The sequence below is a fragment of the Zeugodacus cucurbitae genome, chromosome 6 (assembly GCF_028554725.1).
Source record: "Zeugodacus cucurbitae isolate PBARC_wt_2022May chromosome 6, idZeuCucr1.2, whole genome shotgun sequence".
Lineage (NCBI taxonomy): Eukaryota > Metazoa > Arthropoda > Insecta > Diptera > Tephritidae > Zeugodacus > Zeugodacus cucurbitae.
In genome coordinates, this window is record NC_071671.1 from 39,840,303 (window position 1) to 40,128,660 (window position 288,358).

Sequence of the window (288,358 nt, forward strand, 5' to 3'; positions counted from 1 at the left end):
TTTATTTGTAAAAAATGAAATTAATAAGAGCAGGTAAAATGAGAGCGGCACACAGATGTAGTATGTAATATAAAGACAAGATTAAATGAAATAAAATATACAAAAAATATTTACTTCCCGAAAATATAAAATTCAACTTTTTAAATATTTCCAAGCAAAACCATATAAAAAGTAATGTACAGAATTTTAGAAAAGTTGAAAATCATAAACATAAATGCAAATGGAAAAGCTCCAATTAGTAGCTAAAGCATATTCACTGCACCTATTTACTCCAATATATACGTATTTACACTTAAATAAGGGCCGTTAGTTACACTGGCATGCAGACCTACAACAAAAATACTAATGCGCACAAACACACTGTTACCTAATGCGTATTTGTGGCTTTGAAGAATTCAGAATACACACCTATATATGTACATTCATAGAAACAAGAAATAAGCAATCCTAAAATCGAATTAAAAATGCTGTAGAGCTAAATATCCTATTCCCGTTCCTGTTGACCATGAAGATCAGTCTTCCTACGACAAGTCGCAGTGTAATAAATGAAATATAAATTAGAAAATACATCCATAGTTCATTATTGTTTGAAATTCAATAGCAAAATATTATGTTCTGAATTTTGTTGAGTTAAAGTCATAGTAGAAAGAGTTTTCAGTCAAAGTAATTTGATGTTCACTGGCTTGATAATCCGATTCGTTTTTTTAAGTACTTATTATAATGCAAAAACTAAACATATCTGAAATAATTTTTGGAAAGTCGTAATTTCCTATTTAAAATAGACTTGACATATTTAATTTTTCAATTCAAGGAATTTTGATATTAACCTTCAGTTACCGAGTTCTATATCTCTAATAGATCTTCTGTATTGAGTGATATATTTTGTCAAAGTGGGAAACCCGTTATAAATTTTATTGCGCAGTTGGCTGTCAAGGTCAGAGGATTACTGGCGTTTATTTATTTTTATCATATAATCCCTTAAATTAAGTCAGCAGAAATCGAATCTAAATATCTCGGTGGCTACAAAAAAATTATAATTGGTTGTAATTTTTTGAATACCGTTACTGTATCGATTTACATATATCGCAATCTGTTGCGTTTAGATTAAGATGAACACGTCATCCATTCTTGATTGTTTTATGAAGCCTCAGTTTTCAGCACAGTTCTGCTAACCGCATGTTTTTTAGTATTGAAAAAATTACAAATTTTTTAAAAATAATAATTAATTATTAATTTAATTAAAATATATGCTTTTCTGAAGTCATTGAAATAATAACAAAGTTCTTCAAATAAACTGCTACAGCTGGCGAAAAATACTAGAATGTGGAACATTTAAAAATAATTACAATTCTTAGCTCTGTGGAATGTATTTTTGTATTATTCTCGCACATTCCCGTGCAATTGTAATTGAAATACTTAAAGTACCTTAAGCCATTCGGCATTAAAACCTTTTAATATAGAACAATTAATAATTCAAAAAACATAAAATAAATAAAATAGTTGACTCAAAACATTAAATAATTACAAAATAATAAAAATATATATATTAAAATGCATAACAAGTAATTAACAGTTAAGTAATTTTATTAAATCAAATACCAATACCAATACCAATACAAGTATAAACAATTGAAGTTGATGTCAAATACAGCAAAAAGTAAACAAATAATAATAATTTTATAAACTGTAAACAGAATTATAACAAAAACACCAATTGTGGACATTTTCGGAAATAAGCATCTTTTAATAAAATTATTAAAAAAAAAACAAAAAGAAAAATTTAAAAATATTTCAGATAGATATTCAGCGCACTTTTTATTGAACACACATAATTACATAAATACTATACAGCGTTACTAACAAATGCAAAGAAGCATTACGTCCACCTTCATTTCGATAACAGATGAAGTAAAATTAAAATTTTTTTGCTTGGAAAATACTAAGTTGATTTGAATAATTTTTCTATCCAAATACTTGTACTATACGTAAAAAAATATTCATTTTAATTATAAATACTTTTTATGTACATACATATAATCATAAATACTTATTTTGTACACGATTATCAGTGCGGCATAATTTGGTTAGGGGTATTCATATGTATGAAATTTATTTCAGAATATTGTGTAGTTTTTATTCTCTGATTAAATTATTATTTTTTTTTTATTTTTACATTCAGTTCTAGTTTAGTGTTGCAAACACTTTCATTATAGCTAGGAATATACTCAACTTATTAATCTCATCTTTATAAATAATGTTCATTGTTAAGGATGCTTGACGCTTAATTAAATCTCCGTTGAATCAAGCGCAAAATAATGTGGATATATATCTGAGAATGTTTAAAAGAATTTCTAAAAATCTTTATTTTATAGTGTATAAAACACTGTATATTATAATTAATAAAATCTAGCTCACGAATTATTTCCCATAACCAATCTATTTCAACCTTTTCACCTTATATCACTGTTGAGAAAAGAAAAATGATCGAGAAATATTAGGTGAGAGACCGATTCTGCAACGCATTCGATTTCGATACGATAATGATTTTCGATTGATAATGTGTATGTTATCATGTCATTGATTCCGACGACAAACTGCTTTACTACAAAGTAACGATTTTTTTTTTATTTTTTGATATTTTAGCGATTTTGGAAACTTTATATCATTTTTAAACACCTCAAATTATTCTTTGTTAGTGGTTAGGTCTCTTGTCACTAAAATACCCCTTTAAACTAAAAACTTACAAATGGTGAGAGTGACTGCATTCCCCAAATAAAAGCGGCAGCGGCAAATGACTGTCAATAAATTCTCATGCCCATACAATTTGTATGGCGCATACCGAAATAACGGAATGGCCCCGCTGTGCGGTTGAAAATTTTGATTTTGACAGAGCGTTCTGAAGTAAAGTTGGCTGCGAAAACGACGACAACAATTCAAGTAAACATTTTGATATTTGACGTAAAGTTGCCGCTTTTATTTAGGGATGGCGCATCGACGTTAACGCTGAATGGTAAACAAGTTCCACTCAAAGCTTTTATTTAGGGAAGGCGGTAAGTGTCTTCACTTCGATCGAACATTTTATATTATGATTTCAATGTAAAATTTTTCGAAACTGATTCAAAGGTTAGGTCATTATGAAAATCGAATCATCCAATTTGATGACATTTTATCGAAAATTATGAAAAACGATGATTTTACTCCCAATACTAAAGAACATAATAACATTATACCGATAAATATAGACAACACCTTAAGATTCATGATCCTTAAAATATAAATTTAAATAATAATCGCTTCAACAAACCCCGAGTTCGAGTCCCAAAATCTCCCATGTTTTTTCTGTAATAATATTTAGAGATATCGATTTTAGCAGCAGTTGAAGTAGTGTCCGACCGATACCCAATTTTTGGCCGAAGCCGATATCGATTAATCGGCCAGTTGGCAAAGTATCGAAGTATCGGCCGATGCCTATGCCGATTCTTTTGTGGGCAAATTCTTTTAGTTAACTAGTATAGTAACAAAAGAAAAACAAAAACAAATAACATCAAAAAAATTTGTTCATATGTAAATATGAAGCAGCTTATTAATTCAATTAATATTTAAAACTAAATAACTTATTTTTATAATATTAGGTTAGGTTAGGTTGGGTTATACTGGTAGGCCAATACGCCACACATAGACCACATTGGTTCTTTGCGATACCAGATGGAGTGCCGTCACGTTGTCCAGGAGGAGTAGTCATCCTTTAGAATACCTGCGCTTGACGCGAATTTTAAAAGTTTTTGTGGCCTCACTTTCAATACCTCTTCTAGATTCTCATATTGTGAGACCCCAAAGTAGCGAAGTCGTTGCCTTGACAATGCTGGACAGGTGCACAGGAGATGCTTCATTGTTTCTTCTGTACCTTGCTCCTGACATTTCCTGCAGTCATCTCGATCTGTAATAAATTTATAATATACAGATAGAACAAATAAATTATTCGTTCTTTCTCAAAATAAGTTGCTACGTCAGCAATATAGCTTTTTTCCTTTAAAGACAGAAATAAATCTTTTTTGGGAGGTTCTTTTACATGCACCTCCTAGTCCAAACCAGCATCAAATGATTATTACCTGTTCCTGTCTATGGCGAATGATTATGATAATGATAATTTGTCTCAAGAGAAACTTTTAAAAATAGACTCTCCCAGTTTTTTGCCAATAGTAACAAGGGTTTCTATTATAGTGACATTACGAAATTATCTTAAAAACCTCAAGAAGTTGTTGAACAAAACTGTGCATGCTTGAAATAAATCGGATCATTCTAAATAATGTAAAATAAATTTAAAACAAGTTCTTTAACTAGACTTAATATTATCATCGTGATGAATGATTGGTTCAGGCAAATATGAATCAAACTGTGTTTTCTATGGTGAACAGAAGACTTATTATTTTAGGCTTTTAAGAAATCAAGAAAGTAAAAAAGAAATTAATGTCAGTGGAATTCAAAAGAAGTAGAAAGAATCGGCCAAATATGGCCAAGGCCGATTAATCTGTCGGACTCTATGTTGAAGTAAATAATAAATGAAAAGTAGTGAATTTTATGGTTTTAAAGGCATAGAAATTTTAGTTTTTTGTAATACGGCAGAAAATCGCAGAAAATCTACAGTTTTCATATAATATTTAGTGTGAGTCAAAAATTTATTTGTGTTTATTTATTTATTTAATATATAACATTTTATTTTGTTTAAATCCATTAAGTAAACATATCAAAATCAAAATGAAGTTTTTAAATGGATATACTTTGATTTTTATGCCTTAACTCAAAGTCTGTGAATACCCCTATCAATTAGCCATATGTCTCATAACTGAGTTTATTTATTTAAAAAGTGCAACATTGCTAGAAAATAAACAAAATTGAATAATAGCAGAAATAACATGCAACAAGCTAAGCTTTAAAAAACGCACACAAATTGCGTCACATGGTGAAATTCCAGCTATAAAAACATTTTTAAATTATAGAAACCAAGCAAACCAGTATGAGCCACTAAGAAAAAAAAATGCAAAATAAAATATTTATTGCAAGCGATTATGCGAGCAGTTGCCAGATGTGAAAATGTTAAAATAATTACAGCAAAAACTTCGATTCTCTCAATTAAGCCAAGTTAACAGCAAGAATATATAAAACTGTAAGTTAAAGAACTATCCAAACACAGTACGAAAAGAGAGAGAGAGGGAGAAAGAGTAAACACACTATACAGTAAATCTGTAAAAATACCGTTTTATTTAAGTAATTAATTATATGAAATGGAAAAAGTAAACAGATTTCAAGTAAATTAATGAAGAAATAGTTCAAAACTTCAGCAAAACTGACTACTGAAAACACACTGCAATTCTTTAAAGAACTTTTGGCTGCTCTCACCGAATGCTGCCAATGATTTCACACTCATTTGTCAGTTGTAAATTTACATTCATTTCTTAAATATATACATATATATTATACTTACAACATAGCTCAGTAACTGTAAAATTACGAAAGTAAGATTTTAAAATAAATAGCAAAAGCGAAGATTTAATCGCACACGAAGAGAGTAATAGCTAAATAATGTTAAACTAACTGTAAAGCGGTGCTCAACAACCCCACTTACATATATACATACATATATACTATACTAGCAAATATGTATATAAATGCCATATATATACTATGTACCGTGGAGGTTTTGACTTGTATTGCTAAATTGTGACACCCGACATTTTTTCTCCTAAATTAACCGTTATAATTACTTTCATTTTCCAACCAAGACATCTTCATTTTTTTCAATTTGTAGTAAAACTTTTTCCAAATTGTTAACAAGTCCTGTAAATCCAATATATGACAGCAAAAGTTTACACGTTACATAAACACTTATATGCATACATATATAGATTATATATTCTATCTATACCTAATATACTTACCAAATATACTAAATATACATAGTACATACATACAAATTTAAGTGAAGAGGCGTTGAAACGAAAGTGGTGCGAATGCAAGTGATAGAAAACACTTTGCAGTTTTTGTGTAAACAAAAAAAAAAACAATATAAATTAATTACATCAATAAAGTTTTATTATTAATACTTTAGTCAGAAGGAAAAGAACAATAGCCTTTGATTTAATTAAGACTTTGGGAGATATGAAACGCTCATTCAAGAGTACATATTCTTATTTAGTATACGGAGTTATTTTTTAGGGTTTTGAGTATCCTATCCCTGTCAAATTGACATTTATATCATGCAATATTTGGTAAAATATCATGCAAAGACTTAACCCGCAACAACTTAATTTTTAATAAAGCTACCGTTTCGGTTGACAAATTTACTTCCCATACATAAAATGAGCGATAAGTCACATTGTTGGTTTAGGGGCGAAATTTCCATCTTTGAATCCTCAAGGTTCTCAATAGCATTTGTTAAAAAGTTCCAATGGAACGGTATATACAATAGTCAACAAATGTATAATTACTTTAAAAGGTCTTATAGTATGGAACAGATTTCCTTCCAATATAATATAAGATTAGGAAATTGAAGAAAAAGTAATCAAGCATTTTTATCCGTTTCAAGTATAGGCTCTTGCCAACAGGTGCTACTTTGGACTGAGTAGACAATCTCGACGAACCAAAATCAAACTCTACAAGTCGCTTATCATTCCCGTCCTGATGTATGGCGCTGAAGCGTGGACGATGACAACATCCGATTAGACGACTCTTGGGGTTTCCGAGAGAAAAGTTTTGCCAAGGATTTATGGTCCTCTAAACATTGGCAATGGCGAATACCGCAGACGATGGAAGGATGAGCTGTACGATTTATACGACGACATTGACATAGTTCAGCGAATAAAAAGACAGCGCCTACGCTGGCTAGGTCCAGCTCTGAAAGTGTTTGATGCAGTACCCGATGGAGGAAGAGGACGACCTCCACTCCTATGTAAGGATCAAGTGGAAAATGACCTGGTTTCACTTGGTGTTTCCAGTTGGCGCCAAAAAGCAAAAAGGAAGAACGAGTGGCGCGCTCTGGTGGATTCGGCTATAATCGCCTAAAGCGGCTCCTACGCCAAATATATATACATATATCAGGCTACATTATCATTGGGAAAGATTTCTACCCAGCTTCACTGAGGTCCTCATATCTGCTATCTAAGTATAATTGTGAACAATTTTATACAGAAGTGGCCGCAAATTAGCATCATTATTTGGTTTTCCTATTGTAAGGTTTGAGATTTTACCTGAGGTTGGTCTCGCCACGTTATTCCACTTTTAGTGGTTTTGAACACAGCCTTTTTATTGGAAAAAGAGTGGATCTCGTCAGATGAAGCCTACATTCACAATGTGTTATGAAATGTTAGAGAGAAATTGCTCCATTAAACCTGGTTGATATACCATTTATATTTTAGGAGATATGACTTTCAAACATGTTGAAGCTTTAGCTCCTTTTGGTCTCTATGGAACATGGGTATTAATCTCATCATCATTATTATCAACATGTCTCATTTGACACAACTTATCGTTGGGCGAACGGACAAATTTCCGGAAATTTGACTCGCCTCGCCATCTTACATACAAAAAATACGTAAACAAAACTGTAAAATACGATATGCAACAAGTTGTACGTGTATAGAAACGGTGTAGGGTATGAATTAATATGGGCCGATACCTTGTGTTCCATGCAATTTTTATACTCATTTGTTCAACGTATAAAATAAAATGTACGCAGAAGTACGAGTAAATATCAACAAGTAAGTAAAAAGTATTACGACACCTTCAACCATCCAACTTCCCCTATCCTCACTTCCTCTTTGTAATTGTTGAATGATATGTTTATTGTGGAAGCTATGAAAAGGAATGGTGACAATACTAACTAACAGTCTTATATTACGGCACGAACACACCCGATCTCCAAGCCCTTTGTTCCAACACTCTCACGATTCTTAACAGGGAATTATACAGATCATTTTGCACAATTTGGCATCGTATAACTCGTCGTGTCTTTGTGTTGACGCTCGGTACTTTGTTTGTACGAGTCTGACATAAAATTAGGCTAAACAATCATTAAATCAGAAAAAACTGCAGTCGCAGCAGCAGCATATAAACAGATACAACAATAGCAATTGGCATAGTAATAATACAACAATAACAGATATGAGGTGAACTGACAGGCAAATAAACTGATCTGCCAACAGGCAAGCCGGCAGGCAGTGCACCGTAGCACTCGTTATGAAATGAACGAATCGCCGTGCTCGAGAGAGGGAGTTGGCGAGGCGGACTGCAACTTGATATGCTTGTTTGGACGATTGATTTGATTTTATCGCGTTTCTTTATTTACGAGTACTCGAAAACTATTGTTGCATTTGTCATTGTTGACATTTCCATATTTATGTGTGTTGTTGTTGCTATATATTTGTGTTGTTCTTAGGTGAGTGAATGTGTAATTTATACATCTATTCATGGAAGTAGGGTATATCTAGGTGGCTGTTGATTTTTTTCGGTTTGGCGGCATTGCCGGCAATGATTTACTGACAAAGGGAAGTTATCTTCGTATTCTCTGTGCCTCGAATAGAAATTGTTCATTCAATATTTTTGTGAAAATTAAAATGTCCAAAGTTAAAAACCCTTCTAATATATTTTTTGACATATCCATTCATAAGGTGCGATTCTACGAATTCTTCGCGATGTAATTAAGTTTGTTTTATTCCATAAAAGAAGTGTCAGTTGACAATTATTATAGTATGCAGTATTATTAGTATTGGTTTTAATATAGTTAATGATTTAAATAACAAATTTCTATCAAAACATATTTCAACCCCAAAGAACATGCGCAAAAAAATTGCGCAAGTGTTAGATTAGTTACCGCGAGCCTACATCGCAAGTTCTACAAGCTCATTTGAAGAATAACAGTTTGTGCGATTCACTATCCTCTAACCATGGCCAAATTGTAGGCAGCTTTCTGCATAAACAGAATGGAATAATCTAACCCATCTTTTTTTAAATTACAATTGTACCTAGTATTGATAGTATAATATTACAGTTTAAATATAGATGTGTTTAAAAGGTAAGAGCGAACATACTTGTGCTGTTAGCTGAATTACATGAGTAACCAATAGTATGCCACCCACTAGCTGTTTTCGATTCGCCAAGCATTGAGATAAGCCAATTGAAAAAACTATCCAGGTGTTCAAACAAACGGGCGCCACCTGTGGTGCAACACTGCTCTAACGTGTTCTCTTATACGAGGTCAGTTAAAAAATAATGTGAATTTTAAAACTTCGTCTACGTATAGGCTCGTAGTTTTGTATTCGTATATGCGAACCTCTTGATTCACATCTAAACATGAATATATTGCGTGCAAGATTTTCGAGAAATAAACCCTTTACTGAGCAGTCGATATAGCTTTACCAGGGATAAAGGGATGTCTAACTTATTCCAGTGTGAGAGCGCCTCAAAATTTGCATTTTTTATAACATTTTGCATTATTACCAGATCAGACAAAATACTAATTTTTGGGCATTTAAATTAAAATACCCAACATTTATTATGGTTAAAAATTATTATATACTGAATGTTTAATATAAAAATAACTTATTTCAATTTCATTTAACGATATAATGGTATATTAAAATAGCCGGTTTTCGAACGTTCAGTAATAAATAAGGTCAATTATTAAGTGTCAACTGAAAATTAATCAATTTCTTTTACAATTTTCCATGAAAAATTAGTTTCTCGGTGCTGCAATTCTCAAAAATATTCTTAAACCACTTTTTAATTTCGCGTTTTCATTTATATTTATTGTTTTAAGTTCTTATTAGTGATCTTGCACGGCGGTTAAAAATGTCTCCGTCGCCTTATTTTTTGGCAACATTTCAATCTGGCCTTTCCAGTTTCCCAATTGCGAAACGTCAAAACCTCCTCCATCCAGTCAACTGTCAAAGTCGAGGCGGTTTTGACGTTTAATAATGCGCTCTCACTTCCAGTGATATGAGAGTTGTACATCTCTTTATCTCTGGCTTTACCAAAGTCCAATAGGGGCGTACACTGTACAAAATACTTTGATCCTAATCTATTTCTTTCAAACTCTGATTTTCAGCTTTCTAAAAAATGTTGCCTAGTGCAACCATTGTAAAAATATGTTGTTACCTTGTTCGCAGAACGGCACTGAAATTTTCTCCAAGCAACTTAACAGTTGCAATTAAATGTGAAATAGGCGCGTTCCAAATTAACATAGACATGAACATTCGCTGAAGTCTGCATATGGGAAATGTAATATAAAATAATATGTATAAATAAAAATAAAATATGAATTTTCCACATAGTTGCGGCTTGTCAAATGTGCATTACCATAATTCGCATAAATGTATTAATTAAGCTACAACGCGAACGTTCAACACCTTTTCGCCAGACACAATGCCACTTAGCTCCTCAGCCAAACGGCAGTCTTTACGAACAAGCCATCCAACACATCAATTGTAGCGGAGTGGAGCGCCTCACCCAAGCCAGCAAGTGCCGTGCACATTTACACATTTACAGTAGGTAACCGCTCACAAGGGCGGGTGGCCGGCCACACAAGCCACGACGTCTTGACAGCCTGTCTGCGTACATGCTTGTACCTGTCATTGCGGTATCTCACTCATTTGTTGGCAACGTGTTAATTGAACAGAGTATCAACTTCATGCAACAACAACAACAAGGTAGCAAATATCCAACAAAATAGAAGAAAAGAAATGAAATAACTCCAAGAAAGGTGGACAAAGAAAGTAGACGACCCTTCCACTCTCGCTGCACAACAGCTGCCACAAGGAAAGTAAAGAGATAGGCGAATGAGAGACCAATGAATGAAAGGTTCTAACACATACACTCACATACACAATTGAGGGTATCCGAAAACTGAATTTACCATTATGCGCCTGCGCATTCGCCGCCTTCCTATCATAATGTATGTCAAGCAAATTAGATAAATGTGTAACAGTTTCGCTCCACTATTTATGGAGTTCAATTTTTAATTCGACGTTATCGGCCGGGTAATTAAAGGATAAAATCATTTGCCTTATACGTATGCTATATTCTATTGTCTAATTCGTATTCACGAGGTGAGTCTGCGTGTTTCGAGGGTCTAAACTGGCGCCATGCCACCAAATGCTGCACGTATGTATGCGCTCACAGCATGCCACCACCTGCGCTGCCGTCAACGCAGCACTTTATAATTGACAAATTAGTCAACTAATTGGCTCCATTTGTTGGCGCGATCGAACAACTTGATTAATCAAATGCTCTTGTCACAGCCGGTATTTATTCAAATAAACAATTAGAACATACGGCGCTCATTATGTAGCGGAATTATTTATACGCCAGGCGTTGATATTTCCATTCCAACCTGCAGAGCAATACTACCATAAGCAATCTATATGATATTTTAGTATTAAACATATTTTATTTTACGAATGTTATTTTAATTTTATCGCATGCTAGAAAATATATTTTAATTGCCTTTTTATGATAAACATCTTGATTGAAATGTTTAGCAATTATATTTATTAGTAAATTATATTCTTAATGTATACAGTATTAGAATACAGTGAGAGAAAGCTTTTCGACAATTGATGAGGGTGAGAGTGATTTGCTGAACTCCGGTCCGAACACGATAAAGACAAAGGACGCCCAAAAGATTTTACTGAAGATGATGAAGATCTAGATATCAAAGGAATGTGTGTTTGCGGAAGCTCTAAGCAAGGTGAGCGAAGTACAGCACAAATTGCTAGAATAAATCAAAGTAAACGATACAACGAGTAAATTTCATGAATTGGGCTTCGAATTGTTTATGTATGTATGCAAAATTTTCCTCTCGAAAACTCCTAGTGTCGTCTCATCTGATGTTGACATCGTCCAAGCTTCTGCACCGTAAAGCAGGACGGGAATGATAAGTGACTTGTAGAGCTTGATTTGTGTTCGTCGAGAGAGGACTTTACTGTTCAATTGCCTACTCAGTCCAAAGTAGCACCTGTTGGCAAGAGTTATTCTGCGCTGGATTTCGAGGCTGACATTGTTCGTGTTGTTGATGCTGGTTCCCAGGTATACGAAATTATCTACGACCTCGAAGTTATGACTGTCAACAGTGACGTGGGAGCCAAGACGCGAATGCGCCGACTGTTTGTTTGATGACAGGAGATATTTCGTCTTGTCCTCATTCACCTCCAGACCCATTCGCTTCACCTCCTTATCCATGCGGGAAAAAGCAGAACAAACGGGGCGGTTGTTGCTTCCGATAATATCAATATCATCGGCGTACGCCAGTAGCTGTACAGTGTACGCTCTTATAGAAGATTGTACCTTCTCGGTTTAGCTCTGCAGCTATTATAATTTTTTCCAGCATCAGGTTAAAGAAGCCGCACGATAGTGAGTCACCTTGTCTGAAACCTCGTTTGGTATCGAACGGCTCGGAGAGGTCCTTCCCAATCATGACGGAGCTTTTGGTGTTGCTCAACGTCAATTTACACAGCCGTATTAGTTTTGCGGGGATACCAAATTCAGACATCGCGGCGTAAAGGCAACTACTTGTTGCCTTGTTTATGCCTCCACTGTAAATTCCGCATCTGGTTAACTCTTGTTTTCCTCCTCACTGACCTTAAGAAAATTATGCTTAGCACAAATTTTAGCTTTTGGGTATAAATAGAACTTTGGGGACTCCGCACAAAGTAAATTTAACTTTTGGGTAGAATAGATGTATTAAATGGATTTATAAAAAAATATCGTAGAACATCTTGTGTTTAATATTAATAACTTACTTCCGTATACGTGAGTTCTACATAATACAAACTCTTTCTGCACCATGTTGCACCATATTGTTTTAGCTTCTTAAGAAAACCGATTATTTCCGAGCTTTTCATTAAAAGTTGTTTTCAAATTTCAAAGAATAATTATAATTTAAGCATTATTACTGTGTAAACAGTTAATTATTTAAGTATTATTACATAAACTTTATTAAACTAATCACTTCATATAGATAATATACATATGTATATCAAGAGCACATTAATATTATATTGAAATATCAATATTACATTAACGACAAGCAAATATTTTTGCACGCAACCATTCATTAATATAAGAACTGTATGGAGCACATTGCTTCTCTTAACCCAAGCAAAATTGTGGAATTTATTACAGTGCTTGGAATGGATGGCGTCTGTGAATGGGGCAACTGAAACTTCAATTATTAATGTATCCATCGGATATAATATTTGTTCCTTATGATATGAATGCTAAGGTTGATGTCAGAGTGTGCTTAAACTCTTCCCCTGAATTCATCGTTCACACTGAAATCTCCAGAAGCAACGTACAGCTCGCCTCACTTTGCTTCTTATCGCTTGAAGCTTGGTATGACTTCTCGCTCCCATTCTGACATCAACCGAATACTGTTTACATACGAAAACAATGTTTACTGTTGTTATTTTCACGATATTACTATTTAATTAAATTGGTTTCTCGGAAAAAGAGCTGGAAAATATCAGCACTTCATTATTATACATATGTACGTATATGGTTGAATGTGCGAATTTCAAAAAAGTTATAATATTCTGTTTATTAAGCGACTCAATTAACTCAAGCGTGAGAAAAAAATCGCGCACGTTACAGAACCCTGCATTTTTAATATTTTCCAGAATTCACTCCAACCATTTTAATGACAAAAAAAAAATAATTTTGAGGTATATACTTGTTTGTTTGAATTTGCTTACGGTATTTGTATTTGTGCTTGTATTCAGTACTTTTGTTTGTATGAACGGAAGTTATGTCTCATCCGCAGACAAATGTGTAACGTTCACAAATTTTGACAGTAATATGAAACCTGTGAAGGCGTGAGCGTTGGCAGATATAATGAGTGAGTTTGCAAGCATTTGTGTTCACGTTAATCATTTCACATCGCACGGAGGATATATCTATGAGTGTGAAATAAGGTGGTCCATAATTGTTTATATATTTTAAAGGGATATTACGCAAACAGCCAGAGCACAAACTTCAGTCATTGCCACTATTAAATATAATTTATGGGTCCCATTATTCCATTTAAATGCACCAGTTGCACTGATTGTTTAGATGAGAATATAACCAAAAAAATATTATTTTATATATATATTTAAATAATTTGTATTTATGAAACATCATAACATTATAAAAATGTTGAAACTTGAAAAATGTTGCCAAGTTTACAAATTTTAATTTTTTTAATTCAATAAAGACTATCCATCCTAGACAGCTTGATATTTTTGTATAGACTTTTATTTTCCAGAGAATTCTAAAAGAGTACCAACGCAATGACACTGTTGTCCAAAAAGCAGTAAATTTCTCATAGCAAAATTTACCTTTTTAAATTCGTCATCACAAATAGCATCACCCTCATGCAAAAGTTTTTTGTTGGGTGAGCACTACATATATATGTACACACAAAACTAATGCTAACTTTGTCTTATATAATTTCAAGTGAATCACAACCATTTTGACTTCGGGCGAAATTTAAGTTATTGCTTCGAAGAAAAGAATTAGAAACTTAATTATTTAGATTTCGCAATAAACAATGAATTGCTATGAATATAAGTCACTGAAACGTGATAAATTGCTAGTAGATGCTGCGGACACTAAGTCCACGATCGAGCAATTATTGTTAGTGATATGCTAAGTCATTGGATTTTTTCCTCAAAATTCAAGGAAAATCGCTAGTTCTACTTAATAGTTTGTTTGCAAAACTTTGTTGTGAAATTTAATGCTTAATACTTCCGTTCCGGCTTTTATTACAAAAGACTTAAGCGACGAACTTGCTTTATTTCACTTCGAAATGTACTTTTCTATTGAGTTTATTTTCTAATTTAGGTTAATCTAAAAAAATGTATTCCAACTATTTAATTCATTTACACAATCTACGTCATGGTTTGTTTGCCTATTTGGTCAGTAGAGTGTGTCGAACAATTCTCTTATTTGCTGTAAATATTGACAAAGCTTTAAAAGCTTGAGCGAATTTTAGTGCGGCAAAGTACAGCGTTGGAACCTAAAGTGAGGTAGTGAATTGTCGGAAAATGAAAGTGTTGTTTTCAACATTTATTTTTTTTTTTATTTGCGTAGTAAATATTTAAGGTCAGTCTGGTGCTGAACTGGAGGAGAAATTGCATTGCATGACTATTAAATCCAAACGAAAATCATTTGGAAAATCTGAATAAAGTAAAGGCCAATAGAATAACGTATATAGTATATAATTGGTGGGGTAATTTCTATGCCGAGTTCACTCATTTTGGCCATCAAGTTAATTTATATCGAAAATTATTCATTCATTTATCCGAAATATACGGTATAAAGCCCACTGGAAGTTTTCAAATCTTAATATCTGCGAGCTAGGGAAGTAATGATCGGATTTTTATATTTGTTAACAAAACTTTATGTATGATGATGATACTGTGCGATAGTCTTCTAGTGCTATTGTCACTCAATTTGACGAAAAAAGCGTTGAAATTGGTGTTTTCCGCGGATCTCTCTGACGCTATACTGGATTATAGAGGCAAACACTTTATTTTACTACCAACTGAATAATAGTTTACGAACCTAAACTGTACTTAAACAAAAACAAATGATAATAAATCTAACCACTTAAGAAGACTATTTTTTGAAATACCAAACATTATAGATTACAATTTCAATTTTCAATCAGAGAAACGTGATTTACTGCAGCTTTTACAAGTAATTTTTGGTCGTCTGCGTTAGTGGCATTGATCGCGGATTCATGCTGGTGGTGGTGGTTGTACAGCAACAACTTTAGCCATGGTAGTAGATAAACAAAATAATTAAAAATAATTTATATATTAAATTAAATAAAACATATAAATAAATAACTGGATAACTTATGTGTCATGTAGCGTGTCATGTCGTTGGAAACCTGTCTTCGAAGCGGCATAAAGGAACTATAAAACAAGGCCAACTAGACGACATATTTGGCATGCCGCTGGTGGTGTGGTGTTTGCAGAAGAAATAGTCAATTTGAAAAAAATTACAAATTAAAGATTGACATTTTTTTTGAGATTTAAGACAATTGTACAATACAATGCTTAGGACAAAGGTGGCACAGTGTTTATAACTTTCAGTGAAGTGTGTGTGTGTGATATCGCACATGAAGCTGTCAATGAAAATGGTTATTACAATACAAAAATTCAAATTAGCATTACTGCTATGATAGACACCGCAAATCTCGCGCACACTTTTATGACCAAAGTGATTTACGAGCGTGACAATTAGTGACACTACAACAACTTCCGTTCTACACAGCAACCAACAGCCGATCGCTCAGCATTGTTGTCGTGCACTTGCCGCGCATTGTTGTTGTTGCCCCAATCAACTAAATCGAAAATTCCAAAAGTATGACGGATGGATCAGCAACTAATGGAACTTCCATGTAAACACGAGCAAACTATCACGACATACGAAGCCACAAGCTGCAAAGAATTGCTCATGAAAATTACAAAATTAAATGTAAATATTTAATCACTTAGACATACTATATATATATAATTGTTCTATGAGCTGATATTTGTATTCATTATTTGGAGTCTCAATTCTTTAGTGCGAACGCTCAAATTGGGAAATTACAATTGACTTCCACGTCATATAATTCTATGTGTGCGTCACCTTCAGCAGAATATCAGATTTTCGATTGAGATACGAGCAGCAATAATTGGCGACTCATTAAAGTTTCTGTTATGTCACACACACGCACACACACATTCATGAAATTACTTTGTGAAGCGGCTTGTTCGATTCGCCTACAATGTCAAGCTGGCAGAAAATAGCCGATCACTTAATTGCACATTTCAAATGCACTAACTTTGCATTAAACACCCATTCCCCTTTGGCTGATCGCATGTACTCGTGCATATTGGGTGCGATGGTAACATCTCTATTTGACAACGACTCGAAATGAGGCGAAGAGGCGAAGTGCTTGGCTTGCAATTGAAAAGCTCAGAAGGCTCCGCAACACACAAGTATGCGCGATAATATCGAATGTAAAATTTATTTGACGTTAGTACAAATGCCGATAAGTTATGACTTTAGCGGTGATTAACATACGCCACATCTTACATCGCCACCAAATGAATATTCAACAGCTGACGGTGCATGTTGGTTGAAAAGAGGTCGGTTGGTCGGTCGGTCGAATGCTTGTTAAATCTGATTGCCAGTTTGGAAATGTCGCGCGACACTCCTTTTTACTATAAATATGTAATCATATTCAATGTGATATGCAAAATATATTAATATATAATATTTAAGTGATATTCAGGCATACGCAGTCGCAATTAGTCTGTTAAATATTTTTATTTAAATATTTATTTATTTTGTCACAAGTCGCACTGCAAGGCAGAGCAGCTTGATTGCGGTTGTTATGGCATTTTAATCTATCCAAGAACAGGTACGAATTGCAACCATTGCAGTTGTTGATAAAGAAATTGCCCAAACTAGTTAGTAAAAGGCGGGGTAAAGCTATGTGGAGTCACAACAAACGCTTTTAAATCACTTTTCAATTTTATTTTAATTAATTATATTTTTAATATCTCAAAATGACTTATAAGGTGGAATTAAATATATTTTTAATACCACAAGCGACGATTAAATATATTAGTTTGCCATTTAAAGTAGAATCAAATTATGGACAATCCAAAAAAAAAAAACCGTGGTTTGATCAAATAGACCGTAGGGATAATAAAGCTGTGAGGCGGTGTGTTGTCATGGTTGAAGAACACTTTTGTCTTCACAGATTGACACAATAATTTGGCATGGTAAAACCGTTATGCGGGAAGTCGATGGATATTAAATTTTGTGAATTCCAATTTCTTTCCGGTCGATAAAATAATCCTCGACTTCTTCGAAATATGTTCGACTGTTAAAGTCCATAGATACGATTGATGATGATTTGTGTTGGTTAACAGTGGATCGATGTTGCGATGAAACGATGATAAATACTGCTGTGTAGTAGCCTCCTGGTTTTCATTGGTGTTCGGCGTAAGCAAACGCGATACTTATCACGCCGAAATCTTTCAAATGTTCAATATTTCATGATGAATATAACCCTTGCAATCTTTTAAAATGCACAAAACTTAGCTATCTCAAGCTTATTCAATCAGCGCTTTGCCAATTGAGCCCTTTTGTCACATCAACTGTGGTGATAAAAATACGACCATATTGCAAATCGTTTAGACAATTCTTCCGGATGCTACAGAAGGATAATAGTCATCGTATAGAACACCTAAGCGCACTTTCACTATGCGACTCCAAAAACAAGAATACTAGACATAACACTCTATAATAACACTGTTCGATATCGGCGATATTTCTAAAATCCGCGACCACGTCACGATGGTGCCACTATCGTTATTTTTTAGGAATAGTGACATAAACGGAGAAATGAAGCTAAGTACTTGTTGGGCCCACTTCGTGTTGATCAAGACATCAATAAGCTCTGATGTTTGCATTGAAAACACATTGCCTGTAATTTCAGATCAGGCTGCGGTTAAGCATTTAATACTACATCCTCGGCATGGTAGCCACATACTCAACTGATTTGTCAGTCATAGTTTAGCGAATATAGAGTACTTTATGTTATTACTAGCAAAAAAAGATGAATAAGAGCTCCAATGGTAGAATAATTGTTTAACAATTTCTTAAGAAAGAATAGAGAACATTTCCTTATTTTTACAAGATTTCCTTATTAACAATTGAAATATTGGAAGAATTAATGGTACCGACCACACTCTGACAACCACGGAAATGTAGAGGAATACTAAGCTCTGGAAAATGAACTCGAAGCTGCTGCTAATATCTTCTTAGATATTAATATTATATGTATAGTCATGTATAATTATGTAGGTATTTAATAATAGTGTATCATCATCCTTCGATCACTAACATTCAAAATCTCATTAACATCTCAACACTATTATTATTGAAAATTTAAATTCCCACTCATTTAGTTTCTTAAATCTCATTATTAGACGACCGCTCGGCAGCTGCTTAGCTAGTATTTAACCATTTAGACATTTAAACGCCCTGATAGTAAAACGCTCAGCGTAAAAGTTGAAACGGAAAAAATTCCAACATGCCGCTGCGTTACATCCCATTTCAATTAACTTGTTGATTTATAAGCGTTTCATTGAGTTTTAACACTCGCTGAATGTTCTCACCACCGCGTGTGTGTGCTCGCGCTGACAAATATGGTTATGAAGTATGTAATGAATGAGAAGACGTTTGAAATATTAGATTTTAATCGATAATAGCTCAATTTTATGAGTATCGAATGTGCATAAAATTAAATTGGAAATTTACGATCGATAGGCGTTTGCGGCCACCTCTTTTGCCATTCAGCGCTACAAAAAGAGAACAACAAAAATTCGAAAATATTTGTTTACTTGCGCTGTGACGGGCGTAGTGCTTACAACTAACTAAGCGGCCACCAACAAACATACATACACTTTAAATATGCATATATTTACCAGTTACTAAAATATTTCGCCGCTAGATTAGTACTTACTCGTGTGCGTACAGTGTGTGCAAATATGCTTGGTACTTGTACAACGGTGGCTGTTGCGGTAGATGCAATCGTCGTGTTGTGTGCATTTCTAGTTATTTATGGTGTGCTTATGGTAATAAATTCCAACTATTTAAAATACGTTGAGTTTATAAAACTTATCACCAATGTGTAAAGCTTCAGTATTTATAATGGCGTTTTTGAAATTGCTTATTAATTGTCGGCAATAAAATAGATAACAAAACGATTAGCCGCCGAGTAATCCTATTTCCACAGTATTTATGGAATGCCAGCTAGTTATTCTTGATTTTGAAGATCTTTGCAAATAAAGTGGGGGGTTTGTGGGTTGGTGTGCGGTAAGAATTACAGCAAATCTGCCCCAGCATATACAATGGTCAAGTACGGGATTGCTGAATTTCGTCGTTACCATACCAATACAAATGGTGCAGCCAGTTCAGGCCAGTAATTGAAGAAAATTTCTCAAAAATTGGGTGGGTTGAAATCCCAATCTGACATCGATAAGAACTTTAGAGCCAATATGTGACAATGGACGAAATACACCCCCTAGTTCAACGCCTAGTCCAATCGACGGTCCGCTGTATGGTTATTGTCCGGTGGCAGCTGTACAAAGCGCAGGAGTCCTGCAAGTCTTTATCTCGTATTTTTTGGGATTCATGGGCGATTTTTTACCGACTGATAAACTAGATGCCGAGATCAAAGATAGGCATTTAATGGTATACTAATGGAGCTCAACAGAGTAATAGTGGTGGCAATCGACACCAGCCAGTCAATGTGGTGATCATAGTATCGAACCCGTTCCTCTCCGACAAAAGAAAAAACTAGTTATCATTACTAACAAATAATTTAATTAAGGCTACCGAAGTTAGACGGTTAAATTTAATAGAGGGTATTATCCATAAAATACTATGCAGCTTGTAGAGATCGATACGTGCGGACAGGGATACAGGGGCACTTAGATCGTGTCCTCTGAGAGGAGAGTGGGATTCGAGTAGTTCTCAAGAGTACCGCAACAATATTGTAGGGAATACAGGAAAGAGCAGAGGATACATTGTTAATATAGAGAGTACAGAAGGTCTTAAGGTTATAGTATATAACAGAGAGCCATTTAAAACAAAGAAAACAATTTAAGAAAACGTAATTTTATTGAATGCCCTTATATGGAAGATCTTATTGTCCAGTAATATCCAATAGTATGAGATAACCATTTCTGATAATTCGGCTTGTAAATCAAGGATTAATTTAACCGAAATCAAATTTGATTTACGTCTAATCAAGCTTGTATCTCCTTTCAATTTAATAAAAACGGAAAATTTGTCATACATACGTACATACATATATACCTTTGTATCAATAAACTTGATTTTTCAAAATGTGCCTATTGAGAAATCTTAATTGTCAGTGGTATAAATTCAGTTTCTTGACTTCTTTGAAATACAGAAGCGTTTGCGTTTTGATGAATTCAAGATTGCGGTGTAATTAACTCGCACATTATCAGTTGTTAAATGCAACTGCATCCCAAAGCTATGCATAGTATATTTTTGAACTGAAAGCATTAAGCCTCTAAAATACCGCTAACAACCAGCTTCTCACTTAAAATATTGATTGGCGTCGTAACCGCCCAATTTTTATACTCTCGCAACAAAAGTTGCTAAAGAGAGTATTATAGTTTTGTTCACCTAACGGTTGTTTGTAAGTCCTAAAACTAAACGAGTTAGATATAGGGTTATATATACCAAAGTGATCAGGGTGACGAGTAAAGTTCAAATCCGGATGTCTGTCTGTCCGTCCGTCCGTCTGTCCGTCTGTCCGTCCGTGCAAGCTGTAACTTGAGTAAAAATTGAGATATCTTAATGAAACTTGGACCACGTGTTCCTTGGCACCATAAGAAGGTTAAGTGCGAAAATGGGCGGAATCGGACCGCTGCCACGCCCACAAAATGGCGATAACCAAAAACACTTAGAGAGCTATAACTAAGCCATAAATAAAGTTATGAAAATAATATTTGGAACATAGGATCGCATTAGGGAGGGGCATATTTGAACGTAATTTTTTTGGAAAAGTGGGCGTGACCCCGCCCCCAAATAGGTTTTTTATATATATCTTGCAAACCAATAAAGCTATATAAACCAAACTTTCTGCAGTCATTTCTTTTCGCCGTTTCCTTATACAGTCCAAAAATGAAAGAAATCGGATGATAACCACGCCCACCTCCCATACAAAGAATAGGTTGAAAATTACTAAAAGTACGTTAACTCACTAACAAGAAACGTCAGAAACACAAAATTTCACAGAAATGATAGCAGAAGGAAGCTGCACTCAGATCTTTTTACAAAATGGGAAATGGGCGTGGTATCGCCCAATTATGGGGCAAAAACCATATCTCAGGAACTACTCGACAGATTTCAATGAAATTCGGTATATAATATTTTATTGACATCCTGATGACATGTGTGGAAAATGGATGAAATCGGTTCACAACCACGACTACTTTCTTTATAACTCACTTTTGAATTCCATCTGAATCCTTCACCTTATAACATATACATTAGGAACCAATGATGATAGCGAAATAAAACTTTACACAAATACAGTATATGATCTGTGGCATCACTTGTGAAAAAAAATGTCGAAAACGGACTTTAACTTTTCAAGGCCCCAGATATCGAACATGTTGAACTCAGCGCCTAAGGTAAAATTTTAACCGAAAATATGGGTAAATCTCTCAACTAATTTAATATAATTAAGAGGAAATTGTTTTCTTCCAATAGTGTGTCTCTGTTCCAAAAATTATTAAAATCGGGTCACAACATCTCTTAGCTCCCCTATACATAATTATAGGTTTTGCAAAAATATCATCCCCTAGCTCCCATATATTAGGTATATATATATATAAAGGTTTTTCAAAAATTCGTTCGGCTTTATTACGCATATATGTATTGGTTAATATGTGATATATCTTAGCAAAATTAAGTGAGCGTATAGTATTGGATATAGTGTACCTTGCTGGTGAAATTGAATGAAATCGGTTCAGGAATTACCTCAGCCCTCATACACTATATAGGACGATTTTCGCTATTCTATTAAACTTTATGCCGAATTTATGGGTAAGTTTGTGCGTTATCTTAATAAAATTTCTTCAATAAATTGCGAGAGTATAAAATGTTCGGTTACACCCGAACTTAGCCTTTCCTTACTTGTTTTTGTTAAATTAACGACAACTCGCCGTACAATGGTGCAAAGCTACACATTGGACAACAAATTTCTGAATTCACAAACATCGGAGCATAGCTACTACATCTCCCAGGACAACTGAAGTTTCGAAAATATATAATTTTGAACCAAGGAAATTAAATGACATAAAGCGATGGAATTCTTCGGCGCCGAAAATATTTCAATCATTGGCTTTAAAAATAAATATAATTTTTTCTCAAATTTTTGGTTTCTTTAGTGTTAGCTCCACTGTATGCCAGTTGATTATTCGTTTATTATCTGTCTTAGGTCCAAACATGTAATTATAACTCGCTTAATTCCTGTATCCACTAAATAAGCAATTAAGCTTTTAATCATTTTATGCGCACAACTGACAAATTAATACAAATATACGCTGGATATTTAGACTCATAAGTGTCTGCAGTGATATTTTTGAGTCGTTAGCGAGATAGTAATTAGTAACATTAACAATTATGTGAATTTATTTAAGAATATTATGCAATTATTTAAAATGTTACGTACGCAGTGTATGTTTAAGTCACGTTAATGTCGTTTATACTGTCAAATCCAAACACAAAATATTTATCTTAAATTTTAGATAAAATAAATCTAGAAAGGTAGGAAACAAGAGTTATAAATTATGTTTTATTAAACTCATATCTGTTCTCTCTCCCCTGGACCTAGATTCGATTAAATTTCTGAAAACCAATAAAAAGTTTTTATGCTTCCGCCGGTTCTTTGCAACACCTAAAACTAAAATATTTAGATATAGAGTTATATGTATATGAATATGTATATCATTTTGAAAAGTTGAAGTCGTGATGCCTGCCTATCCGTCTGTAGCTTGAGTAAAAATTAAGATATCGTAATGAAACATGGTAAACATGGTAACATTGGTAGTGTGGATGTACATATACCCAAGTCGATTAAGTGTAAAATTGTAATGTGCAATAATTAAGGCATGTTAGTCAGACACGAGTGAAGACATTAGCATAAAACCTTGCACAAATACAGCATTTGAAAGGTGGCATCAATCACATAAAAAATGTCGAAACCCGACTTTACCTTTTTAAGGTATCAAATAAGGACCTTAGAGCCTGGGGCTAATTTTTTATCGAAATATCGGTAAATATCTCATATATTCTATAGGAAATTAGAAGGAATATTTTTCTTCTAATAATGTGTTTTTGTATCATAAATTGGGCAAAATCGAGTTATTAATTCCCCTAGATCTTATATACCTAATATAAGATTTTCATACTTACAATGTACTTAATATTGTATATATCAGTCAAACAATTTATTTTCATTCATTGTTTCATTTGTTGATTCCGTATAGGATTATTCCTTGTGGACCATTACAAACAAGTTCTCTGTGGATCAAAAAATCCCAAATGTAATCATATTAAGACGAATCATCTTGAACTAATAAAAATCTGCTAAAGCAATTGCTTTCCGTTGCAGTTAGTTCAGTTGATTCGCTGAAAGTGAGAGAGCCAAGGGTTTTACAAGCCTAGTGTAATTGGAACAGTCAAGGGAGTAGTGCCGATATGATTTCATCTCACCATTTTCCAACGGATGACATCCATAAGAATACGAATACGAACATATACTATGGCGACATTCTACCATATATACAGGTAAGGTGACAAAATTGGAATGGCTACACAAATTGCATTCGATTTTACTGGATGAAAAAGTGCAAACCATAATTTTAAAAGCAAGTCCAAAGTTAGTACATTTAAAATTTAATTCTTAATTATGGTTTTTAATTCATTTGTTCTAAAAGGTTTGCAGGCTTAGTGGTATTCAATAATGAAGCTAAATTACTTGAGAAAATGTCCATATTGACTCATTATTTATGTGACTGTATATTCTATTCAACTCTCTGAAATATATAGAGTCGTTCTAACCAGCATATCCCGCATTACAGAGTTGCATTCAAAGGTGTATATTCATAAATATGACAGTTCATTTTGTGGACGAGCACTCAATGTTTCGCTTTGAATGAACATGTTTTAATCCGCTTCTGCCAGTTGTTGTTCTTGTTGCTGCATTTACTGTTATAACTGTAGCTCTGTAACTGTCAACACGTGCTTTCGCACCAAACGTATTCACTCATTTGGATTTATGTGTGTGGCATCTTGCATTGCGGTGGGCACTGCAGCGCACAACATTGCACGCAATAATGCCACTTGACAGTGTGTATGTTTATATGTCTGCATGTTCGGATGAGTGTGAGTAGCGAGTAATGCAAGTGTCATTTCGCTCGTTGAGTTGTTTATGGCAGCTTAAGCCAGTGTTTGGTGGTGATTAGCCACAAAATTGTTTCTAATGTGATATGCAAATGAGCAGCAACAACAACATTAGTAGCAATAACAACATTAGTAGCAATAACAACAAGTGCAACGAGAAGCATTAAAAAGCAAGTAGCATCTGCAGTTAGCAGTCACAGCCACCCGGCGACACCAGCAAATTGAGGCGAACATGAAAAGCATTTGCAGCGTTATTGGCTAATTATTTTAAGTAACTTGAAGATGGGCAACCAACCGCGACCAACAGCAATCACAACAACAACTAAGCAACACAACATGTGTTTGTGCAATTTAAGACGTTGAATTATAGCTGATAGTCTCAAGATAATAAGCTGAACAATTTTTCAGCGAGGCGCGTGTTGTGGCCTAAGCTATATCTCGTGTATTCTGTCTTCAGCCATCACTTTTGCTCTTCTAGTGCGACGTGTCGGCGAGTGGCATGCTATGCGACCACATATATCGAAAAAGCAGTTAAAATAAAATGAGAATTATTTAAATTAAACACACATTTATGTGTTGTTGTAGCAGCAGCTGCCGATTCTTTGATTGCTTTGACCCACATGTTGGAAATTATCCAAACCAAACAACAAAAATAAAAAATTAGTTGAAATGGTTTCGTATACATACTTAGCTGCCGTCCAACTGCAATAAGCTGATCGCCTATTAGTTGCTCTCCATTTCTGATAAATGCCATTAGTTTTAAGAAAAAAAAAAACACGCACACACGCACATTTTCTTAATCGGATGCCAGTTTTTAGAAGCTGAAGTAGATGTGGAGGCAAGTTAAATAGCTAAGAAGCTCATTTGCATATCAAACGCTTAACTCATTTGAAGTCCCCTCTTAGCAAAACAAAGAAACTGATAATAACACAAATAAAAATAAAAAATGATAGCAGAACTATAAAAACTATATGTATTTATATATGTACTGATACATAACGGTGAAAAAAATTATTATACCCAATGCACATTTAGCTTCTACCCATGGCTTAACTTTTTAGATATCTTCATTGATAACAGAGTTAGTAGTGGTTAGATTTAGTCAGATGGCTGTCATGTAAATATATTTCTGTTGTTGTTTTCTTGACATCATAAATCACCGTATTTCGTAGACGGAATATGAATACCTCCGTGTCTCTGGCTCATTTTATATGGAAAATCTCGTAAAATCTGCAAGATATCTTAATGAAATTAATGGGCATCTTCTACTCATATAATGTGACCGCTTGCTAAAAATGGATTAAATCATTTCAGTTAGCTTTATAATGTAAGCTATCTTCACAAAATTAAGTGAACAGTTAACTTTTACAAACTATAGCTTGATTCCGAAAATGTGTGAAATCACCATTATAATACCCCACTACTACATATAATCATTTTCATTATTTTAGTTGACTTTCCCCGCATGTTTTATTTCTTTTCGAAAAGTTATCGAAATCAGTCCAGAGCTTCCTTCATATACATATGTATGATATTTTAACTTAATTAAGCGGACATATTTTTTTTACCAAACTTTGATTTACCAATATATATGAATGAATTGGGCCCAAGCAATCGTCTAGCATTCATATGCCTGAGAAATAGACTTTCACCCCTCTGGTTGACTGTTCCCAGTGAGTGACGAGACTGATCACACTTCTGTTGAATAGCCATTTCTTCTTTCATTTCGTCTTACATACGCGGTCAAATAGTATTCCAACTGAATACTTTTGTTGGTTGGTGTTTAAAGTACCGTTACAAAAAATAAATCGTTTGGGATCGGATGGGCGCGAATGGACCTGAGAAGGGAGGGTGAGAAATTAGAGGCATACCACACATAAGCCTATGCTGAATTTTGAAGGAAGCTCCATTTTGGTGTGGGGATGCGATGACCACTGGTGTTGGTAGGTTGACGGCAATTGAAGAACGAATGACAGAAGAGTCTTATTTTAAGATTATGCTCCACTTTATAAATGATCGTATATTATACAAAAGGATTTGGGTAACGTTTAAGCGATAAATTTTAGTTTTTGAAAGTCAAGAGTGGGATAACCCTACCAATAATTGAGAAAATATAATTTATAATAAATTTTGGAAAATTAATTTGTATTTTATTTCTATTCATTATTTTTAAGCAGCCGGTTGCCGATTCTTTTAATGGAGGCTAGGGGCAAATCTTCGAAATTCAAAACAAATTCAAAAAACTTCTTTGTACCAAACCTTGGCAAAAATATTTTTTTGGCATTATAGTTAAAAATATAGTGTTTTGCCAGTTCTGCGGAATATAAATATTACTATTGTTGATCAAACATTAATCTGGATGAGACAAGTCACGTATTTCATGAGATATACATTATCGGACAAAACATTTCCAACTAAATCGAGGTGATGGCTTTTTTTCTCTTACAATGTCATATATCCTTTGAATTGATTTTTTTTCTTGTTTAGAAATTTTCAGCATTTAAGTTACATTTTTTGAAATACTTATTCGGATAATTTTCGTTTTTTTGTTGGCTATATATGATTACAATTTTAAATATTTGGCGATTCGGCGCGACAAAACAATAGCAACAGCAATTGCTTAGCTATGTAATCGTAAAAAACACTCAACTTCATTTCATTTTCCAACAGAATTGAGCTTGTTTTGATTGAAATATTTACTGAGTGGAAAAAAGTCTACAAAATATAAAATACCCCAGTCTTTAATTTCACAAATAATTACGAACTATAGTACCCGGAGGCTACCTACATATATTAAACCTAAAACTAGGCAGAAAATTGGAAATTTCACTAAAACGTTCATACTTTGAACAATATCTCTACCGATTTGGTGGATGTCACTATCGTAACTACTTTCTGTAGTATATCGTAGACAGTCACTAATTCAGCTGAGTGGAACTCGTAGTTTTGTTTTAACAGCTTTTAGGAGCGTGATTGTTTGATTTTTGTTTTTGGAAGGTAGGTTGCACAGTATAATCAAATAGCGCTTGGATGCTACACTCTAACATAATTATCTTGCGCTCTAACCAAAACCGTTAGATAAACAATACTGGCTTAACCACACAACATAAAATATTCGGTAACCTGCTACATTAATTTGAATTGAATTGAATAAATTTAAACATTTTTGAAAAAAAAACATGCAATAACTACACTAAGCCACAAACAAGTATCAGTCACTGGGTACAAAAGCACAGCTCATCATATATAGCGCAATAAATTAAATCACAAATAACAATGATTGTGTAAAAGAAAGTTGTCGCCAATTAAGCTCGTAAATTTGGCTGCTAACAAAAAGAGAAAAAATCGAAAAAATAAAAAAAGGGCGACTATTTTTAGAAGACCAGAAAAACAATAGCAAACGAAAATAAAGCACACCAAAAATAGAAGACAAAGAAAAGCTGTGAAAAAGCAACAATCAAGCGCAAAAGCCCATAACTGGGCAGCTGCTAGAAAACTGGTAGTCGGCCGAGCAGCGATCCCCATAAAACTGGTTGAATTTCGTCACACGCGCGCCAGTGAAGATGTCGCACAACGGCTGTAAGCACCCCCGAAATATCATTAGCTCCGCCACATATAATCACAGAGGCATAAATATTTATAGCCCAACATCTGCGCACATCAATTGCCGGCGCTTTGTGAGACAATTTGTCATTCGGCTACTTAAGCCGCTTAAAGTAGCCAGCCGCGTGCGTCTACAAATGCGCCACGGGAACCCACGCACGGGCAGCCAAACTGGCGGGTAATAAGTCATATAAAAATGGTTAATATGTTTGGTAAATAGTATTAACGAAATTGATCATAAAATTTGGTGACTGTGCGTCTATGCGTGTGTGAGTGCGTGCGTGTAACAAAGTTAGCGGCTAACAACTTTATTCGCTGCTTTATCAGCACATGACGTCTCCCCACGGACTATGAACGTGGTATCAACTGCAGTTTAATTACCGCTTTTCAGTGTAAAGTGTTATTGCTGTTGTTGCCTGCAACTAATTTGATAGCTGACTGCGCCAACAACTCGCTCGAACGCTAAGCGCAGTCCGAATGATCACATATCACATCATATGTTGCATGCGATATCACATCACCACTTCGGTTCGCCGTGATGCTGGGTCGAGTGGGTGCGCGCATTTCGCTAGAGTGTGTATGTGTTGTATTTATATTTTTCAAGTCATTTCGCAAATCTATTAATCATGTTTTGCTTCCTTTCAACATCTAATTTGTAAGCTATTGTGTTCTGTCATTCAATGGGAGTTGGGGTGATTGAAAAGATCAGAGGTCAAGCAGTAGCAGTTTGCTCACAATCTTAAACTTATGATTTGATTACAATGAGTTGTGGCATTGCTGTTGGAAATCTCTCGTGTCTACTAAGCAAATCAAATTAGATTTTCACTGCATCACGTCATCGCGTCATAGATGATTCGTTCCATTGAATATTATCTTCGGTATGTCCAAATGATTTCTTAGGACAGCTAAAGTGGGTCATATCCTTAAATACACATCAACGCACACATGTGTGTTAAGAGTAGGTTAGGTTTATCGGATTGAAGTACCGCACTCCTGCTTTCGATGCTTCCTCCTACTATAAAAAATACATAATCCTTCAAATTAGCTTACAACATGTTCGATGAAGTTCTGTGTTCGAAGCGACCGTTTATGTTGGCTGTCATTTGAAACTAATTTCAGTTCATTTATGTTGCCTAAGGATTTTGATCTTTCTGAATGCGGAAGTGGCAAATAAATGACGATAAAATGCAATATCGTTTGAAGTTGGGCCTCGTATCCTGTGATTTGTTCTAGATGCTGTTTGATAATATTCCTAAGGACAGGATAGTATGTCTAACATCCATATATTCCAGTGTTTCTGAAGTGAATTTTTTTATAATTACAATGAAAACACATATTAGGATAATACAGCTATATTTTATGGTATCCCTTATTGTCAATGTTATTTGAAAGAAAATTTCTTGTAAGATTTTTAAAATGTAAGAGTCCAATAAATTTCGGAGTTCTTTAACATTTTGGGTACCTCGTATGTTTAATACCAATTTTTCTTCTATCCGGAATTTAAATCTGTATAACTAATTTATTTTAAGATTTACATATTTTGACCAAACTTTGAGTTAAGTATATAATATAAGTATATAATATTTTCATTTGATTTGGTTTGATTGTTTTTTGAACCATATTTCATTGATAACATTTGTCTGCCAAAATGTAAATTGGCATCTATTGAGTTCACCTGACTTACTATATTGAGTCTTAGCGTTGCGATGTAACTTAGAAAATACTATAGAACCGGAACTTTCCAATTATAACTAAAAATAAAAACGTGTAAGTAATGATATTTTCTCAAGTACAGCACCCAATCGTGAATAAGTGACATCTTTGAATAAGATCGAAGTAATTCATTATAGAATCAAACGAGAATAGAAATTAGAAAATAGAGTAGCCCTCTGAAATTAGTCAATATCGTTTTAAAATAATTACTTTTTTTATTCTAAATATTCATACTATAATTCTAAATATGTCCGATGTCAATGCCCGACGAACAGGAATAAGTACTTTTAAATATAAGGCGTTCCTATGAAGCAGGTAAGTCGCTTACGCATTTCTTGGTTCCACGGCTATTAAGCGCACAGTATTTTTCTTTTTTTTTTTTCATTAGAAAAATTATTCCGATTATGAGTCAAATATATAGGTCTATAAACGCCCAGTTATGTTACTCCAGAAATATTCGTATACTCTTATTAATATACGAGCACATTCCGAATGGCACCAGTCAATAAAGTCGACCTCCGTAACTGCTCTAAATGATCTATAAGCTTGCAAGAGTTCAGTGATTAACAAATGTACATACGGAGAAAATATGATTTTTTGTATCGAAGAAAGGTTTGGAAATAACTGTATACTAATTTCTAAAATATAATTTCATGAATGAAAAGTTCCATCAGGCAATAATTATGCTCCATTTACACCATCGAATACCAGTAAGCATATATTTAGAGGAATGAAATGCACCATCATTTGCCGCGACTTAATTACGAGTATTTCCGATTTGCCAGGCAGAGAATGATGAAGCAGATCAGCGGGTTAAATAGCACTTACTCATCGATTAATTACACAGCAATATAGAATCAGCTTCACCACGTAAAAGACAATAAAAAAAACATCTAGAGCCAATTAGAATCCATTCAGAACGCGCGCCAACACAAACTAAGCGCGCAATCGCACCTCCGCTGACAGCAACTACACATACAAAAGCGCGTAGAGCGATCACAGGTGAGTTCGTGCGCTGCGCATGACTCGAACTTGAACTCTAAGCGCGCGTTCGAGTACAAGTTGCGCGCCAACACACACGCGCACAGCCAACATTCGAACCAAGTAGACGACTGATGCGGCGATCCACAGCGATTGCCTGCTGACCAAAACATTCAATCCCAGTCGGCAGTTCTCGCACGACATTCGAACTGTTTAGAGGTGTTTCAGCGGTGTTTCGGTGAACTAGTCGCATATTCGTAGTTGCGGATGAATGCGAAAATCGCACGGCGCGCACGTGTCATAAAGAGTCCACTGCGAGTCTCACGTAAATAGCTTCATAATGACCTGTAGCGGCATTTGACGGTTAATTGTCGTTAGTGATACCACTTGTTGTTGTTGTTACTAATATTATTTTGTGAATGAGTGTGCGGCAACCCGCTGTTGCAAAGTCCTTAAAAGGGTGTACTATTGTGTGTGGCGTGCAGTGCGTGACAGTTTTTATCACATTCGGCGGCAGCACTTCGCTCTCAAACTGTTTAACGAGGCTGACGAGTTGACCCGCGTCAGTGACAAAGCCGCCAAACAGCATCGCAATCACTTTTCGGCGATTAAGCGCTAAGCGCTCGCCGCCGCAGTCTCAGCAGTCAAACAAAGTACGCGCTACCGCGTCAGCTTAAGAATGTGATGGGATAATTTATCTCGCCACATTAGCATATTTTGGTAGTAGCTGTTTTCACCTGCTGTGCATTTGACGGTCTGCATCAATTCACGGCGCAGCTGCGGCCGACGGCAGGCGAGCGCTTGACAAACACGCCATCGGTGCTTTGGCATACAGCGCGCTCAGTAGGAACTTGTATCAAGAAGAAGAAAACAAAAATAATAAAAGACGCGTGGAATATGAATAAAATGGAAAACGTAGAAATATAACACAATAAATAAATTATATAAATCAACGCATTAAAACGAGACGAGTTTGTGTTTGTTTGTATGCATGTCTGAGCGCTGGAGATGAATGCGCTGGATGGATGAGTCGCGCTGAGCTGAGTTAGAAGCCGCGGTCCGCAATAGTTATGTATTTCTTAGTTATTGTTGTTGCCGACGGAGCGTGAATGCGATTTTGAAGCAGTGAAATGGCATAAATAAAATTGGACGCACCACAAGTAGCGAATGCGCGCTGGCTGAAATGTAGATGAGTTGAGGAGTAATGTGTATCGCCGTTACCCAGCGGAGGATCTATATGTAGTATCTTCATATATGCACAACTCCATATGGCTGCGCTTGTGTACGTTGGAAGCGCTACACATCATTCAAGGCGCGCTGCTGAAAAATAGACCAAATGATTTATGCTAATCCGCAGCGCACAAAGCGTCTGCATGATGCTCAGCGGGCCGTCGCAGCGCAACAACATCAAATGAAATGCTGTAGCCTGTGTGTGCAGTATTGTTGTGGCCACATTCACTTGCCTTCACTTGTCTACACAGCCTCAATCTTAGTTAACATAATGACTTAATAACTTTGTGTATAGTTGGCCCCATTGACACATATACCTTGCGGCCAGTTTGTGGCATGCCACATGATTTGTGAAACGTTGTTGACCAATGTAAGTGAGTGAGTTGCGTGTTCGACGTTGCGGGCTACTCCCCAAATTAACGTGTGAATTCGTAACAACATTTGCATGACGGGCTGTTTACATACTTGCATACGAGTGCATACAAATGTTATATGTACTATGTTTTGAAGTTTTGAAGCTTTGACTTTGATTTATACTTTAAAGAAAACAGTTTTATGACGTGATATTGGCAATAAAATTCTAATGTTTACGATAATTTGCCATAATTAAGATTCATTTGGATACTGATAATAATCTTTTAAGAATAAATTAGCAAAAAAAAAAATATGTATATATAATCGGTGAATATAATAATTATTATCATCCTCAAAAATATAACATTAGCCCATATCTCATAGGCAATTTGCAAGAGAATGCTCGCCAAAATAGAAGGGTGTTACACCCGCAACGAAATTCGAATAATGTTCCGAAGTAGACCAGGCTCTAACATAAGTAAATCTAGTGTTACTATGTGAACTCGGAATAAATTCTAAAAACAAACTCAGCCAAAGTGGCTCGAAACACCAACAAAAAACTTATGTAGGACAGTGCTGCCAGTGTTGATAGAAACATTTTATCCGAGTTTTGAAATCTGAAAATGTTTTAATGAAAATAAAACTGTTAAAAAAAAACTAATTTTCTCCGTGAGATTGCGTCATAAGTAAAAAAAAAAGAAAATGAAAAAAAATAAAAACTTGACCAATTTTTTTTTTTTGAATTTAACAATTAGTAACTATATCACATAGTTAATAACACTTTTTGTAATATGTTTTTCCGGAAAAAAATTAATTTTGCTGTATAGTGTTGTATTAATGTATATATAAAATATTACACTTTGGTTATTGGTGTGAATAATTTTGGGGTGGTGCGAGCCAAATTTAATGTTAATTTAAGAGTTAATGAGTACTGCTAACCGAACATAACTGTATGAGTTTTAATTTATACTAAAGAGATCTCCGTTTTTCTAGGGGGACTAGCAAATAATTATTATTTAAACAAACCAAATTTAACCAATTAAATAACTCTTCACACAGTATATTGCCCACTTACTAATTTAGAATATCCAATATTCCATAAAAATAGTCCCTTTTTATTCCACTGATATAGTTTAATCTATAATTGGAGAAATATTCAGGGAATATTTCATATGTTTTAATACTATCGCATACTCTATGTGATCTTAGAACATAATTGACCATTTAAGTCCAAATAGAACGTGAAGAGGAAATATCGACTGCGAACTTCAGCAATAATTTTATAATAATCTTATATCTCTCCAATATTCTGACAAAATACACTACTGTATTGCTCCTGACATTCCCATTTTTCTTTTGTTAAACCAAAAATCAAAAAGAAGAATTCAGGAATTTAACAGATCGAACTTGTAGCATAGACTTTGTTCAGTACAGTCCTACGCAGTATATTTTGAGACACTATATCTCTGGTTGTTTTGGAATACAGGTTCTTACTATGCGTTCTAATCGATCTTAAGATAGTGGCGCAATGTCAGTCCTTTTTATTGGATATTATCTATGGTTGAATATTGGATCTTGAGCTTGAGACAAAGTTGTTAGCTTTGCAGCGCTTCTAGTAAATGCAGAGCGACTTTCATGAATTCTTGTATTTTTCAATTACTTTTAAGGTTTCTCGATGTTCAAAAAGATTAATGTCTGTACACTGATTTTTGAATCGACATTCATTTCGAATAAACTTAGAGTTGAGTTTTATTTAATATAAATAATCGTAATAATAAATTTTAATAATAATACGAATATGATTTAATATGATAATTAAATATTAACTGAATTCTGAAGGCAAACCTGCACATACATGCCACAAAAGCGTCTAAATCGCCTGAATACTTTGACATTGGCAAATATTTACACTTAATGTTATGATAAAAAATCCCCATAAATAATTAGTTTTTCTGCAATTAAAAGTATTAATAATATACAGTTAAATATACTGCATAATCAATATACATACAAATAAGCATATTTCAAGACACACCGGAGAGTGTGCAATTAATATGAGCACAAAACCAATTTGTTAGAAGACACACGCGTGCAATTTACAACTACAATGCGCTTCCACATAAATATCTAATATGATATGTTTGTTGCAGTGCAAGCCAAGCGTCGCCAAAGCGAACTGAACTACTGAGGCTGCAGGTGCAAAAGTAAAAACAAAAGTAAAGAAAACAAAAAATATATAATATAACGAATTCAACATCTTACCGGACGCCGCCAACTACGAGCACGCACTTTTTGTTGTGTTTTTGTTGTTGTTGCGAACTTCGCGCATGAATCTTGCTCGCATTGCTTGTTGCCCATGCGCTTTGCGTGAATTTTTACAACTTCTAAATTTACAAACAAACTTTACAACAACAATAATATTAACAGCAACGGCAACAACAACAATAACAGTTAGCTAGCAAGCAACATTTCCTTGTGCGCGCAATCAATTCACCAGCAGTGGGCCAGCCAATCCAATTAGCATCCAAATGTTCAACATAACGCCGCCATTCGACACCTAAACGCCAAACTGTGAAATCCGAAGCGTTTAGCAATTTCACATTCGCTTAAAATAATAATAGAAAAACGCACAAGCACACATATAATTTAATTAACAGAAGTGAGTATTTTATTTAAAAAAGTGCACACACATTAATACATGTGTATGTGTGTGTGTCTCGATGAATTGAGTGAGCTTCGAGTGCATTAGTGCTGTGGTTGTTGTTGTGTTTTTATGTGTAGTGATACGATGCGATTGCCAGACGCACGCACAAAAACGCTGCGAAGAAATGTGGAAAAATCGTAACAAGCTCTTAATATTTCTACTTTGGATCATGGAAATAAGGTGAGTGACATTGAAAGTAGACATTTGAATAAATACTCGTAGAGTGCAAGACAAGATTTACATACGTAGATTTTAAGTAGCCACGGAGTAGTGCACCAAGGCTATTTATTAGCTTATTGACTCGCTGCGCTCTGCGTGAAAACTGAAGTTGTACCTGTGCAATTTGAGCAGCTTAATTTAGCAAAGGTATTACGTACTAATCCAAATTCATTTCATTGCTTGTTTTTCGAATTTTTGGCAAGAATGTTGAATTTGCTGAGATCGGTTACAAGGACATAAAGTTTACGCTTATGCAAATAAAGCCTTGTCTTCAATTCACCACTTATCAGCTAAGTATGTTTGAGCTCGGCACTCGTGTCAAAATGTTTGCACGCGAAGGCGAAGGTACGGCGTTCAATTCAATGCCAGATAATGTGTGGATATCATATTAAAGTGGTGTAATCGCTTGTTATTCGATTTAGACCAGTTATACCAGTCCCCAAATTTTGCCAAACGAACACTTATACGTATATCTGTTATTGTTTTTATATAGACTAAAAGTGATTAGTGCGAAATTACGGAAAATTTTGATTCATTTTTTCCGATTGGAATATTGTGATAAATCTAATACACGGTACACAGATTTAATTTGGAAAATTCAATATGTAATTTGACTTGCATTATTCCTATTTAATTAAAAAATTGTTCAATTTTAATCTTACGCAAAATGGTAGTGCGCGTAAATTGTAAGTTGACCAGTGGACAAAGCTCGAAAAGTCCATACAACATCTGTAGACTTCTGAAGAAATAATTTATTTGACTTTGGCATTGGTCCTCTTTGAATACATTTAACTTAAACTTTCCGAAATAACATATATTTGAAATGTGCTCTCTTAAATGTACAACAAATCAGTCTATAGAAGGAATTTTTTTATCCTTACTCGAGGAACTGTATTTCTGTAACCGATTGGCAAAAAACTGTTCAACTTGTATAAACTTTCACCAATGGTTCAAGAAATGAAGTTAGAAAATCAAACAAGATACTTTATTCAGAGGATTTTGTGGTAAATTTGTAATTAATTGAGACAGTAAAATAAAATAATTGCTATATGCTCGAATTTTCAAAAATATTTAATATATGTACATATGTTGTCGAAATTCATTAAATTATTATTATGTTTTAAGTTCTCTATTTTTTTATGTATTATACATATTTCTTTTATTTGTTGTTTGGTGCCCAAGCGAATGAAGAATGGTATTCACCTAGATAGAAGGCTTACGTGGAGAAAACATATATCTAGTAAAATAACTAGCATGAAGATAAGAGCTGCAAATTTAAATTGGCTTATAAATAAAAACTCTAAACTTAGCCTAGACAACAAAGTGCTTTTATACAATGTGGTCATAAAGCCGATTTGGATGTACGGCATTCAACTGTGGGGTACGACCTGTGCAATTAATATCGATATAATACAAAGGTTCCAATCGAAAATTCTTAGAATAATCACGTGCAGGACAGCAGATTGAAATATATATCTAAACTACATGATCACCCAAACCCATTGACTAATGCTTTTGTACAATCCTGTAATCAATCACGTCTAAAAAGAAGAGATATGCCTGCATACTAAAGAGCAACGTTTCACCAAAACAACTCAATCACCTGGTTGAGCTTGTCTAGTTTTAATTAGTTTTAAGATTTTGTAAATTATTGTTAGGCTTTAATCCTTTCGACCCCGACCTCCCCCGACCTGTGGTTTTAAAATTTTTTTCTCCATTGGGACCATAAAAGAATTATCAACGACTTGAATGCACTATGTTAAAAAAAAAACTATAAGAATAACGGTAAAGAATGTTGTTAACTGTTTTGATTTTCATTTTTAATATATTAATCTATAAGTAGCCACTTAATTCAAGTTAAAACATTGAACACAGCTTTTGATTTAAGTCATCAAACAGTGAAATTGCTCACAGGCAACGTCGGGGTCAAAAGGGTTAAAGAGCAGATTTAGTAAATAAATGCATATTGAAAAAAAAAAAATTTGAATCTGCTTGTTTGGTGCCTAACACTAAATAACTAATACTTAAATCTATTTTAAAACTAGACGCGCTCTTAGAAGTCGTTCAGCTGTTTTGGTGGAAAGTTGTTTTTTAATATGCTAGTAGATCGTTTGTTTTCAAGCATTGAAGGCATTTTCTACTTCAGTTTCCACCATAGGGATGCTAAGGTCTTTGTGGATATTGCGAATGTACCATGGAGAAGCAGTGTTTCCCTGAGCACTTTTAATTGAAACCTCTGTATTCCTCTGTACTCGTACCCAATCTTGGTGCTGAGTCTGTCAGCGGGTCTCCAGGCCGGAACGAGGGCAACAGAATTTCCTCTGTGCGGGTTGAAGGATATATGCTCGGTTGACAGAGACTAGTTAGCGGTAACAGAGATCGGCAAGTCTTTGCGGACGGAAATAAATCGTGAATCGTAGTTTAGTGAACGAAAAGAGTGACAGATGTAGGAAACCATAATTTATTTTTAATTGTCTAGGCATTATCACATCATAAAAAAATAAAAATCTAATGATTATGAAAAATAAACTATATCTTCGGCGCGATTCTAATGAGGTCATTTTATCGTGCTAATTTATTCGCAAAGCTTAAAATAAGCAATCAAATAAATATTAAGTTGACGGCAAATACCAATTTGCATACGAAATATCGAAATAACAGTACATTGCTTGTGTTGTCGTCAAAATCAATTAAGTATGATTTATTGCATGTTTAGCAAATCATCAGCGCATAAGCAAATTTGTGTTCGGCAACATGTTTATGAGCCCATGAATTTCCATAACATTTGTTAACATAAAATGTAAAATTAACAAATGGAAAACAAAAAACAACAACTCAACAAAACAACAACAAACATGCGCAATTTTAACGCCCAAACACCGAAAACGGATTCGGCGGCATAGAGGCGAACTCGATGCGATTGTCGCTTGTTGCTTTGTCAATGGCGTTGCCGCAATCACGTCCACCCCCACTGTCGCGCCATTTACATCACTCACTCACCGCATAGTTGCTAGCTGCTGTGTCTGTACATCCGACATTAGACAAGCCTAAACAACAACTCGGACCCCGAAATGTTGAGCGAATAAAAATGAAACACAAAAAAAGGTAAAACCTCATTAAAATATCCAATTAAGCTGGCCAACAAGCAATAATTTAAGTAAATTTCTATTTCCAACGACAAATAAATTTTCCACCATTACCACATCAAAAACCTGTCATTCATCCATCGCTACAACCGACCGACCGATCGACCGACAGCCTGCAAAGCAGCCTCGCAGCCAACAATTCCGCCAACGGTGCCGCACTTACAGCGCCACTGAAAAGGTAAACAAACGCGCGGCGGCAAGGGCTCGAATTTATCTAGTACTGATGGCTCTGCGCGCTTCGGATAGTCGGATGGACCTGCAGTCATCCATCATATTGTTTGCGTGTTTGTTTGCGCGTCGCGTCAGTTGGTTCGCCTGTCAGCTTGTCGATTTTGCTATTCATCTGTTCGTTGCATTTGTCGCGTGAGTGCCTGAATGCCCTCTGACATGCTGGCGGCTGGTGAATGGCAGTTTAATAGCGCTTCGATACGGCACAAGCTCTACGTGTGCACCTTTCGTCGAACTACACGCGCTACAATCCTTCACACCGGCTTTTCACTATCTAATTGCCCGCCAAAGCCATTCAATATGGCAATTGAAATAAAAGTGCTCCGCATCTGCATGACAATTCAACAATAAGCCATTATGTCAATTAGCTCGATGGGCGAGAACCGAAGAGCGGAATAGGCGTAGTTTGTTGGAAATAATTGTGAGGGAAACTATTTAAATCACCAGCTATGAAAAACAATTCTCAAGTACGAGGGGGTCTGTAAGAATATATTTACGATTTTACGATTAATCGCAATTAATAATCGATTAAATTTGATCAATCAGGAATCGAATGATATAGTTATTCGATTTCTTTTTACCGTCTCTAGGATTATTGATATTTATAAAAACAAAATTATAGAAATCCATTGTAATTGTGTTTTGTTTAGTAAAGCCGAGCTTTGATTTGAAAGCACTGTATATTATAAGTTTATTTTGCAAGATCATAGAGGTTGTTTTAAACTTCTAGTTCCATTTATTTTAAGGATCGAGGATTAATCGATATTGATTGTAAAATGGCCACGAGCAACGGTAATTTCGTGTTATCAAACTTATACCAAAACGTTCTCATATATCTTCTTGTTCTCACATTCGTAAATTCAACCTTTAAAATTATAAAGTGATTTATATGAATTCCATTTACTATTGACTGCCGCCATTACTAAAAGCGTTCATCCAGCTTTTCAAGTTCATACTTTTCATATTACTTTAAATACTTTGACATCTTAAAAGGGGCGTATTAAGATTTAATCATTTAATATACCTAAATTCAAGTATTCACCTATTTTTTTTTGTATTTCTTTATTTATTGAATATGCTATTTAGAGCTTAACAATGAGCTATAAAATCTTAAAGCTCAAGGAGGTGAATGAGCTGTTTTGGTGGAGCATTGCTTTTTAGCAGGTAGGCATATCTCTTCATTTTAGGCGTGTTTATTGTTTACTGTTTGGATGATCTCGTAGTTTGGATATGTTTCTTTTACTATGTTGAACTCGTGATTGCTTTAAGCATTTTTGTTTGGAACCTCTATACTATATCAATATTAGTTGTACAGGTCGTACCACACAGTTGAATACCATACACCCAAATCGGTTTTACAACCGCGTTATATAACGGGACTATATTCTCAAGTATAAATGTTTATTTCTTATTTAAAAGCCAATTTAATTTTACTGCTTTTATATTCATGCAAGTTATTTTACTTGTTATGTGTTTTCTTCACGTGAGCATTCTATCCACGTGAATACCAAAATATTGTTTATTTTGAATGCCGGGTACAATTTTAGACTTAGGGAAAATCTAGCAGACTTCTCTTTACTTAATTAAGTATGTTTAGTGGTATACTGTCAATAGGAATATTAAATTTTGGGATCCCTTTATATAAAATGTAACTAAATACCTTTCTTTAGGACTGATTTCCAAAAGGCAGAACAAAAGGAAAATGGTCTTTTTTCGAATCCAGAAAGATAATTTTAGAATTTTAAATAAGTCAATGATGGAAATTTAACTTTGTCGGCACCTAGGTGATAATATTTTGAAGTTCTTTGACCCTATTCCTATTATTTAATGAGAGTACGAACCAAATTTATTCGGGCATTGGACCAAATCAAAATTTATCCAGAACATTGAGTTATAAGTAAAAACAGTATATTCTCCGTTTTTCGAAGCTTATCTCAAAATGGAAGTCTTCACCTTATACCAATAACAATATTCTCGAATCTAATAAAATATCTGTCCAAACTATAAAAAGCTGCAAACCTTTCATCAGCAGAATGACTGTTGCCCTCTCATAATTGTCTTGACTCTCTACATCAAATTCCCACTGGGAATATATGTAACTTCTTTCATATTTAACCATTAAAGTTTTGTGCCCAGATATTTCTATATGGCAAAAATGAAATTCATATATTTCTAAGTGAAGTAATAAAATATGTAAAACTGCTTTATGGGAAAGACTAAAAGTTGGCTACATTGTTTTAATTACCACACTTATCTGAATTCCTGCGCTAAGAATTCCGCGCACAAGGCTGACACACGGCTGACATAAGACGCAAGGGCAAAGACACGGCGAGCATTGAAATAGCGATCAAGATCACTGACGACAGCGGTCACGACAGCAACCACGATGACGGCGGTGAAGGCGACAGCGCCAGTTACGACTGGTGATGATGGAAATGCTAAATGGTTATAACTTAAATGGGGAGCAAGTTGCCTTTTAAGCAGCAAAACTATGTATTTATAAAAATACATTGTTTTCTCCTCAAAGGAAGAAAAGGCTCGAAGATGTATGAGCAATGAAGACAGGACCATAGAATTACCAGAAAAGCGCCAGCAAAAGGAAAACAACAAAAGATATTTTAGTAAACCTAGTAACGCTTGTAACAATAACAACAATAACGAGGCTAATGCGGTCGTAGCGGCTGAGGTAAAAGGAACGGTTCCACCGGAGTCAGTGGGTAGCTCTAACTAGGCAACGTGCTGCTTTAAAAATAGCACAGACAGCGAAAGGCCCTCAACTAGTGTTTGTTGTTTTATTTCAATATTTTTTTTTTTGTATAAATCTGTTGCTCTGCCATTCATCCTACCCGCGAGTTGCGGTATACGGCAGTTGTCGTGTCCAAATGTCGGCGAATGTCGTCCAACTGTTCGTCAACTCGTCAGGCAGCCGTCCAGCTAGAGACACTGATATTTAAGGCATTTGGTAGCCGGAGTAAGAGCCGAAAAGGTTACATGGAATGCAGGGCAATTGTTCGTGGCTCGATGGCTGTAAGTTGCGGCTCAAATGGGCGTTGCTTGTTGCCTTACAATGGACGCATGCGCTGTTTGTTGTCGCGGTTTATTCTTTTTTTTTGCTGTTGTTGCTATCAGGAAATGTACTCGCTGGATGCACACAATTCATCTTTCTTTTCTTCTCTGTTGCGGCAGCACTAACAATGCTCGTAAAATTGCTATGCCACGTACAATAAAACAACAACAACTAAACATTAATAATACATAGTTGTAACAACTGCACATCAGCAATATTGGCAACTGGACGCAGCTGCAGTGGCATTAGGCATCGCATGCAATCGCCTGATATCGGACCGAATCGAAAGCTGACTGTTAGTTGATGTCGCTACGACTGCGCCTGGTGCTATGAATGGGCGGGTAATGAGGCTGGGGAGCAACAGCGGTCACAGCTTCTATGGTGGTGCATGTCCACGGATGAGATATGCCAATAATGAACTCCTAAGAAATTGAATATGCCTTGTTGTTTGGGTGCATACGAAGATGTCGTTCGTTAGTTACTTGCTTTTACTCGTTAAGCAAATATCTGTATTCCAACGTGGGCATGACCTTCCGTAAGAGAGTTGAAGCTGTAAATTGAATGGTAGCGAAAAATGTAAGTAATTCAGGAAAATATGGTATTCAGTAATGTTTCTCTAGTAGCTATGTTGTGCTATGACCCTTTGTCCATAAAATTTTACTGGAAAAGTAAAATAATATATATACATTCCTTTTGCTACTCTATATAATTTATTGTACATATACGAGGGTAATGCCAGTTGTTTGTTCGATTTGCCATTCTCCAAAGCGCAACGAAGACGGCGGATGTAATTTTCACAGTTGCAAGTGTGTAAGCAATAAAATTTGATTATGATGAGGGGATTTTGAAAAGACTTTATGGAAATTTGGAGAGTATTCCTATGAAATGAAAGCCTACAAAAAAGATATTTATCAAGTTTTTAACAGCCGTAAAGTTAAAAATTCAAAAATTATAATCCTTTTTGCCAAAGAGATGTTTAATCAAGTCAGAATTTACTATGAAGTAGTTGTTACCATATATATATGTATACTTGTACTACTACATTCACTGTCAGGAAGCGAAATTGGCGTGGGGACGTTAAGTGAAATATCTGGCATAATTTTAAAACTACATACGTATATACTTGCATATGTATATATCTCAATAATGTTCAATAGGGAGGAACTTTAAAACTTTATACTAAGTTGAAATACATTTTTTTATTTTTTTATTATAATAACCTGGCTGTGTATGAACCGCGTGGCAGAAAATTAGATAGACTTGTAATAGTTAAATTTCCTAATAATAGTTGGCGAAGGGATCATTTTCAAGTTGACTTCTTTAGAAAAGGAATGATACTACAGTATAATAAATAGGGAATATTACAAGACTTCCAAAATATGTAGTCAGCTATAGATCTTCATAAAGCCTGATTTATTTGACGAATAAGTTGCTGATATATTTTTATTGAGAATGCTAAAGGTAAGCTTAGGTCATGGCTCTATGGCGACAAGAGTTTGAATGCTTAATTGAGGAAACAAATATTTAAACAAAATCAGTAGCGACAGCGCGGCTATAAGGAGTGGCTAATGTCATTATCGATTTCGTACAGAAAACAAAACAAGCAAGGAAAGGCTAAGTTCGGGTGCAACCGAACGTTTTATACTCTCGCAATTTATTTTGCGATTTACCTATATTTTCGGTGAAAAATTACCCTTGGCAGTGAGGTCTTCATGTTTGAAATCAGGGGCCTTGAAAAGTCATGGTTCGATTTTGACAATTTTTCCACAAGTGATGTCACAGCTCAAATACAGTATTTGTGTAAGGTTTTATTTCGCTATCTTTATCGGTTCCTTATGTATACATTATAAAATGAACGAATCAGAAGAATTCAAAATTGAGTTATATGGGTAAGCGTAGTTGAGAACCGATTTCGCCCATATTCCACCAGTGTCATCAGGGTATCAAGAAAATATTATATACCGAATTTCATTGAAATCTGTCGAGTAGTTCTTGAGATATGGTTTTTGACCCATAAGTGGGTGACGCCACGCCCTTTTTCCATTTTGTAAAAAAATCTCAGTGCAGCTTTCTTCTGCCATTTCTTATATATAATTTGGTGTTTCTGACGTTTCTCGTTAGTGAGTTAACGAACTTTTAGTCATTTTCAACCTAACCTTTGTATGGGAGGTGGGCGTGGTTATTATCCGATTTCTTTCATTTTTGAACTGTATAAGGAAATGGCTAAAAGAAACGACTGCAGAAAGTTTGGTTTATATAGCTTAATTAGTTTGCGAGTTATATACAAAAAACCTATTTGGGGGCGGGGTCACTCCCACTTTTCAAAAACAATTAAATTCAAATGTGCCCCTCCCTAATGCGATCTTATGTTCCAAATTTTATTTTCATAACTATATTTATGGCTTAGTTATAGCTCTTTATGTGTTTTTGGTTATCGCCATTTTGTGGGCGTGTCAGTGGTCCGATTCCGCCCATCGAACTTAACCTTCTTATGGTGCCAAGGAACACGTGTTCCAAGTTTCATTAAGATATCTCAATTTTTACTCAAGTTACAGCTTGCACGGACGGACAGACAGACATCCGGATTTGAACTTTACTCGTCACCCTGATCACTTTGGTATATATAACCTTATATCTAACTCGTTTAGTTTTAGGACTTACAAACAACCGTTATGTGGACAAAACTATAATACTCTCTTAGCAACTTTTGTTGCGAGAGTATAAAAACAGGCGACATTTTAGCGAAACTATGTGATGGTGCAAAAAATAAACATTATAATTTGGACTGAAAACATATATGTATGCATAATAGCATCTATTTCTATTGATTTACACTGTCAGGAACTTTCATTAAGTATTTGATGATCATTAGTTATTGTCCCACCTTAGTGTGCCTTCATGTACAACCACTAACTGGGCACTGAGCTCCAATCATACCAAAATCGTAAACAATAGTTCAGCAGCCACACCGCAGTCGGACTAAATGCCTCATTTGGAGCTTTTAGTGTGCGCCCGGCAATTTATCTGATGCGCATAAATGAGTGATTCCTTCAAAATGCACGAACAGAAATGCATAAAAACCAATTTACACAGAGTTGGAGGAATGCTGTTTTTGTTGTTACTGTTGTTATTGTTGTTACAACCGAAATTGGTAAGTTATGCGCATATTTACTCGTACTAACCTTACACAGACGCTGGAAACGAGCAAAAAGTGATAGCTTTGGAGCTAAGCGCATTTAAAGTTACCAACCTTTTCAGACAAACACACACACTGAGACACAAAAACGGTATTCCATTGCAGCATTCCTCGAAAGTTCACACAGCGCAAACGTATGAATTTATATACATATGTATGTGTTTGTGGATGTTCCCATAGTGCGGTAGCGGAACGACGTTGCATGTTGGAGTTTTCCTTTCTGGGCAGCTTCACTTTTCCACTGGGATTTCGTGGTCTCGGCTTTTGTTCAGCTATTTCTGCGCAATATGACCATTTAATCGCGAACAAGCTGCTCAAAGAAACACGAGGAAACTAAGCAATGAATCCGCATTGCCACACAGCTGTTGCTGCCACAAATGCTGGCTGCACGTCTGTACAAAGCTGCTTGTGATGTTGTTGTTGTTGACTGAATTTTCGTTGCCAACCATTTGGCGTTTTGTAGCGAGTGATATTTATCACACCGCTGGTTGCTGCGCATGCGCCTTCTACGCCGATTACCGGTCGCTTTGGCATATTGTCGTTGCTATTATTGTTGCAACAACAGAAAAGGCATGTAATTCAAATGAAAATGCATGTGCTCACAACTCAAAACCGACCAGAGCAGCGCAGCACAGGAATCAGCGTCGTCGTCGTCGATAACGAATAGCCGTAAAACCGATTGGTAGGCTAATGTTTTGTCAGAGGAAACGATCGATGCGCCGAATTCCAACGGCCGGACGCTCTGCTGCGAGCGATATTGCAATTATAATGCAAACAAAAGTGTGTAAACGCCAAACAAACAGGCAACAAACAAGCGTAATAATGGATTTTAGAAGTTAAACATTTTTAGTGGAATGATAAAGTGCCGCAACAGATTTTATCATTGCCATGGACTTCCTCCTTTTCGCCGCCGACAGAGTGCACTGCGCGAAAAGGTATACTAATTAATCGCTTTGAAGACATTCCTGGGCTTATTTATGAGTTTAAAGAAGAAAGCCGCGACTTAAAGAAGATGAATGTGATCTAACTCTTAACTTAACATATCAAGACTTATTAGTAAGTTTACGTGAAGAGCCTAAGATTCTGGCGAATAGGTATCATAAATATAAGGGGAACTCAACACTTTCTTTATTTTGTCTTGAAATCACTAGAATAAACTCACCTCACAATTCGATTTCAAGTAACCACAGAAGGAAATTAATAAGATTAATGAAGGAAGGTGATAGGACATGGCCTATATAGAAAATCGATATAAATCTAATTTACCATATATGAATATTGAATATCAGGATATTAATATATTATTCCCATTGACATATGTACATATGACATAAGAGTAGTATACAAATACAAGGAACTCAGTTCTTGCGCTTCATGCGATCAAGAAATCGTCAGATCTATTATATAAAATACATGAGGATATTACACTGAGTAAAATCAGGCTTGAGGTTAGGTGGATTTAAAAATTTCACAATTTAAAAAAAGCTTGGCTTATTAAGTAGTACAATATGTTTAAAATAAAAATAAGAAATAGACCCTTGGAAGTTCCGCCTATCAGGCCACGCCAGTTTCAATTTAAAACTTTAAACGCGTTTAACTTAAAACTAAAACTTTTAAGTCGCTGGACACGATTTCTCGAATATTTATGAAGAAATTTTATTAAAATTTTGCACATATCTCTGAAATAACATTATCTAGTTAATGAACGAAGGATTTTTTTATTTTTATTGCAACTAATTTTTTCGGGTCAATATTTGGCGAAAATTTTACCAAAAAAGTGACTTTTTAAATTTTAAATTTAAATTTTTTTTCTTCGTTCAATAATGAGATTTATCCATGTACTATCGAAATATTTTTGGTTTATTGATTTTAGATGAACCAATAATGAGTAATGCCGTGGACAGCACAGAGCATTTTTTTAGATAATATCCCTTGATGTGTGATATTTTAAATAAAAATTTCGCAAAATACAGTTTAAATATATACCTTTGATATGTTGAACTGTTTAAATGAAATATTTTACAATTTTTTTTAAATTGATTGCAAAATTTAAAAAAATACCTACTTTTTTAACCTTTAACATTTGTAACCCACCTAACCTCATAAGGTAAGCTCTCGGTACAGACCCGTCCAATGGAGATATCTCTATAACATACTTTTTGCTTAACCTAGCACCGCATATATCAGATTGAATGCAAAACATCTCTACATATTTTTTTAGCTTAGTTCGGTAGTAAAATTGCGTAATATTGAGTCATGCCTTCCTAGATCAAGGTATTATTAACATACTAATTTGTACTGTAAAATGTAAAAAACTAATATTTTCAAGAAAGTATTCGTGAGATATTGTATAAAAAAGGACACTTATCTGGAATCAATATTTGGCCAGAGTTCCGACCTTATTAATAATTAATATTATCTAATAAAGGGACGATTTGACATCAAAAGCAAGCAAAATATAATAGATGAAGCTTTAGTTTAAAAAAGACTTCCAAAATGTCAAATTATGCAACCCTAACTAACATAACTACATTCATAACATAAAAAATTTCGACTTCTCAAAATTCCCAATTTTCTGAATTCTGGATACACGCACGCCTCGTTTTTCTTGGTAACATCACGCCTCACTTTCGAGAGTGTACCTCATTTCCCATTCGAAATCTTTCACTCGTCGTTTGTTTTGTAGCGGCAGCTGAATGCGAGATACAAGTATCTAATAAAAACATAGATTTAAGGCATAAGCACCGCACATACTTTCCATGATCCATAAAGATACAAAACGTTCACACACACACACACAATCTAAACACATGGACCTGGCTTGCAGGCGCGCCACTTTGTTGTGCTGACTTAAATATACGGATTTTTATGTTGGCATGTCCGCTGTTAGACAACAAGACAGGCGCGATCGCCCCAGTCAGCGCGGCTTCCATGTGCGGCTGCGCTAGTTAGTAATTACCGACCAATGCGACCGGCATCAGGATACACCCCACACCAGCAGGCGGCCAGCGCTCATTGAGCCATAACAGCAACCCAAACGCTTGCGTGCCGTTCATGAGCGCAATTGTTCGTGCTGGTGGTTGTTCGATTGCTGTTGTTGTTATTGTTGCGGTCAGTAGTGGTTTTAGCGCAGACTCACCGTGATTCCATATGTTGGCGTAGCTGAGGACACCAATTTGTGCTGCGGTGGGCCGGACGTTGCAAAGCTGCGCGCATTCTTCCACTGCTTTGAAGCCACACACTTGCCTACGTGGGCTTGCAGCTGGGTGTGTGTGTGTGAAGCGATCGACGGTAATTGCTGGTCGTGGGATTTTTACCTGGCATTATTGGCACATGTTCCGCGAGTGTATACGACTGTAATAGCCGCTCGTTATTGTTGCTGCTGGCGAGTGCTGTAATGTGCTGTGGAATTGCGTGATTGTTTTCGGTGTTGTTGTTGATGGTTTTTACACGCATTAAAATTATTTGAAGACTCAAACTCGCTGTTAATGACACGTATAAGTGTGCGAGTGCGAGTGCCATCCTCCCCTCCATATTGGCTGGCCTATGAATGAGAACGCGCCTGCGCACTTCAATCCATATAATAGTCATCTTTTTTATGGATATTAGCCACTCCACTTGGACGTTAAGATTTCCAGCTCGTTTTCAATGGCCCCCTCCTGCTTGAGCACTTTACGTGTGCGTGCGCACGCGTACTGTCAGCTAGTTGGCTGGTCGATTACGCAGACGGACGTCGCCGCCGTCGAGTGTCGTGCTTAATTGTTATATGAAATAGTCATCAGCAGCGAACGCGTAAATTATGTGAGCCTCTCTTAATCCATATTTAATGATCGCTACTCGCTGAACGCCTCAATTCCACAAGCAGCTGGCACCCGGGCAGACGGCGGCAATGTCATTTACATATGACTTAATTTAATGGTTGTAAACGCGTTATGATCACGGCAATTAAATTGTTGAATTTCTGGTTTCGATGTCCATTCAATCATCGCTGTGAAATTTGAAGTGCCCTTTGGGGTTATGTGAGCATTTGATGCGTCTGCGCTAATTGCTTTATTTGTTTGTTTACTGTGCTCATAGAGTTGAAATGGATCTATTGTGTATGTGAGCTGTTTGTGTATGCGTGTGAGTACCTTGGTATTTATGAAATTCGAAGCTTTCAAGTGTATTCTATGAAGCAGTGTTTATGTGAGCTCATTAAGCGTAAATTGCATTCAGATAAATAAGCACAACAAAATGATTCCAATGAAATTAACAATTTATTAAAAACGAATTTAGATTAGATTCTCATCCAGTCCGATTTTGGTTTCAGTAATTTATTACACATAGATAAATTATACAGACCTCAATTAAAAATTACAAAATCATATTTTTTTTAAACTCTAAGGTGGCGCACAGTTAGCAACGACATAATATAATTAATCTTTTTCCACTTATGTTCATATTTTCAATTTTATTTCACAAGTAAGGAAAGGCTAAGTTCGGGTGCAACCGAAAATTTTATACTCTCGCAATTTATTGATATAGTTTGACCCATATATTCCACAAAAAGGCCAATAGTATATGAGGGCTGAGGTAATTCCTGAAATCGTATTTTTGAAAAGTCTATAATTAGGGATTCGGGAGCTAGGGTATGTTATGACCCGATTTTAATAATAAGCAGGAACACACTATTAGAAGAAAAATATTCCCTCTGAATTAAATTAAGATATCTGAGAAATTTACCGATATTTTCGGTGAAAAATTACCCTAAGGCACTCAATTCTTCATGTTCGATATCCGGGCATCGAAAAGTAATAGTCCGATTTCAAAATTTTTTTCACAAGTTATGGTCTGATTGTATGTGAACACAACTTTCCCTATCTCCCATATACTTAATATTAGGGTTTTCAAACTTTCACCATATATATGCCGAATATATGAGTCAAATTGTTTGTTATATTAATAAAATTAAATAAATAAATTGCGAGAGTATAAAATGTTCGGTGACATCTGAACTTAGCCCTTCCTTACTTGCTGTTTTTGTGTTTCCACAAAATATAAGTATTGATGACCTTGATCAACTTGAACTTAACTAAAAATGCAGGAGATCGTAAAGGGGCAGTAAGATTAGAACCATATATGCATATCGCCATATCGTAGTACTTTATAAAATATTCATTAAATTAGCGTCTATACTTCAACTCTAATCGGGTTTCGCTCGGAAACGCATATTCGTTGACTTCCGTTCCGCCAAAAAACAATTGAGACTCATTATCCAGAGGCTTCCAGCCATGTGCCCGACATCGAAGGTTTAATTTCAATTTCACGCTTACGCGCGCCGGTTCATTGTTTTGCAATTTATTTATTTTCCAATTGTTTATTAAATGCATTACACAACGAATATACGAGAGCCAACAAGCATACGAGTACATGTATTTCCCATTATTTATTGTGTTTTCAGTTTGTTTTTGTTTTTATTCATTGAATTTGTGAATTTGTCAGCGCATGTGAGTTGAGTTGAGTTCTAGTTGAGTTGTGGCGTTGAACAATTAAATATTATGCGAGTTTTTGTTGTAAATGCCGTAGGTAGGAATGTGGGGTACCTCAATGGATGGCCGGACGGTGAAATCTGTGAAGTGAGAAGAACGGATATGAGCGTAAAAACACCACTAATGATGACAGGCTTTGCTTTGCGTCCGCATTCACATTCACGTCCGTGTCAGCGTTGACATCTACGTCGGCAACTAACTATCAACAAGCCGCGATGCGAAGCCTTAAAACTGAAAAAAAAATAATATTGCAGAAAAAGCGAGCCAACGTATGATGAATGATGGACATGACATGCAATTCATGCTGAGGCGACTGGCATTGGCTATAGGCAAGGGGTGGGTGGCGAGAGCGCTGAATCGCAGTAAACACGGCAAAAAGGTGAATAACTGTAAATAAGTGAAAAGCAGGAACACTTTTCACGACTGTCAGAGACAATGACAGACAAACACCAAATACCATAACAATGGCCAGTCATGCATTTCGTCTGGTCTGTTCGCAGTCGGTAATGGTCATGGGGGGCTCGGGGATTCAGGCGGGTTGCTATTGTCTCCTCATCAGCGATAAAAGTAGCAATGAAGAATTACTCGCCTAAATTTGACAAAAACGTTGAGGGCATGACGGTCACGCTGCGTAATGATAATACAGTTATAAAGTTGCTGTGCTGTATACGTCAGCGTCAGCGCCAACAGCGCAGTGCTTGTCTGGGAGCTTCAATTGCAATGGCGCACGCAACACCAATCATTCATCCGATATTATAAATGTGCTTCATAATAAGATAACGAAGGAACTAATCGTCAATTGATCGGTAATATGACTTGAAAACAATAATTGCCACTTAATGGCGTATTGTAATGGAAACAGGAAGATAATTTTGGGATGTGGCGAATAATTTTAATTCAGCTGTATTATACAAATATATGAGCATAGATATTTTTAATAATATTCGAATATTTTTGAAGGCAAAATTATGACTTAAAAGTAAGTAAAAGAAAGCTCCGTATTATGGTTGGAGTCATCATAACGAATTCACCCTGAAATTTTACTATCATAAACTCGGTAAGCCAAGGGAAAATCCAAGGAAGCAGCTTTAAACTTGGTGGCAACAGGATTAAAAAAGCCCTGGAAGTAAAATAATAAACTCTTATAACCTTCTTTGATATAGAAGGTGCTTTCAATAAAATTCAGCCTAAATCCGTTATCAGCGCGCTTAAAGATCTGAACGCCTCTAAATTCTTCGTGAAACTTATAGAGCATATGCTTCTCGGCAGGTTCATAATTTCAGCGCTGAGAGTTTCAACGATATGGAGATTTGTTCAAAGAGACGTATAGGAAAATAATCGAAACTATCGGCCGTGGTTTCCTAGATGATGTGGGGGTGATTGCACATATCAAACTATTAATTCAGTTATCAGGATCACAGGGTAGTTCGAATATTAATAGTTTAAGGGTCCAACGGGCAGTTAACCTAACCTGGTCTAACTCGATAAGTTTGAATCGGCAGAATATAAAGCTTGCGCGAAACGTTAGGACGTTGACTTAGAAAGGCGGACCGAGATTTATTTGCGATACTCCGGATCTCAGTTAAGTCAGTGGAGTACAATCTACAACTAATAAAATTGTTAATAAATAAATATCTAATATCTACCTTTGATCAAAAACTAGGGTTGTAAATTGCCCTCTATTAACAATAATTATATTAACGAAGTAACCAAAGTTGTGCTCGTAAAATGACAGATTTTAGACTCTCAATATTAGATATTAGTCCCATATATGTATAAATATCTGAATTTAAAATTTGAATTATTTTCAAATATCTCACTAGACCGATTAAACTTTTGTTATTTTTTGTTGGAGCTCATGAAAAATGTTATTTCCAGTAAAAATATATTCTAAGGACTACTGATGAATCGAATTGTATTTGGCTATTGACATAAATCAGATACTCTTTGTGACACTAGGAGTTTTCTGATACTAGTGCCTTCGGTTTTGCGTTTTTTCTTACGTTTCTCCTTCTATTATATTCTCATTTTGCCAGAATTGACCATAGAGCGGAACGATTGTCAGCTTGACCGCAGTCACAGTTTGAAGGGTGCTACAAGGGGCATTCGAACCCATTGCCCAGTACTTGCAACTCACGTAATCGTACATAGTACATATGTACCTATATGCGTTATACAGTGGCAGCAAATGGAATTTGGCATTAAACCTTAAACCAATTATTACTTTACTACCAATTTGCGCAATAACAATGAGGAACAGCCGATGCGAGCATATAATGATAGCAAATAAGAAAGAAACAAGGCCAGACAGTAAACAGCAATATGCAGCGGTAACACGGTGCCATCAACAGCTCCAAAGGCAAAAAGAAGAGTACAATGAGGAAGTGAACAGGGGAAACGGCAAGGAAATAGTGACCGAACGGTGAAAAAGGAAGAGCCAGGCCCGGGGCTATTTAATGACAGGTTAAAAAACATAATGAATACGGTCAATAATACGGCAGTGGCCGCTGCAACTGAACTCGGTAGCGCGGCAGCCACGCTTGGCCTGCAGTTTGCTTAAGTGAACCGCAACAAAAACGGCAAAACACAAAAATAAAGGCAAAAAACGAAGAAGCAAACAAATAATATGAAATAAAAGTAAATGAAATAAAGTAAAAAGTAAATCAAAAGCGATGTGAATAAACGTGTAAGGGCATGCAGCATCGCGCACAAACTACCACGGCAGGCGGACGGCCTCCGCGGGCATGAAGGTAGGGCGAAACCCCTTAAAGAGCGGTTTACTTAAGGCTGGTAATATTAATTGCAAGCACTTTATTTCTTGCGGTGAGCACGGTGGCTCATGGCCTTCCCATCTTATGCGGTGGCTTTCGGTGTGTGTGCATAAGTGGTGAGGTACGCGTAAGGCCCGAAGCCTCTGGGCATTTACCGGCGACATAGCACCGCATACGAACGTGTGCAATGTATGTTTTTGATACAAGCTGCTGACAATGCGCGCCAGTCCAGTAATTCAACATAATTTACAAGAATGTTAACAACCGCTGAGACATCGATTGCGATCGGCAAACGGCTTGTAAGACATCATGTACACACATACTCATGCGCATATACCGACAATAATTACCTACATGGTACTTACATATGTACCGCTGTTTGAGGCATGAATGCATTTGCGAAAATGCCCACATCTCCAATAAAATCACGAGTCGTGAGTTCGTGCGAGAGTGTGCTAATGTGGAGTATTGGGGTGACCATGTGTGGGATTTTGTGTCGCTTTTTCTTGATCTCAATATTACCTGACATACATACACATGTAATATGTATGTTTATGATCATGTAATGCCGTATGTATGTACAAATCGCCTTTCGTTGCAAACGTTCGGCAAATTTTATAAATTGAATTAATATTTTTCAAATGATTTGTGGGCTAACTTGTTGAATTTTGAAATTAAAATACAGTTAAATGCATTGAACATGAGTTCGACTTGTTTTCTTTATCAGCTGATATGAACCCACGTTCGTATTTGACTGATAAAGAATGAGAAAGACAATAACTCGCACACAAGCTTAGAGCCATGTGGGTAAAGTTGGTGTTTACCTACGTATGTACTATGTCCATCTACATACAAATATATGTATATATACATAGAGTACCGCTAAACCACTTGTTGCAATTGTGAGATATACAAATAACACGTCCACTGTGTCACAGCGTGTGAGTCATATTTTTTATGTGATGGTTTAAAAGACTTTTTCAATGGATATTGATGCGAAGAAAAGCTGATCCGATTTTACCCATTTTTGGTACAAATGCACACTATAAAAGGTCCTCCTTCTCCTCTCCTCTACATTTCTCTAGAATAAATGATGAGTACTTACCGATATTTTCGGTAAAAAATTGGATACAAACACTTAGGTCTTCAGGTTCTGTAGCTGTAGTTATAGTCCGATTCGGGAGATTTTTAGATGCCATACTACAAATGTAATATTTGTGCAAAATTTTGTTCCGATGTCTTCACTGGTGATTAATTCATATTTAGTAAAGTGAACGAAAGGATTATACCGTCTTTATCATTCAATTTTGGTTATCTGGCATTTTTCTTTACTGAATTACTGAATGGTAGGCGTGGTTATAATCCGAGTTCATTCATTTTCATGCTGCAATGATGTGGCTAAGTGAAATTACTGTAAAAAGTTTGGTTGATATAGTTTTAGTAGTTTGCGAGATATATATAATAAATTTATGAGGAGTCCTTTCTCATAGGAACCTTTCTCTCGAAAATCCCAAGAGTCGTCTCATCGGGTGTTGCACTGTCCACGCTTTGCGCCATAGATCACGACGGGATTAATGAGCGACTGGTAGAGTTTAATTTTGGTTCGTCGAGAGAGGACTTATTTCAATGAAAATCGGTATATAATATTTTCTTGACACCCTGACAACACGGTTAAAAGCGAAGCCGGTTCACAATCACGACTACTTCCTCTATAACTCAATTTTGAATTCCATCTGAATCCTTCACTTTATAATATATGTATACATTAGGAACCAATGAAGATAGCAAAACAAAACTTTACAGAAAAAATTGTCGAAAACGGACTATAACTTTTCAAGGCCCTAGATATCGAACATGTTGAACTCAGGGCCTAAGGTTAAATTTTAACGGAAAATATAGGTACATCTCTCAGATAATTTAATGTAATTCAGAGGAAATTGTTTTCTTCCAATAGTGTGTCTCTGTTCCAAAAATTATTAAAATCGGGTCATAAGATCTCCTAGCTCCCATATACCTAATTATAGGTTTTTCAAATAATCGGTTTCGTTGGGCTTTATTCCGCATATATGTATTGGTTAATATGTGATATATCTTAGCAAAATTAAGTGAGCGTATAGTATTAGATATAGTGTACCTTGCTGGTGAAATTGAATGAAATCGGTTCAGGAATTACCTCAGCCCTCATATCTATATATGACGATTTTCGTTATTCTATTAAACTTTATGCCGAATTTATGGGTAAAGTTGCGCGATATCTTAATAAAATTTCTTCAATATAAAATGTTCGGTTACACCCGAACTTAGCCTTTCCTTACTTGTTTTACCTTATTAAGGATATAATTCTAAAGCGGATAAGATCAAAGCGTTCACTTTGGCTTACTTCTCTCCGCATTTTTAAGGTGTTCCAACAGTTATTCTATAAATTAGTGTATTGGGAATGTTGTGTGAATTTGTATTATTAGAATTATGTAAATATTCATTTTCCTACAATTGTAAAACCTTAATTGCGATAATAATCATTCCAGTTTGCTCGATTCGACAGGTTTCTTTTAGAATAAACTAGAATTTAATTGGACATTACATGCACATTTGAAATATAAATACATAGAATATTTTCGCACCTTTTCATTTGTCAAGGCCTGGTCTGCCTGCAGGCAAAACGCTAATAGAAATATGTATTTGTAATGAGAAATTATAAACTATTCCAACGAAGACTGAAATGTGTCGATTCGTTGACATGCATTGCATATGAAAAGAAAATTGTCTTTTTATCTATGTTAAAATGCCACTATATGTAATTAAGCTGCTTTCAGCGCTCCTCAAAACGTATAGCAATTTGTCGAATTAAGAGCTTTAATGCCGATTTCAAAGCTGCACACCCAATATACTATATGTGCTCATAAAGGCATTAGGAGCAATAATAATAAATTAACATAAAATAAAATATTACAATTAATTACAAGTAAATTACAATAAAATTGATGCCGGAAGCAATACTTAAGATCAATATAAGCAATCAAAAGTACAAATATAATGCGAAAGACAAATGTCGGATTACAGTGTCGCCGCATTCAACAGTAGCGGTGGTGTATTGCTAATATTCTATAATCTTTACGCTTAAAATGGAGTAAATAACTTGAATATTTTAAACTCGACATTTACTGTATTTCATTACGAAATGATCCAAGTAGAGGTACTTTTTTTCGATAGCAAAGTTTGACAGATCACGCGTGAGTCACATAATCGGCCTATTGAGTGTACTATTTGCAACACCACCACCCATCTTTAGACCGAGAATTCATTATTGAATAATATTCGACCGAATAGACCACGTTTAGCACGCATACAAGAAAATATAGTGTTCACGAAAATCGCGCCATGATAATCGATTATTTGATGCCTAAAAATTATGTTCATGCTCTCGGCGACATTTGATTTCAACAAGACTTCCCACACATCGCAACAATCAATGGATTTATTGAAAGGACACTTCGGTGAGCAGATAATTTCGTGTGATATCACACCGTTATTCGTTTTCCTGTGGGTATATGCAAAGTTTATGCGGACAATCCCGCTTTTGTGGATTATGGTGATTCGAGTTAGGGAAGTTCAACTGTACATTAATGCTAAGATTAACGTTGTTACCAAGCTTAATTAAGATTCCGCCTTTAATTCCATATACGAGTATTAGGAATATACAAGGATTTTTTACAGAGATTTATTTGATCATAATTATTAACGCTTCCGTTACTAACCATTAAAGAAATTTTCAGTTAAAAGTTGACGAGACTTAGCTCAAGTTAGACATCGCGGCATCGATTTGTTATGTGGTATATTACTTGAACAAATGCATATGAACATACTTGAACATATATATGTACATATTCATATGCATGGATGTTATTTAAACTCTTTCAGATATTTGCAATCAATACGCTCGCTCTGATTTATTCGTTGTCAGATTGGCAAGATGCTTTGGAACAAAAAATATACACAACAACAACCATTTTATGAGCCAATCATAACGTTTTCCGGCAAACTCACTTAGCGATACGCAAATAAATAGTAATACGTGCTTATATGCGCTCATATGTCTGTACATATGTATAGATCTATGTATGTATGTATGTATGTATGTATGTATGTATGTGAATGTGTCATATCTTTATTTGTGCATTTGAGTGCATGCATTTGCTCATATTTATACTTTGTAAACATAGAGATTAGTGGCTCAGATTATTATAATTACACTTAATCATATGAGTCGTGTTCGCCATATTTTCAAAAATGAAAAACAAATGCAATGAAATATTAATAAGTAAGCTCTTTGTGTACAAATATGTACATACGCACATATGCATGTATTTATATGAATTTATTTTTTCATATCTTGCAAAAATAATTATTTGCCTCAAGCCACTGGATTTACGAGTTTATGGATATAATACTTGATCAAAACAAACAAATCATTTTTTACTCGCGTAGGTGTATTTTAGTTTGAAACGTTGCAAGTGCCGATTTCTATACAAGTCGCCACAGACAATGCTACATCACTTCGGATTAGTCAATTCTAATCATAATTATGTCAAATGTGAGTTTGTCTAGTCATTACATTTGATTAATAGACTTATTATCTCTTTCCATAACTGTAATTGTATAGTGAATATACATAATGTATATTAAGATATAAGATCCCTATAGTCTACAGGCCTATAGACCTTGACAGTTGATATTCGTCTAATTATTCAATACATTCAAACACCGCTGGGCTTGTACCTAGTATCGTATATGAACAAGTTATCGATTAATATAACCGAACCTTATTATGCGAAGAAAAATATTCTCTTCCAATATTATTATATATTACTTTCACTCCCTGATATACATATACACATGGTATAAAGTCTAAACGTACAGTTAAGTTGTAATTGGGTATATAGAGACTAGTAAACCGATTTCGGAATAGTTTTAATGAGGTGAATCATACAAATTTCCTTCTATAAATCGAAATTTTCGACCTGGACATATACAAAATTTGAAATGTTACAATCTGAGTATTGTATTATTATATTTTTATATATTGCACCTAAAGGATGATCCATTTCGAGGTTCCCTAAGGTCTGAATCGAAGCGTCGGTTATCCGCATAGACTTTAGTCTTTCCATACACTCACAGGAAAACGGTGTGATATCACACCATCTTGGTGTCCAATGGACCGTCAAAAAACTTGAAATTATCTGCTCACGGAAGTATTCTCTGTTGTTTTTTTCTGGATGAAATGGCAGCTCTGGAATCTCTTCAGTTTGCTCTTCTCCCCAAATGTGGCAATTTTGCTTGTTTATATACTTATTGACCCAGAAATGGGCCTCATCGCTGAACAGAATGTGGCTCGAAAACGTCGGATCTTCTTGGAACTTTTCAAGAGCTTCTTCTTTTTATACAGTAATGGCTGAGAAATTTTGCTTAAACCACCTTAAACCCCAGACCTTGTCCCTTCTGACTATTATACTATATATTTCCTCCAATACATGGATGGGGTCATAAGTAGAAGTTCACATACGTGAGGAAAGTTTCTGATTGCCATTCACTTGGGAGTGGCCAGGAACGATTCCTTTGCATACGACTCAAGCAGCTCACGACTTCCGGTTTTAGACCAAGTATCCCCTGGGTAGCCAACAGACATCCATATGAAGGCGAGCCTCTGTCCATCTGGTTGATGGTATGGTAGTCTGTAGCACAAGAAAAATAATCAAGCAACGTGGATATTCCCTGATCGAAACACTCGCAATCAAATCGATCACGTTGTGATAGACGGAAGACATGTCTCCTGTGTTTTAGACGTGCGTACGCTCCGAGGACCACATATTGACTCGGACCATTCTCTGGTAGCAGCGAAGATACTTACACGCCTCTATGCAGCAAAGAACGCCCGCCAACACACACAAGGAAGGTTCTACCTCGAAGAGCTGCAATCGCAACAGACAGCCAAGAAATTTTCTACTCGACTTGCACTCCTGCTCTCTGAGATTACTCATCAGCATCTCGGTATATGGGAGCTGTAGAACGGAATCTTAAACTCATTGCATACCGCTGCAGCTGAAACAATTGGTCTATGGCAACGCCAAAAATCCAGTTGGTGCGATAAGAATTGTCGTTCCGCCGTGGAGAGAAAAAAGGCTGCCTACCTCGCAACGTTGCGATCGACCACAACACGTCCGGGGTGGGATAGATATCGAGAGCTGAAGAGGTATGCGAGACGCATTTTCAGACGTAAAAAGAAAGAGGCCGCAATGCGTATGAAAAGCTTGGAAAGCTAGCCGACATGGGTGATGCTCGAAAATTTTATGAAAAGTTGAGGCCACTCAAAGACCAAGTGAAAAGTGACCTGGCTTTACTTGGTGTTTCCAGTTGGCGCCAGAAAGCAAGAAGAAAAAATAGCGTAGTGATCCCCGATTAAGTGCTCTAAGTTTACATATAAAATTCCACGCTTAAGTGCCTGTAATATTTAAGCTACAAAAACAAAATTGTTTGCAATTTTTTCTCTTTTAAGTGCCTTTTAATATTATTGACATTGAATGCGCTGAGTATTGTGAAAAGGAAAACATATATGTACATACATAGTTTTGTAATTATTTAAAATATTAGATCGAAGTATGTGAGAAAAAGCTTGGTGTCTTACTGGAATACAGAAAGATGTGCAAATGTTATAGCTTCAGATATATAGTACATCACTTTGAACTATTGTAGAAGTTTTTTTTAAATAACTGTTTAAATTTAAAAAAATATTTTTAATATAGTTAGCCTATATGTAATTCATATCTCAAGTACACCCAATTAACTCGGCATAAGCTACCGTTACTATGACGAACGATGTAATCACTTCTATTGCTTGTTAATATAAGGAAAATGTAATCACGAAACACATCCAAAGATTCTATAATGAAATAGTTTTCCACTTCTCATTAATAGATTTTACATATATAATATATGTACATACATATGTACTTAAGTAATTTCTAAGCTTGAAAATAATTTGCGTGTTTCTCTATTTTAATTTCTGTTAGATTAGTATCCAGTTTTACGTCGGCAATACTCTGTTCCCGCATACCAGGTCTAACACCGCAACAACGGCAGCTGTGCAGTGAGTCGCCAGATGCACTGATCGCGTTGGGTGAAGGCCATCAGATGGGATCTCATGAGTGTCAGCATCAATTTCGTGGGCACCGTTGGAACTGCTCACAAGTCTGGCAGGAAGGTGTCTTCGCGCACGTCATGTTTGTCGGTAAGTTGTGTAAGAACCAGAATCATCTCACTTAACATATGTATATATGGAACACTGTCTCAAACTGCCACATTACTTGCAGGCTCCCCGGAGGCGGCTTTCACTTATGCCATCGCCAGCGCCGGAGCGGCACACTCTGTGACGGCAGCATGCGCGCGTGGCAATATATCTTTGTGCGGCTGCGACATGCGTCACAAACCCACCAGTATGCGACATGCGGATGCGGCCAATCTTGACGCCAGCGGCTCGCAAATGGGCACGCAATCGTGGAAGTGGGGCGGCTGTTCGGCCGATGTCGACTTTGGCATGAAGTTCACACGCAAGTTTCTCGACGCACGCGAAATCGAAGGTGACGCGCGCACTCTGATGAATCTGCATAATAATCGCGTTGGTCGAAGGGTGAGTATTCCAACATTTCGGAGCTGAAAGATCACTTTACATAACTTCCGATTTTTTCGTTTTGATTTGTCCAGTTAGTTAAGAATCTGCTGAAGACGGAGTGTAAGTGTCATGGCATGAGCGGTTCGTGTGCGATGAAGGCGTGTTGGAAGAGTCTGCCATCGTTTCGTCAGATCGGCGAGGTGCTTATGCGGAAATACAAAAAAGCCAAACGCGTGCATGCCGTTAGAGGCAAAAATGGACTGAAACTAGTATTAAGCAAGTAAGTTATTGATCATACTATGAAATACCTGTAACTGTGATTGTTTTTTTTTTACCAGTAGGAAGCATCGTTTCGGTGATCCAAAGTATATGGGACCGGAATTAAGCAAGTAAGTTACTAATCACTTTCTGAAACAGCTGTGATTTTACAACTATTTGTATGGTAGGAAGGATCGTGATCCAAAGCGTATGGAGCTGGTATATCTCCAAGAGTCGCCGGATTATTGCGAACGCAATGTGAAACTGGGCATACTCGGCACGACTGGTCGTGTTTGCAATCGTACCTTGACTGGACCTCAAAGCTGTGATCTATTGTGCTGTGAGCGTGGCTACAATACGCGTCAAGTACGGCGAAGAGCAAAGTGTCGTTGTCAGTTTGTCTGGTGCTGCGATGTGGTCTGTGACGTGTGTGAGGAAAATTACGAGGAGTTCACGTGTAAATAAATTCTTAAAATAAATACCATTTTAGGTTAGGTTTTATAGGTTTCATAGTTAAATACATTATAAGTTAATTATTTGTTTCTTTGTAAGATATTCCCTGTGTGTATGTTGTAGGTTATTCGTTCTCTTAATATTTCTATTAAGATTTGATGTATTCTTTTGGAGATTTGTATGTACTTAAGAACTTATGTTAATTTCGATAAGCTAATTTATTTATGAATTTTTAAAATGAAAATAAATGTATGCGAAATTTGTATTTCATACCGAATAAAAACGAAATCAAAATCGAAAAAATTTATATACTTTCGCCTACACATAGGGTGTCTACCTTTAGGACCCTTGATTTGAAAATAACTGCAAATTTATAGGATAAAATATGTCGCTTTACTGATATATTTCCTGCAATCGGTAATTACAAGTGCTGGTGATTGGAAACGCTAAGAAGCATACTGGGCATCTCATGTCAAATACTGCTTTTTTATCATCCCAGTATTAAAACTCGAAAATAGTTTTCTTATTGATTCAAACAGACAAACAGCATAGTAATATTGTGCATTCGAGAGACTTTAGCGTCCTGCACAGTAAATCCAATTGTTAGCGAACAAATACTACTTACAACAATGGAATAGTTAAGTTCGGCTGATATATCGACTTGAGAACGATTGAATGATCACGAAACATTCAGGGTTTCTACTATATCTTTAAGACAAGAACAAGAGAATTTTATTTACTGCCCCGATTTTAAGAGGACTACTAAATTTATTATAATTCTCCAAATTTACCGATATTTTCGGTAACAAGTTACTCTGCAAAGCTATGTGTTGTACAATTCCGACAATATTTATTGAGCAAATGTGTGGAATATGGTACAAGAAAATTTCTCACAAATAAAATTTGTATATTTTCGAATAAAAATTCAATGCTCGCTTCATTAAAATAAATTCTAATTATTTTAATCAGAGTTTTCTAGCATACCTTAGCTTTTGCATTTCCCAATAGAGGATGTTGCCAGCATGAAACAATTTCGTTCGACTTCCAATGGAATTGTACACAAGCAGTTTCTTTCATGTTACTACTATTTGCTATTTGCCATTCGCTGTGCGTTTTCTTTTCTTTGCTCTTTCATTTCTAATGGAATTCCCATACTATTTACAACAAAATATCTACACACCACCCCGCGCCCCACACGCTGCTGACAAAAGCGCGCCATGTGAGTAAAGACATTAAGCAAGCCGGAGAGAGTGAGAGTAACACTTTTTCCACTTTGCTTTGCTTTGTTTCGTGCTTCGGTGTGAGCGGTGTGAGAGCTCGCAAGCGCCTGATGTCCTGCGGCAATACGATGGCGCCACATTTCATTGATTACAAGTGCCATAGCCAAAGAAACGAAGCGCATGGCAAACGGCGCAACGTACGCTCTGTGTGCTGAGTGCGAGTACTCGTGTGTAGCATAATTTCGGTGAGCTCTGCAACACAGTCTGTTAAGAGGTTGAGGGTGGTTGAGATACATGTGTAGCTATGTGGCGTAGGTGTGTGCATAAATGTTGTTGTTCAGCAGAATTGTTGTTATTGCAACTAACTGATTTGTTATCGATGTGTTTGACTCAAACGAGCACCACATCACGAGTGCTTGGCACATAGAGTGCTCCAAGCACGAAGTGGAAAGTTTTGCTCAATACAAAGTTGCTTTCACCAAGTGGGCTTTCCGTCGTGATATACGAACTATACGAATGGCAGCGACGACCGGTAGCGGCGACGACGTTTCAGCACTTTTGGGTATAACAGTAGCGGTTCATCGAATTCGCGTTCAGTTCTTAAGGGTAGTTAGTTGGAAAACGGCGTCAAATCGGGCTAACGGTGCCGCACAATTGGGTTGATAGCACATTTTTTTGTATTATACCAAAACTAGTGGTGCAGAAGACGGGCACAGTGCAGAGGGCCACCAACAAGCTGAAAAATGTATATATAAATTGGTAGTAGTTGCTGAAAAAGTGTATACCGCAGTGTTGGGAATCTAAGAAATTCAAGCAAAATTTGTGTTCAAATGTTGAAAATTCCAAATATCGCAGTCTAGCAACAAATCGAATGCATTGTGCAACCCACCAACATATTAAACAAAGGTATAACCATTAATTAATTATACAAAACGCATACACACACACACACATATGAAAAAGGAAAGAAAAATAAAATCAAAAGTGTTGAAAGCTAATTTTAACCAAAAAGTTACTGCCGAAAACCAAGTAAAACTTCTGAAAATAAGCCAAGAAAAAATACTAGAAAAAAGCAAAAAAAAATAGAAGAGGAGGAAAAAGTATGAACGTGAAAATTTTGTTGGGTATAACAGAGAAGACAGTGTAATGACCAAGCAAGTGATGTGAAAACTACAGTGGAGTGCGAAAGCGAACCAAAGTGGCAAGAGGGAGTTTCTGGGTACAGAAAAGTGAGTGCGAGTCAACGAATAGTGATGGTGAAAAATGCATTACACCGACAAAAACAACATACACGCACGCACGCACACATGCAGCGGAATGCGTGTAAAACCTTATTTTTTCTAACCCATTCTAACTGAAGTCATGTGATGTTGTGCGTCTAAAAATAGAATTCCCGAAAACGGTAAACGGGCGCGCTGTGTGAGAAGAGGCAAAAGATACTCGAAAAACACATAAAATTCCTCAATTAACTTCGTTAAATTCCTTAAAGCATACAGCGATATATGTGTGCCAAGCTAACGGTTAAAGCTCAAAAGCCAGGGCGTAGCAAAACTGTGCTAGTATGTTAAGAAACACACACACATACACACACAAATGAGCGCTGCACACACACTGGTATTCGTTGAATTTCATTAAATGCGTGTGCATGCATAATTTTAGGCGTTCGAGCACAAGTTGCGGCGCGGCAAGCGAGCGTAAATGCAACGTCAAAGTAACATTACTTATAAACACTAAGCCACTAGGCTTCTGCTTGAGCGACATAGCGACAAAGGGGACATTTTACATATATACATCGTGTAGATAGGGGTGGGGGTGTTTGAGGTCGTGAATGGGGGCAGAGTGACACAGGTTCATTGTATTAGCCCATTGGAGCGTGGAGGTGTGATGCTTATCGATTGAAGGCAAACAGAAATTTTATTATAAATTACATCAACCTACTAACTGACACAATAACCATTGCCTTACTTACACACATATACCAGCGCAAAATCACACACACACACACATGTACATACGCAAATACATAGGCACGAGCACACAAATGTAATTACTATAAATTTATGTACACACAGAAAACTGTAAAAAGCGTAGGAGAGTTATAAAAATAAAACCGTTTCGTTAACAGTCTATTCATACGAGAGCAACTATTGACTCGGAGTCACGCTGCGCATATACACACACACACTAACTCCTAAGAACGCACAGTAATACATTCATGTATCTATGCATAATTTTAGCGGCTACAGAGTAACCACTAAATACCTGCTTGCTTACTTGTCAAACACGTACAAACAACAACAACAACGCACACATACAAACATTACAAAGAGCCAACGTGAGGAGTTCGGCATGCGCAGCGCAGCGGCGCTCCAATTGGAGCTGAGCATCGTAACAGGAGCATAAAAGCGAAGTTGAGTGCATTTGTTTTGTGCTCACAGCTCTGAGTTGAGCGCTGCTCCTTCGTTAGTTCTCTGGTTTGGACTCCTTCAGATCCTTAAGCTATTTTCACCGCTTAGTTGTGGGTGTTTGGCGCGTAGGCATAACTGGTAGTACCATCTTAATAACGGTGTATACTGTTAGCTGCTGAATACTACTATTTGCCGGATACTGTGTGATTCGTTGCAACCTAATAGTTGCTAACTGTTATTTTCGAAACATAAAAAACTCGAACACAAACTCGATTCGGTCGCATTTAAATATATGTATTCAATTTCGATTAGTCATTTCGTGTATTCGATATCGTACTAACAAATCGCTGATTGATGTGAGACGGCGGTGACTTCATCTCTATTGTGTCATCAGCAATGATTTATCAAGAATGGAAGAGTAACTCACAACTTCCTATACTAAGGTCAAGAGCCATTCCACCGTAAGGGTTTTAGTACTAATCTATTCAGCAATGGATAATCGAAAGTTCTCTCTACTGCGGTTGACGATTTCTTTTCTAGTGTACCTTGTTTAGTAAAGTGTTAGATTCTCTTATCAAATGAGGTCTTATTGAATTTTAAATATAGCCGTTTCGCTGTAAGAGCTTGGAAGACACTGGGGGATCGGTAGAAAACAGAACTGAAAATTCGGATCTAGTGCTACGAATGAGCTTCCTTCTCTCCTTTAATACCATGTTCCGATTGACACTTAATTGCGAGATTTAGGCCGTTGAGTAGACTATTTCACTAATCTACTGGATTTAATAAGATTTCGCCATACAAATATTACACTTGTTAATCTCTTCACCTAGGAGATTTGAAGCTGATCTACTTAAAATCTCCTTATGCGACTCTGATTTGGCGAAATCTGTTGGTCATATTTGTTAAATCACAGCTGATTTTTACTACAAACTGTCAAAAAAAAAAAAATGTCACAGCCCCAGTCAGTCAGCAACGAAGAGTGTTCATTATAGATAGTTAGTGCATGTGCTACCTGCTTTCAGGAAGAAGAATAATACCAAAAATAACACAACTAGCGAAAGTAAAGAAAAGGAAAACTTGCGGGAATTATCAGTTAGACATCTTGCTAGATAGATAAAAAAAGAAAATCAATTTTATACTAAAATAAATGAATGACAATAAAAAATTAATTAGTTTTTATTATGAGAAACAAAAAATTAATTATTATATGCACGTATTATTGTTTAAATCAAATTCTATTTAGTTCAAACACTCATAATTTGGGATTTCATAGTTTCATAGCAGCAACACTCTATATAGTAAATGAATCGAAAACAGCTGTTTTATAATTCCCCAACGGCAGTGAGAACAGGGTATTTAATGAAGAGATTAAATGTAATCTAATCACTTCAAATGTTTGATGGGAACATGATATAATTATGTTACTTGCCATGTAAATACTCTTCTTTACGTAGGTTTACAAATTTCAAATCAAATTAATGAAACGGTCAAAACGGCGGTAGGTAGCACAAATTCTAGAATAAACAATGTTACAATGAAGAATGTCATAGTTATATTCGTAATTGAACACCAGGAGTCTTGTAACTGTTTGCTAATAAAGTCATTTGAGTTGATTTGGAATCCGATAAAAAAACTTATCGATCAGGCTGAGATAGCAGTACACATGGTCTAGAGAACATGAGAAAAACGTTCCATAGAAATGGGGACTCGTTATTGCTATTCTCTAACAATGAACATCATCTCTCTCCGGCTCAAAAAATAGCGTATTTTAATACAACTGTGAAGAGTAGTCATGAGGGAACACTGTCGGTAGAGAAATCGATTCTGCTTCCACTTTCTCTATCTGATCAAGAAGATAGTTCTTATCTATAACAATGGATTGGTTACCATCATCATCTTCTAAATCTCGGCTATGAAGTGTTGAAGTTAAATCGTTCGCAAACTTTCAATGGACCGGGCATACAAATTAGAATATCGACGGTGATTCTTTCAATATTCCTTCCATCATTTTAAAAGTCCACTGCAAAATTTGTGAAATATTCTTCACACTTTATTTATTTGTTCGTAGTTTTGTTGGATTTGATAAAAGAAATATGAAAGATCATTAAAGAGGAATTTGGTTGATCGAGCCTTGATTGATATAAGTTTTAGATAGGTAGTCTTACAAGGTATAACAATTACATAGATAACCGAACGCGCAGATATGGCTTACTCTATATATTTATAGCAATCTTGAATGAAACCATTACTGAGTTCGCTTGATGAATACATATTTTAACGTGGTCTAAAAATCATAATCATCAGTCCAATGAAATAAAAACAAAATACGTTATACTGAAAAAATTTAATTTGCGCGATAATTATTTTGTAAAATAGTAGGAAGTTGAAAGTGCGTGAAAATCAATGCAGCTACTAAGAACATGGTGACTTTTAGGTATGGTTTGAAGGTATGGTATGGTTTGAAACTAATTGCCAAATAATCACTAGCGCAATTAATAAATTCACCAAAGTAATAAAAGAAGGAAAAATAATAGGTATGCCAAGACACATAAAAACCGAAAAGTGTAGTGAAAGTGATTAGAGGTGTGGCACGAATTAACAGAACTGCCAAAACAATATGAAATTACATTTAAAAACCAAAATTTTGAGAAAAGTGCAGATAAATAATTCAGAACATAAACAGAAATAACAGTTTCAAATCATAACACATTTCTACTTATTAATTGTTTCATAAAAGTTTACAGTAAAGAAGAAGTCTACCGAACCAATTCCAATTGCACAACCATAAAATGAATATCTCCTTTAAAAATCATATTAACGTGTTCTAGATTAAGTGTTCCTTAATAGTCTGAGAAAATATTAAATGTGATTTCTTCCCCTTCACTTCCATAATCCACTAAATGCAAACGCCATGTCGAATGTTCCAAACAATTTTTCGCAAATGTCAACAACCTCAGCAGCGTCATGTAAATAAATCGCTAGGAGCTAAACGTATAAATCATAAGCCAAGAAATTCATCACCGACAGCGACAGCGGCAACGGCAACGGCGGCGACAGCTACACTCATCAAACCAACCGACTAAATAACTAAACAACAACTAAAACAATCAGCAAAGCGACGTTTGGGTCGACAGCCAATTGACCGAGCAATCAAACGACAAACAACAAGCAACAAGCGAACAGTGTTAAACACACTTAGTGGCAACGACGCCTAAACGTATACTATCACAGCCACGAAAAGTCAACCGAGTACACCCACAAGCGCACCACTAGAGCATCTAGTAATTCAAATATAGAATAACTAACTGAGGGCAAACATAAAATTTGATTGCCTGTTGCCCAACCGAGCGGGACGCAAACCGCCGCGAATCGACAGTGAAGGCCGGAGAGAGAAAGGAAGGCGACAGCAACGACGGCGTGCAGACGCAGGAAATAAGACATTCTTTACACGCTCGCAGTGTAGGGGCAGCAGAGGTGAGCCGTGTAGGCGGTTAATTGGAAATTTTCTTCTGTTAACGGTTGTTCCGAGAAAGCAGTCAAAATTCATCGGCTAAGCAAGAGTGGTAAGTGAACGGACCTGCAGCTAGCTACCTTATCTGCTTACATTTGTTTATATGTATGTCTGTATGTATGTACATATGCATACGGTATGTCTTAAATTACATGCATTTATGCAGGTTAAATTGCCGGCAAACGCCAAATTGATTTCGCAAACTTGGCAAATGCGAAATTTCTATGCAAATTTATTCATTCACATCCAATTCGCATACCTTTCTATGTAAATATGTATATATGTATGTATGAATGTGCATATCATACGATATCGTATGTATGTTTATATTTATATATGTATGTATGTATGAACACACTGTCTTTGTGTGTGTCTCTACTCGCATATCGCACTACCATCAGTGGCCATGTAAGTGCTTAAGTAGTTTGCTCGCTTGGAAGGACCAATATAAATGATAATTCCATGCAATGTCGCGTCGCGTCTCTTCGAGCAAGAGTCGAACGTAAGGACAGTTAATTTATTCGAATTCCGAATGAAGCACATGCTCGGTTGACTTCATATTTATGTGTCAGGAAATGAGGAAAAATAATCTGAAATGCGGTTTTCTCAAAAGGCAGTGAGGAGCCTTAATGTGCGAGCGGTTCGAAGTTAAAGTTTTTTAATTAGTTTCATTCTTCGGAAAAGCTTGTAAATTTAGTTCTGATTTATTTGCATATTAATTACTATAATTTCTACCATTTATGAAGGTTAGGTAATTTCAGGTTTATGTTACCAATATTTGACATTTTTGGTACAAAATTTCAATAAAATTTTTTTCTAGGGCTTAGCATTAGTGTCGAAGTATTAAAGATGCATCCGGTATGGTTGAACTCTGTGACTACTTAGAAGACACTTATTAAGATTATACTGCCAACAGAGTATATACAGAATAAAAGTATATACATATAGGAACAGAACTTAGTATATATTATCTTAGGGCTGGGAATGTTCGTATGAAAGACAGTTTACTTTCTTCTTGATTAAAACTTAAAAAATGAAGAGTTGAAACGTAACTTTTTAAGTGCACAATTTGCCGTATTTTAAAATGTATTGCTACCATAATTCAAATAAATAAAGTGCTATATTATTGACATAACTATTGTCTGAAATTATATACATAATAATATTGTTTTAAAAGTTTAGGTTCAGTTCGAGTGGAAGAAAGCCATCTTTATTTTATTGACTTAACTTCCGTTGACTTTATTTACATTTAACTTAAAATATCAGGTCGAACCATTTCCTTGAGTGATAATCTCTTTTATTTTTCTAAAACTCAACCCGTTTTAGACCCGTAAAATGACTGTCACCTATGCAGCATTACCAAAATCTAACTATGGCTTCTGTTGCAACACAAGAACAACCTCATACGCAAAAATAAACAACGATTCGAAACTGTGGTGTAAGAAAAATGAAAAAGAGCCCTTGATTTATATAATTGTTTAATAATTTGATTAAAAAAATCATTTTCAAAGAATGTTCTCGACAATTTTTTATTTATTTCCCTGTGTTCTTCTTCAGTGGACTACTGCTTATTGACGCAGTTTCTCTCAAATAATTTTTTATATCCCCTTATTGTCACATTTTCAGTTTTGGCGATGTTGTCCAAAATCTTAGAGGCGAGAAGAGGCGGAGTTGCTAGTATATTTTATTTCCATGAGGAAGTTTGAGATTAGTTCTGAGAAGAAAACCAGTATATTCTTTGAAGTTGATGACATTGAGACTCTTCGTGATATCATTATCATCGAGGCATTGAACATTTTATCCAAAATATCTGCTTTTTAAACTATATGTAGATTTGCCAATTAATGCTTGCCTTAAGCGTAATGTTTGGCGTTAAATCGTTTGTTCGTTCAAAATGCCGAGTGTAAGAGTTCGACCCTAGTTCGATTTCGAAAGCTTCAGAAGCAGAACATTTCATTTCCATACACGATGTTTTGCAAGTTAAGTTTAATCGTACATTTACGGCTCTCTTTTAAGTTTATATTCCAGACAATTGAGCGCGTTTCCATTATATTGTACGTAATTTCATTTATTACAATTTCGTTTGCAAATAATAAACACGGAAATCTTCATCTAAGAACATTCAAGCTTGTGGGTAGTTATTGTCTTATGCTCCTTCTACAGTCAGTTTTCTGTCAAAGATTACCGCTTTGTTATGGGCAGATTCCTTGGTGGTGGGTTATATTACATAGGTACCGTTACCGCCATTTCTCACTGTTTCCAGTTATCTTAGCATAGTATTAGCGTGTAGCGCAATGGTCCATTGAACGACCCTGCTCACTTCACCGTTGAGCGTGTACGCTACGTGTGCCAAGTGATCAACTCTACTGATTCTATTGCTGTTTTAATAAACTTCCAGGTTAAATATGGGCAAGATTTTTCAATATCAACTTTCTCACTTTTCCGTCTCGGGCTACCAAGGAATATTTATAAGATGTCCTTGACGTTAGAACTTCATATATCTTAAAAGGGCAGTTTATATTTGACAATACATTCCAGATATTTCGGAGTTATTTTAATTTAAATGGCACACCGTCAATATGAGCTTATTTTTGCCTCAAAGACTACTATTTATATAAAAATTCAACACCTAAGAGTTGGAGTGGATTAGTAGGATTTAAATGTTCAGAGGTTTCGGTATAAATAGGGACCGAGATCAAAATAATAATAATTCATTGTATGGGGTAGAAACCCTCGGAGTAGTTGTGAGGTTTGCGTACTACCATCCCTAAACCCCCATAAATGTGTATATTACCTAAAAAAGATATAAAGATAAGCTATAGGGAACCTTTGGGTGAATTTCCACCTGAAAAGAGCTTCTTCTAAAATTTCTTTCTTCCAGATTTGATTGCATTTGCATTTTCCAAATAGCAGCAACAATTAGGAGGAGACAATCGGCCAAACATCTAGCAAAGGTGTTAGGATCAATTTCACCTCATAATAACCGTTAAATAATGAATTTCTATTAAAGCTTTGTATTTTTAGTGCGAAACTATTGAACCAACACAAATTTCACAAAAAATTTGAATTCCACTTGATTTAAATACCGTTAGCTTCGCAACAGTTTAGTGCAAACAATTTTCTTAGACAGACAGTAATTTATTATACAGAAGCAATTTAGAAGAACAATTTTAACATCGCATTTGAACATTAATAATGGAAGGCAAGTAATCGTAGACACTCCCGCACTCTGAGCAATTACGACTTTCACAGAGCATTTAATATACGAACAGATAATTACCGTAAACGCTTGCATGTAAAAGGCATGACCCACATGGCTCGCAACGCAGAGTTGTCTATCAAATGCAGCACGCAATTTTCCAAGAAAAAATATATGTACAAACGCACACACACACATTTGTTTAAATACATATGCACATAGAAGCACAGAATCGTGTATTTGTTGAGGAAGAAGTGTACACAAATTCATATCGAACACTGTCGGTAAATGTTGTGTGGATCAAGCGGCATATTAGCTTTGGTCTCAAGTGTCCGTCAACAATGAAAATTACTTCTATTATACTGCCGTCAATACACACTTGTACACACAAACACACACACACATGCGCCCGCTCATCAGCCATGCATAAATAAGTTGACATTCGAATTCGTTTCGCTGCAGCCCATCAGCCCCTATGCATATGCTACGGAAATTAGGGTCGCTAGTGGCAGCACATTCGACAAGGTTTTCATGCCATTTATTTATTGACAAACACCTGAGTTCAGCCCAACGCCTGCGCGTAATAAAAGCGTGCACAAATAAAATTCCTTCACTATTTACCGCCTCACTACGAGCACATTAACTTTGTTATGCTTTTCTACTTGGCTTGAATGCGACGGAATGGGAGTTGTGTGTGTGTGAATGTGAGTCGGTGTGTGTGTAGCATAAACTTTTGACAGTCAGCGGCAGCGTAGTCAGCGGCTTCGCTATTTTTAGTACAGCAAAATATTTTTATTGATTTCAAATTTCAACCTTATTTTACGTTTATGTTGCACAATAACATAAACAACAACACTAGTGACCTGCCAGCCCCTTCAGTATCCCTCTGTGCTTATGTATTGTGCGAGTTTCTGCTCTGTTTACCTGTGTTTGTGGCAACCGGATGGCGGGAGAACAGCATAGTGTGTCCGCGCATGAGTGTATTTTATTTTTGGAATGAGATTTAGTTGTAAAAGTTTATTGTCTTTCTGTCGACTGTAGTTTGTAAGCTATACTTCAGCCTAAAGGCTGAAGGCGTATAATGATGTGTGCGCTCGAGAGAGCGGGAGTAATTGAGCGAAAGAGATGAAAAGTGTAGAAGAAATAGTGCAATGAGTGGTAGAGCTTAATAAATAAGATATAGGGAGAGCGAGAGAGTGGTAAGCGATTGCAAATAGTGAATTAAACGCCACTCAACGTTGTGAATTTATGTTGGCATAAAAAGTAGAGCAACATAAAATTTACGGAATTGGTAGAATTCCGTTGACAGCATATACCATGACAATTCAAAGCAGTGAATATGCTGAATACGCGAATTTGTAAATAAAATAAATTCTGCTGGGAAATGCGTTCGCTCTCCGAGACTTACTTAAAGCCATCATGAGTCTATTCTGCATCCCTCTCTTCTTGGTTTGTACCATCCAAATAGCACACGAAAGCCCGTCAGCGTATTTGTTATTTTGTTAATCTGAGTACTAAAATATATTACAAAATTAAAATAACTGTTTATTTTATTTATTTTCGTTTCATTATATTGCGTATGTTATCTAATATCTAAAAAGGGCACACTTTTTCATAACTAAAATGGATTAATACTACAATAGGTATATATAATTTTGTTTGTCCGCCAGGGTTGTACGGAAAATATTCCTTGTAGTATCCTTTCTTCAAATATATATATCTTGAAAATACTTTTCCCTATTTCCCTATTTTCGAGAAAAATAATCCAAACGCGTTTGTCTTCGAAATCCATTTTTTATTCTCGAATTACATATTATATTTGTATATTTAACCGAACTTTAGTATTTACAACCGAACGGCTTCCATAATACTATCTGCGGTTCAGTCAGTTGAAACTTATGTTTTAATTTACATACTGATGAAGGCTTATTCCATTTCAGGCTTTTAGATGCTATAAAAAAATCCTAACGAACGATATCCTACTTTTCACTTTTTGTATTAAACTTTAAATTCTTGTTATAGTAGATGAAATATGGAATATGTATCTGTGTGAATGGCCCTAACTTCTCCGCTGAATGCGTGGACGAGTTCTTACGCAACCTATGATGTTATCCGACAAATGGAAGGACCTCCAACTCACCAAACTGCTGAAAAAGCTTCATATGGAATACAAAGATGAAAAATTTGCTTTCAAAATATTACTAAATCTAGTTCAGTTTAGTCTTAGCTTGTTTCTCAATTATTGGATAACAACCGAACTTCCCTCTTAGTTCCTCGAATATAAAATTGCGATACTATAAAATTGTTCATTGTTTTGTGAAATCATTTAGAATACGCGGAGTTCAGTACCTTCAAAAAGCAGGGATAACGGCTTCTCATATCGACTAAACATATAGTTTTAGTTCATTTTCTAATCTGGTACTCGAATAAACGAGCAACAAGGATGTTTGTAATCCTCAAATTTGGTTATTGACCTGGTTCAATATATTCATATACTTATTTAGTAACACAGTAGGCACAGTAGGCATGTATCGTGACACACGATACATTTTTGATTTTCTAAAATAGCTAACGACTCCCTAATGGCGGAGTCATTTGAAAACCACAGTGTAAGTTAAAGCACGGGGAGGAGGTACGAAATATTATATTATTTTCATTGAGGTGGCAGTTGCACGCGAGGCTATTTCCAAACACGTACGTAACTCGCAACGCTATCGCCGACGTCGCTAACACCGTTATCGCAGCGTATTCTTAGAATGTACTTAAATCCAACCGATTGAGGTGTGGGTGGTTTGGCGTTTAAATGGCTGGAAAGCCGGCAGCTAGCAGGCACCTATGGGACCAGTAGCAAGCAAATGGAAACAATTTGCCGCACTAGCTGCTTGGTGGGGGCTGGCTGTTGACCGTTAGGGCGGCAATATTCGATGTTTCTCGTGTTGCAAAATATGAGTTTTGCCGTTGTTGGTTCGCCATGAATTTCGGTTTTGTATTTGCGGACGCGTTAGTTATGTTATTTCATAGCTCGTTGCGTAGCTTTGTTGTTGTTTGTATTTTGCCTTACTTTCATTCATAAAGCTTTCAATAGAAGTAAAGTAAAAAAAAAAAACAAAAACAACCACATGCACACAAACATACACAGGTACAAGCGAGTTCCGGCAGCAAAGAGCCTGCTCGAGCAAGAGCCAAGCTTTTTTCGGTGTGTGGGTGCTGTGGCGTATGTGGCTTGGCTCCAGTGGTCTCACTTAGTATTAATGTTTGTGTGTTTGGAATCGTTTGTATAGAATTTATTGCAAGTTGTAGCGCTTCGTTACTCTTTCTCGTGCGAAAAAAGAACAGTGTGTTGATGCTTAAAACAACATTCGAAGGAAATATTTATTCCAAACGTCTATGTTTGTCCCGTTGCTTGTGCGATTTGCTAGTTTTTAAACGCGTGTGGGCACCACTTGTAAGGGAAGCAGTAGTGGAAATAATAAAAGTTGAACGCTTTTCTGGAAATAAGCACACACTCATTTTTATATTTTTTTATAAATGTGTTCAAATACATACATATAAATTTACATAGCTATGGAATGTTCTTGTTTGCGCTTGGTTTAGGGTTCTATTGGCCAAGAGCAACTTAAGTGGGGTTTGTTGGCAAACATAAAATCGCCACAAATCGTACTGTTAACTGAAAACTACTCGCAAGTACGCATTGTCCTTTTCGAAGTTTGGCTTTAGACCTCCGTTTTCATGAAAGTTTATGAAACACATAAAAGTATTTTATCTTTGGTTTTACTGATAAAGAAACTAAACTGGCTTTTCGGAGGTAAATAATTTTCAAAAAAAAAATAATAATAATAATAATAAGTCCTAAACATCAATTTCCTTTAACCCATGGTAATATTTTGCTGGTCTGATTTTTATAGCAGTTTCCACTGTTTATTTCACAAATAAAAACAAGTAAGTAAAGGCTAAGTTCGGGTGCAACCGAACATTTTATATTCCCGCAATTTATTTAGAGATTTACCTAAGTATATTTTCGGTGCAAAATTACCCTTAGGAACTGAGTTCTTCATGTTTGATATAAGGGGCCTTGAAAAGTCATGGTTCGATTTTGACAATTTTTCCACAAGTGATGTCAGAGCTTAAACACAGTATTTGTGAAAAGTTTTATTTCGCTATCTTTTTCCAAACAAATTACATTCAAATGTGACCCTCCCTAATGCGATCTTATGTTCCAAATTTTATTTTCATAACTTTATTTCTGGCTTATTTATAGCTCTTTTTGTGTTTTTGGTTATCGCCATTTTGTGGGCGTGGCAGTGGTCCGATTCCATCTTCGATCTTATCCTTCTTATGGTGTCTAGGAACACGTGTTCCAAGTTTCATTAAGATATCTCAATTTTTACTCAAGTTACAGCTTGCACGGACGGACGGACAGACGGACGGACGGACGGACGGACAGACAGACATCCGGATTTGAACTTTACTCGTCACCCTGATCACTTTGGTATATATAACCCTATATCTAACTCGTTTAGTTTTAGGACTTACAAACAACCGTTATGTGGACAAAACTATAATACTCTCTTAGCAACTTTTGTTGCGAGAGTATAATTAAACTTTTATAATTATGGTATTTATATGAATTGAGAGTAATTTGCCTATAATTGGAAATTTAATTTTTAAACCAATTACGGTGACCATGGAATAGAGAGGGTCATCGAAGAGTTGCCTCAATTAGTGTACTTGAGACTTTTGTTCTGTTATAAATAACTTAAAGCTCATCGTTTTACCAAATATAAAAGACTGCTTTGATCTTACCTTTAAAACAGCACGTAGCAACCAGGAACTCTAAAATTTCCTTCTTAAAATCTTCCATAAACTGAGTTGAATTCGTACTAAAGAGTATGCGAATATCTTTTTAAAAATTCTATCGCCGCTTGCTGAGTACTGCCAAATTTTGTTTTACATATGTAGACTATTCACAATGATAAAAACGACATTTTTCAAGGACATTTTTAACAAAAATGACAATACAAATATATATTTTTTGTTGTTTTTACTTTGAAATACATTTAAATTGATTAAATAAAACGTAAGGCATAGCTGCATCTTGAAACAAAGGGATACAAAAATATTTTTGCGCAGATTTAAATATTTCTCCAGCTAAGAAAATGGTGCAACACTATTGCGCATGATTAAGAGAACATTTTAGTGCAGGCTGGCACCATAAGTGCTGCATATCTGTTTGAATTACAGGATAGTGCGTTCTATTGGCTTTTCTATAACGCTTAGCCAATCGATGTCATTTAAAATCACGTAACATCTAACTTGTTAGCAAAAGCCAATGATTTTGATTTTGACAGTACGTCACTTATCCGCTTCTTTCACTATAAAAGTCGACGTAATTTCTGGAAGCACTGCTTATACGTTCTTAAGTCCTTAAATTCTATCAAAGAAGCGATTAAAGGTGATATCCGACAACCAATATATAGTGGCACCTGCACATGTATATTAACACACTGTCATCATCAATTTAGCACTACAACCAGAAGTCGAAAGCTTCTAAGGACTGCTCATCGTTGCTGGTCATTGTCCATACTTCCGCACCATATATCAGAACGGGTGTGATGACTGACTTATAGAGCGTTACTTTGGTTTTACGAAAGAGGGTTCAGCTTTTCAATTGCCTACTGAGCCCGTGGTAGCACTTGTTGATAAGAGTGATTACCCGATTGATTTTGTGGCTCACGTCGTTATTGGTGTTTATGCTGGAACCTAGATAGAAGTCTTTTACTACCTCGATGTTATAACCGTCTACAGTAACGTGGTCTCCTAATCGTTGAGATCATTTGTATGATGTCAGGAGGTACTTCGCCTACATCTTTTAAGACAATGAAAATGGAAATTATTCCATGCGCATCCCAAAATGTAGAGAGTTTTCATCCTGGTATTTTAGATTTCGTGGGGGGACTCTTGATGGCTTAAATGATAAGTGTGATTGTGATTAGGTCCTTATCAACGACCTCTTTAAAAGACCAACTAATATATCCGTCAATTTTGTGTGTTATAAAGACTTGGGGGGTTGTTGTATTGCTTAGTTTTGATTTTTTTCTTTATTTGCTCGTTACTCCATTATATGGTATGCTAAAAGGAATCACGCGCGATAATTGCTATGCTATTTGGAATTAATTACCGCATTAGATGATTACTTAAAATGTCATTGTCATTGTATATTAATTAGCTTTTAGCTTGCTTTAGCAGACAATGCAGAATACAAGTTTGCGTTTTCGTTCATGCTGTCCTATTTCTTTTTGTTACATTTGCAGATTAAAAAACGTGACAGATACAATATCAAAGAAAAAAGAAAACAAAAATAAAAACAAAAGCATAATAATAAAAACATAAAGGAAGCAAACAAGAGAAATTATAAAAAAACATATAAAAATTACAAAATCTCCCTCTAAACGTTGTACTTAGCACCCAATCGGGCTTAAACTAGAATCAGTTCTTTGAGACTTCTTAACGAATTAAGCGAAAGAAATCGAAAAAATTTCAAATTATTAAAGCAGATTTACATATATAGTTACTTTTTGCGTCGCCTTATAAAAAAACTAATCGCACATATTCGTACATATACACACACATATATACATATATATAATTGCTATTGTCCTCGTACTCGTATATGTGAAGAAAGCGGAGGGAAGCAGCGAGAAAACGAAAACAAAAAAGTATACGAAATTAAGGGAAAACACAAAGAAAAACACTTAGAAGCCGAGAGCCACTAATCTGAGCAGTGTGAAGCGAGCGAGAATCCGCGGACCGACCGCGGCAGATTATGTCACGAGACGATTACAATCCTGTAACTAGCTCTGGTGTTCGTAGCCCGGGTCGCTCAAGGCGGCTCACGGAATTGCCAACTGTAGATCGGTCGCCATCACGAGACTACGGTGCACGTGGAAGTCCCCTAGGTGAAGACCAAATAATATTAAAAGTGATATTTTCAAGCAATTTAATTATTAGTTTATTACTTAAACTTACATAAATATGTGTATGTATAATTTGGGATGTTTTCGTATTTTGAGTTGTAGCCGCTGATAACGAATATGAGTTGAGACAAGTACAAAATGCAAACAGAGCAATTATAATTTTATCGAAGCAGGGTTACTATGCAAGACTGCACCGCAAGGCAAATTTGTTTTTAACTAGCCTTTAAATTGCACCTAGTATACTATTAAGATATGTATTAAGAGTATTAAAGCTTAAGCTATAGCATATGGAGAAGTTGTGTTATGTTAAGTTGCTACGTAATTTGCACCTGACACGACAGATCGATTGGTATATCTTATTGATTTATCTACAAGTTGAATCTGAGGCAATATTTTCGCCACTGCTCTGTTAGCTAGGTTTGAAGGATACTCCAGTTTGTAAAACGTTGCATGTGAAAGCAATAACAAAGCCATCTAGTTGAGTTCCATACAATAGACTCTATTGAATCGAGTAGAAGAGTACATTAAAGTTGTTTGAAATCTTGATTATATTCTGGATTATACCACTTAAGCTTTCGTGTAAGGTAGGCACTCCTTTTCATGGTATTAAATAATTTGTGAAACTTTTCTCAAGTTATATACCTATATATAATTTCCATTAATAATTAAATGATTGGCACTGATATGATTGGCTACAATTTAGTTATACTTTAATAGATTTCCAATTCTTCAGAGCTATTTTCATATTAAATCAACATTTCCACAGAGAAGTTAAATGGTTAACCTTTTCGACAAAAAACAGAGTCGAAAGCAATAGCTACAAAAATATACATCAAATCGTAGAAGCCTAGTCTCTTAAACTTTTCTTTTTGAAGATTCTTAGTTTACAAAAAATCTTCTTAACTTTAACTAATAGATGTATTTCGAAAACATATCTGGTTTCGAATGTAACCAGAAGTTGAGTACAATTCAAGATCCAAGATTCCTATGTAGGTAGTATAACATGTTTTTACGTGTAGATCTAAAAGACATTTATGCTATTGCTCTATTTGAAAAAGAAAACCCCCTTATTTTATTATTTTGACTATTTAAAAAAGGTCCTTATTAGACTCAGCTTCAAAATACTATATCATCAATATTTTGCTCACAAAAAAGGTGTCGAAATGCTACTCCTAAGTGCCCAACTGACAGCGCTTTGAAGTCGGTAAAATCACTAATAACACGATTACCGGACTATCACCAAAGGAAAATGGATTGCAACTTAAAAATATTAAGTTATGTCTCTACAGTTCTAGATCATTCCAGTTTATGTCTTTAGTTTTTAACAGACATCTGTAATGATCACAAGAGCTGTCTGTTTCCAGTATAATTTTGAACGAGGTGTTGATCGAAGTTGGATCGATCTAGTGAGGAGTTTCCCACTATAGTGAAAGGTTTGATTTTAATAAAATCTTATTGGTTTTCAATAAGAACACAAAATTTATTTCAGAAATTTGATCGAAATGCCCCAATGTTTTTAAAGCTCTATTACTATTGAGATCAACTTGCTGTCTGAAGAAAACAATGTTCACTATCTAAATCACATGATTAGGGAAGCATCATAAGGATTACACGCTATACGTTTGCAAAACGATTCTCAATTCTTGCTTTGTGGTATCTCGACCCTTGATATCCCAGATCTGAAGATAGACACACTGCCAAGAGAAGATTTCTCCATTTAAATTTCCATTTTAAATCGCGTTTGAATTATTTTGGGTGCAACAGAATCACCCCCAAATTGGCAACATTTCCATTATCGGGAGATTTTTTGATTAGCGGTGTCTTTTCCCTCTAGAAATTAAGCGTACCTTCCCTTCTATGGTCGTGCTGTGAAGTATAGGTAAAAAGCAATTGAGCACGTATAGAGAATTGGTGGTGAATTGGATTGAAATTTTAATTGAGCATCTAAATTAAGAGTTATTATGTATTTTATGTATATTTACTATCATATATTTTCCATACGCTTTCAGTTGCGTATTGCGTTGTTTGCGTTTACGCGCGATGAGATTTTGCAGCGAGGCCATAAATCAATATACACGAACACGCACACACGCACACATGCAAAATTTATTAAAGAACATTAAAAGTGATTTCCGCTATGCTGCGTGTGTGTGTGTGCCCGTGTTTTGCATATTTGACCTCGTCGCGTGGCATGGCATGCCAATGGTTGAATTGAAGATATATGAACGTAAAATATGCATATTTATATTGGAAATTTTATGAACTCGTAAAAATAATGCAAACCTCTTATGTATGTATGTACAATAACTGTATTTATGGTATATTCGTAATTGTTTACGTGCAGCAGGGGACACATGGAATTGGCTTGTGACGTTGTTTCAATATAACGGAATTCAAATATTTTACTTAATGTTTACCGCTAAAATGCAAATATCTTTGCGACATTGACAGTTATAAATTGCACGACAACAGTTTTCAAAATATTAAATTAATATTAATGTATAGCTTATAACAATTAATTTAGTGCCTGTTTTATTTCCTCTAATTTTTTTTTATTTATGCCTTTTTCCATAAAATCTGCTGATAGCGGTGTTTAAAGTGTAGCATAAATCTTTCACGATCTCATGATAAAAGTATATCAATCAATTTCTGCAAAAAATTAAATTGCCTTTATCTATAAGAACAGCTAATCTCGAAATTACAATCTGTTCATTGCATTCAAATTAAATATATTTTGACAAGTGGTTTGAATGACCAACTTGGAAACAAATCTTGATCGTAATGCAAGGTAAAGCCTAAAATTCAATAGCAACAAAATCGAAATCCAATTACTAACTTCCCTTTAAACTAACAATGCCACTAACATATGATATTAAAAAAAAAATAAATAATTTCTTATCTGTGGTGCTTTTATATCTTTTACAATCCTAGAATATGTTTCTGGCGATTGCCATTGTGCAACCTCCGATATGTTGTCGATTGTTGCGATTCTTTTCTCTTCTTCTACTTCTTGGCAATTTCTAAAGTAGTCATTGTGATGGTCAAAGACATGTATATTACCCCCTTTCTGGGAGACAATTGTAAGGTTGTGCCTAATCTGGCTAGTTCATCTGCTTCGCAGTTACCTAGAATATTACTATGTCCAGGAACCCATTGCATATTTATCGTGTAGTTAGAAGTCAGTTCTATTAAGTTTACAGCTGTATTAATAACAGTTTTGTTAAGATCATTAAGGGAAAATTTAACCGACTTGGGTATTCTTTTGTTGTTCGCTTACATAGCTGGAACCCAATCAGATTCAGATGGATGGATGAATTTAAATATAAGTAAAATGCTAAAATGTACCTAACCGAAATACCCCGAAGTTATATCCGGCCAATAATCCTCTATTCTCAACTCAGCATCAACAACTATTTAGAGATACACCTACAAATTCATAAAGTAGAAGACTATGGATAGAGTCTTCTCGTTTCAAGTCTCTACCAGGCTAATTTTAATCAACTTCACTCTGAACTTCCGCCATCAGCAAAATATTGAAGTATCTGTTATGGTATTTATAATTATATTATTTTTGTTGTTTACAATAGTCATACATAGAATAATTGCTACGTAGTTACGTAAGAGTTTACGCAGTCGTTTATTTTTAAGTTTAAGTAAATATTACGAATTAAAATACATATAATTTATTGTATTATAGTATATGAACTTAAACTCGTACCTTATAATTTATGATATTGTGTTCTTTGAATAACAAACAAGATTGCAAACTTGAACCTAATATTCATTTTATCTTACATCACGCATGCGCATGAAACATTTTTCTGTTGCATTTATCATCGCTTGGCGCATACATTATCGTTTTCATTTCATTAATTATGTGAAAATTTGTTGCTAACTAACACACGAACACGCGAACTCACACACACTCACGCAATATATGTCTATTGTTATCAAATGTAGTTTAGAAGTAGCAAAAATTCCTTTCCGATAGAAGGTGCGACGTCGCGTTGGTTTGCTGCAAGGCGTGGCGCATACACGTCGACATACACTCAAATAACTGTTCCTTCGTTGTGTCGTAATAAATTAAGGCGGCAAACTGGATTACAATTATGGTTAGTTTAATACATACATATGTCAACCCAGTCATTCATTGCATTATTCAGTCATTCATTAGTTTCGATATACTGATAAAAATGCATTTAGTCTGACTCTTAAGTGATCCAAGTTATAGCCTTTTCGCACAGGAGCTAATTAATCAACTAACCGGCTCGATTTGCACGATTAAAGCGCAGATGTAGATCGATTTATCATACAAAAGAAAAATCTAACTTTACTACATTAATTTTTAATCGAATACATACGCGTTTATTGATAAAATAGTAATCAGCTGATGCAACTTACCAACTTCTTATGAATAGCAAAAACAAAATTGGATGACAGCTGTTCGTTAATCGAGTAGCCTGCTGTGTGCAACTGACTATGTAACAGGCAAAACCTGATTTATCAATTATAATCTTATTGTATTAAATTAATTTGGCTTGGCGAAAGGGCTATTAGATAAATAACATACTAATCTTATTTTAAAGAGAAACATTAACTCTTTCTTATCTAGAAGTATCTATTACTTAACTATTCTGTAACAATAATCGAAAAGAATTTGTACGTGAATAAGTTACCGAATAACCAAAGCCGGACTATAATCAAATTTGAGGTCGGCTCAAACACGAAAAAAATTCAAATATGGTAATATTAGATTTTATAGATGATTCTCATCAGCTTTAGAGTCAATATTCTAGCCTCTGAAAGGCAAATAGAATCACTATCACTATGCGATTCTCAATGACTCTCAACAGTTTATGAAAAATTCTCAATTCTACAGAAAGTTCATAAATCTTAAACAATATTCATTATACTTGTTTAATAATTCGATTTGTCTCTGAATTTGAGTAACAGACAATCGAGAACAACAAGACCTTAATCAAGACCTATGCGTTTCAAATAAAGATCTGTAATAATCGGAAATCAGGCAAATAAACGGTTTAGGTATCATACATCGACAATAAAAAAGGTAACTCAATTAATTACTCAATATTTTAGAGGATTTCTGAGTGACGCTGCATAGTCAACTAGCAGTAAAGTTAGAGGCTGAATGCTCAAGCTTCAGGCTAGTCCTCATTGTGCGCGGGAGGTCTTTTAGAGCCAGCGGACGCCTCTAACAAAACAATAAAATAACTGTTTATGTTTAATGCTCTATTAGGAGCTAATTCCATCGCACTGACGTTCGAAACAATGTTGTTCATTGCATGCACAGCAATCCCTGGCCAATAATTTAAATATCCAGAGGGAGGTCAAACCGGTAGTTTTCCGTAGGCAAACACGCACGTTGGAGCATACTCGCATACACAGCCATACCCTTTCATTAAATTTGAAAATAACGCTCTCAGTACGTGAAGAGTTCAATGCACGCCTATCACATGGGCCAAAGCCCACACACAAACACTCACATACACACTTACCGCTTTTTCCAATTAGTTAAACTGTAAAAACTGTATAGAGAGAACTTTTAGTGGCCTATTTTTCTTTCATTGCTCCGTTAGTATTTCCAGTATTTCCCATTAATTAAAAGCCTCTTGTTTTGTTGCAAAATTTCATCAACCAGCAACAACATACTCATACGCGTGCATACTTAATAGCGTTGTCAAGTACTTATATTTGCATATGATTTTCATTTAGCCTTTAAAATTTTAATTTGGTTTATTACTTTCACACACACACATTAAAATATTTTAATATTTTGAAAGCGATCATTTAAATGCTTTGACACGTACCAGCAATTCCAGAAAAATGCGATAAATCCCCAATGCACTGTTTATTTTGATACGTTACCTAGTTCCACACTCCCAAACCACCCAAATAAGCCAAACAAAGTGAATTCCCTACCAGTGAACACCAGCAAATAACACCGCTTACTACTAACCACTAACCAACGACCAACGACCACCGACCATGACCAACCACATCCATAATCCTCTCACAATCACTTTTCTCTCTACTCTCACGTATCACATCCCTTAGCCACATCACCCTCATTATTATCATCGTCATAATTGTGTGAATTACAGCAATGGGCAGTCCATACTATAGAGACATGGATGAGCCAACAAGTCCAGCCGGTGCAGGCCACCATCGGAGTCGGAGTGCCAGCAGACCGCCGATGTCACACGCCATGGATTATCCGAGTAAGTGTATTGGACATGTTTTACCCTTGAAATTTTTTGGTAGTTTTAATTAAGGGTTAATGGTTAACCTTCAGTTAGCTCTAACTTCAAATATAGACGAAATTTTTCTTACTAACCAGAATACTAACCAGAATGTTTTTACAATTTTCTTTCACTTAGGAACGCGTTACCAGTCGCTGGATCGCGGTGGCTTGGTTGATCCACACGATCGTGAGTTTATACCAATACGCGAGCCACGCGATCGCTCACGTGATAGGTCTCTCGAGAGGGGATTGTATTTGGAGGACGAGTTGTATGGACGTTCGGCGAGACAAAGTCCTAATCCTATAGGTAAGTACTTGAAAGTGTGGCAGTCTCCCAACTTCTTCTAACGTGTAAACAATAGATGACGAAGACCTCCAAAGCTAGTCTCACAACTATATGTATATATAAATAATATATAAATATATATTAACAACGACGAATCTTTATGATTGCAATTATTTCAGGTTACCAAACGGGCTTACCAACATCGGATCGAGCGTATCTGGGCGATCTACAGCATCAGAATACAGATCTGCAGCGCGAATTAGGTCAACTTAAGCGTGAATTAGAACTGACAAATCAAAAATTGGGCAGTTCGATGCACAGCATAAAGACCTTTTGGTCGCCGGAGTTGAAGAAAGAGCGAGCGCTGCGTAAGGAAGAGAGCGCCAAATACAGTTTGATTAATGACCAGCTAAAGTTGCTGAGCACGGAAAATCAAGTAAGACACATTACTCTCAAATACTCATTATATTGTATATGGTATACTAATAGTAGTAGTTGTTGTATTTATAAGACTTAACAAGCCTTGCTTTGTCTCCTATGTGTCACTGATCTTGAACTTTTTGTCTTCTTAATTTTCTTTTTTCCTCAGAAACAAGCAATGTTGGTGCGTCAATTGGAGGAGGAGTTGCGCATGCGTATGCGACAGCCTAACATTGAAATGCAACAACAAATGGAGGCTTTGTACGCGGAGAATGATCATTTGCAGCGCGAGATCAGTATATTACGTGAGACAATTAAGGATCTTGAGTGTCGCGTGGAAACACAAAAGCAAACGCTCATTGCGCGCGATGAAAGTATCAAGAAATTATTAGAAATGTTGCAAACTAAGGGAATGGGTGAGTACCAAGTGCCTTGAATCTTATACTAGAAAGATTAATCATACCAAATATTTATAGTTAGATAGAAACGAGAAACCTAAGTTAGGTTAGATATCAAAACAGTTAGATGGTTTAAAACACTGTTACACAGAATTAATTTGTAATGTACTTTTTGTGTAAAAAAGAAAATTTATTTTTCAATGCAGTGGTATTTACATAGTCTGTTTAAATTCGTTGTTTAGGTTAAGTTAGGTGACGCACTTAGGCCCTTAGGAGGCCCATTGTGAACTACCGTGACTAAAGATCCCTTATACTATTATGTTCTCTCCATATTGTGGTCTAGATCACCAGATAGTTGCTATGATTTTTCTACACCAAGCCTTGCATTCGAATAGTAGATGTGCTATAGTCTATACTTCTTACACTTCTTGGTAGCTTCTACAGTAATCATTGTATGACATCCCCAGTCTGTTGGTGTATCTTTCACGAGAGTTCTTATGCCATTCCTTCTAAACTTCAATAATCGTCTTGTGTGGCTCTTATGCTATTCAGATCATGTTTGTTTGCTAGTTGAGGAAGTCAGTGATTGTTTCCACCTATATTCAGCTATATCTACAGCATATTTGTCGACATAATACTGCACGTGGCCTGAGGCATTTATATTTTCTCTTTATCTGAATATAATTGTAAGGTGGTGCCCAGTCTGGCTAGTTCACATGCTTCGCTGCTTCCAGAAATGTCAATGTGTCCTGCAAATCATTGTCACCAATAGCATAAGGCATTCGTTGGAATTCTGTGGTTTAAATAAATTCTGCATCCGGCGATTTTCTAAGAACTGCGCGTTCTTGAGGTTCCCAAAGAATATAAGTTTGAAATATTATACTTATTTCTCGAACTCAGAAAAGACAGAAAGAGAGTACAAGCTTTTAATCAGTATTGAGGAATGTTTTGTCAAGACATCTGAGAGATCCATCTGAACCAGAGTAGATCGTAAAAGTTCTTGCTCATAACAAACTTCCAATTGCCGCAATGATAGGAATCATTAGAGGACACTACCCAATGGACATAAAAGTGGTTTGGCTAAAACCCTGTCGGGTGCTAAATCAAAGTTGCATAGCGAAAGGCAAGATGGAAACACTGATGGGTTTCCTCGTGACCGTTTTCGCAAGGATCCATCTTTCAACCTTACACATCTCAAGGCACAGAATATGATATGAATAAAATAAGAAATAGGTTAGATGGAGAAGTGAGTGGCCGAAAAATTTCTAAGCAGTCTAGGGTATTATATCAACTTAAAACAACAACACACACACTCTCTTATTCTCTTTGAACATTTCAACCGATTTGCAGGTAAAGAGGAGGAGCGACAGATGTTCCAGCAAATGCAAGCCATGGCCCAAAAACAGGTAATTGCTGTTTAAGTTACTTTCTTCAAAATTATCAGCGAAACGTATATTCATAAAAATGTTATAAAAAATCGACAAATGCTTTTAGTAAAAGAAATACAAAACAAAGATTTAAATACGATCTAATGAAAATTTCGAATGATTCTAAAATAAGCACACATTGAGAAAAAAATGAATGTCGAACCAAAGGCTAGCAGACACAACAGGCGTCGTGAAACAGCTTTTGAATGCAAAGAAATCACAATAAAAAATCCTTTAAACTAGCCTTTTAAATATTGGTTCTTCAGTTGTGTCTCCCGAGAATTAGTTAAACGTTTTCATTTTTTTATTGAGCGGTGTTTGAATTCACAAATTGAAGAACTAAATAATCGTAATCGTAATAATAATAATAATAAATGTTTAACTTGGCTTTAAAATTATTAACGAACACACACACACAAATTCACAAAATGTTTTTCTTTTCGTCTTTGTTTCTGTTCGTGTGATGAAACTCGAACTTCTCGTTTATTCGTTAGTACTTTAGAAATTTGCTACGCAGTTCACTATATTTTTCTAATTACATGCTCTTTACTTATATAATATATACATATATACATATATGCAAATGCGCTGTTATTTAGTGTATAACAACAGCTATTTGTTGACAAATCTCATTATGCAATTCCTGCAACGCATCCAAAGTGAAGTGAATACATTTTTAACTCATGCTTCACTACTCATGCGATCATCATGTGCTCATCTACCATCAAAGAAACGTTGTTTTTGTTGGTATGAATATGCAAAGAAAAACTTATATTTACATCATTACAATTAAGTATTCTGCGCATACATAAGTAAATACACATTTTGTTGTTGTTTTTTTTAGAACACTTGCTTAGCAATCTACTCATCACATTATCATAATTATCAGTTTTTAACCTTCATTTTGTTTAGTATTACTTTCGTGTTTGTTGCTGCTTTAACTTGCATCTAAAAGTGTATTTAGCGCTTAACGAAAAGAAAAATACAAGAACAAAAAATTGAAATTTTTCCGAAAAGTATTACACGCTTAACCCACTAGCGCACATACATACATACTTGGTAGCGTTATATGTGTGCAATAGTTTGTGAACCCCTGCCCCCTCCCTTCGCTAGGTTGTTCAATAGCAAGTAATGAGCCAACAAACAAATAAATAAATATTTTCTACATGTGTGTGTATTGATAGTAGAAAAATTTTAATTTCTCTAAAATCCCTAGCTCCGAGTAGTCATCTAGTACTCGCCGTTGCATAAACTCACACACTGCCATACACGTACACAGAAGTAGGTCTATAGTTTACCTTTGGCGCTGCAATGCGCAGTGAACTGTTCCACTTTCTATATAAAAGCACACAACAACAACAATAACACACACAATCTCACATATTTGCTTTTTCGTGTTTGTTGTACCTCTTCTTAGTATATTCGTTCCTTATTAACAGTTTCTTAACGCACACACACATACACATACAGAAACTCTTGTTTGCAATATATTTTTCATTTCAAATTATTACGTTTTCCTTTTTGTTATCGCTGGTTATCGCTGACGCTACATGATTACTTCGTGCGTTTTTGCCGTTTTTTTTTTTGTTTTTGCTCTGTTTCAATCAACTTTCTCTTCAAGTATCTAACTACTAGATTTCCCTTGTACAAGTTCCACAAGTTCTGTGTTCATCTGCATAACAACACAATTCAATTTGATAGATTTCCTTGTCCGTGTATCCTCAGCGTCATACTCGTCCGCTATCACTGAAAGGCGAAAAGCAAAAACAACAAAGCAGTTAAGTAATACGGTTTCGCAAACAACCAAAGCATCTTTATCTATGTTTGTAGTTTTACCGTTGCATCCATATGCATTTAAAGTGAGTGAAGCGCATCTCTTGCATTCCCTGCGCCTGATTCCAGAATCCTTGATAGTTGTGACTACAGCGAAACCTTATTCTCTATATGTACTTTTGCTCAAAAAGGCTCGTATAAGCGTACATACATACGAACAAATATACATATTCATAAGACAACAGTCCTCCGTCTTCCCATTACTTTTTAGCCTGTTTTGTAACAGTTATCGTTATTGTTATTACTGTGTTGCTTATTGCATCGTTTCGCACTCTCTGTTGCATTCTTTGCCGAGTTTTTAGTTGTCCTTTATTATTTTTTCTTCACTTTTCCCTCACTTTTTAAATTCAACGCTTTTTGTTTAAATTTTCGCTCGATTCTTACGGTTTCTTTGCTTTTTAATATCTCCTTCGCCATATAATCTCACTTATTATGCATATACCCCCTCAGTAGTAGTTGTTGTTGTTTGGTTTTTATCCGTGTTTCTATTTATAACAGCTTGGTTTATTGCACGGCATTTCCACGTGGATTAAAATATATTTGAAGAATATGGAAATTTCTAATTTATTCTTGCTAGAATTGGAGTATTAACAAATTTCCCGTGATGAAGGAAGAGCTTTGTGTGGTTTATAACGGTTTTAGTAGAGAAACAAGAAGCTCCTTGAGGATATTTAATATTTTTTGTTAATTCCAGAAAGACCACATATAAAGCATAAATGTGTACACCTGATTTCAACGATAAGTCATGTTGAGTACTGTTACTCGAGTGTGTCGTCTAAGCGATATTTATTCCAGATATGTAGAAGTTCTGTGTTGCTTGCTCTTGTTGGGTTGAGATATGAATAATGTCTACAAAATGTTACTTCTAATTAGTTCCAAATTTGACGAAATAAAAGTTGATTAAACAAGTTTCATATAAATAAGTATCTAAAGAGTTATTTTAGGTTAGTCACATCTTTGAAACGTGCAATAAATAAAATAGAGTATTCTTCTTTCTTACTGGCATAGACCCCGCTTAGGCGGTTATTGCCGAGTAATCAACAGCGCGCATTCGCTGGAGTGTTTTCGTTCATTCGGACAATATGACCCAGCCAGCGTAGCCGCTATCTTTTTATTCGCTATGTCAATGTCGTCGTATAACTCATACAGGATATCGTTCCATCGTCAGCGGTATTCGCCGTTGCCAATTAATATTATGTTCATTGCCGCCGCATTTGAAATGCTTGACCTGCACTACCGCATTGTTGTTCTTCAAGCGTTTACTTTGCAAATTTCTTCATGGTCGGGCAATGGAACATCTCTTTCATCGACAATGATTGGGTAATTTGGTTCGCCATCTTCTGATTTTGAACTTAAAGACCCTCTACAAATTCAGTATACTCTGGGCTAAATCGCTAGATCAACTTTGGGAGTTCTACAAGAGTATGCTCCGGTCTTGAGATCTTCTGCTGGTCGCCGCATCTTTTCAACTCCTCTTCAACTCTCGGTATCTTTCCGATCCCACATGTGTTGTGGTCGATCGCAACATAGTAGGTAGGCAGTCTGTTTTCCCTGCGAGACGACACTCCTCATCATACCAGCCGGATTCAATAGCCAAATTTCAAAAAAAGTATTCGCTTTGGTGCGCTGACCCTGAGATGCCTAATTTATCCTTTCTCTATATATGCCAATCAATTTATTTATTGTTCTCCATCAAAACATTATCTCAAAAACAAAAACAATAAAACTGAAATCGTAAGAGAGAGCCTCCTTGTTTTTATAAACAACGGGTATCATATATGTTTTATATAAAAAGTTTCAGTGTCTCTTTGGGATTCCAAGTTTTGGACGGATTCTCAGCACGAATCTTATAGTTTTTAGGAGTAATACCAAGTGGATTTTCGTCCAATCATACCTTATAAATGAATCTCTTTTATTACAAAAGTCATGCTGCACTTTTGACTTTGCAAATCTATCCTTAGGAAGCTATTAGAGCGAAGGTAAGCGCAGCAAGTCTCAGTTTGTCAGCAAGTCAGAGTGGGAATAGATTGATTTCTTATTGCATTAAATATTGCACTTTATTGTTTTATTTATCATGTGGCAGCACAATAGTAGGTAAATTTAATTTACTCAAGTATACAAGTTGAGATGTGACGTGACGTGTGTGTTGGTTAGTGCATAACCATTCATGGACGCTCTGCCTAAGCAAGCGACGCACTTTGACATGAGTTAAGGGGATTGCGTACTCATATCCCGTTGCTTTTCGTGATGACTGTCAGCTGGACACACTTGCTGCTGAGTGAAGAGCAGCGGCACACCGAGTGTGGCAGGAAAATATGATAGCCAAAAACAACCGAAGAAAATGAAAACCCCTAAAAATGAGGTCACTAATAATTGCTTGGTAATAGAATATAGCTTTATGCAGCGGCGGATTTATTGCCCTCGCGGCTATAATGTCGGTATGAGATTGTGTAAAAGCGAGTAGCCTGTAATTGCATTTTACGAACAAGCAACAACAACTGTAAGAAAAGTGCGAGTACTGGGCACCAGCTTCTTTGGCGACTACTTTATAGGTTGTCTTAAACTTCGTTGCAACAATGCAGTTTGGAGAATTATTGCCAATAAGGCGTTGCTCGTTAAGGCTCACCAGCTGCGTGTAACAATTTTATCTGCTTTGTTGCCCCTCCTGTTGCGTGTTAGACACGATGCTCGCACATAACCAAGAGTGTGTCTTAATAAAATTCCTTTTAAGGCGCAGCGTGTGGACTCACGCGTCGCGCCGTACTTAATGTCCTCGACGACACATCACATCTTACCATACATACATACATTTTTATGTACATACTATATAAACTTTTCCGTTAATTTTGTTGCCCGCTTCCCAGTCTCTCTTCCACTTGCACTTCAACCCTTTGTCCGAGCGCTCGTACAGTCTGTGAGTTGTGAAATAATCCAATTCGCATGCAAAACCGTTGTTTTGGCTTTCTAAGGTGGCGCCAAGTCGCGCACTGCGTACCGTTTCCTTTTTCGCCACATCAAAGTGTTTTGTGTGTCGCTAAACCATCACGGAACCAATAATTCCACACGCAGTGGCATTTCGTGTACTCAATGAAAGGGAATAGTGAAGTAATAAAATTCGGTTAAAAAAAAAATTGAGGCACTAAAATCAGTCAAGCGATTCACTATATACATACATATTTGTACATACGTATTTGTGTGTATGATGTATTGGGATATGTTCATGCCTTGGTTTGTCGAAGGACTTTCGCGCAGCCAATGCAACCGAGATACCCATGAAAAATTAGACGATTTTCGTGGATTTTTTAAAGAAAGCACTCGATCAAATGTTTCGAAGTTTTTTGGACATAATAAGGTATATTTTCAGCTATATTTTAAGATTTTTTCTTTCACAAATATTGAAAATTAATGGAGTTATGTGATGTCTTGGGAGGTGCCAAAAAAAAGTTCCCCAACTGCTTACATGATTCCGGCCGAATGAGTAGCTGAAACAAAAGAAATCAAAAAGGTCGTTAAAGTTGAAAGTATTTCCTATACAATGACCTATAATTTTTTTTAAAATTAAATTAGTTAAAATTAATTTCAAACATTCATTGTATAGTAAATATATTCAAGAGTATTTACTTTTAATTCGATTCTAGTCGATCGGTCAATTTCTCGTGTAGTTATGATGTCAGCAATTTTGAAAAATGTCGTTTCGAGAAATACGCGTTTAAAGTTTCGACTATAAAGGCTTATTCCTGCGAGCGGTCGCTCTTTAGAACGCTGCCATTCAAAAACTATTCAAGATACAAGATATTTTTGAAAGTATAAACTATCGAATTAGCAAAAAATAAAAAAAAAATGATTTTTTGAAAATGTCACACTGGTATAGCCCCTTAAGGGATTAAAGCGCTTAGCAACGATTATTCCTGAAAACAAATTTTAATTGTATATACTAAATATGGATGAAAGGTTTAATCAATTGAAAAGGAACAAATATTAAAGACACTTTCAAGAGATCTGCTTAAACTTTCATGCTATTTGCAGTCGCTTTTAAGCAGGTCTGTTACACTTATCCGTTGATTCCAATTTTCGATGTCTCGTTCGAGTATTTCGTTCGATTATTGCTCCAAGGCTTAAACCGAAGCGGTGTTGTCCGTATAGATTTAGACTTTACATATTCCCAAAGGAAAAAGTCTAACGGTGGGATATCAGATCAGATCTTGGTGTCCAATTGACCTTAAAACGAGAAATTAACTGCTCATCGAAGTGTTCTCTCAATAAATTCATTGATTGATGCGATGTGTAGGAAGTCTCGCCGTCTTGCTGAAACCCAATGAAAAATTTAATTTCAGGCGTCAAATAGGTGGTTATCATGACGCAACAACGGTTGTTGTTGTCGCCATTGACGATTACGTTTTTGAAGAAATATGGACCGATTATTGAAGAAATATGGACCGATGATTTAATCACAAACATCATCAAATCGTTGTTTTTTCTGTATGAAATGGCAGCTCTTCAATCTCTTCAGGTTGCTCTTCGTCCCAACTGCAAAAATTTTCCTTGTTTACGTCATCGCCGCTGAACAGAACTTGACTCGTTGTTGCTTGGAAAGGTTGAGCGGCTTCATTTTTCGCACAAGCTGTATTTTGTACGCTACTTACTAAATACAAACATATCCGATACCATATTATAAACTCAGAGGTTTCGATTAGAAGTGGATGACGATGGGTCAACGAAAGTATGAAAAATTTCCGAATATTGTTTTACTCTGAAGTACACTGGTTTGTTGGTCGACTTTTGCGCCTCTTCACTAAATCCAGTTCCCATTTCACACTAAGGAAACATAGAAAACCAAAGTTGCAATTGTAATTACGCATATTTTGTTTGATTGTAATCGTGATTAAGCGCCTTACAAATTTGCCACTTTATTGTTGCCTCCGTTGCCAATTACCCAGCGCTCTTTGCACGCACTCTCATCCCAGCACATCCGCTAGATTTCTAGCTGAACATTTCTAATACAAAGCAAAATTAAGCAAGTCTGCCCAGGCGATACTACGCTTAGTCATGGCACCACCTTTGAACCTCCGGCGCAAAGGAAACAAGAAAGTGTAAGTGCTTTACTTCTTCTGTCTATATTTAATTTAATTTGCGCATAAAACATTGTTCAAAATTTCTAATGCTGCGCCTGTAGAAACGGAGCACAGACGAGACCAACGTCTGCCTGAGCCTATTTGGCGCTACTTAACGACCCACAAAACGCAGAGTAGCGCCTACTCTGCACATAAATAATTGCGCATAACCATAAATGTATAACTTATAATTTGTGCCAAATGCGAAAAAGTGTGTATATTTTATTTGCTGCTGTTGCGGAATGTGCGAGTAGAATGTGTGCGCCAACAAAGTGTCCAAGAGCATGCCAGGCTTGTTGGCACCAAGCTAGCCGAGCCACCACGCTGTAATAGCCATTGAGGCGCACGCGCCCCGCCTCTACTATCCACAAGTAAACACAATAACGCAAAAGTCTTGTACTTTACGTGGTATGGTATCGCACCGCACAGCCCGCCTTGCCTCTGGCATTCGCACGCAGCCTTAGTCCCCGCTGCTCACTTCAAACTTCGAGCGAATACTGAGCAGTCGCAGTCAAGCATATCAAACTTTCACCCACAATGCGTCCTCCACAATTTGATAGCACACACACACACACGCACCCATCGATGTGGATGTACAATTTAACATGTCCTTGAATCCATTGCGGCACACAATGCGCGAATTATACGCACAGCTTGGCGTACGCTTTCTATTGTTCTTGGGCAACGTGGTGAGGGATGCGGCGTGGCGCGCGTGTGAACGGATATAACTAAATGGCACGAAAACGGCAGTGACGGTGGCGCGGTTGAGCGCGGTCTTGGCGGCGGCAGCGGGGATTAAAGCGAGCACAATAATAATATAAAATTGTTGCAAAGCTCTTGTTGTTATTGTTGCTATTGGTGTTGGCATTTTAGTGTGGTGCTGTCGCTGCTTTTGGCACTATTTTCGGTGATTTTTGCCGTCGTCCGCCCAAACTGAGCATCGCTTTGTGTTAATGTTGATGTCGATTCTCATTTCTCACGCTATTTGTTGTTATTATTACATTAGTTGTTCTTTTTGTGCCAAATACATACATGTAGTACATTTTCTATTTTCAATCTGTTTCGTTGTGCATATACGCAGCCTTACGCTGTCAGTCAGCAAATTGCGAAAATACAAATGTGTCGTTTTGTCGCTCATACGCCTTGACAAACACCCATTCGCGATTGTGTAGTTTGTGTGGTTGGCCTGGTTGGTTGCGCATACGCCATGTACGCTCATCTTATGTACCACTTAATTTGTACATATTTTTAGTTTTAATTATTACTATGTCACTCGTAATTTTGCTTGGCTTAAGTAATGTTTACGTTTAATGCTCGTTTGTAGAATTAAAAATAAATTTGAGTCAGTTGTTTAGGAAAAGAGACCCAGAATTATTGTGATCAACTAAAATATTTTAATCAATATATTAGAATTAAGTCAATGGCTGTGGATATTGTGAATATATGTGAATATATTTTTCTGCCAGAAGCGCAAGTTGTGTGTTTTCGTTTAACCTTCAAATAACGAAGAACCGAAGAACATCAGTAATGATTACATAGCGATATCAATGTTGTGTTCATATTTATAGCAAGGGATGCCAATTAATTAATTTCAACTAATTTCAAGGTATTAATCGATTAATTGTCTCTTACGATTATTTTTGTTTTTAATGTTAAAATAATGAAATTACTTAATTTCAAATTATTTTATTGATCAAAACCGTATATAAAATAATTAATTTAAAATTTTTGTGTCAAGTAACATTGTAAAAAAAAGTAAAGTAAAATTTAAAAGCTTCTTGGTTGTTTTCATTCATTTCTTTAAATGCCTCGGAAAGATTTTGTTTCTAGTCTAAAACTAGGCAAGTCAAATAAAAACTTATCTCGTCTTGAGGAAATATAACATTAGCAGGCATTCGTCTTTTGAAGAAGCAAAGCTGTTATTCTTATTATTATAGCAACATCCAACATTGGTCAGACTGGCTCCCATTCTAATGCACTATATGCGAAAATAGGTCTCTCCTCTTTATACAGGTGTTTACTCTAAAATAGTTTTAAAGATAAAAACAAACAGTTAATTTTCCGAATTGCATTTCAAATCTCCTCTCACGAGCCATATATTTACTTCCATTGGTTACTAAGTTGGTTTCGCCCAAGAGTAGCTGACGTCTCTATAGATGAAGTTTGAAATTTAGAGAATCTAAAGTACAATAAAGTAAAATCTCATCTCAACTCGTGCTAGTGAACTAAAATCCAGTTGTCTAAATAGGCTATCGAAGGAATATATTTTTCGATCTTGCACCTTTTAATAAATTTCTTAAAAATTTTCAAAAACATGAAGAAGTGCGTATTAAGCTAAGATATCTTTTGTGATCCTAATCGTGGAAAATTTTTTCCGAAATTTTCGTTTCGCGTTTCAAAATATGTGTTTCGGGGAGGATAAAGGCACACATGATATCGTCAGTCGGTTACAATAAAATATTAACCATAGCCCTAAAAGTTATAAAAAAATGAACTAAGAACTGATAAAATTTAAATATTAATTATTTATTTCATACTTATATTTTTTATTCGAAATCGAAATTACAACCCTCCAAAACCACCTTCTATGCCACTAAATAAATTATAAAAACCGTAAAAGATATAATCCAACTTACCATTATATTATTTAATGAGTCCCTTTGCTATATATTACACAATCTACAACAACAAGTCATTTGCTTAGCACTCAAAAAATTTCCCACAATTCCACGTAGTCAATAGAAAAGGTCAGAATAACTTACTTAACTAGATAATGCAAAAATATTCATAACAAATTAATTTTCATTTATATCTAACCGTCGTCTGACCCTCGACGAACCAGGTTGATTTGGAAAAGGAGATTAAGAAATTCGCCAATGAAGAGAAGGGGGTAAGTGCGCTGACGCTATACAAAATAATAATGTAAGCAAAACGAAAACAAATTGAATGAAACGCAGTCAACCAGTAAGCTTGAACGAAAACAAAAAAGCAATACAAGAAAGGATTTACAGGGCTAAAACAAAAACAGAAATGAAAACAATTCCAACACGCTTAATTAACGTCAATTGTGTGCTATGTGATTAGTGTTGGCGCAAATTGTCGGGTCCTTGAGCATTGGTAACTTGTTAACGCTCGGCAATAAGTACGTTTTGTAAATAGCTTGTTTCACAGTTCGCTTTTAGCCGCTTTGGAATGCGCCGCTGTATGTGTGTATGTGGTTGTGTGTGATCATTTCACGCCCATTAACAATTTCATAAATAACAAGGCCTTGCCGTGAGCAATTGCGCCCATACCAACACACACATAAATATATACAATATTAGACATATACAAAATGAACAAGTGAGGCCTACATATAATGGTAGGATAGTCCATTTGCTGGAAATATTTATGACAGTGAAGAGTGCTGTTTGTTGTAGAAGTGAAAACACTAATGCAGGTAGGCAGTCAATTAATTAGATTTAAATGGCTCCGTTCATTCATGCACTCACACTCACCATTGCATACATACAGGCGCACACACCGCTTGTCAGCGTTTGTTTGGCACAATTTATGTACTTTCATATGTGTGTGTGTGTCTTTTGTAGGTCAAAATTAATAATGAATGAGTTCAGGTTTCAAAACAACAAATCACAAATCATATTAAACCCCGCCAGCTCCAACGCCCCCTAGACCTCGTCATAGCAAACATCAATTGCTCGCCTCACAAATACACACCAATATAAACTAAGCACAACAACAAACTCAGCCAGTGCACTTGGTTGTGTGTGCCTTTTCGTGTTGCAGCCATTTCGATTTAAGTTCGCACTGTAAATAAAAGTAGTGACAAAGTTGAAAAGAAAAATAATTTAGCTCCATTTAACTTGAACTTTTTGCCAACATGCAATTGTCGGCGCACCTTCAATCCACCAAACCGACCGAACGTTTGTTGCAGGCAGTCGGGGTGCTTTGAGTTGGCTGCCGCTGCGCGCCTATTGGTGGGCAACAGTGTGGTGGTTGGATGTGTGTCAGCCGGTGGGATTACAAAACCGAAAATAAATTGAATTTACAATTCATACACAAAGCAAACAAATTGCTTTACTTTGTCAACACATAAAGTGCGCCGTCATTCGCACAGTTGCCATTTCATACACAAACACTATCACATATATGTATATATATATTGGCATATGTGTATATTCAGAAACCATATGTTTGAATGCATTAACAGCCAGCAGCGAAGTGCCTTATGTTAGGGGCGGTCTATCGCAAAGTGGTACAAAATTAGGCATATTTACAATGACGAGACTGCTATGTGCGACCTTGCCCACGACTACAACCACATGTGTATAGTATACCCGAAGGCATATGTGCATATGCCGTTATATACTCTCGCAACATGCTGCAAAGAGAGTAATATAGTTCACATCCCGGTTGTATATAACTTCCAATACTAAAGATATAGAGTTATACATACCACAGTGATCAGGGTGACGAGTGGAGCTCAAATCCGGATGTCTGTCTGTCCATCCGTCCGTCCATCTGTGCAAGCTGTAACTTGAGTAAAAATTAAGGTACATTGATAAAATTTGGTACACGTGTATCTTGGCACCATTGGAAGGTTGTTTCGAAGATGGGTGAAATATGCCACGCCCACAAAATGGCGAAAACCGAAAACACATAAATTGCCATAACTAAGCCATAAATAAAGCTATGAAAGTAAAATTTGGTGGGATAAAGGGGCATATTTGGGGAAGTAGGCGTGACCCCGCCCCTACTTAGTTTTTTGTACATATCTCGTAAACTACTAAAGCTATATCAACCCAGGTCTAGACTAGTTTCTTTTAGGTACTACCTTATACAGTCCAAAAAACGACGAAATCGGATTATAGGTTTTCAAAGCCCAATATATCGAACATGAGGATCTCAGTGCTTCTAATCTCACTGCTTTCTTACCAAAAATATATGTAAGTCTCTCAGATATATTGAAGACATTTATAGGGAATTTTTCTTCTAATAATAATTCTCCGTGCCAAAAATGGGTGAAATCGGGGTTATATTAATAAAATTAAAAAAGATAAATTGCGAAAGTATAATATGTTCGGGTGTAACGAACTTAGCCCTTCCTTACTTGTTGAATTTATTTTTGTTAACCTGTTAATTAAATAAACCGATAGTGTAAAACTATGAAGCTTTCATTGAATATAAACATAAAAAACATTTAAAAGCTCAGAGAGTGGTCCAATTTTTGAAGGGCCCAGACAATGTTCATCCTTGTATTTAGTAATGATTTGATATAAAAAAGCATGACACTTTGGTGTACTTCAGATTACTACCTTGGTGGAAATTTCAATATATTCGATATGTGTTATATTTACATCTCTTCCAACTTTGTACTTCTGCCTAATTAATAGTACTATTTGACATAGAAAATGTTGGATTGAAAAATGCCCTTGTCGCAAAATAAAAGTAAATTTTTATTTAATTGAATCAAAGATGGCGGATCACCAAATGTTATTTATGTTCATAAGAAACCAAAAAAATTCACAAAATCTTTAGCGGAGAACCAGGCTCAATATTAATAATAATAATCAATAATGTCCCATGGGATCCTTGAGTGATGGAAACCGCTTGAAAGGCTTCACTTGCAAAAAAACTGTTAAGCGTTCAAAGAGCGGCTCTCATAAGTAAATAAGTGCTTCGGACCACATCGACGTTGGAACTTAATTTTTTACTGTATATAGCATCCGTGGACATAGCCGGAAGTTGTATGGCCGCGTAGGATAATGGCAAGACTAGCTTTAAGCTCACTGACCACGAGTTCGAGAAATTCACAATAAGGCTGATTATTTTTTAAAGACAGCACCCATTGTATACGATTAGAAATATATTCACAAAATAAAAAAATCAAGTTTAATGAGAATCACTTTTCTCCACTTTCATTTCCTTCTCCGCTGAGTACAATAAACTATCTTTGATTTGTTTCGGTTACTTCCTCTTGACTACTAGAAGTGTTCCCCAGACCGGCTTTTTGAGTGGACCGGCTTTATCTAAACAATCGCAGGGAGTTATAGTCAGTACATTCGATAATTGTTCGTCGATATAATTTTTTCTAAAAACCTCTGGCAATGGTGGCATTATGTGGATTGCTATGAAAATCAAGGATTACTGAACCAGTTGATTAAAAGGAACGTATTAAATGCAAGCAAATGAGATGTTGATCTCATCTGGTATATAATTTACAGTTTTCTAATATTTCTCTAATGCTATAAATCTAATCGAAAACTATTTTATCTCTTCCGATACTATAGCCAATGTGCATTTGACATTCACAAAGTTATGAACTTTTCATAACTGGAATTCCCAAAAAAGCCGCAGTAAACTAGACATTGACATTAGAATTCATGCACAAAGTACAAAGTAGCCGAGTACACACAATTGTTATTAATAAAGTGTCGAGCTTATTCAACTCATTGGCAAGTGACACTCCACCGCAGGCGCAGCAGCTACAGCGGGGAGCAGAGTTAATGTGTGCTTTTATTTGTAGGATTTTAATCAGCACTTATGGCATTCTCCAAAGTCAACACAAGCGTCCATAAAATTACGTACACGCAGACGCACACGCACGCACTTATATAAACACATGTACGGAGTCGAGTTAACTGCAATTAAAGGTTCTAAAGTTTGTTATAAACTTCAGTTAACATTGAGGCATGCAACACTAGCAAAAAACCACAAAGCGCAGACAAGGCGGGGCTCAAATGCGTTGTGATATAGGAGTTTTCGAATGGGGAGGGAGCGAGGGGATTGGCTCATGTAAAATAATTACACGATCTGGCGCCAACATTGAAGTACACGCCACTCTGGCGACAATAAGCGCAGATGTGTGTGTGTGTGTTTGATGAGTGAAGTTGCAGGGGCACAGCGGTGGCCGCAGACTGCATCATAAAGCATTCATTTCAGTGGCAGTGAAGCTGCGAGTGCCTGCGTGTGCCACAAATGAAGGGAAGTAGAAAAAATTATGCAAACAAGCCTATAATTACACCAAGAAATGCTCACGTGGCATGGTGTCTGTGTGTGCGTGCGTTTGCTTGCGCCGCAAATTTTTTGAGCACGTCTAATTACATTGCAAGCCAAAGGCACAGACGCCCACAAATTCCTGCAGCAGCTGCCATAAGTGAGTGTCAGTAAAGTTGCTCATACGCCAGGTGGGACGCACGGCAGGCATCGCTCTTGCTTGGCGTACGCTGCAGTGTGTGACTGTGAGGTAGTGCTTTCTTCGACTTACAATTCACCGCAATTCTCATTTATTAAAAAATTGCGACGCTCGTAATTATGTCTACGCGCGCGTAAGTGTATGTGTGTGATGGTGGCGGCTTGCCTGCAGCGCGTTGTGAAGTTGTGTCGCTTGAAGTGCCTGGAATTGAAGTAAAATTTAAGCGTTACATACAAAGTGAATGAAGTTCAACTTGCCACATGCCACACGCCACATGCCACATGGCTTACGTCACATCAGTCGTGCATGCAACTAAAAGCAGACATTTCTTCGCACATTTATCCGCACCGAGTGTTCGCAATTTGCATAACAAAACGCTGAACACAATGCCTGTCTGCGTATGTTGCGCATGTGGAAGCGGCAGGGCCGCTAGTGCGAGCTGAGTGGCACAGCACAAATTGTGAAAAAACGACAAATAATAATGATTGCATTCGCTGCTACACGATTGTAGTGATGTGGCGGTTGAATAAAGCACCGCCAAACAATGTGCCACATTAGACACCACTCACTTGCAACATGCAACAAAAAAGCAGCCGGCGGCAGCAGCAATACAGTAAATTGCGCAAAAGTAATGGTAACTGTGAATAAACATGCAAATAAATGAAATGCAACAAACTCGTATAGCAAGCGGACACTCAACCACCTATGCAATCACCCACCTTCGATGGCAACAAGCAAGTCAACGCTAAAGCAACTTAAACAGAAAAGAGGTAGAAATGCAAACACTTGCCACATTTGCATACAACGAATAAATATATGTGTGTGGGTGTGTGTGAGCTCACCGACTTGGTTACGAAAGCGCCGAGGTGGACGCCAGGCGCTGGCAAGCAATTTAAATTTAAATGTCAAACTATTGATTTATCGACAGTCAGTTGCGTCTTCCTCACGTGCAGTGCGCCCGGGGATAAGCTCAACTACCGCTTGCAGTTGTCGAGTTCCGCCCTCAACCGCACACGCACACGCATAAGCACAAGAGCGCGCCCACCTTTACGCTTACAGATAACGTACGAATATATGCAGCTGCAATTACATGAAAGTACATTGTTCCTCGCTGCATTTACATAAGCGTTGCATACGCACACATACACTCGGCGCACGCTCATTTGCATAGCCACGGCACTTTGGCAGCGCGAATGATCTTTCAACGCCGCTTGCAGTAGCGCGAAATTAGTGTAACTCTTTCCGTGCACTGGCTGGGCGGCATGGCTCGCGCGCTGTAAATGCTTCTCTATAACGGTGAATCAAGGATATCGCGTTTGATGGCTCTATCAGGGCTGTGCAGTAAACTTTGCCAAACACTTACTCGTACTTGAAACGGCGAAAATTGGCGCTCATAAGTGGTAATCATCGCTCCGCTCGTTTGAAGCGCCGAGATTGCTTCCATAAGCATGCACTTAGCCATAAAAAGGTGCCGTAAACTTAATGATTTGAGTTGTTGAAATTGATTCGCCGGGAGTTAGCAATTAGCGTGAACATTTGCGTATGAAAGCGATTGAAAAGTTCCATGACAGTTATATCTGAAATTGTGCTGCAGGTGATAGTTGAGACACAAAGACAATTTATTTAAATGAAAAGAACTTAAAACTGGCGCTAAGTGATAGATATAATACATCTTTGCTTAGTGAATAGTTTTGAAAGGTAAGAAATAGTTATTGTGGTAAATATGGGATAATCTAACAAATATGACAATTTGGCTAATCTAAAATACAGGATGTTAGGGGGTTGGTTGAAATGAAAATTATTTAAAACAAAATTCATATCTTTTGCGGAGTGATACGCTTAAGAAGTAGAGTATCTTTTTGCTTCGTCTAGATACAATTTTATCATCATCCCTCCTAACACTTTTTTATGGCATGAACCCTTCTATAAAGCGTAGCTCATTTTATATAATTTACCTTTATTTCTCTAGACCAAAGGTGGATCCAAAGAAATTTGGAAAACAGTAAGACCCCGCTTAAGGTGTACGTTCTACAAAAGTAGACCGTTAGGCTATCTTAACATGTAAATAATGGAGTTACAGAAAAATATATAGACAATTGCTTAGGTATTGAGTTTAATAAGAATGATTTTTTTTTATTAAAATCAAAAATTTCGTTTAAAACAATATTAAGGACTTATTAACGTATATAGTTTGTTGTTAGTATAAAGGTAGTTAGTATCTACGTCATTTAGATTTTTCAGTCAATTATGTGATACTCGCCAATGTGATAATTATTAATCCTTATCAATTTAACGAGTATCAAGCGAATCCGGTGGATTTTTATAAAAACTGTCCGCTATATTTGTTTTTTTGGGGTTATGTTCTGAAACAGCGATCTTCAGGGGTTAAATGGACCTCTGATACGAATTCAGCGACTCCAAACACAATAGGTATACACAGTAAGACCGCTTGTCTAAAAGTTTGAACCCATCTCGAGTGCGTAAACACACTTGGTTTATCATTAAATTATCTTTTGACAATCAAATAAGACAACTCAAGTTAAAGCGACTTGTTAAAAACGTGATTTCAAAGAAATTCGCTACCGTTGCACTTCCTTAAATTGGCAGCCTCAAATTTGGCTCATCGTCTAAAGATGTGAGCGCATAAATGCGCTGTGGATATTCATAGCAACTTTAACTCATTAAACAAAATAAATAAATTTGTTTTTATGGTGCTTAGAAATATTGTTTTGGCACGCGCTTGCATGCGTCGGTTGTAGAATTGTCCAGCGGACCACACAAGTGAAATATAACACAACACACACTCACACTCACATATGAAAAAGTCGTAAACGTAAAATCAACGGTTTTATTTCTTGCCAAAGCAAACACAAACAACAAACGTGTGTACGAGAGCAAATGAGCACAAGGATAGCAGCGGTCAAAAAGCGAGAAAAAGCAAATTCCAAAACAAAAACAATGCCCAGCGAGTGCAGCAACAGTAACACAGTTAGGCGCACACACTCACGCAGCGACATTTTTCCACGCGTGAACGCATAGTGTCAAGTATACAAAGCGGACAAATCAATAAAGCCGAAATCCGAGCTACAAAGATGGGCTTACTGCTTGGTGCTTGCTGGTTGTTAGTTGTTGGCCTAAGCGTAGTATAAGCTTTTAAGCGCTTCGTGTTACTTCCTTCGCTGCTGGCACAAGAGAAAAGCTCAGCCGAATGTAGGAGAGCGCGCACACAAAAGAGGAAAGAGAGAGAGAGTGTCTAGTAGGGAGTAGGAGCGGCGGACTAAACTTGAGAGAGCCTCCATTGACGTAAAATTAAAGGAAACGAACGGTCAATGGGAAGAGCGTAAAGCACAGAAAGTATGCGAGAGAGCTTTTTTGCACTACCTACACACGAGCGTATATGCAGTGTATCAGCATTATTGGCGAATGCATTTCGCGGCGCAGTGCAATGACGTTAACTACGCTCCGAAAAGCTTTACTCCGAGCTGGTGCGGGCAGTTGTGTACGCAACGTTGAGGCTAAAAGACGCAAAACGGATATCAAAGCGATTACATCAAGGCGCAGTTCGGTCGACACGCTCCTCGCCTACACCATTAAATGCACACACACTCGCGCTTATATATATATACATATATATATATTTAAGTGAAATTTCAGTGATTTTGTGCAATAAAAATATAATCCGTTTTGGAGCGCGGTCCGGCAGACAGGCAGGCGGCCAACACGCAGTGACCGACTATAGAGACGCAGGGCACGCGCGCGCGGTTGCGGAGCGCGTTACGCGAATTAAGCAAACGGGAAAATTCATAGCTGCCTACGAGTTGTATTCGAGAAAAGCGAGCCAAGCGTGTGGGCAAATCGCTGCTGAAGAGCCTTGAACGAGTGGAGTTCGCACTGTACGCAAAACGGCATAAATCGAAAGTGAAAACGCCAAGCGTTAAATACTTTGCGGATTTCTAGCGCGTCGCCACTAGAGCACCGAAAACCCGAAAAAAATCGACGCGCCTCAATTAATTCGTTTTGCGTGAGTTAAAGTGGATTCGCCAGTTCGCTTACAATAGTCGGTGGCGGTCGCGGTCGTGCGCTTGTGTGTGTGCGTACGTGCGGAAAAAATCGAGTCCTTGAAAAGCGTCCCGTTCAATTACTGTGCCTTTTCACACATTTGCAAATTACAGTAATAGTAGAAAAGCTACTGCTACTACTGACCACACGCGCTGCCAACTCGCAAACGCAACGAAAAGCAATTTCCCACGCCAAATAAGTGTTGAATATAAAATAGAAAATAAGAAAAAATTATTCAAAGAAATACGCAAAATCTATGCTGGGCTGTTGAAATCGTAGAGGAAATGCATGTGAATTGTGTTTTCTTTTGTTTTAGTGACATAAAGTAAAATCGATAATTTCTAAAAAAAGCAGAGAAAATAAAAAAACAACAAAAAACACTGCGAAACGAAGCGAGACAAACGAGCCAAGAGGCTGGAAACGCAAATACAAAAACAACTCTGGCGACATCAACAGCTCCAACAACAATAAAAACAGCACAAAAAAACAAAAACAAGCACTGTGTGGCAACAATAACACGGCAATAACGGCGACAACGAAATCGGGAGAAATTCCAACTGAACCAGCAACAGCAGCAGAAATAAAGCAAACAGCAACAATAAGCTGGTATAGCGTTAGGGCAAAGGCGACTAAACGCGGCCACAGAGGGACGGACAGACTGCGAACGAGCAACAGCGGCAGTGCAGTGCGGCAGCGACCGTAGGGACGTTGCAGGGGGAGAAGAAGAGAGCCAACTAGGAAAATCTTGTAATTTGAACCATTGCGTTATTAAGTTGGCAAAATCTAGGAAGTGGCCGGAGAAAAATAAAAACAAATAAAAGCAAAGCAAAGCGACTAGCTGCTCAATCGCAAATATAAATCGACACACTTGCCACCTTAAACGTGTGTCTGTGTGTGTTGCAGCAAAAGTTGAAGTTATGGACAGTGGGAAATATTAGCGCCAAGCTATCAAATAACCCCGAACTACACTGAAACACAAAAGCAATACTTGCATAGCGCAGCACAACAACACAAAAAGCGCAAAGGAAAACAAAGCAAACAAAGAAAATCGCAGCTAAACAAGACAATAGGCGTATTAAATAACACACAACAATATATCAACGAAACGGCGAACAAACGTAGAGTAAGCGAAAAACATAGTAAAAGTGGGCGCTAGAGTAAGGCTTTGAGGCGACGTGCAACAAAAGTTGCGCATACGCCGTGTTGCACCCATTAACGTACTACTCCCAGTAGGCGCGTCTACTTAGGAGTAAGGAAAGGAGTAAAGGAAACCTAAAGGCGCATTAGAGGCTAGAAAGCGCGCCAAAAGCGACAACCAAAGCAAGTACCAGTGCTCACAAAGCCAAAAGTGTTACAAAATTGGCTTGCTGCTCACTCGAGCAGCACATTTACTGCCACTTCACTGCATTCGTGCCAACAACGATAGACTCACACACACACACATATACATATATACACGTATGTTTACGTAGCAATATTTGCCAGCTAAACTTATATAGAAGCTAGCACCAAAAGCAGGAATTGCTTTAGAAACGTTTAAGCTAAAAATAGGATAAGTGATCAACTTGCGCTCACCTTCCAACACTACACACCGAAAACACCAAAACCATAGTTTTGGTTATCGCCATCGTTAACAACCACTAACGAGCGTTTCACTAGCCAGCCACACGCTCTGCTCTGCTGCGGGGCGGGAAACGCAGAGAAACCTCTGCTAGGCATTTCACACACACACCGCACGTCTCCAGTTAACTTATGGACAATGCCTACGTCTACTATAAGGTAGTATTGAATGCAGCACAGTCGCAGGTGTACAGCGCAAGCGGCGACTGCGTCCATATAATACTGTTAACAAAAAAAAACAACAATAACAATTGCAATTTGCATTCATCAACAATTTATGATGTACAAGCAAGCGCAATTCATCTGCCATCGCTCATCTAACAAATTTTGCTCACGCATCGCATAGAAAGCATCAAACAGTCAAACAGTCAAAGAGTCAATCAATCAATTAACCACAAATGCAAGCACTTACAAAGGCATAACGCTTTAAAATTGAATATTATAACAATAATAATAATAACAGCAACAGTAACTGCAAGCCAACACCAATACCACTAAACAACAAAATCCACCACAACAACACTACCACTCTAATGAAACCCAAACATATATGTGTACATACTCGTACATATAATTATTGATAAACAGCAAAACAGCAAAACAGCATGCCAACACAACGCCAATAAATCAATAATGAGGGAAACGACAATATTTGCATGCCACATGCCACAATCTGAAAATGCTAGCAGAAAATGATTTTTTTCATATTTTTCCAGAGTTCATATGCCTATGCATAAGTCAGTTGTTAACTAACTTACTGCTATTTGCAAACAACAACATAAACATATACATTTATACATACTAATGCGTATGTAAACACCTCCTCATATATCGCAAATCACACAGAGGAAGAGGGTAGTCAGAAAATCGAATAATTAGTCTGCAGACACACACATACATACATACATTTTATGCCTGTGGGTTTCTTTCGCGCTCTAGTGAAAACTAGGCATAGCATTTCAAATTTATAATAAAGTGCATTTCACAAATACGGTATATTATATTTTGTCACAAATAAAAGAGTTCTGATTTTAGCTTCCTGTAGGAAATGCTCACCATTTAGATTTCACTCACATAACTCAATGTCAATTTTAGTGTCCTACACGCCTTCTTCAAAATACTCGTGAAAAACGAAATTAAATAATTTGTTGGTGTTTAATCCCGTAAAACTGTATAGATTTTTTAGACCTGTTCACCAAATTCCTCTACTTACTTTCATATATCATACTAGCAGACCGCTCCGGCTTCGCACGGGTTTAAACAAACATTTCAAAAGTTATAAGTTTTTACACACTTATACATACTACCTCATTCATATATATGTTCTTTCACGCTTCTTGCATGGGTTTATTAAAAAAGTAAAATGAAAATGGAAAATTCGAACATGAAATTATATTTTATTTGTAATGAGCTAAAACCTCTAGTATTTGTTGTCCGTTGTCTTTCTCTCAGATTATGAAGGCGTTGGGAACGCTCAGAGTTCGACGCCCTAGTGCGAGCTTGTATATTTCTAATATTTTGTTCTTCAAGACGCTGCACACGCTCCGTTGTCGACTCTCAAGCGCGTACTTGGGAGGTTCTGAAATTCTGTTCAGCAAGCAGCTGCGAGCGCTCTTTACTCGACTATCTAGCACGCGATTGCGATGCGAAGAGAATAACTTGCAAGACGATTTTCAGTTTCAGGTTAAGATTCTCCATCACGGATTATTTTTGATACTCTCACTTGGGAACTATTTCCAAAAAGTTGAGATTCTAGCTATAAATATAGCCAATGTTACTCGGCGTGAATGTAGCTTTCCAATGGTGAAAGAGTTTTTGAAATCGGCACAGTAGCTTTTGAGTTTACTCATTACAAACATACATACAAATCTTTCCTCTTTATAATAGTAGTATAGATTATAAATATGGACTGTCAAACGACTGCTTTTTTATGTTTTCCATTACTTTTCCGAGTACTCGGACGGTTTAGCGATAATTTCGGCACGAATGAGCTTGAACTCGTTAATGGTCCGAGGTTTCGAGATATATTTTCATTCCAAATAACCTCTTAAAACAAAATCAATGGAAATCAATTCTGAATAGTTTGCTTGGCTGTCATTGTCGTCTCTTTTTTACTTGAAACATTCTTTTTGTTTTCCAAATATGAAAATGTAAAATGGGTTCTGATATTCGACTTTTCGTAAGGTCTTCTAACCAACTTAATGGGTTAAAGTTATTCAACGGGAAAGATGGGGTATTTGGTATATTTTCCTGTTCTAAGCATTACGACGTAAATCATAATAAATCAAAACATAAGAGTTTTTTGAACATTAAAGCTTGCCCGCTCAAGTAAAACAGGATAATCAATAAAAGGGATCATAACAGATAAATTTAAATTCACCTCTTTTCAAGTGAATCGATGTTGATTCGTATGCAAAGAATATTGAATTTAAGAGTCTTCACAATATATATAATGTAACCCATGTACATATATGTTTTTTTCAACTCGTCTAAATGCCGATTTGAATAGTTGGATATATGTCGTTAGTTTTCCAATTAATATGGTATATGGAATACAATTTTAGTGGCAAATAAAAGTTCAAGACTTCCACACTGCGTATTTTTGAATATTATTTGTATTTAGATGTTTGTCTCTCAAACTGATGGAGAATTCAAGAATACGTTTATTTCGTTTCTGTGAAAATTGTTTCATATCTAGTTTTATGAAGTCAGATATTTGATCTGTAGGTTATCGAATGTGGTCGACATATTGTGGCAATACCTAAGATGTTCCTGGGATTGAGTTCCACATCAAGAAAGGTTATCTAGGGATGTTTTCAACGACTACATTCGAGCTCAAACTGTCTTGAGAAGAGTTCTCATTTACTAATCTCAACGAGTCTTTTACTTTTCGTTCACTATAGGCTCTAGTTAACATCTTGTGATGAATTTTCAGGTGCTTCCTCTGGTGTTCCCATTTACATATCGATTTCTATACGAACGTATGAACATTTTATGCAAATTAATAATTTTATGCTAACTAATAAGTAGAATTCTCCACGTTTCCTGCTGGCCTGCGTCATGTGAAAGCCAAATGTACTTGAACTCCTGAAAAGATCCCACAAGTGTACCCAGCACACGTAGCCTTGAACAAGAGAAGCCTTGCAAACAATATCCACAGTCTGTTAATGAATTACAAAAAAAAGTGCGCTACAACAACAAAAAACGATGGTCACGAATTCCTTGCAAATTCCGTACGCACACGACTCAACTCAACAATCAACAAACTGTGTGTGCTGGCTTTACTAATTTCTCCCGCACTTACTCTGCTATAATTCGTTGTATTACTTTTTATTGTCCTCCTTGTCTCTTGAAGGTTTTGTGTTTTTTTATTGTGTACTCTGATACTTTTGTGCTAAAAGGATGTAAGCTTTTATATACTCTACAATGTACTATTGCGAACCACAGCCACAACGTTTACTCGGTGGGTGGAGCGATCGAAACACGAACGAGTAAAATCCAAAATTGTAGAGAAGAGTGAGTTTTTAAGTTTCTGTTGTGAAAATCTTCTCCCCCGGCACTGTCTGTGGAACGAAATTTTTATGGAGTTGTCTCGAATATGCTGGAATCCTTTTTCTGATTTTCAACTAGATTACCTCAGCGCGCTTGTTATTTGTTAGTAGTTTCAGAGAACTCCTCTCGGAATTCGTGAAGCTCGTTATCAGATTAACTCGAACGTCGTCAACTTCTGGACGAAAATTATGGGAAGTTTTTGGAGAGCCTTCTTTAATCGTCCAGAAAATACTTTACTATTTGAATATTTACTCAGTTTAAAGGGGTACTCGCTCGTCAAAGATTCGTACTGAGAAATAAAAATCCGGGAAGTACACTAGATCTCCAAGTTTTGCAAGCCAAGTATTTAGATAGAAAACGTTGAAAGCAAAAGATCAGACCAGTTAACTTTGTTTCGTAATCATAATTCCAATTTAATTGAAATGTATTCTGAACCCTAAAGAGTGTGAACTGGGATCACGAAGGTCGGCTCTCTCGGGTGGCGCTTTTATATACTACCCTAATGTTGACGGCATACAATGACGACATTTACCGCCAGCCATCCAGTGTCATACAGTGCAAGAATGTTAAAAATACCCACACGTGGCCGAGACTTCAGTAAAAAGGGGACAAGTCCATAAGCATAGCATGAGCATAGAGTAACATAACACGTACATGCACACCGACATATTTACATATGTATGCTGTGCTAATGTATTTAAACAATAAAAACAAGTCGGTTGGTTATGCGTTAGACTGGAGAGAGGTAGGGGTGTACAGCTAGAAACAATAAAGGAATTGCAAAAAAATATTTTGACTTGGCGAAAGAACACGTCACACTCCCCCACCTCCCATAATTACAGCGCCGTGTGTGTAGAAGAAACCAAAGCGCACGACAGTGTCGCACAAGATAACGTACAAATTCACTGTACACACACACACGCACGAAATCACTGTTTGCTTCAAGCATGAGTCAAGCAGCCAATCAAGCAGTTAGCAAGCCAACATGGGTGGCAGGCGGAGGCGGCTCACTGACACTCAGCACCCACCAACTGTTTAGGTCTTAACTTTTAACTACATTCGTTTGGAAAGTACGTACATACATATATACATACATAGGTGCATGTGTATTTATGTACCATAAACATTCCGCAACATAAAATATCACATGCTAAGCTGGTGCACTTCATAAACGTCACTTGTTTCACTTGTAATAAGGTCTCTGCGCGTGTATTTAGTTGAATACGCATTTTTACCGATATCCTTGCTGCTCACTCGTACATATTCATCTGACAGTGTTGGTGTTTGATCTCATGTACATGCTTATGTTTCTATTTATGAGCAAGAGCTCCAACTGTGAGTAGGCAAACACATGCTAATTTATTATTTTTTATGCCCACATGAAACACATATTTACATCACATATACATGTATAAGTATATGGATATGTGCATGCAAATGTGTTTGAATAATTACAGCAAAAGGCCTAAGCAATATTAACGTTCACATATACTATATACGTATATATACAAGTGTACACTTATGAGCTTTCTTAATGACATTTAGTTTTACAAGCAAAACTTTTAGTAAAAATCAATGATTATCCTTCTAAATGAACTAAATACATCAGGTGTGTTCTTTAAATATCATCAATATTAAATATAATTTGTATTGTTAATAGATTGGGGTTATGTTAGTTAACTCAACACTGGACATTTGCAAAAATCGGTCCTTTATAATGTCAAAAAGTTGTTGACATGGATCAAGATACTCTCATGTATCGAGAAAGCGCTTTGAGTCTATTACAATTCTCTTAATGTGACTCAGTCGATTTCAGACAATGTTTGTTGTTGTTGTTGTAGCCGTATAAATACTTCCCAAATATTTGGGAGGAATGCCGCCGATTTTACAGTCCTTAGTCGAATCCGGATCCGTTCCAGTTACGTAGAACCGACCTCAGTTAACAAATGAGTTTCTTTTCTTTTTCCAGGCAATATGGAGTACAATGGATATCTTATGCTCTGATCTAGGACTGGTTGTTAATCAGACATCCACACTAGATGAAGTATCTTGATGTAATTAATAATGCAGATATACACCTCTATAGTCTTGAGAATACAGTCAGCAAGCTCAAGATCAGGATCGCCATATATATCTGCTATGAAGGCATGGTAGAAGACTCCCCCAATGTAAAGAATTATTTCTTTCAGACCTCGTTCGATACTTTGATTCATTACTAATCCAGATCTAACAACGAGAAAAAACCCTCGTCTGATTACATAATCTTGAACTGCCTTAAATTTGGCGTTGATTAAAAATAGTGAATTAGTGAACGTACCCCGAAAAAGGCGACATAATTATAAAATGTTTAAAATACATGGAAACACACACAAATATCCATGTAAAAAATATACATACATATATGTGTGGGTATGTGTGTGTGGTGCTGGGCACGCTCAACCTTGGCGCAAGCACTCAGAGCTGTTGATACGCAGATACATTGCAATAATTGTTGGCTTATTTTTAACTCTGCCTCTGCAGTGGCGCTCACACACGCAACCTGCACATCTCGCACAACCCTCAGCGAGCACTAACTGTAACTACTAATGGCCTAGGCTGGCCGTAGCTCTACCAGCTTCTTCTTGAACTACTTTTCACCCATTCTTTTGGCAGTTTTTTCATTGTTTTTCGACTATTCGCACACGCGCACGCACACAGTTGTATTTGTATATGTACTTATGTATGGAATGTGCTGTTGGCAGCTTTGTCGCCTCAGCAATAATTGTGTGCCGCCGCCATTGCCCCTGTAACTGTCTCGAGGTTTTATTTTAGCTTCTCTGCCGCTGTGTTATCATACGAGAATGACACAGAAATTCCAAACAGAAGAAGACGCAGAGAACTACACAAGAAGATAACCAAAAAGTTTCTTTCTATTTATGTCTTCATTGTCGTGGGGAACCGCAAACCCCGCAAAGGGGATGCGAGTGTATGTGTTATTGTTGTTGCGTTTTGCGGTGTGCCTGATTAGAGAAGTTGGCACCGAAAAGTAGAACTTGTCCGAGGACAAATAACAGTAGTCACCACTAGAGCCACCCACCACCACCACCACCCCACATCTGGTAGGCGAAAGCATCAGCATAGTGAATAGTGGCAGAATTTTAACAGCTTTGCTTAAGAGTTGTTGGCGAAAAACGGTTCAAATGCGAAATGTGCGCTCATTTTGCTTTGCTCTCTTTTCGCTCTCTCATCATCTCTATACCTATATATAACTGTCACTGGCTGTCATGGCGGCGCTCTTTCACTTTGTACGCGCGCCGACTTTGCTTTTTGGCTCTTGATGAGTGTGCGGCCGGACAGCGCTGTCTTTCGGCTCAAAGCTTGCACCTCGCCGCCCGTAGGCGCCTTGACGTCTGCAAAACGTCGTCTACCCACAGCGTTGCTTTTCTCCTGACCTCCTTCCAGCGTGCTGTCAGACAGCTCGACTGCGACTGTTGAGTTGATGTCTCGGTGGCTTGGTAGTTACGCAAGCATCGACTTTTTCGCCAAAATGGATTTGAGCTGTTGGATTCTGCTCCGCATTTGTATGCGTGATTGCTATCGTTTTAAGTCCTGAAAGTTCAATTCTCCTGCTGCGTCTCGCCACTTACTTAATTCAGCGTCAATTATTCGTTTGCCATACACTTAATATCCGTCGTTCTTCGGCGTTCGCACGCGTCCACATACACAGTTACTAATTAACTCACAATAGGTCATACATACACACAAGTATGTACAACTCAACCTTGAGGCCATTTCGACATTTGTGAAATCTTTAATTTATCATTTGTTATCAAGCAACGAGCTCACATGTGCTCGTGCGGAATCATTACGGGCAGTCGGGACGCTACCGACCGCTCCACACAATCGCAGTCATCGATTCGTTTGCGACTTTTACACTCCATTAGTATTCCAGCTTTCATATTTCTTTCATTCCATCCGATATCTTATTATGCGTTGCCCCATTTGTTTTGATTTATTTTCTAGGTTATCAGTGTTTCCTTTCCAAATCATTCGTTAATATCGAAAATTCCTCATCCCAATGCATCTGTGTGTGTGCGTTATTTTGCTTTAACCTTGCTTTGCATGCAATTGAAAATGTGTTGATATTAAAATATTTGTGTGGAAAATTTAGTTATAATATGTATTCTAGAACTCCATATATGTATGAGCATAAACACTGATACTGTTATGAGTAAATGTATCAGAAATGACAGAAGAATTATTTCAGAGTTCCGTTCTTGCTAATCGAATGTAAATCATAGTTAATCAAAGTTAACCAAAAACTAGGTAACTGAGACAAGTAGTGTTCGAATTGCGTGCTTTTATTACATATGATATGTGAGACTAATGTTTATAGCTTTTAAATATATTTAGTAGAAATAATATTTGATTTTTGAGAATCTTAAATTAAACTTAAATATCCTTTAATAGCTCCAGAATTATATTTAATAAAACATTTAGTAAAATATAAAAGATATTCTACCAATAAAATGTAATCTAACTATGAAAAGAATGCATCAGATGTATACAGAAAAGTATAAATGGAAAGTCAAAATACGAACATCTTGATCAAAATCGTTGATCTTACTCACAAGGCCTCTGCAGCAGAACCATTCGTAAGTGAACGTAGCGCAGGAAAACAATATTTTCCCACAATACCGAAACTTAGCAGAGAGTTCTTCCACAAATTTCAACGACCAAACTTTCAGGTCGTAAAATAAAGAAACATATTTTAACAGACTAGTTATCCTCAGACACAACGTGCAAACTTTTAAAATCTGCCTCCATACGCAACTAATGACATGGAACCATAGATGTAAGTGCAAACTCAGCTAAAGAGAGCAACATTATAACTTATATAAACTAATTCCAATTCTTCACATTAACTTTTTAGTGAGAAAGGGCTCATTAGCAATTTGTAAACTGTTTAAAAATATAACACAAATAATCCATTTCGCCAAATGTTGAACTATGTTTGGATTTTTGTAGGTTTTAAAAAACCGCAAACTGATCTAATATTCCGCCTTTAACTTTGACCTTTTGAAAGACCAAACGAGATGTACGGTTAGGCAATGGAGATATTGTTCGAAGCTGACTTAAAAGCTACGTACTACATCAGCTTTCAACCATTTGAAAGAAGACATTTTAAGTCAATTCTTCGAAACAACTAAACACATTTATTAAGGGACTACATCTAGTTAAGACCCCTAAAAAATTAGGTTTTTCAACAGTTTTCCTGAGAAAACTTCTAAATTTATTATTATAACAATTTGTATACATATTATGGTAGCTTTGAAGAGTATTGAATATTTTGAATATTTTTTATTTATAAAACACAGTTTTTGAAGCTACTAGAGCAGATCCCCTCCCAAACAAGGCGTTTTGCGATGACCACTATATCTCTGAAGTGCAATTAAAGGAAGGAATTTCAAACTAGATGTAACCCCTTAAATTAAACGATTCTTTCAACAAGCCGAAAAAGGATTTATTATGTTTTCATGACGTAAACTAAATAGTAACACAAACAAATATCACACGGTAGTAGAAATAACTATTTTGTTTCTAGACTTTAGATAATGTTTTCAAAATTTTCAAATTAGCCAATCGTTCGAGGTAGCCTTCTGAAAAATTAAGATTTTTTGATTGGAGCAATATTATTAATTTCGTGAGGATCTTATTCATAGTTTAATTTACAATATATTATTAATATTACAAAATAGAATTTTTTATTACACTTGATTTATAGATTTTCGGTTATTTTCCGTTTCCGTGCTTCATTGAATGAAATGTGCATTCCTTGAATTTTTAGAAAATATTACATTGAGCTCAATTGACTTTTACTAGCATTGCTTCATTCGATTCCTAATGCGCTATGCTGTTGATTAAGCTTGTTTTCGTTATTTGAACATTTCCATACATTTGCTTTGAGTTTAAGTAATATTTGTATTTGATTGAGACGATTTTACTTTGTAATGCATTGTTGCCTTTGAACTTTTGAACTATTGCAATGATTTTTTGAATTCCTACAAAATTCTACTTACTATGTTTGCATAATCAAAAAGTAATATTGTGATGTAAATAATAAAACTGTACATTGTACGAACAGCTACATGCACATACATACAAACAAATACAGTGTGTTGTTTCGATTAGCGAGAGATTACCGACAGCAACGACAACACAAATAAGGACATGAAGCGCCACCAACTAACGAGCTAACAACAAAACAAACTAACAAAACGTTAAAATGAAATAACTTTAATAAAAGCAACAACAAATCGCTACTAGCACCACTTAAAACGATGAATAAGGATTTTGTAGTAAAATTAACAGAAAAGAGGAGAGAAACAAGCGAAGAAAAAAGCACGAACGAACGAAATGAGTAATTCTTTTGTCATTTTATTGCCAAAAGTTAGATTTTTCACGAAAACTTATCGATGGTTAATGGCTCCAATTAATTGGCACTGTGTGCACGCACGGTGTAACTTTCAATGTGCCGGCACTATTTTTTTCCATAAACAATTGATTACATATTATTCTTTTATTGTTGTTCTTACGTGATATGCGAAATCAGCAAAAATAGCTAAACAAAAACAAAAAATAAAATAATAATAAAAAATTTCTAAGTATATACAGAAAAACAAAAGTAAAATTTTAGGTAATGATAATTTTGAATTTTGTTTGAAGTAATTTGCAATTGAAACCCTCATTCACTTGAAGAAACAACCAAATCGAAATCGAAATTGAGCATTATGACACACTAGCAACATGTACAGTTAATATATTTTCCATTTAATTATTAATAAATACTATTTGATAATCGATGCTGTTTACAATATGCTTTTGTAATATAATACTTTTTGCTGAATGGAATCAATACTTGAAAATCACTATGCGTATGCGCCGTTTCTCTATGTTCGAATAGACAATTCACTTGTATACCCAATCTATAGCTGGTAACTGGAATACTAACAAAACAAGCGACAGTATTTATACATAATGTATTACTTATGTTCGTACATGAAAATATTACTTATTAGTATAAATTTAAACTGCTGAAATGGAATTCAAAAAGTAGTCGAACGCGCCAAAAAAGACGGTACAAAACGTTAACCGATGAACGCTGAACGATAAAATATTGAAAAAATTTGCCACAAATGTTAAAAGCGGCGCGTGCTGGGCCAGTTGTCAATTGCCGGAAAATCACATTTCACACAAATACCGTATACTTGTAAAATATTTTCCAAACTCCAAGCTAATTTCACATTCACTTTTGAACTGCAGTTTTTTCAAGTTACTAAAAGTACATAAAAATATAAATATCTACAATATATATATATATTACTTTTTGGTTTTGTATATATGACTTTTTATGTATATGAATATATAACTCAATATATTTACATAATTAACGATATGTTGGCACAAAACAAACGAAGAAACTCAATTCAAAAATTATGCTGTAAATTTCAATAATTCAAAAGCAAGTTAAACACAAAAATATTAAAAAATCGGAAAAATTTGCAATCAGTTATCAATAACCAGTGTAAGTTGTTTTTTTGCGAAAACTCTAAAACTAATGCCAGAAATTAGAAGTCGTACACAGTACTGTTGTCGTTAGCGCGCTAGGCCAGCCTGCTAGACATACAAACATACAGTCAATCATACAACCAATCAGTTACTCAAACGCAATTCAATCCCACAATTCGCAACCATTATGCTGTTATTGGTCAACGCAACATTATCTCTTACGCTGTCAAGGGTTGTCTTACGTCAAGTTAGGTTATTAGCTAACTGTTATGCTGTTAATTAGCAAGTCTGTGTTTCATTAAATAGTAAAACGTCATTTGAGCTCTTTTATTGACTCATAATTTGGCTATTTCCACTCACTTAGTCACGAGTGTATTCGCAAAGTGCAACCCTGGCGACCTAAAAGTACTAAGAACTGCTTATCTCTTACACTCATAACTTTATCTCAAAACATTTAGTAACTGAGAGATTATACAAACAGTTTTTACGTAAACCAAATGCAACCCTAGAATTAATAACAGTAAATCTAAAATTTCTGAATATGACAGTTTCAATATCTTCACATTTTTAAATTTTTATTATTTATTTCGAAAAATGTTTCAAATACTCTTACAAACATTAGTAAGCAAGTATAAAATCAAAATCACGCACCTCACATATAAGAGTAAACTGCCATTTGGAGTTGATAAGCCACAAGCCACAAAACGATTTCATACACTTAGCCAAACTCATCTGTCTACGCATAATCACATACATTTAATTTGGATATTTTTTTTCAAATATTTACTTAAATTTGCTTATGTCTGTTACAAACGCGCTTATTTGTTGTATCTATGTCGCAGGCTGTCGCTGTGTTTGTTTCTACCTCTAACTCTAACTCTATCTCGATTTGTTCACTTTCTAAACTCGCTATCTTTTTTGGAATATTTCGAATGTAATTTTTCCATAACATTGTATTTGTTTATTGTACTCAACCGCCATAAACACACACACATATTTTGCACGTTTACTCTATATGCATCTAAACTTTGCCAAACACTGTTGAAGATACTCCTTACGTACAAAACACATCATGTCACCAATTCAACGCCCACGGCTGTACAGTATGACAGTGTGGTAGCAATTAACCGTTTGTGTGTTAAGCGCGCAGGCATTATCACTTTTATCCGAACCCATTCACACAATCACACACCTACCATACGAGCCACTATCGAGCATTTATTGGCGCATACTACACACACACACATTCACACATGAACACCCACTCTAACTCATCGTTCGGCCGTCAGGCTTGAGTTTAAGGTCAATTTTTATTGAAAAAGCGCTTTACTTGTACAAATACACACAAAACCACTACAGAGTTCGATACAAAATCGCATTATCTGAATAAAGAAACAGTTACTTACGCTCTACACAAAGATGCAGCAAGCAGCAAACCAAGAAAGATTTTTGTTTTTCGTTTAACCCACACCAACCACAGCTGCTACACTGAGCAGCGGAAGCAGAGCGAAGCTTGCCAAATAAAAACTGAAACAACCTAAATTCACTCAAATTAATTTTGTAAAATACATTAATCCGCTAAATCTTAACGTACCCCCACAACGTTGCTTTAAGTGTAAATACCTAAAATTTAAGGCAAAAATACAAAAACAAAATTATTGTAAATTAAGAAGTATTTAAAATTAGTTTCTTGCTTAAAGTTAGTGTTTGTATTTTAGCTGCGACTCTCGTGATAAAGCGAAATTCCGTCAATTAACAAACAATTATGTAAATAGCAACAACAAATAATACGAAATACAACATTGAATGCAACAACAATAAGACTGAGCTGTCAAACAGCCGTATTGTAATGAAAAACAGTCAATTACATTATTATATTTTGAACGCAAATATATCAAATAATTTTACGAAAAAAAGAGAACAAAATTTAAAAAATGACGCTGTCCATTGATTATATATTTAAATTGTTTACTTCAAATACATAAGCATGAAGAGCATTACAAGAAAGTTAATGGGGCCAGTAGTCCATAAGTGTTCGCTTAAAATCTAAAATTTTGGTGATGAATATGATGCAAAGAGTAAACGAAAAGAACTAGTTTTATATAAAGGAATTGAGAAAAAATCGTACAAATTACAAAAGTATTACAAAAATTACAGTACAATTACCAATACCATTACCAGTACCAGTACCAGTACAGAACAATTAACAATTAATTAGTATGCAGTTAATTTAGTGTGCAAGTAATTGAAAATTGTTATTGTAGTTATGATTTTGTTTGGCGCAAGTGTTTGTTCGAATGTTCGAATATGCGAAAAAAGTTAATACATACACATTTATAATAACTATCACATATATATATATATATATATATACACATATATATATTTAGATATATAGACTACATATATATATTTCTCATATTGCGCGCTAAAACCGAAAAGTGTGAGTTAAACAGCTCTTTAGAACAACAACAACGTCAAATAATGCTGTCGACTACACTCACCCAGTACTAATACAGACATAAAGACCAACCAAGCAGAAATATAAAATAAAATAAAATAAAATGCAATGAAAGACACACTCTACTTTCCCATTAGCCCAACAAATGAATCTAAACAGCCAAGCAAAATATCTATCAAACAAACAAAAAAGCAATCATCTAATCAAGCCAATCAATCAAACACCCTAACAAACAAACAAGAAACAAGCAAACTACCCAAGCAAAAACTCTTTCAAATCGCCCATTTCAGATGTACGGCACATACGGCCCGACTGGAAGTCCGCCACTACCCGACATAATCGGTCAGTATTACGCGCCTACCGGCTACGGTCTCGGTGTTGGTCCGCCGCCACCACCACCGAGCACCTACGACATGTTCGGCCCCACCGCTTCGGCTGCCGGTTATCTATACGAACCGACCCTGGGCAGTTCTGTCGCCGCTGGCCTCTACGGTCAGCATCCATCGCCGATACGACGACGCCGTTACAGCATCGCCGGTCTGCCATCGGCCTCGATGATGAACGATTACTATGGACTATATGCGCCACAAATGCAGCAGTCCTCCTCTTCGAATATAGTGAATCTGTTGAATGAGGCGCACAAATCCATTTCGCGCTCCTCCCAGATACTTAATCAACATGCGCGCATGCAACAGGCCACACAGCCGGTTACACCGCTCTCACATTATCCTGGACGCATTATATCTAGCTACCCGACCTTGCATCCGGGCGATACATCGCCGCCATACCTTAACGACAACCTCATGCAGATGTCGGCGAGTTTTTCATCGCAGCCGAACATGTACTTCCAACAGTATGCCCCGTCGTCGGCGGCGGCCACAGCGGCAGCGGCCCAACAATCAGCAGCAGCGGCGGCGGCAGTAGCCGCTCAACAAGCGGCCACCGGTGGCCATTTGGGCGGAAGGCTATTGCGGCCGGCCTACTCAGTGTCAAATTTAAATTACTTGAACTATCCGAGCAAATACACTTCAGGTGGTGTTAGTGGTATTGGTGGTAGTAGTAGTTATGCGAATCCATTCTCTCAGTCCATATTCAGTCAGACCGATTTGCCATATAGCATGAGTTCGTTGTTGCAGCAACGCAATCTAATGCCATCGCTGCACGCCTCCAATCCGGCTATATCGCAGTATTATCAGTACGCCACACAGGCACCGCATACGCATACGCATCCGCTTGCCTACAATTTGCAACAGCAATTTGCGGGCACCCAACATTATGCACACCAGCTGCCGCTCGGCGCCCAGCACCCGTCGGCGCACATCCACCACTCGGTACAGCAGCAGCTGAATCCGTTGCATCAGTACCACGTGCACCAGCAGCAGCATCACATGCAAACGCATCCACTAGCGGCGTTACGCGAAACGAGTGGACCATTCGCGGCGACACTCACCAGCAGCGCGCTGGACGACGCGGGGCTGACTGGGCGCGCTGGTCTCAGTGCAGGCGGTGGCGTTGGTGGCGTTGGCGGTGTGGCGACTGGCGCGGCGGGCGTTGCAGCTGCGTCCGCATACGATAGCCTACATACAACGCCGTCATATCAGCATCATCACCACCAACAACAACAGCAGCAGCAGCAACACCTCAGTCACTTAAGCCAACAGCAATTGCACCACCACCATCATCATCCCACAACATCTGCCCCATTAAGCCATACAAGCACTCCATACCATCATCACCAACACATGTCGCCATATTCGAAACTAGATTTAGACTATCCGAAACTGCCATCCGAGCATAAACGACAAGTAAGTTTCAAATTTGACGTAGATACGCTATCACTAGACTCCTAAGGTTAAGTTACCACCAAGCAATTAGCAAGCCAAACAGCAAACGCGTGCAGTATTAACCAGTGCTGCCAAAAAATCAGAAACACAATGGATGAGTGCGAAATTGAAGCGAAAACAAAAAAAAAAAAAACATTTGATTCGAAATTTTTTTCGAAAACACTTGGAATTATGCGAGAATGAAAATTAGCAAAATTTTGAAGTGAGAAGAATTAGTAAATACCTTTAGAGACACTAGCAAAATTCGTAGATTGGCAGAAATCAAAATTTCCATAGCACTCGCTCTTAGCAAAATCAAATACACGCTTGCTGTGCAACTACAAAAAAATAAAGAAAGCTTAGATTTAGCACTAATAATAAAAAATAATTGAACATAAGGAATGGGTGAAGTGTCAACACAGCGCGCGGCGAGAAGGCGGCTGCTTGCATTTACGCATTGGGCATTTGACTGCTCACCGTCAAATGGAGCGCGAACGAAACTGGGAGACACTCCCCTCATATGTAGGTACATCCATATACGCTTAACACACACAGACATACACACAAATAAACAAACACTGTTGTGCGTGTTCAGAAATAGAAACCAGACGCTTAGAGTTGTGTGACTCCGATTATGATAGACTCCGCTGGGCTGCTGAAGAGTGCTTTAGACACTGACGCTCCGACGCGGTGGCGTGTCCTGCGCGCACACCACACCTACAGCATTTTCACACAAACACGATTATACTAAAGCAAAACGAAATTGAGTCCAATCCCTTCCTTCTAGCCGCCAATTAGGAGACGTTTGGTTAGTCACTTAGTCAGTTTAGTGAGTCCGTTAGTTAGTTAGTTAGATAATTAGTTGATTTGTTTGTGTACTGAGCCCGTCGTACTACTCTACAGCTCTCAAGGCAACAACATGCGACTAACATCACAGGAGTACGTATATTGCTCGTATATAAAACGTACAAAATGGATAATAAACAATAATATGAATCGAAGTGTTTTCACATATCATGCGCATACTCGTACATATATATACTCGTACTTACTTACAATTGCATTACATACGGCCATACAACCATATAATCCTATAAAATTCGCTGCGAAAACGAAGGCCAATCGCATACAAAGTGTTAAATCTAACTAAACTAAAGTAAAAAAAATATTCAATATTATGCAATGTATGTAGTAGAATACTCATTATTCACACTTATACTCGTACACGTACTCTCTAGTGTGTACTCCGTATACTCGTAAAAATGGTGCTAACGCAGGCATTTAGTCGTTATGGCAAATATTTAGCTAATGTATAGATAATGTAATAAAAATGCATATTTACAGACGTACATCTAGGTAAAATAAACGGCCAAGAAGTCTAAATGGCGTATAAAATTTGTAAGCAGTTAATAAGGGTTAATACTCGTAGGCTCAATGTCAACGTAAATCTGTTTAGTGTGCCACAAGTATTCAAAATATAGGTACTTACTACAGCTGATGCAGTAAGAAATTGTTCTAAAACCATCAAGAGAGAATATTGTACTTAGTGCTGCACTAGTTTATGTGATCAACTTCAATAATATTTATTATATTTATTGTAGGGTTTAGGTCTTAATTTATTAACTTAATCAAGCCCTAACCTAAGAAATGATAACTAGATGATAATCTCATAAGTCTCATAAAAAGAATGTACAGATTCCTGTTGTTCCTAAAACTTTAGATACCAATATTTGCCGTAGTGAACTACATCAACAACATTTTTCAAGAAAGTCTACTTATCTCTGAGTCAAAATGGGGTTATTTAGATAGTTTTCAAGAAACAAAGCAGTACAGAATTTATATATCTTAACTAGTATTCCACAGTTGGCTGATAAAAGGCAGTTTTAATATACTAAACCATGAGATCGATATGAGTCAATATGAGTCAAGTTCGCGAATATGTTCAGAAAAGTGCCCTCTCTTATCAATAGACCCTTCCGACTTTTATATACTCCTTTCGGTTCACATGTTCATCATATTTTAGAGAGTATTCGAAATTTCGAGATTCAAGTACAGCTTGAAAATTTAGAGAAGGAAGACAAATATATAACTAACTGTTAAACGTCAATTTTGATATACAAAAAAAGTAATATTTGAGTATCAGCTGTAACAAAATATATACAAAAAAAATATACTCTGTGTCGTATGCGCATGATTTTTGAAAGCTTTGAGATACTTTTTCATTTCCTTCCTTTTAATTTAGAGAATTTATAATAGCATAAGAAACTAAACTAACTCATAAGCAAAATTAGTAAACATTAGTTTAATTGAATTAAAAGAAATATATTAAATAAAAGAAATTAGTAGAAAACAGAGAAAAAAGAGAAAAAAGAGCAATGAAAACCGATGAAAAGAGTAAAACACCAATTCGATGTGCCATGCCATTTTCGTGTATTACAAACTTACATATGTAAGTATAAATATGTCTAAATATAAGAGGCATAACTGTAAAAGAATGCTTAGCAAATCTTTACTATTATAATGTAATTACTGAACTTATTGCAAATTTGTTATAAGCATGTACTTAGTTAAAGTGTGTACAAATAATTTTTTCCAATTTATTGTTGTACAAAGGGGAATTTATTCGCAAAATTTACTTGATTACAAAGTCCACCAGCATTTATTACTTTTATTTAATTAATAATGAATTATATACTTAATTATATGTATGTATATTGAAGTGACAGAGAAAGGGAAAATATTACTGTAAAACTGTAAAACTGTAAAAAAAGAGAAAATGAGAATTAGTTGAATTGAAGCCGTTGCAGAAAACTCAGGACAATTTTCACAAAATTAAAAGCAAAAACAAAAAAAGTTTGAGATATTTCAAAAACTAAAAACAAGTGAAATAAATTATTAAGTAAAGACTTTTGCTAATAATTGCGTTTAACTGCCCGGCAAATCGCGCTGCAAGCAACACACAAAATTAAAAGAGAATTAAAATAAGCAAATGCTTGATGAATTCAAAGCAGAAACGCTACACTGCACCAAATAACGCAAAGCAAAGCAAACCCATTAAGACTGTATATATGAATATAGAGAAACAAATATGAAAATATATTACAAAATGTTAAATACTTTTCTTGTTCAATTGGAAGATTGTTACTTTTGATGTTTAGCTTAAGAGAGAATTTTAATTCACCACTTTCCATTGCGAAAGAAATGACATTTTACTTAAAGCATTACTTTATAGACTACTTTCTGCAAAATAAAATTACAGAAGCAAAATTAAAAAAAAAAAATCTTTTAAATTTAACTAAGAACCATATTACAATTTAAAATTGAATCAAAATAATTAATATTTAAATTATGTGAGAAACATTACTTATTTATACATTAGATCATACATTATTAATACATTAGATCATTAGAATACCAAAAAAAATATATAAACTTTGGAACTGTCATTAAACGCTGCGAAAATATACAAGTTTCATGTAATCACGCTACTTTAGCGCAGTTATCACTAGAACAATTTTATTTTCTATGAATTTAAGTTGATAATTTGGGAGAGATGGCTCTTGTTGATGCTGTGAAAAATAAAACCTGCTTCTAAGAGGTATATTGTCTAATATCTTTCACACCCTACTCTTGAGGTTTAAGAACGCAAAAATGCTGCTTGAAACCAAACCTCGAAGACACGGTGGTTTCAAAAATAATTCGATGCCCAAATAATTAGGCATACTATTATTGGACATACATAGGTACTTTCCTTTGATGTCTATCTTTAAAATATCAGCCATCTAGATCAACTAAAATTTAAGGTCATACTAAAATTGTTGAAAATTTTGTGATCGGCCCTCTGTAATAGGCTCTTCTGAATACTGGTTTCATGAATAGCGGTTGAAAACCACTTACTGTTGGTCCCTTTGAAGAGCGAACAACATTTGACGAAAATTTTTATATCCACAGCAATTTTTTAATATTCGTGTTTAATAATAAATCCATAACTCGAACTTCTAATTGATTTCTAAACTCACTCTTTCATTACAAAGCAAATAGTGACAGTTCTGAATAGAAATTTCTTTACTTAGATTTATCGGCACTAAATTTACGCAAGAAACAAAAAACTTCCTTTTACAAATAAGTGAGCATTTAATAATTAATTATGCATTGAAACAAAAATAAAAAGAAAAAAATCATTCAATTTGCAGCAAATACAAATTTTTTCCCCAGCTAGAGTGTGATTAGTAATGAAGGTCAATTACAAAAAGTAATGTAATGTTGTTCATAATGCAATGCAGACGTTGATGTATTTGAAGTAAAACTCAAAAATATTGAAAAACAAAAATAAACTCAAAATAAAATATGTATTATGTATAAAGGTAGGCATTTAACGCAAAATTAAAAGAAATATGAACATATGTACGTAGAACTGGCATACAAATATGGTATTAACATGTAATGTTTAGTAATTAAGTAATTAGATTGTGTGGAAAATAGCGAGCATATGTTCGATAACTTCAAATAACAAAATTTACAATTTATTGCTGCTTGTTACGATGCATAATGTATTATTCATGAAAATTGTTTAACTAATCAAAGTATTTTACTTCCAATTAAATATATATAAAACTAATTACTCTTAAACCAAATATAGGTAAAGCATAAATATAGTATGCGTACCATAAGCCCCTGCTATAATAATTAAGACACTTTACTGCCCTTATTAAATACTATATAGATATGTATATGTATTACTTGTGCTGAAAGCTGAAAAAACAAGTTCGTGCGTGACTTAAATTTTAAAGGAGAAAATACATATTTTTAACCCTCCCAAACCCAGCCTGAGTTACTTTGCAGCATTTTTGAGAATTTGTTGTAAAGTGTTGAGACTTAACTTACAGTATTGTTGGTCAAAATAGTTATCAACCGAGTTCTCGAAATAAATTTCTACAGAACACTTTTACTGGGTTGAAAGAATACCTCAATAAAGTGCTAATCTGTATGCTAATCTGTATGTACTGATAACAACTGTCTCTTTTATTTATACGAGTTTTTTGTTCGATTCGCCTCTCCTGAGGACTTGTATATTTTATATTTATTTAAATGAATGGTATAGTAATGTCAGCGTGTTCTGGAAGTTGTCAGAAACGAAACTGATGCTATATCGATCAGAGATTTGTCAGAAAATGACTATAAATTTCGATCTCGATATCTCCTCTCTCTAATAATTTTACTACTAAACCGGATATCTCCAAACAGATTCATTTCTGTTCGTACAATTCTCTTTGACTTTGAGACCATGGATCATGCACTCCCTTCTGGATACTTGGACTATCTGTCATTACTTTTCAATCTACGAATTTATTAATGGTTTGATTTCGTCAATCACCTTACAAGAAGGGAGAAAAGATAAATGGTAGATTCAGTGTCAGTTGAGTTTAAAGAGAGCGCAATTTTAAAAGTGAGGTTAAATTCTATTGAAATTTCAGTGCGATTTCCAATCTAATGAAAATTACCCTGCCAACACTCGAAAATGTATTGAGCTGCCATTACACCAGAATACAATATTCATTGAATCCGTTTCAGTCAGCTTCCTATATGAAAAATTGCAAATTGATATGACTGTAATTTATAGTATGTGTTCTAGATTTCACTGGACGGGTGTATTATATTGCACTCCCCAAAAATTCGATTCTTTAAATAAAGTTTAGGTAATCTTAATTGGTTTTAATTAAGTATTACCTATAAGTTTATTTCGAATTTTTGAAATTATAAAAACAAATATGACAAAAATTGCTTTAAACAAGTTAATCATATTAATTACTTAAAATTTTGTGAAAAAACAATTCCATGTCGAGCAAAGTAATTCGAAAAAATTCTAAAAAATGCTGCAACAAAGTCCCAAACAAACCTTCTTCCAACCACTTTTAAAATTCACTAAGTTCATACTATTAGCAACGATATTCAACGATATCTAACTCTTCGAAACTCGTAAGTGTAGAAGATGGAACTTAACTAAAAATTTTATAATCTAGACAATTGGATGAAAGGCAACTTGTTAACGAAATCGGCAATTTACCCAAACGAATAAAAACTTAGGAAAATATACATACATACATACATACAAATGTTTGCAAAAAGTAAAAATAAAAATAAAAACCATTCGCATACAAATATATCTAATATATAATACAATAATACTCGTACTCGTTAAAAGCTCAGACTAGCCAATAAATCAGTGTATTCGTATACTTACAAGTACATACGTACATACATACATACATACAGACAGAAAAACTTGCATTTAAAGAAAAGTATCCGCAGCGGTACCGATTACTATTTACGTATAAGCTGACTGTTATTTTTTTTGATTAGCATATACAATGATTCATACTTATATAATATATACGTACATACGTATACATGCATACATACATATGTATGTACATGTGTAATAGCAAATTTACATAGCTGATATTGATTGCCATAAGATGATGCCGAAATGTGAAACTATCTACACAATAAATAAATAAAAATCAAGTTAATACAAAGTTGTATATACATACATATATATACATAATATATACATACATACATAAATATGGTGGAATTACAAATAAACGCATAGCTAATGTCTATAATCTTAAAATAAGTTTCGATACACAAAGTAATGATTACCAGCTCTATGTGAGTACACAAATCGCAGATTTAACAAATGAGTTTTTCACAACACGCGATATTCGCTATATAAAGACACCTAATAGTCAGAATTGTGTTCTCAGAATGCGCATTCTCAACATTTGGACTGTGTTTTATCAGGTATCGGATATATATATATACTGCTTTTGCTGTCGGGATTTTTGTCGAGTCAGTTGTTTGTTCGATTTGCATGTTGGAAACCGTTGGGTGCTACTCTCTTGTCAAAAAATTTGCAAGTGCTTTGTTTAGTTGAATTTCGTATAAGAGGGTACCACTAAAGTGGTATAACCGCTTTCTTAAATGTTCCTAGTTTGAATGAACGAATTTTATAGAAGTTTTCCATTGTAAAGGGCACATTGAAATAACTGCCAAAAATAACAAAACCATGCTATTAAATATAGAGCAATTCCTTATTTCTTTCAATAACTAAAGATTTAAATTAAAATCAATTTCTTATAGAAGTTGTAAGGCATAGACGCTTTACTAAGGCAAGGGATGAATAAAATGAATGTATTTGAGGCTTCGTTACCTCAAGATTACGCTATAATTGCTGCCAATCTTCTCTGTTCAATTCACTACTCTCTAACATTTGATAACAAATATTATCCATAGGATTTTGGGTTAGATCTACAAAGTTTTGTACAACATACTTTAAACAATTTGCCTCTAAATAACCTATTAAAGGACACAACACAACTTCATAATTTTTATTGTAGAAAGAACCATATAGTTCTTTAAAACAAAATGAAATACATTTTTTAGTTTGCGATTAGATTTATTTGCATTCCTATTTGGCGTTAAAAACTGCAATTTGCGGGTGCTCGTACAAAAATTGGGCGTATTTCTTTTCACAACTTATTTAGAGGTTGATTTTTCTTTAGTTTCAGCCTTTGAACGTTTAAGCTTCCTTATCTGCCATTCATTTCAGTAGTTGATTTGGTTGCTTTAACACTAATCTTTAATATTGGGGATGAATCGTGTAATTAGAAGCTTTTCTGAGTGTACACCTTCCGATTAAATATTGAATATTTTTTCGTAAGTTTCTTTATTTCGAAGAAAATTTGAAATTATTTTTTCACACGTTCACGCTATCCTGTTAATGCAAAATATACATACATGTATGTAGTTTTTTCATCTAAAATAAAAAAAAAACCATTGAAAAAATATATAACGGTACTTCCCACGCACTCTATTTTACCGTTAGAGATATATAGTACGTCTACTTAAAAGCAATAACAACAATAACGAATTTTTCTCTTTATTTTCTGATAAAGAATTCTCGATTTCTTTGTAGTACTTAACAAAAATCACAATTGTCTCTATATAGCCAATATCGCGTAGTGATTCCTGTGTCATTTTCAAAGTAACTAACTGAAGCATTTATTAATTATTACATTGTAATCCAAGGCAGTATTTATAATATACTTATACTCCTATACGTGCTATGCATACATATACATATAAGCTGAGTTAAAACAAAGAAAAAGCAAAACGAAAATGAAAATGAAACGAAAATTGTAATTAAAATTGCTAATAAACAACAACAAAACAATATTATAAATAATCTTCGAACTTTATTGAAATATAATAAAAATAAAAGAATAAAAAAAACTTAAATAAAAATTTCATACATTTTGGCAAAGCTTACTCTCTGTATGTAGTACCACTACACCAACACAAAGTTTATGATTTTCGAAAAACACACATGCTTCAGCAATTTTGAAGCTATCAGTCACACACATTCCACCATTAACACACTTCGTTTCGAAAATAAAATAGCCATGTAGTAAAGAATCATTTCCGTATTCCAAAGAGACAAACCGAAGATTTCGGATTTACACAATTGGATATTGTAAAGAGCACAAGGGCACTTTTGTTAACCTTGAAGCAAATACATAAATGAAATGTTTGTAAACTCTTCTCCAAGAACCTGCACTCATAATACAGCGTTCAAGCCAAAAAAAAAAAAATAATACACAAACTCATAAATGCATAGAGAGTCATAGCCAATCTCAAATATTTCATTACTTTCCATAAATTACATGTACTTCGCCTCTCATTCAAGCTACAAAATTTCGCGTGACATATTCATTACTCTCTCTCACTCTCACGCACTATCTTTCTGCCACTCTAACATTAAATATTCAAAACCTTTTCATCGATTTCACACGTCATGACGCTTCGGCGTTGCATTCTACAAAATTCTTCTCATCGCCATTCAACGTTAAAGTACCTTAGCGTTGTCTCTTTTTAGCAACAAACACACATATTAACTCATTGTATAAGAGTAATGCTAATGTAATGCAATTTATTTTTTCCAAATTCTACCTTGATTGGCATTTAAGTTGGACGAATTCCGTCTTGAAATACAAAGAAGGGATCAAGAAATATTGGCGATGGCGGCCAAAATGAAAACTTTGGAAGAGCAACATCAGGTAAAAGATCGGTTATAAATATTTTTTTATAAGTTCTGTATATAAGGCTGTGTTCACAAAAGCACCTTTGGTGAAGGTTATTTAGTAGATCGGTGATATATGAAAAGAATTACAAGTATATATTCTAATAAGATAGTATAGAAGTAGATATTGACAAATTTGCAGTAATCAAATATAATAAATAATATAAAATAAAGATTACCACAATTAATACCGGAATGTAAAGGTCGCCCATTTTTATTATATACTTTTTCAATCTAAGATTGTAACCTAGATTTTTAGATAAAAGATCAATCATAAGAATTGTCTATAAACTCTCTCGTGGAACTATTGAGATATATTCATTTATCGTTCTACAGTAATATAAAAAGGAGTTGAATCAACTTTTGCTTTGTCATATTAAACAAAACCACAATTTTTAAAATAACGATTATTATCATTTATGTAGCTATCACTTAAGGGTTAGGCTGGTGTGAACATAACCTAATATCTTTGCAAAATCATAATTCCAATAAATTTTGTACAAAATCATGTTTGTAAAATTTCTAGGACTATCAGCGGCACATAGCGGTTCTGAAGGAGTCGCTATGTGCCAAGGAGGAGCACTACAATATGCTGCAGACTGATGTTGAGGAGTTGCGCGCCCGCCTGGAGGAGAAGAATCGCTTGATTGAGAAGAAGACACAAGGCACACTACAAACGGTACAGGAACGGAATCGTCTGACTAGTGAACTCACCGAATTGAAGGATCACATGGAGATTAAAGATCGCAAAATCAACGTGTTACAGCGAAAGGTGCACTATAATACAGAAACATATACCACAACAACAACAACACCACAACCACGCTCTACAGCCACTTCACTACTCACCTCAACTCAAACATACACTGAACTCTAAGCTACTTGATTACATAACATAATTTGTTAAACTACTACACTTCAATTTTGTTAAACAAACAAAATTTGCAAAATAAACTAATGAAAAATTAATTTTTTTCTTTACTTTTATTTCCCATTGGTTTTTTGACACTTGCGTTGCTTTCGTTTGTTCGTTTATTTGTTTTGTACCTTGTTTTTATGCGATACCCATCAGATTGAGAATCTCGAGGATCTGCTCAAGGAGAAGGATAACCAGGTGGATATGGCGCGGGCACGTCTGTCGGCAATGCAGGCTCATCATAGTAGCTCCGAGGGCGCTCTCACAAGTCTCGAAGAAGCCATTGGTGACAAAGAGAAACAAATGGCCCAACTGCGAGAACAGCGAGATCGTGCCGAACATGAAAAGCAAGAGGAGCGCGAATTACATGAGCGTGAAATTGCCGATTATAAAATCAAGTTGCGTGCACTCGAGAGTGAAGTGGAGAAATTGAATACACGCCTGGAGCGTGCTGTCACCGAACGTGAACGCTTGGAGATCAAATTGGAGGCGTCACAAAGTGAATTGGGCAAATCGAAGGCGGAGCTGGAGAAGGCCACCTGCGAGATGGGACGCAGCAATGCCGATTGGGAGTCCACCAAACAACGTATCGCCCGTCTGGAATTGGAGAATGAACGCTTGAAACACGATCTGGAACGTTCACAGGTACTGGAATGTATTGAAGTATACACTCAAGCCGTTTAATATGACCGTTTAAGTGCTCTTTCTTGCTCTTGAATTCTACAAACGTAAAATTAACTACAATTATGTATTGTATATGCGATATAAATATACGTTCGATGTTTTTTATCCCCAAAAAACAAATACTAGTCTAACTATATAAATGCATACTTAACCTACTACCAAATCTAATGATATCAACTATTTACTATAACTATGATAATTACTCAGGTGTTAAATTATTATGAAGATATGAAATCAATACTACCTGCATATATATTTAAATACCTTTAGTACTCAATTTACTTACTTATACATATTCTTATATATTACATGTGTGTTTTTGAAGCATTAACATATTTTACTGTGCTATTATTATTATTTACATGTACACATTTACTCCACTCAACCACCTATGTACCTATGTATCTACAACTATGTTCTACTACTATTACCACCTACTACTATAACTACCACCATAATAGCTGCAGCTAGAAGAACAGACCACACTACATAAAGTAAGATTTTTTTCTATGAAATCCCTAAAAAATCATCATTTTTAATTAACATTAGCTCACGAATAGCATTACAGTTTAAGAAAACCGTTAACAATCACGCTACCAATCGTATCAGACTTCGTAAGTGCTCGTGTGGCGAATAGCAAGTCGCGTGTAAAATCGCTGATCAGGAGTGACTACAATTTCACTCGCTGATTTGCGATTAGAGCTCGTGAGTTGAATATGCGTAGCGCTTACGACGGGAGACTTATAAGAGCATTTACGAGCCTGATACGTTTTCACGCTTAATTGCACTGTATATAAAGAACTTGTAGTTGCTAAAAGTATTTACAAATAGTTCTGTTGTTTTGATGAGTAAAAGTTTCGAATTTGTTCGTATACTAACCAAATAGGGATCTACTCTAATACTAACCTCTATGTGAACTATTTAATCTTTGCCGAAATTATATACAAATTATTGATATTTATACAAAAAATATAAACGTCGTGTTGCACCTCAATATCCTGGCATCTGAAAGTTAATGTATCGGACAGAGTGCTAAATTCCAAATACACATAACACTCATACACAAATACACTATACGCAACGGTCTTTAACTTTTACAGAACGAAACGCGACATAAAATAAAAAGGAAGACCGCGTAAAAATAAATCATATTTTGTAATGTAATCGTAGATCTCATATAGTGATGGATATGGATTCACAGAAGCAACTAAAATTTGGAGAAATCTTTGTGACATTACACTCTTTAGACTGTCGCTTACTTTATCTTCGGTTTAACCAGGAAATATTGAAGTCATGGCGACAAATTCCATAAGCACTTAATTATTTATTTGGACTATCTTATGATCGTGGATTCTATCCTTACCGCCGTCTCTTTATGAGGTTACAAAACTCATTTAATTTTAGGATTTAGATTCACGCTGAAAAGTATACGTTTCTTTTTCTTATCAATAACAAGTTCTGGAAGAAGTGCAACACATATTTAACGCAAATGTCATTAGACAAGTCCACAGTTGTAGATTTTCAATCGAGCTAATAAAAAGTCCTCCCAAGACCCTTAAATCAAGTTCATGAAAATCTCATTAGACAAGTTTAAAAATGGAGATTATGTGAGAATCCCTACAAATATTTCTTGCAAGATCCCATCGAACATTTCTAATGTAAACAAAGCCATAGAAAGCAGTAAACATTTTATTTACATATTACTAATATATATTCTTTGGAAAGCTTTGAAAATAGTTCACCTTGAAATATAATTTCATTCAATTAAAATATCTATCTCTCGACAGCGATATATATATTTATCTTTATCCAGAATATCGAAAAAGTGTCCCATAAATTTTTTAAAACCCCGAAACAACAACGAAAGACATTCAAGTCCAACCATGCTCTGTAATCAAATCCTCCATCATTAGAATTAAGCTTATATGTTGTCTATTAAAAGAACTCACAGTAACATTTAACAGAGTATCTATATAATCAGCTAACAATCGCTAGTTACTGAAAGCCTTAAGCGTTCAAACGGTTCTCCAAATCCCAAGCACTTTAGTTTTCGCTAAGTTCTCAGATTCCGGATGCCACAAACATAAGCGCTTCATTCGTACATTCATATATAGTCCACTAAAAGCACAGCTAAAAGAAGTATTTGACTTTTTTATGTATTAATATTCAAATACTTTTCAGTCCGTACAAAAATTAATGCTCGAGTCAGGACGCTTATCGGTAAGTGACAGTCTCAATATATATTTACCACAAGAACTACATCATTTCGAAAACATAAAGCTCGATCGCTTCATTTGAATGAACCAAGCATTGGTGGCCCGCTACATTTACACGATTCAAACCAACCTTTTCATGTGCATAACTGTCAATAATTATACGACATCACAGCATGATGTAGAGGTAAATTCAATCGGGAAAAATTCACACTTTTGAAAAATGACTGCGACTTAGACACGATGAAGGAACAACTTAAGCATCCTACAAGGAGTATTTGGATTAATATAGGGCAGACAATAATAGTTTTAAAGCTTCAGAAAAGCTGCGCAGTTCCATTATTTTCTAATAAATTACTCTCTAACAAGTATTTATAGGTTTTACAAGATATCAATAATTTCACAAACGAATCTTTTGAAAATTTATAAAATATCTTCCTGCTATTCAGCTCGGAATTTTTCGCGGGAAAAAGTTGTCAAATTTCATTTCTTAGTTAAGCGTGATAGCTGAAACTGTACTAGCTCTATCGACTCTGGTTTTTAGAATCAATTAAAAATGATATATCCTCAGCAATTTCTGGTTATGAAACCAAGTTTTTCAAGCCTTTGTTTAGAGAATAAGCACAGTGTAAGATAGTCACTTTGGGTGTATCATTATAGGCGATTTCTTATCTCCTGGTAAATCTAGTGTATCTATTAGTGACAAGCGGTATTTCACTCCCGGTGTTTTTTTACTGTGATTGAAAAATGGCATATAGCAACTGCGATCAATTGTTGTTAACAGCATTACAATCGCAATGACAGTTCAATTATGTGAGTTCGATCACAGTACCTTTAACAGTTCAGTAATTCTAATACGATCACTGTAGCAATAGCAGCAGCAGTTCTGTAGCAATAACAGGTTGGGTGACTGTAGCAATTCAAGTTGAGTAGCAATAACAGTTCAATGATCACAGGAGCAATTTTTGTTGGGATTTCGATAATTTGGGTACGGTGATTACGAAAGCAGTTAAATGTACCCAAAATGTTTTAATTAGTTGATTGTGATTACAAAAGCAGGTAAATTGGGGTTATTGTTGAAATTAATAAATATAAAAATGTTAGAAATTAAAAACTAAATGTGGAATACAAATGCTCACAAATTCGTTTTTTGTTGCGATCGCAATAGCAATATAAAATCACAGTGATTTAAAAAGAGCAATATCGCTCATTACTACTATATACTTACTGAATTAATTTATTTTAATAAGGGTATACTTCTTTGTGTCGGTCGCAGAATACAATTTATATAACTCAAACTGTTTCGATATAGACCAGTTTTCGTGTGCTGAAATGTAGATACTCTTTTGAATGTCCAAATACTGTACAGAAAATACTTTTGTAGATAAAAATATATACAAAACGGAAGTAAACAAATATTGGTAAATTTTTCAAAAATCGATGGCCTGCTTTTAGGCGCAAAGTGCTTTTACTGCAATAAAGTACAATTTATAGCGGCAAAATGTGCAGTGAAATCATCATAAAGCTATAAATACAGTACAAACGCCTACAATATACCTTTGTAAATAATTATGTACATAAACACGAACACACGTACACACGCACACACTTACGAATACATGGTATATACCTCATAAATGTTGTGTTGTAAATGCATTGTTGTCAACTACATTTTTTATAAAGAAAGACAAGATTCTCTGCTGTATAGACTGTTGCACGCATCCTATTCCTTAATGGACCATTGCACATTCGTACTTACATATACATTAGCATTATTATAAATAAATTTACGCTAATTATAATAATGTTATTATCTTCGTTCCTGCGCAATATAGACAACATTTGGCCGCACAACAATGACTACTTCTCAAGAATTGGACCGAGCACAAGAGCGCGCCGACAAGGCAGCCGCGGAACTGAGGCGAACACAGGCTGAGCTCCGCGTCACACAGGTACGAAAACATACATTTATTTACGGTACTCTATATGCAACTGCATACACACATATATAATTTAACGGTATCAGCAATTGCATTCTTTTGAAATATTTTTCACTAAAACTACACGAACATATTTACATTCACACACACACACATACATACATAGTATACATACGTATAAACCTATATAATCAGTATATAAATAACTCTAACTGTTATATCGTATAATATATTCGTATAATGTATATTCACACAAACACTTACACACATTAGACTTCATCGAAGTGAAATTTTTAATTCAAAAGAGTTTTACTTGAAAGTGGTGTTAATATTTGATTTGATTTGATTGTACTTATTATGAAAAATACTCGTTTACTACAATAATTGATACAATTGATTGATATGATAAGCAAAATGCTTTTTGATTTTCAGTTCATAGTTATTTTTACATATATAAATATATTTACATATACATATCGCACCTAAGTGTAATTGAAATCAATTATTCCGTACAACAACAAAAACTAATACTAAAAACATAAACAAATTTGACATCAAAATGTTTACTCACATTGTACACTTCAGCTAGTGTGTTACACGTCGCAGTTATCAGCGAAAGTATTCAAAAGCTCCATACAACATACTCACCTATGTATGTCGTTTTAATCGGATTCATGCACAGCAAACATGCATACTAGGTACCTACATATATAGCTCGAAAGTGAATGGAGTGTAATTAAATACATGCATCCTCAATCAAGTACACACCACAATCAAATAAATCACCGTCGGCTTTACAGCTTATGTCAAAAGATCATAATACCGAATAAGTCAAGAAGCAGAGATGCATCGTGTGGTTTTGCCGAAGTGCTTTAATGGTATACGAAAGAACTTTCCCAGAGCTGGGACGATTTCACAAAAATTTTTTTATCATAATATTTTTATGCATATAATGTGGAGCAGTTCAAGTTCACTAATGGACTAACTCACCTAAATGGGTCCGATTCTCGTGTTACTTAAACATGTTATGCTGATTCATTTCAATTGAGTTTTATAAAGTTTTGCATTTTTCGATAAAATACTATTTCGATTTCGGTATTAATTACTCCTACCCCTTCCGCTATATACTACCCTCTTAAGGTCTTTATACGAGAAATACGAAAATCCCACGATTCAATGTCTCTAGCTCCTCTAGAACAACTATCTTGGAGTTATCCTAGATAATAAACTAAGCTTGAGAGAACAAACAGTGCAGCGTTTCCAAATCTCTCTAAATATGGAAATCCTGCAGTAGAGCCATTGTCACAAAGTGGGGTCTTTGATCCCAAATGGTATACAAGTGTTATTCGACCGATACTAACATAAGGTGAAATAGTTTGGTTGAAAGTACTCATGAAAAAGTGCCGGATGAAACCGCTGGAACAGGTTCACCGGGTCTGTTTGCTAGGGATAACCGGTGATATGAAAACTACTTTCACAAGGCCTCGAGAGGTTATACTAGATATCTGGGCATTATACTTTCAAGTGAAGTGTGCTGCAGCACTCACAGCTAGTCGGCTAAAGATCTTGGGACACTGGACCCAAACTCTGTACCAATGGAGTCATGGTATCATACTAGATTTTGTCACAGAACTCGGAATAGGTTGTGACCGGGAAATTGAGACTGTTGAGTAAATAAATGTAACCAGTAGAATAATGGGCCAACGATACAATTATCGATAGTACCAATGGTGAAATGTATATATTCTTCTGTAAAAACCCACATACAGAAAACAGCATCAAACTAAACGACTACATGTCGGTCTTTTAAGCTGAGATTGTCAGACCAAGGGAAGGCGCTAAGTGGGCATGCAGCCTAACCAACAAGTCCATCAACTTTTTCGTATATAGCAAAGTAGCAATTAAGGTTATCCGCTGCGCCAACACGAAACGTCGCTGTGTTAGATCATGAAAAAGAAAATCAATAGACTAGCAGGAGAAAACTCAATTAATATCACCAGCTGGGAACGCTGTTGCCGTAAACTGCCTAGATCTTTCAGTTCACTCAAGCTCTGCCAAAAGCAATGGATGCCAGGGGAACTTCTCAGATCTTGGAACACTTTCCGTGTTGTTCATAATGGACAAACCAAAAAACTTCTTATTTTGAGCAAAAGAGAACTAAGCTGTATCACAGCGGCCACCTTTAAAGACTTGGTATAGTTTACCCGCCAGTGAGCTCAAAGTCTTCCTGCATACGACTCGGTACATCTCGCATAAAGAAAGTGTTAAAAAATTTGACAAAAGTTGTGATCTCAGAGATTCATTCTCACAACCCGATTTATACCCGAAATCATTAGATTCATTCACACACACACACACTCATACATAATATATACACACACATAAGTACAATTATTCAATGCATAAAGTATTTCATAAAATTTAGAAAAAAAAAGTATTAATATTTGTCTACTATTGCTCTAGTGCTAACTACTATTGCTATTGCTACTTAACATACTACTCTTAACTACTAAATACTAATTATGTAAACTTAACTAATTCTCTCTAATGGTTATTTTCAAACAATTCAAATAACCGTGTTACGCTTACGTTCATACTCGTATCTACTCGTATCTCGTATTATAGGGCGATACAGATAAACGTTTTGTGAGTAATTGCTTCCAAAATCGCAAACAACAAGTATCCAAAGTTTCAAAATCCTCGTTTTTGAGTATATCAATTTACATTCTATACATACCATACATACATATATACATATAGTCTAAATACATGTCATACTCGTTAATTAACATGCAGCATACTTATAAATACAACCATAATAGTCTATTCGAAACGTTCGTACATTCCTATTAATTCGTATAATATGATTCGTATTATAGACATGTCATCGTGTCGTTGAAACTTGGCGAAATTCCTGCATACTCGTACATACTATACATATTACATACATATGTACATCCATCTGATGTTCTCATGCATTCTGTCTAAATCACACTTACTAACCGTTATTTTGTTCAAAACTATTTTCGCAAATAATTTATGAAACTAACCTTCCTTTATTAAATAATTATGCTTAACTTTTGCGCATATTTATACAATGCATATTCAAAATGCGAAAGTAATTAAATTTGCCTTAGACGCTTTGGTTATTTCAATTTTTGCCAAACTTCTTTGCTAATGCTTAAGTGGAACAATTAATTTGAGCGCCATGTAAACACTGTAAATAAATATTAAATATAGAAACATTTGAATGTAATTTATCGAGCTATTTTAACTGAGCTTAATACCTTAGCTAACTATGTGCTGTCTTCGGAGTTAATGAGTATCTGAAATAAAAATATTGAGGAATGTTATTAGGTTGAAGGTATTTCCTATACAGTGACCTACGATTTTTGAAAAATATGATAACGAAAGTAAGGGGTAAAAATAACCTAGTGGGGTTGCACTCCGGGAGTGCAGGAAGAAGTGAAAACTTGAACTTATGGCGCGTTGGGCACTTTTTTGGGTGAGCATTTTTAGGTGCGCTCTCGACAATAAAAATTGTACATAAAAAATCAAGTTTATCAAAGCAATGTGGGCACTTTTTGAATGGACATGAAGTAGAAACTATATTCGAAGGAAGTACCTAGTGAAATTCTCTACTAAATTGAGTATATTTCCGAATTTTCGGGTTTTCCTACTTTTCCGGCTTTCCCATAATTTTTAGCGATTTTCCGACCATCGAATCATGTCCCTATTGAAATTCTCTAATAAAATGAGTATATTTTCGATTTTTCAGGTTTTCCTACTTTTCCGGCTTTCCGATAATTTTTCATTCTTAGCTGAAATGAGCATAGAGTTAATTTTCCTAATTTCCCAAAATTTCGAGATTTGTAAAAATTTATCAACTTCAAACTTTAAATGCAGCGCCTTTTTAAACGCTAGCGCCAAACTTGTATTCTTGTAATGTAACTGTTGGTAAAACAGGAAAAAGTCTAACGGTGTGATATCACACGATCTTGGTAGCCAATCGACCGGTCCAAAACGTGTAATAATCTGCTCACCGAAGTGTTCTCTCAATAAATCCATTAATTGATGCGATGTGTGGGGAGCGGCGCCGACTTGTTGAAACCAAATGTCGACGAAATTACAAGATTTGATTTCAGGCATCAAATAGGCGGTAACCATGGCGCGATAGCCATTGAGCCAGAAATGGGCAGAATTGGGCTCGAAAATGTCGGATCTTCTTGGAACTTTTCAAGAACCCGTAGAGCGAAGTAATGTCGCTTGGGAGGGTCGAGCGGTTTCAGTTCTTGCACTGTATTTTGTATACTTTCAGTTCGAGTTGCTGCGAATGACGCCGAATCGACTCTCCACGGTCTTCATGAACACTCTCAGCTACAGAGAGCTATATTTTCTTCACTGCGTGTTGGACGTGGTCTATACTGGGTCTCAAAATGGGTGATAGTGTTGCGAATAGTACGCTCAGTAGGCCAGAATTTTCGTAATAAAATTGAACAATTTGTAAACGTTGTTCAGGCGTAATACCTCTGACAGACGGCGGCGTTAATAAGGATTAACTGCTTTCAACAGGAGTAATTCGGGAGTTATCTCAGTTAACTCCGTTTGCTAACTCCCATTTAATCCTCAAAATTTTAGAGAATAATCCGACTGATTTGAAATAAAAAACTTAATCTTATGTGAAATAAAAGTTTTCTGTATATTTAACTTCATTTAAAATGGTTTAAAATCCAATGAAAATAGTATTATTATACATTTTTTGGGAACTATCATATTATATACGCATACATTGTTGTATGTACAGCTATTTTAATGTAAAGTGTTAGCTTTGAGAAACACAAACAAACCACAGACGCGTTCGAATTGATTGTTCCAGTGCAGCTAAAGCTTGCTAAGTATTGAAAGTATATGTTAATCGAAACGCAGTATGGATCATGTTTATTTAGCTTGGATAATCTGTTGTGAGTATTGAGTTTATTTGAAGCAAATCGTTGTCATCGCATACCACTTGTGAACATGTAAAATAATCGCGCATACTCGTACATATATTAAATGAAATTATTGCATTTTTTATTTCGCTCTCAATTGTAATCGTGTCATATCACCTTTCCAAAAACAAATAGAATACAAAATAAAAAGAAATCATGAAACGCACGCACGCGCACCTCTGTACATATTGTAAAGAATCAAAACAAATGCCTAAAGTCACTCGTTTCTACGTCATTACATTGCTCGTGTCCGTTTCATTTCGCTGTCACCGAATGCATTTGTTGTGGCGCTTTCCACGTTCTATGTTTCCATTAGCGTACATAACTGTTTGCCAAGAATGATAGAGATATCAAGATTGCGACGCGCTTAGTCATAAACGAAATGAACTGTCAAGCTACATAGTAATTGTAAAGCAGTTTCCTTATTTCGTCACAAGCTAAATCAGTTTACTATCAAACTGTCATAATCTCTATTTCTATCATTCTTGACTATTTACTATATAAGTCATCCAAACAATATTTTTGACATTATCACACCAATCTCTTTGATTCGTTTCTCTTATTTTTCAACATTTTAGTAAGATCGAAGTAAATTCTAGTAGTTGTTCGAAAAATCCTCTTGTGCAATTGTCATGTCATAGTACCTAGCATAATTTCAATGTAAAATTAATAAATATAATTTTATATTTTTATTTTCCTCTCCCCCTCTACGCGTTTCAGTCGGATGCGGAGCGTGCTCGTGAAGAGGCGACCGCGTTGCAGGAGAAGCTCGAGAAGAGTCAAGGTGAAGTGTATCGCCTTAAAGCGAAGCTCGAGAATGCACAAGGTGAACAAGAGAGCCTGCGCCAGGAGCTGGAGAAGGTGCAGGGCGGTGTGTCACGCATACATGCCGATCGAGATCGCGTAAGTATTCATCAATTTGACTCCAAATTATGAGTTATGTACAAATTATGAGGGCTAATTAAATAACTACTGGACTTCTGAAGAGAAAGAGTATTTCGATATAAGGGACTATAAAATTAAAATTAAATTTTGATAAAGTTTAGGAATAGTTTCTCCAATCTACCTTTTGATGTTTTTAAATACTGATTCTAGTTTAATATATCGTCTACAAGCTACAAGCTTTGATAGAGCAGTGGCTTCGTCATTTCGTAACGTTTGAAATAATTTTTCTCTCTAAATGGTGTTTGGCCTCTGGATAGGCAAGATGTATTTTAGAACATTGTTGATTTCAACGATGTAGTTTAGCCTGAAAAATTTATCTACTAATACTAGATAACAAGGGATATTATTAAAGGTTCAAACAGATTATTAACTTGTTTAAAATGGTATCTTTAGAAATTTAGATCAATAACAACATGTATTTCATTAAATGCTGGTTTTATTGATAATACACGTTTCATACATTCATCTTCATAAAATTTTAAAATGTGTTTTTGCTCGAACTTAATACTAACTAACTTCCTCTTAGGCCTTCTCGGAAGTGGAGAAGATGAAGGAAGAGATGGAGCGAACTCAGGCCACACTGGGCAAAGCACAACTGCAGCAGGAGAAACTGCAGAACTCATTGGATAAAGCCCAGAATGAGGTCGATCACTTGCAGGAGAAACTCGACAAATCGGTAGCTGAAAACAGACGCTTGGTACTCGAAAAAGAGAAGCTTACCTACGACTATGACAACTTACAGTCGCAGCTGGACAAGGCGCTGGGGCAGGCGGCGCGTATGCAAAAGGAACGCGAAACCCTTACGCTCGACACAGATCGCATACGCGAGAAACTAGAGAAGACTCAGGTATGCATTGCCAACCAACAAACTTACACACATACACACATCCGCATAGACGTTGTAACTAAATATATAATCACTTTCGACGCGTTCCCTTATAGATTCAATACTATTGAATCTAAACTCTCTACTAAAAGTCTAATAATAACAACTATGTATATACTAGAATATGTGTAGTATGTATTTACTAACTAATATACTACAACTATAACCGCCCTCTTATGACAACTACCAAATACCTATGCTATGTATATGTATGTGTATGGAGTAAACTTAATGTTGTTAATGTATATACAATATGCCTATTATATACATACATATATGTACATGCAATATTTTATAAAAAATAAAACACTAAATTAGATGCAACTAGCACGTATACAAAAAGAGCGGGATCAGTTCTCCGATGAGTTGGAAACACTCAAAGAACGCTCCGAGTCATCGCAAACCTTACTGATGAAAGCGGCGCGCGATAAGGAGGCAATGCAAACCGATTTGGAAGTGCTCAAGGAGCGTTATGAAAAGTCGCACGCCATACAACAAAAATTGCAGGTAATGCCATACAAGAACAACAAACGCACACAGTTACACATGCACATATACATTCAGCACAGCATTGCACTCACTCCATACCGGTAGCTGGTGTCTTCTACATACGCCCTGTTTCGAGCTCTCAAATATTTCAGTAATTCTCTTTATTAGCGTAGATACCGCTTATGCGGTTATAGCCGAGTTAAAAACAGCGCGACAGCAATTTTTCCATTTGACCTAGCCAGCGTATCCGCTGTCTTTTTATTCGCTGAACTATGTCAATGTCGTCGTATAGCTCATCGTTCCGTCGTCTGCGGTATTCGGCGTTGCCAATGTTCTGAGGACTATAAATCTTGCGCAAAACCTCTCTCTCGAAAACTCTAAGTGCCGTCTCATCGGATGTTGACACTCTTCTGCGCCATAAAGTAGCACGGGAATGATGAGGGACTTGTAGGGTTTGGTTGTTGTTCATCGAGAGAGGACTTTAATTTTCAATTGCCTACTCTGTAGTAGGCTCCTGTTGACAAGAGTGATTCTGCGTCGGATTTCGAGGCTGACATTGGTTTAGGTATTAATACTGTTTCCAAGATAGACGAAAATATCTACGACTTCAAAGTTATGACTGTCAACAGTGATGTGGGAGCCAGACGCAAATACGCTGACTGTTTGTTTGACAGGAGATATTTCGTCTTGACTTCATTCACCACCAGACGCATTCACTTTGCTTCCTTATCTAGTCTTGGAAAATCAGAATTAATGGATCGGATGTTATCAATATCATCGGCGTACGCCAGCAACTGTACACTCTTAGAGAAGATTGTACCTTCTCTAATAATTTCTGCGGCTCGTATCATCGTATCGTGAGTCACCCTAAATGAAACAGCAGATTCGTTGATTATGGACATGAAATTTTGGAATTTAACTTAATAAGCTCCGTCTTTATCTTCACATAAAGAGTTGATAGGTATTATATCGTGATTTTCATTTCATTCAATTGCACATTCCACGATACGAATTCTCGACAGGGTTGTAATAAGAACCACTCTCAGCTCCCTACATACTACATATGCATACATACATACCATACATATTATGCGCATTGTACGAATTGGCTTCAAAAATGCTTAAATTTATGAGCTTTTAATTTTAATTTCGATTCGCATGCGTTAAGATTTCCAATTGGCTGTTTGTAAATTGTGTTCTAACATTAGTCAAGCGTTATTAGTAAACATTTATGCATCATTTACACAACTGGAAAAGTCCTCTAGAAGACTGAAAATTGTGGTAATTTTTGTTTGCGCTAATGATTCTCTTTGCAGATGGAGCGTGACGACGCTGTTACCGAGGTGGAGATACTTAAAGAGAAACTAGACAAAGCACTGTATGCTAGTCAGAAGCTCATCGATGAGAAAGACACCTCCAATAAAGAATTTGAGAAGATGCTTGAGAAGTACGATCGCGCGCAAAATGAAATTTATCGACTACAGTCACGTTGTGATACTGCCGAAGCAGATCGTGCACGTTTAGAAGTCGAAGCAGAACGTTCCTCTTTGGCTGCGTCCAAGGCGCGTGAGGATCTGCGCAAATTACAAGAGGAGAGCACTCGTTTACAGGAAGCCTGTGATCGCGCCGCGCTGCAACTGAGCAGAGCCAAGGAAAGCGAAGACAATGCACGTGTTGAGCTCGAGCATAATCGTGAACGTTTCGATAAGATACAGACCGATTTGCGACGATCGCAAGGTGAAAAAGAACACTTGCAATCCGAGTTGGAACGTGTCACATACGAACTGGAGCGCGCACATGCCGCACAAACCAAAGCCAGCGCCAGTGTGGAAGCGGCAAAGGAGGAAGCTGCGCACTATGCTGTTGAATTAGAGAAAATGCGCGATCGCTATGAGAAGAGTCAAGTGGAGTTACGTAAACTTCAGGATACCGATACATTTGGACGTGAGACCCGTCGCCTTAAGGAAGAAAATGAGCGTCTCCGTGAAAAACTGGACAAAACCCTTATGGAACTCGAAACGATTCGTGGCAAGTCCCAATATGAATCCGAATCCTTTGAAAAATACAAAGACAAGTATGAAAAGATTGAGAATGAAATTCAAAACATGGAATCCAAACTGCATGAGACCACCCTGCAACTGGAATTGTCGAAGGGCGAGGTTGCTAAGCTACTTGCCAATCAAGAGAAACAACGTAGCGAGTTGGAGCGGGCGCATATTGAGCGCGAGAAGGCACGTGACAAGCACGAGAAACTGCTAAAGGAGGTGGAGCGATTGCGTCTGCAGCAACAATCGGCCATCAGCCCTGGCGAGTCGGTGCGCGCATCGATGTCGGCGGGCGAGCGCCAAGAGATCGATCGATTACGCGATCGACTCGAGAAGGCGCTGCAATCGCGCGATGCCACCGAACTCGAAGCGGGCCGCCTCGCCAAGGAGTTGGAGAAGGCGCAGATGCATTTAGCCAAACAGCAGGAAGCGAACGAATCCACGCGCATCGAATTCGAACGCATGTCTGCCGAACTCGGCCGCCTGCACGATCGTCTCGAGAAGGCAGAGGCCGAGAAGGAGTCACTACGCCAATCAGCACGCAATGGCGCAGACAAACCGCATCCACAACTCGAAAAGCACATGCAGAAATTGGAAGCCGATTGCAAGCAATTGGCCATCGAACGGGAGCAATTGGTGTTACAGCTCGAGAAGAGCCAAGAGATATTGATGAATTTCCAAAAGGAGTTGCAAAATGCCGAAACCGAATTGCAAAAAGCGCGTGAAGAGAACCGCAAAATGCGCAATGGTCATCCGGTATCACCCGCGGCGCCTGCCGAGCTACAAGCCATGCAACAGGAGATACAGGTGTTGCAACAAAAGTTACAAGAATCCGACAAAGCACTACAGGCCGCTAGTGCCGCAGCGGGCGCGAGTGGCGCCAATCGGGAGGAGGTCGAGCAGTGGCGCAAGGTGCTCGAAGCTGAGAAGAATCGCGCAGAAATGGCCGATAAAGCCGCACAAGAAATGCATAAACGCATACAAGTAAACAAATGAAGCTCTAATCTCTTACCCCGCCCACTGTGCAGAGTCAGTACTAATTAATCTATTTTACAGTTGATGGATCAGCACATTAAGGAGCAGCATCAACAAATGCAGAAGATGCAACAGCAGATAGCACAACAGCAACAACAACAACAACAACAACAACAGCAACAACAAGTGTCCGGTAATGCTCAAGAAGTAACGAAGGAGCTGGAGAAGGTGAAAGGTGAACTGCAGTCCGCCTGCACTGAACGCGACCGTTTCCAACAACAGCTGGAGTTACTGGTACAGGAACTGGAGAAGAGCCAGGTGAGTAATCCCGCTGAAATGGAAACCTGCAGCCGTTCTTAATCCATAAACATTTAGCTTTCAAACCAGGAGCAATCGAAACAATTGCAAACTGCCCAACAACAAGTGCAACAGCTGCAGCAACAGGTGCAAATGTTGCAACAACAAGTACAACAACTACAGCAGGCGGGCACTTCCGGTGCAGCCGCCACCGATGTGCAGCGTCAACAATTGGAGCAACAACAGAAACAATTGGAGGAAGTGCGCAAGCAGATCGACAACCAAGCCAAGGCCACGGAAAGCGAGCGCAAGATCATCGAAGAGCAGCGCAAGCAGATCGAAGCCAAACGCAAGGATATCGAGGAGAAAGAGAAGAAAATGGCCGATTTCGATGTGCAGTTACGCAAGCGAAAGGAGCAAATGGATCAGTTGGAGAAGTCGCTGCAAACGCAGGGTGGCGGTGCTGCGGCAGCCGGCGAGCTTAACAAGAAACTCATGGACACACAGCGACAACTAGAAGGGTAAGTTGCCAACAAAGAACAAAATGTATTTACAACGGTGTATTTGTAATTAACGATCTTTTCTTCTATCCCTCACAGCTGCGTTAAGGAACTGCAAAACACCAAGGAGGAGCACAAAAAGGCAACCACCGAATGCGAACGATTACTTCAACTGGTGCAAATGTCGCAAGAGGAACAGAATGCCAAGGAGAAAACCATTATGGACTTACAACAGTACGTAGCGGATTATCACACTTTTTAAATGTTCCATTAAATTATTATTATTTTCTTTTTTTCCACTTGCAGAGCCTTAAAGATCGCTCAAGCAAAAGTGAAACAAGCACAAACGCAGCAGCAACAAGATGTAAGTTTACACACTTTCGGACTTCACATTTATTGAATATATTTAATTTGCATGCAGTTTAAAGATCACTTTTTGATGAAGAATATGCTGAGGATATTCAAACCTCCAATAACCGTCCGTATTTAATACGCAATTTAGATCCTACAAAGCTTTATCGAATACTATTTTTATTTAATAATTATACACAGATGATCTTCTTCTGCTCATCTATATAATCTTTCTTCCGTAAATCACTGTCAAATCAACTGGATTCATATGAGCCTCATATCAGACTAAATTAACCATCGATTTCAAAAGGAATCCGATTTCTAGAAAATTCTTAACTATTTCTTACTGCCTTCCCTAAATAAAAACGTTGTGTGGAACGTTTTTTACCGCTCAGCGTTAACGTCGACGCGCTATCCCTAAATAAAAGCGGCAACTTTACTTCAAATATCAACATGTTTACTTGAATTGTTGTTGTGAAATATTATTGTACAGAGAAACTTCGTTTTTCGAAGCCAACTTTACTTCGGAACGCTCTATTAAAATCGAATTTTTCAACCGCTCAGCGTTGTCGCCGCTTTATTTCGGTATGCGCCATAGAAATTAAATGCACATGAGAATTTTTTGGCAGTAATTTGCGTCTGCCGTTATTATTAAGGAAGGCAGTTAACTATTTTCAACACTTCACTTTAGATTCTGCCTTCGGGATCTCCCTCATACGGTTCCGGGCCACATCCGTAAACGATTTGTTGGGCATCTCACCATTTGCTTTTGACCGTTTAGCTGACTGCTTAGCCTCTTCAGCTGACCTCTGTCTCTTTGTCGCACCTGCTGGCGGTTCCATCCTGAAATTGGGTAGAACCGCTTTCGCATACTCTAAGGATTCCTAAAGCTCTTTTGTGAGCTCCTCCTTTGTTGGTGGTTACAGTTGTATCCATCCTTCTGAGTAAGTATGCAGCGCGACTTTTCTCTGCATACTTCGCCTTCGATGGCTCTTCGACATTAAAGGTAGGCCATTCTTTGGTTGATGCACCAACAACCTCACTCTTAGCTCCGACTGGCGATGTTGTTGTTGGCCAGCATTTAGACCACACTTAGCTCCTGACTTCGTGCTGGCTTTCATAGAGCTCGTTGCAAACGCTGCTCTCTTTGCGGTACAATACGTTCCTTCCGGGTTTATTAAGGTAGAATCGGACTCCCCTATGAAATTAGGTTCGAATATATCAGGTAATATAGTAGGATCATCATTAAAATTGGAATAAATCGTTCCTACGGTACGACCTCCGCTATCTTATTTGAGAACTTCCATTTGCCCTGCTGCAACCATTTAACATGTTGATATACGTATATAATAAGGACTGTACCGGGTAAGGGACTATCAGCGATATTACACAGTGTAATGCTGTTATATTAGAGCTTCTTATAAAATTCAGCAACTATTTTTAGGCGTTTTGTAGGACTACAGTTATCGGATAACCTAAGGAAACGATACTACTTTAACTGTATAACTTTGTCCACTTTTCTAAATGAATTTCTTACTCGCAACAAAGTTGCTACGAGAGTATAATAGTTTTGTTCCAAAACTAAACGAGTTAGATATAGATATATATACTAAAGTGATCAGGGTGACGAGTGGAGTTCAAATACAACTTTATACAATGTAAATAAATAAGGCTGGGTATAAACCTATATTTTACGCCTTTTTGAAATTTTTTTTATTTTAATGAAAATTCTATAACTCGAAGTCTCTCTAACTCGAAGTTTTTTTGTGGATTATGGTGATTCGAGTTAGAGAAGTTCCACTGTATTTTGAAGAAATTCTGAGCGAATATTTGTCTTCGAATAATACGACTCCGTGCCAAAAATGAGTGAAATCGGGTCATAACTTTACCAAGCTCAAATTGTGAAGGGCCAAGGGTCAAATTGTGTGTTATATTAATACAATTAAATAAATAAATTGTGAGGGCAGAAAATGTTCGGTTACACCCCAAATTAGACCTTCCTTACTTGTTTATATTTCTAAAAAAATTACTTTGTGACCTTCAATTTAATTCGATATTTCTCTTTTTCAGGCTGGACCAGCTGGATTCTTGAAGAGCTTTTTCTAAAGAGTATTACTTGATAACTTGAAAACAAACAAATACGAGAAGCAACAGAACTTTTCATTATTACACTGTACATTTAACTACCAGTAACCTCAGTATTGATTTCATTATAATAATGAACAATGGAAAAGAAGTATTGGAAATCTTTTTTACTCAACTTTTGCTGAACGCTGTCTTTTTCTAATTATTGTTTTCTTGTAAACAAAAACAAAATATACGCAGATTAATGTTAAATATTGTGAACAAAGTACTACTGTAATCATTACTCTTCATACTAATTACAAACGGATGCTTCTCTACGATTTACACGACAAGTGGACAGACATATCCGTCACAAACACATACATACAAACACACGTATTCTTGGACCATCCAATTAAAACAACAATTTGGCAAACTAGCGTTGGAGAAGAACGGTGAGCAGTTGGAGAGTCCAGCGCGCCAGTATTTGAACGAATATGGAAGATTTTCAGCGCAAAATTGATGTGTGTAACGGTGCATTCGCTATGAGTGATACTAAAAATGTGCACTGTGTGTTTAGAAAAGGCGGACAGTTACAGGTTTGAAAGCAAAATAAGCGTAAAAAAATTGTTGGTGAGAACACAAATGTAGCAGATTTATAGAGAATGAAAAATACATGACATATATGAATATGTAGGTATGTTTCTAACTTAAATATGAATGCCGGAGAAGGAGTATTGGAAAATATGTGTAGCAAAATAGACGTGACAGTTAGTAAATATAAATATATACATATTAGAAAAATAAATAAATAAAAAACAAAAAACAATGGAAATAATATTAAATATACTACATATATGCAGAGTTATAGTTAGTTTATTAAAAAAGTGAAAAACAATATAATATTAAAATTAATTATGTAAATATTAGAAGAAATTGTAGCAAAAAAAAAAAAAAAACAAAACACAAAAAAGCAACTTTTATTTTAAATAACTTAATAAAATATACAAAATTAAAAAAATTAAAAAATTTACAAATACAAATACAAATTGAAACAATACCATAGTGTATTAGTGGACCAAGAGGCCATGTCACAAACTTCGTTAAACAATTAAGTCATACATATACATACATACATATTTGCATATTAAATATAATATAAATAAATCTAGCAATATACATTTATATATATACATACATACATATAATATGGTTATATACATATATTATAAAAACAATAAAAAATAACAAAATATAGCTCTAAACTAAAAACTATTCATACTCGTAAATAATATCTATAAATATACCGCTAAATATAAATAGTTTGTTCAGCAATATTAATTAAAAGTACCTTTAAACAAATTTAATACCGATTTACTTCATTGGAGGCACACTCTTACAACAATACATACTGCAACAATAATTACAAATACGCTGTTCGAAATATGTATCACAGAAAACAACCAGTCAATAGTTACTGTAAACGTACCTACCACAAGTAACTGTACTTTTCAACTACGTACATTCATTCACAGCGTGTTCCATATTTGTATATGTGTATGTAAACCCAAACGAGCATAGAATGACTAACTCACACTCACAAACGTACAATATTACCCATATAACGTACAATATATATATGTATGTATGTACAATTCACTAACCAATTAACTAAATACTTGCCTCTTTTCAATGAATTCAAATATCGTATTCGGCTGCAGTTACTCGTACATACAAACACACATACATATATTCGATTATATAATATCATACTAGAAGTAATTAACCGTTAAATAGCTGCATGTGTGTACAACACACAAGTTGCAAGTCCAAATCGAACCCGTTTGTCAAACGTCTCTTTCATATATTTAAAGCCACTTCGGCTAGATAAATCAAGAAAATTTAACTTTCCAAATTAAATTAAATGTTTATCAACTGTCTGTCTATTATCCCACAGATGTCATTAGAACCACTCGATTTCTATATGTTTACTTTGTTCGCTTCACATACACATACACATACATATTGTGTAAATTTCTTGCTTCACTCTCGTATAAATAAATATGAATATTATGCAAAATATCTCAAGCTCAGTCATAATCTGTATATATATGTAAATAGTATAGTGTTGAATAATAATATACATACATACTTATAGAATAAAAAAATATCCTGCATAGCCCACAGTCATCATCACAAACACACAGCCTCAAATGATGACATAAACATATTGCAAAAGCAAAATAACAACAAATAATAACAATAACAACGTAATTAAAACTATAGTAAAAATAAATATAATAACAATAATAATACTACTAATACTATAATAATAAATACATAATCAAGAGTACGATATTGGTGTATAGTAAAAGGAACCGTTAAGGAACAATCTAACAGAACACATCCTACTTTCTTCGTTTATTCGTGCCGGAATTCAATTTTCATTTGACTAATAAAAAATCATAGTTATCATACTGCATATATATTTCCAAAGACAGTTGAACTTCCCATTCTCGAATCACCATAATCCACAAAAAACTTCGAGTTAGAGAGACTTCCGAGTTATGGAAGGTAATTTGTATGAAATTCAAGAGCACGAGTTATGGAAGTTCAACTGTATACAAAAGTGTGTATGTGGAGGTGCGAACACACTTAACGGATCAAATGTAGTATAAAGCTCCGCATGGTTTATAATATAAGACTATCCAATAATGTTCCATAGGAAGATTTTGTTCATTATGTCAGAGGATCATTAAAATCGGGAAAGAATGGCTGAATGACAGTTCGGATGCTCCCAAAAATGTTATTAGAAGCATGTTCTTAGACGTAGGATATGTCTTATTGCTGTCAATTTCTCTTCCTGTTTTAATTACCCCGAAAATAATATCAAATCAGAGTATTTATGACAGTTATAAAAAATGTTCAAATAACAAAGAAAAGAATTAACTGTCAAAGGAGAACACTTTTGAATGAAAAAAATAACCGCGAGGAGTGTAACCTTTGTTTGTTGAACAATGCTTTTAGATCAGAATATAAGACCTTATGGTCAGGACCTATTGATGTTTAAGAGAATAGTACATGTTCTTCTTATAGCATACACCATTTTTCAGCTTTTGCTGTAACAGATATGATTCAATTTATTACTTGGGAGGTGGACTATTGTTCCGAGTTGTGATATGTGCTGCCAGAACATAAACTATATATAAAAGAGTTTGAAATAAATTCCTGCAATATGGTATAATTTCAATACCAATTAGTTATGATCCCTTTGATCTGAAAATCTCAGTTTCCTGAAATGACTAGATAAGAGACAGAAAGTGGGAAAATTATGTCTCAGAGAACATACAAGCATTGTTAATTCGTTGTTCTGCAAATGAAAGGATTGTAATCACTACTCGGACTAAAATAATTTAAGAAGAAAAAATTAAGAAATTAAGATTTTAGAAACTGTAACAATTTCAAGGGATTCAATATACAGTCAAAAGGAAAGCAAACTTTCTCCGAAAGAACTTTGGCACTGATAAAAAAAGAGCTGACTAATTTCTCGTAAACGGCATAAAGGAGAAATTTTACAGCATGAGAGTTGTCATCTTTAATGTTTGCTTAAATATATAATCCGACTTTTACATGAAAAATATTCCCCCGAATTGCATTTCACCGAAAATCAATTTCACTTTCAAGCTAAAATTTCTTCATTTAAAAGCAAGAATCAACTCATTAATTTAAGAATAGTAAGAATAATTCTCTGTAGATGTTCAGGCGAATTACGATAGAAATTATAAAGACGATATGTTGATAAGAGTTTCGTACTCAAGATCTGATATTAAGCTTTGTTTCTGAACAATATATTTTCCTGCAAAAAAGCTTCTAATAAAATCTATTTGCCATTCGGAAAAGCTTAAAGCTTGTGGGACACTTCATTTGTCGTGGTGATCAAAAAAAAAAACACAAACCAACATCTAGGTATGATGTAAATGATTCAAGAGTCTAAAACATAACCTCAACTTATAAATAGAAACATCCTTCGGTAGCATAATCTACGATTTGGACCTATCAGATTGCTTATAAAATGAAACACCTAATGAAAATTCGCATTTGATCCGTTATGTACATAATTATGTGTACACTGCATACATCACTTTGTTGTTAAACTAACTGTATTGGTAAATTCTCACGAAGTTTGTTAAATTGCTTTACATAATTAATGCTATCGAGTGTTTCGTTTAACTAAATGCATATATGTAAGTTTTGAAAGAGGAAAAAAATTAAAATCTAAGATCACTGCCATGTTGCAAATAACTTATCAATAATAATCAACAATGTATATACAAGTAACTTAATTTCGTCTGCCATGTATTTATAGCGAATAAAAGCCTAATTTAATGAGCGCATTTGATTACATTTTTTCATTTCTCATCTAATTGATTTACACACTTTTTATTTGGTTACCGTTACATATCCTGCATAGCCTGTCTGATTGCCGAGGGGGCGGAGCATTGCCATTTAGTTTATTGTGCAATACAAATACACTGCGGTTAAAATAAGCCATATCAATTAATTTGAATAAAAAAATTATACCAATGCTTACAGAAGAGGAAGCATAGAAGCGAATAGATATACTCAAGGTGTGGCAACCTTTGAATGGAGGGTAGTAATGAATGTGCTTGGAGGTGTTTATGAGGGAAGCAAAAATGTCCATATAAACAAAGATTTGTATGTGTGTAAAATTGTATTGATAGTGGCACTGAAAGTGGACGCTAATGATATAGGTATGTATTGAGCGGCACTAAATAAGCTTAGCATAGCATAGCGGCCAACAGTTTGTATGCTAATTAAGTAATTTAGGTTTGAATTGAATTAACAATTATATATGTAAATAAAAGAAAGATGCGAAAGAGATCTAGCATTTATTGAAAAAAAGAACGCATTTCAGTCAAGCGCAAAAACTATTCTTAAGTCCCAATTAAACATATTCATACATATATACGAAATATACAACAAAACCGCACACACCAACACACCCAAAGCACGCCGAACATAATAAATTTAGCGACAATTTAGCAAAGCAATCCGCAAATAATTAGAGAACTTGAAGAAGAATTAGCAAAATTATACTTATTCTACTTTTAGGTATGTAATTTGTAGCATAGCATAAATATTTGAGCGCATGCGTGGCGTACACACACATGTATATGTATGGAAATCAGTTAGACTGCAAAATTGTCTGAAAGGCCTTACAAACTTCATGCTTAGAAACTTACATACATACACACGTATATAAACATATTTAATGCAAAAATACTTTTGTTAGTCAAGTGACAAGAAAACTATATAGTTATGTATGTAGCAGGCGTTTAGAGTGACACTCATTAGCTAAAATTCGTCTAATCTAGTATGGAACTGTGAAGATGAAGTTACCCAAGTGACACACAATACACAACAACAAACACGAGTTATGCCTTATTCTATACTAAACTGATACAAAATGAATTCAAAATACAATAATACTAATTATGCATTACAACAACTACAAATTAAAGAGTAACAAATACTCGTATTTATGAGCGGCAGTAAGCATAATCCTTTGCTAGATTGAACATTGGAGCGGAAAGCACACATTTTATCTATTTAAATTTTATTTTATAATTTCTTTCTTTTTTCTGTAAGTATAACCTCATTGATTTGAAATAAATGCAATGAATCTCTAATTGCTCCTGAAAGTATGTTAAACGGTTTTATATCGTATTATTGTTTCTCTTTACTGATTAACAAGGCAATCACAAAGCTTGTTACGATTAACCTAACTATAACCGTACATATGCACTATACTTACATGTAACACAACAACAACAAAATGAATATGCAACATCCTCTCACATAAAGCATAACAATTATTAAGTGCACTCATATATTCATATCCTTACGGCAGTATGTATGTATGTGCATGAGTAGGACTTAGATACAATACATACACGTATGCATATTGTTAGTTAAGAATGTGTACGCGTGTAATTGAGACAAGGAAAGCAATCTTTGGCGAAGACAATATACATTTACAAAAGATACAATCCAACAAACATACTCATGGTTAAAAGCAAATTGAACACTCTAGAAAATTTGCTGCTTCTCTATCAAGCATATACACAGACACACACTCTCAAATACATACACACATACAATTTAGGAGAGTAAAACTCTCATAATCGCAAAAACTCTACATATCCGTAGCTTAATGTAACTAAGTCACAAATCTTCATTGTATGTACTACTGTAAACGAGCAATGCAACAAATACATAAATGAGCGCAATTATTAATTTTTTTTTTTTTTGACAATTTACACTTAATTATATTTTTTTTCTATGGTTTGAAGATTTCACAAAAGGCGGCTGATAAGTTTCTGTCTCTTTTTTTTAATACAGTTTTGAGTACTTATCGAGACACACTTTAATTGCTGCAATTTAATTCATAATTGTTCTTAATTTGCCATACAAGGAAGTGATTAGTTAATTAATATATTTCTTTTTATAAAACATTATAATCAAAAAGTCTATATTTCCATTTAAAATTTAAAATTTCTAAAACGAAATCACCTTTTCGACAGCTATCAAAATACTAATTGTTGAAGCTATATGAACACCATTTCTTAATTGTCTCAGCTAATTGACTCATTTTAACAAGTAAGGGGTTCTATTGTTATTCACTAAAGCCGGTAATATATTTGTAAAATTATATTCTTGATAAAATGACAGATTTAAATAGTTTCAAACTTTTTAATATGAAATTTTAAGAACCCAAAGATATTCATCACTGATGACAAATAATGCACTGTTGGAAAGAACCATTATATCGGTGAAACCGTTAACGACAGACGAAACAAATAGCTCCATCTCAAAATTTAAGCAAATGGCATAGGAAATCAAATCTAATCAGAAACCATATTTATTCTCTTTGAATACATACACATATTACCAATGATAATTGCGTTTCAGTCACTTTCATACAAACCTTCTGCTGGAAATTGATGCCCATTGATGTGAAGCGATTCAAGTACTTAGTTCTCTAGCATTTGGAGTTAACTGGCAACTTTCTAGTTTTAAATTGAATATACATTAATTGATTGAAGGCCTTTTCCTGCGACAATGTGATTATAATTGAGCATAAATTTAATAAATGTCTAATTAAGCCTTTGCACTGAAACTTATCAGCCGTACCCAGTAAATAGAAAATGTAGAAGACATATAAAGTGTTCGATTCAGGTACTGATTTAAATCGTTGTGTTTAAGCGAATTCCCGCCGTAACCCTTAATAAAAACCGAAAAATTATGTAATAACAGAGATATAACAAAGACGATGCTACTCTCACTCAGTTTTCTGTTCCTCAAACCCCATACAAATGAAAACAATTTGCTATTATCTGAGTGTACTTAAATGCTTTCATTTATTCTATATATTATTATCAAATAGCAACATAATAACGTAGTTTATGAAATTATTTCGTTTTTGAAATGAAAATCATAAATTTTCTTTCAATTTTTAAATATTTAATTATCATAAAAGTAATATAACCTCAAAAATGTGAAACAATTAAAGATGAAGCTTAAAGTATTATATTTAAACAGCGTCATACATATTTGTATGTCCGTTGTTGAATTGTTCGTATGTATTTATTAAATGTAACAGCAATTACAACAATAACAAAAAACAAAACAAAAACCAGCAAGCGTTTTTTTAGAAAAATTGTAAAATTCAAGAATTGCGAAGACGAGTATTTAAATTTAAATTCATAAAAATAGTTACCGTTATTGCAGATAAATTACGATATATATTCACACTTAATGAAATGAAAAAGCCAATTAGATTTACATTCGTGTTTGAGTTTCATTGATGCGTTTTTAAACAAAACTAACTAATTTTTTACCTCATTCAAAGTGGCTATCAGATATAGTAAAAAACAAAATTAAATATATAAACAAAAACAAAAACCAATAACTATGTATGTTACACAAATTATAGCAGCAATTCGTATGAATTGAAAATTAGTCAAATAAATTTATTGAGTGTGTGGAGACCGATGTCGATGATGGATGTAGATGCGTTGTGGTGACTTTTCTGGTGGTGTACTCACCTGTACATGCATAACCGAAAACGAAACTAAAACAATAGCAACAAAAACATAAATTAATGAGTAAATATACAAATATAGATACTTTCGATACATACAAACAAAAGTAAATGCGAATGCAATAACCACGCATAAATAAGTATACATACCCACACACACACACACTCACACACACCTACACACATATACATGTATGGTAAAAATAGCGAATACTAACAAATTAAAATAACAATAAAAACAAAACTTAAATATTAATACTAAGTAAAATAAAATACCAAAAGATTACACTCATGGTCAGCAGAAAATTACATATACTCATGTATATGTATGCAATACAAATTCTATAATGATTCAAATGAAAAAATGATTGATACAAAGAACAATAGAAAAATGAAAATGGAAAAAAGAAAAAATTTAAATTAAATTTAAAGATAATGGTAATACCCGAGGAGGTTTAAATTATAATACAAATAATATAGCAGCAAATTTTTCTGTAAACAAATTTTTTAACAAATTCGGTGATCTACGATATTAATAAATACTATTATAAACTATAGAACCATAAATAAATACTATTTAAAGAAGTATATATACATACACATATATAGTATATATATATATATATATATATTATTAATAAAAAATATAAATAAAATAATGTTTTTTAAGCAAACAAATAAAAGTAAATAAATAAATTATTAAATAAATACTTATACATATATATATATATATACATAGTTAAGTAATAATAAATAAATTAACATTAAATTATGTAATAGACAAAGGAGAAAAAAATTAAAAAAAAAAAAAAACAAATTAAATGGAAAACAAATGAATATAACAAATAACTTAACAGTGAAAATGAACAAACAACTTGAACACCTAAAGACACGAGAAAAAATAAAAAATGAGATAAAAGTAAACAAATCACAGACACACACACCCATAAACAACACAGTTGAAAAGGAAATGAAAGTATTTGTTACAACAACAAACATGTAATAACCGTAACATGAACAACAACAGCAACCGGCGCAACAGACAGTACCGACATGTAATTGATTATATAGAAGAATAACGAAATGATTATTTAACATGTTCATTATATATAAATGTCATTAAAATGTTCTTCAGAAACTGCCTACAAATAAAATATATTTAAAATGATATTTAAATCAAAACGCGTTTCATTCAACAGTAATTAGTTCCATTAGAGGATATGTACCCTGAATGTACAGTTTTACTTAGGAAATGTGGAAAATATTAAAATATCCGCATTTGATCGAGAATATTAGCACAGTTTTAGGATGAACTGACTTTGTCAACCAAACTTCGTGGAAACGCTGCATTTCGTCACATTTCACTACCGGTTAGTATGTTTCATATGTGTGTTTGGCATGTCCGGGTCTATCGATGTCACTTTCAACGATGTTTTTATTTATTTATTAAATGAAAAATAATAATACAATTATTATTATACAAAATTTAAGGAGCACTAGCTGCAGAGGCTTTCAGCTCGCGGTTACAATTAAGTTAGGCTTAAATAATAAAAGTTGTATTCTATCGTATTAAAGTTATTTACAATCAATATTTTTACGCAATAAAAGTATATGTTATAAATAAATTTAGAAAAGGACAGAATATCTTAAATAAACTTTTTTAAATTTGTACGAGATAAAAATTCAGATATCTTAGTAATATTTTGAATAGATGTCGATTTTAAAAGATCAAGAGCTTTAGTATTATGAAATATAATGGTTCTAGTTAAGTTAAAATAGGGATAAACTTCTAATAAGTGAGTTGTGGAAAAGGAAGATGAGTTGCAGTATGGGCAAGATTGTAATCTGTGACCAGTAAATAAATGAGAATGTGTTATTGCTGTATGGCCTAAGCGAAGACGTACAAAAACCTTGATGTCGTGACAGCGTCCTGAGGGTGGATAAATAGCTTTTTTCCCATCTTCGTTGCAGAAGGCGTAATGATGTACCTCATTTTTCCAAGCATTATATTTTAAAATTTTTTGCTGATTTTTCGTCTGATTAGACGAAGTATATCATTTTTTTTTTCGATATATTCAAACATAATCAATGGCTGTTTTGTAGCGAATTAGCAATCTGATCGGCACGTTCATTACCGGTAATGCCAGCGTGTCCTGGGACCCACACAATTTTTATATTTATGTTACCAATAAGTATGTCTCGAATTTGCGAAATGAGGTAGGACTTGTTGGACGTATTCTGCAGAGCAGAGATCGTTGATTTGCTATCTGTGCAAATTAATATTTTTATATTGCAGCCTTGAGCAAGAGTTACTGCATTATATATGGCTGCTGCCTCAGCAGTATATACTGAACAGTAATTGGGTAACTGCACAACCTTTAACGTGTTGCCAATGTCGTCAATAATAGCAAAAGACGTGTGGAATTCGTTTTTAGAAGCGTCGGTAAAAATAAGTTTCCAATCTACATAATGTTGCACTAAGAGTTCTTTGAATAAACTTTGGTAAACCCGCGAGTTAGTGTTCTTTTTTTTGATGATCTTGGAGATGTAACTCGAACGATGATTCTTTTAGCATCCATGATGGTGTAAATGTATTGGATTTTACTACGGGTGCAGATGCGATGTCTAAATCTTTAGCCAGTTTGATGCATCTAGATATCGTGGAAGAACCATTGTAGTATGCCACATCGGTCCATTTAGTTTTTACTATCTCATGTAAGATCATATTATTGCACAACAGTAGCTTTGAAATAAGTTTGTGGGTAGTATGTGTAACCCTTTCTTCAACAGATGGAAGGCCAGCTTCTGTTAACATGAATTTTATGGGTGAAGTTGGAAATGCTCGAATACTTCTTCTTACAGTTGCATGATATGGTGCACAGATTTGTTTTATATTGCTTTTCGCACAATTGCCGTAGATAGGAAGACCATAATCTATCTTAGATAAAATTAAAGCTCTTGTGATGTTGATAAGCGATGAGATATGTATTAGACAGTGTTTGGATGATAAATACTTAATTATATTAAGCCTAGCAGCTAGTTGTTTACGAAGATGTACACAATGATCTTTGAAAGTAAGTCTTTTATCAAATATTAAACCTAAAAATTTAAGGCTAGTAGTATTTACAATATTTACATTATTATATACTAAATTTAGACTATTACATTTGTGTTTCCTACAAATATGAAATAATTTGCATTTATTTATAGAGATATTTGCACCTGAACAATTGGACCAATTAGATATTTCAGTTAGAATGTTTAAAAAAGTTTATTTGACATAATTTAAATTTTTTTCTTTGGAAAAAAGCAGTACATCATCAGCATAAATGATATGGGATATAGAATTATGTTTAGAAATTATAGAACTAATTTCGTTAAATGTGATTACGAATAGTATAACAGATAATGGTGATCCTTGCGGAACCTGTTGTACATGTTGTACGTATTCGAAAAAGTGTTGTTAATTTTGGCATTGATTTTACGATTGACTAAGAATGATCTAACAAAATTAAATATTTTTTCACCAATCTGCCATTGCTGAAGTTGTTGTAAAATTATGTGAGCACCGACTCTGTCGAAGGCTTTTTCGAAATCCAAACTCAAAGTGGATACATGATTTCTTTTTGTTAAAGCCGTTTTGGCGAAATCTTCGAAATATAGTAAAGCGTCCATAGTACCTTGCCCTTCTTTAAATGCTACTTGGTTTGGACTGAGCAGGTTTTTGCTTAAAGCGAATCGCGAGATTCGTTTCGATATAATTTTTTCTAATAATTTACCAATGCAGCAGAGTAGTGATATAGGCCTGTACCCAAGCACCTCAGTAGAAGGACTATCGGATTTAGGAATGGCAATTACCATTGCATTTTTCCAGCTTTGGGGATAGATACCTTGATAAATAATATTGTTGTACAATTTAATGATTCTATTTTTAATGCTTGGGGGTGAATTTTTCAACATGGGATATGAGATTCTGTCTGCACCGGGGATGTGACCTGACATTGATTCAAGAGTATAATCGAATTCAGCGACGGTTATCTCAGATTCGGTAATATCTAGGGATAAGTTGTTTTTCTTGTACCTTCTGCTGAGGAATTCTTTTTTATTTGATATAAATGAGGTGTGAAAGTTCGAGTCACTAGAGTAATCAGACCAAACAGAGGCGATATGATTAGCTATGTCTTTTGAGTCGAAAATGGGACCATTCGGGCTATTTATACATTTAAGATTGACTGGAGAATAAGAGCCAGAGAGCATTTTTATGTCAGCCCATAGTTTCTTGGGGTTTGTTAACGGGGTAATAGATTCAGCAAGTTTTTGTAGGCAAGCTCTTTTAGATTCTTTGGCATTTTTACGAAATAAAGCATTCGCTTTTTTATATGCTATCAGATTGTGGATAGAGCGGGATCTTTTGTACATTACCCAAAGTAACTGTTTTTTTTCTCTGAGTTTCGAAAGCTCAGTAGACCAATATGGCACAAGACTCTTAAACATTTTTTTACCGTTTTGGGGGATCGCGAAGTGAGCGGCTTTTCTTATTATTTTAGTAATGATAGCTGTTTCTTTATTTATATTGTCGACTGAAGTATATTCAGCAGAATAACTCTCGCAGAGTTGTTGAAATTTTAACCAGTCAGCCTTGTTTAATAGGAATTTGGGCTTCGCCGAACCTTTATTCGATAAAGGTGTCGATAAATGAGTAACAATGGGAAAATGATCACTGTTATATAAATAAGATAATGTTTGGCTATTTAATTTAGGGGCAATATTAGAAGAACAAAGAACAAGGTCTACATTCGTAAACGAATTATGTGTTGAAAAGTGTGTAGGAGAACCGTCGTTTAAAATTGTTAAATTTTCCACTAATATAATATCTTCTAGGATTTTGCCTCTTTGGTTTGTACATGTAGAACCCCAAAGAGGACTCCAGGCATTGAAATCACCAAGTATAATTACGGGTGTTTGAAAATGTTGGTGTTGCGTCAAGCGACATATATACACATAATTGTAAAAACCTAAAACTTAAAATAAGAAAATGAATTGTATTGGCATATAAGAAATTGAATTAAATTATTGAATTATAAAAATCATACTTACCCTAATAATACATTTATATTACATTATTCTATTACTTACCTTAATCTATTACTTCATTTAATGAAATTGCGCCAAAATTATACTTACCCCTTTAAAATACATATTTATAATACCGTTACTTTAAGTTTTAGACTAAGTGATCACAAAAAAGAGAATAAAGAGCTCTCTCGTAAAATATACGTTGAACTGAACGCACGCTATCTTTAATTTCACGGAATAATTTACTTTTCGCGACACAGGTAATTGGAGTTTTATTTAATTCGCGCACCCCAAACCTTTTCGTATCTCAAAAAACATTGAGAAATTTCATGGCGCCCGAGCAGGGACTTGTGCGTTAATTAAAAAATTGAAACTAAAATACACTTAAAAAGTGCAAAAAAAAAATTACTAAATTTCTCGTTCTCGTACCAATTACCTGTGTTAAATTCCGTTCGGTTCTCGGTTTTCGGCTTTCGGCTCAGTGAAAGTGATGGTGAAAAAATAATTTACATAAAATAAAAATTGAACATATAAACTAAACATAAAAAACATAAGAGATTAAAATATAATAATGCACAAAGTAAATAGCAAACAATTTGCTACATAGTGAAGTGTGAGAAGTGTGGTGAACATAATTAAACCTAAAACGACTAAAGTACAAATATATACATGTGTATATACATAATCGGTATATAAAGTGCATGTGTCGATAGTGCAGTGCAGTAATGATATGCAAAGTTATTAATACATATATATGTGAATAAAGTGTACGGTGGCAAAATGTACATATAAAACAAAAAAAAAAAAAATACAGGTGTTTGTGTCTACATATGTAAGTACACCCAGCGAGATAATTGTTAAACACGGTGACAAATATATAAACACGTCTATAAAGAGAAAGAAAGAAACGAATAAGGATAATTATATGCTATAAAAATATACATATATACATACTTACATATAAACGAGTGGAGTGAGCAAAAAATTTGTTTGAATATACGTACAAACATATGTACGTGTACTCTACATACTTACCGGCGTTTACCTAATACCTGAAAAAGAAAATAAAATGAAATAAATAAGAACAACAATTATAAAGAATATAATAAAAATACTTACCTATACCTAAAAAGAACTGTGTGCTGAAATTGAAATGTGCATATGCTAGTACTATATACTTACCTCTACTTCCTAAACCTACAAAAAATAGAAACAAAGAGCTACCTATGTACAAGTGCTCAAAGTGACAACTAAACAAAAGAGTGTAACCAAAAAACGTGCGAAAAGAGAAAAGGTACAGTGAGTGTCCTAAATAATCGGCTAAAGTGTAACAAAAAAATATATATATAAATCTATACGACATACAAGCATATATATTTTTTATAAAATACCGCTTTTAGTGCCGTAAACTCTGAAACCGCTAAAATATCCGGTGCCGCTAAATCCGTTAAGGAAAAAGTGCCGGTGTAGAGATACAACACCGTTTAAAAAAAACCCTACGTCATCATCCATCCTCGCTGCTGCTGCTGCGCCATCATCCTTGCTGCTGCTACTACGTCACCACCATCGCCGCTGCGACTTTAACGCCAACGTCATCACTGCTGCTACATTCACCACTGCTACGCCAACGTCATCGCTGCTGCTACACCGGCCACCGACGCTGCATCTACAACACTACTTACGCTTCGTGGGAATGAGCTGCCGCTGCATCATCTGCCAAAGGGAAGTGAACGCAGGCAAACCGCCTACGCATTCACAACAGGTAACGAGTGCGGATTATTGAAAGTGGTGCAAACAAAAGAAAATTCCAATAAATAAAAAAGTGCACACTTTCAGTTTTTGGCTCTCCCTTTTTCACTATATTGACTTAAATACATACACATATAACAATATATACATATATACATATTATATATTTGAACCCCACGTATATTTATATCTAAATGTACAAAGTTGAAGTGAAACAATAAGGGATTTTGGGATTGCGGTAGCTTATATATAAAGCAATAAATTATTTATTAAATAAAGAAATAAAATATATAAAATTAAAATTATTAGTTTTTTTTCGCAATTTTTCCAAATCATTTTTCACAATTTATCGGTCGGTTTTTCGCAATTTTATCGATTTTCGTACATCAAATTAATTCTATTGTGCTATTGCTCATTTTGCATTATTTTCGATTTGGCTTTTTTATTTGGGAATCGATATTTTTTTTCGTTTTCGTGAATTGATTCCCAATATTTTCAGAACTTATTCTGTTGCCAAATTTTCTTTTTCGTGAATTTTAATTCAAACAAAGCAAAATGAGCAAGCCAAAGCCAACTATCGCTAACCTGTCTCCAACTAAGGAGTTGACGGACTTAAAGTCGTTAAGACGTCAAAGAACGGTTGCGAAAAGTAGCATTTTGCGCATTAAAACGGGCCTTCTCGAAAAAACTATGTCACTTGATCCTATTAAATTAGAATGTCGGCTCGACATCTTGAATTCACATAGTAAAAAATTAATGAAATGCCAATCTAAAATTGAAGAGATTGATGAAGATGACATGGCCCGAGGGGAGTTAGAGGATATAATCGTAGAAACGAAATCCCTAATTAAATCAATTTTATCAAAACATAGAACGTCAATTGCCGAAACATCATTCGTAGCTTCTCACAGCTCACGTCTTCCAAAAATGAATCTGCCGAAATTCAAGGGAGAATATTCCGAATTTAAAAATTTCATGAGCTTGTTTGAGAGTTTGGTTCATAATGATCCAAATATCCCAGATATTGAAAAATTTAACCATTTGATTAATTGTTTATCTGGTGAGGCTTTGGGAACAGTGAAAGCGTTCCAAATGTCGGATGAAAATTACCCGAAAGCGTTGGCAAGTCTCAAAAAAGTTTATGATAATAAATGTTTGATATTTTTCAATACAATATCTAAACTTTTTGAGCTGCCAACCATCCCAAAGCCATCCGCGCCGTCATTGCGATCAATGATTGACGAAGTGTCTGCAGTATACGACTCATTGCTATCGCTGGGCGATGAGAAGCAGATAACAAACGCGATAATTATACACATAGTGATGACAAAGGTCGATTCTGCCACCCGATCCAAATGGGAAGAACAGCTGGACTACGACAAGCTGCCACTGTGGAAGGACTGCGAAGCCACCTTAAATAGACGATACCAGCAATTATCAGCGGAAGGAGCCTCACATTCAAGGACGAAGCCCATACCAACAGCCAATGCGAGCCATGGGAAACAACAACATATGGATAGGACCAAATCGGCGCTAGTTGCAGCTAATACGAGGCAGCCTCTTTGTCAGCAGTGCAAATCAAAGGACCACTACTTAACTGCCTGCCCCACTTTCAAGACGCTTCCGGTGCAGCAGAGGTTCGAGTTTGTGAAATCGGTGCCCTTATGCATAAATTGCTTGCGTAAGGGGCATACTGTATCCAAGTGCAGAGCGGATCGATGTCGTGTATGCAATCGATCGCATCACACATTGTTGCATCAGTATCCGGTTTCCTTCCCCGCTGCACCTCATCCGCAGCCATCAACCACTCATGCCATGCATACAGCGAGTATGCCGGATCGGGTCATGTTGGCAACAGCAGTCATCCAAGTGAGGACCAGTTGTGGAGAGTACCTGCCTGCCAGAGCGTTGCTGGACTCAGGATCCCAGGTCAACTTTATGACGGAGGACTTGGCGCAGAAGTTGCGGATTCGACGCCAACATAAAATATTGAGCGTAATTGGAATCGGCAATTCCAATACGAAAGTGGGGGCGAAATTAAGCGCGTTTGTTAAGTCGCGGGTAAATAACTATGAATTTTCGGCGGAATTCTGGATAATGCGTAGCATTTCGGCTAATCATCCAGACCATAACATTAATGTTAATGACTGGAAAATTCCGCACAATATTGAATTGGCGGATCCAGAATTCCATAAATCTAAAAAAGTTGACATTCTATTGGGTGCAGAAATATTTTTCGAGCTTTTAGCTGTTGGCCAAATTAAAAATGGTCCTAATCAACCAACTTTTCAAAAGACGCTATTAGGGTGGATTGTATCTGGCAAATACGCCAGCAATTTTAGTTCTCCTCCCAAAATACAAAGCACATTATGCCAAGCTGAAGAAGACTTAACGTCAATAGATTCAGTAGTCCAAAAATTTTGGGCTTTAGAAGAATTACCTTCAGAATCAAATGGCAATAGATTCACACCAGAGCAACAAGAGTGTGAAAATTTTTTCGTTAATACAACTCAAGTATTACCATCAGGACGGCTTCAAGTCAGAATGCCCTTTAAAGCTGACCGTAAGTTACTCGGTCACTCATATGAAACCGCAGTTCGGCGGTTTCAGGCCCTGGAGAGAAGGACATTAAAAGATCCAGAACTTCGTAAAATGTATCTGGACTTTATGAATGAATACAGAGCACTGGGACACATGAGCCCAACAAACAATAAGATCCCGAGTGAGCCACACTACTTCATTCCGCATCAATGCGTTTTAAGGCCCGAAAGCACTACAACCAAATTACGTGTTGTTGTCTTCGAGCCGATCTTCATCTCAAGTAGCATTGAATGAACTTTTGATGGTAGGTCCAACCATCCAAGAAGAGTTATACTCAACTCTTCTACGTTTTCGCTTACATAAGTATGCACTAACAGCGGACATTACTAAAATGTACCGTCAAATTATTATGCATGAAGAAGACAGAAATTGTCAACTCATAGTGTGGAGAGAGCATCCTTCAGAGCAAATACAAATTTTTCGACTTAACACCGTCACTTACGGCACTGCGCCTGCTCCATTTCTCGCAACACGGTGTTTGCAAATGATCAGCGATGCCAATACAATTAAATATTCACTCGGTTCATTGGCCATTAAAAGAGACTTTTATGTTGATGACTTATTAACAGGATCCGAAAATTTTGAGTCTCTAGATCTTTTAAGAAGTGAGGTAATTAAAATATTAGACTCGGCTGGATTCACCCTAACGAAATGGTTTTCGAACCACCCTAAATTTTTCGACAGTGATTACACTGAAAAGTCATTAAGCTTCAATGACAACAATTCCACTAAAACGTTAGGAATCCATTGGTTGCCGAAAGAGGATTTGTTTCGATTTGTCTTAGATGACAATTTTAATGATCTTCGAGCCACTAAACGAAACATATTATCAGTTTCTGCTCGCCTTTTTGATCCTCTTGGATTACTAGCCCCTCTAGTTACCAAAGCAAAAATCTTATTGCAAGAGCTTTGGATTCAAAAACTGGATTGGGATGAGTCGATTCCATTGCGCCTTGACACTAGCTGGCAGAACTTCAAAGCCAACCTACTGCAGCTCTCATCAATCAGCATTCCTCGTTATGTAAACGTAGAGTCGAGTGCCATCTGCCAAATACATGGCTTCGCCGATGCCTCAATAAGGGCATATGGATGCTGTATATATATACGAAGCCAATCTGCTAGTGGTATTAAATGTATGCTGCTTACTGCAAAGTCTAGAGTGGCTCCGCTGAAGACCAAGTCTCTTCCGCGTCTCGAGCTCTCGGCAGCACATCTTCTTTCGAAATTATTGTCAAGAGTAGCGCCTATGTTGAGTCGACATTTCGAAAATATTACATTTTGGACAGACTCTGAAATTGTTTTACATTGGATCAAAACGCATCCATCCTCATTACAAACCTTCGTCGCAAATAGAGTGTCCGAAATCCAAGAGTTGACTGACAAAGTACATTGGCGGCATGTGCCAACAAAACAAAATCCTGCGGATCAAGTGTCTCGGGGTTGTAACGTGGATGAATTGAATAATTCGATATGGTTTGGCGGTCCACAGTTCCTCCTAGAAGACCCTGCATTATGGCCAATCAATACCCACTTCCAGCTCTCACCAGAAGACGAAGCATTAGAGAAGAAGAAAAATACATTCACACTAATTTCGACCACTGAGAAAAATTCAATATTGAATCTTATTGAAAAAGTCTCTTCTCATAAAAAATTGCTTCGCGTGGTCGCATATATATTACGATGGATCAGACGACCATCAAAATCCTCCATGGGCAAGGATCTGACTTCAGATGAATTGAACTTGAGTTTTTTAAAAATTGCACAGGTGGTCCAACATTCAGAGTTTTCGGATGTTATTCAAAAATTGCATAAAGGTACCACCCTACCCGCAAACTTGCAAAAACTCAATCCATTTTTGCATGAATACTCGGATTTATCGCTTTCGTTTAAATTAATCCGAGTAGGAGGTCGCCTATTAAATGCACCTCTCCCATACGAAGCCAAATTTCCGCTATTACTAAATAAAAATTCGCACTTCGTTATAACATATTTACGGTACCTGCACATTCGAAATCACCACGCTGGGGCTAAAGCGTTGGTTGCGCTTCTTCGAGAACGCATATGGCTAATTAATGCCCGAGAAGCTTGCAGTAGAACCGTAAGAAACTGTATACATTGTTTTCATTACAAGCCGAAGTTGCAAAACCAAATTATGGGAAATTTGCCAGCCGAAAGACTTCGAGCACTACGACCCTTTCTCATATGTGGCGTAGATTTTTGTGGTCCGATATATACAACTTTAAAAATACGCGGTCGACCCCCCGTCAAAACATATATTGCAGTTTTCGTTTGCTTCACTTCAAAAGCAGTACATTTAGAAGTAGTTTCGGACCTTTCTTCTAATTCTTTCATTTTCGCCCTAAAAAGGTTCATTGGACGCCGAGGAATGCCGACGAAGATATTCAGCGACAACGCCACCAATTTCGTCGGCGCCGACCGCAAGCTGCGCGAGCTGACAGAAGCATTTCTGGCCCAGGCTCCAGAATTGAAGAGATTCGCCGCAGACGAAGGGTTCAAGTTCATCTTTATACCACCGAGGGCGCCGCACTTCGGAGGATTATGGGAAGCCGCGGTGAAGTCCGCCAAGCACCACATCGTTCGCGTAACAGGCAACGCGCTACTCACCGCAGAGGAGCTAGCAACACTGTTGGCCGAAGTGGAGGCCATACTCAACTCTCGGCCCCTAACACCGTTGAGCCAGGACCCCAACGACGGCGAAGCGTTCACCCCAGCGCATCTACTGATTGGGTGCTCCCTGCGAGCACTACCCCCAGAGAAGGTGCCAGTGGACCCAGTTCGTTGTTGCGAGAGATGGCAACTTGTTTGCTGTCTCAAGCAACAGTTTTGGCGACAGTGGTCCAAAGTATATCTGACGGGCCTTCAGGAGCGGAACAAGTGGCTGCACCCCACACGCAACATGCAGCTCAACGACCTCGTACTCGTCCACGAGGACAACGTGCCACCACAGCAGTGGGTCCTCGGACGCGTCGTCGCAACCGTCGAAGGGCAAGACGGCAAGGTGCGAGTCGCAGACGTGGCAACGAAGACGGGCACAATTAAGCGCCCCATCCACAAACTGGCCTTGCTTCCAATGGATGTTGAAGGAACCTGATCCTGTCAAGGTGGCCGGTGTTGCGTCAAGCGACATATATACACATAATTGTAAAAACCTAAAACTTAAAATAAGAAAATGAATTGTATTGGCATATAAGAAATTGAATTAAATTATTGAATTATAAAAATCATACTTACCCTAATAATACATTTATATTACATTATTCTATTACTTACCTTAATCTATTACTTCATTTAATGAAATTGCGCCAAAATTATACTTACCCCTTTAAAATACATATTTATAATACCGTTACTTTAAGTTTTAGACTAAGTGATCACAAAAAAGAGAATAAAGAGCTCTCTCGTAAAATATACGTTGAACTGAACGCACGCTATCTTTAATTTCACGGAATAATTTACTTTTCGCGACACAGGTAATTGGAGTTTTATTTAATTCGCGCACCCCCAAACCTTTTCATATCTCAAAAAACATTGAGAAATTTCAGTTGGATTATATCACGTAATTCTTTAGTATTGAAATTTTGATGTGGTGGAATATATATTGTTAAGATGGTTAACTTAAATCCAATAAAAATTTCCACTGCTATTGTAGCAATATTAAAATTTGCGGGTTTAAGTTTGTGTGGGATATCCTTTTTTATTAGGGTAGCAATTCCTTGTTTGCTTGTGCGGTTTTGTGGTAAGTTCGAAAAATAGGCAGCGTATTGTTTAGGAACAGAAGCTGATATGTTAAAGGGGAGGTGTGTCTCTTGTAATGATATGACACTTGGTATTTGCTCTTTAATGAGAACTTCTAGATCGATGTAGTTGTTGTAGAAAGCATTCATATTCCATTGCAATAATTTAAACATAACTTAGTGATAAAAGGAGAGAATATAGGGAGAGAGAAAATTGTGGAAGTTATTGATCATCATCTTCAGAAGTGATATTTGCGTGAGGTGAAGTATTGGCAGTGTAATTAGGTGGAGAGAGATAATATTTGTCTGTAGTGCGAGAATGAGTTTGGCTGTTTAGAAAACCGGTTATGGATATGTTAGGATTGAGTGGAGTACTTATTTGCATTGAGTTTGATTCAGGAAGTGTTAAACTTTGAGTGCTTCTATTTGTTTCTTTCGTAATTTCATTTGGAGTGTTTGGGATGGTATTAGTATTTACAAAGTGGGTTTTGTTCATTTTTGGATTTTGTGATAGGGAAAGATCATTTGATGAGGATTTTTGTGCAATGTCTGTAGAGGGTATTTTGGGGGAAAAAGGTAGTTGATGGTTAATCACATTAGTTATATTTTTGCTTGAGTTATCTTTTGTTATAGCTGCGAAAGAAGTGTTTGTGGGTGTAGGGGGTAATTGTTCCTTATGCAGTCTTATTGCTTCGCGCATTGTGCATTTTCTTTCTGTTTTTATTTTTAGAATATTTTTTGATTGTAGGTATTTAGGACAAGTGCGTGAAAAGGAAGGATGATCGCCAGAACAATTTGCACAATAGGTGCGGTTACATGGTGAAGGAAGATGTGGAGGGAGATTGCAAGTGTCACAGACTGAATTGTTATTGCAGCGTTTAGTTGTGTGACCTAAACGTTGGCAATTTTTGCACCTCATGGGATTTGGGTAGTAAGCTCTAATCCGCATTGTACGCCATGTGATTTCGATTTTCTCTGGAAGTTTGTAGAGGTCAAATGAAAGAAGGACCACTCCACTAGGTTTTTGAATACCTTCCACGGTTTTTGTAAATTTGTAAATAGATGTAACACCCTGACCTTTTAAATTATCAATAATTTCTTGTTCTGAGACATCGTTCAGGAATGGAGCATAAATTGTACCTTTAGAACAATTCAAATTGTCATGTAATTTCACAGTGATATCACAAATACCGTGTAGTTTTTTTGTTGTTAGAAATTTTTCTGGGATTTTTTGGCTTTTAGCAAGTAAAAACAAGTTACCATCTCGTAATTCAGTGATTGATAAAATATCTTTGCTTAAGGTTTCTAAGCTTTTGTTTACAGCGAAACAAGAGTATTTAGAAAGAGTTTTGTTTGCATCTGATGCAGATACTGTAACAAACTTAGGGTTGTCTTTTTTCACTTGGGAAAGTTCTGGAAAGTTTTCGAAAGGTTTATATGACAGTTTTTTCCTTTTTGGGTTGGGACTAGAGGCAAGCAAAGCAAACCTATTGTCCCCAAGATTAGGGGGCCCTGGAGCCATCTTTAACACAAATTAAACACGAGTTCACTGTTTTTATTCACTGCCAACGTATCAAAGTAATTAAAGCACGTGTACTTTTATATATGCACGATAGATTACGAAAGCGAAACACAGGGAAAAGAAGATCGCAGTCTAGAAAACACGTCCGCTCAATAAGAGAGATAGTCGAAGACTGTTCAACGATGTTTTATGTCGATGTTTTATATAAAAATTTTACTGTGAAGGTGTGACACACTTTTTCGGGTATTAACCCGAAACCCTCCATTTTGATACGCTTTATTACATTGGAATTATATTTTTGTAAAATACGGAGAATTCGTTAAGGGAATGTGCGCTTGGACCTGCGGTTACTTTTATGATTTATTTATACAATTTACATAATTCTGGCGAATGCTACTGCGTTCGATCAGAGATTCAAATTACTTCATTTTAAAGATGCTAGGGCTAAAGGAAATACTTTTTTTTTGTTTCATAGAAAATTAATCGCGCTGATACAACGGAATCTTCGGATGAGTGTGAAACAGAATACTCGTTTGATGTTTGGAACCAGAATAAACATTTGGTCACCAAAAGGTGAAATCCAAGCTGTCAAATTTATTTACAATTACAGGGACGGAAGGTTGAAGAGAAAGTGTATCTCGGCTGTTACCCCTACCAATCAGAAGCCAATAGAGTTTGGGTTGACATGAATACTGTGTTTCCGGAGTTGTATAAATAGGCTTATTAATATTTACACATTGTAGCCTCTTCAGTGCCGAGTAAACGACTGTTTTCTAAACCCAGGGCAACTATCACGCAGAAGTAAAATGGAAAAGAAATGGCAGTGAAAAAATTTTCCATATCGTTGTTTTGAAATTCTGATGTGTCATGCGATGTTGCGTTTCATTTCACGATGTTTGCATCCCTACCTAGGGGCGATTCTGCTTTAAGCAGATGACTGCAGGAATGATTTTTTCGAAAGAACTCCAGCAGAAACTAATCTTATCCTTAACCGGGAGCATAATGGCCTCATGCTGTAAATGGTCATCAGGTTTCAACAGGAGGCAACGGGATGTCCGGAGCGCAGTGTTTTGACACGTCTGTATCTTTCTGTCCTACTGCATCCCGGCGAACATACACTCTTTCGGTTTTCCACATTTCGAGTATTTTAAGAGTAGTCAACGACATACATATTGAGTAACTTGTCGAGAAAGCTTACTCGCGTTGAGTCTAGGTGTTTTAACATTAAAGTCTTTATTCCGTCTGGGCCAATGGATTTGGAGGTCTTTGGCTTCCAGCTGACATCCTGGACATCTCCGCTGCCGAAAGTAACTGACGCGTTGTTGTTGGTGATTTTGCGAAGCCATCTGTGACACATCTTTTGACCTTGTCCACCAAAGGGTGCAGAATAAATTGCGGACTAAAATAACTCGGACACCTCTTCGGATCGTTCGTCGTTCCAACAACAACACAGCTTGGGTGCTATCGGACTCCGACCACTTTCAGTTATTTCTCTCTATGAATCCCTTTATATTATACATATCGGTTGTACTCGTATAGGAAGATCAGTAATATGAATTAAAAATGCTAATTCTTTTGAATTTATGTTAACCATCTTTTATTATCTATATTACTATTATAAAAAGGAAAGATTTGTATGAATGTTTGTACTGAATAAACTCAAAAACTACTGGGTCGATTTCAAAAATTATTTCACCTACATTCACCCTAAGTAACATGGGCTATATTTATTGCTTGAAAAGATTATGGATTCTTATTAATACTCAACTAACGTAATCCAAGGCGTAAAAAAGTGCGTTAAAACTTCTTTTGTCGTTTGCGCTGCGGAAGCTATTGATGAGATGACAAACAGAATATGTGTAACAATTATAGTTATGTCACAATAAGTGTTTTTTTTAAGTAAAAAATGTACATACATATATGTTTATATATCATCGCTATAAAATTTCCGTCATAAATGTATATGTACTATGGTATTAATCATTATCAAAATAAATGACTTAACGGGAGAGGAGTTAATGTCAATGAATAATGTCCACCCGTGTGAAGCCGGTACGGACCGCTAGTCTATAATATAGAAATGAATCGCTAAATGTGTTGCTAAGCGCATAACTCGAGAACAGATGAACCGATTTCGCTAATTCTTTTTTTAAAAAATTCTTTGAAGTAAAAGGACGGAGAGAATCTGCCATACAAACAATTTGTTATCTGTAGATATAAAAATTAATTGCGGTTCGTTAGTCTCGCAAAAAGTCGAGAATGAACAAACCGATCTGTCTAATTTTAGTCTTTTAAATATTCGTGGAAGGCCAGAAATTAGAAAATACGTGAATATAGAAAAATTGCGAAGAAGATAATAATAAGAGAATTTTATACCTTGACTTTGCAATGGAATAAGGCTAGCTATGAAGAAACAAATCAATATCGTCATCGAAGCCAAGATTGAGCCAACTTTGTAATTTACTCATTTGTTGCATACCTCAATATAAGATTAATAAATACATAGTTTAACAAACTATGTTGTTTTGCGCTTAATACAGATATACAATAAGGAACACTAATCATTATCAAATTTATCGGTTACAACGTTTTCGTCTTTATGCGTAAGAATTTTTTTACTATATTGAAAAACTTACTAATTTAATATATTTAGCCACAACAACAATGGCCGGGTCTGCTAATTCATAATAAAAACAAAGCCCAAAAAAACAGGAACAACAACGGGATTCTACTAAACTAATTTAATAGGAATCGGGAGTAGTATATTAGTCAATATAATATTTTCGGCATATAATATATGTACATCAAACATATAAATGGCAGAAGACGAGGCCAGGCGTCAATCTATATTATTTGCTTTTGCTTTTTTTATTTTTAAATATCTTTGAAATTAGTTCAGTACATACAGCAATTGCTATAGTGTGTGTATATGTTATCAATCATCCAACTAAAAGTTGATGTGTGAAATGCCTTATAACTATTCGACTAAAATTTAATATGATTTGATCTTCCGCCTGACTACTAAAAATCTATTACATTAACGAAGATTTAAAGCGCTGCATAATTCTGGCTATTTTTCGCGCCATCTAGTGGGTAATGGCCATTTCATATTTTCATTGCTGATGGAGGCAAAATCAGCATATATACGACTTCTGGCAGCACTGCGCAAATGACAGTATTTGACATTCTCACCAGTTTCTCAAATCGGAAGATGCATATTTTCCACTTTTGTTCGCCACTTTTAGCGAATTTCTCAATTTATGTGTGTGTTAAGAGGAAAATCGAAACGAATTTCATGGCTGCTGTAAAATCTTCGTAAAGTTAGGACAATAAAGTTATTTCCAAACTAAAAAAAGTGATTTAAGATTTCTATAAAAGTGAAAACTTGTGTACAACGCATCTAATTGGAGAATTTGTAAGATTTGCATTTTGTGGTGAGCTTTACTTAAGCCACATCTTGAAAAACATTATTTTGCACAAGGAGGGTTAGTAGCAATATTTGTTGAAGCGGTGGAGGAGCTGAAGCAGCACCAGCCGCGAAGGCAGGAACGTCTTTCATATAAACGGCAGCGATCTAAGATTATGGATCACAAGAAATCTCCAGTAAGAAGACAGAAGCGACAATCCAAAGCGATCGAGGAGAATTTCTGGGACTGCAGCGTCTGTACGTACAGGAATACAGCTGAGGCATTTAAATGCCGTATGTGCGACGTGCGGAAAGGTGAGTGACCCCTTTACGATTACGAACTATCTCTGTTGGAGTGTGTGTGTGCATCACGATATAAATATATTTGAGTTCAATATAGTATATACCGCATAAATCATTTTCAACGAAACAAATTAATAATAATAATTGTAAGTATATCCGCATTTTTGGTTAATTTGTTAATATTTACAAGAGTGTAACTATACAAATGTGCGTAAATACTTTTGTGTACCTACTAAACCCATGCAGCGGTGCGATATATAGTATGTTTACAGAAGTAATGAGAAGCTGAGAAATGAGGCTGAGGCCAATCGTTGGCTATGTAGGCCGCGCACACAGGCGGTGGCCAGATATACAATTAAGCATTTTTTGTTTTCACTGTAGGAATGAGGTTATCTATGTATATGTTCAAAGAGCAACTAGGTCGTTTGGATTGTTGTGTGATGCCGGGTGTTCGTTATATTATCAAATGCGAAAAATCGTAAGCAAAAACAAATTGAGTTGAGTATGCATTATCTCCTATCTCCATTGAATTCTTGTGTTCTGTCTGTTTTCTATTTTTGCATTCGCACAAGCTCAATATTTTACTGATGTTATCAATCATATTGTGCACATATGTGCATATGTTGATATCGTTGTACATATATGTATGTATACAGTTTTCATGGCCAGCAAATTTGCTTTATCATATCTGACAAGCTTCTGTTATAGAGGCGGTGTCCAAGGGGCAGAACATTTCGTGATTTTTATGCAACGTTTATTGCTGTAGACGCGAATGAGTCAAAAACAGATTGGATAATGATTAGAATGAAAAGGAATCCAATCAAAAACATTAATTTTAATAATCAACTATGACAGCCTTCTCGACTGCTTTTTGTTTGTTTATATTGCTATTTTTACAGTAATAATTTTATGATGGGTATAAATTTGTTAGATAAAACTAGATTGCAGTAGTGGTAATACATATAAAAAAATATTCACATATACATACATACTTCCATATGTATGTACATATGTATGCATATTAATATCCAGGTATAAATTCTTGCGAAAATATTTCCACCAGTATAAAGAAAACAAGAAAGAGCATAAAATGTTTTATTGAAAATTAATACGTATATGTATTAATGCATAGGTATCTATATACATATGTATGTATATATGCATATTCGGCAGATGCAATATTTTTAAATGAAAGGTTCATTATTAGCACAATATATTTGTGGTTTTAGATTAAAAGAAAAAAAAAATGATATATAATATAATAAGTATTCTAAAAAGATCTTTCGAATCTCTATAAGCCTCTAGTAATGAAATTACTATTGCAGGAACTTCCACACGTAAGCCTCGACTAAACTCAGCACTTGTCGCACAACAAGCTGCCACCTTACCCGGCGCATCAGGCACCATGCCAAACGGTACGAAATCCGCCTCGGGCTCACGGCACGGAGCAGGACATGATAAGAACAAGCATAAAAAGTATCCGGCCCGTTTGAAGAACGTCGATAGATCGACGGCACAAACGCGCGAAGTCACTGTGAACTCGGTGACAGTGTTCATTACCGAATATAAACCCAAACCGGTGGGCAGCCGACGTGAGTCCAGTGAACAAAGCTTTAGCGAAAGCAATGACTCACGGAGTTAAATTTCGTACGCGAACACACCGAAACGGCAACAATTAAATTCAAATAGTAAAATAACACTTAATTCAATAAACGCATGAGGATTGACACAGTAATTGTAACTAGGACAAACACGGTTTTAGCTAATCAAGGATATAAATAAATATATGTAGCATAGTATGACGACATTTTTATGCGATTTACATACGATTGTTGCTGGGCACATTTAGCCACTATTGAAACGTGCCAGGTAGACGGAGCATGGTTTTGTTTGTTGTAACATTTTGTACGCCAACAACTTTCGTTTGATCATTTGCAAATGCAGAGCGTATAAGATTTATACTGTAGCACAGTCTAAGAGGGCTAAAGCAGCCTACTAAAATGCGTGTCATTCTGTGCAGCAACACTGCCTTCAGTTCTCAGACTAGGAGTTATAGCCCAGACATTTTTACACACTCAAATAGTAATGTGCTTAAATAACTAAAGTTAAAAGGCAAAAAAAAATTAAATCAAATATTTATAAAAATAACCAATACATGCCAGAAACTAAACAACTAGCAACACAACCACAGCAGTTTAAACTACTCATCAACCTCCAACAAATTGCACGATTGCACTTCTCACATGAAATAAAACTACTAGTTGTCTATATGTTTGCAATTCCAAGTGTATTACAACGTATCTATATGTTATTGAAGATAAGCCACTAAGCTTTGTTACTACTGTTCTTTTGTTTTTTGTTTTTAATTTGACTGTATTATTGTAAAGTTAGACATAGGTTTTAAATAATCGAAATTCTGTAAGAAAAAACGAATATTCCACAAACATATTCTAATTTGTTTAGTATTTAGTTCACAGTTCACCTGTGAAAAATCAATGTAAATTGCATGCATAAGTAAATGATCTATCAATAATTATGTAAAACTAAGTCGTTAAACACAACTAAACTAAGCAGTTATCAGAGTCCTTGTGCAACTTTGTACGACTATTGTAAATAATATAAAAATATGCTAGATTTGTTTTATGTTTTATTGTAATAATTAAGTTGTAATTAATGTTGAAAATCTAAAATCATTGACTATGTGCAAAAGCTGAGAAACTTAACTATTTGTTAAACGTATAACAACAAATAATTTCTATTATGTATTTATATTTATAATAACATAAATGCCGTTTGATCATGTCAACATGAATGAAATAATAAATAAATAATAGTTTAAATTTAGTTAAAATGTAAACAAAATAAATGTATAATGTTTTATATGAAATAGTATATTTATAATTTGGAAAGTAGGTTTTTTGTAAAAAGCAAAAAAAAAACATTATAAATATTCAAAATTTATTTAATTAAAATTTCATTTTCTTAACTTGAACTCATTGGTTTTACGTAATCTATAGCTGTCTAAAATTTAAAAAATACTTAAAGACGACAACAAAGTAAATAAATTCGCTTATTGAATTTTCACATATTTCAACAACAGTTTTAAAATGTGCAGCTGTTTCTTTATAAGTGTATTTCGGCAAAAGCCATTTGCAAACATAAACATACAAATATACATATGTACATGCACGTGCGTTCATTTAACATCACTCGAACAAAGCGTATTTAGTAAGCTAATTGAGAAAGAGCGTAAATATTTTCTTTTAAATACAAAAGACTGATTATTCATATGTAATGCAGATGGGAAAACTTAAGTTTTCCATTTAAGGCATTGTTATGTAACCCCCATATGCGTCGTGCTGCTTAGCGGATTTTTTTATTTTAGTTTATAAAGTTAAATATTAAGTTTAAAATATGCGAAAATGTGCGATTTTATAAATTTGTATTAAATCTTATTAGTATTATTATTATTTCGTCACAGTGATTGCAAAGCGAATACATGTTAAATATATTTTATCAATACATACATACATATATGAATAAAAAAAAAGTGTAACTAGATTTTTTTTTGTATTTAAAAAATTATTTCCTTTAAATAAGCGTTAAGTTGTTAGCATTTATGTTGACTATTTTTACTTGCGGTCGTTAATTTATTTAAAAGGCAAACACGGCACATCAATGTACATATGCATGTGTGCATGCATAAATAAATAAATTTTGTTTGGTTGAAAATTTCGTATTGCCTAATATAATAGACGTCAGCAGTCAAACTTTGTTTGTGCTTAAAGTTACACCAAGCGAAGCGTCATTTGTTTATAATGTGATTATGTAAGCTTCTAAATTGGCTTCTTTCGGTTTTGTTTTTACTTTTTGAGTTGTCAACTAGCTTAACGCAGCGTTTTAAGAAATTTGTTCAAGCAGCGTTGCGTCACATTTTAATAGTTTTTGCAAGCATGAAGTGACCTTGGAAAGATTCTCTACTTAAAATTATAACATAAACTCAAACATAATTTGATATTATAATTGTTTAAATTATTTAACTTTGTTTCGAATTAAACGAACAAATTGTCGTAAAATGCACCTTCTACAACAAAAATTAAAAAAAAAAAACACATATACAAAAACAACGAACAACGCCGTTACTGATGGCCTGAGGAAATAGTGATTTTTTTTTTACAAAAACCACACAATTTTGTATTTGTAACAGTACATTTATATGTATGTATATGGTAGTGTGTGCGCGTTATGGAATTTTGTATTGACATTTTTCTAATGGAATTTTGCCTTTTCTAAAATAGCATTAAGTTTTGTAAACCAATAAATCAAGTATTTTATATCGAACCGATTTTGAAACCAATGCACTGTATGTGTGTGCAACAACCAATAAGGTAATATATATTGAAATCATAAAACATAAAACAATAGCCTTCAAAGCAGCCGATATTCAAAAACCAAAAATTAAAAAAATGGATAAAAACGCTCATATTGAGGAAAACATTAATGTTGTTGTTTTTAAGCAACGGTTCTCTTCCACACACACACACACATTCATAAAAACGGCAAGTTTCTGCGGCATGACGGTAAATTTGAAAAATCGAAAATATTTGAAAAACCGTTTTTTAGACACTTCCTCGCACCTACACTTTTCTCCAATAAAACTTAGTAGAACCGAAATGAATTTTGCCGGCGTTTTAAGTGAACGCATTTTATATTCTCATATACATAGATATATGCGTGTGTTTTACATAGCATTAACAGTAAACATTAGTCTTAAAAAATAAACGAATTACAACAGAAATTGTAAGAAAATGAGTTGGTATAGTTTGGTATTTCTTTAAGAAATGTTCGTTAAAATTATTTCATTTACAACCACCATTACAATAACAATGTTTCTCGGCATTTATATACCTACGTTCAAATAAGTATATGTATGGGTTTCGTTGTTCGTTCGGACACGTTCTCAAAAATACAATCTAAAATAACAAAGTATAAAATATTAATTAGTGAATTTTGTTCCAAAGTAAGATTAAGAAGCAACTATTGTATCATATAAAATAAAATAAAAAAAACCGTTATGAAAATTGTAATTATAATTTTAAATATATGAGTAACTTTATTATAAACTAAACATTAATTAAAAATTAAATGTGTGTCTCATTTGGGAAAAGGATCCTCTAGAGTCTGTATAACCAACCGTAGATTAACACCGTTGGACCACGGTGGCGCTTCGAATTTCAAACAGCTAAAGGCTCTCTAAAAGCTCGGCAGTAAGCTTTGAAGCTTTGTGTATGGGAAGAATTTTAACACGATGGTCTATTCACAAAATGACCAATAAGCAGAAATTATAAAACTTATTCCCACATACATATAATAAAAAAGTAAATAGTTTTTGAATAGGAGTTGTATGAAATAATGATGAAACCATAGGCTTCAAAATAATTAATAAACATTGCTTATCTTGAAACGCACTAATATTTTTATTAAATAAACTGTGCAAATAATTCTATAACCATTGGAAAGTTACATTCACCCCGACTAACATAGGCTATATTTATTGCTAGAATCTCAACTTTCTGGAAATAGTTCTCAGGTGAGGGTATCAAAACGACAAAGCAACGGCAAAGTGCATACATATAGAATATAGAGAATTTTTTATACCAATGGTGGTCGTTTTGTTGTAGTGGTAACATATGTACCAATACACTGGACCCGATAACCAAACTTGTTCCAATCAACAACATATTTAAAGCATTCACTCTCGTCTCGATTTTGGGAAAACTATTTCTGTCTCCTAAAAGCTGTTACAAATTATTGATTTCCTTATGGTCGGAGAAAATCAAAGAGCACAACACAAATCAAAGAAGAAGCAAACATCCGTGCAAGTGATAACTTGAATAAAAATTAAGATATCTCCTTGGAATTGAAATGTTGCTATGTAAAGAAAGGGCATCTATAATTAAATACACCAACAATTTCAAATAGATTTGGTACACATTATTTCCTAACCATCCTGAAAATGGGCGAAATAGTTTCACAAACACGCATACTTCCAATATAACACATTTTTGAATTCGATCTAATGCGTTTACTTCACTTTACAATGAAAATATTGGAATAAAACTCTGCATTAATACTACATTGAAATAGTATAACCGCTTCCCTAAAAATGTTCGAAATCACTTTTTAACATTCCGTGGCCCCAAGTATCAAACTTGAGGACCTCACTGTCTGTGGCTAATTTTTTACCAAAAATTTCTCTTTATAGAAATTCAATGGGATCCTTATTCTTCTGTCACTGTGCCAAAAGTGGGTAAAATCGGGTCACATATATTTAAGGGGTTAGGGGTAGTCAGGATTTTAATTGTAATATCTTAAAAACTTGCTCTGAAAATTTTAAGTTGATAATTACTTTTCGAGTTATTCGACAAATAACAAAGAGCGCTCGGGCACTCCAAAACGCTAGTATGGAACTTTAAATGCGTTTCCTCAAAACTATGTTTTTTGAACTGGTGACAACTGTAACGCGAGAATCCCTCAGTAGATTTTAATAAAATTTATACAGCTCCTAGAATATATAATAATCCTGGGCCTGATCGGGGCTTTTTTTATTTTTCGATTAACTGTTGATTTTTTCCCGAAAATCTAGAAAACATTTTCAGGAGGCCGCCATTTTGTTAATTAAAAAAAAAAAAGTTTCGATCAGGACTAGGATTATCTATTTATAAAACTAAATCTCCTTGTCCGATTGATTTTAGGTGAATCTCCAAGGAATTATGATAGTCACCGCAAGGACCTTTTTTTCGGAACTGAGTCAACACAAACAGCTGGAAATTATAATTTTTATTTTCAAATTTTAGTGACTTCAAGTCAGACATTACAGAATGAATGTTGTCATTTTATTACTTTTGTTAAATAACATGATTTAATAGCAAAAAAATTTACTGAAATTTTTCATTTTTTCGTGTCTCTGACTACAGCTAACCCCTTAATATTAGGATTTGCAGGCTTTCGTTGGGCTATATGCCTTATAAATTATATCCGTTATCTTAAGATAAATTGTGTCAGCAAATAATCTTGGATATATTATAGCATGATAGCGAAAATATTGAAAACCAGGAAATATCTCATCATCCATGTGTATGAGTATGTCCAAGAGTATGAATTTTACATTAAATTCTTAAAGTTGCATTTTAGTAAAGTACATAGTTTCAAGCAGTGGCCGCAGCCACCTCGTATACGCAACCTTTCATTTGATTTCACATCTGATGGTCGTGAATGGTAGTTTCGGACAAGCCGTCAACTGCTGAGCATTCATTAGCAATAACTTTGTATTATAAACCAATAACATTATGCATGATTTCACCTAATACTTGCTAAAAGTTACTCCTCCACTAACACACACACATAAACACAGTCAAATACACACATACACGTAGAATTGGTATTCGCGTTAAGTAATTGATGAGGCAACCAATATCAGTGAACATTTATCAAATTTAAAGCTTCTGAGATGTTGAGGGTGAAGTTTTGCATTCACATAAGTAAGCAACCCTTTCTTGGTGAACAAAGCTACATATGTACATATATACTTATATACACATACATATATACATATATACAGCTGCATAACTACTATTTCATTTGCGACTTTCATTACTTTGCAGAAGCAACGATATGATCTATTTAAGCTATTAAATTTGACTTAAAGCGAACGAAATACAAGCGTTTAGTCTTACACACGCTCAGCACAATCAGCAACTCAGTGTTTAAGCTTAAAGTTTGAGGGTAGTAGGCAAAAATTAAAGTAGTCAGCCAACAAAGTCAAAGTGACAGACATGGGACCAGTGCGGTGGAATCGGTACACAAAGCAACATTTGTTGACGTATCTCGAATATATTACTGTATGTGTGTATGTGTGCTTATATATTGGCTTATATACATATATATGTATGTGTGTGTGTCGGCTTGTGTCACTGTTGTGCGCTTTGTCTGCCTTTCTTTATGGCACTCTGTGCTCTTGGTCTTCAATGTTCTTTATACTGATGCTGGCATTGTTGGTGTTGTTGCTACTGTTATTTTTTGTCCGTCGGTTGGTTTGCTTTGCCTGCTCGCAGATAAATTACAAATTGTTTCGTTGGTTCGCTGTTCGTTTCAGTTTGCAGCAACTTTCAATTTTCAGTTGAGTTTCTTTCGCTTTGTGCCGTCGGAGCTGGTGCCGTTGTTTTGCTATTGCTATTGCTAATGTTGATGGTGCAACAGCAAGTGGCCGTTGCGTTGGCGCTTCAGCTCCATTCTTCCGTCGCGTGAAGCGCTGCAGCCAAGTCTATGGTTGTCCTGTTGCACGAGCTCGTCACTCTTGTCATTCACACACTGACGCAGCGTTCCATATGCGTGGGGGTGTATGTGAGAAATTTTCTGACAAAATATCTGTGTGCCGCCTTTCCCAACATTCAGACGAGTCCTGTCGCGCTTGCCTTCACATGTATATATGTAAAATGTATGTGGATGTGTGTGTCTGTATGTGCACTTTCACACGGGTCAACTCCTGTTGCGGCAATTCTTAGTTTATAGGAGAGGGGGCGACGAAGAGAGGAGAATCGCGTCTGATGTGTTCGGCAACACGCTTTATGTTCTTATTCGTAACAGTTCGATGCTACGTAACAGTGTTGCATTTGAGCACATTTCAAAATTTATGTACACAATATATTATATTTGAAAATTTTAATTTTATAATTTATATATGGTAAATAATATGTAATTTGCAAATACATGGTAGAAGTATGCATAATATAATTAAAATATTTTAGAAAATAGAGGATAACGATAAAAATTAGTTAATGAAATATAATTTTTGTTTGAAAACGATGCGTATAAGAAGTTGAGAAAATTATATGAAAGGGAATGAGAGAAAAACACGAACAGATTTGTCGAACACAAATTCCTCGTGTGAATGCAATTGGCGACAGCAAAAGAGAATCGCGCGAGAATTTGAAACAAGAGTTGACCAGTGTGAAAGTGCACTATGTGTATGTGCGCCGTCGTTTGCTGTTCCTCTAAGCTTTCCTGCCAAGCCATTCTGTTTTCGTAGCCGCCATGTGCGCTCGCACGTTGTTAGCACTGCTGTTGTCCAAATTCCGCCTGCCTGTCTTGTTGCCTCCGCCATGTTGGTGTCGGCATCGTCGTCATTGGAATTTCTCAAAAAATGTTAAAATTTCGAAACGAAAAAAAACTAAAAAACACAATGAACGCACACACAAATCACAATGTAAGCATGCTGATCCCACTCGGTCCAACACCTTACTCTTACACCGAACACCGAAAATTAAAGTTACCTTGTAGTTAATTTTGGGAGGCATTGGAATAACTCCATAGTAGGAGTCTCCATAATTATAATTTAGATTACGTTTTCCAATTTTGCGTTAACGGATATTTATACTTACTATTTTTTTTTTTACATACTTACATACATATGTAAGTATAATATACACCAGAACTTTACTCCAATATTGGCAAAAAAATAACTGTACTCTATAACGAAATAATGGAGTTGCGAGAACTCCGGAATATATTATATTATTATTGTGACTAGGGATGGCAACGATTAATCATTTGATTAAATTAATCGATTATTTTCATTCAATTTACGATTTAATTGCATCGAAACACCTTTTCAAATTACTCGACTATTACTCGAGTAATTGCAAAATAATCGCAAACAGCATTTTGAAATTTAATACATTTTATGTTCATCTAAGTTAGCTACAAGGGTCGAAATTGCAAACGGTGTAAACATACAGTTAAGTCAAACGCATTTTACGTTAAGTTGTTTGAAGAGCAATGGCGCCAGTTAAAAGCGAAGTGTGGACATTTTTTTAATAAAATAAGCAATAACTACGTTAAATGTCAATTTTGCTGCAAAAATTTAAAATTTTCTAATAACATATCAAATATGTTGCAGCATTTAAAATTAAAGCATGCAACTGTAGCCTGGAAATTGGTGGTAAGTTGGAGCAATCGGTATTATATTTTAAATTTCTTCTAGTTATATATAAATATATGTGTACAAATTAGACTCTGCAATCTAGGAGTAAAGACAATGTTTCCCTAAGTGATGATGACACTGACACCATTTTGTGCACTCTAGTGCACAAAAGAAGGAGGAAGGACAACGATTTTACATCTCCACAAGATGAATTGAGCTTTTATTTGAATTGTCAGGTATTAGAACTAAGTCGAAACACTATTTAGGCTTGGGAAGAAATGAAAACCGTTTACCCAAACTGTACGGACTTTCAAAAAAGTATTGTCATCTACTTGGTACCTCAGTACCAGCTGAGCGGCTTTTCTCAACTGGTGCAACTGCGACCGAAATACGCAATCATTTGACAACAATACAATACAATACGTTGCTTTTTCTTCAAACTTGGTTGAACAGACTTCTAAATTTGCTTGACTTCAATGAATATATATTCCTTTATGCTAAGACAAATGAATTTTTAATACGATTTTTTAATTTTATTTCCGTTTTTCTTTTTGTGTATATACGAACACAATTTGAATGTCTGAAATAAGAATATAGTCTCCTATATTTTATTGGTTTTATTTTTACGCAAAGTTGCAAACATTGGAATTAATCGATTAATCGATTTTTTTACATTAATTGCAATTAATTGCAATTATTTTTTAAAATCTTGCAATTAATCATTTGATTATTTAATCGATTAAACAAAATTTTTTGCCATCCCTAATTGTGACGAATAATAATGTCGCGAAGAAGATCAAGTTAAAATAATTGGTTTAAAAAATAGTATATGTAAATTTGCTCTAAATAAAAATAACATTATTTTAGGAAAAACTTTTAGTTTCTAAATTCATGAAATGAGGAATGGAAAAAGGAAATGAGTGCGTCTTTATTAGTACAGGTTTTAATAATACGATGGATTTTAATACTAAATTTTCAAAATAATCATCTAGAAGAGGAAGTTAATTGAATTCATCTGAAATAACTCTTTTGATCTATAAAAAATAGGACCTTTAGATGATAAAATTTCCCCGTCGAAGTTAACAGCGAACTTTTTCACAATTGTTGTTAGCTTAGTCAAGCCACTTAGCAAAAATATTAACAAACCGTCTTCGATTCGCATTTCGTCTGTTCGCTATCCTTGAGCGCTGCTCCCTGAAAAAAATAAATGCGAAAAAAAAACAAAGTTGACTTCGTACAAGAGTGTTTATGGATCTCATTGAACCTTAAAGTATTATCATTACAACTTTCATATTATACAAAAAAATGCATCTAAAAAATGTATTTATCACCTTCAAATAGTTCAATGATTCCAAATAATTGATTAATTTTTAACAACTGCTTTGAGATCCTACTCCCTAACTTATGGTGACCTCTAACATCCTCAACCAAAGACTTATTTCCATCTCTTGGATTTTGGAAGTTTTGTGTTGGGTCTATAACTACATTAGTGCGGTTATAAGATTTTTTCATTAATTTAATATGAAAAATACTTCAGCCGAAAGTCATCGTATTTTAATGGAACTTGATGGTGGACATTCTCTAGCTGAGCGAATGTGCCAAAAGTGGCTTAAATGAATTAAAAGTGTTGATTTTGGCTTGGAAGAGGAAGGACATCCCAAAAAATTTTAAGATGAGAAACTCAAAGCATTAATTAAGTATTTTTTCATAGGATTGCGACTGGTGATGAAAAATGGAGGCTCCATTTTGATAACCCTCAACGAAACTCATATATGAAGCCTGGCCAACAAGCAAAATCAATTGCTAAGGCACATATCCATGATGTCAATGGAAGGCCGTGTTCTATTATGAGCTTCTAAAACCAAGTGAAACCATTAATGAGTAACACTACCAATAACACCTCATCAAATTTAAGTGTGCGATTGCCGAAAAATTCACAGAATTTGAGAATAGACTCGAGTCAATAATCTTCGATCATGACAATACTTGGTTTCATGTTGCAATACCGGTTAAAACCATTTGGAAAATAGTGGCTGGGTATTTTTGCCTTAACCGCCGTATAACCCAGACCTTGATATTTTTGACTGCCCTTTGTTCTTATCGAAGCAGAACGCATTTATGGAATACGATTCACATCAAAACAGGGTATCGGAAAGTATATATGAAAGGATATGTAATTATTAAAATCATTCACTAAATTTTTCGTTTTAATTTCTTTTACTAATGTCATTATCTAGATGAGTATTCGTTAACAATCGTTATTTTTCTACTGGGTTATCTGGCTATCTTATATAGCTGTGAGTGTATGTACATCGCAAATGTGCGGTGGATGTGTGAGTGTGTATTTTCCTGTTGTCTGTCTATAAGCGCACCCTTCTTATCGGCAACGCTTATCGCCATGTATTCTCCGCCGTCGCTGCCACAAATGCTTTTCTTTGATCGCCTTGCCTTTTCGCCCTTGCCCCCCATTCATGTGGTCTGTAGTGTGCCGTTATTCACCAACTTGCTTCCTACTCCACCTCCCGATGCTGCTTGGTGGTAACATTTAATGTTGTATATGCATCCGAGTGTGCAAGTGAGGCTTCTTTGGCGGGTAAGCATTACCTTGTTACCAAAAATTTCGCCGAGCTCCTTTGTATCGGGGTGTTTAGAGGTGTCGAGCAGAGGCGAGACGTCGTCGTCATGAATGGTTGTTTCTCTGTGTGGCTGGGTGTTGCTGCCAGTGCGGCAAGTTTGCTTTGGCGGCAGGCCTCGAGCACAAAGAAAAACTTTGCTCATAAAAATTGACTAGCTGAAATTGTGTTACGAAATATGTAATTATGTGCGAATATAAGTACGTGTATATATGTACATATGTATTGTACGGTTGCAATGAGGTTTGCATTGGCGCACGTACGTATGGAAAGAAGGCTTGAGAAAGAGAATTCTCGCACGTGAAAGGATAAATGATTGTGAGATAGAATGGTGGACTCGTTTGTTCAAAGGCTGTTGATAACTGTGCAACTCATTGATAAACAGCACACAAAGATTTCAATGTACATGAAAGAAAGTTTTTACAATTGAGTTCCTACAATTATTATTCAGCACACCTTATACGTTCTCAATGCTTTATTTTTAACTTAACTAACCGTGGCGTTATTTTGTCGATTCGATTTTTTAAGATAAGGCTATCCAGCTTGCTGATTAGTTTCAAGTTTTTGCCTTTAAAACCATATGTGAGTATACACATATTATTATACGGATTGACCATATCTCCGAAACTACTCGACCAATTTCAATGAAATTCGGTTTGTAATATTTTCCTTGCATCCCAATCACATGTTGTGAAAATAGGCCAAATCGGTTCACAACAACGCCTACTTCCTATATACCAGAACTTTGAAGACGATCTGAATTGTTTACTTTACAATATATAAAGTAAGCACTAGTGAAGATAGCGGAACAAAATTTTGCACAAATACTACATTTATAGTGTGGCATCGCCCTTCTAAAAATCGCCGAAATCGGACCATAGATTTTCAAGGCCCCATATATCGAACATAAGACCTCAGTGGGAATATCTTTCTTTTAATAATATGTCTCCGTGCCTAAAATACGTAAAATCGGGTCATAACTTCACCTAACTCCCATATACTTAATATTAGGGTTTTCAAACCTTCAATGGACTTCATACCATATATATGCCGAATATGTGAATCACATTATTTGTTATATTAATAAAATTAAACAAATAAATTGCGAGAGTATAAAATTTTCGGTTACATCCGAACTTAGTCCTTCCTTACTTGTTTACATTAAATACGTGTAACAGGATTTCTGCACTTTGCTCAAATATCCGAGTGAAGATATGGTTATATGAAAACCAAGTACATATGTATTTTTGTGAAGTAATTATGATCAAGAAAATATCGCTTCAGAATATTCGTCTAACGGATAATCTTAACTTAATTAGTGGAGACTCCAAAAATCGTGAAGTTTTAAGGAGGTTGTGTATTGGACAAGTAACGATTTTGAATCATTTCAGGATTTGTTAGTTAATCTAATATTAGACTCCTTAGATAAAATAAAAACACCACAGTAGCGTGCGAAACTCTTTAAGAATCACGTCTAAGGATACTATTACATACTTTGACATACACATAAAATAGAGAGCCGAACTTTGGTTTTTGACAACAACATTCTTTCAGCAATGGAATCATATTTTTAGTATATCGGGGTCAATTCTGAACAATTCAAAGAATAAGCTATGATATTATTAATGATAATTCGCTCATCACCTGAAAAGGGTAAAGAAAGTTTTAGAGCTCGACTGACTTTTTCCATACGTTGATTCGTGCCATCTCAAGGATTTGACTTCATCTTATCTTCGTTCGTTTTTTTTTATTTGACATCAAAAATTCTTCTTTAAAAACATAGTAATAACTAGATATTATCGAATTATAAAAATCCATCCGCGTACAAACGCAACTTCTCCTTCTACTCGTCCAACTTTCCTATTCTAGCGCCTCAAATGGCAGCTCATGAATTTGCAAGAAATGTTTCACATTAAATTCTTAAAGCTCGCGCTGTGTGTAGGGATGCAAACATCGTAAAATGAAACATCGATGGTTCGATATATCGATGTTTCTTCAAAACCCATCGAAATCAAAAACATCGGCCATTAAAACATCGATACATCGAAACATCGATGTATTTTTGAACTTTTTGAACTTATTTTAAATTTAGTGTGAAAAGCTGAGGGATACAGAAGCAGAAGCATAAATAAATGAAATGTAGTACGCCTTAAGTTGATACATTTTATTTTACTTAGCATTATATGTCTGTTAAAGTTTTTTCTCAATAAATAACAGAATTTCAAAACAACGACATGGAAAGTTTTTTCACTGTCATTTCTTTTCGATTTTACACCTGCGTAATAGTTGCCCTGGGTTTAGAAAACAGTCGTTTACTCGGCACTGAAGAGGCTACAATGTGTAAATATTAATAAGCCTATTTATACAACTCCGGAAACACAGTATTCATGTCAACCCAAACTCTATTGGCTTTTGATTGGTAGGGGTAACAGCCGAGATACACTTTCTCTTCAACCTTCCGTCCCTGTAATTGTAAATAAATTTGACAGCTTACATTTCACCTTTTGGTGACCAAATGTTTATTCTGGTTCCAAACATCAAACGAGTATTCTGTTTCACACTCATCCGAAGATTCCGTTGTATCAGCGCGATTAATTTTCTATGACAAAACAAATTAACAAAAACAATGTATTTCCTTTAGCCCTAGCATCTTTAAAATGAAGTAATTTGTATAAATATATCATAAAAGTAACCGCAGGTCCAAGCGCACATTCTCTTAACGAATTCTCCGTATTTTACAAAAATCTAATTTCAATGTAATTAAGCGTATCCAAATAGAGGGTTTCGGGTTAATACCCGAAAAAGTGTGAAGGTGTGAAGAACAATTTTTATATAAAACATCGACATAAAACATCGTTGAAAGTGACATCGATGCATCGATGTTTTTAGATTCGAGACATCGATGCTTTTTGACGAAAACATCGATGTTTCAAAAACATCGATACATCGTTTGCATCCCTAGCTGTGTGTGCTTTAACTTCGTTGCCCTGCGCAGGATATTCTAGAAATTCTTTGTGTGACTGTGTGTGAACGTACGCGTGCTTATAAGTATGTACGTGTGTGTATGTATGTAAGTTGTTATTTTTATTCGAGTATTGAGTTTGGCACGATTGTGCTTTGCTCCCTTCTAGGCACGAACACACATGCATAGCTACATATATCTAAACGCCGACACCATGGGGCTCGTTGTTGTTGCCAACACTTTTCCCGCTGCCTTCGCTCCGCTTTTTCCTCTTATTTTTTGTTTGTTTATTTATAGTGTGTTTTCTTTTGCCTGCACCAGCGAATTTATTTCGAACTCAACTCTTTGCTTCACTTGCAATTTGCCTAGTTTGGCGTGCTGAACACCTCCCAACCAGCCGCACACTGCTTTTTCACTCAATTTCTGGAACTCGTATGAGAATGCGCTATTCTTCTTCACATTCGTGGCCATGCACATACATAGATGTACATATATATGTTTATAAGACGAAATGGTGTGTGTTTAGCTACACAAACTTGGTTCCCTCCTATTCTTTTGTTTTCGATATGTTTCACCACCTCATGTATAGGGTGGCTCAAATGGGTCACTCAAAACGCTTATTCAAAGTTTAGTTTAATCATTTAAAGCCTTTCTTTAATTTTTTATACGAATTTTCAAAAAACAAGATAACCTTAAGTTAGTATAAATATTTGCATTGAAATTAGAGGTCAGGCATTTACGAGTAAAACTCACCTTACAATCATTTATGCAGCTATTATGTTCTTACTATTAACCCACAGAATATGTCAGCTGACATGCTCTAAAATCTCAAAAAAAACTAATAAATATTTTATAATTTTTTTATAAATCGATAACCGGCACTTATAATTTTCTCTTATGGATGAAATTGAATTCATAATTTTAATTTAATATAGAGCAAAGCACTAAGTTGCCTCTTACAAATCTGTCACCATACTCTTCCTAGTTTTATTTCGCGAATCGTTTAATTTTTCCGAGTAGTTTGCTAGAAATGATTTACTCAATACCTGGACGAATTTATGATGAAGAGTTTTAGACTTTCCTGTATAAGAATTAATTTATTTATAATTGAATGTAACCCAATATGATGTTATACTCGTGTACGAGATCATCAAAAATTGTTTATACTTTCATTTTCATTAGCAACTCACATTTATTTCGAATAACAATATTTGATGTAAGTAAAATATAGTATAATTTCTAGTTAGAATAGACTTCTCAATCCCAATAATGATTTCTACTCTAAAGTATAATTATAGCTAATGGAAGTTAGCAAAAGTAATGCCTCTTCATGTTCAAGTATTACTCACGATTGTGCAGTACAAAGCAGCATCAGTAACTTGTCTTGGTACCTTAAAGTTTTGAAAACCTCTACATGAAGGTGTGATTGTAGACTTTTAACGATCTTTTAAATCGATTTAGATCCTTCTTTTCATTCTGCAACAAAACTTTCTGCAGTGTATTCTGTCCATAGTGCAAACTTCGAGAGGGTAATTTATTTCATTTACAATGCAATTACTAAATGGGCTTCCAAGTGGGGCATTAAATTAAACGATTCCAAATCAATGCACGTAGACTTTACTTTAAAAAAACAATCATACCATCCCATTTATATAAATGGTACTTCTATACCACATCACAATAATGCTCAGTACCTAGGAATCACCCTAGATGCAAAGCTTCGCTGGAAAGAGCATGTCAAGAAAAAAAGGTGCGAGCTTGATTTAAAATTTGCTAGGTTTTACCATCTGGTCGGTAGGAGATCCACGCTTTCAATCGCAAACAAACTGTTTATATATAATCAAGTACTAAAGCCTATTTGGGCCTATGGAGCTCAACTATGGGGTTGCTCAACTCAAAACTGTATTGCCTGCATTCAGCGCTTCCAAAATAAGGTACTAAGAAGTATAGTTAATGCTCCTTGGTATATTAGATCTGCTGACCTTCACCGTGATCTTGGTGTGAATTCAGTAGTGAACGAAATAACCAAACTTGCAAAGACTCACGAAATGAGGCTTATATAGCATGTAAATGAAGAGGCATCCAGACTCATCGGTACTGCTGAACGAGAAAACCGACTGGAACGAAGAGGCCTTCAGACTTAGCAAGGCAAATGTAGCAGCAAATGAATTATTTTTCTAACATTTAGCTTTTAATTATTATTTTTAAGTTATTACAATTGAATTGTTGTTAGTATTTACTCATTGTATACTAGGTACAATTGTAAAAACAAAAAAAAAAAACAAAAAAATAAAAAAAAAAAAAATTATTTCATTTAAAACCATGTGTGGTAAATACTTTCTAGACACCCTGTATAAATATCTTTGCTTTTCGACGTTAGCTTTAACCTTAACTGTTCTGCTGCTTTTGTTTTGTCGAAGGCTAGCGAGCCGAAATATTTTTCCTTATTTCTTCTAGTATTTAAGCCATTCAAGCCGAAAATTAAAGTACTTGAATATGATTATTTCTTATAAGCAATGTTATCAAAAACGATTTAAAAATAACAACAAAAAAAAAAAATAATCCTAAAATGCAGCGTCGATAATTTTCCCAACATATTATTGCTTCTTTCCGAAATTTGGATGCGTTTCGTCGGGTATTGTCTACACGGATGTCTGTCGATTGGACTCCGGAGTCAAATAAAGGATCCATATTTCCACTTTTGCCACATATCGAGGCAAAAGTTCGTATTTATTATAATTGGATAGCTCCAAGCGCTGTTTGCATTATCTTTATTTTTATCGTTATTAGTGAACATTTTCTTATGTGGTATTTCAATCACACGACTAGATCTCACTACAAAACCCATAGTTTTAATTTTAGTGCTATTCACTTCTAGAATCTAGATTGTTGAGGAAAAGTTTACACAGCTGAAACATTAAGGTGCTTGAGAGAAGCATTTCTTTACAAAAATTTAAAAAATCAATAGTTAACTCTGCGAAATGGAAAACGCCAGCCCTTACTTGTTCATTCTTATCTGTTTTAATTTTTTAGCTCATTCGGTTGGGTATTTGTATGAGATAATTTGTATTTTTTGTTGTTTTTTTTCGTTGAAGGTACATGTGTATGTATTTATGTACAAAGGTGTGTGTGTGTCTTTTTCGCTTGGCCAGCAAAAGTTTTGGACTCATTGGACGTTGTATTTGCTATTGTTCTAAAATAACTCGGAGGATATGTTGGTGTTGTTGTTGCAACACAATGCTCACAGCACACATTTCATCGTTATTGTTGTTGTTGCTACTTTTGGGGTAGCACTGCGCCGAATGTCAAGTCGCTACGTATTAGTTTACCTCCACTTCAGCCAAGGAAATGGGTGGTAGGTCGCGCGATGGTGTTGCTGCAGCTCTAGGGTGTTCGCGGTGCGCATATATACGTTTGTATTCGCGCGCGAGTGCTCACATCTCCAGTCCAGTCGCTTCATCCCCGTCTTCAGGACAGCACTCGCATACATACATACACTCGTATGTATAATCTCCGATAGCGTTGAGGCAAGCAACTTGGGCAACTTGCGCTAGCTGGCAACATTTTTGCTTTTTATGGCTGATGTGTGCGCTCAAGTCCAGAGCAGCGATTAAGCGCCAGCACAGCTGAGTGCGACAAATTCGGCAAAGTCGGCATTTTTCACATTAAAGCATTTTAAATTACTCTGTGTGGGTTGTGTGTTGCAGACTTTCAGTTGCCATCGCTTCTTGTTGTTGCTTTTCGCCTTTCGCGTTTCGTATTTTTCACTTTTGGTAAGCACACCAGTGCTTCGTTGCTGATAAGACTGAAGGCACGTCCTAACATACGATTATTATACCTCGTTCCATAGCGCTTGGGGTGGTGGTGGCGGTAGAGGTGTTAAAGAATGAGACGAATGTTATGTAGTTTGGTTTATGTGGGGCTCGATAAGATTCTCATCAGCTGCAGCCCGCCGAAATATTCGTAAGCGGCAAGTTTATGGACTTTAAAGCCTTTAATGAGTGCGAACTGCCAGTGATGTCCATCTCAGTTGCGTTTCTGCCTTAAATGCGGATTTAACTGTGAAAATCTCCTTAGATGGCAAACAGAAGTATTTTATTGTTGGGGTAATCCACTTTCTTAAACAAAAGTAAAAAACATTAAATTGTATTCGCATTCATCAGAAGAATATAGAAGGACAGTGATTCGGAAGTGGCATGACGCAGACCCACTAAATATTTCGAGACTTTTGTCTTCACTACCGATATTGGGCACATCTATGTAATTATTAAACTTTTTTTAGGTGATTTAGTTATACTATTTATCTAAATTTTAGATTTGGGACAAGGCTTTTCAGGATTGATCCGGCTGCTGAGTGAGCTGATAAATGGATGACTGAATCATGTGATCCTCAATTAGACGAAGAAACTGGATCAAGTGATCCTCAATTAGACGCGACCTTCTAGTTGTAGCGGCAACAGATGATTAAAAGACTCAGGCAGTCGGAAGGAGAACGGGTATACTAGCAGTGAGGTTGGACAAAGTGTCGCCAGTATCCCAAACAAGTTGTCGAATATAACTGTACATATTTGACATAAATCGGATCATTCAACCTTCAATTTAATGCAAAAATAATAATATATATTTTCGCGAGGAATAATTGGTTCACTCAAATATGAATCATAAATGTGTTTTATAAGGTTAACAGAAGAAATCATATTTGAAGCTTTAACGAAATCAGAAAAATAAAAGTCAGAACATTGATTTATGTGGCATTCGAGAAAAGTACAAAGAACCGGCTAAGAACCGGGAATAAACATGTCGGTTAACTAGCATACATTTTACATTTTAAGCATCATCTTCAACCAAAAGATCTGTTTTAAAAACAGGGCAAATCGTAGTGAAAGATCTAACATAACTCTAGACAAGTTTTCGATACTTGAGGAATTAATCACACGTCTACTGCTTAACTCAAATAATATTCTAAGGAGTGATCCATGAGAAGAATTCGTAGCAGTGATAAGGTCATGTAACGGTAACAATGTGACACGAAGGAGATTTTCCTGTAACTTTAGCAACAGATAAGCAAAGAAGCAGCAATGACATTTACGACATCGAGAATTAGCAACAACTACAAAAGACACAAAAAACGGACCAAACGACGGATTGTAAACCAAAAGGCACCCAAGCGATGTTGCGCTCATGTGCCTGGCGTGGCAAATGAGGAAAATCCAATGAGAAAACGGAGGCGTTGCTGACGGTTCAGATGTTGCAGCCAGCCCGGTTGTCAGTGTCTATTGCTGCTCTTACCCAACCCATTCGGCTCGAACAGCTTGCCACGTCTACTGGAGGCATTCATGCATGCCACATAACCTTATTCTGCTGCCAGCAAATACTTCCTACTCCCAGCTTGCGTTGTCTTCTCTGGTCCTGCTCTCAATATACGCAGCGCCGGCCTTCTTTCGCTCTCCGAGCTGCCATGCGAAATAATCAACTTTTGCGTTTAAAGCTTCAAAATTGAAATTCCAGCATAAAAGGATTTTGCGTTAAGACATGCTGAAAGCAGCATTGACGAAGCTAACCAATCGCTACAACAACAAATGCATGCGAATACAAAAACAATAAAAGCAACAGCAAAGTAAAGGCAAAGCATTAACAGTCAGTCGGCAATCTCGCAAACAGCTGTCGCCAAACAAAATGGGTGGCAAGGTGCAGGGGTGTGGTGGCGTGCGGTAAGACGCATTTGAATTTAAATTGTAATGATGAAAAGTTTTGTGCTGCCACCGAAGCTGATGCTGAAGCTGTTGCCGTAAAAGGAGTAACAGCCTTAAATGGTGAAACACAATGCTGCCTGACGTTAGCGCCAGCGTGGAGGGTTAAGGCGAGGGGTGGCATCGTGGGTGGGCGAAAAGACATGCTCCGTTGATAATTCACGTTCCGTTCGCCTCTTCGAATTTAGTTTTTCGTTTTTGATCAACATGCTGATAGATATTTACATAGACAACTTTTTCTCAACTCAACTTTTTATTTTTAGAATGTGTCCATATGTTTCTAAACGTGTTGCAATTCATATTGAAAGCGTTGCGTCTTCTCGCACTGCATAGAACTGTTTTCTGGCATTTTATTTTGATTTCATTATTTTTTAAGGTTGCCAAGGTCAGTAATGCTAATACTATTTTTAATTGATATATATTTTGATATATATATTTATACCATTTTTTTCGAAATCCTCACAACAACAAATTGCAGAAGTGAAAGTATAAAACAAGATAAGATAAAAACAAGAACTCTTAACATAATAAATTGCTATAAAAATAAAGCAGTGGATCAACCCAATCTTTTCTAAGCTCAATTATTTTAGGTTTTCATAAAGTGTTTCCAATTTTTGAGTATGTTGTAACATTAACACAAACAACAAGACTGCGATACGCAGCGATATAAAAGAAACTAAATATCAAACTTTCATATTAATTGTTGAATCCTTCTTTCGTTCATCACGTCACAGTCTATTGTATCAAACACCCTCAAAACGAAACTATCATAATATAAGAGTATAAGAGATTCTAAATAAAATAATAATAATAATAATAATAATAATAATAATAATAAATAAATTCTAAATAAATTTATGTCTATTCTAAGAATAAATTAAAACGTATCGGCCAGCCTTTAAGTGTTATTAGAGACAATGATAGTGTCATCGAGAATGAATTCTCATGACAGCCAATTCTGCGGAATTGACCTGGATTTTATGCGTCCAACGACTGTCCTTTCGGTGATCTAACCCTATTTGGATCGGTAATTTATCATGATTTCAGTAGTTGGCATTAATGTCAATTGGTGATTGATTTTGATGAAATTGTTTTATAAAAAAAGTTATGACATAATGAGGTTAACTAAGAGTTTTAAGAAGTATTCATATTAAACCGTTTTGGCAACCCTGTGCTATTATTGCTATACTTTGTTTAGGCGTCTCATTTTTTCTTTTTATTATTATTGTACCCAGAGCACATCTAATAATAAGATAATAACTCAAAGTAAGAGAGGAAAAATAAATTCTATGTGACTTACAAATATCGCTAATTAATAATAAATTTTTAAAAGAAATTTCAAAAATCAGTCATATGAAGAAACTTCATTTGAATTAAAAAAAAAAAAACAAGTAAGGAAGGGCTAAGTTCGGGTGTAACCGAACATTTTATACTCCCGCAATTTATTTAACTTTATTAATAATATATAATACATAATTTGACCCACATATTCGTCATATATATTGCATAAAGTCCATTGAAAGTTGGTAACTCTTGAAAACCTATGGTCCGATTTCGGCGATTTTTAGAATGGGGCTGCCACACTATAAACGTAGTATTTGTGTAAAGTTCTGCACCGATATCTTCAGTAGTGCTTACTTTATATATTGTAAAGTAAACAATTCAGATCGTCTTCAAAGTTCTGGTATATAGGAAGTAGGCGTTGTTGTGAACCGATTTGGACTATTTTCACAACATATCATTGGGATGTAAGAAAACTATTACAACCCAAGTTTCATTGAAATCGGTCGAGAAGTTTCTGAGATATGGTTTTTGACCCATAAGTGGGCGATGCCATGCCCACTTTCCATTTTGTAAAAAAATCTGAGTGCAGCTTCTGTCTGCCAATGCTTATGTGAAATTTAGTGTTTCTGACTTTTTTCTTAGCGAGTTAACCCACTTTTAGTAATTTTCAACCTAAACTTTGTATGGGATCTGGGCGTGGTTATTATCCGATTTCTTTCATTTTTGGACTGCATAAAGAAGTGACTAAAAGAAACGACTGCAGAAAGTTTGGTTTATATAGCTTTATTGATTTGCGAGATAAATACAAAAAACCTATTTGAGGGCGAGGCCACGCGCACTTCTCCAACAAAATTACATCCAAATGTGCCCCTCCCCAATCCGATCCTGTGTTCCATGTTTTTAATAACTTTATTTATGGCTTAGTTATGACACTGTATAGGTTTTCGGTTTCCGCCATTTTGTGGGCGTGGCAGTGGACCGATTTTGCCCATTTTCGAAAGCAACCTCCTCAGGGTGCCAAGGAATATGTGTTCCAAGTTTCATTAAGATATCTTAATTTTTACTCAAGTTATCGCTTGCACGGACAGACGGACAGACGGACAGACGGACAGACAGACAGACAGACAGACGGACAGATGCACAGACGGACGGACAGACATCCGGATTTCAAATCCACTTGTCATCCTGATCATTTATATATATATATAACCCCAACGCACAGCGTCCATGTCATGCGTTTTATTTAAACAATTATTTAATTGTCTTAAGTTGATGTCTTAAATGAGTTTTTCAAATCAATAAAATGAACTATTTTTATACTCTCGCAACAAAGTTGCTAAAAAGAGTATTCAAGTTTTGTTCACATAACGGTTGGTTTTAAGTCCTAAATCTAAACGAATTAGATATAGGGTTATATATATCAAAATGATCAGGGTGACGAGTAAAGTTCAAATATAGATGTCTGTCTGTCCGTCCGTCCGTACAAGCTGTAATTTCAGTAAACATTGAGATATATTGATGAAACTTGGCACACTTATTTCTTGGCACCATAATACTGTTAAGTTCGAAGATGGGCGAAATCGGACCAGTGCAACGCCCACAAAATGGAGATAACCGAAAATATATAAAGAGCTATAACTAAGCCATAAATTAACCTATGAAAGTGAAATTTGGTACAAAGGATCGCACTTGGAAGGGGCATATTAGGATGCATTTTTTTTGGAAGTGGGCTTAGCCCCGCTCCATACTAAGTTTCTTGTACATATCTCGTAAACTACTAAAGCTATATCAAGGAAACTTTCAAGATTCGTTTCTTTTACAATCTAAAAATGGAGGAAATCGGATTATAACCACGACCACCTCCCATACAAGGGTTATGTTGAAAACTACTAAAAATGCTTTAATTCAGTAGGGAAAACCACCAGAAATTTTAAATTTCATTATAAGAATGATAAAAAAGAGCGGCACTCAAAATAGTATACATAATTTTAAATGGACATGGTTCCACCCACTTATGGGTAAAAAACCATATCTCCGAAACTACTTGACCAATTTCAATGAAATTAGGTTCATAATGTCTTCCTGGCTTCCCAATGATATGTTATGAAAATAGTCCAAATCGGTTCAGAACCACGCCTACTTCCCATATACCAGAACTTTGAAATCGATCAGAATCGTTTACTTTACAATATATAAAGTAAGTACTAGTTAAGTGTGGCATCGCCCTTCTAAAAATCGCCGAAATCGGACCACAAGTTTCCAAGACTCCATAGATCGAAAATGAGGACCTCAGTGATTCTAATATTTTTTTTTACCGAAAATATAGGTGAGACTCTCAGATATTTTGAAGAAATTCGGAGGGAATATTTTTCTTCTAATAATATGTCTCCGTGCCAAAAATTAGAGAAATCGGGTCATAACTTCCCCTAGCTCCCATATACCTACTATAAGTGTATAATTAATTGAATAAATTGCGAGAGTATAAAATGTTCGGTGACACCCAAAGTTAGCCCTTCCTTACTTGTTTTGACATTAATTTGTCATTTGAACCATTTAGAATAGTGAAACTGCACTAAAATCTGTAAAACAAAACTTGTTAGCATTGAGGACAGCGGGTATCTCACTTATATTCAACTAATTTTATTTTTTGAGCAGCAGCAGCACCTAAAGACAGCTGGCTAAGAAATGGCGAAACGAAGGCTACTAATACTAAGACATTTAAATCAAAGAGATGCTGGGAAATATTATAGGTATCTTACTACTCTCCACTAATATAAAACACTGTCCGGTACGTGACCTTACGCTTCCCTACTTGTTGAACTTGTTTCTTTTGTATAATTTCTAACGGTCGTGCGTAGCTTCAAAAGTGTTAGATGCCGCTTTATGCCTTGCATACTCGTTACTATTCATATCAAAGTTAATATTCTTCAAAGTCATTTGGTATGCAATCGACGGCAACGTGGGTCGCTACACAAAGTAAAGAATCTTCGCTGTGTGTTATTTTTTTTTTTTTAAAGCATTATTTCAAATGGTAGACGCAGTCTATATAGATTAAAACGGCAAAGAAAAGCTCATAAATAATTCCTTTGACTTTGGTTGTATTTAGTATCTGCAGCCATATGCGAATGGCGCATGTTGAGAGGCAAGAATTAAGCGCAAATTATCAATATGTTGCCTCCGTGTACACTTTTGCAACCATATGGCAGCACAATGAAGGCAGACAATTTTCAATCGAACCATGAACATAGTGCTTGTACCTTTAAATTATTATTTTTAGCTGAAATTTCAATTGAAATTCGTCGCTGTTGCATGCACCGTGCGTCACAACTGAAATCAGGGGATTTTGATACGCATTGATAGGCCCTGAAATTGTCGTCGCGGCCACACCGCCACTGCTGTCTCCGTAATTGGTGCAGCCTCGTTTCTGCCGTCGCGTGGAACTGAAAAATGAAATTTACCAGCGTCAGCCACGGCGTTCTAATTCAAGCGTAAAAAGTGCAGCGTCAGCGCTGTGCCATTGAACGCACTTGCCGCAGCCAGCATTGCAGTCGCCACATGCAACAAGCGGCAAGCAGCAAGTAACAACGCAACACGCACACATATGCATTATACATTTCCAATGTATATGTAACCAACTGAGGCGATGCTGTGCGTGCACTCGTTGCTGCTGCTGCATTCGCTACACTTTTCTCCGTCGCCAGCGCTGAGGGGAGCGATCGCCTTGCCTGGTGGATGCACGAGAAAATTTGAAAAGAAAAATTACTTTTAATGAAACATTTGCACAATTTTCAATGCATCACAAAATTTGCAGGGAAATTTGTGCAAAATAACATATTCCAGCGTGCAAACCCCCATACATATGTAAACACAAACACAACGTGGTGTATTTGTGGCTTTGAGTTCGCATTTGAGCGTGATGCTTGGCTGTTCGGTAGAAAAATACCCAGATTTTCAGTTGCGCATCGCTGCTTTCTAATGGATTAATTATATTTCTGTGCTGTGGTATAAATTTCACTGTGCACATTGTTGTAGTTGCTTTATTTAAACTGTTTTAAAGACCAACTTTTTTAAATTAGTAATCACATACTTTAGATTTAGTTGAGGCAATTCAATTCAACTATTGAAAAGTGAGTAATATGTGTTCTATCATATAGAAGTCATAAGTCCACGAAATGTTAATACGAGTTTTTGAGATACGTATATTTGTATCTTTCCAGAGAGATTGCTTCCGACCCATTAGTACCTCCGCACGATGACCCTATTAGCAACAACAACAAATAATAATAACAGTAAAATTAATGCTATAAAGCTTTGGAATGTGAGGAGTACTAACACAATCACGGTGATGAAACCATCTCACTCCTAAAAGGATCTGTGACACCGTTGATGAAAGATCGATACTTAGCATTAGCGACACGGGAGAACCAAGCAGATCAAAAGTCTTTTTTCGGCGTGGGGGAGCCGGTTCCAATCGATAGATACATCTTCAGTCTCGAACGGTTATCCAAGATAGCACAATGACCTCATCTCTAGTTTTACTTAACTTTGCGACAGAACTATCGCGGTAAAATGATGCAGTGCATGCGTGTAGCGGCACACCGAAAAGTTCAGTTTTCCCAGAAAATGTCAAATACCACTTATATATATATATATATATAGACTACGATTTCTTGTATAATTGCTGCGAACTAGTATAAAAGAAGGAAGGAATATTAGAATTGAACATGATAGATAGCGAATATAATGACTAAACGAATGGCATTCTTATCCATATATTACCTGTAACCTGAAAACTGTATATCTGGGTTTACGGACTAAGTAACGTTAGATTATATTAAAGGGCGGATCTTTGTGCCACAGAAGATCTCATTTGAACAGCTAAAGTCGCAATCACTTTTGTGATGCAAACTCCTCAAAATTGATGACCGAGTCCCTCAACGATCATCGGCTCTACAGTTCCAAACCATACCGCTATGGCAGCCTCTTCCGCTTGAATTAGACTCCACAACCCAGTAGTCCAGATTCCCAGGGATGCAGTCCAAGTGATCGAGAATTTCAGAATGTCCCTTTTTGGAACCTTTAATATACCCAGGCTGTCAGAGTTGAATAACCACTACCGCGGCAGTCGGCAGTCGTAATCAACAGTCGGTGTAGTTCTTAGTACAGTATTGGCCTCAACACGGTTTCACCTCTACCCAATAGCTCCTCTTCAAAAATATAAGGCAACCGATGCCTTCTTCACTCTTTCTTCAATGTTTGATCTACAGAATAAGGCCCATGTACTTCATCTTATCGACAGGTTGAGGTCGAGATCCTCCCAGGTGAGACGTGTACGGACTAATTTCGTTTTAAATTCTTAGAAAATTGCTACTAATATTAAGAATATCATGTATATACTGATATAATACTCGTATTGGTATACTATTTTTTAAACCCTCTATTTTGTCGAATTTATCCATTTAAAATAAAATTCTAGAGCCACAGGTACATAGAAAGCAACTCAATGTTTACTTAAGTTAACAAAACAATCTCTAGCTTAGACAAACATACATACTTAGCTATAATCAAATCGGTCTTAACTGAAGAGATTTATTAAAATATCATTAACCCTTAAAGTTTGGCTCACGAATACCCTATTTAAACACACGTGTGTATGTATGTTATTGTTGTGTTATGTGTATAATATTCTGCGGTCTTTGCGAATTGGTGTGAGCAGGTTTGCACGCGCAATGCACAAAGCATGCATGTGTCAGTTGTAATTTTGTGTGATATTTATTGCATTTGATCAGGTGCCATGGTCATATTTGTGAATGAGTCTGAATGTGGGTTGACTGCTTCTTAGCAGTAACTTTAATACCCAGGCACAACAGTTTGCAAGTGAGAATTTAATTTCATACATACATATTATTTCAGACTGGTGGATCAAAGTTGTATGAAGGAAAGATTGTGATATGTTGAAGATAAAAACTTCGGAAACTTACTAGATATTAACCGTCTTCTATTCCCATTCTCAGCTCGCTATCTTCGAGAATCGATCTCTTGTCAAAATCAAGTTGACAATGCTACCAAGTTTTATTTTTTCCTGTTTTTCCTTTGAAAATGAAAATAAAAAGAAGTTTCTTAGAGATTTGAAAGACTTAAGACTTGAAGACTTGAAATAAAACTAATTGTTTATAGAAATAAGGCATAGACGGTACTCAAAACCAAAGGTTAAGAAGATGTTATTTTGCACAGAAAGAATCATTTCAACATGTGGTATAGTCTGTTCGATTCGTTCGCCTCTTTCTAAAGCTTGGCGAATCGAAGACAATAATGTACAGTAGTTTATGATAGCTTCCCCTAGAAATATAATTACTCACGCTCACTCCTTAAGAAGAAATACTCGTAAATATATACGCGATAAAAATTACTGAAATGTTTTTTTGATTCCTTAATGTACTGCGGGTATATAACGAGTCATTTTCGACCGCAACATAGCCATCCTTAGTTTCTATATTAGTTGCTATTTTTATACTCTCGCAACAAAGTTGCTACGAGAGTATAATATTTTTGTTCACATAACGGTTGTTTGTAACACCTAAAACTAGACGAGTTAGATATAGAGTCATATATACCAAAGTGATCAGTGTTGCGAATATATTCGAAATCCGGATGTCTGTCCGTCCGTCCGTCTGTCCGTCTGTGCAAGCTGTAACTTGAGTAAAAATTACGATATCTTAATGAAACTTGGAACACATTTTCCTTGGGGTAGTGAGAGGGTTGCTTTCGAAAATGGGCGAAATCGGACCATTGCCACGCCCACAAAATGGCGAAAACCATAAACACATAAAGTGTCATAACTAAGCCATAAATAAAGTTATAAAAGTAAAATTTGGAATAAAGGATTTCACTAGGAAGGGGCATATTTGGGTGTAGTTTTTTTGGGGAAGTAGGCGTGGCCCGCCCACAAATCGGTTATTTATATATAACTCGCAAACCAATAAAGCTATATAAACCAAACTTTCTGCAGTCGGTTCTCTTACGTACCCCACCACACACCATGAAAATAGTTGAAATCGGATAATAACCACGCCCACCTCCCATACAAATGTTAGGTTGAAAATTACTAAAAGTGGGTTAACTCACTAACGAAAAACGTCAGAAACACTAAATTTCACAATAATAGCAGAAGGAAGCTGCACTCAGATTTTTTACAAAATGGAAAATGGGCGTGGCATCGCCCACTTATGGGTCAAAAACCATATCTCAGGAACTACTCGACCGATTCGAATGAAATTCGGTATAAAATATTTTCTTTACACTCTGATAATACGTGTGATGGATAGATAGATGAAATCGGTTCACAACCACGACAACTTTCCATATAACTCAATTTTGAACCAATGAAGATAGCGAAATAAAACTTTTCACAAATACTATATTTGAGCTGTGACATCATTTATGGAAAATTGTCGAAATCGGACTATAAGTTTTCAAAGCCCCGGATATCGAATATGAAGAACTCAGTGCCCCATGGTAACTTTTCACCGAAAATTTCGATATATCTCTCAGGTATCAGTATGTTTATACACTATCAACAAAGTTGCTAGAGAGTATTATAGTTTTGTTCACATGACGGTTGTTTGTAACACCCAAAACTAAACGAGTGGAGTTCAAATCCGAACCCGCTTGGCGTCGCCCACTTATGGGTAAAAAACCATATCTCCGAAACTACTCTACCAATTTCAATGAAATAATAAATGTTCATAATGTCTTCCTAGCTTCCCAATTATATGTTGTGAAAATAGGCCAAATCGATTCACAACCACACCTACTTCCTACATACCAGAACTTTGAAGACGATCTGAATCGTTTACTTTACAATATATAAAGTAAGCACTAGTGAAGATATCGGTGCAGAACTTTGCACATATACTACGTTTATAGTGTGGCAGCCCCATTCTAAAAATCGCCGAAATCGGACCATAGGTTTTTAAGGCCCCATATATCGAACACGAGGACCTCGGTGCTTCTAACCTAATATTATGATTTCCAACTTTCAATGGACTTTATACAATATATATGACGAATATGTGGGTCAAATTGTGTATTATATAATATAAATAAAGTTAAAGAAATAAATTGCGAGAGTATAAAATGTTTGGTTGCACCCGAATTTAGCCTTTCCTTACTTGTTGTTGTTGTACTCATTGCCGTCATCATGTTTTTTGCTTTATTAACAGTATTCTCATAGTAGTTGCTGGTCAACAATTGTTGTTATCGCCTCAGGTGTTTGTTGTCTTGTTGTTATTACTGTTGTACTCATATATTTGCGTTGAATAAAATCATATAATTTGGATTACATGAAATTGTGCAAGTGTTGCATAAAATGCAACATGCAATTCTTAGATGGACACATACATATGTACACATGTATATGCGTATATAAAATATATCACAGACATATACTCCTATGTACATAGAAACTTTTATGATATTTCACGAGTATACATTCGTGCACACATTGATGGCATATACATATGTACATATGTATATATTTATTATATGCAAGTGATTGTACTGCATAAAATTATAAACAAATACATACGTGTGTACATATCATAAATTATACTTATGTACATGGTATGTATGTATATGTGTTCCAACTAGCGCTGTTTGTGCAATGTTTCACCCTCGATTATTGGCCACGTCGCCCAGCCTAAGTAAGCTAAAGTGAGTTTGTTCATATCGCTATGTACTGTTATGTGCATACATATACACACACATTTGATATGTTATGTACGCCTATGTATAATTACTTTGTGCACTTGCGTTGTGACGGCCGAACTGTAGCACGTTGTGCAACTTGACGACATGCCTTGGCTTCATTGCTGACCGGCTGGCTGCCTCCATAATTCGTAGACAACCGTGCGGCTTGCCTAACTTACGGACTTACTTAATATGCGACGCTATGCAAAGCACACATACCTATAGTATCCCCGTCTAAATCAGAGAACAAGTTTCCAAGTTTGATGAAAAATTCTACCGATTTAATTTGAATTTATAAATATTAAATACAAATGTGTAAATGCATATTTAAAATTGAGCAAAATATGTATTCGTCAGCTTAAAAAATATTCCCCTCTTCTGTTATCAGCACCAAATTTCCAACAAGCGATATCAATCTTTTCTGACATTTCCGGAGCTACGCATAAGGTCTAACGGCATGAACCTTGTTCAAATCCACGAAAAAAAACAGATAGTTTTGGTAATTGACATCTGCCCATAAAATCTCCATAACATGGACAAAATAAACGGTATGACACGATTCCATGAATCTATTGATGGTCATTCAAAGTTAAATCCAAATGACCTACGACTGATATGTGAAAAATCGGGCAGTCGAGGAGAAAATAAGAATATTTAGAGGGGAACTTCCGGATATTATCATTAAGTATTTCTACAACAATCGTGAGGCTTAAACAATTCCATAATGATCGTGAAAAAAATAGTTTGACTGACTTAATAGTCTATCCATCATGCAGTCCCGATCGTTATACACTTACTAAAGGCGGTTATAAAGAAAAATGCAATGTAATATCAGCGTATTTATGCTTGAAAACCATCGAAAAGTGGGTTCAGTGTCTGGACTTCTGCAAGCGTGCCGTGATGGCCATGCAAACGATATTGAGTTCCCACATAATGGCATCGAATGTATTTTGACAGGGGAATAAGGGATTTCATTGATATCGCAAACCGTTTTTGTTTTTGTTAAACTTTTGTAGGGCTGTTATGGAAAACCCCTTTAGAAGCATTTAATTATTAAAATACTTACTTAAATGGCTAGGGCATAAAAAGCATATAAAAGACAGCCCTCGTATTTACATCTATACTATTTATGTACTATGTACATATAATAAGATATATTTATTCGCATCAGATATGAAGATAATTTTGCTAAATATGCTTCAAACTTGCTAAAACATAAATAAATATGTATGTATCTGCATTTGAGCAAATCGGCATATAATTATTATAAAACATACATATATGGATCAGGTAAGTGTAATGAGAATTTACAGCATGTAAAATGGCATCAAAACATATCGATAGTTCGATATCAAAAATATCACATACATATGTACATTCACATACAGAAAGTAATATGACTATATGTATTTGCATCCAATATACATATGTATATGTATGTACATACTCGTACATAATGCATTGCATATGTACTTACATTTTCAATTTCCAGAGTAAATACCCAGTTGGAAAGCCTTATAAATTTTTGGAGCCATCATATGTTATGAATAGGAGAGGTCACATGATATGACACCAATTTCAAGGTAACAACAAATCCAAGTCGGAGAACTTCGAAACAGCTTAAAGACCGAAATGTTTATACCAATAACTAAGAACTGAATTGAAAATGGAAATTCATAAAAGATCAGATCAATACGTATATCTCTAATTTTGAAGAGGAAAACTGGATTGGTACTGTCATATAGAAATTAAATAAATTAATATTTTTGTTAAATTATATATATAATTGACGGTATTTAGGAAGCTACCTAGGGCTTAGCCAGAAAAGGAACTCGAATTGTTCACAAAGACCTCTCACCTCACTGGAACCTCCAGTCTGCAACGCGTGGATAATGTGAGACTTATCCTAGATGGAAGCTCTCGGGGAAGCTAAACGTTGAAGTGAGATTGAGAAATGCTTCGGTAGTACTATACTGCTGTGGAAGAGCTATTTCGAAAGGTTAGGGTCTCTCACCAACAGTGGTTTTATGGCTCTATGAGACTATTATTAAGTCGATAATGTTCTACGTCGTTGCCGTTTAGTGGAGGGCGCTCGGAAGTGTTGCATTCGCTAAACAGCAGTAGCTTGTCTAAAGAGCGACACTCGTTGCAATCAGCGGCGCGCTGAAGACTACACCAACAAAGGCACTAAATGCCAATTTACACGTCGCACCCATGGTTATTGGCGGCAGGGACGCTGGGTACATGAAGATTCATAAACAGGAGCACTCTGATTACTTGGATCACTTCACCGTCACAGTTAATTCGATATGATTACTATTCCATTTTTCTCACAAAGCATTGAATGTCTTTTAGTTGTCAAACAGGAGCATACTTATGTCAAACGCTTCGCTGACAATATTGACTATTGTAGCTTTTGTTCAGATTTCTCAGCGGGGCTTGTGCAAATAAGTATACATATAGGGCATACATATTGGTATATGTATATGTATGTTTTATTGACATAGGAGGTATTTTATGGTTTTGCTATGTCACATGTAAATATGCAAGCTGGCAAGTTTACATAATGAGGGCATAATACATACAATAGTTACTACATAGGCAAGAGCCTATGTATACTTGACTGCAAACAAGCAAGTATGTAAAAAGTTATATGTTTATTAGACCTGTCCTTAAAATTCAAAATTTATTCTATGTTTACAGAATGGGTTATTTTTTTTCCTTTTTATGTAAAAATGTTTAAAAAAAAATTTGGGGACAATCGGATGATGGGAAGACGGCGCGGAAACGTTTTTAAATTAAAAATTGCCTTATGTATGTGATTGGTGTTGCAACCGTTTAGCCGGTTATAGCCGAATCGACGATAGTGCGCCACCTGTCTCTCTCCTTTGCAGTTCGGCGCCAGTTGGAGATCCCAAGTGTAACCAGGTCGCTCTCCACCTGGTCCCTCCAACGGAGTGGAGGCCTTCCCCTTCCTCGGCTTCCTCCGGCGGGTACTGCATCGAACACTTTCAGGGCTGGAGTGTTTTCGTCCATTCGGACAACATGACCTAGCCAGCGTAGCCGCTGTCTTTTTATTCGCTGAACTATGTCAATGTCGTCGTATAACTCGTACAGCTCATCGTTCCATCGTCTGCGGTATTCGCCGTTGCCAATGTTCTGAGGACCATAAATCTTGCGCAAAATTTTCCTCTCGAAAACTCCTAGTGTCGTCTCATCTGATGTTGACATCGTCCAAGCTTCTGCACCGTAAAGCAGGACGGGAATGATAAGTGACTTGTAGAGCTTGATTTTGGTTCGTCGAGAGAGGACTTTACTGTTCAATTGCCTACTCAGTCCAAAGTAGCACCTGTTGGCAAGAGTTATTCTGCGCTGGATTTCGAGGCTGACATTGTTCGTGTTGTTGATGCTGGTTCCCAGGTATACGAAATTATCTACGACCTCGAAGTTATGACTGTCAACAGTGACGTGGGAGCCAAGACGCGAATGCGCCGACTGTTTGTTTGATGACAGGAGATATTTCGTCTTGTCCTCATTCACCTCCAGACCCATTCGCTTCGCCTCCTTATCCATGCGGGAAAAAGCAGAACAAACGGCGCGGTTGTTGCTTCCGATGATATCAATATCATCGGCGTACGCCAGGAGCTGTACACTCTTGTAGAAGATTGTACCTTCTCGGTTTAGCTCTGCAGCTCTTATAATTTTTTCCAGCATTAGGTTAAAGAAGTCGCACGATAGTGAGTCACCTTGTCTGAAACCTCGTTTGGTATCGAACGGCTCGGAGAGGTCCTTCCCAATCATGACGGAGCTTTTGGTGTTGCTCAACGTCAATTTACACAGCCGTATTAGTTTTGCGGGGATACCAAATTCAGACATCGCGGCGTAAAGGCAACTCCTTTTCGTGCTGTCGAAAGCAGCTTTAAAATCGACAAAAAGGTGGTGTGTGTCGATCCTCTTTTCTCGGGTCTTTTCCAAGATTTGGCGCATGGTGAATATCTGGTCAGTTGTCGATTTTCCAGGTCTAAAGCCACACTGATAAGGTCCAATCAGTTTGTTGACGGTGGGCTTTAGTCTTTCACACAATACGCTCGATAGAACCTTGTATGCGATATTTAGGAGGCTGATCCCACGGTAATTGGCGCAGATTGTGGGATCTCCCTTTTTATGGATTGGGCAGAGCACACTGAGATTCCAATCGTCAGGCATGCTTTCTTCCGACCATATTCTGCAAAGAAGCTGATGCATGCACCTTATCAGTTCTTCGCCGCCGTATTTGAATCGTTCTGCCGGTAATCTATCGGCCCCCGCTGCTTTGTTGTTCTTCAAGAAAATTGCCTTCCTATAGGAAAAAACAAGTTTTATGTATTCAAGAATCAATTTTTCTTTTAGTGTATTATTTTTCTCCAATTTTTTTCATTATATTAACATAAAACTACTACTTCAAGGAAATATTTTTGTTCATATCAATTTATTTAATACATCTAGAAATATTAAAACTTAAATTAATTCTGATTTTTTATAGGACTTATATTTTTTTTGTATTCTTCAACAACTTGAAGGAGGAACTGTTTTTCTTCTTCTTTATTTGTAAGAATAGTATTGAAATCCTTTATAAATTTAATACCTCTTTCCGCTGTATCATTAGTAACAAGCAATTTGTGGCATATTGTGCGACCATTTTGGAATTCCTCGTTTGTTTCGCAAGACTCTGGATCCAAATACAAAAAGTTGGTTGACAACTTGTACTTCGTAAAAAATGTTAAAGTTCTTTTGGATACAAATTCGCTTAAATCCGAATTGCCTAAGTCACTTAATTTTTTTATTTTGCGATTGTTTTGTAGTTTATAAGTTGGCTCTTCTGATTTTAAATTTTTTACCATTTTTTTCTTAACATCTACTGAAACATTGAAATCAAAGAAAGCCATTGCGACGTTTTCCTCTGACAAATACCACATGTGTTGTTGCATTTTTCTCAGCAATTCCGAAGAAATACTTGGGTTCACTTTTTCATAATTAATACATTCTTTTACAAAGCTTAAATCCTGCAGGGGAGAGGTAATTGCATTGGAGCATTTGTACCAAGCTTTTATATATAAACGCACTAAAAAACGCAAATGTGACTTAAACCTTTTAATTCAGCTTTACTCAAGTGAAATTGATCACGAAACAGAAATATTTTCAAGGAATATATTCCCTTTGACATCCAACGTGCATGACTTGTAACTCCGGGAGTTTTAAATTTACCACCATTGTCACCAAGAAATGTAAGTACTAGACGTAAAAATTCTTCGTGGTCAGCACGAACAAACGTTTTTTGTAATTGTGAATGACAAAATTGTTTGATGTCATTGCAGATGCCATCACTTATATGAGATTTTATATCTTCACAGTCGAGCCCACTCTTAAATGATGAAGTGTCAATATTTGGCCAGGCTTTGGCAAATCTCTCGAAAATTGAGACTTCTGGTGCTTGAGTCACTTTGAAATGCAGGTCGAATACACTACGCATGTATATTTCTAGAATGTGGTGACGGCATGGTAACGTCAACAAATTTCTTCCTAACATGCGTTGCAATTGAGCGCATGCTCCATTTATTGGACCAGTATTAGTGGACGTGGTGTCAAAAGACATGCCTACTACGCGATCTAAAATATTCCATTTACTAAGTGTATCAAAAACGGCTGTAGCTATATCTTCACCAGTGGCAGATATAAGTTTTGGAGCGCCTAGAAATTTGGATTCGCCATTATAACTAACAAGCACTGCAATTCGCTCAACTTTTATTTTTTCAATTAGATCTGGCAATACTTTACCATCCCAGTGGACGACTATTGCTTGTGTATCACTTAGCTAGAATAGGATATTATTAGTATTTAAATAACCTATACGTATATTTTAAATCATGGTATACTTTGTCAATAAAACTCTCTGGAATCCTCTGTGATTCTTTTCTGCGATGCTCTTCCCTCAGTCTATGGAGAGTAGAACGATTGACTACCAAGTCGCTAGTGCAATGGCCCAGTTACGACGATGGTGCGATAAAAAAATAATATTTACCGTTTTTTCACTCGAAATAAGAACAAAATATTATTAAAATTATTCTTTATATCGTGCTAGTTGAGACATATTAAAGCATACATATTCATTTAATAAATACACTAAAAGAAAAATTGATTCTTGAATCCATAAAACTTGTTTTTTCCTATAGGAAGGCAATTTTTAATTTAAAAACGTTTCCGCGCCGTCTTCCCATCATCCGATTGTCCCCAAATTTTTTTTTAAACATTTTTACATAAAAAGGAAAGAAATTAACCCATTCTGTTAACTTAAAACACTATTTCAAAAATCTCCATATAACGTAGAACACCTCTAATGTTTATATTATAAGTACATATACATATGTATATTTAATGCTATGCAGTTTTATGCTAAAACTCATTTATTGCAAAATGTCAAATTATACACACGCCTATATAAATTTTCGTTTATGTACAGTAAAATTTAGAATTTTGCAACAAATCAAATATATACAACCTTATAGTATTATATAAATAAATATATATTTCCTTACATGTATGTATATGTATTTATATGTAATAACACGCTCCTAAATATACATAAAATTGAAAATTTTACTACATGTGAATGTATGTATTTACGCTATTTTAATATATAGGACTATACATATATATACATACATATATATTAATATATTATTTAAAAAGTTCCAGCAAATTTAATGTTATTTCTATACATATACATATACATATACATATGCAAATATATGAAATAATATATTTCATTATCTGAAATTCGTACAATTTACATTATTATATTTTAAACAAGCTTGTAGATACATAGGAACATTAAGATTTTTGTAGTAAATAACTAATACACACATAAATATTATATAAAAATTTTAAATAATCACTCACGACAACGAGGTTTTCATATATGTACATAGATTAGACCCATGTCCATACTTCATGTACAGTTGTTTCAAACTTTTTTTACTTTCATCGTTCGTATGCTGTTTGACTGCCATGCCTTTAAGGAGTATTTGTTGCTAGAGAAAGTCGTTGCAAAACATTTCAGAAAAGAGGATGCAAGACGGATAAGTCTCTTAAACTTGTGCAAACTGCTTTCTCTAACGGTTTCTAAACGTATGTCTACCATATCCTTGAACAGACCTCAACTCATTTTATGTTAAATATGTATATAATTATAAGTGTTTTTGAAAAGGATCCACTCGACCTTCACACAACATCATAGAGAAAATAATAAATTTTAAATCTCGAAACATATTACACAGAGTGCAGCGGCTACCCTTTAACTACTGAGGTGGTGGTAAATTTTAAACCTCGTAGTTTGTTTTTTAGTTTTAAGAAAAGTGGCTATGAAATAAAGTCCTTGTTTTGTTAAACTAGAAGTTCGATTTCTTTAAATTTATTACTTTATTCATTTAAAAATGTGTTTTATTATTACAATTAAAAACAAATAAATTTAAAAAAAATTTTCGTTGACAAAAATTATTTATAGATTATAAAGGGGTAAAATTTACCCCCACCTCAGTAACTACGCCCAAATTTTTCACCTCAGTAGTTAAAGGCTACCAATGGGAATGACGTAAATTTGTCAACTCGTGGCGACCATGTATGCTAACGGATTGTCAGTGTGTTCTGTAAGGTTTATCAAATCATCATGTTAGGTTTTACTTTGGTACAACGACTGAAAATTTTTCAAGATTATTACGCAAAATCAGTACTGTAGGAGCCCTTCTTTCCAAACATGGTAGTTATAATGCTCTTTCTGAGCGCGCTATTCAACATATAATTGAATTCGAAAATGATTATAATCTCCACGTTAGTGTACCACCGTCTCGTCAAAGAAAATGCCGTAGTGAAGGAAATATCGCAGTTCATGCCAGTTTTTGGCCAATCCGAATCAGTAGGTTCAAGGTCGTTCTGCACAGTTGGGTCTATCTTTGATGTTAAAATGGATAAAATTTTGCAGTGGAATTTAGGTGTGGGTACGTATAAGATTGTGTTGGAACTAAAGCAGACAAATCATTTTAAACGCCTTAGTTTTTTCGATAAGACGCTGTAAATGATGAAAGCCAACTACGATTTTCATCGAAAAATCATCTTCTCAGATGAGACCTATTTCTGTCATTCTGCCATTAGGCTTCGACAACTCACAAAATTGTCGCTATTGGGGTTAGTAATCATCGTATGGTTCAGAAAACTCAATTGCATTCCTAAAAATTTACCGTTTGGTGTGGATTGTTTTGAAACTAGAAAGTTCTATAATTAAGCCATAATTTATGCTAAAAAAAATCGGTTTCAGAGATTCACAGGGGGATCTGTGTTTCATAAATTATTGAAAAGTGATACAAAATTAGTTTAGTAACATATCTTATTCTCTAATAAGGCTATATGAACCAAACTTGCAACACTATCTTGAAATCGGTCTACAACCATGCTCGCTTTCCCTATAACGCTATTAATTCAAACTCAATCTGATTATTTCACTTTCGAGTATTTAATACAAACTCCAATGAAGTTATTGGTATAAAACTTTTCATTGATAGTGCTGATCAAAATCGGACCATTTTTTACCAAAAATATCAGTAATCCGATAACATTCTTTGCGAAAAGAATACAATTAATAGCTTTTAATAACAATTTGATGAGTTTGAATTCAGGAATTAGTGTTTCTCTGTAAAGCACATATATTACTCGATTTTTATTTTAAATAGTTATAACTTATTTTCACGTCAGACCACCAGCAAGCTACTTACGAGAATTGCATAACACTTCGATAAGCCAAAGCTGCATTATCGATAAAGAGCTTACATTTTCTTGAGTTGGGTTGAAGTGACGCAAATTTTTTCCACCGAAACGAAAACAGCTTTTGGCTGATATCAAACCGGCTACCACTTAGACACACACAATATTAGCACCGTGCAACCGTGCACCATGTGCCACTATTTGGCTCGTGGGCATAAAGTCAACAGCCGCTAATCGGTGACTTTTTTCGAATTAGCGTGCAACAGTTTGCCGCATTTCGCCACTTCAAGTTAGCCGCATGGATGGCGTGTTTGTCGCCGTTTTTATTGTTGTTGGTGCTGTCATCATTGCTGTCGTCGGTGGATATCGGTGCGATAACATGTAAACGCGTGCAGGCGCAGACACACACAATAGAGCTCACAAAAGCCTGGATAGCTTGTGTCCAATTGGGCTTTTCAAAACGTCTATATCTATCCAAATGTTTGCAAGCGATTCTCCAACCATTCATAGAAAACATATGATTTGTGGCGTTACTTAGGCCAGTAATGGATATCCCCCCTAAAATAATTCTGGTGGCTGCTTAAATCGGTCAGAAGTTCAGAAGTTAATTTGTTATGATTTATCAATTTAAATTTAATAAAAAAATATCCAAATCATCTTAAAATATTTTTAAAAGCTGAAGAGATATTTTGCCTTGAAGTAAATTTGTAACCCCTTCTTTTTGAACGTATTCGTTGTTAAACATTAATATTTGTAGGAATCTTTGAATAGTTAACAAAAATGGTAGAGATTCATGATGATAACAACAGGAAAATATATTGGTTCGTGATGTCGTTGACGAAAGGTGCAGAATACTTTGCCTATAATTAATATGAAAGTTTGACTAATCGTTTTGTTTAAGACATTGTGGGTTGAAATCTCGTGACCATAATTCTTCAGAATGTTGTTATAACTATTTTTCTTTCATATGGGATTCTCTTTCTAGGGGCTACTTAGACCACGATGAAACACTGCTTCCATTGTCCATATGTATTCTAGGTCATTTGAAAGTATCTTCGAAATAGAATAGGAACCGTTTAAATTAAGCGGACTGCTTAAGCTTCCCTTCGATGGGTGGATGCAGGAAATACAGAGAAAATTAATTCTATATTAACTAATTTATGTTGTTCGTTTTCAATCAAATTATCTGATAAGAAGACTTAGTATCATGAAGACATACTCCAATCCGTTATTAGAGGAAAAAGTGACTGAGACAGTGTTAGTGTTATCAGAAATAAATAAATGGTGAATTTTTATTTAGCTGATGAAAGCTTTTCAATTATTCGGAAAAGTATCATTTAAGCCCGTATCAAATTCAATAGTTTTATTCTACCTATGAATGATTTAGTAAAGACCAAAACGATTTGGAAGCTTGGGCCAAGTTAAGAATATGGTTTTCTTTTCCTTAGATAATCCAGATGTTTTATGTTTATGTTATTTATTTCGAGAATTGATTTGGTAGTTAAATAATGTAAAATGTTTTAGAAGATTCAAAGTCATACAGGAAACCCCACGAGTTGGCAACACTGCTTTCATACGTACCCGAAGGAAATCGATTCAAAACAAGTTGTTAGTCCCAATCTGACCACGTTGACAACATGTCTGTCCGGTGCATGTGTTGTGCAATTGTAACTTTCATTTTCAGCGGCCAGCTGCGCTTTGATGTTCACTTATCGACAGTGGGTGGCGGCACTGCTGCAGGTGTGGCATGATGGCATGGTCAGTTATCACTTTTGCAGCAGTTAGTCCGTTATTGTTTTTGTCATGCGACAGTGCTGGTGGGGCTCATTTTTTTACAGCTGCAGAGGCAACAAAAAATAAAACAAAGGGGGCAGAATGACGCACGCAACAATGTGTGGCACGACGACAAGTATTTCATTGACAACATCAATGCGACAAAGCGAGCAACAGCTGCATACATTTCAATAACACTCACTGCCGTCGCGACGTTGACAATGACGAGGCGGCGACTGTGGTGGCATGAGCTTCATTGGTTAAACAACAACAATAAGTGTGTTGCTCCTTGCGGTGTAAGTTGTAAACCTACGCTTTGTTGGGGTTTAAGTGGCACCGTGAAAGGCTTATGCGGACACATTTGTTGCAGGACCTTCATGTTGTTCGCTTATGCGCATATTTTGCCCCATTATGTTATAATGCGTTTGGATATGCATACATGTATGTATGTAGTCTCTCGCCTCATTTAGCATACTTCCACTGACATTAAACCTTCACGCAGCTCCTTTCCACCATTTAAACTGTCAACCCCTTCGCTTGAAAAAGCTACTTTCCCACAAAAGTGCTTATTTAACTTTTTTGCACTTTGCAGGTGTTAGTCGTTCTATCAAGTGGGGATATTAGACCTCACATTTTCAATATCCATATAAGCATGTTTGTTTAGTCAGGTGGAAATATTTATTCCATTCCATTTGGTTTTGAACGAGAGCTCTCTTTTATGTCAGTTTGCTCACAATTCATAGTGTGATTATTTGAGAGCAGGCCAAACCGAAAACCATAGATGTAAATATTACGAGAACTGTTATCAACAACAAAATATGTTTAATAAAATATTATATTCGGTTACTTTTACGTACTAAAAGTTTGAGTTCAGTTCATATGCAATACTATATTTGCATTTTCAACTTAACAAGTTTTGACGGGTTGAGTTGTAAGCGTTAATACTGAGTTGTACCAATCCAAATAAATTCCAGAAATGTTGAAAGGGTCTTATGCAAAAGCGATATTGATTATTCATAAGATGCGAAACTAACGATTGCCAAGGGCTATAAAATTGGGAGTTAACTGAACAAAAGACTAAAAGTAAAGTGTAAATCTGTATATATTAGAATATGTATATGCCATCGTCAATAAATAATGTTTTTGCAAAAGAGTGTCAGATCATTTCCAATAATTAGATAAATTTTTACAATGTTACAATGCTTACCTCTATGTGCTGATTTAAACCTACCGAAAATCAGTACAAGACACCAATTATTACGTCAAGTTGTTTGTTCAGAGGAATTCTTCAAAAATATATTCACAAGTAAATTAATTGAAGCTATGTATATTTATCTTAAAACTATTAACATTCAGCTGTACAAATCAAGGATGAAATTCTAGACATATTATTTAATCTATCATTTGCTGACACCATCTAAAACATTATTTTTGTAATTTCTATTGTAAACATAATGTTTAAATCGAGAATTTTCTGATTTTCCGTCGCAATTCCCACGTTATAAGTGATTCAAACCGTTCCATTTCTAGTGATACTTTGTAATGGTAATTTAGGATGTGATTTATTTAAAGTTAGATTTACTTTTGTTTTGTAGAAGCTCTTTAGAAGATAATTCTTTTGACTTTTCACTTTTAGGGAGACAAATTGATTTTACTCAATCTTCAAGCGACCAGAAATATATAAATGCGATTATTACACATTTTGACATAATCTGAAAAATCTAATATCCATAACTAGAGTACTGTAAAAGTTTCACAACATTTCATCAAACCGTTCCCAAGTTCTTGGTCTCAAAGTGTGGTAGGTAGAGAGAAGTAAAATTCTTGTTTTGATGTACAATTTTTTCCTGATGAGTTAAATCGCCGATGATAGCATCGGCTACCATATTTCACGGTCAAGTGCTGATTTACTAAATTTCGTCAATTCCGTAATACACACAAATTATGAACTCGCACAGGAAGGACAGGAGAGGAAGATGTCAGAAAATATAATTAAATTCGTGAAATTTGGTTAGGTGACCGTAATTGAATTTGAGTGAGTTAGTTAACTTCATTGGCTTCTCAAAGAAACGATTTTTTTAAATGAATGCAACTATTGGATATTTCTGGCAGCATGGGTATATGTTAAATATAAAGTTGTTTCTAAATTTCGTTGAAAAATCAACCTGTTTCAAAATTGTGAAACTCTAACAAACTCCTGGCCGTTGGTGATGGCGAGTGCCGACTCCTGCGTAGGTGCGTCTGCTTGTAATCTTAATGTAGCTGCGTGTGTGCTTTACCATTTCCATACACACATACTATACATATGTACATGGAATAACATTCGAAGTCCCCGTGCGCACAGCTTAGATAAATTCGCTTTAGCGTCGTGCAAACCTTCCCAGCGGCACTTAGCATAACACTCACCATCACAGCTGCATCCACACCACAACCACCGCCAGCTAACGCAATCTCTGCGCGTAGGTGTGTGGCTGTGTGACAGGGAAATGCATGGCAAACAATGATGTCCTTTGGATACTCAACGCGCCATTGCCTTACCTACGTTTTCTTGCCTTTCAATTCAGCGCTGACTTCGCTTCTACACACACGCTCTAACGCACTAACGTATCTATAACTGTATATATGTATATACATATGTGTGTGTTCCAATGGAGTCTTACATAGTAACTTTCTCACTCGCTTCGCATGTAAAAATCGAATTCCCGCTAGAGCAATTTTTCATTCCGTTAAAATGAAAAAGAATTTTGCTGATGGGGTAAGAGGCGATGACGCACTGTGGGATTTCGTCGGTATAAAATACAATTATTTGAATAATATTTTTATATTTATTTTTTAAAGTTAAGCAATATACTTTTATGAAACTGACAATTTTATGAAATTCTATTCTTAATTAATCAATGCGTTTTTTATGCTAGATATGGGGTATACATACATACCAAAGTGATCCGGGTAACGACTAGATTGGAATCTTAGTGTGCTCTGCCCAATCCATAAAAAGGGAGACCCCACAATCTGTTCCAGTTACCGTGGGATAAACCTCCTAAATATCGTATATAAGGTTCTATCGAGCGTACTGTGTGAAAGACTAAAGCCCACCGTCAACAAACTGATTGGACTTATCAGTGTGGCTGTAGCCTGGAAAATCAACAACTGATCAGATATTCACCAAATCGTGGAGAAGATCCGTGAAAAGAGGATCGATATGGGAGGATTGGTATCCCTCCAAAACTAATACAGCTGTGTAAGCTGACGTTGAGCACAATTGAAAAGTAAAGTCCTCTCTCGACGAACCAAAATCGAACTCTACAAATCGCGCAAAGCGTGGACGATGTCAACATCAGATGAGACGACACTAGGAGTTTTCGAGAGAAAGGTTTTGCGGAACATTTACGGTTCCTTAAACATTGGCAACGGCGAATACCGCATACGATGGAACAATGAGCTGTACGAGTTATACGTTGACTTTGACATAGTTCAGCGAAAAAAAGACAGAGGCTACGCTGGCTAGGTCATGTTGCCCGAATGGACGAAATCACCCCAGCTTTGACCTGGCTACACTTGGGATCTTCAACTCGGGCCGAAATGCGAGGGGAAAGAGAGGGATGGTGCGCTATCATCGACTAAACGGTTCCTACGCCAATGACATACATACATATATGGAGAAAACTATCGAAGTTAATGATAGATAATGAAAATTCATCATATAAATATTAAATCTCTCTCTCTCTGGAACATTTCTACTACTTTTCTATTGTTTATTGTTCTTTATTTATGAAAGTAAATACTTGATAAAAATTTTTAAAATTAATATTCACCTCATTCGATAAATGCCTATAACGTCACCACTGTGCAGCGGGCGAACGAAAGCGCAAATGTGTATGTGTGAGATCCAGCATATGCGTGTGTATGTCCTCTAGTTTAGGTGTGAGAAGTTTTGCTATGAGTTGAGGTGAGTGATACAGGGTGTTTGGGGCAAAGGGCAAATTGCATTCCTTTCATCCATTTATTCATTCATTTATTTCAGCTAAACTTCTCGTTAAGACGAACGAAAATCAAACAAACTAAGGTGGCGCTGAAAATAGAGGTTTGATGGCCTTTGCCTTCTTTGCTCTGCCTTGCATGGATACTTTGCTGCGACGACACTGCGTATACGCTCCATTAAGGTTATTTGTTTTCGAAGTTGAAAACGTTGAAAATTAAACAGAGAAATTTATACGGTGAATGTTGGTGTAAGTTGCAACCTTTGGCTCCAACAAGCATTTACTGTCAAATATATGTACAGACTTATCTACTACATACATACATATATACACACATATATGTTTATGTGAATGTGTTAAAATCGATTTATATTTATATTTTCATATACATATGTTAATGCATTCGTATGTGCTTTTGTCCTTCTCAGGGAAACATAAAATCCAATTTCTTAGATTTGTATAAAGTGTTAATGTCTCACGGAGTTATTTATTAAGTGTTGGCAATGAGTAGATGTGTGTGTTTGTAATTTCTGATCAATCCTAGTTCTATACACATACATAAATATAAACTTGTTTAACTTGTGTCCCAACCCTTCGACTCGTTCGTGTTTAAGTATCCGAGCGCAACACTTTTGCAGACAATGATCTACCGATTGTTTGTATGAGTTGAATGTATCGTAGCGAATCATGTATTCGCTTTATCATATACTCAAATCTATTCTATATAGTTATACAAGTTGATTGAAATCATTTGAAATATATTCATCACAATGCTTTTTATAATAAACAAAAATTATATAGGAGTATATTATATTAATTCTCTGGAAGCATATTATATCAATCTAGTATTACTGTTGCTCGATAGCTTCCATATTATATATGTCTTGATCCGAGTTCTTTAGTTATGCTAGGTGTCAAATTGTTGTGTCATCAAACATACATTTTTGAAATAAATGTGGTTCTTAATTAAGTAAAATGTTTCCACAAGCGCTCTTCTATCTTTTGTCAAGCCGGGTGCGTGGGCCAATCCATTTATGTACATATATAATTTTTGTTTATACCAAGGACCTTGTTTGTCTTTGTAACAAAATAACATAACCGTGATAAGAGTATTCGGACTGAAGAGACGAATTAAAAGCCCGCAGTTAAAGAAAACTATTGTATAATAAGATTAAAAAGGCAAATATCGCATTGCAATTCGTAAATTATATTATTATTTTCCAAAACTGAAATATAGTAACTAAAGACACATATAATGTGATAATTTAGTAACCGATTAAGAACATGTGATAAAGTTCTTATGTTAAATTTATTATATAATAAAACTAAAAAGATTCAAAAAAATTAATAATGCCGGCATGATGTAGCGTATTTTCTCCACGTAAAGTTTCCCATAAAACAACAATCACACGAATCTCATAAATGGGAGAAGAAGAAGAACATTGGAGAAAACCGGACTCTGATCACTACTATGTATATTCTATATAATATCACCTGTAATACAATAGTGATATAAATGAATGACATCGGTCCGTATTTTTTCCTACTGTTTGAAATAATCGTAGTATTGTCGGACAAAATCTCCAAATAGACGATACCTTTGAAATCCCAACAAACAGTTGGTTTGTTTGTGACTATCGGCCTTTGTTTCAACCTATTTAGACCATACATTCTTGTAAACAACCCACTTTTCGTCGCCAGTAACAATGCGCTTCAATAATAGATCACTTCTTTGTCGTTTAAAATCCTTCACGTTTCATAGTATGCTTGTGAACGGTCGCGTTAGACAATTTTAATCTCTCAGTAATCTTTGGAGTTGTTATTCGACATTTGCATTGACCAACGACTTAATTTTATACACATCGGCTTGAAGACATCTTCGAGGACGTGGTTCATCCTCAATATCGGAATTGTACAAACAAGCTGCATTTTTATCCTTTTGATAGTAAGCCAGTAAAGTATGCCGAAAAAGATATTTTGGATCTTCCATCTTCGAAAGGACAGCAATCAAAAACTACATATTCCAAAATTTTTTTCAAAAAAGTCTTACTATTTATTTCTATTATTTATTATTGAAGAAACATTTCGGTTAGGGCATTGTAGTGCGATTTAACACCGCAATTTTTGCATTGGAAGATAATATTCGGCGCGTTATTTCTGGCATTGTATGTATGTAATTGGCGTAGAAACCGCCGTTTATAGCCGAATCGACAATAGCGCGCCATTTCTCTCTTTCCTTCGTAATTCGACGCCAGTTGGAAATCGTAAGAGTAACCAGGTCGCTCTCCACCTGGTTTTTCCAACGGAGTGGAGGCCTTCCTCACCCGAGACCTCCACCAGCGGATACTGCATCGAACACTTTCAAAGCTGTGTTAATGTCGTCGTATAACTCGTACAGCTCAACGTTCCATCGCCTGCGGTTCTGCACCATAAAGCAGCACGGGAATTATAAGCCAGTTGTAGAGTTTGATTTTGGTTCGTCGAGAGAGGACTTTACTTTTTCAATTGCCTACTCAGTCCAAAGTAGAACCTGTTGGCAAGAGTGATCCTGCACTGGATTTCGATGCTGAGATTGTTGGTGTTGTTGATGCTGGTTCCCAGGTATACGAAATTATCTACAACTTCAAAGTTATAATTGTCAACAGTGACGTGGGAGCCAAGACGCGAATGCGCCGACTGTTTGTTTGACGACAGGAGATTTTTCGTCTTGTCCTCGTTCACCACCAGACCCATACGCTTCGCTTCCTTATCCAGTCTGGAGAAAGCAGAACTAACGGCGCGGGTGTTGTTTCCAATGATATCGATATCATCGGCGTACGCCAGTAGCTGTACAGTGTACACTCTTATAGAAGATTGTACCTTCTCTATTTAGCTCTGCAGCTCGTATTATTTTCTCCAGAATCAGGTTAAAGAAATCACACGAGAGTGAGTCACCTTGTCTGAAACCTCGTCTGATATCGAGCGGCTCGGAGAGGTCCTTCCCGATCCTGACGGAGCTTTTGGTGTTGCTCAACGTCAGCTTACACAGCCGTATTAGTTTTGCGGGGATACCAAATTCAGACATAGCGGCATAAAGGCAGCTCATTTTCGTGCTGTCGAAAGCAGCTTTAAAATCAACGAAAATCTTTTCACGGTTTTCAGTTTGTTGACGGTGGGCTTTAGTCTTTCACACATTACGCTCGATAGAACTTTATAGGCGATATTTAGAAGGCTTATACCACGGTAATTGGCATAGATTTTGGGGTCTCCGTTTTTATGGATTGGGCAGAGTACACTGAAATTCCAATCGTCAGGCATGCTTTCTTCTAGCCATATTGTGCAAAGACGCTGATGCATGCACCTTATCAGTTCATCACCGTCGAATATGAATAGCTCGGTCGGTAATCCATCGGCCCCTGCCGCTTTGTTGTTCTTCAAGCGGGTAATTGCTATTGGAATTTCTTCATGGTCGGGTAAGGGGACATCTGTTCCATCGTCATCAATTGTGGAATCGGGTTCGCCATCTCCTGGTATTGTACTTTTCCTCTATAATCCCAATATGCCCTGGACATCGGTTACCAAATTACCTCCTCGGTCCCTTCATGAGGAAGGCCTCTTTCTTTTATGTCTGCAAATGCGTCTCGCTTCCCTATTTAGCTCTCGTTATCAATCCCATCCGGCAAGGGTTGTGGTCGTTTGCAACGTTTCGAGGTAGGCAGTCTGTTTTCTCTCCGCTGCGAGACGGCAATCCTCATCGTACCAACTCGGTTTTTGTTGTTGCCGAAATCCGATTGTTTTGGCTGTACGCAGCGAGTTGGAAAAGCCGTTCACCAGTTTCCTTATACCGAGATGCTGACGAGTGCTCTCAGAGAACAGGAGTGCAAGTCGAGTAGAAAAAATACTTGATGAATTTTCTGAAATCTGGTACTACGCACGACCATATTTCAGGCCAGAGCGAAGTGTTGAAATCGCCAAGCACGCTTAATTTATCATAACTTAAATTAGGCAATACTTACTGAGAAATTTATTCGAATTCGGAAAGAAGAGTATTTTTTAGGACTTCGGGAGCTTGAGGCTTATTGACTCAAGACACTCTTAGAACACAATGAGGAAAATGTGATGTACATATGTGGTGTGTACATAAGTATGTATGTATATGTACAGATTCGAGTTCAAACTCCGACATTAATGGAGAATAATATATCTAAATGATGACATGATATTTCTAAAAAATGTCAGGTAGCTAACCGAAGATACGCAGAATTCATTTCGATGAGTTTGGGCCGAAGGGCATACACGATTTCGAAGTAACTGAATTTGCAAGATTCAATGCCCGACTGCAATTTGTTCAGCGCCCATATTGTCAGATCGATAAGTAGATTGGCAAGCACAAAATGCATTTAAGTCAATTCGTTCGCACATGTAGGCGCATTCTCAATCTGTTATTAAGTGGTGTCTTTAGTTGAGTCCTTTCGGCACCATGCAGTTGTGCCACTTTGCCTAGCAAATCGAATATCTTCTCAAAGTTTCAAGTGCAAGACACAAACGAACGTGTCTTCCCACATGTGTTCATATGCAGTTTTTTCCAATTTCTATTAGCGACACTTTTTTGTTTGAAATCACTGGAAATGCTTAGGTTTTTTCAGCGTATATTTCACTGAGATAAAGGAGAATATGCGTGCGTTGTTGTGTGTGTGTGCACCACTCATGCCATGCATACTTCATACTTCGCATTACAGACACTTTTGCTGATGTCTACAGATTTCTGAAAATCCTTCATTCTGCATGCATGCCACTTCAACACGCTCCTCGCACCGTGCACTTCGCCCTGGGCCTGCGACATCCCTGGCAGTGGTGGCCGTTGTTGTTGTTTGCTCTTTTGGAATTCGCTTGAAATGAATTTTTTCGCCAAGCAACAACTTTTCGCTGACAGCGTGTGCCAAGCACAACTACACAAGCACACACACAAATGCATGAGTTGGTTGGTTGCGTTGCCGGTGGCAATATGGCGGTGGCCAAACCAATCGTCATCGTCAGCACCACCGCCAACACCAGCACCAGCAGCATCGATAGGAATGTGACAATTTTGGAAATGTTTTTAGAGCCGTTCAAGTGTGTCTCTATCACATTTTTCGCTTAATTGATGCCGTAGTGACGCAGCGACGCTCGTCGTGTTGGCGTTTAATTTCGGCCTCACTTTAAAATTTCCATGGAAACAATTAGGAAACAATTGACATTTTTCGTTTTTCTAAATAGTCGAAATAGTTGAAACCTCACCCACTTCCGAGCATGTGGAAAATGGCGAGGGCGAGCCAGCACTAGACGGCAATACGAAATAATGTTTGAATTTCAAAGCAGTTTGCATTCGATATGGCACACATATACACTCATGAGTACGCATTTAATAGGAATTATTAAATTTTAGACACTTTTATATAGCATCTACATGTGATTGTCAAGTACATATGTATGTATAAGCCCTTACGGTTCCATTTTATATCCAGGCCAAATTAGTGGTAGAAATAAGGTTTCGAGTAAGACGTTTATATCCAAGTGAGCATATGTAGACAAAAGATTGCCCTGGATAAGTATTCTAAAATTTTTTAGAGAGATTCAGACCTGAAACAAATAAGACAGTCATATAGTTCAAATTTTTTTTTAGATTATTTCATCGTTTTAAAACTTGATTTTTCGTTCATTTTCAGGAATATACTTAGATGGCAGAAAGTTAATTAATAGTAGTAATTAATTTTTACCATCTGAAAATCTTGATTCGAAATTTTACATAAAGTATTCCCATTCTTTGAACCAGGAAGAAATTATTTAAAGAGCCTTTGGCGTATCTATTAAAATTTTTAATAGAATCAACCGTTTATATATCGCATTTTATTCATACATTTACATTTACACCAAAAAATTTGCTGGAATATTTAAACCGTCTATCAACATGTTTTACGGAAAATAACCTTACTGCTTTTATATACATGTGTACATACATACATTTTAGTAAACATTTTGTAAGGAAAACTATATTAAAATATTCAATTCTTTAAAAAAAAACTTGATCTTCATGGTCTTCAACCAAGATTTGTTCAGTGGTTAATTAATGCCCGTTCTGGAGTTCCATAAGGTAGTCCTTGGTCTTATTAGTAAGTATTAAAAAATTGAATTACATCCCTATGATGTAAAGCTCTTTAAATGATATACTTATATTCCTAGTAAATCTTATGATTGAATCAGTTTATCAGTTCATTTCTCTTGTCTTGTATTAATTTAATGCCCCAGTGCGCTCATTTAAGCAGTTTAGACCATCACTTATAAATCAACGAACTCCGAAAACAGTATTGCTTTATTGAAAACACGTCTAAAAACACACCCGTTATAAGCCTCTCATTGTCCAATCTAACCATTGCTGTCGTAAGGTGTATGAACAACAAAATGTTATGAGGGTGGACCTTTAGCTTCCTAAAACTTCAAAAAAGGGCCGCTGAAGTCAGTAGAGTTATATCTGGTAGCTCTGGAAGACGTTACTTCCTATGACATACTTACATATATAAATAGTTTGAAAGAATTGCCCTTGCATACTAACGTCTTTGTATCAATATGTAAAACAAGCCGGTGTACTTTCATTTGTACATATGTATTGTAGTAGTATTATGCTTAATACAAGGCGCAATGTCCAACTAAGCTCCATTCGTTCAAATTTATGCACACTTTGTAAAAGTTCCATGCAAGCTTCGCATGAATGTTCTTTGTCTTAAAGCTTGCAAACGCGCTTCCACTGAAAATCACGCAATCACTCTTACATACCCCTTATGTATCAAAGCATATCAGATATGTAGACATGTATGTATATATATATATGTATGTATGTCAGACATGCTATGGTTTGGCAAGTTCGTCGATGGACCCAGGCCAAGCGCACGAAACCAAACTAAAGCATTGCAGCTGGACAGTGCACCAACGAAGCGCAGCGACTTCAAATTAAAGCTGAAACTAAAGCTGATATTTATGTATGCATGTGTTTATACATATGTATGTACGTACATACTCATTAGAGGCTAGCTCGACAAGTCGCTGGTAAGCGAGCGTTGGGGAAGGACAGTTTCACAAACGAAAGGACGGCATAAGTTGCGGGGCGCAAAGCGTACGGCGAGGCAGATCGCTCCAAAGTTCGCTTGACAGCGAGGGTGTGCACGCGGAAGAGGGCGCGCGGAGGCATACACTACAATGGCTGCAAGCTTAAATTCTCGTGCTCACACACACACACACGCTCGCATATACTCGTTCGCAAGCGAGCGCAATTTCTAATATAAAGCAAATCAAACACACTGCAACAAAAGTGTGGCAGTAAGAGCGACACACACACCCACTGTCAACACACTCACACAGGCGAACTGAACTCTAAGAAAGTGCTTTAGGACTGCAGAAAGTACGGAGCGACATAGCCACTCACAAATAAGAGGGTGTGTGTGTGTGTGTGTAAAGCGCTGTTTTCAAAAAGACTTGCTGTAGATTCTGTTTATGCACGTGTATATATGTATGTGTTTGCTCGTACGTCGAGCAAGTTAAAGTCAGTCAGCAAGCAGAGTCACCAACAGTCGACAGCCAACAGCCAACAAATGACGATGACGGCAGGCAGACAGGCTGGCAGTCGCGGCAAAATATCTACGTCGACTCGACTCGACTCGACTCGAGTTGGGTCTAGGCGAGGCGTGCAAGGCAAGAGCGGAGCGAAAAGTATGAGAAGACGTAAACTAAAGTAAAGGCGATGGCGATGGTGATGGCGAAGGCAGCATTTCTCGAATGGCTCGCAAACGTACTTTCCGTACTTGCTATGTTGCGCACACCGCCATCCGAACCTTAATATGTATGCACATACGCACGAACATTCAGTGATACACAACCACACTCGGCGACTCTGGGCGTATGTACAGAATGTTGCTTGCCATCATACAGGGTCAGACAATATGTGTGTACATATGCGCCAATAAGTTTATGATTTATGTAGCAGTAAGGCATTTCTTGATAATTTGGACCTACATATGTATATAACTTAGAGACCTATAAGATTTACCATAGAATATTTCGTCCCCTCAATATAACAATAGCGTATAATTCTTTTTGGGTTTTGAGAAAATCGAGTTTAAAGTTTTTGTCAAATCAGATGTCTATTAAATTTTTGAACATGAAATTATACACCATTTTTTCCAATGACATTTTGACCCACTTTGTGGAAGTAGAATTTAGAAATTTTGACCAGACATAGAATCAATGATGGAGATTCTAAATATGCAATAAAAAAATAATGGAGTATGAGCACATACGCTATTGTTATATTGAGGGGACGATTTAATACTAGAATATTTAAACTAAAGATTCTCCAGTTTTTATCAAAGAATGCGCTTAAAAGATCCATTCTGAAAGTAGCTTATTTCTTAAACAAAATTTAGTTGTTGCTCCTGCAGTTTATGTATATGTAAGTACGTATTTATAAAATTTAAACAAAATACAGGTTTATAAATTCTTCTTATGAGAAAACTCTTCTCTTTCCACAAGTGTTTCATTCCGTTATGTTTCACCTTTTCATCCCACACAGTTTCAGCTCTTTCCAGTTTCAGTTTTCAATTTTTTTTGTATGACAGTTTTGTTATCCATTCGTTTTAAATTCGTTTTTACCAATTAATCAAGTTATTTCTAAAAACAGATATTCTTTTTCCCTAAAAAATTACAGAGAAACCTCTTCTAACGGACACCTCTCTTGGGCGGACAAAAATCGCTCGATGGTGAGTGTCCGTCCAAGTGAGGACCATAAATTAAAAAAAAAATATGCATGTGATTCTATATTTCTAAGCCATTCCATTCGCAATCTTTCAATGAATTTCAATACACCTTTACTACCATCATATTGGTGTTTAGTTGTTCTTACTGATCCATTTGTTTTAAAATAATTTGTTCTCTTCTCGAAATGTGTCTCTTAATTCCAATCGTTTCAGTTCAATCTATACATACTCAATGGATATTTGCTCTCCATCCAAAAATCTATATTCCTACACTAGGGCTCCATTCCCAGTTCAGGTGTTTCAGCTTTAGTTTCATTCCATTTCATCTAATTTAGTTTCGTTCTGTTCCATTAGCTCACACCTTCACATTCCAGTTGTAATAGATTTTATATATTCTTTCGTTTTAAATTTGTATATTCAAAATAATTCAGTTTTGTTTTTTCCTTGAAATATCCATTGATTTTCCCATCCGAACGCATCATACTTGCGCGCCCTGTACCCATTCACGGACAAACGTGCAGCCATACTTGCTATACCAGTGTGACATATACGAGCGCTCAGTTGTACGGCAATGCCAGCGATTTCCGACTCCGTACCGACCCGCCAGCACAGTAAACACATCCACTAAACACTGGCACGACCGTACACCCAACGCGCCATCAAGTATCGCATTCGTCGCATACGACACCACCACGTTCGTCGAATGCAGCACTTTATGCGGCGATCTCTATCCCCGTTCCGACGCGCCAACAAGTAGGGCATTCGCCAACACAGCGCCCCGAGTTTGACATATCTGCAAACTTCATGGTGCGACGCGCCAGCAAGTTTCGTATATTTCTAGCCAGATGCTGACCTACACAACGAACGTGGCACTTTTTGGTGCATTCGCCACCAAAAAGTATCGGGTATTTCAGACCGATAAGCGCTGTGTGCATAGAATCGGCGAGCTGATGGCGCGATGCGTGCCAGCAAGTAGCGCATTGAGCGAGCCATAGAAGCCAGTGCTCGCTGAATGTCGTACTTGATGGGTGCGTTGGATGTTGTTGTTGTTGGAGAGTGGTGTAAAATGTAGTTTTTTCTTGGGCATTTTCCTCTTTCTTATGAAATGTACGACAGCCGGAGCCGATGGTCGGACGCAGAAGAGGCCGACGATGCAAGGAGCGTCAAGCGGCGCTGCGGTGGAGGGAGCCGCCTGGCACATGGAACGAGTGTACACCGATTGGAGAGCACATGTGCTATATGCGTGTGTGCCTTGCATGATGAGAGTACAGTGTGAGTGAGCGAATGCATGTATGGCTGGCTGCGCGAGTGAGTGTAAGTGTGTGTGGGTGCGCTGCTCACAGCAGAAATGGTATGCGGAGATTGCCTGTTGGTTGACTGCGCTGAAAACGAGCACCGAGCAGCACGAAATATTCTTCTCCCGTTGCACTATGCTGCTGATTCCGATTATATGTGTGTGCGTACGTGTGCTTGACAGTGCACGCGTGTTGGTGTCTCTTTTGTAGCTGCGAAAAATGTGCGTGTGGCTGATGAGCGCGCTTCGAATGCCAACGCAGGAATTTCAAAATTTTTCACAGTGACAATTTCTGTGTTATGGAAATGCAGGAAACTAAAAGACAAAAGGAACGGGAAGCTAGAAATTTAAAAGTGAGTTTCTTTTATGCATTTAAGGAGTACCAACCAGCAAACACATATAACGGGTGATTTTTTTGAGGTTAGGATTTTCATGCATTAGTATTTGACAGATCACGTGGGATTTCAGACATGGTGTCAAAGAGAAAGATGCTCAGTATGCTTTGACATTTCATCATGAATAGACTTACTAACGAGCAACGCTTGCAAATCATTGAATTTTATTACCAAAATCAGTGTTCGGTTCGAAATGTGAAAATCCGCTTTTTTATCGACAAATTTTGTTCAGCGATGAGGCTCATTTCTGGTTGAATGGCTACGTAAATAAGCAAAATTGCCGCATTTGGGGTGAAGAGCAACCAGAAGCCGTTCAAGAACTGCCCATGCATCCCGAAAAATGCACTGTTTGGTGTGGTTTGTACGCTGGTGGAATCATTGGACCGTATTTTTTCAAAGATGCTGTTGGACGCAACGTTACGGTGAATGGCGATCGCTATCGTTCGATGCTAACAAACTTTTTGTTGCCAAAAATGGAAGAACTGAACTTGGTTGACATGTGGTTTCAACAAGATGGCGCTACATGCCACACAGCTCGCGATTCTATGGCCATTTTGAGGGAAAACTTCGGAGAACAATTCATCTCAAGAAATGGACCCGTAAGTTGGCCACCAAGATCATGCGATTTAACGCCTTTAGACTATTTTTTGTGGGGCTACGTCAAGTCTAAAGTCTACAGAAATAAGCCAGCAACTATTCCAGCTTTGGAAGACAACATTTCCGAAGAAATTCGGGCTATTCCGGCCGAAATGCTCGAAAAAGTTGCCCAAAATTGGACTTTCCGAATGGACCACCTAAGACGCAGCCGCGGTCAACATTTAAATGAAATTATCTTCAAAAAGTAAATGTCATGAACCAATCTAACGTTTCAAATAAAGAACCGATGAGATTTTGCAAATTTTATGCGTTTTTTTTTTTAAAAAAGTTATCAAGCTCTTAAAAAATCACCCTTTAGTATGTGTTGGAGTGTAGTATGTATAAATCTACGAAAAAAGGGTATATTTAGAGCAGAATTATTTATGGGATATTCGCGACATATTTGAGAACTCAGTTATATGTACTAAGATCGGTATATAATTGATTTCATTCGCCCGATTACTCTATAAGATCGTCTAACCGAATTCCTCCATCTGTTTTCAGATACAATTGAACTTCTATAACACGAAGTTCTCCACAACGCGAACTCTTGAATTGGCAATAGAAGTCAAATTTGATACAAATTACCTTCCATAACTCTAAAAATCGTTTACTCAAAATTCTTTTTTGTTTGTGGATTATGGTGATTCGGGTAGGGGAAGTTCAACTTTATTTTTCAAAATGTTGATCGATATAGAACGTAAGGGTAAATTTAGAAAGTAGTACTTAAAATTAGTGGCAACTTTCTATTTATTTTTGTTGATGATGAAAATATTGATTTAACTGATGAATCCAACCAATTGTTCTTCATCTTGTAGGCTACAGCCCTTTCCAATCATTTACGCTTTTTAACCATATTTCCTACCGATTTTATAAAGAATCATCTTTTTGTGAGTTAAGAACAATATTGTGAAAAATGAGATGCCTGGTTTGGATGCATTAGAGTTCTTTGCGAATCTAATGTATCAGACATTATTAGGATCTTTCATTATGAAATTTATTTTTCACAATATACTTACACGTGCAAGAATGACATGGGAGATGATTGCGTTCTATAAGATCTTTAAAAATAAAGCTGATATTTTCCCAGTAACTTAAGCCTTTTTATCATTGTAAATGATTTGAAAATGTGAAAATAAGCTAATATTTAACATTACAGCCTCGTTTGAGAAGAGTAAGAAAGTACGATTCACCACTAAGATATTTAGAAGATAAGGAAATGCAATTTAATGGCTAAGATTGGTGTCTTTTTGAATGTTATGGCCAAGAAATTCGCTTCATAAAAAAGATAAGGATTTGACATTATGTTTTAAAAAATGATTTTGGGCAAGTGATAATGTTGAAAAAATCCTATGAAGAGTTCGTGATTAAAGCCCTCATATCCCGACAAATAATTAATAAATTAGGCATTCAATATTCTTTACAGGAAGTCATGTTTGACATTTTGAACAAAGTATTTGTTCACTTCACTTGCAGAACCTTCGAAATCTCCATACCAACATCGTAGACTTTTTAAAAAATCAAAAAAACAACAATGCAAGAATAAGCAAGTGTTAAATGAAACAGATATCAGTGCGCTGCACTCGAAACTCATTCACAACAACGCGAAGGAATTTGAAAAATTCTTGCAATTCAGCAGCAAATGAGAGAAGCACATACAGGCGTACCCACATCGCACGCTCTCTCCCTCTCTCTAACCAAGCCGCACATGAATTCAATAAAGTGTGTGTATGAGTGTAATGAGTATCTATGTGAATGAAATAAAAAAATTATAAAGAGAGAGTAGAGAGAGTAATAAAAAGAGCGCTGAATAACGTAGTTGTAGTTGCAAACCGGAGAGCCACAATGCGAGAGTTGCCAACCTTGCTTGCAGTGGCTTAAGTTTACTTAAAGGCAGACAAAAAGCTTGGACTATATTTTAAAAAATATACAAAATATTGCCGACATTTTCGATGAAGTCTATTTACAATTTAAAATCTTATACATTTTTACTTTGTTATTTGAACGCCTTCGACGGTTGTTCGATTTTATCGGTTATTGCGGAGGGCAAAGCGTGCACCTTTTTCCGCTTTGTTTACACATTTCTCACCTCAGCGTTGGATTGTTTACTTCCATTTCTTTTGGTGTTTATTTCATAGCTCATCCGCAATGCTTTCGTTTGCAATCAGTAGCTGCCTCAGCGCTCGTCCGCAACGCTACATTTGACGCTGCGACGAGTGGCCGCGCGCTGATATTGTGCCATAGTGATGTCGCTTATCTTATCAGTCGCCATATACGAGCTACGTGAAACGCACACCAACATGCACACGCGCGCACATTTCCAGCCGAACGCCAACCGTAAATATGCACATATTTATACAGTTATTTTTAAATATAAGCTCCCGTGTAAGCACGCCGGCGAGCAAGCGGAATTAAACGCTTCATGTGTGCCACTGAAATAAATGGGCCACTCGACGCCGCCAAAGCCCCCTACCTCGCGACCACTTTATCATTACTCGCGCTTCCCCTGCATTTCTACTTACATACTTACACATACAAACGCATATCCATGTGTGTGCGTGTGCTGGCGAGTCATTGCTTGCAGTGGCTTTTAATGTGTCGCCACCGTGTCACAAAAAGTCCCCTCACCCTTTGAGTTTGTGCACAGCTCAGCTGCATGGCTAGCACTGCGTTGGCAGTAAATATCTGTTAAGCGTATAAAAGTCGTCTTCTATGGCTACTAAAGTATTTTACTTACTCTTAAATATTTGTAGATGTGCACTTAGCGTATCCACACCTCCTCTCCCCATCGTTGGTAATTGCACCGGTGAGGGCACCTTCACCAGCCTTGACAGTCTGCTTTAAATTTATGGTAGACGCAAGGTTTTTCCGCTTTCGTTACACCCGCCATTTATCTCCACTCGCCTACTCGCACATTAGATATATACTCACACACATACTCTCATGCACTCAAGCGGACTCAGCGCCATAAACAAGTATATTTCACAGCTTTTAGCACATTTCATTGTGGGAGAGTCAAAGGGGGCATGTTGACTCCTATAAATTAATTTAAATGCACAAAATATTTTTGCTCGCGTTTAGCTGAGCGTTACCCCCCTTGGATTCGGGTGTACTTCCAGCAATAGTGTTAACCTGTGGCTTAGGCGCGGCTCTAACAATGGCCAACAGGTGCTCTTTTACTACTACGTTGCGTTGAAAGAGAAGAATTGAAATATAGAAATTTAGTGGAGATACAAATTTGAGTGGTACCAAACTAATGAGTTTACTGTGTGTTGAGTATAAATAATATATAGAGACACACAAAGGGTCTCGAGGGATGTTTACAATTGCTAGGACCGTAACCTTACATCAAGGGATCGTAACTTCTCCAATCATCCTCCGGTTTATATAAGAATAGATTCTTAAACCACTCATTATTTTTATAAAGAGTAAAATTTTCAGTAAGAATCTGACGGAATTCAAATTATTTGGAATTTTGGAGAAGTCTACGGAGACAACTCAGCCCTTACATACCATCAAAGCATCATCGTATTCGTGACCCAGTTCCGATTATAGAGTCGGCAATAATACGCCGAGGCATAATGGACGATATGAGAACAAACAATGAAAAAATCTCGCCAATAAACCTTTGACTTTAATTATTCTTATTCATAATATATAATTCAGAACCATGCACTAAGCGGCTCTTTGAGAAGTTAGGTTAGGTTCTTTTGTGTTTCCTCACAAAAGGTGAACACAGACTATTTATAAAGAACAGTCCTTTGTGACGCCAAAAGTATACCTTTAATTTGAAGTTAAGACTCAACAAAGCTCCTGTTATAAATTTGCATAGGTTTTTTTCTTCAATGTCCACTCGTTCGGGTGAGTGTTCAAAAGACTTAAATTCAAGTTCGAAGGGATACAGTCAAAAACTTATTTAAACGAAAATGTATATGATCTTTATAACGACATGTAGAGATCCATCGGCTCTAGTATTTATAGTGTCTTTATTTTAATTTGTTGGATTACACAAAAAGTTCAAGAAAAGCGTTCTAGCCAGGGTCAACAGATGCAACTCGGAAAATATGTACATATCATGGACAGGTACGTTTAATCTTAACAACTTGAGTTACATCGGGTTCTACACCCCTTGCATGTAAATTGGAAAGGTAATTGATTAAATGAAAGATAATTTGAGATATCTAAGGCTAATCATTAGTAGCGAAGGAAACATTTTCCAGTGATCAGAAACTTTCGAACTGTGAGTTAAAAAATCATTGAGAGAGAATACTACGAATAAATCCAGATTTCTGAAGATACTATTTGATCTGTGTCGTGTCAAATACTTTCAGAGGCTCAAGTACTAAAAAGTTTAGTATTTAGTTGATTTCATTGTGATTGGGGGATTTATTTTGGGTAGATATTCTGCTATTTAAGTTTTCAGATAGTTTTAGCCTGAAACAAATAATTTAGTTGGAGCATTGCTTTCGCCACAACGACACGAAAGCCTTCGATGGCTTTAGCAGATTAATCAGGTTTCTATTTTCATAGTGCTGCAATATTAATAATGATTTCGTAATACTATTATTAAATAGTCACGTTTTTGTTTAGAAAATGTATATTTTTTTGCTATTTATGGGATCTTAGTGACAGCTTATCAAAATACGCTCTATATTTCAATAAAACTAAAAATGTTTAGTTCAAAAATGTAAGCTCCTCATTACATACCGCTAATCCTCTTAGTTTTTTTTATCGATAGCATTTAAATAAATGCAACAACTATTATTAAAAAAATGTTTATGACGTTTTCAAAAGCCCCAACGCGAGTGAATGCCTATCCGATATATAAGCAACCCTTTAACTATGAAGCACACATACAACAACATATTCTAACCCTCCCGCTTGCACCAAACAATGTGGCTCAGCGATAAGAATAATTTTAATATGTGCATTTGTGCATTTACATACATACATATGTAAGTATGAGAAAGTGTATTTCTGCAAAAAGTTCATTTGCAAAAAGCGCTGAAAAAGCAACGTAAAAATACAAATAATAAGGAATGAAATGAAAATGGGTAAAATAGAATAAAAATGAAAGCAAATTCAACGCTGCAATTTGCTTTCATCCTTTTATGCCATTCACATAAATGTAAAGCGCGCCAGTCGAGCTGCCGTAGCAGTCAGACTGACTGTTATTCTAGGCGAAAGCATTATCCCCCCAATTCGCGTATTTACTCCACATAATACATATCTACATGTATAATGGCTACATATGAAGGTGCGTGTGTGTTTGTGCCTGAGTGCGCGCAATGTCTGCGATGGTGTGCTGACGCTCATCATTTATCAGCATTTTACACATTTCACATGAAACGAATTTTTCCAAATCGATTTGGCTTTCAACGTCAACGCTTCAGCCACTGCCACAATGCCGCAGCGAGTTTGCAGCACTGCCACATAATATCCAACTTTAATGCCAACACCAACATCAACTTCGAGCGCCGGGCGCTGGGTGATTGTGCGAGCGAGCGCCGCTTAGTAGTGATTCCGACTCCAATGGGCACACCAGCAACCGACCTTCGACCAAGACTGTCGACCCGTTCTGTTTTGCTGGCGCGCACGCACACAGAGGCCAAAGAGCTTAGCAGTTGAACAGTTGAGACGAGCCGAATTGAGGCATGCCGCGTCGTACCATGCCGTGCTGTGCCACATTCGCCGGCAAGGACAGACAGTCAAGCCAGCCAGTCAGTTAGTCAGTCAAGCACTCATTCACTGCAGCCGGTTGGCAAGTGAAAGCGGAAACGTAGCAAGGGCGCAAGCACACTGACAACGTAGCCGTCGTCCGTCCAACCACCCTCTTTTCGATTAGAGCCAAGGCGAAGTCTCGCAATGGCAGTGGCTCGAACGATGTGTAGGCGATGCGAATCGACTCGACACAAACGATTTCTTTCACTTTTATAGGCGGGAGTTTTCCAGCGCCGCTCACCGATATATGCACATACACTTAACAACGACAACAACAGCAATTGTATGCTTGTGCAATGAAACCGTAAATTGTATGCATGGTTTTGCATATGCGAGTTATTCCTTAGCGCTCCGTAGGAGTCAATGCAAATGTTGCTGAAGCCTTCGCTATTTCAGGGAGTGACTAATTTCGAAGTTCTAAATGAAGGCGACCAGTTTTCGCTAACATATTCAAATATGAAAATGACGCTGAAACTGAAAATGGAAAGCGTGCGCCAAAGTGTAGATAAGATATCCTCACATACATACACATAACCGTAAAAGCCTACTAAATATATGCAAATACGGAAAGGGGTGGTTTCAAAGTGAGTCGGTTAATGCAATGTGTCGAAGCAAAAACTTCAATTGGAAAGCATTAAAAGCGCCGTGTGCGTAGCATTTACGTATTGTATTTAATATAATACTTTTTACAATTATTTTGATAAATAAAAGACAATTTGCGAAGAGCGTAGCAAACTGTTACTGTGCTTAGAAACACGTCATGTTATTTATAAAGAGCTGTAAGTGCTCCAAAAGTTCATTCTTCGAAATGAAGAAAGTTTTTTCTAACTAACCTCTCCACTCCACGAATTCAATCATTTCATTGACTTCATATATCGAGCTCGGAGAAAATAATGTCCATACAGAGAATTCCTATTCTTTTATAGTTAGCACTGTTAACTATTTACTAAATTTAGTACATACATACATATGAACAACGAAAACGATGATCCCAGTTGACGTTCAAAATGGTATTAAAGGAATATCCTGGATAAATAGTGAGATATATGTAGGCATATAGAGAGAGTAATGGGAGCCGTGCGAACTCAATTTCGATTAATCGTAAAATGTTAGCTCCAAACACCGAATCCATCTATCGAAATAAACCAGAATTTTTCCATTGATATGTGATTATGGATAAAACATGAGCCAAAATTTCATTTCGTCCTTCTGTCGACAGTCTTCCGAACTACAAAGCTAGGAACCAAAGATATGGTGAATACACAATTTACCTCATTTTTTGTTTGTTATGTAATGTTGGAACAATGTAATTTTGTAAAAAAATTATTATTTTTATTGATTTATTGATTTATTACATTGCTACAAACTCCGGTACTATCGCCAGACCTCAACATTATTGAGAATATTTGGGAAGAGCTTGCCCCTAAGCTCTATAAATCCACTTTCAACACAATAGAACAGTTGAAGCAAGGAATTTGGCGCCAATCTCATTCAGCAAAAGGTTTTGCTTCCAAGCATTACAATTTTTACATTTTAGATGACTGTCCAATTAAACATACATACATACGTTTGACAAATATTTTGTTGGTTTCGTTTTCTTGGTTAATTTTAAAAATATTTGAATAAAAGATCATAATTATACATCGTTTTAAAGGATTTTAAATAATCTACAATTCTGCATCAAATCCAATTTTGAAATTTTCCCAATAAAGCGAAAAATCGGCATGTGAATAATCTTATTTATTGTCCAATTATACGTTTGAGCCACTGTATAATAGGTACTTTTCTGTCAAATACCAAGCCGTGATCTGTAAGACCGTAGTTTTATAGGAGAGGGGGCGACCAAGGGAAGCGAGAGAGAGAGAGACATTCTCCTCTCTTCGTCGCCCCCTCTCCTATAAAACTAAGAATTGCCGCGACAAAAATTGCCCGTGTGAAAACGGTCTAAGAGGACCAAAAGTTCCGTATCGAATTTTCCGAACATTTAAATTCTCTAATTTCTGAAAACCTTTATCTAATTGTGGATAATATTTTCCTTGTTTTTACCACACATAACTAGCTTCAAACGGTCCTCTGTGCTCGGTTCCCCAGCAACAAAGTAAAATATTAATAATTTGGCTCATACTTATATGAAATGCATATCACAATCTTTAAATTTTCCTTTTTATATACTTACATACATATATGTATGTACATGTATATTCTTACTAGTCCATGCAAACATTAGCATTTGTAAGACCTCAGAAACTTTTGAATTCTTTCGATACTTGAACGTGAAATGAGACAAAGTGCTGCATAAATTCAAAAAATATACATATGCTTACATATCGCCCTATCCACACCTGCGTATTGCATCAAGCAGTCGTCCTTTGCAGTATAAATTCCAACCCCAGTGCATTAAACTGCTGCACGGAATGTTATTGTAGCCATCGAAAGGAACATACTGCTTCAAATTGCTTAACTGCCCCCTCTGGCATATTGGGATGTGATTTGCTTTTCATTTCTTTAGCATTGTGTTTTTTCATTTCGCTTCGTTTTCCCTTTTTGTTCCTTTTGTTTTGTTTTTGTGTAATTTTCCTCCCTCTCCATGAGTATACGATTCTAGCAAATGAATTACAGATGCCAAGCAGCGATAAGGCAAGTCGACCTTTTTTGAATAATCACAGACATTAGACGAATTTCTAAGTAACAAAAAAGGCAAAAAATGCAACAAAACACACACATACTCGTACACTCGCACATAAATAAGTATGCAGCGGAGGAGCTAACCTTAGCGCTGGTGTAGTCGTTGTGGCAGAGCTGGACACCGAGAAGACTCGTTATTTTAACCGAAATTCAGTTTTAGGTACCTGCGGCACTCATACGCACGTATGAAGATACGAGCTTGTCTGTATTAATGAGCAGCAGAGCTAAAATCACATACCGTTTTGTATTAATTTTGTTAAAAAATCAGAGTAGAAGAGCAACAGGACCATGGCATGTTAAAGTGCGGTGCTTACATGTGAGACTCCAGCGAGTGGAGCTGCATTTTTTGTTTGCGAACTAAAGGAGGACAAGACGGAGTCTTTAAAATTATATGGTTTTATCTTTGCCATCTCCATAGACTTTATACCAGTTGCTTGTTCGATTTGTCACTATTCAAATCTTGACGTTTTTGACGAAGCGATATTTTGCTGTCAAAAGATATATACAATTCCATAAAAAAAAACATTTTTTTGGACCAGAGTTGTCACTTAATATAATTTGTATACTCTCGCTATAAGTTGCTAAGAGAGTATTATAGTTTTGTTCACATAACAGTTGGTTGTAAGTCCTTAAACTCAATGAGTTAGATCAAAATGATCAGGATGACGAGAAGAGTTGAAATCCGGATGTCTGTCTATCCGTCCGTCCGTCATAACTAAGCCATAAAATAAAACTATAAAAAAAATTTGGTATAAAGGATCACACTAGGAAGGGCCATATCTGGATGTAAGTTTTTTAGGTTGAAAAAATGGCAGAGGAGAGTTGCACTTAGATTAAAAAAAAATGAAAAATGGACGTTGCTTCGCCCACTTATGGGTCTAAAACTATATCTCAAAAACCACTCGACCGATTTCAATTTAACACAAATGGAAAATGGGCGGTTACTTTCCATAAAACTCAATTTTGAAATCCATCTGATTCCTTCACTTTATAATGAAAATTGTCGAAATCGGACTATAATTTTTCAATGAACCGGATATCGAACATGAAGAACTCAGTGCCTAAGGGTAATTTTTCACCGAAAATATCGGTAAATCTCACAGATATTTTATTGTAGTTCAGAGGATTTTTTCTTCTAATCGTGTGTCCCTGCTTATTATTAAAATCGGGTCATAACATACCCTAGCTCCCATATACCTAATTATAGGTTTTTCAAAAATACGGTGGGCTTTATTCCGCAAATGTCGGTTAATTGTGAAATATCTTAGCAAAATTAAGCTAGCATATAATCTTGGATATAATATATGTTGGTGGTGAAAATGAGTGAAATCGTGAAATGATTCTATTGGACTTTATACCGAATATATAAGTCAAATTGTGTGTTATCTTAATAAAACTACATCATTAAATTGCGAGAGTATAAAATGTTTGGTCGCACCCGAACTTAGCCTATCCTCACTTGTTTTTAAATATCTTTGAAAACTTACGGATGGTTACCTATATTTTTTGTAATTTTAAACATTTTCATTATCGACGTGGATGATGCGTGGACTCACTTTATCAAATTAAACATCGATCGCTCCGTTAATAGTAGTATTAATTAAAAACTTTTAAGCTTTATGGTGTTGCCACATATATACAATGGAACTTCTCTAACTCGAATCATCATACTCCACGGAAAAACTTCGAGTTAAAGATACTTCGAGTTATAGAATTTTCATTAAAACTTAAAATTTTTCAAAAATCTGTAAAATATAGATTTATACGCAGTTTTATTTATTTACTTCGCATCAAGTTTTATGTGCATATGTTAGAACACGTTTTCTGTAATTTTGTTCGTTGCACTTTGCTATTGTTTGGCTATTGAAGTCTGTATCCCGTGCCTATGTTATATGATTTATGCAATCCATAAGTATATTATCATATTTTTTGTTAGCCTCCATGCGATATAGAGATACACTTTTAAAATACAGCCTAGATAGTAAAATTTTAAATTTCGTATTTTCCAAAAGAAATGTATTTTTCGAAAAGTTCGATTTATGGAATGAATTTTGTGTGTAATTTTACTTCTATTGCCACTTCAAGAGTTCGAGTTATGGTGAACTTCGAGTTATAGAAGTTCGAGTTATGGAAGTTCCACTGTATAAATATAGTAGAGCAACCTATTCTCCTAAATATTTAAATATTATTAATTGTATTTTAAAATGTGTAATCTCTGTGAAATGCTACTGGTTTCCGATGCATCCATGTTTCTTACTCCTCACTATGTACTAAGATCTCACTAAGGCATATTCAGTATAGGGATTACATATTTCTATTTTTTATGTGCTGTTTCTATAACTTCAACTACTCTAGTACAAATATCGTTACATCCTCGGTTATTTTTTTGCACATCAAAATAGCTGAGAAACTAAAAAGGTAAATGGTAAAGTAACGAACGAACGAACGAAAAGAAATATAAAAATCTTATTGAAACCGCTATGTATGAACGACAAGTAAAGACAATATCTAAGCATAGACAAATTTTATTAGAGAAAAATTATAAAAATAAATAATATATAATACTACACATACATACATACATGAACACTCATAACATATTTGAAGAATTCCCAACCAACAGCATAAAATTCAAAAGTACAAATTTCGCTGCATTCCCTTAATAGAACTCATATTCTTCTTCTCGGAAACAGAGCCTTTCGTTTATGTGTAAATGATTTTTTATCCGTCAAAGAATCGGTTTGTTTTGTTTTTAGTGCACTTCACATCAATACTAGTTCTCTCTCACTCTACAATGCTCATTCTTTTTTCAATACACTTGTGGAAGAATGGCAAGTCCCATTGTACTCTGAAAAATAATTATTTACTCTTTATAACTTAAGAAATAAATTATACAAGCATATCGTATATGATGAAATCCCTGTTTTGGAACAGTTAATTTATTAGAAGTTACGTATGGAGAAACCAATGACCACAATTTGAAAGAGTTGTTGATCCGATTCCTTTAATTCGTTCTGAAAATAAAATAAATCGAACAACAAGAATGTACGATTGACTGAAATGTTATCATAAACGAGCATGCTATCACCATTTCCATAGTGATTGGTAGAAGGCTTTCTGAATTTCTGGCTTATTTTGAAAATGTGTTACAATATAAAATCTCTGTGTGGTTTTTTTTTATTAATTTGTTACACACCTGATGATAAAAACGGTATTTAACGGTCCTAAGACACTACACCAGATTAAAACCAAGAATATCATTTGCACTACTTTGCACCATTTTAGTAAATAGTTCCTATTTTTGTCATTTCTTTTGTCGATTTTATCACCAAGCAAGCGCTCCCTTTTTTTATCGAATACACTTTACAGGGTGGTATCAAGAGTTCTACATCAATTTATTGTCAGTTAAATACTTATTGAACAATTAATTAATTGCTTCATTCCACAATACTAACGCGAATAATAACGCAATCGATAGTATCGCTGACAGTGCTAATTTCTTGATGATATCCATATACATATTTATTGAGATAGAAAGAAGGGTATACGTAACTAATAATGATCACAATGAACGACTTACGATTATTAAGTCGTAAAATAAATTTGTCCATTTAAAACATCTACTCGTATTTTGGTATGCCACGTTTATATAAACTTTCAAGAGCTTCTGACTAAATCTTTTATGACACGTTACTTGGAAGGTCCTCACCACAGTTAAATGGAGAATGGATAAATATAATATTAATCATGTCAGCTATTGAGAGGACCAGGACCGCTATTCAAAAGCCATCAAATCATAAGGATCTTACGCCGTAATTCTTCGATCGATAATCTCGACCAATATTAACTACCCGTAGTGACACATTAGGTCATTATATGTTTGTTTGATGCTCATTACTGTCAACTTAGTAAGATTTTTCGCAAAAAAAAGCACAAAATACTTGTTGTTCTAAAAACTGAGTAAACAATGGAAGAACGAAACGGAAACGGTTAATGGAATGAAGACAACAACTTCTAAAGAAAAGGCCAACGACATAAGTTCTTCAGAACAGAGATGATAGAACGGTATTATCTGAGAAATCTTACTTCGAAATATGTTTGGAGAAAAAAGTCTCAAAAGTAAGATTTTATATTTAAAGTCATAATTTCATATAATACATATATTATAATATGTAATATATATGCATGTATATATATCTGTGTGTACTGTTAAGAACAATTAGAGTTCGGAAATACCTTGCCTAAGAAACCAGTGCTACTATTTGATCTCTACAGAGAATCCTATATTCACTAGGTGAAAGCCTTTCGTTGTAAAACTGCGTAACAGTTGCATATGTTTATATGTATGTATGTAAATGTCAAGACGGGTTTTTCTTTATATAAAAACACACATGCGAACGAAAAAACGAAAGTCCCCATAAAAAATCTGTGCTTACGCGTAAAAGAGGAATTAAAACCAAGCAACGGCAACAACAATACTACAGCATCAGCGTATACTTGTAAAATAGCACAAATTCTGTCTCGCATCGAAGGTGAGCGACCGACCGACCGAGCGAGTGAGTGGCGGGCGCAGATGAATCACTTTACGCCGGAAATGCTTTGTTGCATTACTCTTTCCGTGCGATCCTGCTGCATCACTGAGACTAGTGAGAGCAAAGCGTGTGAATACCCAATTGCAACATCCAAAGGCATGTGTGTCGCGGTGATTGTGCCAATGCCGAACTTCCTTTCTTTTGACAGATGGTGTCTTAAACTGTCGTCTGCTGACAACAATACGAGCACATCCGTCGTTGCATTCGCTGTGGAGCTCACCTTTTCAGTATTGATATTCGTATGAGCTTTGTACTTGTTGTTGTTGCGTCGGATTTCTGCGTAATTCTTTTAACAGCGGCATTCTGCTGCCCTTAAATGCTGTGTGTGGTAAATATTATGCTGTGCCGAGTATTCACCATCAACGAGTATATCAATAGCTCACATCCGGTAATGTATACCTGTCATCGGGGTCAAGGCGTCGACGATCTCTTTCTTCTAGCTTCCATGCTTAGAGGGATGAATTGTTGAATTACAGGAGGAAATGAGAAATGAATTCTGATGCTGGCTGGACGACTCAAATGTACTCTTTGTAGCAGTTTTATGGCGTAGGTTTTTGGAAGATATCATTAAAGAAATTTATATTAATCTTATTCTTGACTGATAATATAAGCGACGTCGACTAAGTTCTTAGGAACCGCCAATTAATTTTTAATTTCTCAATATTCTTCGAAACTCCAAAAATCTTCCCAACATAATCATATAAATCGGGGAAGACCCTCCAGTTGTTTGATATTATATAGTTTCAGAGTCTTATATTTGATATCAATTACAAGAAATTTTAATTAGTCGTATACTTCGGTAGGCACATCTTCGGCGAAACCAGCGAAGTGACTAGAATCCACATTAGCCGACTTAAGAAGTTCATAATAGAGTCCAAACGCTTTGGCGAATCAAAAGGGTAGTGGTGAGTCGATTTCGGTATTATAAAGGACAGTCGAAGCTGTCTAAGTGAAACACTCTACAGTTACGGAGATCTACCCCTTGGCTTAACCTAACCTAACTGTTGTAGTTGTTTTATAGGACCGTTCTCGTATTCTGGGTCGTCATCGGATTTTTGACACCAAAAGGTCAGCGGCTAAACTTTATGAGGTATCCTATGTAATTATATAAAGAGCCTGTAGCTTTAGAAAATCTACATTCCGACTTTTTCTGGGGTTCATAAATCCAAACAAAATAAACTCAGTTACTCTAGATGTTTGGGGAATTTGCTGAAGAAGAAATAAAACAACTGACACACTATTGTAGCCTGACTCGACCAAATCGCTTAGTCAATTACAGCGGATATCAAGTAGAAGAATAACTGTGCATTTATGCCTTCAGCATTAATTATGCTGCGCTTTATTTACAAGCATTTTGTTCCATTTTCTTGGTAGCATTTAACTTTTCATTTATTCCGGCTGCGACACTTCTTGCTGTAACACATTTTCCCTCACGGCCGCTGCGCCACAACGTAGCGTTATCGCTTGCCTTTGTTAAGGCCGCCAAACGCTTGGCTTTGTTGCTTTGTTCAATTTCTTTTCGATTAAAATTCAATAAACGATTTAATTCATTTTAATTTCTATTGTAATTTTCCGTACTTGTGCTATTTACATTTGTGACTTTTTTTCAGAATCTCTTTTCCATTTTTCCGCTAAGCCTATACACTCCCACTTTACAAGCCGTGCGCGCGTGTGTGTGACTGTGCCGCTTGACCGACCCCCGTTTGACTCTCGGTTTGTCGGTCTGTCGCATTCTCAGTTGACAACGCCGCCAGCCAACAAGCTCGAGTCGGCTAAAGTTGCCTCTGCTGTTCGCCGTTTTCTGTTGTTGTGGCTGTGGTTTTCCTGCTGTCGCAACGTTTCGCGTTTGGGGCTATGTGGCGTCTGCTTGACGGCGGTAGCGACGACAATGTGGCGCGCACGTTCACAAATGCCGCCAATAGTCACAATGTAGTCGATGCAAGGAACGCTCGCACGCACCACAAGCGGACAGACAGTCGCACAGACACACACATGCGCTTACTTATATTAGAGCCCTCATGCACTTTCATAGGCCGGCAATATGCTCCGTGCCACCAACGCCGCCCTCAGACACACATTCAGGCTGATGTGCATATACTATGCGACTACGAGCCGCTCGGCCAGGTCGCTTAAGCAGTGCCACACACACACAAACATTAACATGTAAATGCTCACCTTTTCAGTTTTTTTGTTTATTTAAGGTTCTAATCGTTTGGAACAACAAAAAGCTGCGAAACAAAAGAAAACACTTTTATTGTGGAAAATCTGCAGCATGTTGGTATTCTCTCGTTGTTTTGTTTTATTTAATTTAATTATTTTAACCTTCTTACATTTGGGTTGTGTTTTGTGAAATTCGTGTTCACAAGGTTTGATTTCATGACTTTTGTCTTACATGTACTGATTCTATTATAATATATATATATACATATATGTATAAGTAAGCATGTATGTATGTATGTGCATAAACATACAAGAAACTTGTTGTTTTTATATGAATTATATCACAAGTTTTTTGCAAATTCCTTAAAAGTTTCACATTTCCTTTACGGTTAATTTCAAAATTACTTCGCACCACCAAAAAATAGTTATGTTTGCACATTGCAGTCCGCAGAAATTTGTTAATGAAATAATAATAATAATTTAATTGTTATGATAAATAAGTATTTTTTAGTCTTTTGCGCAAATTCATATGTACATATATGTATATAGAAATTCAGAACAAACTTTAATTTCTGACTGAAATAGAACTAGTCAGAAAACAATTGGTTGCATATGAGTCAAATTAATACTAGATATGGAAATAGAACGTAAAAAGCCGACCTTTGCTTTTTATAAAATAATTTAATCTATTATTAAGACTTAGTTTAAGCATTTCGAAATATATACACCTTCTTTTGAATCCCAAGAGAACCGGAATGGTCATAATCAAACAAAAGCCAATTAAAAGATACATATGTATGTGTACTAAAGTGAAAGTATTCTAGAAAGCTCTACTCTAGTAATATTTTGTCATTATTGGTGCCATTCAAACACAAAAAAAAAATCAAATCGTTAAAAATCCAGTTTAAAGTGAATCTTAAACTTTTCGATACTTTCATACTTTTGTGTACGACATATCTTTTGCTTTAACATAGACCTCATTCTCGGCTGGGAAAATTCTCTGAAAATTGGAAATAATCACGGGGCTAAATCCAGAGAAAGCGCTGGATGCCGAACCCCAATTTATACATTGTGGTGAAACATAATCACCAAATAACGAGTGTTGTTTTTCAGACGTGTAGTTTTCAATGAGGCAATCTTTCTATCGGCGTTGGTCTTTCTGACAGCTGTTATTTGATTTATACTCAGTTTGGTTTGTCATTTCATAATCAAAGATGACTCATAATGAACAGACTTACTTCGGAAAAACATTTGTTGCTGACATACGGACCCAATTGTTGCAAAAAGTGGTCGAAAATTGGGACTATCGGTTTTATTTGGATTTTGTTAATGTTTTCTTCAATAACAGCCTCTTTTCGACATCAATACATCGTCATCAATGCTCATGACATGTGTTGATTTGGAACATTTAAACTTGAGTAACCCAAATTATACAAAGATTTCACGCTCTACTCCTTTGCACGAAATGTGGATTAGGTTGCATAACCATCCTGAAAGATACTCCTATATGTATGTGTTTGTACATACATATGTAAGTGCTTATATCATCACAATATCAATATGAGAAAAATATAGTATAAAGTATAAAAGCGTATTCTTAAATATTTTTAATCTATATTCATTTTTAACTTTTTAGTTTGATGTGAAAAGAGGAATCTCAAAATAGATAATTAGGAAGTATTCAGTTTTTACTCAGAACCTTCCTGTTGCTAATTGGCTTTTATAGAGAGAGTTTGAAACATATGTATATATGTTATTCAAGTACCTCCATCGATGGTTGAAACTTATTGGTAGGTGTTACATACTTTTAGAGCACTTCCATACAGTGCCGCTCAAATAGTTTAAGTTTCAGTACCACTAAAAAAGTTACAATCATTTAAATATACAGGTTGCAAATCGTATTAAAACGAGTTTTCTATTGCAGTTGCTTTTCGGAAGTGTTTAATGTAAACCTTGTTTTGACCACAAGCATCTGAATTTTAACTTGAAAACACCAGAAGTTCTTCCTATTATAGGCCTAGCTTTGCAATTGCAAAACTAAATTTTAATACCTGAAGGCCATTTATTTTGATTATTTCATATTATTTCTCTTGCTGTGCTGTTATATTTATATTTATGTTATCACATATTTTTGTTGTCTGCGTGTTTGTTTTTTAAATTGCCCACTATATATATATTTGAGTATATACATATGTTGCATACTTTTAAGCGCATCGTTTTGCTGAGTTGATCTTCTTTTGATCTTTTGATCGCCTTCATGCATTGTTAGTACCACTGGAAAACGTTACAAACAAACAAACATACATACACACATACAAGTGAAGCTAATAAAAGCGTATTAAAAATATAGTTGAATTGTCCTTTAAGACAATAATTTTTCTTTTGAGCAATTTTTACCACTTTGAATGGTCTAGATATATGAAACAAAATTTAGTAGCACTCACGCAAGCGGCGATAGAATTAATGAGGTATACGCATATTCTCTTGCATGAATTCAACAAGATAACTTTGTTGTTGCTTTCATATGTAAAATTGTTGACAAGCGAGCAGCGCCCAAAGATAGCAAGCAGAGAAGTGACCAATCGAAAACAGCTATTGCAAAAGTTATAGATATTGACGCAGTTTTTTAGTAAAATTAGCCTAAGCTGAATTCTAACCTTCTTCTATTAATAGGAATTATAGACGAACTATAACCAGTACCGCAACTAATCAGCAGACTGTCTTTTTCCACATAAGCAACTGGAATGTTTCAAATGTTGATAAAGAATCAGTTAATATTAACTAAAATTTTTTTGAATTAACACTGGATGGATTGTGTAAGAAAATTACAATTCGAATAAAATAAATTTGATGTTTTGTGCCTAGTTGGTTTTCAGACAGAAATTGTTGAAGATGCCCAAAGGACCTCTGCAGGGACCGAACCAAGTTTCACAGTTATGTCTGTAAGTATGCACTGCGTTTTTCAGACACCATATCGCCGCCTTCGACACACTGTGCATTTGTCACTGACTTAGTTTTCTTCCCAAACATATACATATGTACATATCTAAATATATGTATTATATGTACTCATGTACTTTACAGTCGATTTAAAAAGGCGCTGTTGTTGTTTTCTCCGTCATGTTCACTTTATTTTGTTAAATTTTTCTTAATTTTTTATTTATTTTGATTAAAATTAGTTTTATATAACCTATTTTTTTTATTTTTACATTTTTTTGCGATACTTTTACGCCTGATCGTATTCGCTTTGTGCATTCTTTTTGTCGTTCATATTCGTTGCTTACATATATACATACATACACACGTACAAACGAGCTGCTCATGGCGTTCTGGCTGAACTTTCTGTGCTTTTGCTCCACTGCTTTGGATAATGTCATTTCTATTGTTGTTGTAGTTACTTGCATTGGCGGTGTTGCTATTCTGGTTTGTGTTGTTAACGTTACTGACTCGCTGGTATACATATACATATGTACATACACACCGACATACACATTTGTATGTTTTTTTTTTGTTTTGTATTTGTTGCCTATGTTGTTCTTTTGTTGTTGGTGATTCATCGACATTAAAAATAAACTTTGTATTTATCTGCATTTTCGTTTTAATTTTGTCTGACTAAATGCGATATTTTCTTTATATAATTTTTTTAATAAAACTCCATAAAATTCGCCAACAAACTTAAAACCAAATACACCCATATATGTGCATATGGATATAGCCATTTATAGCAATAAAAGTCTTTATCGAACTGTTACTGTTAATAATATTAACACATTTCCTATCTGTAGACCGGCATAAAGTTGCTAAGTGTGAACTTATTGCATACTTACAGCAATGTACATTGGAACCCTCTTCCATAAGTCAACCCAATGAGATCAGTAGCCCATTTCTAAAACTCAAATGACCTCACTCTCACTTCTGCTATTTATATATGGAAATGAGTGGAACGGATAGGCAAATCTGGATAGTCAGCTGACGTGATCCATTCTATTAGAATAGAATTATTCAAATGAATAACATTCAGCAAGCAATTTACATTAAATATTGACGAATGTTATACTCACATGCTTGAGGAGTGTCAACAGTTGAGTATATTTTCTCCAATATATTTTAATAATAATTAATTCGATTAATGAGTTGTGTCTGGAAAAAACATTTTTGTAATTTTTTTATGGCGATGTATGTTTGTATGTATGTTTATTGTAAATCATTATATCAACTCTTTCATTTACATGAAGTTCCATTAACCTCAGCTCAGATTAGCTTATGAATATTAATCTTATATTCGAAAAATATGTTTAACTAGCAGACTGCATGGGATTGCGATGCGAAGAGAATGACTTGAAAGCGATTTTCAGTTTCAGATTACAATTCTCCATCACGGAGTCTTTTTGATACCCTCACCTGGGAAATATTTCCAAAAAGTTAAGATTCGAGCAATAAATATAGCCTATGTTACTCAGGGTGAATGTAGCTTTCCAATGGCGAAATCGGCACAGTAGTTTTTGGGTTTATTCATTACAAGCATACATATAAATCTTCCCTCTTTTCCGAAATAACGAACACATTAATTGTCAGGCCTGTTCGTTACATCGCATTTTTCGTTAATTCGAGTATTCACTTAAGGGTATGTTTTTCAATAAAAACGAGCTAAATATCCGTAAATTGCAGTTTAATAAATTGTTTTATTAATTATTGGTTAAAATCTGAAAACCCATAACAAAACAATTCAAATCAGCTAAATTCTTCCAAAATGGACCAATTCTGACACTTATACTACTATTTGGTGCTGATCAATAATTTTATTCTTTATTATAAAATTCAACATTTTTTCAAATAGCACATTCTTTTTCAATTTTTATACTCTCGCAACAAATGTTGCTAAAGAGAGTATTATAGTTTTGTTCACATAACGGTTGTTTGTAACACCCAAAACTAAACGAGTTAGATATAGGGTTATATATACCAAAGTGATCAGGGTGAAGAGTGGAGTTCAAATCCGAATGTCTGTCTGTCCGTCCGTCCGTCTGTGCAAGTTGTAACTTAAGTAAAAATTAAGATATCTTGATGAAACTTGGCACACTCATTTCTTGGCACCATAGGAAGGTTGTTTTCGAAAATGAGCAAAATCGAACCGCTGCCACGCCCACAAAATGGCGAAAACCGAAAACACATAAAGTGCAATAACTAAGCCATAAATAAAGCTATGGAATTAAAATTTGGTATGAAGGATCGCACTATGAAGGGGCATATTTGGATGTAATTTTTTTGGGGAAGTGGGCGTGGCCCCGCCCCTTACTAAGTTTTTTGTACATATCTCGCAACCCAATAAAGCTATATAAACCAAACTTTCTGCAGTCGTTTTTTTAACCACTTCCTAATACAGTCCAAAAATGAAAGAAATCGGATCATAAACACGCCCACCTCCCATACAAAAAGAAGGTTGAAAATTATGTCATGGGTCATTATGTTATGGGTCAAACACCATATCTCAGGAACTACTCGACCGATTTCAATGAAACTTGGTTTGTAATAGTTTCCTTACATCCCAATGATATGTTGTGAAAATAGGCCAAATCGCTTCACAACCACGCCTACTTCCTATATACCAGAACTTTGAAGACAATCTGAATCGTTTACTTTACAATATATAAAGTAAGCACTAGTGAAGATATCGGTGCAGAACTTTGCACAAATACTATGTTTATAGTGTGGCAGCCCCATTCTAAAAATCGCCGAAATCGGACCATAGGTTTTTAAGGCCCCATATATTGAACACGAGGACCTCGGTGCTTCTAACCTAATATTATGGTTTCCACCTTTCAATGGACTTTATACAATATATATGACGAATATGTGGGTCATAGTGTGTATTATATAATATAAATAAAGTTAAATAAATAAATTGCGAGAGTATAAAATGTTCGGTTACACCCGAACTTAGCCCTTCCTTACTTGTTTCAAGTTATATTTTTAATTCTGGTTCGATGTTATTTGATTGTTTTCTCTTTCTTCATATGTCTTCTTCATGTAGTTCGTTAAACCGAGTACTTACAAGTCCCCGATGTTCTTTATTTAAGGTACTTAATGTAACAAATTTGCTTGTTCGTTATAAGCGGTTTTCGTTAAAGGGATATTCGTTATTTCGGAAAACTACTGTAGTAGTATAGATAACTTACTGAAAAAATTTTCCATACCTGAGTAATTAATAAAATCTATTTTATTAATTTTTATCGCACTTGAATTACCTAAATATTATAAAAAGAGTATGGTAAGAGCTTTCCAAAATAAATGTGAAGAGCCGAATACCACTTTGTGTAATATTATTCATAGCAGAGTGTCTATATTGATCGGTCCACAAATTTCGCTTTCGGTAAACACTTGTTGTGAAATTTATTAATAATGCTCAAAACCGAGAAATTTAAAATGTAAAAACTAGGTTTAATATATTTCTTGTTAAAAGAAGCTTTCTAGCAACAGTCCCAAGATTGCATTTATGTATCGGCTCAGATTCAGACTAAACCAACCTGTTCTGAGCTGTTCAACTGTTTGCGATTATCCGAATTAGTTATACCGTAAGCCATTCCGCTTTCTTAGATGTTTTATCGATGTGCGTCTATCAAACGTTAGTAAATTAGAAACAATAGTGTTGAAATTCTTCAAGCTGATCAATGCTTGTATCTTCGGGATTCATACTTACCATCGGCGAAATCCAACAGTTTTTCTTCGAAATAACAGTCTGTCCATTTTTATAAGCTTCATTTGCCGTATCGTAACTATGTATTCTGCCTGTATGTATCATTTAGCAAGTCTATCTAGTCTTCATTGTGACCTCTATTTGTGGCGTACTTGCAAGCATAATAAATATATCATGAACAGAACTTCAAGTGGGATGGACTTCCATGCGCCCGTACCTATATTCTTCTATATTTTGCAACGGTTCTGCTCGAGTTGAGCCCTTCCTTATTTGTTTTGTTATGAAACTTTACAAACAAAAGTACAAGTCAATTTGTATGTACAATGTAAAAACACACGGCACATATTCGATTCAATTCAGTTACATTTTTAATTTGTTTGGTGTTGCTCGCAGGCCTGGCCGACCTTATTTGGCACACCTGCATGCCTTATTTGCACAGCCGTGAATATAATATTTTCTTCATTCATTTCATTGCATACACACATGAATATATAGTGCCTATGAGGCATCTGTTTGTGCGTCTGAGTCATTCTTTTCAAAACCTGAATTAATATATTAAAATTCAATTCAAATATTTACAGTTTTATCGTATGCTACAAAGCCTACGCCAATTCCGCGTGAGTGTTAGCCGGAGTTTCCTGCGGAAACAATATTCGTATGAAAAATTAGAAAGCTTTATTAAGAAATTTTGATTTATGTACGATCTAATTCGTGATAACCTAGTTTTAAAGAGAAACTGAAATCCCATACAAAGGTTAGGTTGAAAATTACTAAAAGTGGGTTAACTCACTAACGAAAAACGTCAGAAACACTAAATTTCACGCAAGAAATGGCAGATGAAAGCTGCACTCAGATTTTTTTACAAAATGAAAAATGGGCGTGGCGCAACCCACTTATGGGTCAAAAACCATATATCAAGAACTATTCGACCGATTTCAATGAAACTTGGTTTGTAATAGTTTCCTTACATCCCAATGATATGTTGTGAAAATAGGCCAAATCGCTTCACAACCACGCCTACTTCCTATATACCAGAACTTTGAAAACAATCTGAATCGTTTACTTTACAATATATAAAGTAAGCACTAGTGAAGATATCGGTGCAGAACTTTGCACAAATACTATGTTAATAGTGTGGCAGCCCCATTCTAAAAATCGCTAAAATCGGACCATAGGTTTTTAAGGCCCCATATATCGAACACGAGGACCTCGGTGCTTCTAACCTAATATTAGGGTTTCCAACTTTCAATGGACTTTATACAATATATATGACGAATATGTGGGTCAAATTGTGTATTATATAATATAAAAAATAAAGTTAAATAAATAAATTGCGAGAGTATTAAATGTTCGGTTACACCCGAACTTAGCCCTTCCTTATTAGTTTTTATTATTTTTGGTACAGTAAAAGCTCCTTATTCGCGCTTCCTTTATTCGCGTTTTCACTATTCGCGGATTAAAAAAATGAGACCCAATTTCTATATTCGCGACTAAATTTTTTTTTATTCGCGGATGTAATAAGTACATACATAATAATAAAATTATTCCAGTAGGTATCCAACCCAATATTCTTGTCAAATGGACTAATAAGAAAGTAAAATAGATCTTATTACAAGAAAATGTTAAATATTCCACTATTTTAGCAATATTTTTGAACTTTTGGTAATATTTCCATATAGAAGGGGCTCACATGGAACTGAACTCTTGTTCTTACCCATTTTTTTAGAAAACTTTCAAAAAACACTTTAAATTAAATGGAACCAATAAACTCTTCACTTTTTTACTAATTTTTTTTTGTACACAGATCGTGATGGTTTCGTTACATTGGCTTAATTATATGAGCACACGCGACTAGATCACCTGCGAATTTATTTCAATTTTTTCGCCAACCACGATACTGATTTCTTATTTTTAAATCGCGAATGGAATAGGACGAGATGGGTTCGAACAGATAGAATCATGTGACATTCAGGAATTGCTTGAATCGCAAGATGAAGATTTGACTGAAACCGACTTGGAGGAAATGTTAAATTCACAACCTATTGAAAAAGAGGCATTGGAAACGTAACATTCAATTTGAAAAATCTTAGTGAAGGTTTAAGAATGGCAAATGAGCTCTGCGATTTCTTTATGAACATTGATCCGTATAATTTTTCTAATTTTTAACCCTTTCGACCCCGACTGTTTTCCTGTGGTTTTTAAATTTTTTCTCCATTGGGACCATAAAAGAATGCCAAAAAGAGATTACAAACAAAATTTTACCTAGCCACGCCTTTTATTATGCGCGCTGCAGAAGGTTGCTTGTGAGTAACATTGGGGCATGATGGTATACAAAAATCATAAAGCGAAGATTTTGAATTCATGAAAAAATGCTATAATACATTTCGAACAAAAATACATACTCATTTTTTCATTGAATTAAATTATAATATTATATTATCGATTCTAACAAACGTTTGCAAATTTTCGTTCACAATGTTGTTTCGGTAAAGAATGTTGTTGTTGTTGAACTGTTTTGATTTTCATTTTTAATATATTAATCTATAAGTAGCCACTTAAATCAAGTTAAAACATTGAACACAGCTTTTGCTTTAAGTCATCAAACTGGTGAAATTGCTCACAGGCAACGTCGGGGTCGAAAGGGTTAAGAGACAAATTGCTAATACGACTGCTGTGTATCAGTCTGAATTGAAGGAGCTTTTGAAAACTGCTAAGCAAGAAAAAATTACAAAATTCTTCAAACCATTGCCTCGACCTAAGATAATTAATTAAAATGTTCAAAAACTTCAATTAAATCATATACTTATTTGTTTTTTTTTTTGTCACCTAGGAACATATCCCCTATAATGCCATATAAATTACCATCCTATATTCACGGTTTCTGTATTCGCGGCATATTTATGGAACATATACCCCACGAATAAAGAGCTTTTACTGTATACTGATTTCAGATGAACCAGTAATGAGTTATACTGTCCACGGCAAGAGCTTTTATTTAGGACACGTCATGGGTGATGAGGAATTTTTCACTAAAAACTTCACAAAATACTATACTATATAATATAATACAAATATATAAATATGTATCTTTGATACGCTGAATTGTTTAAATTAAATATATGTTTGTATATACATATTAAAAAAAAATAAAATAGCCTCGCTTACAGAGAGTGTGTGTGTGATTGGCGTTGCAACCGTTTAGCCGGTTATAGCCGCATCTACGATAGTGCGCCACCTCTCTCTCTCCTTCGCAGTTCGGCGCCAGTTGGAGATCCCAAGTGTAACCAGGTCGCTCTCCACCTGGTCCCTCCAACGGCCTTCCCCTTCCTCGGCTTCCTCCGGCGGGTACTGCATCGAACACTTTCAGGGCTGGAATGTTTTCGTCCATTCGGACAACATGACCTAGCCAGCGTAGCCGCTGTCTTTTTATTCGCTGAACTATGTCAATATCGTCGTATAACTCGTACAGCTCATCGTTATATCGTCTGCGGTATTCGCCGTTGCCATTGTTCTGAGGACCATAAATCTTGCGCAAAATTTTCCTCTCGAAAACTCCTAGTGTCGTCTCATCTGATGTTGACATCGTCCAAGCTTCTGCACCGTAAAGCAGGACGGGAATGATAAGCGACTTGTAGAGCTTGATTTTGGTTCGTCGAGAGAGGACTTTACTCTTCAATTGCCTACTCAGTCCATAGTAGCACCTGTTGGCAAGAGTTATTCTGCGCTGGATTTCGAGGCTGACATTGTTCGTGTTGTTGATGCTGGTTCCCAGGTATACGAAATTATCTACGACCTCGAAGTTATGACTGTCAACAGTGACGTGGGAGCCAAGACGCGAATGCGCCGACTGTTTGCGTGATGACAGGAGATATTTCGTCTTGTCCTCATTCACCTCCAGACCCATTCGCTTCGCCTTCTTATCCATGCGGGAAAAAGCAGAACAAACGGCGCGGTTGTTGCATCCGATGATATCAATATCATCGGCGTACGCCAGGAGCTGTACACTCTGTTTAGCTCTGCAGCTCTTATAATTTTTTCCAGCATCAGGTTAAAGAAGTCGCACGATAGTGAGTCACCTTGTCTGAAACCTCGTTTGGTATCGAACGGCTCGGAGAGGTCCTTCCCATTCATGACGGAGCTTTTGGTGTTGCTCAACGTCAATTTACACAGCCGTATTAGTTTTGCGGGGATACCAAATTCAGACATCGCGGCGTAAAGGCAGCTCCTTTTCGTGCTGTCGAAAGCAGCTTTAAAATCGAAAAGAAGGTGGTGTGTGTCGATCCTCTTTTCACGGGTCTTCTCCAAGATTTGGCGCATGGTGAATATCTGGTCAATTGTCGATTTTCCAGGTCTAAAGCCACACTGATAAGGTCCAATCAGTTTGTTGACGGTGGGCTTTAGTCTTTCACACAATACGGTCGATAGAACCTTGTATGCGATATTTAGGAGGCTGATCCCACGGTAATTGGCGCAGATTGTGGGATCTCCCTTTTTATGGATTGGGCAGAGCACACTGAGATTCCAATCGTCAGGCATGCTTTCTTCCGACCATATTCTGCAAAGAAGCTGATGCATGCACCTTATCAGTTCTTCGCCGCCGTATTTGAATAGTTCTGCCGGTAATCTATCGGCCCCGCTACTTTGTTGTTCTTCAAGCGGGTAATTGCTATTCGAATTTCTTCATGGTCGGGTAATGGAACATCTGTTCCATCGTCATCGATTGGGGGATCGGGTTCGCCATCTCCTGATGTTGTACTCTCACTGCCATTCAGCAGGTCGGAGAAGTGTTCCCTCCATAATCCCAGTATGCTTACAGAGAGTACTACACGAAAAAAAACAGTATTAATATTAAATAGGACTGAAAACTTGAAGACAAAAACAAAAAAATTTGAAATTTACGAAATTGCAGCTATCGGTTTACTGATATACTTCTTACCGCTAAGAGAATCAAAATAATCAATGCATTTCCTTATTACTACCTTCTTCTTAATAAACTATTTGATTAGTCTTCCATTAGGCACTTGTTAACATTATTAATAATTCTTCGATTTCTTATCAAAAACTACTCGGAACGCAAACTTTTACACAAAGTTTTAACCTCCTTTTCACTAATATTCGTTGGCTGAAATAACAGAACAAAAGAAATAAATAAACATCACGCAAAAGTCAAGAAACGCTTGCCAGCAGTAGAATAATCTTAAGACGAACTAACTTAAAAGAGAATTTTGTCGCTTTATAATAATCTGCAGCAATATAAAAATAACAAACAAATGAACTTTAGCGAAAATAATAACAATAATAATAATAATAACATTCAACAAACGTACAATGTTGTGTGTTTGTATGTGTGTATGTTGTTCTTGTTATTTAGAGCTACACTCCCCACCGCCACACCACAGGCGGGCTTTCCATGTCACCAACGTGTGGCCCCCATGCAATGCCCTTGGGGAAGCGCGCTTATCGCCAAACTAATGCGATACTCTAACGCGTCGCACCAACACGCCTGTGTTTCAGCTGCAGGCTCCGAAGGGCTGCTGATTAAAGACCCACCGACGCAACCAACCACCAACCACCTCCCCCCATTGTCGTTCTCTCCACAAACATTTGCGACACGTTGCCTGCCCCCATTGTTGTTTTCGTTTTGCCAGCTGTCTACCTCCCCACTTACTTCGCTTTTCACTCGTATTTTTTAGCGGCTTCGTGTTCGTGCAACCCCTTTAAGTTGCGTTAGCTGTTTTCATTTTCATTTTGCCTCAGCCAGCATTTTTAGCAAGCCGCACTTTGGTCCATCCGCCTTGCTGCTTGGCTTTGTGTATGTTTGTCTATCGACTTGATGTCTCAGCTGACTGACTGAGTGACTGAGTGGCGAACCCCTGTGTCTCTTGTTGTTACACTCGGTGCTGTTGCTGGTTGTTTAGTGCTGTGTGGCACACAAGTTTCTGGTACAGTGACTAAGTCGTCGCCGGCGTCGGTTGTGGCAGCATTGCCTTCAAACGCCTCATAGCGAGGAATGTTGCATGAACCAATGAAAAGCAAAAACAAAGCAATTAATGTGCAGTGAAAAACAAAATTATAGTAACAGCAACAACAACTGCTACTGCATTGCTAGCAAAAGCGAGTCGACATGCAACAGCCAGTCAGTCAGCCAAGCGAAGGCAGTAGTGCCAGCAACAGCAATAGCCGGCGCTGAGACGACGCAGCCATGCGGACAGACATGCAACCAGACGCCTGAATACGGCTGCAGAGAGACAGACAAAATGCTGTTCTTTGTTATCCTTTATTGTTGTTGCATACTGCAAACTGAACTGAAAATACCACGAAGCAGAAAAAAGACTAAATTTCAAACGGACGAACACACTCACATATACGAGTACATACGACAACTGACGTCAAGTGAAAGTAGACAGAAAGAAAATTTATGCAACGGATATATATATTTCACTTTAATGGCTACATTTTCAATCGATTCTTTGTGTAAATTTTTAATACTTTTGAAATTTCATTAGACTGCCGATCCGCAACAAAGTTGCTAAAGAGAGTATTATAGTTTTGTCAACGTAACGGTTGGTTGTAAGTCCTGAAGCTGAAAGTCCACAAAATGGCGATAACCGAAAACCTATAAAGAGCTATATATATATATTTATATATTCCTCCGTTTTGCTTTTTGGCGCCAACTGGAAACACCAAGTGAAGCCAGGTCACTTTACACATCTGTATTAGTTTTGCAGGGATACCAAATTCAGACATCGTGGCATATAGGCAGCTCCTTTTGTGCTATCGAAGGCCAGAAACGATTCTTTTGCATGTGGCTCAAGCAGCTCGCGACTTTCGGTTTTAGACCAAGTATCCCCTGGGTAGCCAACAGACATCCTTTCGGAAGGGAGCTAAAGTGAGAAGACGAAGCCCGCTTCTGCGGTTGTGTGTTTGGGACCCACCACATAAAATAAACCTCCCCAAAGCTACATATATAAACGAAACTCTCAGGAGTCGTTTTCTTCAGGCACTTCCTTATACATTCTAAAAATGGAGGAAATCGGAATATAACCACGCCCACCTCCTTTAAATACGCTTTAATTCAGTAAGGAAAACCACCAGAAACTTTAAATTTCATTATAAAGATGGTATAGGAGAGCTCCACTCAAATTGGTGTACAAAATTTTAAATGGGCGTGGATCCGCCCACTTATGGGTCAAAACACATATCTCCAAAGCTACTCGACTAATTTCAATGAAATTTGGTTCAAAATATTTTCTTGGCATCCCAATGATACGCCTACTTCCCATATACCAGAACTTTAAGTAGGCGTGGTTGTAAAGCTATTTGGCCTCTTTTCACAACATATCATAGGGATGTAAGGAAACTATTACAAACCAAGTTTCATTGAAATCGGTCGAGTAGTTCCTGAGATATGGTTTTTGACCCATTTTGTAAAAAAATCTGAGTGCAGCTTCTATCTGCCATTTCTTATGTGAAATTTAGTGTTTCTGACGTTTTTCGTTAGTGAGTTAACCCACTTTTAGTAATTTTCAACCTAACCTTTGTATGGGAGGTGGGCGTGCTTATTTCCGATTTCTGTCATTTTTGGACTGTATTAAGAGGTGGCTAAAAAACGACTGCAGAAAATTTGGTTTATATAGCTCTATTAGTTTCCGAGATACGAATAAAAAAACTATTTGGGGGCGGGGCCACGCACTCCCCAAAAAAAATACATCCAAATATGCCCCTTCATAGTGCGATCCTTCATACCAAATTTTATTTCCATAGCTTTATTTATGGATTAGTTATGGCACTTTTCAGTTTTCGCCATTTTGTGGGCGTGGCAGTGGTCCGATTTTGCTCAAAAGCAACCTTCCTATGGTGCCAAGAAATAAGTGTGACAAGTTTCATTAAGATATCTCAATTTTTACTCAAGTTACAGCTTGCACGGACGGACAAACGGACGGACAGACGGACGGACAGATAGACATCCGGATTTGAACTCCACTCTTCACTCTGATCACATTAGTATATATAACCCTATATCTAACTCGTTTTGTTTTGGGTGTTACAAACAACCGTTATGTGAACAAAACTATAATACTCTCTTAGCAACTTTGTTTCTAGCAACTTTGTTACTAGCAACTTTGTTGCGAGAGTATAAAAATTGGTCCAACATTTTTCGAAATACAGGCTTTTATTTGTTTCGAACATCTAAATTCAACCCCTAATAACACCTGTCATATAAGCTTGACCGAAGCATTTTATACACCATGGAATTACAAAGAAAATGTAGTTTAATTTAGATTATATCCATATTTTAGATTATTTAGTACATACTACAAAAATCCTGAAATTAAAAATAATTTTGTTTAGGCTAACTTCGAATATCGAAGTACACAAGTTTTTTACTTATGACTCAATCTCCCAGAAAAATTAAGTTTGGTTCAATACCCAGCCGAATGTTGTATAGTGTAATGAAACAAGTTACAAATGGTTTACTTGTACTAGTTCTTGAATTCAATGACATGGAGATCGTCATGTTCACCATATAGGAACTGAATTCCACCTTCAACTACATTGCTGTTTGTTGAATTTCGTACCTCAAATTCCGCAGTTCCAGAAGAAGTAGAAATTGTATAATATTATATAACAAACCCCAACTCGATTAACTGGTTCTGACATTCAACTAAAAAGAGAGATACTTGTTTTGTCTCTCTTTGTTAAACATTTTTCATCATCATTATATCATTATAATGAATAAACAATTATTTATAACTTATAACAATTCTTAAGATCACTAGCAGGACTCAAAACATGTCACACTGTTCGAAATGCTATATTGTAACCTTACCTTGATTCAAATAAAAAATAAATTATAGGGCAATAAAAGTCGAAGTATTCTGTTATAAATTACTGTAAGTTACTATTTTATACTTCTAATGCAATAATTATAAATTTTAATATTTTGATAAAAATCTGTAAATTATTTTGTATATGTATTTGCATTCGTAACCTGCACATTGTTGCGGAGTGTACTTTACAAGTGCACTTCGTATACTACGGCAAAGAACGCAGGAGATACGCAGAAGGAAGCATGAACATAAAAGTAACAAAAAATCGATGCTTTCGTTCGATATTCATCCCCATCTTTTGTCAACATTCTATACTACTTTTGCCATTCTTTATGCTTTTGCTCAAACAAACATTACACTTTTCAATATACAGGACAATCTTAAGTGCTGTCGTATGAGTTATAAAGGTTCCTTCTACAATAAACATTTTTAAACACCGATATATAATCCAGTTATGTGTATGTTTCTAATTTACATTATTTAATTTACAATTAGTAAGAGGGTCCATACATAATACTACAAAAAGGGCACCTAACATCTGAAAGAAAAATCCAATAATATTTCGTTAAATATATTGAAACAGTTTTATTCATATAATCGCCAGGACGTTAAGCGCTATCGAAATTATTTTTCGTGTTCATCAAAATTAAAACTCAAATTCTCAATAAATCTTTCTCTTAGAAAAAATCACTGATACAGCAAACGGCTATCCCAAAAATTGGGCTTGAGAAGTGTTTCGATGAATACATAAGTGTATAAAGAATGGAGACGATTTGGAAAGCGACAACAGTAATGAATAAATATTTTTTCAAAAAACGAAAATTCTCTTTATTTTTTAACACATTTTCCTTCTACTAAATGATGCCGCAATCACCTAAAACAACTGGTTTTTTATAATATTCACCAGGTAATCTACTAACTAGAACTAATAGAGTATGTCAAAAATTTCCTATCCACCTTCAATAACCATAATATGTTAAACCTACTCTACATGGGAAATCTACCTTTGATATCCATAAAAGAAATCGCGAGATACTTTGGCTATCAAACGGTCTCTGTTCTTTTATTAACTGTGAGGCTAACTTTTAGTATCTCGTTCCCATTGGATCTGAGATAAAAATGAGCAGCAGTCCTGGTTATCGACTCACATTAGACCACGTTTATTGTAATTTAACAAAACTTTACAAACATTAAATTACTATTTCAAAAGTCTTTTTTTAAACAAGAACCAGACTGGATAAATGAGTTTGTAAAATATACCTAGATTTTTCTTATACCCTTAATGGATATTTTACTGACTTCTCCACTAATTTATGGTATGCATGTTATCGGTTCTTTTAAATTACAAAACACCTTGAAAAATCTAGACATCAAAGATTGACATTGCTTACTGCAGTGGTACGACTAAAAAAATATGATTTGACAGTCTTTGGGCATACTCTTTGAGAAGCGGTAGTCCCGCGGAACTTTGTGACCATGTAGACATATAATACAAAAAAGAAGATACAATTCGAAATTTAAATTTTACATAATATAAATTTAAAGCTATAAACTAGTACGGGTATATGTAGGTATATTGAGAACTGACATTTTTGCTTACATCGTACCCGTGTACCAAAGGGCCATCGAGTTACCTCTTCTCCGGTGTCGCCCAGCGAAAACCTTTTAAACCAATTTAATCCTCTTTTATGCCTTTATTCTCGGGAGTAAATCACCGTTTAATTGTCGCAGTTATTCCCGACTTACGGTACACATCACACTCCCTTCGCGTTTTTCGCGTGGATCATTTGTTTTTGCCTCGGCTTTGCCAGAGAAGCACGTGACAGCAAACAGCCAATTGACACCTTCAACCGTCAAACATCAACCATCAACCATTGCCTCGATGACGGTGTTGATAGCAATCGGAAATGGTCTGTCATTGCGCCGGTATCTCTATGTGTCAGAGTGTGTGTGTATGGGACATGTACATTTGTTGAACTCTTCACCTCGGTTCTAGTCGATGGCGCACTTTTACCAACACTTGTTGAGCACCGAACTCAGTTGACATACGAGTTTACCGCAAAATTATTCAGAGATGGTAAATGTGATTCACACAAACAAACATATAGACATGTAGGCATATTCATATAAAGATATACACATACATACATCTGTGTATGAGTAATAAATGTGCTGTATTTCGGCATCTGTAGGTCAAATTGATATATTGGCATATGTCATTTCACCCGCAGCCAGCATATTTTCGGTACTTTTTCACATATATTGATGTATATTCAAACATACATACATACATGCACTCGCCAAAGGGAGCACTTTTGGAAAAAATTAGCACATGTTGAACAGTAATGTTTTTAGGGTGATTACTGTGCGTATTTTGTGTCATGTTGCGCTTCTTTCGAAGAAGAAAGATAATGAAATCTAATCGGGGTAAAACTGTATCTGGAATCTTATCTCTTAGTTTTCAAAAACTAGCTACAATTACCAGAAAAGGTTATTTAATTGCAGATTGTATCTGGATAAATGTATATATATGTAGATAGGGATAGATATTCTTTAATAATGGGGTAAGAGTACTGTAAATTTTGAAGAGTATACCATAGCTATCTTGAATATTATAGTAACTTAGATCAGTTTATGAATTTGGAATGAAAGGCTTAAACTATTCTTTATCGTTTCTCGATCATTCACCTCGAATCAATTGGTCCAATATCGATATGCATAATAAGAAAGCATTACCAAAATGTACTCAATACCACTTGGTTTGTGTAAAAATATTGCGAAATAAATGCTAACCAACATAAACCGAATGAAACGAATACTTGTAGAACCTGAAGTTGAATAAATTAAACATAAAGTTGAAAATAGAAAAAATATGCAAAAAACCTCAGATAAAAATAAGGCTGCTAATAACATGAAATACGAAACGAAACGCAAAGTGCGATGGCTGATAAAAATGCCTACAAAATAAAATGTTATTTTTTTATATAGAGGTAGTGGTACAATACACGTAAAAGTATGTGCTATATATCCAATATGTTTCAGCAGAGAATACAGCACCTGTACACCTTACTAAGTCTGCAGTCTCTTTAAAGGCTGGTAGTAAATAATTTGTTGGTTGTTATTTAAATTGGAAAATGGGAACTATAATATATACTTAAACAAGTAAGGAAAGGCTAAGTTCGGGTGCAACCGAACATTTTATACTCTCGCAATTTATTGAAGAAATTTTATTAAGATAACAACCAAATTTACCTATACATTCGGCACAAAGTTTAATAGAATAACGAAAATCGTCATATAGTGTATGAGGGCTGAGGAAATTCCTGAACCGATTTCATTCATTTTCACCAGCAAGGTACACTATATCCAAGACTACACGCTCACTTAATTTTGCTAAGATATCTCACATATTAATCAATACATATATGCAGACCATATTTTTGAAAAGCCTATAATTAGGTATATGGGAGCTAGGAGATGTAATAATGATTTTAATAATGAAATACATTAAATTATCAGAGAGATTTATCCATATTTTCGGTTAAAATTTACCCTTAGGCGCGGAGTTTACATGTTCGATAACAGGGGCCTTGAAAAGTTATAGTCCGTTTTCGACAATTTTTTCACAAGTGAAGCCAGAGATGATATGTACTATTTGTGTAAAGTTTTATTCCGCTATCTTCATTGGTTCCTTATGTATACATTATAAAGTGAAGGAATCAGATGGAATTCAAAATTGAGTTATATGGGAAGTTGTCGTGGTTATGAACCGATTTGATCAGGGTGACGAGACGAGTCAAAATCCAAATGTCTGTCTGTCTGTCCGTCCGTCCGTCCATCCGCCTGTCTTGAGTAAAAATTGAGATCTCTTGACGAAACTTGGTAGACATGTTCCTTGGGACCATGAGAGGGTTGCTTTCGAAGATGGGCAAAATCGGACCACAGCCACCCCTACAAAATGGCAAAAACCGAAAACACATAAAGTGTCATAACTAAGCCATAAATAAAGTTATTAAAGTAAAATTTTATACAAAGGATCGGCCTAGTAAGGAACATATTTGGATGTAATTTTTTTGTGGAAGTGTTCGTGGCCCCGCCCCCAAATAGGCTTTCAACAGTCAGTTCCCTTATGTACCCCACCATACGCCAAGACAATTGTTGAAATCGGATAATAACCACGTCCATGGGAGTTGGGTTAGGTTGAAAACTACTAAAAGTGCGGTAACTCACTAACGAAAAACATCAGAAACACTAAATTTTAGAGAAGAAATTGCAGAAGGAATCTGAAAAAATTGTCGAAATCGGACTATAACTTTTCAGTGCCCCGGATATTGAATATGAAGAACACAGTGCCTTAGGATAATTTTTCATCGAAAATATCGGTAAATCTCTCAGATATCTTAATTTAATTCAGAGGAAATCATTTTATTCTAATAGTGTGTCTCTGTACCAGAAATTTTTAAAATTGGGCCATAACTTCCCCTAGCTCCCATAATTAGGTTTTCAAAATTATTACGATGGGCTTAATATGTGCCAAATTAAGTGAGCATATAATCTTAGATATAATGTATATTGGTGGTGAAAATGAGTAAAATCGGTTCAAGAATTACCTCATATAGCATGTATATGATGATTTTCGTTATTCTATTGTACTTTATGCCGAATATATGGGTCAAATTGTGTGTTATCTTAATAAAAATATATCAATAAATTACGAGAGTATAAAATTTTCGGTTGCACCCGAACTTATCCTTTCCTTACTTGTTGACTAATTCTTATTCTCAGACCTCAAGAGAATGCTCGCTAGAAATAAACTTAGAGACAGCAAAGAAATAATTGTCAAAATATAGTTCAAATATTATAAAGTTATCGAGAAGACTTGGACCGGTATATCCACCACGAATAGTTGTTCTTCTTTACTGGCGTAGACACCGTTTACGGGATTATAGCCCAGTCAACAATAGCGCGCATTCCGCAAAGCTAGACGGGAATGATGAGGGACTTGTAGAGCTCGTTTTTTTGTTCGTCGAGAGAGGACTTTACTTTTCAATTGCATACTCAGTAGTAAGAGTGATTGGTAAGAGTGATTCTGCGTCAGAATTCGAGGCTAACATTGTTTTTGGTGTTAATACTGGTTCCAAGATAGACGAAATTATCTACGACTTCAAAGTTATGACTATAAACAGAGACGTGAGTGCCAAGTCTCTTTCGACTTGTCCACTACCCGGATAGCATTGAATTGAATAATTAAATTTAATTTTGTGAACAATTATGCTTTATTTCAAAGCGTATGTACTTTTCAACCTGCTTGTTATGAAGTTCAAAACATATATAATATTTTTGCCATCGACATTATTCTGATGGCTGGATACTGTAAAGCAAGTACAAAATAGCCTAAGTCGGAGACGCCGTCACCGGCGTTTCTGTCACGCAAATGCCACAAAACGGCCGTTATGCTTGCACACTCTTAGGCATGCATACAAACTATACATATAATCTGAAATATATAATTTATACATACGTATATATAATACATAGTGAATATATCTGTGTATTTGGCTTTGCAGGCCTTTTGCACTTGTGAGTAGACTTGAATGTTTATTCAACTTAGTGTAGCTTTCTAAGTTGTTGTTGCTGGCGTTGCTGCGACCGTTGCAGGTGTCTCACAAAAGGAGACCCATGGAAAAGCACGACGACAATGGTCCCAAGTACCCAAAATGCCGTCATCGCCACGCCGAAGTCACCGACGACACAAACACAGACGGACATGCAGTTACTCGTACATACTGCCCAAGTCGAAAGCGGAGCCATTGGTCTTTTGAGACTCAGTGCTTATTTATTTATTTATTTTCTGCTTTTTCAACTTTTCGTTATCTTTTGTGCTTGTTATTGTAGCAGTCGCTGCAGCTGTCGCAGTAACTTGCTTGTGTCTTAGCTTTGAACAGCCTCAAGCACCGGGGCTACCGTCAGCAAACTGTGCGCATGCGTTTGTTTGCGGACAGCAAAAAGCAGCGTTGAAAACGGCGTGGAGAGTCTGCAGCAACGGGGGGTAGGCAACGTATTTAAGTGCAGCGTAACTTGGCTGGGGGGCAAACAAAGGCAGCGTCTCAAGGCAGCTGAGCTGTGCGACGAAACCGAACAATTACACCAACAACAATGCCGATCGATCCAACAAACGTGAAACGAAACCAGAATTTCGTCCCATGTGAAGCGTGTGCGTCCGCGCGCAGCGAACGCGGTGAAAAATAACAAAATCAACACACAAAACAAAAAAAACAAAAAAAGAAGTAAAGTAATCACAAAGCAAAACAACAGAAACAACAACACTGCTTACAGTGTGCCGTTCGAAGCTGAAAATGTAAATGCAACTACGTTGGCGGCATATCTGTGGCTCCCCTGCCATGGGCGAGCACCACAAAGAGGATGTTGTTGGCCTGCGAGCCTGCAAGAAACGTCCACAAACCTAACGACGAACCCGCAATGTGGTCGCCTGCATTGCGAATAATTGTTGTAATTGCAACGGCATGTAACAGGCAAGTATCACTTTCTTGTAACGCCGCAAGCCTCGTGCATGCTACGCAGTTGTCTCCATCTCCAACAATAGCGCCCAACCGCACTCGCACCGTATCGACAAAAATCAAGCAAGTCGCCCATCACCATCAACGTGGACTGGTGAAGGCATCTTCGCCTCGACCTCTGTCGCATGTTACGCAGGCGCAAATGAGTCATGTGGCGTTGTTACTCAACTACCCAACCGATATCGCACAGTCACATCCACGCACACACGAAATGCACTGCAGATGCCAACCGAGAGGTGACGATAAAAGCAGCTTAGTACATGCGAAGACAAAAAAGTTCAATCAAGTTTAAAAAACACACAAACATACCCGCTTGAAATTTGAACTCACTGGTACAAAACTGGAATTTACCTTAAGCCAAACAGACTAACCATACATACTGCAGTATAATGTTAGTTAGTAAAGTCTGACTTCCCAGTTAAGTAGTGACTATAAATAATAAGTAATTAGGTAGAGCCTACAGTTTTGTCAATAAGATATCTTCAATTTTTATGTTCTCGAATTGAAAATGCGTAAACATAACTTCCTCTTGTTTTCAAATTCCAGCTGATGTAAAACCTAGCAGTTTTTTGTTTAAGAAGACAGGTTATGCTCACATGTAATGGTCAGTAAATACAGGTACTCTTGCTATTAATAATATTAAACAAGTAAGGAAGGGCTAAGTTCGGGTGTAACCGAACATTTTATACTCTCGCAATTTATATATCTAACTTTATTTATATTATATAATACACAATTTGACCTACATATTCGTCATATATATTGTATAAAGTCCATTGAAAGTTGGAAACCCTAATATTAGGTTAGAAGCACCGAGGTCCTCGTGTTCGATATATGGGCTGCCACACTATTAAAATAGTAGTTGTGCAAAGTTCTGCACCGATATCTTCACTAATACTTACTTTATATGTATATTGTAAAGTAAACGATTCAGATTGCCTTCAAAGTTCTGGAATATAGGAAGTAGGCGTGGTTGTGAAGCGATTTGGCCTATTTTCACAACATATCATTGGGAAGTAAGGAAACTATTACAAACCAAGTTTCATTGAAAGCGGTCGAGTAGTTCCTGAGATATGGTTTTTGACCCATAAGTGGGCGACGCCACGCCCATTTTCCATTTTGTAAGAAAATCTGAGTGCAGATTCCATCTGCCATTTCGTATGTGAAATTTAGTGTTTCTGACGTTTTTCGTTAGTGAGTTAACCCACTTTTAGTAATTTTCAACCTAACTTTTGTATGGGAGGTGGGCGTGGTTATTATCCGATTTCTTTCATTTTTGGACTGCATTAGGAAGTGGCTAAAAAAAACGACTGCAGAAAGTTTGGTTTATATAGCTCTATTTGTTTGCGATATATGCACAAAAAACTTAGTAAGGGGCGGGGTTACGCCCACTTCCCCAAAAAAATTACATCCAAATATGCCCCTTCATAGTGCGATCCTTCATACCAAATTTTATTTCCATAGCTTTATTTATGTCCTAGTTATGGCACTTTATGTGTTTTCGGTTTTCGCCATTTTGTGGGCGTGGCAGTGGTCCGATTTTGCTCATTTTCGAAAGCAGCCTTCCTATGGTGCCAAAAAATAAGTGTGCCAAGTTTCATCAAGATATCTTAATTTTTACTCAAGTTACAGCTTGCACAGACGGACGGACGGACGGACAGACAGACATTCGGATTTGAACTCCACTCTTCACCCTGATCACTTTGGTATATATAACCCTATATCTAACTCGTTTAGTTTTGGGTGTTACAAACAACCGTTATGTGAACAAAACTATAATACTCTCTTTAGCAACATTTGTTGCGAGAGTATAATAAAATTAAATTACTTACATTAAAACCAAAACTATTCATAAGATTCACGATTTTGTCTTGAATGTGGTAATTGTTAGACGTTTCACTAATTTTTTTTAAATCGCTCGTATATTATTTCAGAAATACTGTGCTCGTGATTATTTCATTAGAAGGTATGGTTTGATTTTACACGTGTTTGAAACCAAATCTCAATTTTTTAATATCATGTGCTTCTTATAGTATTAAGATATCTAACCTCACACTCCTTGCATTAGCTTTAAAACACGTTTTTCTAAAAGTAATCGCCTATCAACAGGAAATGACAAACCTCTCGAATCTCTGTAATCGAAAAGCATTAAACAGAGATATATGGTAATCTCAAATCCTATTTTAGATATTTTTCTATAGTAGATAGTTATTACTCCATTACTTCTAGAGATACATCGCATCATTAAGTGTTGGACTCGAGTTTGGTTCTGATAGCTGAATTAATTTATTCTTAAATCCATACCATGTTTGTTAGGATCGCGGCCTAAATTGCACAACTGATGCCAGAAATATATTCTAAAGTGATGTCTAAGCTTGAAATGGACTAACTGAAGAAATACCGAACAATGTACGATATAGCAAAATAATGTTCTCGGAGTGAACCCAAAGAGCCAATATCTTGCCGAATATTTTTCATAAATAACTGAAAAGGTCTGCTTAGGAACTTATATACATACGTGCTTTACAAAGTGGTAATCTCAATCTTATGTGAGATCTAACCTTATATTGGCACACTAAGTTGGCTGGGTACTAGAAGAAGTTACCTATAATCTCATTGTTTGACGGTGGTACAATACTCTCAGAAAGTAAGTTCAAATTATATTAATTATTAGCCATTGGAACGGTAAACAAATACAGGAAGCCATTATAACACCTTCAATGAACCCCCTTCAGAGTTAAGCTCTAACGAGAATAGACGTGATTGTGTTCACTAATAAGCTCTTAGAACATAAACCAACGCTCTAAAAATGGTTCAAGCGAATTGTTTATTGGTATGTTAGTGCGGAAGTACTCAATATTTAATTATTACAGTTAAAGATCGATTTCAAAGCCCTAAAATTACTTAGATTTAATCAAATGGAATTCTTGGATGAAAGAGTTCAAAAAGAAGCAGTATCTAAGTTGATAGACGAAATAAATATTTTTGACTTGACTTGCATATAATTAATTTTAAGGATAAGAAATCAATAAATTTTGCAGTTAGATTTTCAGGTAGAGAACAAAAAATCATATTTCTCAAGAAGTGACTTTATTTTCGACGCACTTTATTTTAAATAATTAAAATCCTCAGATGTTTAGTGGCGAAAATTTATTATTTTTTATTTAAAGAACTGTTGTGGGAACGCTTAGCGAGAATTGTTTTTGTGCGCATTTTGCACTACAAGTGACTTTGCAGCGAATTGAGAGCGAGCAGACTGTCGAAGATAAAATTCAATTTTGCCCTTAAAATTTCAACAAATTCCAAATGCGCTTTTTCAATGCAGTTACGCAGCAGAATTTTATATTATTTTCATTTATTTATTTATTTATATCAAATTTCATATGCACACGCAGCGGCAATGCTAACTTTACATGCACACATATGTACACGTGCGCGTGTGTGTGTATGTGGGCTTAATTTTTTCCTCGCTGCCACGGCTGCTTCAGCTGTTATTGTCATTTCAATCGCTCGGCAGTTGTCGGTGCGCTCATATGTGTGTGTGTGAATTGAAATTGCGTATACGCGCTGTCGAGCCGGCCCGGTTGACCGATGTCAAAAGCCGCGCAGCAACAGGGCTGACGGGCGTGTTGAAAGAGATGTCGGGCATTCGATGCCCACTTAGCATAAATTTCATTAAAAACGCAGTTAAAGCTGTGGCTGCCGCAACAAAAACGCGATTTTAATAAAATAAAATCCAACAAAATATGCAGTTGCAACAAAAAACCAAGTACAACAAAAACGAGCCGTGCAGTTCCTATGGCCGTGGCTTCGGATAAATGAAATGTTGAAAAAATGATTTTTCGCTTATTTGCATTTAGTAACACAAAGGCCGGGAATGACGCACACACACGAAGACGCGCTGCATTTGTGCGTATTTATTTAGCCGTTTCTATGTTTGCATGTGCTACAAATAACTGTATGTGAATGCCAGCGTTGCATAAATTAATAAACAAAAGTAAATAAATAGAAACGAAAAACAACAACAAAAAAATCGAAATTTATCGCAAAAATCAGTCAGCTAGCGCATTTAAATATTTTATTTTAAATTTATGCAACTGAAGCCACAACAAAAATGCCGAATAACGGTATAACGAAAAATAAAATAAATTTAATGAGACAAAAAGCGCGCAAAAAGTTCATTTTTTTACTAAAAAGCATTAAATTAAATAAATTAAAATGGCGTATGCAAAAACCGGTATGCATGTGTGCATGCATATGTGTTAGCTTACCGCCATGTTTTTTTTTTTTTTGCTATACTATTTAAGTTTTTTTGCCATCCTGCGGTGGCTTGTGCGATAGGCATTTTATTTATGCTCATATAAATTTATTTTGTTTTATTTTAAATGTAAAGTGCGGAAATTGATATGAACGCACGCACAATGGCTCCGGGCAGCTGCGTATGCAACAGCCAGTGTGCAATCGCTCGCATGTGTTAGTAATGCTGCCCACAAGCACAAAGGATACAACGAGCGCCATCAGTGGATAAGCGAACGGACTTGCGCACACACGCGTTGCATTGCCGCTGTCGTCTGTCAAACGCACGCAAAATGCGTGAGTTTGTATTTATGTAAGTAAATTGTGAATATGGATTTAAAATACCTAGTGATGCAGCGAATCGGTAACGAATGTCCTTTAAAGTAGTGCAGCCATTTATAAATTGTTGACCGCTGAAAGCTACCTGACGATTTCTGGAAGTGGTATCTAGCGTTGGTAGGGATGAGAAGAAAACAACATAAGGTGAGGCAACCATTCCTAATAGTTTCATAGTTCCGAGTACAGTAAATAAAAATTGGAAAAAAATCCGATGAATAGCTGACATTCTAAAGATAATATATGATGTATTGTTTTTAAAAAATTTAAATGAGAAACCACTGTGCAAATTGGGGACCGACCGAGATCCGTCTCAAAACTATACACCGAGTCTTAAATCAATCAAAACTGTGAAAAAGATTGCCACACAATTTGCCGCATACTAAGCTACTTTTTTCAGTTCTCAGATCCCAAAATCAATAATCGCTGAAGATATATGTTGCGTCTCCCCAATAGCATAGAATCTGCGATTTGGTCAGTTAAAAATATTCGAAAGAACTGGCAAGCAATGAAATGGTGAAGCGAAACAATTGTCGCAAATAGACTAGTCTTTTAACGACCTTCTATCCTGATTTCTTCCAAATATCAAATATTATTCTGTGGACAAATGTAGTCAGCATACGACAGTACAACGTCGTATTAATTGTATCTTTATATTTATTATCAAGAGTTTTAATTCAAATTCGGTATTCGTTATGCAGTTACATATGTATGTACCGATGTGGGTCCACATACATATTAAGGTGGGAAGGAACTTTAAGTATATTTAAGAAATATAAAGTTTAGATGACAAGAATAAAAAAATAATTTTTCACAAAAAATAAAAAAATATATGAAACAGTAGTACTATCGAAAAATAAGAGCAAACAAATTATTTAATCGATTCAGCTTTCCATCGAACTATATTTCAATGCATGTATAATGTTCGATATTGGTGAATTGGTTTGAACCAATCAATTAGAGTCTGGTAATGGCGACAACATAGAAATGGTCCCCGAAAATCAACGTGCTATTAAAATAAAATCACAGGAAACGGCCTATCTATGCGACAGCGATAGAACAAAAAGTAAAACCAGAAAGGAAGAGCTAAACAATTTATTTTTTCACTGTTATTAAGGTAACACACAGTTTGATAAATATATTCGGCACAAAGTCCACTAGAATAGCGATATAACGATATACAAAATAGTTCGATTTCGGTTATTATACGGGCGAGGTCACATTAGAAATGTAGTGATTTGTCCGTTGTACAAAATTTCATTGAAGCCGGTCGAGTAGTTCCAGAGAAATGGTTTTTCACCCTTAAGTGGGGGACGCCACGCCCACCGTCCATTTTTTATTATTAAGTTAAACTATTTTTGAGCAAACTTTTTAGGATCATGTTTTAAACAAAAGCGCCAAAAAAATACAAAATTTTGCGAACAATCAGCACCACCCTATTGTGCGTAGGAATCTGTTGTAAATGGCGAATACAAGTATGTAAAATTAACATTACGCGCAAATTTCAAACATACGATGTACATAAAATTCACGTTTGCATAAGTATCTTCCACGTTTATAGGTTCATACACACACATCCTAACACATGTACATATGTGAGTGAGTGCGTCAAATACGTTCGTATTGCAAATGCGTTGGCCATTGTTCTGATTTTGTATGCACCAGATATTATTATGTCGACGGATGCACGCACAAATGCAACAACACAAAACTTATGCAATATGCCTACGTACTTAATATAATATATACATACATATTATAAATAGTATATACAGATGTATATAGAAATTCATTTACTACTATTTGATATGCATGGTTGTGTGTTTGTTGGAGTGGCTCAATAGAACACGCAAGCTCATGCATCAGTATTAACCTATGTAAATAAATAAAGCGTTTTTGTTAGGTTGTTATTATGTAACTGTACATAGATACTCCACTGCACATGCCAATATCTATAGGCGCACACACATGCGAGCATCGTGCGTACGAACTTTGTGCCTGGATATTTGCATAGTAGCTGCATATCCTGACCATAAGTTTGCAAAACGCCATAAAATATGCCACATAAAATGCATTTTTTCGCAATAAACTTAATGCCCGCCATCGTGTGGCAACTCATTTGTGATAAATTATTTCTGTTTGTTTGCGGACTTGCGCCAGTTGTTTGTATGTGTGCGTGTAGCTTGGTGCGAGCGCACCGCTATTTGAACAAAACACCTTTAATAAACCCTCAGAATTTAATTTTATCTAAATTTTAAATTTAAACAACATCCAAAATAAGTGTTTGTAAGTCGGTACTCCTTTGTTGACTGCAGGTGTACTCATGGTGATTAGATTAAGAAAAAAATATTTAAAAAACCAAGACCAAGTACACAGAAAGCTTCCACGATGAGGCACTGATAGAATTTTTTTTGGAAATCTACAAAGGAAATCATGGATGACACTTGGTTTAACGAGTTTCGCCGTGGTCTAACATCGGTTTACGACGAGATACGTCTAGGACTATAATATGAAATGTCTCCGTATTGGCAGAAATCCGATTAAAGATACCTAAGATAGCAGAGACAGTACGCATCTGTAAAGACCAAGTGGGTTATATTCTGCTTGAAATATTTCCCTTGATAAAGCAGGCAACGCGATAAAATCGTTGAATTGCAGAAAATACAACACCCCGGCTCTCACCTCCATCGAGGGGTTATTGCGAAAAACATAAAAAATTTATAAAATGATTGGGGTGCTAGCTAATTTTCCGCATTACATGTATTTCGAAAATGTTGTTAGATAGATCAGTTACTAAAAACTACAAGAGTGAGCGAGCCAGACGGCATTGCAATAGTGTTTATACAATTACAAGATCGACCCAAAAAAAAACCGGCCCAGGATTATATTTCCGGCACATTTTGATCCCAAGCTGGTTGGTACCAGCCACACTTTAAAGCCTTATTGGACCCATTCAAGCACAAATACCATCACATTTGGAAATCTTGGATCTCAGGCTGGCGATCTGAGTGCCAAATGAAACAAACTTACTAGTAACATCCATTCACGCAATACATATATTTCATTCATTTTCACAAAGGCTTGTAATGATCCAGAGCGAAAACCGACAAAATCCACACACTTTTCGAACATTTTACAATTCGGATCGACATAGCCTTCGTTACCAGTATTTTCCGGTGATATTGAAAAACGGCAAAGTCAAATCAGTCTAATATCGGGTAAAAACCTCGAACTAGGAGAATGCTATCTACCGGCTGCTGCCTGCTATATTCAGTTTGCTGAAAAAAAATTAGGTCAGCAGGCCTATTGATAAGTAAAATTTAACAATAATGCGCTTTAAGATTAAAATATCAATAAAAAATAAACACCAAATGCAAAAAAATATACCAGAAAAAAACAAACAAACTAATACAGTAAAACCTGTCTAAGCTGGGGACCTTCGGTTCAGCACTTTTTGTCGAAGTTAAGCGAGTGTTCATGTTATAAAGAAATGATTGTGTGTCCCATGTTGGTACAGAAAATTTTGTACAATTAGACCGAGTGTCCAACTTTACAGGTTTTATTGTAATAGCAAAAATAGTTGAATCTAGAAATCACATCTTCTTTGTCGCTTTGCCCTCTGTACATCGCCGAAAGTTGGCTTAGTGCTCGCACTAACTCTGAAATTTTTAACGATTTACATTAACCGACACATGTATCGATTTATAGCTAGAAGCACCAACTTAACGCATCGGCTCTCGCTCCCACTCTGACTCTGACATCAACCAATTTTTTATACTCTCGCAACCTGTTGCACAGAGTATTATAGTTTTGTTCACATAACGGTTGTTTGTGTCACCAAGAAATAAAAGAGCTAGATATGGGGTTATATATATATAAATGATCAGGATGACGAGTGGATTTGAAATCCGGATGTCTGTCCGTCCGTCTGTCCGTCTGTCCGTGCAAGCGATAACTTGAGTAAAAATTAAGAAATCGTAATGAAACTTGGAACACATATTCTTTGGCACCCTGAGAAGGTTGCTTTCAAAAATGCAAAATCGGCCCACTGCCACGCCCACAAAATAGCGAAAACCGAAAACCTATACAGTGTCATAACTAAGCCGTATATAAAATTATGAAAATAAAATTTGGAACATAGGATCGCATTAGGGAGGGGCACATTTGGATGTAAAAAAAGTGGGCGTGAAAAGTGGCCGTGACCCCGCCCCCAAATAGGTTTTTTGTATATAACTCGCAAACCAATAAAGCTATATAACTTTCTGCAGTCGTTTCTTTTAGCCATTTCCTTATACAGTCCAAAAATGAAAGAAATCGGATAATAACCTCCCATACGAAAGTTAGGTTGGAAATTACTAAAAGTGGGCTAACTCACTAACTAAAAACGTGAGATACACTAAATTTTACAGAAGAAATAGCAGAAAGAAGCTTCACTCAGATTTTTTTACAAAATGAAAAATGGGTGTGGCATCGCCCACTTATGGGTCAAAAACTATATCTCAGGAACTACTCGACAGATTTCAAAATCGGTATATAATATTTTCTTGACACCATGACAACACGGTTAAAAAATGAGCGAAATCGGTTCACAACCACGACTACTTTACTTATAACTCAATTTTGAATCCCATCTGAATCCTTCACTTTATAATATATACATTAGGAACCAACGAAGATAGCGAAATAAAACTTTACACAAATACTGTATATGATCTGTGGCATCACTTGTGTAAAAATTGTCGAAAACGGACTATAACTTTTCAAGGCCCCAGATATCGAACATGTTGGACTCAGGGCTTAAGATTAAATTTTAACCGAAAATATGGGTACAGAGGAAATTGTTTTCTTCCAATAGTGGGTCTCTGTTCCAAAAATTATTAAAATCGGGTCATAACATCTCCTAGCTGCCATATACCTAATTATAGGTTTTTCAAAAATTCGTTGGGCTTTATTCCGCATATATGTATTGGTTAATATGTGATATATCTTAGCAAAATTAAGTGAGCGTATAGTATTGAATATATTGTACCTTGCTGGTAAAATTGAATGAAATCGGTTCAGGAATTACCTCAGCCCTCCTATCTATATATGAAGATTTTCGTTATTCTATTAAACTTTATGCCGAATTTATGGGTAAACTTTTGCGTTATCTTAATAAAATTTGTTCAATAAATTGCGAGAGTATAAAATGTTCGGTTACACCCGAACTTAACCTCTCCTTATTTGTTTAGTACTACAATTATTTGGTTTATACTTAATACCTGATCTATTGGCCGATATAAACTTGTAAAAGGGAATATGCGACGAATAAATAGTACGTATGCGTGTTTCTGGTCTGAGCTTTCCACTTTACTACTATGATAAGAGAAAACTGTAACTGTTAACGGGTTTACGAAGCACATGTTTTTTTGCATTGTTATACTAATTTATAAATGCAGTTTTATTTTTTAAGAGTTTAAACCAGGGACCGTAACTCTTATGACTTTTATCGAAAAAATCAAAAAATAAGAGTTATTTTTGATTTTTATATATTTAGATCAAAAATAAAAGTTATTTATGATTTTTATTTTTTTATTTTTATTTTTGATTTTTATATTTTTAAATCCATAATAAAAATCAATTCAAAATTTTAATGTATTTATTTATGCCGTATGTATTACAATATGCTGCATCATTCCAATTTTTATATGTCACAAATTTTGAATTGATTTTTATTATGGATTTAAAAACATAAAAATCAAAAATAATTCTTATTTTTTGATCTAAAAAAATAAAAATCATAAATAACTTTTATTTTTGATCTAAATATATAAAAATCAAAATTTAAATATCACACAATATTTCACATATAGTTCACCTAAAAATCATGATGGTGTAATCAAAACTTTTCTACGATGTTCCTTTATGTATGATTTTTTTTATTAAAAATTGTAAAATAACTCTTATTTCCGGTCCTTGGTTTAAACTGAGGGCTAACTTTCTCAAGATATGTAGATGTGCAGAAAAAAACGCGATATACTCGTATAATGATGATCCTGTTATGCAAGTGATAAAGCTTGTGGTGGTAGATATACGCGTGAAGACTGTTAAGTATAGTAAAGTTAAAATTCCATGGTGCAAATATCACACTTCAAGCGAAAATACTGACATTTGACGAAATACACTTCTCTCACGATGAGGAAGTGGCTCCAGCCCTCTGTTTGAAGCTTGGTCCAGCCCTCATTCGGGTTCTTGCAGGGTTCCTAGGGATTTAATGCATGCATTTACGCCTACGTAATGGATGTAGATACGTTTGTGTGCGTTTCGAAGCTTACGCGTTCATGTGCATTAATGTGGATTTTCCTATAGATTTATGCGCGCTTTAATGTTGCAACTAACTCTCTCTCTCTTTGGTACACATTCGAATACATACATACGTACGAATGTATATCCGTTCATACCGTTATCAGTGTGCATTTTTAGCTGTAAACGTGCTTTGTTGGCGATTCGCACAGAATGTTGGCGTTTTTATCGCTCCCGCAACGTGCAAACGCATTGACGTATGCGTTTCGATGGAAAAATATCGCAAATAACAATAATAACAACCGCCTAAAAGAAGTTAAACAGCAACGGCACGAACAACAAAAATTAGCATTTAAATGTTTTCCCTCAACATTTACGCACTTTTCATTGCATTTCTGTTCGCTTTAATTTTTCCAATTTGCTTTGGAAAAAGTGTGGAAATCTACAAAGTAGCTCTTAGCTCTTCGCATTGCGAAATTGAATCCGTTCCACAAAGGTCATGAAAAGAGCATAAAAGCCTTTTCTCACTCTAAAAAATATGACACTAGAAAACCAATAAGTTCCACTTTTGGATAAATGACATCTCCAAATTATTATACTTTCTTAACAACTTTGTTAAAGAGTATAAAAAGGACAAAAATGTGAAATTGTTCAACTTTTAAAATAGAAAATTGGAGAAAATTTCAGTAGTTTGTGAAAACGCGACCGTTTCATAAATTAGATTAGAGAAATATAGATACAATAAATGTCTTCAATCAATTTTACTGAAATTTATAATTAAAGAAAGAGAGATTTGTCGATTCTGGTCACGAAATATGACCTTTCGAGCTTCTCACACTTTGGAAAAAAGCATATTGAATAGTGCTATTTGCAGGTTTTTATTCATTTTACATCAGATCTTTCTACACAATAGAATTATTGATCATAAAGGACAAAAGAGACATTCCTCATGAGATCAAAGAATTAGAGAACGAGGTTAACTTTCGCTAGAGAAAGCGATATGGAACGACGAAATAAAAATAATTTTATTTTAAAACGGTTCAGAATGAAACCTTCGAGCCCAAAAGTAAAGTCAATTTCACGTTCGGTTCACAAAAAGCAATATACGAAATAATACAATTTAAAATAGTAGTTCATACTCTGGGTACTACTCAATAACAAGCAATAAAATTATACGTTTTTTATATACTTTCTGTGTTGAAAAGAGCGGTCAACTTTAATATAGCCTGTTCTTTAATATTAGGTCTTGATCCATTATTTCTCCAATATTAGGCTTTAATAATTTTTGTATCGCGTTGTTACGCTATATGCCGTTAGAAACTAACGAAACGATTTCGTACTAAAAAAACTTCTCAGATAGTTTTATATCGTCTTGACACAGTATTGTTTGATCACGCGTCAAAGATCGTCAAAGACGACTGAAAATAGAAATAGTGTTTATGGTCCTGATGCTATAACAGCTAATTAAACGCAATTTTGGTTTCTTCGATTCCGTATTTTTGATTTCAAAGATGTATCTGGATGGCCAATTATCGAAAGTATCGATAAAATAATGAAAACCGTCAAGTCCATGACCATCGTAAGTACTGTTTCTATTGTCCAGGAACTGAAATTTGCACAAAACCCCATATAGAACCATTTATGTAAGACTGGATGCAAGAGAAAGACACGGGTTAGCGTCAAAATTCTCTTGGACCGAATATCCATCTGCGAATCACTGCTGAATCGCAGCAAAGTCGATATATTTCTGAAACAAATAGTTTCTCGACTGTGCCCGTTTTTGCAAATAGGGGTGAAATCTAATATCATATTAACTCATTCAACAGAAGTGGAGACACATTCATATCCAATTCCCCATCCAACTGCATGAATACACCATTGAAGCATTCAAAATTTCAAATATTGAAACATAACTTATTACACATATGCATACGCATATATAATATATATATATGTATGTTTTAAAATTCGAATAAATGTCTTTAATTTTGTCGATAATTAGTAATATATTTAACTCTCTAAGTTTTATTCTATAATTTCTTTATACATTGGAGCAGGACAACAGCTGTTAGACACCTGACCAAACTTCACCAACCGCAATGCTTTGAAAATCACCCAAGGCAACAAAAAAATATAAATACATACATATATGTAAGTTTTCCCAACTCTTCTACAACTGTTCACTCTAATATTAAAGACTTAATTTCTCATTTGCATTCACAGCGCATCGCACCACACATGACAGCCAACAACAAATGTATTTGTATGCAGAAATGCACGTGTGTGTGTGCGGCAGTATCCTGGAAATGTCCTGTTGGCCAACATACAAAGCGCTGTTGCCTATTAAATTTCAGCTTATATATGTGTATCACATCTACTAAAATAAATATCTGCGCATATACATATGTATATAATATATGCTTTTCTATATGCCCGTGCATGTGTGTATGCCTAAATAAATATGCATTTATTGCAAAATGTTCGGCCACACTGTCAAGACAATGTCATTTGTTGTAATTTTGCCGTTGTTGTATTTATAGCTGCTGCACTCGCTGGGCGGTCGTTTAGTCCGGCATACTCGCAAAGCGCCAGCTGTCACTCGCAACGCACGAAATTTTCTTAATGAAAGCCTCTTAGGCAAGGAAAGTGAGACATCTGCGAATCGAAAAATGCTTTCAGAGAAAGCCACAATTTCAATAAATGTCTTTAAATGTCTTTAAATGACAGGATAATTGACATAAATGTTGAGCATTTAAACGTAGCATTTTTTACTCAGTTTCATAAGATGAATTTAATGTCTGCTAATGTGCACTCCTGTTTAACACAACTACGCAGAGTAGGTACGTAGGTGTCTATATGGAATCTATTATTGGAAAATATTACGTTGCAATAGTTTTCGGGATAAATATACATTTAGCTTTATATCCATCTGTTGTTCAAGGAAGAACTCTACATATTATGAATAGATTTTCTGAATGTATGTACAATGGAACTTCTCTAACTCGAATCACCATAATCCACTAATGTATTGCCCATTCAAGAGTTCGACTTATAGAGAATTTCGAGCTAAGGAAGTTTGAGTTATGCAAGCAAATTTGTTCGAAATTTGATTTCTAAACGCTATTGCTAATTCAAAAGTTCGAGTTATAGAAGTTCGAGTTATGCAAGTTCCACTGTATATTTCCGAAGAATTACATTTTCTCCAACATAAGCAAGAACCTTGTAAAACCATTTCAGGGATACATTTATTAAAGGAACAGCAAACGACGCCATCTTTTTCTCGCTCTTTTGACATTATATGGTTATTGACAAGATATATGGTTCAAAAACGAGTCGTTTACTACCTAAATTCGGAGTCAGTTGCCTCAACATTAAGAGCGCAACGTCCAATTTATGGTCGTCATAATTGTCCTATCAGATCAACAATTGAGCATCTAGTGGAAAAATTTCAACCCACAGGTACAGTACAAAATGTTTCCGTGCCAGTGAGACAAAGACGTGTCCATAGTGTCGAAAATATTGCTGCCGTTAACGTTGAGGAAGACCCAAATCAGTCTCTCACACGTCGTTCTCAAGCGTTGGGCAACTCTGTTGTGGCGAATTTTGCGAAAAGATCTTGGCCTACATCCCTACAAGATCAAATTGACGCAAGAACTGGTTTTTCATCGAAAAATCATCTTCAGCGATGTGGTTCATTACTGGCTGAATGGCTTTGACAATAAGTAAAATATGCGAATGCAGCAATCCACTCGTACTCCATGAGTCACCATTGCATCCCGAAAAAACTACAGTTTGGTGCGGTTAATGGGCCGGAGGCGTCATGGACCATACTTCTTCACAAATTTTTAGCAGAATATATGAAATAAAAGAAGAAATCATTATAAATATGTAGTATATGAGTGTCGATGATTTTCCTGAACCGATTCAAATCAATTACCACCAAGGTACACTATATCCATGACTATACGATCACTTATTTTTTTAAAGATGTCTCACATATTAACCGAAATAAAGACCACCCACCGTATTTTTGAAAATCCTATAAGTTATGACCCTATTTTAAACATTTTTGGTACAGAGACACATAATTGGAAGAGAGAGATTCCCTTTGAATTACATTAAATTGTCTGAGAGATTTCCCGAAATTTTCGGTGAAAAATTAATCTTAGGCACTAAGTTGCTCATGTGCTATATCTTGAAAAGTTACAGTCTGATTTCGACAATTTTTCCACAAGTGATGCCACAGCTTAAATACAGTATTCGTGTAAAGTTTTATTCCATTATCTCCATTGGTTCCTAATGTATATATTATAAAGTGAAGAAAGCAGATGGAATTCCAAATTAAGTCAGGGTGCCTGCAGAGCCGAGCGGAAAGCTGATAATTGCGAGAAATAAGCTTCAAAGTTGTGCGCATACATTTTCATATGAAATTACAAAGGTAGCGCAGAGTGGAAACTGGCTGAAGTCGAGCGTAAAGCTGATCAATGCGAGAAAAACAGCTGTGAAGTGTTTTTCGGCGCCGACTCACTCGGAAACCTTGTATTTTTTCAATTGACTTTAGTGTTACATACAATTTTTAATACAAATATGGATATTAATATTTATATATTGATATTGATATTTTTAATTATAATTCAAATTAAATAAAATAAAATTAATTTTTTTTATATAATAATAATATCATATTTATAAAATATAATATCATATCAATAAAAATCAAATTTTTCGTAACTTTGGATTCAACTATCAATTAT

General features: G+C 35.9%; 3 protein-coding genes and 1 long non-coding RNA gene across 17 annotated transcripts; all 4 read left to right on the forward strand.

Annotated features, from left to right (window-relative positions):
- The first annotated feature begins 31,514 nt into the window (after positions 1–31,514).
- Wnt2_0 (protein Wnt-2) lies at positions 31,515–62,796 on the forward strand. Of its 5 annotated transcripts, none has more exons than XM_029043281.2 (7): positions 31,515–31,717; positions 35,079–35,812; positions 60,857–61,069; positions 61,152–61,468; positions 61,543–61,730; positions 61,789–61,839; positions 61,897–62,796. In XM_029043281.2, the coding sequence occupies exons 3-7, from the start codon at positions 60,973–60,975 to the stop codon at positions 62,171–62,173; spliced, it is 930 nt and encodes a 309-aa protein (XP_028899114.1). In that variant the 5' UTR covers positions 31,515–31,717; positions 35,079–35,812; positions 60,857–60,972; the 3' UTR covers positions 62,174–62,796. The 5 variants fall into 5 exon arrangements, with proteins under 5 accessions (XP_028899114.1, XP_054089043.1, XP_054089045.1 ...); XM_054233068.1 differs by having other exon boundaries at positions 60,852–61,069; positions 61,897–62,489; XM_054233070.1 differs by having other exon boundaries at positions 31,515–31,707; positions 60,852–61,069; positions 61,897–62,489.
- A 421-nt stretch (positions 62,797–63,217) lies between these two features.
- Positions 63,218–161,010, forward strand: LOC105216876 (trichohyalin). 10 transcript variants are annotated; one of them, XM_011191600.3, is made up of 24 exons: positions 63,218–64,287; positions 68,747–69,352; positions 78,811–79,455; positions 85,596–85,712; positions 85,872–86,042; positions 86,201–86,457; positions 86,611–86,857; positions 88,190–88,245; positions 121,936–123,450; positions 132,498–132,587; positions 133,137–133,382; positions 133,683–134,171; positions 134,672–134,704; positions 136,392–136,430; positions 138,259–138,375; positions 144,072–144,254; positions 144,823–145,143; positions 145,501–145,689; positions 146,988–148,700; positions 148,773–149,009; positions 149,067–149,509; positions 149,588–149,722; positions 149,795–149,852; positions 151,910–161,010. In XM_011191600.3, exons 3-24 carry the CDS (start codon positions 79,323–79,325, stop codon positions 151,943–151,945), a joined length of 6,825 nt encoding a protein of 2,274 aa, XP_011189902.1. In that variant the 5' UTR covers positions 63,218–64,287; positions 68,747–69,352; positions 78,811–79,322; the 3' UTR covers positions 151,946–161,010. The 10 variants fall into 10 exon arrangements, with proteins under 10 accessions (XP_011189902.1, XP_054089034.1, XP_054089035.1 ...); XM_054233059.1 differs by lacking the exon at positions 121,936–123,450 and having other exon boundaries at positions 63,230–64,287; XM_054233060.1 differs by lacking the exon at positions 121,936–123,450 and having other exon boundaries at positions 63,230–64,287; positions 68,750–69,352.
- Positions 161,011–161,583: 573 nt separating this feature from the next.
- On the forward strand, positions 161,584–162,542 carry LOC114804516 (uncharacterized). Its single transcript, XR_003752692.2, has 2 exons — positions 161,584–162,245; positions 162,325–162,542. It is a non-coding gene; the product is annotated as an uncharacterized LOC114804516 (long non-coding RNA).
- A 15,372-nt stretch (positions 162,543–177,914) lies between these two features.
- On the forward strand, positions 177,915–182,614 carry LOC105218019 (YY1-associated factor 2). Its single transcript, XM_011193345.3, has 2 exons — positions 177,915–178,452; positions 179,766–182,614. Exons 1-2 carry the CDS (start codon positions 178,314–178,316, stop codon positions 180,080–180,082), a joined length of 456 nt encoding a protein of 151 aa, XP_011191647.1. The 5' UTR covers positions 177,915–178,313; the 3' UTR covers positions 180,083–182,614.
- Positions 182,615–288,358: the final 105,744 nt, after the last annotated feature.

What these genes read in the sequence shown, in the direction of transcription:
- Wnt2_0 (XM_054233068.1), top strand. Translation starts at nt 35,757, where the DNA reads ATGTGGAAAAATCGTAACAAGCTCTTAATATTTCTACTTTGGATCATG. An exon ending in CTTTGGATCATGGAAATAAG is followed by an intron (nt 35,813 to 60,851) that starts GTGAGTGACATT and finishes AATTTCTGTTAG; the next exon opens with ATTAGTATCCAGTTTTACGT. An exon ending in ATAATCGCGTTGGTCGAAGG is followed by an intron (nt 61,469 to 61,542) that starts GTGAGTATTCCA and finishes TGATTTGTCCAG; the next exon opens with TTAGTTAAGAATCTGCTGAA.
- LOC105216876 (XM_011191600.3), top strand. Translation starts at nt 79,323, where the DNA reads ATGTCACGAGACGATTACAATCCTGTAACTAGCTCTGGTGTTCGTAGC. An exon ending in CCATACAACAAAAATTGCAG is followed by an intron (nt 145,690 to 146,987) that starts GTAATGCCATAC and finishes TTCTCTTTGCAG; the next exon opens with ATGGAGCGTGACGACGCTGT. An exon ending in ACACAGCGACAACTAGAAGG is followed by an intron (nt 149,510 to 149,587) that starts GTAAGTTGCCAA and finishes TATCCCTCACAG; the next exon opens with CTGCGTTAAGGAACTGCAAA.
- LOC105218019 (XM_011193345.3), top strand. Translation starts at nt 178,314, where the DNA reads ATGGATCACAAGAAATCTCCAGTAAGAAGACAGAAGCGACAATCCAAA. An exon ending in TATGTGCGACGTGCGGAAAG is followed by an intron (nt 178,453 to 179,765) that starts GTGAGTGACCCC and finishes TTACTATTGCAG; the next exon opens with GAACTTCCACACGTAAGCCT.